Source organism: Eptesicus fuscus, chromosome 6, assembly GCF_027574615.1.
Source record: "Eptesicus fuscus isolate TK198812 chromosome 6, DD_ASM_mEF_20220401, whole genome shotgun sequence".
In the NCBI taxonomy this organism is placed as follows: Eukaryota; Metazoa; Chordata; class Mammalia; order Chiroptera; family Vespertilionidae; genus Eptesicus; species Eptesicus fuscus.
Window position 1 is genome coordinate 10,186,950 of NC_072478.1, and position 288,358 is coordinate 10,475,307.

General features: G+C 43.4%; 1 protein-coding gene across 8 annotated transcripts; it reads left to right on the plus strand.

The window, feature by feature from the left end:
* Positions 1–22,786: 22,786 nt before the first annotated feature.
* Positions 22,787–223,691, plus strand: EBF2 (EBF transcription factor 2). 8 transcript variants are annotated; one of them, XM_054716793.1, is made up of 17 exons: positions 22,787–22,961; positions 25,406–25,562; positions 26,531–26,594; positions 26,898–26,953; positions 27,435–27,508; positions 33,787–33,855; positions 160,648–160,729; positions 175,502–175,649; positions 177,129–177,259; positions 178,387–178,513; positions 202,366–202,454; positions 204,489–204,554; positions 204,662–204,839; positions 205,608–205,610; positions 206,743–206,928; positions 217,640–217,807; positions 223,660–223,691. In XM_054716793.1, exons 1-17 carry the CDS (start codon positions 22,831–22,833, stop codon positions 223,689–223,691), a joined length of 1,761 nt encoding a protein of 586 aa, XP_054572768.1. In that variant the 5' UTR covers positions 22,787–22,830. The 8 variants fall into 8 exon arrangements, with proteins under 8 accessions (XP_054572768.1, XP_054572770.1, XP_054572771.1 ...); XM_054716795.1 differs by having other exon boundaries at positions 217,706–217,807; XM_054716796.1 differs by having other exon boundaries at positions 175,502–175,619; positions 217,706–217,807.
* The last annotated feature ends 64,667 nt before the right edge of the window (positions 223,692–288,358 follow it).

The window sequence follows — 288,358 nt, forward strand, 5'->3', positions numbered from 1 at the left end:
GCTGGACCTCCCGGCAGCCTCTTGCCCTGACCGTTGGCATTTTCAGATGCCTGGAAGGGTTGGGTGCTGTAAGCAACAACAAAGGAAAAGAAAGCTAACAGGTGCAACGAGGGTTACAGCCACATGGCTTTGTGGGAGCATCATGTTCTTAACATCCTGACTGCCATCTTGATCGTTATTGTCACCCAAGGTAAGCATCAGACTTTTTGCTGAAGTCACTTCCATGGCCTTTTGCTTCTTTCATACTAAAGAAACCCCAGTGGTGGCAGTCTGAAACTGTGACCATAGCCATCCATTAACCTCCACCCATAATTGGGCACCTGCTTCCCCAGCTGTGAATGGGAATGGTTTTACTGAGGATTCTGAACACAGTGTGGCTAGCTGTGGATTCCAGGGCCCTGCTGGAGTCGTTGCTGTTGCATGCTGATGCACAAGAACATCTTGGTGAAGAAACAGAGGGATAGTACTGCGAAGTCTCTCAACTGTGGTTAAACTATGTCCACGCCACTTCCCCATTTAGGACAGTGGTTGGCAAACTCATTAGTCAACAGAGCTAAATATCAACAGTACAACGATTTGAAATTTCTTTTGAGAGCCAAATTTTTTAAACTTAAACTTCTTCTAACGCCACTTCTTCAAAATAGACTCGCCCAGGCCGTGGTATTTTGTGGAAGAGCCACACTCAAGGGGCCAAAGAACCGCATGTGGCTCGCGAGGCGCAGTTTGCCGACCACGGATCTAGGACATGAAACTGTGGGCCAGGTTTGAGTTGCATGGTTGCTGTGAGGGGAATCTTCTCCCTGAACCATTCTGGAACAAAACTGTATTTCTCTTGGCTCTTGGTTATTATTAAGTCTAATCGTCTAGGGCAGTTTGAGAAAACATTGGCTTTCTCCATTACCTTTGGGAAAAAGTCAAAATAGATTACTATACTCTGGAAACTTCAATGACCACATTTTCTTTTTATTGATAGAAGTTGCAAGGGAAAGACTGATATAGTGCAGTTAACCACATAACTAAAATTTCCTTTATTGCCCTTTAAAAATCATGGTGCTGGCAATATTTGTGATAGACAAAAATTTTACACATAAGGTCTTTTTAAAGGCTTATAAATGTTTAGAAAGTAAAACTGGTTTGGCCCAGCTGGTGTTGCTCAGTGGTTGAATGTCAACCCATGAACCAGGAGGTCACAGTTTGATTCCCGGTCAGGGCATGTGCCTGGGTTGTGGGCTCGATCCCTAGTTGGGAGCATGCAGGAGGCAGCCAATCAATGTTTTTCTCTCATCATTTTTGTTTCTATCCCTCTCTCCCTCTCTCTGAAATCAATAAAAACATATTTTTTCCTTACTTATTTGGATGTCTTTATTTGATTATCTGTTTATTTGCTATAGTTTTCTTTTTGTTTAAAGTATTACATATGTCTCCTTTTTCCCCAGTTTACCACCCCGCCCCACCACTCCTGCCCCTGAGGACAAGCCCCCCCCCCCCCCCCCCCACTGTTCTTGTCCACTGGTTAGGCTAATATGCGTGTATACAAGTCCTTTGGTTGATCTCTTGCCCCCTCTCCCCTGTCTTCTCTCTGAGGTTGGGCAGTCTGTTCAGTGTTTCTTAGTCTCTGGATCTATTTTTGTTCATCAGTTTATGTTGTTCATTATATCCCACATGTGAGTGAGATCATGTGATATTCATCTTTCTCAGATTGGCTTATTTTGCTTAGCATAATGCTCTCTGGGTCCATTCATGCTGTTGCAAATGGTAAAAGTTCCTTCTTTTTTGTAGCAGCATAGTATTCCATTGTGTGGATATAGCATAGATTTTTAATTCACTCATCTGCTGATCGGCACTTAGGCTGTTTCCAAATCTTAGCTATTGTAAATTGTGTTGCTATGAACATAGGGGTGCATAGGTCCTTTTTGATTGGTGTTTCTGATTCCTTGGGATATATTCCCAGAAGTGGGATTACTGGGTTGAATGGAAGTTCCATATTCAATTTTTTGAGGAATCTCCATACTGTTTTCCACAGTGGCTGCATCAGTCTGCATTCCCACCAGCAGTGCACGAGGGTTCCTTTTACTCCGCATCCTCGCCAGCACTTGTCATTTGTTGATTTGTTGATAGCCATTCTGACAGGTGTGAGATGGTACCTCATTGACATTTTGATTTGTATCTCTCAGATGATTAGTGACTTTGAGCATGTTTTCATATGTCTCTTGGCCTTCTGTATGTCCTCTTTCAAAAAGTGTCTATTTAGGTCCTTTGCCCTTTCTTTATGGGATTGTTTATCTTCCTTTTGTTAAGTTGTATGAGTTCCCTGTAAGTTTTGGAGATTAAAACCTTATCTGAGACAGCTTTGGCAAATATGTTCTCCCATGCAGGGGGCTTTCTTATTGTTTTGTTGATGGTTTCTTTTGCTGTGCAGAAGCTTTTTATTTTGATGTAGTCCCATTTGTTTATTTTCTCCTTAGTCTCCATTGCTATAGGAGCTGTACCAGTAAAGATATTGCTATATTGCAGACATATGTCTGATATTTTGCTGCCTATGGAGTCTTCTAAGATTTTTATGTTTTCCCGTCTTACATCTAAGTCCTTTAACCATTTTGAATTTATTTTTCTGTATGGTGTAAGTTGGTGGTCTAGTTTAAATTTTTTTTTTTTGCATATATCTGACCAATTTTCCCAGCACCGTTTATTGAAGAGACTGTGTTGACTCCATTGTATGCTCTTTGCCTCCTTTCTCAAATATTAATTGAGCATAATGGCTTGGGTTGATTTCTGGGTTCTCTATTGTGTTCCATTGGTCTATATGTCTGTTCTTGTGCCAGTACCAGGCAGTTTTGAGAACAGTGGCTTTGTAATATAGCTCGATATCTGGTATTGTGACCCCTCCAACTTTGTTCTTCTTTCTCAGGATTGCTGTGGCTATTTGGGGTCTTTTTTATTTCAGATAAATTTTTGGAGAGTTTGTTCTAGGTCTGTGAAATATTCTGTTGGTATTTCAATGGGGATTGCATTAAATCTATAGATTGCTTTGGGTAGTGTGGACATTTTAATGATGTTGATTCTACCAATCCATGAACACGGTATATTCTTTCCTTTGTTTATGTCTTTCTCTATCTCTTTTTTCAATGTCCTGTAGTTTTCTGAGTACAGGTCTTTTACCTCCTAGTTAAGTTTATTCCCAGGTATCTTAATTTTTTTGATGCAATGGTAAATGGGATTTTTTTTTTTTTTAGTTTCTCTTTCTGTGAGATCATTATTGGTGTATGAAAAAGCCATAAATTTCTGGGTGTTAATTTTGTATCCTGCTACATTGCCCAATTCATTTATTAAGTCTAGTAGTTTTTTGATGAAGTCTTTGGGGGTTTTCTATGTACAATATCATGTCATCTGCAAATAATGACAGTTTTACTTCTTCTTTTCCAATTTGGATGCCTTTTATTTCTTCTTCTTGTCCAATTGCTATGGCTAGCACTTCCAGTACTCTGTCTAACAAGAGTGGTGAAAGTGGGCATCCTTGTCTTGTTCCTGTTATTTGGGGAAATGGTTTTAGTTTTTGCCCATTGAGTATGATGTTGGCTGTAGGTTTGTCATATAAGGCTTTATTATGTTTAGGTATGATCCCTCATTTCCACTTTCTGAGAATTTTTATCAGAAAGGGAGTTGGAGTTTGACAAATGCTTTTTCTGCATCAATTGATATGATTACGTGATTTTTGTCTCTCAATTTGTTTATGTGATGTATCACATTTATTGATTTATGGATATTGTACCATCCTTGCATCCCCGGAATAAATCCTACTTGGTCATGGTGTATGATCTTTCTCATGTAATGCTGGATCCAATTTGCTAGAATTTTGTGAGGATTTTAGCATCTATGTTCATCTGGGATATTGTAGTTCTCTTTCTTTGCGGTGTCTTTATCAAGTTTTGGAGTTAGAGTAATGCTGGCTTCATAGAAAGAGCCTGGAAGTGTGCCTTCCTCTTGAATTTTTGGGAATAGTCTGAGGTTTTAGTTCTTCTTTGAATGTTTGGTAGAACTCCCCTGTAATGCTGTCCAGACCAGGGCATTTGTTTGATGGAAGATTTTTGATTACTGCTTCAAATTCATTGGTAGTTATCAGCCTATTCAGGTTTTTTTTATTCTTCTTGATTGAGTTTTGGAAGCTTGTATTTTTTCTAAGAATATATGCATTTTGTCTAGGTTGTCCAGTTTATTGGCGTAGAGTTGTTCATAGTAATTTTTTTTTTTACAATCCTTTGTATTTCTGTGGGGTCTGTTGTTACTTCACCTCTTTCATTCCTGATTTTGTTTATTTGAGTCCTCTCTCTTTGTTTTTTTGGTTAACCTGGCTAGAGTTTTATCAATCTTGCTTATCTTTTCAAAGAACCAGCTTTTGGTTTTATTGATCTTTTGTATTGTTTTTTTGGTCTCTATGTCATTTATTTCTGCTCTGATCTTTATTATTATTTCCTTCCTTCTGCTTACTCTGGGCTTTTTTTGTTGCTCTCTTTCTAATTCTTTAAGTTGTAGGGTTAGATAATTTAGTACCTTTTTCTTGTTTTTTGAGGTAGGCCTATAGAGCTATGAACTTCCCTCTTAGGACTGCTTTCACTGTGTCCCATAGATTTTGGATTATTTGTTTTCATTGTCCTTTGTTGCTATGGTGCTTTTTTTTCTTCTTTGATCTCTAACCCAATCAGTATTTAATAGCATGCTATTTAGCCTCCAAGTGTTTGATTTTTTAATTGTTTTTATTGTAGTTGATTTCTAATTTTACACCATTGTGATCTGAGAAGATGCTTGATATGATTTCTATTTTCTTGAATTTGAAGAGACTTTGCTTGTGTCCCAATATGTGGTCTATTTTTTTTAAATGTCCTGTGTGCACTTGAGAAGAATGTATATTCTGTAGCTTTGGGGTGAAATGTTCTGAAGATGTAAAATAATTCCATCTGATCTGTGAGGACTGATGTTTCTTTGCTGATTTTTTTGTTTAGAGGATTTATCCAGTGGCGTCAATGGAGTATTAAAGTCCCCTACTATGATTGTGTTGCTGTCGATCTCTCACTTGATATCTTCCAGAAGTTTTTTTATGTATTTGGGTGCTCTTGTATTGGGTGCACATATGTTTACCAGAGTTATATCCTCTTGTTGAATTGCTCCCTTTAGTATTATGAAGTGGCCTTCCTTATCTCTTGTTATGGCCTTCACTTTGAGGTCTATGCTGTCAGATATAAGTATTGCTACCAAACTTTTCTTTTTGTTTTTCATTTCCATTCGCCTGAAAAATTTTTTTCAATCCCTCCATTATCAGTCTATGTAAGACCTTTGTTCTGAGGTGGGTCTCTTGTAGACAGCAGATATATGGTTCATGTTTCTTATCCTAGTCTTTTGATTGGAGTATTTAATCCATTTACATTTAAGGTTATTATTGATAGGTACTTATTTGTCACCATTTTTATTCTTTATATCTGTGTTCCTTCTTCCCTTTCTATTTCTTCTTTTTACAGCAGTCCCTTTAGCATTTCTTGCATTGGTGACTTGGTGGTAATAAACTCCCTTAGCCCTTTTTTGTCTATGAAGCTCCTTATTTCACATTCAATTTTGAATGATAGCCTTGCTGGGTATAGCATTTGTGTATTCAGCCCATTGCTTTCTATCACTTTGTATATTTCATTTCATTCCCTTCTGGCCTGATGTGTTTCTGTTGAGAAATCAGTTGATAGTCTAATGCAGTGATGGCGAACCTATGACACGCGTGTCAGCACTGAAAGGTCCCAGGTTCAATTCTGAGGCGGCCGCATGCCTAGGATGAAACATTTGCTGCTCCTGAGGATGAAACATTTGCGAAATAATGTTTTTTCCTCAAAGTGACACACTACCCGAGTTATGCTCAGTTTTTTGGCGAAGTTTGACACACCAAGCTCAAAAGGTTGCCCATCACTGGTTTAATGGGAGATCCTTTGTAGATAACTTTCTGTCTCTCTCTGGCAGCCTTTAAGATTCTTACTTTGTCATTGGTGTTTGCCAGTTTAATTATGATGTGTCTTGGTGTCAGTATTTTTGGGTTCATCTTGTTTGGGACTCTGTGTGCTTCTTGAACTTATGTGAGTTTTTTCTTCCCAACATCAGGGAAGTTTTCTGTCATTATTTCCTCAAATAGGTTTTCTATTCCTTGCTCAGTTTCCTCTCCTTCTGGCACCCTTATTATGTTGATGTTGTTTCATTTCATGTTGTCCCAAAGCTCTCCTCCTGCTTTTTAAGTTTTTTTTTTTCCAGTTGCTGCTCTGCTTGGGTGTTTTTTCCTACCTTGTTTCCTAGCTCACTGATGCAGTCCTCAGCTTCTTCTAGTCTACTGTTGATACTTTCTATTGTGTTCTTTATTGCAGCTATGTCATTCTTCATTTCCTCCTGGTTCTTCTTTATTTCCTCTTGATTCTCACACATGTTGTTGAATTTGTCTTCCATCCTTTTCAGCATCCTTATGACCATTGCTCTGAATTCTTTCTCTGACAAATTTCTTGTCTCCATTTTGTTTACTTCCTTTTCTGGTGATTTCTCCTTTTCTTTCTGAGGATTCATATGGGGGCTGTTTTTTTGTCTCCCCATTTTCGCTCTTCTTAGGGTATCTGGTTATGTGGCTCAATCTCTACCACGTTGACCAAAAGGCAAAATATACAACTTGACAAGAAATGACACAGAGGGAACAAAACACAAATGTATTCATGACACCAATAATGCCAGTAAAGGTGACCATCAGAGAAAAGAGAATTAGGGGAGATAAAAAAGCACAAAAATGATATTGAGAAAAGGAAAAAAGGCAAGAGAGAAAAGAAACAGAAGAAAAAAGAAGGGGGAAAAATATACGTATATGGGGAGAAAATTCCACAAAACAAACAAATAACCCAAACAATGCAAACAACAAACACCCATAAAAAAGGGGGGGAACTGAATCTGAAGAGACAGAGCTTATTTCTAGAAAGTGAGGTAAAGGAATTGAATGAATAGGGGAATGGCCACGGTTCAGTATAGAGGAGGTAAAAAGAGAATGAATGGATAAGAAGAAAAGTAAAAAACAAAATAATCAAGAAAAAAATTCCCCTTTCTTTTATCTATCTATCTATCTATCTATCTATCTATCTATCTATCTATTCATCTTTTTTTTGGAAAAGGAGAATAGAGTAGAGAGCAACTAGGCTTGAATTTGGTGAGTGAAACTAATTAAGCAATTAGGAGAAGAAGAGAGCAAGCAAGGAGAGAAAAACAAAAGCAAAAAAAATAAGTAAAGAAAAGAAAAGAAAAGAAAAAAATTGGCTAGTGAAGAAAGAGAAAAGAGAAAGGTGCGTGGACTTGGATCAGGGGAGAGGAATTTAGATATATGATTAAGCCAACAGAGACTACTATAATAGTAATGTGTCAATAAAGCAGATAAAGAAGATCAATTTTTAACAAGGAGTAAAAAGAAAGAAGAGAGAAAAACTAAAGCAGGAACAGGAGAAGAAAAATAGTATGAAAAAAGAATCGGTGAGGAAGAAAAGGTTGGCAAAAAGAAAAAAATGAGATAAAGTAAAATAATGATAAAAATAAAAATATTATGAACAACAAAGTGACAACAAATACATATCTATCAACAAGCAAATCTAAAAATCAAGTGAATAAAAAATCTGATGAACAGAATAAACTGGTGAATATAATAGAATCAGGGGCATAGAAAGGGAGTGGACTGACAATTCTCGGGGGGAAAAGGGTGGTGGGGGGGTGCGGGAAGAGATTGGACAAAAATCTTACACCTATGGATGAGGAGAGTGGCGGGGGTAAGGGCATGGGGCTGGGCGGGGGGGAATCGGGTGGAGGAGAGCTATGGGGAGAAAAAAGAGGAACATCTGTAATAATCTGAACAATAAAGATTTATTTAAAAAAATATAGAATGTAGAACACTAATCCTCTTTATTATATAGGATAGTGGAAGAAGGGATAAAGAGCTTCAGTGAAGAGAGCATGCCATGTAAGGCTGGAAAACTTACCAGTCAACCATGTTTCCTGGGAGAAGCTGGAGGGCATTCTGTTCACAGAAGTAATAAGAAATGAACCAGAGAGATGGGCACCAGCTTCACTGAGAAATTGAGGGACACTGTCCTCTGTCCATCAGGGTAGATGCTGTTAGGTGACTGAGCTTTCACAGCAATGGAGATGGTAGGGTGGCTAAATGATAGAGCCAAGTAGAGACACTTAACCATCAGAAATAAGATAAAGGCAGTGATATCAGAGTGGCAGCCTGGGGACCTAACAAAGGGAGAGTGACAGTGACAGTGAAGAGAGCATGGCATTGTTACATAAATGTGCCATAGGTGGCCCCTGCGTATTGTCACTAAGCTGTTTACTTCCTCAGAGCAAGCTGAGACCATCAGCTCAAAAACATGCCAGAGTCAAATTCAAAGTTTACATTTAATGAATCCAATTGCTTTAAATATAGTCCAAAGTAGATTTTTTACCACTTAGACACTGCTTACTTGGCATACCCTTGCCTGACCTCAGCTAGCCATACACAAGACAACCCTTGGGGTTATAAAATATGCCAAGCCTCCCCTCTGGTGGTTGCCTCTTGTTTCTGAAAGGTCTCCTGGTGTGAGGGACTTCCTACAATTTTGTCAAAGCATTGCCCAAAGCAAGCTCATTGTGTGCTACTGCCCCCTCATGGTCAGATCTTTGTCCTGGCCCATCACTACAGGCATTTGGAGGGACAAGACAGATAAGCACTTCTTCCATCATCTGGTCGTAAGGAACCAACCAACCCCATGCAGCCAGAGGTAGAAGCAGAGGGAGAGGCACCGCTACAGAAACAGTGGTGGGTTCAATGGAGGTTTGGACCATTGACACCTGCAGCTTCTGATGCCCTCTGGACTTGCTTATGTCCAACCCCAGTACCCACTTCCATCTCACAATATACTGCTATTACATTGGGAAAAGGGACTAAGAAGGGATACCTTTGGCTCCCACGTAATCCATCAGGGAATCTCTTGGTACTCTCCTACTCAATTGGGAGATGGAAAAATCCAGCCACCATCGCCTGAGCAGAGTATGGTCACCTGGGACTCACACTTCTCATGGATGACATGGATGATGTTCTAAGCCACCATGACCAGCAGAAGTGCTATTTGAGAGTGAGGTGAATCTGGAATGGGTTGTAGAGGAAGAAGTTGAGTGTCAGTTGTGACCTGGAGTCCAGCTGTAGCAGCAGGGGCTATAGTTGGTCATATTGGATCCTGTAGGAGCACTCCCAGATGGGGGTAAACTTACTCTCTGAAGGAGGTGACTGAGCAGCACAAAGGGTACATGGTAGTGGCTTTGGTGTGCTGCTCGGTCTTCCTTCAGGCCCTGGTACACCCTTGCTGCTGGGCATGCTGGCTGGTGCAGGACACAGCTTCATCCTTTCGAGGGAGCTGACCTCCATAGAAGGAAGCCTCCTCACCCAAGGTTATACCACCTTCCCATGTCAGCACAGATCCCATGACCGGTTGGTACTCGAGTACAAAGACACAGGTCCTTCCTTAACTTGGGCTATCTCTGAAGGGCCATCCCAGTTTCAGAGCTCCCTGTGGCCCATCAAAATTAATGTTTCCCTTAGTCCCGTGGTCGGCAAACTGCAGGCTCGCGAGCCACATGCGGCTCTTTCGCCCCTTGAGGGTGGCTCTTCCACAAAATACCACGACCTGGGCGAGTCTATTTTGAAGAAGTGGCGTTAGAAGAAGTTTAAGTTTAAAAAATGTGGCTCTCAAAAGAAATTTCAATCGTTGAACTGTTGATATTTGGCTCTGTTGACTAATGAGTTTGCCGATCACTGCCTTAGCCCAATCCTACTTCTCTCACGCTCCCTCATTTACTGTTGACAAGAGCATTCCTCAATCAACTTCCTGCATCCCAGCCTCGATCTCAGAGTTTGTTTCCCAGGGAAGGCAAGCATGCTGTTTTTTCTCTTATTATTTTACCCTACTATGTTTCCTCTTTCTTCCCCATGTCCCTTATGCATAGGGTGATCATATATCCCAGTTTGCTGGGGACAGTCCTATTTTACTCCTGTTAATGTGGTGGCTCATCTGGTCAGTATCCTCTTTAATTCTCAAAAGGATCCTGATTTAGACTATTTATAATGTGACCATAATTCATCAAGCTCATCTCTTCTTCATCACACACACATTCTTTACACATTATATTTTACTAGGTGCTGGGAATACAGAACGGAGTAAGAGATTCCAGTCCTCTGAGCCCATGTTCCAAATTCCTATTGAAATTGCCAAAATAATATTATAATCAAAAGACATATTATTGCTGGGAACTAGAGAAAGGTGCCATTCTCATACAATAAACTTCAGGAAATTTTCCAAGACTGAATTGAGGGGAGGACCTGACCTGCCTAGACAGGTGTTTCCTTTGCATTCATTTCATGAATTTTCTTCAGTTGAAAAACTACTTAGGGACCAACGGCAGTCACCCCACCAGCCCTAATTCAACGTAGCCAGGACTGGAGATAATGTGGGGGAGCTCTCAGTTCTACCTGTGTCCCAGAGCCATGCACTGGGCACATGGGAGTCTCAGGGTGAGGGGACTGCTTCCACACTCATGTTAGTCATCTGTTTGAGGATGTCTCCCCAACATGGGGTGGGCACTGCAGAGGTTGGCCCTAATGAGGGAAGAGGAGCCCCTAAATAAAAGGTCACTGCTTCAGTTAACACTGGGTTGTCATAATAAACATGAAAATAGAACTCCCAAAGGAGGGTGGAGCTCATTAGTACAGCCACCTTTCTATTCTCCATAGACCACTGCAGAATCTAGAAGAGTAAAATTTGCAATAATTCTGTGTCTCTCCTTTCTTTACTGAGTCCTGGAGGAGTTGAATGAAATCCATACAAGATTTGATCTAAACTCCCATTACCTGAAAACATAATAAAAATAGCTAAAATGTATCCTTATCACATTTTGTAGATGAAGAAACTGAAACACAAAAATGTTAAGTAGCTTGTCTAAGATATGGAAAAATAGCTCCTCAAAACAACTGTCATCACAATGGGAGTAGAGGATTCACTGGGAGCTAACCCTTAACGTCAACATTCTGTGAAAGGATTCTAACAATTCTTGGGGATTATTACAAAAAAAGAACTATGATATTGTTGCAAAAAATAACACTATCCACCTATCATTTCCCCAACTGACAACGGTATCTAAATGAAGAGCTGGAGACTATATCGGATGTTGTTAAAGCACATTTTCTGAGAAAAATAATTTCAAGTCCCTGTCAAAGTTTTATATCAAACTTTTCATAAGGGAAGAATGTCTTGAGCTAATCATTTTAAAAATCTTTCTCTTGGGCCCAGCTGGTGGGACTCGGTGGTTGAGCATTGACTCATAAACCAGGAGGTCAGGGTTTGATTCCCAGTCAGGGCACATGCCTGGGTTGCGGGCTTGATTCCCTGTAGGGGGCATGCAGGAGGCAGCAAATCAACGATTCTCTCTCATCATTGATGTTTCTCACTCTCCCTATCTCTGAAATCAATAAAAAATTTTAAAAAATTAAAAACAAAGAAAATACTAACTTTTTTTGGAAGATAAAGACAGAATTAACAAGAGGAAACTGTAGTTCAATTTCTATTTTCCCCACTTGAATATAAATTTCACAAGGGCATGGACTTGGCATTGTTTGCTCTGGTGTCACCAGCAAAGTTATTGTTCAATAAATTTGTAATAAATGAATAAATGATTGACCCAGTTGGTTTATTATAGAAATGCAAGGATGGGCCAACATTAGTAAATGTATTAACATAATTAATCACAATGATAGAAAGAGGAAAAAGTTCTATACTTATCGAAAGAATTACTAAAAGTGTATTTAATACAATTCAACATTTATTTGTGATAAAAATTCTTAGTATCCTATGGGAATCATGTATTTAACAATATCTGACACAACAGTTAATTTAATAGTTGTATATTACAAAAATATCCATAATATTCAGGTATAAGACAAGGTTTATCTCTAATACTTCTATTTGCCATTATGTTAGAGGTCCTTACCAATGCAATAAAACAAGTAAAGTAAATCAGGTGTATTTATTGGAAAGAAAGAGAAAAAACTACAATTAATTAAGTAATATAATTGTCTATTTAGAAAGTCTAACTGAATCATTAAAAGAGGGGAAATGGGAGACATCTGTAATGCTGTCAACAATAAATAATTTTTTAAAAAACAACAATAACTAATAAAGGGTAAGTGAGATGACTGCATAATAAACAACTTCCCTATATGTCAATAATAATTAGTCAGGAAGTATAATAGAAAAATATATTCACAAACTACCCAGAAATAATTTTTTTAAAATATATATTTTATTGATTTTTTTACAGAGAGGAAGGGAGAGAGATAGAGAGTTAGAAACATTGATGAGAGAGAAACATCAATCAGCTGCCTCCTGCACACCCCCTTACTGGGGATGTGCCCGCAACCAAGGTACATGCCCTTGACCGGAATTGAACCTGGGACCCTTGAGTTCGCAGGCCGATGCCCTATCCACTGAGCCAAACCGGTCAGGGCCCCAGAAATAATTTAAACAAAATTTTTGCTATACCTTTATGAAGAATACTGTAAAGTTTTAGAACATAAAAGAAAATGAATAAATTGAGGAACATATGGTTTTCCTAGTTTGTGAATGTATCATAATTTTCCAATTACTATTTTTAAATATCAATGTTTATTTAAGATATACATATGTGTATATTTCACATTTTGGGGAAATTATAAATTATTTAATAAATGCTATTGGTACAACTAACAATTTGGTGACAGAAGTTTGATTTCCACCTCATAACATAAACTAAAATAAATTCCAGATGGCATACTGTTGGTATATAAACAGCAAATATGTTTTGAATAAAAGAATACATTAATTAAATATGTAAATGTATTTGTAACCCACCTTAGATTTGTTAGTCTTCTAAAATGTTGGTATTTGCTGTTGAAAGTTAAACCAAGACCACAAGAAACAAATCTATTTACTGATGGAAAAAATTTTAATAGAAAAAATCATATGAAAATATAGGTCAATATTTGAATTATTTTGGAATGCGGAAGGACCACCTGAGAATGACATAAAAAGAGAATATTATAAAGAAAAAGATAGGTGGATTTAACCACATACAATTAAATACAATTTTGGGGGTGGGTGGGCTTGATTGATTGCCTAATCCAACTGCCATTCTCTGACCCCATTTCTGAGGCCTATGGACCAGTGGGTACTCGCTTTCTCAGTTCCCCATTTGACTATACATAGCCTATATGACTTCGTTACAACAAAGGAGACCTAAGGATTATTTCTGGAAAAGCTTTTACCTTGGTCTACAAAGGGATAGAATATTCTAGTACCTCTTGTTTCATGCTTTGAATGTGTGGCTGATGTCTGCTACTTTATCAATCATCTTACCACCAGAAGACATTAAACATGGGACTGAAAACTCAACATGCAAAAGATTAGGTGGGGTGAAAAGCAAAAGAACCAGGGTAGTTTATGGCATTAGTGAGGCCTACACCTAACCTGGGGCCATCTACCCCAGACTTCTTATTGTCAATATTCAAGAAATTAAATATCTTTATCACTAAGCCAGCCACTGTTACTCACTTATTTTGTTACTTGCACATGACAGCATTCTAAATGAAATACATCTATATCTGCCACCAAAAAATTACCACAAATAAAATTGAAGGCAAAGATTGGGGAAATATTTCATATATATATATATATATATATATATATATATATATATAATATATTAAAATGCAACATCTTTGATACAATAAGGACTTGCATTGCCCCAAAGATATGCGGTGGCCAATAAATAAATAAATAAATAAATAAATAGAAATTCCCTTTAGTAGAAATTTATGAAATAGAAATAAATACAAATAAAAACACCAAAAGACATTTCCAATACATCAAATTGGCAAATCCTATCTAATAAAAGAGTAATATGCAAATTGACTGTCACTCCAACACACAAGATGGTTGCACCCATGTGGACACAAGATGGCCGCCACAAGATGGCTGGCAGGGGAGGGCAGCTGGGAGGGACCAGGCCTGCAAGAGAGGGCAGTTGGAGGCAATCAAGCCTGCAGGGGAGGGCAGTTAGGGGTGACCAGGCTGGCAGAGGAGGGAAGTTGGGGGTGACTGGTCCTGCAGGGAAGGGCAGTTGAGGGTGACCCAGGCCTGCAGGGGAGGGCAGTTGGGGGTGGGGGGAACCAGACCAGCAGGGGAGAGCAGTTAGGGGTGATGAAGCTGGCAGGGGAGAGCAGTTAGGGGTGACCAGGTCGGCAGGGGGGGCAGTTGTGGGGGACCAGGCCTGCAGGGGAGAGCAGTTGCGGGGGGACCAGGCCTGCAGGGGAGGGCAGTTAGGCATCAATCAGGCTGGCAGGCAGAAGTGGTTAGGGGCAATCAGGAAGGCAGGCAGGCGAGCGGTTGGGAGCCAGCAGCCCTGGATTGTGAGAGGGCTGTCCGACTGCCCGTTTAGGCCCAATCCTACCGGGATCGGGCCTAAAAGGGGAGTCGGACATCCCTCGAGGGGTCCCAGATTGGAGAGGGTGCAGGCTGGGCTGAGGGACACACCTCCTCCCCCTCTTCCCTGTACACGAATTTTGTGCACCGAGCCTCTAGTTTTTAAAATAAGAAAATAATTCAAAGGTTGAAGTGGGGGAAAAGAGATTGTAAATTTAGTCTTCTAAGAAGACAATTTGCCAATTTATGGCAAGGTTAAAAAACATGCACAGCTTTGATTTTGCAATTTTATTTCTAGGACTTTATCTCAAGGAAAGAATCATAGTACTTGGAAAGTTACAACTACAAAGATGTTCATCACAGTGTTGTTTATAATGGTGAAGAGTTAGAAACAACACAAATGGTCAACAATAGCAGAGTGGTTAGACAAGTTATAGTACATCTTTTCTGGATAATGAAATACTATGCCAACATTAAATGTTACTGGAGGAAAATATCTAATGGTATGGGGAAAATGTTATATTAAGTGAGTCAAAATCAGCATATGGACATATGCACAAAAGAAAGGTTGAAGAAAACCCACCGAAATACTAATTTTTTTTAATGTTAATGAGGTTAGGGCTGGATATGAATCTCTTCTGTTGTTGATTTTGTTTGTTTTTATATATTTTTGCAATAAATATGCATTACTTTTGCATAAAAGTTTCCATTTAAAAGGGGCTTCAAAGAGGCTTTAGTCGGATGGAATACAAAATTTTGAAATCACTCTCTTTCCCCGGTTCCCCAGCCCCTTTTCTGCCACCTCTGCCTCTGATCCTTCCCCTCTTCGCTTCCCTGTCCCCAGCTACGCGTAATGCGGGTTCTGGAAAGCGCAGCTCCCGCCCCTCAGCTCTGCGGAGACCGGGACCTGTAGCTCCAGGAGATCCGCACCTCTGGCGGAGGCCGCAGGGCGGGGCGGGGCCCCACGCTGTCCTGCAAACCACCAAGCAACTGGTGTTTGCCGCCTTCCCTTCCTGAACTCCCTGGGGTCTCCTTCAATTCTCCGGAGATTCCCCGGCGCAGAGCGTCGGCCGTCTTCCCGCGCCTGCGGGCAGCTGCCCCGCAGCGACCTGCACCCGCGCGCTGGGTGCGACCTGCCCGCTGCGGCAGGAAAAGGCCTCGCTGAGCCCCGAGCTCTGACTCTTAGCAAGCCGCATTCGCTCCCGGGTAAAGCCGCACTCCGTGCCCTCTGCCTCTGACATCTGCGGTCACCAAACAAGTTCAAAGCACTTTCCTAGACCTAATTCCGTGTTTGGGGGAAAAAAAAAAAAAAAGACTGAGCACCCACTGCAGGCACCAGCCCCGCGCCGGGCCCCGGAGCTGTAGAGACAAGAAAGTCGGAATCCCTGCCTCCAGGACTTCACAGAAGAGGTGGGGGGTGAAGGGGGGAGAAAACCATTCCGGGGGGAGACTCACAGGACCTAGTGAGACCCAGTAAGCCCATATCACGCTCATTTTACAGATGGGAATGGTGATTTATTGAACACCTACTACGCGTCAAATGCTTTCCCTGGTTTTCTTATCTGGGAGGCAAGTGCAGCTCTGGGGGACTAAACCCCACCCCCAGGTTACCAATAAGGAAACTGAGGTTCAGAGGAATGACATCCCCATTTTACCGGTTAGCAAACGGAAGCTCAGAGGAGTCCGAGTAAATGCGAGGCTCTAGTCTGGGTCCTCGGACCCCCAAGCTGGAAGAGTTTCTCCTTGGCCACACGGCCCCTCGGAGCGGACGAAATTGGAGCGCGGGAACTTGCCCTGGGTCAGAGCTGCGGGAAGTGCGGGAGTTGTTTCAGCCCCTGGCCCAGCGCCCCCTATGGGACGTGGCCAGCATTGCCCCAAACACTGTCCAAAGAGCTATGGGTCCCTGGGACAGTAACCGTGCGGGTGACCCGCAAGTTCCATTTCTGCTCCCCTTCAAGGAACCAAAGTGAGTGGAGGTGATGTCGCCCCTTAGAGGGCGGGGCGAAGCTGCCCAGGCCCGGGAGCTGGCTCTGTTCTCCCAGCTGGTTCTGAGGTTCCCTAGGCGCTATCCTGTGCCACAGGGACCCAGCCGCCTCCAAAAGCGTCCCTCAGGCCGTGGTTGAGGAGAGCCCACGGTGAGAAGTCCAGTCTACACCGTTAAAGACACTGGAAAGGATGCATTTTACTCAAGTGCCTTTTCCTGATGTTCTCTCTTGCCATCTGAGGTGTGTGGTGTGGGTGGAGGTGACAAGTCCTGTGTGTTATGTTGGAGGAGGAGATCGCCTAGTGCCAAATGCAATGAAATTCTAGCTGGTGCCGTACTTAGAGCTGCACCCCAACACACACACACACACACACACGACAACACACACACACGCACACACACACACACTCACACATACACACATACTCACATACACATTCTCTCTCTCTCTCTCTCTCTCTCTCTCTCTCTCTCTCTCTCTCTCTCACACACACACACACACACACACACACACACACACACACACCAGGAGCGGGGAGTTGGGAAGACAAGTATATTGCGGAGAAGAAAGTTGGATCTGGAAGCCAAGGGGATGTTTCTGGGGACTTGGAGGAAGAGCGACCTGTGGAGGGTGAGGTTGTCACCCCTCCCCTAAACGAGATGGATGGCCTCTTAGGGGAGGGGAGCAATTCCCTCTCCCACCCCCACCCCCATCCTGCGCACAGAGCCCCATGTGAGCACCAGCCCACGTGAGCGCGTGTGCATGGGTGTGTACGTGAGCGTACGTGTGAAATGTGGCGGCGAGTGTACGCTCTGCAAAAATATGAATAATCAACACATCGCTCACACCTCCGCCGAGAGCCAGGAGGGAGCTGGGGCGTCCCGAGGGCTTTCCCCTGCCGGCTGGCGGCGGCGGGCGCCAGCAGGAAAAGAGGGGGCATTTCAGAGGCGCTCTTCAGCCCCCTCTCCCCTCAGCTGAGCTGAGAAACTCTCAGAGAAGACGGGGGCGGGGGCGGGGGGAAGGCACCGTGAACTTTTTCTGGCTAAAGGTCTTCTATGGCACGCCATGGCGATGTACTGGAACTGGAACCCCGGGGCGAGTCTTTGTATCCTATTTGCCAGCGGAGATGCCACCCTCATTTTGTAGAGCTGTGAAACGGGGGCAAAGAACCCCCCCCTAAAGTGTTGCTGTCAAGTTGAAGGGTGAGAACGTGTGTGCAAGCGCTGGGTGACCCTCCTGTTCGTTTGCCCTTTTTCTTGCGTTGAGACCTACTCGATGGGGTCTCTTCAGGCGGCCAATCTGCCTCCTGAGCGCAGCCCTGCGCACTGCGGTGCCAGCTGCCTCCCGCTTGGTGCACAGGTACCCGGAGGCGGCTGGAACCGGCGTTTACACCAGCGCGGCCCAAACCGGGGCTCGGCCGCACCCCACCCTTACACCCAGGAAATCAGGCCCCCAGGTTTAGCGGAGGCCACGCCAGGCACTTTTCTCTCTACTGATCACCTGCCCCCTAAGACACACGCCTTCCCAGGGGCCCAGCTCCCACGTCCCGGCTCCAAACGCCCAGATGCGGCTGTTCCTTCGAAAATGTATCTTGACCTTGTGCGTCAATGCCTCAGCCAGGGCTCCCTCGCGAGCTCTGCACCCAGAACAAGGGGATGAGGAGGGACGGTATGTTTCAGGGGGATCCTGAGGCGAGAGAAGGAAAAGAAGAGACACGAGGAAGAGACTTTTTTGGAGGGGCCCAGGGTTAGGGTGGATGCCACTCTGTCTTCTTCAGTCCATTCGGGTCAACGCGGTGCAGCGGCCGCCGGGCCTGGGTGCAACCCCATGTTTCTATGTGATGTCCTTCCATACCCCTGTTTTCTACAGCTGCTCCCGCTGGAACCCCTTCACTAGGAAAAAACAGAAACCGAGCAAACAAAAAAGAAAAAAAAAAAAAGCGAATCTAACTGCTTACTAAGTTGTCCTAAAAGGAGACGAACTCTTCAGCGCGGGAGGGGAGTCTTCCCGAGGTGTTCGCCGTGCGCTTGGGGACAGAGTAGCTCGTCCCTCCTCCTCTCCGGAACTCCGGCTGGCGGAGTGCTCACGTCCAGTTTCGTAAGAAAAATGCCCACGTTGAAACTGGGAGTGGGGCCGGCTATTTAAGAAATTAGTTCACGAGACATTGTGAACTAAAATATCCGGCAGGATTCCGAGATGGCGAACAAACGTATGCATTTCTACTCGGACGGATCAAAAGCAAAGGCTCCAACTAAAACAAACAAATTGGAAAATGCACGTCTGAAGAGGGACTCGCGGAGACCTGCCACTGACTGAATTTACAAAACGCAGACTGCTGTCCCCGAGGGTCCCATTCCCTGGGCGCGAGCCAGGCTCCGTTCCCCGGGGGGCAGAGCCCCTGGCGCCGCAGTGTGTGTGTCTGGTGGTGGGGGTGAAGGTCAGGCTGCCAGGGGCGGGGGCGTCCTCACACCTGATTTCACCCCAGGGCCCAGCTGGACGAGAAAGAGGCCCCGAGAGCAATTTTCTAAGAAAAATTTCGGAACCTCTGACCTAGAGGAGAGACTCGGCGCCCAGGAGACTAGACCTAACGAGATCGGGGAAAGGGGCCCTAAAACCAGCCGGGGGGAGAGGGAACACGGAGGTGCAGATGTGAAACATAAGCAGGGGAAAACCCGGGGTTCACTGGGAAGAGTGAACAAAGGAGGGGTCGGGGTAAAAGACGAGTGCCGCCAACCCACCCCGGTTTTGTGCAAATAGCTTGGCGTGAAGAATTTTAATCACGTTCATCTTGGGTTTTTCTCGACCCCTGCAAGCGGGGGAGCGAAGCGAGGGCCGGAGCGGGGGAGGCGCGCGGCTCGGCACCCCGGGCGGCCGGGCTTCCTGGGGGCGCAGCTGCGCCTGCCCGCCCCCCCCCCCCCCCCCGCCTCCCCGCAGGCTCCGGACGGGTTTTGCGCGGCGCGTTCGGAAAGGTTTGTTCGGGGGTAGCCGGAGGCGATAGAGAGGGGAGCGGCCCTCCAGGCGTGCCGCCGCCGCTCCCTCCGTCTCCAACCTACGCTTCTCCCTCACGGGTGGCCGACTCTCTGCCCACCCCTCCCCAAGCCCCACACAAACCTAATTAAACCCAACTGGGTTGGCAGAAATGCTCCCGGCTCCCAGAAGGCCGAAGCGCCGCCGTGCGGGGCCCAAGGCTGCCTCCCGGGCTCCCGGTCCCCTCCGCCCTCCTCCCCGCGCTAGCCGGGAACTTCGTCTCAGCCCAGAGCGAACTTGGGCGCCGCGGCTCGAAGCCGACGGGGCTCCCAGCGGAGCGGCCGCAGCTCGCTCCGTGCGCCCTGCGCTGCCGGGGGCGGCTGCCTCTACCTCCGCGAGCGAGGAGCGGTGCGGCTCCCCGCAACCCAGGTCAATATTCCGGGGCCTCGGTTTTCCAAAACGAACTCCCGGCACGGCCCTTTGGCCCCTGAACTTGTCTTTGGGACGTGCGGGTGGGGGCGTCCTCCGAGCGCGGCCGCCTAGTTTGGGGAGGGCAGCAGGGAGCCCTGAGAAAGGACCAATTCATTCACTCCCTGGGGGCATAATTCGGGTGGCAGCTGTTGTGGGCGAGGAGAGCCAGCGTGCTGGGCCCTGGCTGTGCCCTTTAACCCCAGCCAACCCGGGCCTGAAGGGCAGACGGTTCGGACCAGCCAGGGACCCACTGCGGCCTCGCGGCCCCTAGGGTTGCGCTCGGTTCCTGTCCTGGCCAAGAGAGGAAAAAACATTGCGGGGCTCATCAACACATTTGGAGGGGCCCACGGGCTGTTCCGCACTTTCCGCCGAGGAATCCGAGGCATTACCTCTACTGAGCGCAGTCCACGGACGAGGATGGGGTGGGTGGTTACTTGAGCTTCACAGAGATTTATAAAGAGAGCGACTCAGGGTAAAAGACTCGCTGCTGAGTTTTTGTAGGGACCGACAATATCCATAAAACCTGCACGTAACAGAGAATTGCCGAATTGAAAAAGGGCTAGTTAGTTTCATCCCTACAAATTTCACTCCCGTCCTCCTCCTGTCTCTGCTCAACTCCCATCTCACTCGGCTTGTACACCAGTTGTGATACATACAGTATTCTGGTGCCCAATCGCCCTTCGTTGCTCCCTTGGCCTTGTTACCTAACAAGGAGGACCAAGCCAGGGCCCTAGGGTGGGGGTGTCACAGTCAGCACTATCTAAAGGCGGGGGTTTCACGTTCTCGGCCCCCCCCCCCTTAAATAAAATCACCCCAATCGCTTGTCCCAGAGTTTGTACAGATGGGGTCCGCGCACGCCTTCCAACCCCTTCCGTTTTCAAGTAAATCTCCGCAGGAGAGACTTGCGCTTCCTGGGCGCAGTCCCGGGCGAAGCCTGGGGTCACCGTCTGCCCTGGGGTAGAGTGCAGTCGCGGACCGGTCCCTTTCTCAGGAGAGCGGCATTTCCAGAAAGTTCGAGCTTCCTGTCGGCCCAGGCAAACGAGAGTTGCAAACGAGTTGTGTCCTCTAGCGGCAAACTCTCGCAGTTCACGTGTGAGCGCTCACCTACACCTAAGGGGTCTGGTCCGAAGTCAGTTCCCGCTCCGACTGCAGCCCTGAGTGGGGGAAGTGCCCTGAATGCAGCCCAGGTTTCGCAGAGCCCTCTCCGTCAGGAGGCCGGGAGGCTGGGCGCAGTCGCTCCCACAGAGGAACAGCTGATTTGTCTCCTCCACGGCAGATGGTCTTTGAGCACAGATTTGCATTCATTGTCTTCAAATCTGTTTTCGCGCTAGTGTTCTAGATTTCAGCAGCAGCAGCAGATCTATGCACAGATCAGAATACAAAAGCGGAAGCAAGAAAATAACACCCAGCCAGGAGGATTTTTTAATAGGCACCGCGAGCTGCCCGGTGCAGTTAAAAAAAAGCCGTCTAAGGTTTCAGCTGTTGGCGGAGCTGCCGCCGCCTCCCGGCCACCAGCCCACCGCCAGCACCTCGGCGACCGCGCGCCGTGGGCAAAGTTTCCGCGACTCCTCTGCTGCCTCCTGGCAGCTCCTCTGCCGCCTCCCTGGGCTTCGGGAACTGGGCGGGGAGGCGGAGGGCGCATCGGGAGGACGCCAGGCAGCTCTTGCACGAAGCCTGCCACGATCTGTCGGCAACCTCTCCCGCACGGGTGCGACTCCAGCTCGCTTCCGCCCGGGGGTATTTTCCTGAGCTCCTTGACCATTTTCCCCGACACTATTTATTTGAATAGCACTTGAGCCTTGTTCGTACTCCACCCTCCGCTTTCATTCATACACCCTTCTCTCTCAACTTGTAAACCGCACGCAAAATCTGAGTGTCACCATGTAACTCCAGGAGACTTGGGAGGGCCGTTCAGGGACCTGGGTTGCTCTGGGGAACGTGTGCACAAAACCTAAGTACACGTGGTCACACTCTCCGCTTCCTCACCAACACGCCCACCGATCCTAGCCCCAGGAATGAATATGCCTTCCAGCAGGATACAAAAATCTGCATCTAGAGGCAGCACCCCCGGAGGCCCCCCCCCGCTCCCACACCCACACGGAGTGGGCGCGTCGCAGGCCACCTCGCTGCAGCGCACGCACACCAAGGACGCAGTGTCCACCGCTTTCCGTCCCCTTTCACCTCCGAGCGCGGCGCGCGCCGCCGGAGGACGTCGCCCGGCCTGCCCAGCGCTGGCCAATCCCGAGCGTCCATGCAAATGAGGCTCCTTATCGGGCCGCGGCTCCGCCTCCCGCGGCCAGGGCCGTAGTAACCCATTCATGGGGCCCTTGCGCGGCGGCAGCCCGGCTCCGAGGTGCTCGCAGCCACCGCCTCCTCTCCGCTCCGGGTCTTCCCCTTCTTTTTACAACTGATCCTGCTGGGAATTTTTTTTTTTCTTTCCTAAATTGCAGCGGTGGGGGGGGAGCCGGGAGGGTGGGGGACCAGGAGGAAAGGGAGAGATTAGGCAGTCATCAATCTCCTCCTGTTTCTCCCAGAACAGGTGATGCTTCTAAATTGTGATCACTTTCTGGAGGCAGCGCTGCCGCTGGAAGGATGCGTGCGACCTAGGACAGAGGACCCGAGGTGGCAGATCTGAACTTGTGGAGGATAAAACCTAAACTTTGACTGCACCAATCCGCACCTCACGCGTGAAGCAAAGGACGGGTTATCTTTTTTTTTTTTTTTTTCAAGAGAGACTCAAACTTCAGTACTTGGTCCCTTTTTTTTTTTTTTTTTTTGGATTGCTTTGGAGGAAACCGTTCGGTGGCAACGTTGGGAGCAGTAAGGACAGTGTGGTAACTCTTATTTTTAAAGAGACAGATCACACTTTTTAAATGTTTGGGATTCAAGATACTTTAGGAAGAGGGCCAGCTCTGAAAGAGAAATCACTGAGCGCCGAGATGGATTCGGTCAGGTCCTGGGTCCGGAATGTCGGCGTGGTGGACGCCAATGTCGCGGCGCAGAGGTAACCAGACGGTCGCACAATTATTATGCTCTCAAAGTCTCTAGCTCGTTCGCTCTCCCACCGTCTCTGTGTTTCTCCGTCCCCCCCTCCTCCCGCTCGCTCGCTCTGTCTCTTTCTCTCTCCCCCGCATCTGTCGCCCTGGCCCCGCGCGCTGGGGCTCGCCCCGGGGCACGCAGGTCGCTGCAGTCTGGGGAACACTCACCCCGCAGCTAATACCGGGGTTTCTGAACCGCCTGGGTCGTGGTGTGTCTCCCCCGCTCCTTCCCCACGTTTTGGGAGGAAAAATGAACCAAGTAGCATCCTACGCCTCGCAGCTCGCTCCCTAGCCCCGCGCGGAGGGGCCGGTCTGGAGTGGAGCTCGAGGACCGGAGCTGGCAGGGTCGGCCGCGGGAGAGCCGGCTTCCCCGCGGGTGCCGGTTCCGCACAGCCGCCTGCGAGCGCCTCTCCTGCCGCATCCAGCCCGGCGATTCCTGGAGGCGCCGCTTCGGCCGCATCTTGCCCGGCGATTCCGGGAGGCCGGGAGCCTAGCGGGCAGATGGCGGCGGTGGCGAGAGGAGCCGGACAGACCGGATCAGCTTCCCGGGAAGGCAAAGCGGCTCGCAGCTCGGGGTGGGCGGGGGGCTGGCTGGAGGGTCCGGGCGCAGAGATAGAACGGTGGGCCAGAAGTATCGAGGCGGGGCGAGGGGAAAGAAGAAATCCGAGAGAAAAAGGCGAAGGAGTAACCGTAGAAGGAACTGCTGGAGAAGGAAGGCGAGGAGAGGAGCTGGCCGCCAACGCTGGGCATCGCCAACCTCTAGTGTTGCTGCTCCCAGGAGCTGAGAGTTTCCAAGCGTCCGCGTGCTGAGATGGGTGAACGCCTGGTCTGGAGGGCCACCCCGGGAAGACATTCCGGTTCCCCTCCCTCATCATCACTGCTGCGCTGGAATCGGTGGTCCCCACGTCCTTGTCTGCAAGAGAAAGACACCTTACCCCAAGGAGCCCACGACCTTCTTCCCACGACTCCAGCCTCCCCATCCACTCTCCTGGCCACCCCCTCTACGCCCCGACGTGTCGCCTAGAAATTCCTCCTTTCTTAGCAGGCCACGGCTCCTGGTGTCCCGGGTAGAGCGAACCAGCTGCCGCCCTTGGAGGAGAGGAAGCAACACTCGCACCGCTCTGCTCCGGAGCCGGGGCGGAGGCGGCTCCCTCCCTCGCGTCCAAGCCCGCGGCCCCGCGGCAGCCGCTCTCCGCCGCCGCCGCCGTCTGGGCTCGCGGGGCCGCGGGGCCGAGGGAAAGCAGGCAGCTCCGCACAGCCGTGCGTCCTTAGTCCAGCTCCTTAAAGACACCACCCTACCTTCCTCCTGTCCTCGGATCAAACACTCACTGAAATGGGAGCAGGCAGCCGGAGCGGGGTCTCCCGGGGAAGTGTTCCGCCCTTCAAAGGAGGGAGACGCGCTCGCGCCCTGGGGCGGGAGGCCCGCCGAGCCCAGCGCCGCGGGGCAGCTGCGGCCGTCTGCGCGCGCGGCCCGGCTCCCGACGAATGGTATCCGGCGGCCAGTGCGTTCTCGGCCGGCGCCGGTCGGCAGGGAGAGGTGTGTGCACACACTCAGTGCCCTCCGGGGAGCCCCTCGGGCCCTCCAAAAAGGGTTTCGCGGTCCGCGGGTTTGGCTGGCGCCGCCCGCACACGCGGCCGGAACGGGGCTGCCCTGGGCCCCAGGCGAGGACTTTGTCTGCCCCCGTCCTCACCTTCTGGCTCCTCCAAGCTTAGCAGTTTGGGAGGCGGGTCCCCGGGATCAGGTCGCTCCGGTGGCCCGCGCTCCTTAGGGCTGGCTTCGGGGATGCCGCCCGGCCCTGGTGCTTGGCAGCTTTTCGGAAGAGCGAGGGAAACAGGAGGCGAGGCCTCTCCCTGTCGGACCCAGGCGTGGGCTCTGGGCTGCCTGCGGGCCTGAGGGTTCTCACCGGCCTTTCCGAGAGCGCTGGCGTGTGTGTGTGTGTGTGTGTGTGTGTGTGTGTGTGTGTGTGTGTGGAGGGTTATGGGCAGTAGCACTCGCACAGGTAGCTCTAGAAAAGATAACGGAAAAGGGTCACGTCTTTAGAAGTAAGGAGGCGCGTATTCCCCAAACCCTGGGCCCAGCTCCGACGTTTGACCCATTCGGCGGCCCCCGCCACCCACCGGATGAGATAGATGAGGGCGGCCGGGCAGGACCAGAGTGGGGCCCGCCTGGGGCTCCTCCGGGCTCCCCTAGAGGCCGGACAGTGCGCCCCGGCCCGCGCTCAGCCCCTGCGACTCCTCTCAAGAGTCTCCTTCCTCCTCGGAAGCCGATTTGAAAAGGGGGCTGAGGGCCCGGAACTCTTGACCTGGGCCCGGCCCCTGAGCCGCGGCCGTGGCGCGCGGGCGCGTGGGGTAACCTCGTGTCCTTCTCTCCTCCCGCGCCCGCCGTCCCGTCCCGCGTGCCTCCCCGCAGCGGAGTCGCCCTGTCCCGCGCGCACTTTGAGAAGCAGCCGCCCTCCAACCTGCGGAAGTCCAACTTCTTCCACTTCGTGCTGGCGCTCTACGACAGGCAGGGGCAGCCGGTGGAGATCGAGCGCACGGCCTTCGTGGACTTCGTGGAGAACGACAAGGTAAGCGGAGGCCCCTTCCCCGCCGGCCCGGTCACCGCCTCCTTGCCAAGCGCTAGGATTCCATCTGTCACAGCGTCAGGGACGGGAAAGCGGGGCTTCTCACTCGCAGCCTCTCCATCAGTCGCTTTCCCCACACCTCGCGCCCCGCCGCCGCCGGTGCGCTGCCGGCTGCGGGGCTGGTGGCTCCGGGGCATGAGCAGAACCTGGTGCTGCACAGACCGCAGCCAGCGCCCCCTCCCAGGAGAGGGCAGTTTAAAGGTATCCCCGGCCCCGCTGCCTGCTCCGGGGGATGTTGGTGATGCTACACCTGCTGGTTCCTGCCGAGCGGGTGGGTACCCGGTGGAACCCAGAGCGGCCGGCCCCCCTCGCTGCCACTGCTCTCCCACTCTGGCTCCCTGCGCACCGCTCCCCACCCGGGCCGGGCTGGGGACTGCCTTTGATCTCAGAGGAAGCCCAGGTGAGACGCAGGGAAAGTCTCTGGCTCTCGGAGCCGCGGTCTCCTCAGCTGCACGATGGGAGCTTCAGCAGGCGCCCCAGAGGTCCCTCCAGCGCCTGGCCCGTCCCTGCAGCTCTGGCCGGAGGCGCTGGGCCTGTGGGGCAGGGCCAAGGTAGCTCTTACATAGGACAGACCCCTTCCCCTTTGGCTAAGGGAACTTGCAACTTCCTCGGGGCAGCTGGGTGGGCTGGGTGGGGACTGGTTGGGCCTCAGAGGGTCGCACTCCTGAGGATATTTCTAAGGGAGAGAGACAGAGGCTTGGAGAGGGTCAAGTGGCGGGGCCTTGGCGAGGTTTGGCGGTGGTCCTTCAGCAGAAGCTCCTGCCCTTTGACCCGGGGCTGAGCTGGAGTCGTCAAAGCGGCCTGGTGGAGGGGTGAAAGGCCGCGGGAGGCGGTGTAGGGACTCGCTCTCTCCTCTTTCCCTCATCCGGGGGCTCCAAAGCAAGGGATTCCATCACCGCCTGTCTTTGTAGGAACAAGGCAACGAGAAGACCAACAATGGCACCCACTACAAGTTACAGCTCCTCTATAGCAACGGTGAGCGCCCCCCTCCCTCTGTGTCCAGGTGCCACACAGGCCCCTTCAAGGAAAGCAGTTGACCTTTGTCCAGGTGGCTTGCAGGCAGTCTCGGGGGTCTCGGGAGAGCAGGGTTTGGGGAGGCTCGGTCAGGGCCCTGGGGATGGGGAGGGTGGGGGTGGAGGGTGGTCTTTGCCCCCAGGACCTTTCAGCCTGCGGGCAGCCCTGGGCAGCTTCCTGGGCCTGGGCCTACAGCAGGGACCGTTGGGGGTTCCCCAGGAGAAGCTCCTGGGCCCTTACGGTGTGCCCATCGCCTCCCCACAGGTGTCCGCACGGAGCAGGACCTGTACGTCAGGCTCATTGACTCGGTCACTAAGCAGGTGAGCCCCGCCGTCCACTGGGCTCCTCCTCTGCAGGGCCCCCTCCGACCTCCCCCCACCTTTCCCTGACCTGCCCCCACCCTCCACCCGTTCCTGGGTCAGACTTCACATGCCCTTGAACATCAACTCGCACCTTGTTCGCTATGAACAAAAAATTCCCCCTCTCTCCTCAAAGGTTCTGTTTCTTTCTGGGTGGGGAAGTGAGCAAAGTGGTGAAGGGAGAAAGCAATTATTGGGAGAGTCGGTTCCCCAAACATTGCCTTTTGCAAGAAATACGTTCCCGCGGGGCAAACTTGTCTATGATTATTTCGCTTGAGTTAGTCAGGCCACAGCTTGGGGTCTGTGCTTCCCGTGGGCACAACTAATGAAGTGGTGGGCAGAGAGAGAGGGAGACGGATTCTGTGCTGGCTCTCAAGTCCCCTTTTCCTTGTTTCCTCACTCCCCTCACACCTTCCCTTCTTGCCCTTGCCTCCTTCCGCAGCCCATAGCTTACGAGGGACAAAATAAGAATCCGGAAATGTGCCGAGTTCTCCTGACACACGAAGTCATGTGCAGGTAAGAGCTGCTTTGACCCGCGGGCTTTGCCAGCACGCTGGGCAGGGGAACGGGCCTCTGCGCTCAGGGACGCCCCCCACAGCGATGTGCAGGAGTGACGGTGCGCAGGGAGGGAGGCCGAGTCACTAGAACTTCTCTTTACTCAAGGCCAGATTCTCAGAGCATCTCGGAAAGGACACCAGAACCACGCAGGATTCCGTCCCCAGGCGTCTGGGAAGTTTTCTCCCTCCGCCCTGGACAGTTTCTGTTGTCCAGCCGCCGGTGGCAGCTCAGGGAGGCACGGGCAGCCCCCAGCCAAGTTTGGAATGGGGGCTTCCCTACACCAGGCTCACTCCCACCGGTCTGGCAAGCTCGGGGTAGATTTCCAAGTAGGGGTCACACGTTCAAGATCAAAGCACTGAAGACTCGCAGGCTGGGCAAGGACCACCAGAGAGTCCAGCAGCCCATTTCCGGGGCACCCCGCCTGAGGCACGTGTATATGATGCCAAAGCGTTTTCTTCTTCCATGATGTTGCTTCTCCAGCGATTTCTCATGTCCGAGGAGTTTCTTAGGTGAGGAGGAACCATGGGGAGAAATATCGGAGGGGTTCACCCCCCATGATGGGAGGGGTGGGAGAGGACCCCATCCAGGAGAGCTGGGTTTGGAGCAACAGCTGGGTTCTCATGGCTAAGTTGTGAGAGGAATTTCTCCCGGCTAAGTTGTGTGCTGGAATTTCTGCACCTTTCCCCATCTTCTTGCAGAGACGGATCCATTCCATGTTGAGTCTTCTGCTTGATGAGAAGAAAATAAAACAATTAGAAGAAATTCACCCACACACTTTTTCTTTTAACAAATGTTTATTGAGTTCCTAGTTGTTTTTTTTCAGGTGTTGAGGATCCCTTAGCGAAGGAGAGTTTTCCATCAAAAGGAAACTCTGGGAAGTGGTGGTGATTTTACTCTAAAAACGTAAATGTTTGTTACACACACGTTTTTTTCTTCCTCCAAAATTTCTGATCCGAGAGAAAGCCTCAATGCTTCCTCGCCGCGCGATTGCTTCTGTAAATGTCTTCCAACTTCCAGACTTGCCAGTTTGGGGTAATTGGAGGCCGTGGCTGAGGTAGCCCGGACTGTTTTATGGTCAGCTTCTGGCAGTGCTGTCTCCCTCACACCCCAGTCAGGAAGAAACATAACCATTTGACATGTTTGTTTTGGTTTTGACCAAGTATTAGAAAAACAAACTTTGCCAAATGCAAGATTGAGCTCTGCCAGAGCGGAGGGGTCCTGGCTTCCTTGCCTGAGTAGCTGGGTGAGGCACAGGGCGTTGGAGTAAGCAGACACCCACTTCGTCATCCCAGGGCCCCTTCCTAGATCCATTTAGAAAGAAAATACAATTGCAAGATGAACTTGCATGTAATAACTGGACTAACTAGTCAGAACACTGATTCAGGTGGCTAATTGACGGGTGCTTTTTAATTTCTCTCTATACTTTTAAATGTCTTTGTTTGGAGAGATTATCTTCTTAAAAGAAAAGGAAGCCCCAAATTGGCCCGTTGTCTGATGAATTATACCTCTCATTTTAAAGAATACTTGCACGCCCCATCCAGTGGTATTTAAAGCTGACATTTTTATTTTTAAGCCCAATCAAATCCTCCTCATTTTATGCTGTTTAAGTAGCAGCATCAATTTTTAAAGCCTCTAGTTTAGTCTGCATTAGTAACACAATATAAAAATTTAATGTACTGTAACTTCTCTGTATTTGAGACCTGGGAAGAGATGCTCGCTACTTTTTTTCCTAACTAAAATTTAAAGCAAATATTAATTAATGGGTAAATAAATGATCCATTGGATGGGTACTGTTTTGGTGTGTGTGTGTGTGTGTGTGTGTGTGTAGACGAACCAGGGTAGTAACAAATGTTGGATGCAATGTGTCAGTCTGAGCTGACTGATTCTGCAGTTAGGGAGAAAAAAGTTCCTTCTCCCACATTTTAAGAGTCAGTTATAGCAGTCAGTGACTGAGGGATGATTCAGATGCCCAGTTCTCAATGGTTCGGGCACCCGGTTTCATTTGTGGGGTGAGTGTTTTGGGGTTTACCTGGGAATTTCCCTGCATGGTTTTATGTTTTGTAATCTGTAGTCAAAAAAAGCCCGTACATGAGCGTTTAGCTTTGAGGAAGGAAACGATATTGATATCGTTAAGAATAACTTTTTTTCTCCCTTCTCCAACTGTTTCTGCTCCCTTCTTCCCTGCTTTAGTCCATTTTGACAATTATTAGCGAGGAGAAATCTAGTTGTTATGTCGCTGCCAGCCACCCCTGCCCTCAGATGCTCAGAGGGTTAAAAGATATTATAATTTGAACAGAAGTCGTCTCCAGGCCTACAGCTGGCTAATAACAGAGTTGTATTGAGTGCGAGCAAACCCCACAGCTGTGACTTTTCGCCACAAGGCGCAGGCTAGACAGGGCCCTAATCAGATGGGCCAGCCGGGCAGTGGGGCCAGTGTCTTTATCGGCCAGATGGTGTGAATTTAGACACTTTTGTTATGCAATCGCAGGGAGGAGTTGGGGAGAAGAAAACAAAACAAAAGCCACCATGCTGTGCGCTTATTTGAGTTTGAAATTAGAGACAGATTTTTGAAAGTTGAGGGTTGAATTTTAAAAACCATTTCGGAGGGGAAAGGGCACATCCACTTGTCTTGAGCAGGAGTTTGGCTGACTGGACACCCTGGGTCCATGGCCGGGCCTTTTCTCCTCCAGCACCCCTCCCACCTCCCCCGGCCCCTTTCTTTCCCCTTTCCTGAAAAATTCAGGGAAGATTCAGGATTGGGATAACATTTCTCATTTCCCCCAACCCCTATCCCCAACTTGTTTTTGTTTGTTTGTTTTGTTTTTTTCTCTTTCCCTCTCAAGATTCCATGAAAAGATAGGGAGGATGAAAGAGGCCTGTTAACGAATTGAGAGTATTTCAGGTAAAAGGTTCTCCAAATAAGTGCTAGAATAAAATAAACCAAGCCAAGCCAAACAGAGGGATAGAGGAAGAGCTTTCATTTTTATTCATTAGGAAAAAGGGGCACTTCTGAGCCTCTCCGTGGTAGTTAGGACCACATTCTTAACCTAGGGCCAAGTTCAGTTCCCTCTTCTCTTTGTTCAATTCCCCCCCCTCTTCTCTTCCTTTTCTTTCTTTCTTTCTTTCTTCTTTCTTTCTTTCTTTCTTTCTTTCTTTCTTTCTTTTTTTTTTTTATAGTCTTGTTCACTGAACAAGACCTTCAGACTTACAGACTTGCTTGCTGGGAAATAACCCTAACAGCCTCTTTAGCTAAAGAAGCTGAACTTGAAGTTTGTTATCTGTGCAATTCAGGGACCCAGTTCCTTCTCTCAACTATCCACACACCTGGGCCCAGAGCGATTGTGTAGGGAATGTGGTTCATGAATGTCCTCCACTCTCCACTCTCCACTCCCCTTTGCTTGTCTTAATATTCTGGCGTGATGACCGAATGCCATTTAAGCAGCCAAATGAAGAATAACTAGGACATCTTGATGAGAATTTTTTCTTTAAAAAAGGAAAGAAAAAGAAAATTAGCTTTGGCTAACCCGGAGAAATTCTAAGAAGGGCTCTAATGGGGCAAATACAGTCCACTCCTATTATTTTTATACCTTTATTTTTATAGTGCAACAGCCAAGTAACTGCCTTCTACATCTTTTCTGTGCTATTAACATTAGAGATTATACTTAAATATGTGACTGTTGGAAAAGAGAAGATTGGGTCCTGAAATCTCTCTGCATTTTCTTTAAATATCATTTCCTTCCCCGAGCCGAATCCCCACATTGTATTACACTGGCACCAGGCTTACATTTTTATCTGTTTTCTTTTCCTCCAGAGAAACTCCCCATGGAAAGCAGCTGAATTCAGCTGAGCAATTTTGCAAACTTACTCAGCCTCCTCGAAATCATCCCCTCTCAAACTAAACAGATTGGCACGTTCTAGCAGCGTGCGCTCTTGGAATTAAATTGTGCACGGCATCAAACACACATTTGGGTTAGGTTGACATGCTGGTGATGTCAAAGGGGAGTCGAGGTAGAAGGCTTTAGGTAACTAGCATGGATGGGGCTTTTGAAATTGTGTGGCTAAGGAAAAAGGTTTGCCTGAACTGCAAAGGTATGCCATTGACAGAAGCCCCTTTGCAGAAGGAGAGGTGGGAGACAGAAATGGGTGGGGGCAGGAGTTGGGAAGAAAGACACAAGCTCTGGGAGGGGGGAGAGCAGCTGGTCAGCATTTTTAGTTGGTGTTAATCTTGGGATGGACTGAAATTTTAAAAGTTGAGACCTAACATAATTTCAAAGGCAAAATATTGTTTCCGAAATTCCCAGGGGCCAGCTCTGGTACTTAAGAAAGTTGAGACACTTTTTCTTTTACTTCTGACTAATGTGATTACATTTCTTAAAACCTCATTGCGCCCATTTAGTGAAAGTTATTTTTTTGGCATCTTTCAAGTATATTCTACTTTTTGAGAATGGTAAAATTATTCACTAAACAATCCGCATGCCCCTGCCCGAGAGAGATGGATTTAAAAAGTTGTAAAGTAGTTCTTTGTTTGTTTGTTGGTTTGTTGGTAATTCTGTGGAGGATCCGAGGTGGTGAAAGCACTGCAGAGAATCAGACAGTGAATTTACCCCTGGGCTGTGCTAGGCCTTTGAGTTCCTGCTGCCACGTGGCTTCCCTCTTTTCCTTACCCTGTCATCACTTTTGGAGGGTGCTCAGGGAATCCCATAGCCTCCTGGACTTCTTATACTAGAAGGAACTCTGGACATAATCTAGCCCAACATTTTAATTTTATATATAGGGAGGCAAACCCCAGAGGGGTTAAAGAGATTAGACTAAATTCAGGCAGCTGGTTTGGGACAGAGCTGGGTTAGGCGCCAGAGCCCTGATTCCCACGTTAACATTTGTTCTATTGGGCCATACCAACCTTAAGCTACAGAGGAACTATCAGGGAAGGACCGCACTTACCTGTAATTTTATTATTGCTAAGCCTTATTAGACATAGTCTCCAACCAGTGGGGACGATAATGCTTTTCTTTTCTTTTTATTTTTTTTAAAAATATATTTTATTGATTTTTTACAGAGAGGAAGGGAGAGGGATAGAGAGTTAGAAACATGGATGAGAGAGAAACATCGATCAGCTGCCTCCTGCACACCCCCTACTGGATATGTGCCCACAACCAAGGTACATGCCCTTGACTGGAATAGAACCTGGGACCCTTAAGTCCGCAGGCTGACGCTCTATCCACTGAGCCAAACTGGTCAGGGCGATAATGCTTTTCATATAAGCCCTGTCAGGGTGATAGTCAGTGCTGGGCCATGTGCTGGAGTGAGCTGAGAGGTATTCAGAAGTCTGTGGTCTTGACAAGCACACTAGGGCAACTCAAGGAGGTAGTGTTCCATTGCTTCTCCACCACCAAGCCGCCTTCGCCCTTTTTACATTTGTCTAGCTCTCCCCTGCAGGGCCCTTTGCTTGGAGTGCTTTACTTCTGCAAAGTCAAAGGACCTTCTGAGTACTTCCTACCTATTGCAATTGTTCTAGGACCTCTTCTTTCTCCTGTGCATTCTCCAGCATCATCCAAGTGCAAGTTTTGGGAGGGAGTGTTTTCAAGATGGGAACTGTGCATCCAGCCCATTTCTGTTCCATGACGTGGTGAAAAGGATTGGAGCTATAACTTTACAGCTCCCTGCCTCATTCTCTTCCAATTTTAAAACACACACCATAGTTCTGCTCTTCCTCCTTCATATTTAGAAAAGGATGGAAATGGATGAAGGCATAAATGTTTATAAAGTACACTGAGTTTTCTGGAGAAAGATGTTATGTAAATAAGGCTGATAAAAATCCAGGTAGCTATTTTATACATTTTCCTTTCCCTTCTTTCTCTAAATATTTGTTAAGACACAAAGATCTAAAATATATAGTCATTAAAATCATTCAACACTGAGCTGGAAATAACCTTATAGATTTTTAAATCCAGCTGTCCATGGTTCAGATTACAAAAACGATTCTTGGGAAAATTGTGATTTGCTAAGAATTACCCGGTTTATAAGTCACAGAGTGAGAATTTAATGAGTGTCTCTGGGCTTCAAGTTCACTATTGTTTTTAAACATGGCCATAAATTCTGCTCTCAAGCAGCTGAGAGTGAAGAGGCTACCCAGGACATACTAATTTTTGTGAACGTTCCTACATTGTATGCTTATTGTTTTTTTAATTGCTTTTAACAAATTTCTTTTACTTTTTTGGTTCCTTCCCCATCTACAGTCGATGCTGTGAAAAGAAAAGCTGTGGAAACCGAAATGAGACTCCTTCAGACCCTGTCATCATCGACAGGTAGGGGGAAAAAGTGATTTAAAAAAAAATCATTTCCTTTATGAATCTCAACGCTGAGCACTGATCACTTGGGCTTTGCTGTAAGGTTGGTTTCATGTTACCTTCAAGGCATTGAACGCTAGTTCAACATGCATTTTCTTGTTCTGGTTGGCCTTTCTTGGAAGAAGTCAGAACCTTCCTTTTTGAACTTATGTCTCTAAATCTACCTGGATTCTTTCCCAGGTGCACTTGCTTCAGCCTACTAGGGAGGGCATGGATGGTAGGAGATGCCATCTCTCCTGTCTGGCAGGGCAGAACCTCAATCAGTTTGCTGAAGGAGGCAATGTATCCCAAGTGAAGTGGCAAGCCCTGTATGGTTCTCAGTGATTGCTGCTGGGCTTGACGACTTCCAGTTTAGATTACGGTTTAGGGGATTATGACAAGCTCTCTATTGCGTTGAGGGAGATTCCTTTCTACCGCAGAGGATTGCATTCTGGGTCCCGTGTTATATTCAGAGTGGATAAGATTCTCTGGGACAAGATGCTAATTCATTGAAATGTGAGTTAGGCATCCTCAGCTGTCTGTTTTTGTGATTGGAAACAGAACTTATAAACCAATGAAGAAATACCAAATTAACTTCCAGCAATCATGTAATTTTTAAGAAATCCCATATTCCCACCCCTAATTTTTTCTCTTTCATTAAAAAACGGAATAATTCCCTATTGCTTCTTTCTTTGGGTTTTCGTGTTTCTAGCCAGGTCCTGAAATGGATTGGAGAGACCACAGTCTCCAAAGTTGTTATTCCAATATCCCAGTGAATCCTCAGTTGGGAGAATGGAACCTCTGGCATTCTTCCCAGAAACCCAGCTTGGTTTCTTCGTGGAAAGTATAGCATAGTCCTAGGAACGAGGGGGCTGGAGTTCTGATTCTGTCCTAGCTTCTGACCTTGGACAAAGCACTCGGCACTTCTGTTCTTTAATGGTACAGTGGGAGAAGAGTTGGAGGGTACTGCCTGCTTCTGTAGGCTTCAGGAAGCCAGAAAGAGCCATGACAGTTCTGCAGTCTTCTCTGAGATGCTTGGGAGAGGATGACAGGCAGGCTTAAAATGTTTGCCAGATGTGTATGGTCACTGCCATCTTAGGAGGTTCAGGTGAGACCAATATTAAGGAGCTGTATAGATTTTTTTCCCCCTGAAAGTGCATAGAAGCTTACATTTAAAGAGTTGTAAGAGCTCTTTGGAGTCAGCCATCTTTCCCATTTACTAGAGGAAGAGACTGAACCCAGGAATGGTGACATGTCTTGCCCATGTTCGCACAGCTGGTTGGAGCAGAGCTGGCTCTAAAGAAACAGTTATCCTTACCTCCTCTCACTGCCACAAGCACCTTCTCCCAGCCCTCTCTGTCCTAACTTATGTGAGTTGGGTGTGCTGATTGCATGGGACGTCCATTCCCAGCTTCCCAGGATGGCCTTGGGATCCTCTGGGGGAGTTTGAAGGATATAAGAGTAGCCTGGACACAAATCCAGTCCTTCCAGCGTGTACCCCGAGCTTTCTAATCTTCATGTAGTCTTTTCCACGAACTTTTGCTGTCCTTTTAGGAAGGCACTCTAACCTCCTCCTCATTGTTACATCTTTTCTTGCAATAAACACCCCTTAGATCAGCTTTAGAAATATTGGCAAACCTGTAAATGCTCACCTGCATCTTGCATCTCGTAAGCACACATCCTAATGACTCTGAGCTTAGCAGCAGCTCTTCCTGCAAGAAACAACATAGACCTGTACTCACGGATAAAGCTGAATATGCTGTGTTTTCTCCCTATGCAATACACATGTTACAGATACAAAAAAAAAAAGTAGTCTTTTTGCATTTATGGGAGAAAATATTTTCATATTTGGTGCCTTTGTTGTTGGTGCTAGAATGCCTTAAATTCTTCTGAGGAGGTGGAAACTGCATCTTGGCTGCTGTATTATGGAGCTTTATGTGACTGTGGCACTTACTTTTACTGTCCTATGCACAATAAAACAGCCCAGTGACGTCTCGGCATCACTTGAAATATGTGTTACTTCCGAAATGTTTTGTGTCCACACATAACATGCGAAAGGGCACTGTAAATTGACCAGTACCAGGTTTTTAGAGAAAGCATTTTATCACAAACAGACGCATTTATTTGTTTTGCTCATTGTAGGTCTTTTGTTGGAAGAGGTTCTTCCTTCACCAGAATCTTGTTTTATTGCTGTTGAATGTCTTTTCGGTGTGCCTTCGCCTTCTTCCCTTCATTTGTGGAAGCAAAAGTGGATGCAGCCAGGTTTCCATTTGTTGAAGGAGGGATGGGTGTCATGAGAGCTTTGGCTGAGCTGTGCAGCCAGTCCCTGGATTCAACGCCTACTGACTTGGAGATGTCGAGATCACCCATGAACACCAAATGGGTGCAAAGTAGTCTATTTTGGATTTTCTCTGCGTAAACATAGGACTCTCTTCTTTGCCCTTGTTCCTACAATGCCAGCTAATTATCTCCTCCCCCTCCTGGCTCAGTCTGGCCAGATGCAGTTAATTTACACTGCCTCTCCCTGAGTTTTCTCACACAACAGGCACGCTCCACTCTGGCCCCAGGGAACTTTATTCCCCAGAATTGTGCCTGTTTGGGGGAGGGGATGAGAAGGCTCAAGAGTGGTTCCCCAACTTTTCATCACCCAAGACTTCTTTATTTTTTCCCTTGGTGAATCCGGAGTTTTGCAAAATTTTGCCTGCCAAAATGCAGTTAGCAAGTGCTAATTTAGTTGTAAATCCATTTTTATTAATCGAAGACATGTACTAGAATGGGAAGGAAGAATCTCATCCCAGAAATGCCCTTGATCTCATCAATGACAGACCAGAGTTTTTGGTCCTGGTGAGACATGATATGTCATGTTACCCACTGACATGATAGACTTCCAGCTCAGCCAGAAAACAACTTGACCTTTCACTTAGCCTGTGTGACCACATCCTGAGCAGATAGTCAGTTTCTAACAGGCTGCTTGAAATATTAAAAAAAATAGCTTTTGCTACCGTGTGGCCCCTTAATTGAATATTATTGGATTTTACAATAGGATGCCCCCATAGAGACTTAGTTCTCCCTTTCCTAAGACTTAGCCCCAAACTAGGAATTCTTTTTCCCCACTAAATTACTCCCTGACTGATCTCTCTAAAAACATAAATTTAAATTTCAGTTGTCTTTTCAGCGTGCTTTTGTGAACTCTTGGGCAGCCACACCCCTCTCCCAAAAGCCAGGCCAGCAGCACTTGCTGTGAATCATAGCCTTGAGCAGAGTCTTTCTTCTACATAAACCAGAGGCCTGGTGCACAAAATTCGTGTGTGGGTACGGTCCCTAGGCCTGGCCTGCGATCAGGGCCATCTTCCCCAGCTGCCCGCAGCTGCCCTCCCCCTGCCACCATCCACCCCTGGTTCCCCCTTCACCATTGGGTGATTGGTGTCTGATGGCCAGGGGGAAGGGACCAAGAGGTTGGCTGTTCCCGCCCGCTTGCTGGCCCCTCCCCCGCAGTGGCTGGCCATCAGGCGATTGGAGCCTGCCAGCCAGGGAAAGGGATCAAGAGGTGGTCAGTGTGCCTCATAGTGACTGGTCAAGCGGTCGTTCTGGTCATTCTTCCGTTAGGGTCAATTTGCATATTACCCTTTTATTATATAGGATATGTGTGTGCATAAACGGGGGGCGGAGGGGGGGGGGACTTATTAACTTTTAGTGTAAAATTCCAAAGTCCCTATCTGGAGAAAACTCAACAAAATAGAACAGACCAAAACAAAAACAACAATGAAAACAGAATCCTTACTGTGGTGATCCACCTAAATCTAACCCATAAAGACCTGTGTGTGGTAAATTTAACAAAAGGCTCACACTGATGTACATTTTGTGGTTTCAGAGGGAAGCTCTAATTCAACCTTTTTTTCATGGGTTGTACTAGCTCAAACCCTCTTCTCTCTCTGGAATCTTCTGCATCTCTACAGACTCTCTGGGACTAGGAAAACCTGGTGGTCCCTGGGAAGAGGACTGCAAGGACAATCTCATTGATGTGAGGCGGGAAAAAGTGCTTATGGTTTCTGTACTTGCAGCCCCATTACAAGTCAGATGGGCAGGCAGGGCAGTATTTCTTTTTGAATCTTTGAAGGCTACCCCTGCCCATGTGCACAGTGGTAGTATATTTTCTATTAAAAGAGTAGTTCCAACCTATTTTTCACATGCTACATATCCCAGTCTTTTGCCTTGGGACATGGGTCTCCTATATTTCTAAGCTCTGCTCCCATGGGGGCCATTTTAAGTACTGATGTGTTTTTGTTCATTTTCTTTTTCAAGAAGCCAAATAAACAACAGAATAACTCTCATTCAAAAGGTTTACTCAGAAATGTCCGGTGTTTAGTTGCCCATGAGGGGTTTTCCTGATATTATCTTCCTCTTTTTAAAAAAATTAATTGTGGTAAAATACACACAACATAAAATTGGCCATCTTAACCAAGTGTTCAGTTCAGAGCTATTAAATATATGCACATTGTGGTGCAACCACCACCATCCATCCATCTCTATTCTCTTCATCTTGCAAAACTGAAACTCTGTCACCATTAAACCACAACTCCTCATTCCCCCTTCTTCCCAGCCTCTGGCAACCACCATTCTACTTTCAGCTTCTGTGAATTTGACTCCTCTAAATATCACATGTAAATGGAGCCATGTAGTATTTGTCCTCTTATGACAGGCTTATTTCACTTAGCATCATATCCTCCAAGGTTCCTCCATGTTGTAGCATGGGTCAGAATTTGGCCACTGTGAATAATGTTGCTATGAGCATGGGTAGACAAATGTCTCTCTGCTTTCATTTTTTTTTTTTGTATATGCCCAGAAGTGGAATTGTTGGATCATATGGTGGTCTGAGGAACTGCCACTGCCATAGTGTTTCCATTGTGGCTACACCATTTTATATTCTCACCAACAGTGCAGGTTCTAATTCCTCTACAGATCCACATTACTTGCTATTTTCCTGTTTTTAGGTTGTTGTTGTTTATTTTTTACTAGAGGCCCGGTGCATGAAATTCGTGCATGGGGGGGGGTGTCCCTCAGCCCAGCTTGCACCCTCTCCAATCTGGGACCCCTCAAGGGATGTCCGACTGCCCATTTAGGTCCAGTGGGATCGGGCCTAAACAGGCAGTCAGACATCCCTCTCACAATCCAGGACTGCTGGCTCCCAACTGCTCACCTACCTGCCTTCCTGATTACCCCTAACCGCTTCTGCCTGCCAGCCTGATCACCCCCTAACCACTCCCCTGCCAGCCTGATTGATGTCTAACTGATCCCCTGCCAGCCTGTTTGCCCCCAACTTCCCTCATCTGCTGGCCTGGTCACCCCTAACTGCCCTCCCCTGCAGGCTTGATCGCCCCCAACTGCCCTCCCTTGCAGGCCTGGTCCCTCCCAACTGCCCTCCCCTGCTGGCCATCTTGTAGTGGCCATCTTGTGTCCACATGGGGGCAGCCATCTTTGACCACATGGGGGCAGCCATCTTGTGTGTTGGAGCGATGGTCAATCTGCATATTACTCTTTTATTAGATAGGGTAGTTACCGTCCTAATGGGTATGACTCTTTTTTTAGATGACGTTTTCTCCTGCTGTCATGTTGGTAGGCATCTCCACCTGATGCTTTCCCCTCTGGTCCAAGCTTCTTGTGTATGTCCCCCTGCCATCTAGCTCATCCTCTTCCTGCCTTTCTCTGCTTCACCAACTACCTTGTCCTGCGGGCTTGAATCCTCTTCCTTCTGGGTCATTCCTCTCTCCAGTGTGTCACTTAACCCCAGGAAGAGTTATTTGTGCGATGGGAAATTCTGGAAAATAACTGTGCAGAGTAAAGCCCTGACTGACTTTAGATGCATTAATCCTGAACACTGGCGTTTTTCTTTTTGTTGATTTATCAAATGAGATCTACATTAATCTGTTCTTGATTTGTGGCATAAATTCTGCTTGTAACCCCACTGTCTCTTCCAGCGTTGAAGCAGTATTTGGATAGTACCAAGGTTGTGGTGAGATTTACGTCCACAAAGCCCAGCAGATTCTTGCCATTGTAGGCCGCTCAGGCTGGTTTTCATTCCTATTCATTCCCTTTCCCCAGAAATTGACAAGTCAGATATATTAGTAATGACATCTCCTGAACGAAGAATTCTATCTCTGAGGAGGATGGATAAGACCAGTACTCAACATTTACCTAACATTTTAATTGGCATTTATTGTATGCTGGGCATTGTGATAAGAAATTTGTATGAGATAATCTTAATTAATCTTCAATGGTTGAGAAAATTCTCATTTTTACAGAGGAAAAAATAAGTCTCAAGGAGTTAGGTAATTTGGCCAAAGTCACATGGCCAGTTTCAGTGGTGAAATTGGCGTGTAGCCAATGGGTGGAAGTTGCAGAGAAGAAAAAGCTTTCCAGAATGTAGAGTTGTTGAAGAAGGGCAAGACCTGGTGAGCATGGTCTAGAACTGTGGTCGGCAAACTGCGGCTTGCGAGCCACATGCGGATCTTTGGCCCCTTGAGTGTGGCTCTTCCACAAAATACCACGGCCTGGGCGAGTCTATTTTGAAGAAGTGGTGTTAGAAGAAGTTTAAGTTTAAAAAATTTGGCTCTCAAAAGAAATTTCAATCGTTGTACTGTTGATATTTGGCTCTGTTGACTAGTGAGTTTGCCGACCACTGGCTAGAAGAACTCCCGACAGGGACATGAGAGAGGGGTCTGTTCTTTGGGAAGTGGTGTGTGCCATTTGTCCCCAGAGTGTCATTTACTCTGAGACTGTACAAGCCACATTCAACTGTGTGACAGTTGAAATATCAGTTCCCAGTGTGACAGAGAGGCATCACGGTGTAGTAGAAATGGCCCTGGACTAGGTTCAAGACACCTGCCCTGGCCCCAGATCATTCACTAACTAGCTCCTAATGCTGCACAGGTTGGAGCTGCCTCATGGGCCCTCCGATTCCCTGTCTACAAATGAAGTGCTTTGGATTAATGGGTGATCTTAACACTACTTTCCAGCTCTAAATTCTCTGATTCTAGCTGAGGGCCCAGGTTTGGGTGTCAGGCATGCTAATTCATCATCCTTGCTCATCAATAATTTACGGAACCTATTAATATGTGCCTCCTCTGCCCAGACTCCCCATCTTCAGTGAAGGGGAGCCCAGTGCTGTGAAGAGTCTACAAAAGCCTGGCCCCAGGCAATTTCCTTTCTTTTCTTTTTAGTGAAAATTCCATTCCCATAGGGAAGGTTTAGATTTTCTCACTGAAAACACAAATTATCTATCCAAAGTGAATGCATCATTCTTTCATATTCTCTTTCCTTTCTTTTCTGGTAAAACCTTTGCTAGTTTCTTAGTCATTTCAAGGAGACACGGGTATAGGAGAAAGGACTCTTCTACTTGCTGGTGAAGAAAAAAATGTCCCTTTGGGTTGAAGTACTTCACTGGGTGACAGCCTGAGCTGAGTGGTCAAAACAAGATGGAACTCCTTTGAGAAAAGGACTCTCCTTTTTTCTGATTAAAGAGGTGGTGCTGATAAGTTATGATGTTCACTTCTGTGGTTGGGTTAGTTTTTAAGAATTACAGTTACTCTACTGAACCAGTCTTCCTAAACTCACAAAGCTTTTGGATTTGAAACAAACTAACTTAGTCATCTATACATTGGTTCACACCATCATTCATCGATTTAGTAATTTTTTTTCTGTGTTCAGTTATTAAGCAAATATTTCTGAACTTCTGCTACTGACAGACAGCCAGGGAACAGAACAGGTATGGCTCCTATTCCTATGGAGTTGACAACTTAAAAAAATCATACAAAGAAATATGTTTTTACAAACTGTGATAAGAGTTCTGAAGACTAGGTAAGTGGACCATAGACAGGTTCCAGCTTTCTAGTTCTTCTCTGTGAATCCAAACAGAATCAAAATGTTTGTTCCATTAAACAGACCTTGAATATTTCATCTTCTCTCTCTTTGTACACACCATTTATTTCTATCTGGAATATCCAACCCAAACTCTCTGCCAGTATATCTCATATCCCTTTTTAAAGGCCTCGTTCTGATTTTATCTTCTCAAAGATATTCATATTTTTTTTTTTAAAAAAAACATTAGTGTTTTTTTAAAATCTTAACCCGAGGATATGTTTTTTTAAAATTGATTTTTAGACAGAGAGGAAGGGAGCAAGAGAGAGAAACATCAATGTGAGAGAGAAACAGTGATCAGGTTGGCTCTCATACACGTCCTGATCAGGGATCAAACCCACAACCTAGGTGTGTGCCCTGACCAGGAATCAAACCCACAACCTTTTGGTGAATGAGATGATGCTCCAACCAACTGAGTCCTCTGGCCAGGGTAAGATATCTATTTTTGTAGCCAAAGTCTTTTCACTTGATGCTTGTCACATGTGCTTGCTCTGATTAGGATGTATGGGTATTAGTTTTGTTTGTTTGTTTTTACTTATTTGGACTTGCCTTACATTCCCAACTATATTGTAATTCTTGAATGTTTGATACTACAGGTCATTTAAGTGGACTCTAATATTTATTAACTATGTGATAATTGAGTTGTTATAGCAATACTTTAATGTATGTAAGGTGCCCACATAGTGCATGATGGAATAGATGCTTTCAAAAAATCATAACAATTATTATTCTGTATCTCCCCCAGTGTCTGCCCAGTGGCTTGGGTAATTACAGGTACTCAGAAAATATAAGTTGGCAGATTAATCTCAGACTGCCAAGCATCAAAGAGTTTGGATAACTGAGTCCTTTGCCAGTTCATATAGGACCTTTTCTGTAACTACTTGTTTTGTTTTTTGTTGTCATTGTTGTTAATCCTCACCCAAGGATATTTTTTCCCCAATGATTTTTAGATGATTTTTAGAGAGAGTGGAATGGAGGGGGAGAGACAGAGAGAAACATTGATGTAGGGAGACACATAGATTGGTTGTTTCATGCATAAGCCCTGACCAGGGATCAAGCCTGCAACCAAGGTATGCCCTTGACTGGAATAGAACTTGCTACCCTTCAGTCCAAGGGCTGATGCTCTAACCACTGAGCACTGGCTAGGGCTATAACTACTTTTTTTAACAACTGCTTGGGATCATACTCCCCAGTGGCAAGTAGGTATAAAATAACACCAAGAACAGATATTTAGGGTTGGAAGGCAGAATGAATCTATTTAGTCACTCAATATTAATTTTTTATATGTTTTCTTTTTTAAATTGATTTCAGAAAGAGGAAGGAGAAAAGAGAGAAAGAAACATCAATGATGAGAAAGAAACATCGATTGGCTGCCTCTTGCACATCTCCTACTGGGGATGGAGCCCGAAACCTGGGCATGTGCACTGATGGGGAATCAAACCATGACCTCCTGGTTCCTGGGTTGATGCTCAACCCCTGAGCCACACTAGCCAGGCACTCAGTATTTACTGAGGACCTATTATGTTATGGACTTTGCAAGATGCTCTTAGAGATAATAAGATTGAATAGGCACAAAGCTTTCTCATCAAGAGCTTATAGTTCAGTTGGAAAACCAGAGGGTATGCCAAAATAAGTGCAATGCACTGTAAAATGTGTCATAAAAGAGGTAAAGAGAAAAATTCTGGAAGATCTGAAGTGGGCAGATGCTTTTAATCTAAGAAGAGGTGTATAGGGTGATGGCTGTAACTTGGACATACACAGCTGAGGTCAAAGGGCATTCTAGGAGCAGGAAGGTGTGGAGGAAAATGCATGTGGAAAGGAAAGGATTTTCTAAATCTGCTTGCAGTTTTAGAAGTGCATGGATATATGTGAAGGGGGAATAGAAGTTGGAAAGATTATCTGGATTCTGATTTTGGGAGACTTTACATGCCCATACAAAAGCATTTTGACCTTGTTTTGTTTGTGATGGGGAGACATCAAAGGGTTTTGAGTAGTGAAATTTCATGGTCAGGTCAGTATTTTGGAGAGAGAACTTTGAGGATGAATTGGAAAATGGAGAACAGAATTAGAGGAAACTATTAGGAAGAAGTTACAATAGTTCATGAATGCTTTTCTTTTCTTTCTTTTTTTTTTTTTTTTGGCACTTTTGGGAATTTATCAGTTTATATGCCAAAATTTGGACATTATTTCCATCACCCTATACTACCAGGAACTGGGAAGATGGGCACAGATGTCAAATTTTGTGACTTCCTGTAAAAATATCCCAGTTTCTGAACTAGTTTCTTTTAACTTCTTTTGAATATGTCCTTTCCTACCACCACCAGTGGTTGGGATGTTTTCCCGGCCAAATACAGTTGCTGGAGGTGAAAGGCCCATTTTCTCACTTCTCCATAGCCCACTTCCTTCCTCTAATACACTCACCACTCTAAAGCTTTTGCTGATGTTGCCACTTGTCCCCATGAGTACGCGTCCTTTGTTCACTGGAAAGCTCAGATCCTTTGCAAAGAACTGCTGTTGTACCATCTGGCAATCTGTGAATTTTTTAGTAGCCTGGATGTTTATGAGAAAGGAGAAACTCAGAAGGCAGAATCCAAGTAGTTCTTGGATTTACAAGTAGTTCTTTAAAAAAAAAAAGAGAGAAAAGACCAAATCTGGTTCACTTTTTCTAGCATTCTCTCATTCAGAATGCTTGTGTTGATTTCTCTGGATTAATTCCCAATGAAAATCAGAGGGCCAACTGGATGTATGGGATTACTCAGAACAGATGATGGTATGCTTCAACTTCCAGCTTCTTCCTAATAAAATTGTGTGATGTGATTAAATAGCAGATTTGCCAGGAAGTGGACGAGTCAAGAGGAGAGTAAGCACAGTGCTCTGAAATTGTGCTATGCTGGAAATAAGAAGTAGATATTTGTTTCTGGGAAAGGTAACTCTTTCTAGAATTATGTGGCTGGCTTTCTGGGGAACAGAAGACACAGAGCTTGGGAAAGATTGATAAGACTATGTGTTCATCAGAGAGAACCTTCTAGAACAGTCATTTTCTTTCTATTTCTATTTGAGCAAACGGGGATGGATAAGTTCTTCTAGGCTTATTTTTGATGTGGCCAAGAGGCTAAAAGACAAGTGGTTGGGAAATAGGACACATATCCCAAGTTACCCAGAGATGACTTATAGATTTAGGGTTCTACCCACTAAAACTTGACTAGATTATGTCTTGATTGTAAGAATAGTTCTTTGTTGCTTTGTTCTTCACATTTATCTAGAATTGCAATCTGAAGGAGCATTTGATTAGAGAGGAAAGTGGTTGGGTGACAAAGAGGTTCAAAGCAAGTCAGGCAGACCAGACCCAAATCTACAAGGAGTCAGCATTTTATCAGTCTGGACCAGGTAATCTATTAAATGAATGTCCTCCACGAAGTTTGGTTCTAAACTCAGTCTCCAGTGAAGGCAAACTTTCCCAGATCCCTCAAGACCACCAGGAAGCCAGACGTGGGGAGAAAGGCTGCAAATGCTCCCACATAACAGGAGCTTTTGGGAAGGAAATAAGGGAGAAATTCCTAATCCCACTGATATGATGGCAGGAATGGAAGAATTTGCAGGGATGGAACCACTGGGTTCAGGCCAGCTCTGTGAGGTTAACACCTCCGTATTTTATGGCCTATAGTATGCCAGGACTTTTAAAAAAGAGAACTCACAAAAGGGCGGTATGTTCAGGGCCACTGTACCTCTGAATGCTGTTACCCACAGGTAATCCCTCCAGTGAAGCCTTGAGGTGGGTCGCTATGGAGACAAAAGGATATCTTTTTTGTTTGTTTGCATGGGACATTTTCCTGATTAATTTAAAGCTATGCACAGGACGCATTTTAGTTATCCAGTGGGGCTGTCAACCCACATTTCAGGTGAGAACACACAGTTGAAGAGGGGTCATGTCAAAGACCCAAATGGGATTAGAAACAAGATCTCTAGTTCCCAGGACAAAACTAAGATGATCTATGCAGGTAAGGGGCAGGATAAAAGGTAGCAGTCACATCGAATATGTTGTTGCCGAATTGCAAAGCTTCCCCTCCTCTTTTTTATTGATTTTTAGAGACAGAGACAGGAAAGGAGAGAGAGAAACATAGATTTGTTGTTCCAAATGAATTTATGCATTCATTAATTAATCCTTGTTTTTTTGTTTGTTTTGCTAATCCTTACCTGAGGATAGTTTGCAATTGATTTTTAGACAGAGTGGAAGGGCGGGGGAGAGACAGAGAAAGAAACATCGATGTGAGATGTTTCTCTCCCACATGAGTCCCGACCAGGGCCGGGATTGAACCCAGGACCCGTCACTCCCTGGGCCGACACTCTATTCACTGAGCCAAACTGGCTAGAGCCATTGGTTGATTCTTGCATGTGCCCTGACAGGGGATTGAACCCATAATCTTGGTGTGTGGGGACAAAGCTCAAACCAACTGAGCTACCTGGCCAGGGTTGAACTCCTGACGGGACTGCTGCCTGTGCCAGGGGTCACGCTGATAGGCTTTTACTTCACAGTAAGCTGCAGTTTTGTACACAGCCAGTTTCTCCTGTGGAAAGGCTTTGTCTTACTTCAGAAGTAAGGGTGTACATTGCACACAGATTTATGACATGTGGGTTGAGTCCTTGAAGTGGCTGTTCTTCCTGTAGTGTGATAATGACTGTAGTAAAATCTGGCTTCAGATCTGGGTTTGACTGGTCTTGGCCCACGCATGCATGCATTCACCCATTCATTCATTCTCATGGATCTGGCAAATAAAATTATAGGATGCCCAGTTAAATTTAAATATCACATAAACACGAATAATTCTTTTTAGTATAAGTGTGTTCCAGTTAAATATGAATTCCTGATAAACAACAAATACATTTTTTCAGGAGAAGGCTTTCCCATACAATATTTGGGATATACTTACACTGAGAAAATTATTTGTCGTCAGTTTGACGGGGCCATCCTGTATTTTATCTGAAAACCCTCTCTGAATCCTGGTTTCTTATCTGAAGAATAGGAAGCCAGGGCTGCCTCAGCCTGGGCGGAGAGAGATGATGTGTGAAAGCCCCTGAGCCACTGGCCCCAGAGCCAATTAGCAAGCCCTCCTTTCTTCCCTTTTAGTGTTGTTGTTTTTCCTTTCCTACTTCATGGGGTACAAATCCTTTTCTGGTCTACGTGGAAGTGGATTCACACTTAGGAGATTCATTTGGACCGCTGTTAGGTGAGCAGAAATACCGACATTTTTTTTTTTTGTCCCCTGGTCTTTGCCAGTTTTTCTGCCCAGAACCCCCTCCTCAGGTTTCTGTCTCTTCTCTCCCTCTCTCTCTCTCTTTGTCACCTCTCAGTGCCTTGGTCTCATGCTCTGTCTAGACCCTGTTTTATGGACTTGTCGCCTCCCCTATTGCTTGTGCTTAGTGTCCACTGTCTGTCTCCTGCTCACTTTCATTCTGACTTCCCTGAAAGCCTTTGTTCAGCGTTCCCAAAGTCTCCCTCCTCAGCGCCTCCAACATGTGGGATTGTTTAGGCCCAAGTGATAAATTGCGCGAAGTTAGAGGTAAAGGGGAAGCTCCCCTCTCCCGGCTTGGTCTTGGCTGACGTTTGAACAAGAGCCAGACTTTGCTTCGATTTAACGCTAACAGTCCACTTGATGCTTGCCCAAGTAAATGTAGAGTGGCTAATGCATTTTATCATCCAGATGTTGAGTCACGAGGTGAAGGATAACCACACTGAGACATAGATCCAGGTAATTTAGTGAACCCCCAAAAAAGAAACTTAACTTTGAAAGTTTGGTTTCATGTCCAGTCAACCTATTTAGAAAAAAAAAAAAAAAAGAGGTGGCAGATACCTGCCACCCCACCCTTATCCCCATCTCCCTCTTTTTCTTTTGCTCACCTTTCTTTTTACTTCCTGCCTTTGGTTTTAGGCTCCCTCGCCTCGCATGTCTAGTGGGCCGTCTACCTTTGATTCCCACACAGGCAGTCAGAAACTTTCCCATGAGCAGCTTGGACCCTATGCCTTTCTCCTCAGTCCTCCCCTTTCTTCTTCTCCTTCCCTGATGAAGAATGAAGTGCTGGCTTCACTGTAGGTGTTCTGTTTATAACTCCGGGCTGGCCGTTTCCACTTCGAGTGGAGTCCATTGAGCTTGTAAATTGTGTTGGATCAGTAAGCCCATAATGAGACCTCCAAACCCAAACACTGCAAGTCGGCTGGGATTTTATTGTTTCTAAAGCTTCTTCCCTGGGGAGGGGTAGAGTCATTAGGTGTGCGCTGTGTTTAATATTTGGTCATGACAGGAAGCAAGAATTTTCTATTTTTACAGTGGCTTCTGAGTTGTTAAAAGCGATCGTCTAATTCCCATCACGGAGACCTGAAGCAAACTAACCAGACAGTGAGGGAAGCCGTGTGCGGTTTTGCTTGGGACTTCTCTTGTTTAGCATTTCCCTCTATCCTGTGCCTGACCTTTGCCCCCGATGGCCCGCTCCTGTTAGGTAGACGCGTTCCTTCTCTAAGGAGCAGGTGAGGCTGTGGGATTCTCTTTGAGAAGCCCTCCCCTGCCTTTTAAAACATTCCCATCTTTAGATGAGAGAAGTTTTCGAAATTGGCACCACCCTAAAAACGCATGCTTCTCTTTCCTTAGCCCCCGGTCAGACAGGTGGCTTTGAGTATGATAGCCATTCTGAAGATTTCCAATCTAATCCAGCACAGTGGAAGCCTCAAGTCAAGGTATAAGGTCTCCTTGCTGCATGGGGGAGAGAGAGGCTCTGGCTTAGAAACTTCGGCAACAGGCCCAGGTTCCGCACTAAACCTAAGTATCTGGAGCCAAAGCAGAGAGAGCAGTTCGGTGAGCTTACATGATTTCTACCAGTTGGGCCAACCTGGGATGCTGGGTGGGAATTTCCAGGGGCATGGCTCAGCGGCTCCCACCCCCATCTGTAAAGGACCATAACTAGTAGGTTTCCTGATAGGTCCTGAGGCCAATGGTCCAGTGACTTCTGGATGCTAGCCTGCCCCGCCAACAGAATTTGTATGTCCCTGGGACCGGAATGCTGGGATGTGAATCCCAGGACAAGGAGGAAGGAGCAGGACGCCAGTTGTTTTGAGACCTATTTCGTCTGTAGGACATCTTGGTCTCTTCAGCATGTTTTCCCCTCGCAGGGAACTTACCACGAGGCTTCAGCGACAGGCTTCTTCGGGAGGCACAGCCTGCCCTTTTGTGAGTTTTGCAGAGCTTAGTGGGAACCAGCTGGGCAGAGCGGTGTCAGAAAAACCTGCCGTGCCAGACCTGCCCTGCGACGCTGTGGAACTGACTCTCAGCTGCTAGTCAGATGTGAGGACCTTGAGAAAGACTTCGTGAAGCTCCCTGGTGTCTGAAGCCCAGGCCTGTTGCATGTTAGAGAGTTCCAGGGAAGGCCAGGGGCCCTTGGCCTACAGAAAGCCCAACCGAGGGAGTGAATGGAAGGGTCTTCTTTCCAAACTGAAAACCATGCGCCCCTATGCTCTGACAGGTTACACGTGCAAAGGGAAGGGATGCCTAACACCTTGCCAGGGTTTTGGAGTTCTTACCCCCCTTTTATTTATTTTTTTATTATTATTTTAAAAATATATTTTATTGATCTTTTACAGAGAGGAAGGGAGAGGGACAGAGAGTTAGAAACATCGATGAGAGAGAAACATCGATCAGCTGCCTCCTGCACACCTCCCGCTGGGGATGTGCCCGCAACCAAGGCACATGCCCTTGACCGGAATTGAACCTGGGACCCTTCAGTCCACAGGCAGACGCTCTATCCATTGAGCCAAACCGGTTAGGGCCCCTTTTATTTATTTTTTTTACCGTGAATCTCTTGGCAGTCCAGGGAAACCTATGGATCAATCACATCATTGGGGCTTGCCTATATTTAAAATGAAAGGAAATGCTAAGTCTCTGTTCGTGGCAAGCGAAAATAAAGATCGAATGTTCACTCATCCACGTTCACGATCCTCTTCCATCTCCAAACACACTGGAAGTGCCACCGGTGACACCTCGGGCCCTTTCTTTTCCCTCATCCTGTCACCACCCCTTTGTTCTCGTTCTGCCTCTTCACTTTCACCCCGCTCTGGTTCTCTGGTTCTTTCCTCCTGTTCTCTTTCTTCTTTTCTCTCATTTGAGGTCTGTCTTTTTTGTGTGTGTCTCTCCTTCCCCCCGATGCCTGTCTTCCCCTCCCTGAGCTATTGAGGACTTGTGCGGGAGCCGCCTGCCAGCGTGTTGGTGGGTAACTTTGTCTTAGCCGTTCTGTTGCTCTCAGAGGCTCATTTGTTTGCTCCTGTGAAGGAAAAAAAAAACCAACTTTTCCAACCTACGAGTTCCGTTGTCTCCCTAGGGATCCTTGTTTGAATCTTTGCTGTAAGATTTTTTTTTTTTCCTATGAAGTACCAAAGAAATAATTGCCTTATCGTTAACAAACAGAACCTGGCTCTTATCACCCCATACCCCAGAGCCTTGGTGCAAAAGTTGGGCCGTGCCAAGTGCATGCATTAACCTGATACGCGAAACCCCTTTTCAGAGCTGGTCCTTGGAGGACGCTCATTGAGGGCGTTTTTGTGGAGAGGTGGCACGGTGAAAGCACTTCTTCCAGCTCCGGGTGCCAAGAGAGATTGGCTGGCGCTTACACCCCTGTTACAACAAAAAAAAAGGGGTATTTTTCCGGGAGAAACATTTTCAGATTGTTCTAATTGTCACTGGCAACGAGCGAGACTTGGAACTCGAGTCTTGCGGTGGCCGCACTGGAGTTTTAAAGCATCCCTTGGCACAGGGACTCCTTTGGTTCTGTGGGTGAGCGGTGCCCCGTGAAGGCAAACCGATCGTAGAAAGCCGCAGGCCTGGCTGCCCACTCGCTCCGTGAAAGGCGGCGACCTAACCGGAACCGGGTGCGCGGTCAGAGTGGATTCCAAGTTTGTTTTTGGAGCCACGAAGGCTCCCCTGAGAGCACATTTGCATCTCGTGAGTCTTCTGGCTTCGGCCTGCTCAGGCTGTATTGTATGAGAAGCAGGGATCTTCCTTTGGAACCCGGGTAGATTGCGGTGTCTTCTCTCTTCCATCGATGGTGTCCGGAGTGTGTGAGGCCGGCCTCTTTCCAGTCCAGTCTAGTGTTGGAGCAACGCCACTGCTGTGGCTTTTGGATCTTTTCACAGGGCGGCTGCGCGGGGGACCTGGGGAAATGCTTGCTCTGGGGTCAACGTGGATTGCCATCCCTTCACACACGTCTCCCCCCTCGTGTCTTCTTTGTTAAAATGAAATCAATAATAAGAGAAACTCACAGCGAAACACACACACAAAGATATACGATGTTGCATCGTCATCGGATACTGACAGAGAGTCTCCAAAAGATCCTTGGGGAAGCTTTTGTTTGGGGTGGGAGAAATCTTGCTCTTACGCGTTTCCCAGCATTCCTGCAAGGACATCTGGTTCTCTCATTTTCTCTCCGACTTCTGTGCTTTCTTTTCTTTTCTTTCCCCTTTTAAAAATAACTCAACTACTGTCATTATTTTTATTATTTTTAACCATTTAACGAAATGTGCTGAATGGCGATCCCCCATGACATCTTGTCTCAAACTCATTTGACCTTCAGAAGTGATGGCCTTAACCAATTTTTACTGGCAAGTGTCTTGACTTTATTACTCAGGAGACAGTTTATTTTTGTTCCTTAAAGAGAGAGTGAACAAGAGAGGGTGAGCGTTTCTAAAGATCAAAGCAAAGGAAAGAACGGGGAGGTTATACCCACCGATCTCTAGGCCGGAGCATAATTTTTCTCTTTCCCATCCTGTTTTATTATTATTCTCAGTGTCCTTATAAAAGCATAAACAAACAAGGTGAAATCTCATCCGTACCTCCTGTAGCCACATTTCCCTCTGACAGCATTCGGGCGCTCCTCTGCACTTGGAAATTGGGTTGCTGCGTTGAAAGCATTTTCTAATGGAACCATCATATTGTTATTATTATTATTATTTTTTTTGCCCAGTATAAACAGAAGCAAAATTGATTAAATACAAAGAAAAAAATAAAAGGAATCAGACTGGGTTGATCAGCCCTCCGCTCCTAACTTTAGCAAACATAGGTCTGAGTTAGAAGACTTAACTTTGCTGCTCTCTCTCCTCCTGCTGCTAGTCTCTATCACCCAAACCAAATATAAGTAGGCAGAATGGTGTGCAATTTGCAGACACCGGGGAAAGGGCACAGTAAATGAATTGCTCTTCTACCCAGGGCCAGGGAGGAGTGAGAAATACCAGAGGAATAGGGCAGGACTGTGCTGCCTCACCTCCCTGCACATTTAGGTTTCTGGCCTCATAAATCTCAAAAGAGCTGCAAACTACTGGGAGAAAAGAACATTTAAGCGTTACCGTCCTACCTGGAAATGGAATAGCCCCCTTCTGGTTACTTGTGGTAGTATGTTGGGAAGAAGGTTAGGGCCTTAACATAGAGCATTTCCTCTGGTGGGGGGCCGAGTAGGGCTTTCCTTGGCAGAGGGTGTTGTGGCTTTGGGAAGGGACTATATCAAGTCAGAACTTAGAAACTGCTTCCTCGTGTCACCTGGCGTCCACCTTCAGCTGCTGTTCCCAGGGTCTCTTCTCTCTTGAAAGACTCTGCATGAAGGGGCTGTTGGTCCAGAGTTTGCCACATGTCAGGAGATCTAATGATGGTTGGCCAAGAGCTTGAGCAAGGCACCAGGGGTTTCTGAAGTATTTCATTGATATAAGGGGCTGAGGAGAAGATTGCCCTTATAGATGCCGTTTAAAGTTTGGATAGCTAGAGGATCAATAAATACCATTTGCAATAAGAATGACTACCGTATAGCAATAGGAGCTTCCGCTGTATTCTGTGTTCATGCCAGCCCACTCCAGTGCCATGCCTCTCCCACGGCCTCAGCTTATTGAAGGCAAGTAACACCGCTGAGTCACTTAATCAAACAAGCGCTTGGGCAACTCACCAATGTGCAATGAACAGCTAGAGCATTTAGCACTGGGGTACTGTTAGGGGGTCGAAGGGTATTTTGGGTTCAAGGTGGAAGGGCACAGACTTGTGGCTGGGGGGACGGCGAGCACTGATTCTCTCTAAGCTCCTCTCTGTATCTTGAGAACTCTTGAAACACATTGCATGTCTCTGGGGCTCCAACTAAGCCATCCGTTCTAGAAGTCATGTTGATATTGGTGCTAGATTGTTTTTTCTTCTTCGGTCACTATTATCTCTTTGGTCCACCCATCACAAAACAGAGGTCGTAGCACTATGACCTTTTCCCAGTGGGACGGACCGCGGAAGAAGTCACATGGCCAAGTTTGTACCGGGGGTCCACATTTGTTTCCTCCACTCTTTTAATCAGAATGCTCATTTAATTCTATTCCAGCACCTGTTCAGCAATTAACACCCTACGATTTGCATCTTACCCTGACATTTGCTATCTTTCCAATTAGTTTTTATATCAGTATAATTAGGTAGGGTTATTACAGTGCATCAAGCAGGGTCATGGTTATTCCCAAGCCTTTAAGCGCTTTCCCAGATTTGTTTGGGGAAGCCACTAAGGGCAAATGGTTGATTAGGATCACTGTTTTTCTTCTTCATTCAGATCAGGAGAAAACTGTTTCCCCATGTGGCCCATGAAAGATCAGGGAAATATGTCAGCCTCTAAGAATTAGTATTATGTAGTTCATGACTTTTGGGCAAATTTACAGAGGATTATAAATAAGGCTCATAAGGTGGGTGTACTGCGGGCGTTTTCTGCTCAGGGGCGAGGCAGGATCTTCAGTCACTTGCTTTGGGTTCTCAGTGGCAGGGACAAAGGAAAAATGTTAAGAGAAACTGAAATCTTCCAAGTCAACTTTTCAGCATGTGTGTATGTGTGAGAGAGAGGGGAAGGGGAAGTGTTTTTTAATGGACAAGGGGGTAAAGAAAAGGCAATTTAAAAATTCAGCCAGTTATCTTTTCTTAAGCTTAAGCCTGGTTGTGTAATTTTTTCCCCACATTGGGAGGATTTGATGAAAGAAAAACAAAAAAATCTCTACCCCCCCAAAAAAAAGGGAGAGGTAAATTCAGAAAGTGGAGGCATTGCTGGATCCATCAGTGTATCATCTATCTCTTATATCCTGGGTAGTTAGAACAGTGCCTAGATAGATGAGCCAGAATATGGGTGGTGGTGGTGCGGGGGGGGGATTACTGCCTGTCATTAAATGGAAGGTCCAGAATAGGAATCAATTTTTGATAAGTTAAGATTGAAAGTACATGCCACTTAATAATATATTATATTATTATACTATACTAGAGGTCTGGTGCACGAAATTCATGCATGGGTGGGGTCCCTCAGCCCGACCTGCACCCTCTCCAATCAGGGACCCCTTAGACATCCCTCTCACAATCTGGGACTGCTGGCTCCTAACCGCTCACCTGCCTGCCTGATCACCCCCTAACTGCCCTCCCTGCTGGCCTGGTCATCCCCCAACTGCCAGCCTGCCTGGTTGTCCCCCAGTTACCCCCCTGCCAGCCTGGTCGCCGCCTAACTGTCCGGAAGGAAGTCGGACATCCGGAAGATGTCTGGTCACCCGGTCTAATTAGCATATTACCCTTTTATTAGTATAGATTTTATTATATTGTAATGTGTACATAGCTTTTCTTCATATTGCCTAGGTCAAATTCATAGAGTATTTTCATAAATTTACATGTATAGGTCATACATTAAGTTTTAGGTCAAATTCCGTTATGCCCAGTACTAAAGTCCTGGAATATAGAGTTGATGATAGTTGGAAATGAACGAGGACTTTGAAATCTCCTGGAAGAGTTTAGATTCTTGTGGGCTCAGAATTGTTTGTAATGGTATCTGACTTCCCTGCTGAATTGGTGGGATGACAGAGCAATATCCGGACGGTGCATATGATACAGTTGTTGGAGAAACAATACCATGATTGATGGGGGATGTAATAATGCCAGATTCCTCTGGGAGAGAATTTTACACTGTCTGATTTCATACCGACAAGGTTTTCTTTTACCTGTGATACAAAATTGCATGGAGACATCTTGTTGTGGCTTACCTTGATTTTTTAATATTGAGGAGAAATGTGATTTTAGGTAGTGTGTATCAAAAAAAAACAAACAAACACACACACACACACAACAAAAAACCCAGGGAATTGGAATATTTATAATCAGAGCATGTCTGTTTACAATTTGGGGGTGTTTGGAATTAAAAATCCCAAGTACTGAATTGGGATTTCTGAATGTTTTTGCCTTAAGAAGAAAAGGAGAGCAAGTAGGATGGGGATCGTGGGAAGATAGACGATTAGAGATGGGGACAGAGTTATATGACGTCACAGCTGCTGCTTCTACATCACCTTGATATTTTCCCCCTCAAAACGTTGACATATAGTAGATGCTCAGCTAATATTACTTATAGAGATGACAGAACCTACTGCTAAATCAGCAGGAACCAAATGGTGCAAGTTGAGCAGGAAAAGAAGAAACAAGTGTGGGAAAGTACAGTCTGGTCTCTGGAAGAAAAATGAGGAGAAATACAGCTGTTTTACCATTAGCTGTGATTGGAATGATAAAAACTAATGGGGAAATCATTGTCATCAGTTAATGCACATCTCCTTTTTAACCGGGACTGTATGTTTCAGGGCAAAGTGTCTGCTCAGATGGCCTTTGGGTCTTTGCGTAAACATCACCTCTGTGGAGTACCTCCTGCCCAATCCCAAAGTTCCTAAGCCCCTTCCCTACTTGATTTTTCTCCTCACACTTTTCACCAATTAATGTGCTATATATTTTACTCATTTATTTGTTGATTGTCTCTATTGCTCTTCCTGACGGATATTTTTGTCTTTCTGTTTAGTGGTGTATCCCCAGCATCTAGAAACATGCCTAAAACATCGTAGGTATGAATGCATTTTGTTTGATGAATGACTACCAGCAGACCTGCCTCATGGAAGGCTGTTCAATGTTTCTCAAGAAGGTCAGGAGCGTCGGGGACACTCGGAGTGTGTCCTCTTCACACGGAGCAAGGAGGCAGGACATTCCCCACTAGTAGCAGCTAATTGAAACCTGGCAAACGCCACAACTAGCGAAATGTCTCAAAGTCAGAACATATATATGTAAGTTCAGAATAAAAACCAGACTATGTCCCTTAGTGGAAGAGTTAAAAACTCTATCTGCCCATCTCCACTCACACTTCATCTTTGTCTTAATAGATTTCACCTTGGAGTGCAACCATACATAGAAATGAAAGGGCCTGCTTAAAACAGGAGATCCCCACTCTAGGAAGAAAGCAAGAGGGGGGATGAGAGAGAGAGGGACAGGCTTAGTATGCATCAGGAATCACATGATTTTCAGTTTGAGGTCAAGGAAAATTTCTCTGTTGGAAGTTAGTTATTTTTTATTGCATTCCTCTGAACCACTATTTTTATATAAATGAAAATACACTTATCCTAATGTTCCCTATAATAGTGAGTATGAGATGAACTTTACACACGCGTACTTATCTATACAAACAGAGGCAGCCATCCATAGAAAGTCCTTCCAACATAGCTGACCTGTGGTTCCCTTTCCTCCTCCCCCCACCCTTCCCCTGCACCCACACCTTTTGACTTCAAGGACAAAAATAAAATCTTGTTCTTTAACCAAGATCTATGACAACAGAACTCTAGGAAAATGGTGTGCTTGCAAAGACGTGGGAGAAGTAGAAAAATAAACAAGGCATAATTTTTTCTTCTCTGCGTTGGGAGAGGAGCGGACGGATTGGCCTTCCTTGAGGTGCTGAGGTTTCTTTCCCAGCTTCAGTTTTCAGAGCTTTGGGTCTTTCAAGGCTCCAGTTTGTAAGCCACCTGGGGAGGTGGGGAAAGGTCCATGGCTCTGGAGGAGAAGCTCTGAGAGGGGGAGCTGGCCCAGGCATCAGTGTTCTTTTTTTTTTTTTATCGATATCATGCCCTTTTGGGCTGTGCAAAGTGCCCCAGACATTTGATAACAAGTTGATTAAAAAAATGTCCAAATAAATGTTATTCTCCCCTAAGGAAGCTGATGGGATGGTGACTCACACCCAGGGGGATGCCACAGAGCAGGAGGGAAAATGCGGACTCGATTGTATCAAAGTGCATTTTGGGTTCTCGGGCAGCGTCCTTTCCATCCGCAGTGCCATCCCGTTGGCTTCGGTGTCCGGTGATGGTGATGGGAGACCTTTTGGAAGCAGATTGCTGTGTGCATTGATGGGGCTCTGCCTTTGGCACCCAGGGTGTTGCAGCATCGGGCTCAGGGAAGGCCTGGCCATTCTTGTTGATTGACTGGCAAACTGTAAGATTGTGTGTGTGTGAGGGGGGGGGGGGGGGAAGAGGGAAGAAGCAAGAGAAGTGACCTGAAGGCATGTCTTTATGGAGATAGCATTTAGAGCCATTCAAAACGGAATTTCAAAGGAGAAAACCAGGGGCTTTTCCCTACACAGAAACCATAAAGGAAAAGGTTTCTCCTGTTCCTCCTCCTTCCTTCCCTGTTTCTTTTTCCCTTCTTTTACCAGAACAAGTTGGTTGTTTCATAAACACAACCTAAACATCAGAAACCAGAGCTTTGGGCGAGTGAGAGCCAGATTAGCAAAATAATCAATATAAACAATATTACTGACTCCATGCAATTTCCTTGGGAACCACCCCCAGTTACCAGGGTGCAATTTCAATGGCTTTGGTCAATGCACTTTGCCTTTTCCCCTGGATCAGCTGCCGAGTACCCGCTCGCAGCCTGCAGCAGCGGGGAGAGGCGTCGGCGCTTTTGCTCCAATCTGAAGGCGAAGGCTACCTTGGAGACACACACGTACACACATATATTTTATACAGACATGCACACATATGTACACACATAAGTTAAAGTGAGTGTGCCCAGGCCATGTAGGTAATCCTGTGTTGCGGACTTGCTTAATGTGGGCAGGTGCCAGTCTACCTGCCAGTGACTCCTGTGTCCGCGCCTTCCCGGGGGGTTCCCTGGCCAAGGCGCCTGGCCTGGCAGGCCTCCGGGAACGCTCGCCTCCCACCCGGGGAAGGCTCTCCGAGATGTCATAAAGAAAGAAAGAACACTCGCCGTTGTTTGTAAATCAGTTAATTGGGAAGTTGCGAGGTCAGGCACAATATTTAGCGTTTTCCGAGGCAGCCCGAAGCGGCGGCGGCGGCGGGAGCAGCAGCTGTCAGGATGGTGCCCGCGCTCAGCTGCCGCCGCGGCGGCCGGGACGGGACGGGTGACCGCTTGATTAGTCGCTACTGGGTTTTGTTCAAGGGAGAGCTCTGCATGGCTGCATTTTAACACCTTCCCCGCTAAGCAGGAGGCCAGCGCAGGGTGCTAAATTCCTGTCTGTGGCTGTCTGTGAAATAAATCTGTGCGCGGGGCCGTTCCAAGCTGTCAGCAGAGGTTCGCCCTGATGGGCCCTGAAAGGAGTTTCCTTTCTGTGGAGCAGCGAGCAGCCGCTAGGGAGCTGTCTTTAGCTCAGATTTCAGAGTTCGCTCATTAGACCAATCGCAGCAGACACTCTCTTCACCGCCTTCACCAAGTTATATTATGAGAAGGAAAACACCCACCCGGCCAGATAATGCTCAGATCGGGTTTCCCGGCTTCTCCTGTCGTGGCCGGGCTGGGGGGAGGAGGGCTCCCTGACCTGGGGGGGGGGGGCCTGTCCTTCCAGGTCCCCCCCACCCCCCGACTTTCCTTTCTGATGTGTGGCCCATCTCGGTGGCGAGTTTATTTATAAAAGCAGTTTCTTCCCTTCCTGGCGAGGCGGTATCTCTCCCTCCATTCTCTCCGTTCCTTCTCCCCCCCGCCCCCCCGCAACACACACAGTAGGATGATGTCTTTTTATATTTATTTATTTATTTTTAAATTTCTTTCTTGATTAAGGTATTACATATGTGTCCTTATCCTCCCCCCATTGCTCCCCCCCCGCCCCATCCTTCTTAGCAGGGTCCCCGCCAGCAGTGTCTGCAGCCCAGGCGGCCAGTGAAAGGATTGCTTGCTCCACGTTCTGGCTGCTCTCGCTCCTCCTTGCATTGCATGCTTTTCCTCTTGGCGCTGGGACGTCGGCCTTCTCCTCAGATGTTTACGTGAGATCCATGAAATGGAGCCAGGAACTACATTTCTGAGTCGGGTGTTTCCCTGCAAAACAGTTTTGGCCCCTAACCCTCGACTTAACTTGTTCAACTCTTCCCCTTTAAGCCTTCCAGAATTCCCATTCCTCTCTCTCTGCCCCCCGCATGTTGTTGGCACACAGTCGCTGGGCTCTGCTAGATACCACATGGATGCCATTTGCAAGGAATCTCGGAAACCTTTAATTTGGGGGCAGTGCTTCTCAGAGAGCCACAGCGGGTGGACGGGAAACCTCGGCGACACCCAGTTGCCAGGGCTTTGCCGTGTTTGATTTCAGGAAACGCTGGCTACCTCGTGGATGGCTATTTCTTTGTTCGATGCTTTAAAATAACTTTAAAAATGGAATTCTGTTTTGGATGATGGATATTAGGGTCATGCTGGCTTACGATTCTTGCAGTTATTTATCATGATGATTCTCGCCCTGATCCGCGTCTGGTGATGCTAGTTTTACGGTTACGTGTTGATGTGCCTTAGAATTCCCTGGTGCACACTTGTATAGAACACGCCGGCTATGTTCATGCTTGGCTGTAGCACAAAGGTGCGTCTCTCCTTTCTGAAAAAAAAAAAATTTTTTTTTTAAATTGAGCAAAGTATGTCCAGCCATTGTTAAGCAACTCAAAGAAAGGGAAAGAAAGAACAAAACTTTTTTCTTCTTTTATGACAAAATTCAAACTCCTACTCCATGTGCTGTTTTTATTTTTTTTATTTTTTGTTGCTCCCCCAACCCCTTTTACTCATGGATAACTTAAAAATGGCTCCACTTGAAATTTTCCATGTGTCCAGAAAAGCTCCTGGGACTTCTGAGGATATGTAGGCAGGAAACACTTCAGAATATATAAGCAATCAAAAATTTGTTTTCAGTTTGTGAGTTAGCTGGATAAAATATCACAAATGCTTTGGCTTTACAACCTTGCTCACAATTTTATACACACATAGTGTGCTTTTTTTATTTCAGTTTTAGTTTTTTAAAAAATATATATTTTTTTAATATTTTATTGATTTTTTACAGAGAGGAAGGGAGAGGGATAGAGAGTTAGAAACATCGATGAGAGAGAAACATCGATCAGCTGCCTCCTGCACACCCCTTACTGGGGATGTGCCCACAACCAAGGCACATGCCCTTGACCGGAATCGAACCTGGGGCCCTTCAGTCCGCAGGCCAACACTCTATCCACTGAGCAAAACTGGTCAGGGCGCTTTTGTTTTTTTAAATTGGTGGGTAAGCAGGGACAAGAGTAGTTTGTTTATTCTGGGATGGACAGTTAACTATGAAGTATTTCTATATAGAGTGACTCCCCCACCCCCTTTCTGTTTTGTTACTAAGGGAACAAATGCCTGGAATAGGAAAAGCAAAGATGATAAAATGCTGCTCATTTAATATTGGCATTAGAATTTCAGGCAAAGGGAAAAAATGTGAAGCCATAATTCTTATCCTAACTGTACTTATAGCCCTTTTCAACAGAAGGTTTCCCCTATTAATTACAGTCATCTCAGGGAGTATTTTGGTGGTTAACTGAGTTGGTTGATTGGCTGACTATCTCAGCCCCACTCCAGTGTGCCTCTGTGTGGTACCAGCAGGCTGACTTTGGCTCTTGAACAGTAGCTGAAACATCAATTTAATGGGCATGGAACCTGACCTCGGCAGGTCCTTCTCAACCGAGGCTTCTCCGGGTGATAAAGGCAGAACGTGTTTTGCAGTATTATTGATCAAATGCTGACGAGGAAGGGTGCGAAGAGAACTGCGGTGAAAGAGGGGGAACATGTGTGAGTGTAGACATTTAGGCACATTGTTATTTTTCCATGAACTTCCGGAGGACCGGGCATTGGAAAGGCTCCCCTGCCCCTTGTCCTGGACTGTAAATACTGCTTCATATACATAGACCCCCGCCCGTGTGTCACTGAAGTCCATCTTGTACGCAATTGGTGAAAACTTAATATTGACCTCAGAGATCTCCCAGGCCCTGCTGGTCATGATGATTGCATCGAAATTGGGGACACAGTCTCCCAAGTGGATTCAAATATTAGCCTCTGTGAACAGCCCAAATGTAGGACATTTAAAACTATTTCACTTGGAAACTATGCAGTTATATCTTCTTCTTCTGCTTTTTTTTTTTTTTTCTTTCAGGGAAAAACGCTGAGATAGCTAGTGAATTTTTTCATTTATTTTTATTTTTATTTTTTTAGGGAAACCTATGTGTCATGCTTTACAAGTTATACCAGGTTAGGCTTAGGTGTGGAGTTGGGAACTGCTGTCTCCGTTGGGTGTGTGTGTGTGTGTGTGTGTGTGTGTGTGTGTGTGTGTGTTATGTTAAGAAAGTTGCAAGTGTATGAGAAAGTGATGGTCTTCTAGAGAGTTGACATCTGAGTCTGATCCAGGGACCCGGTACAGTATCACTCTTGCAGCCCATCCTCTGCTTCTCAGGCTGGAGGCGGATGTGAGCCTGGGACCACCAAGCAGGGATGTGTGGGAGTCTTAGTGTCCTTTACACTTCTCCATATGCGGCTGTTTACTACCCATTTCTTTATATATTGGTTTCATTTTAAAAAATATATATTTTATTGATTTTTTACAGAGAGGAAGGGAGAGAGGTAGAGAGTTAGAAACATTGATGAGAGAGAAGCATTGATCAGCTGCCTCCTGCACACCCCCTACTGGGGATGTGCCCGCAACCAAGGTACATGCCCTTGACCGGAATCGAACCTGGGACCCTTCAGTCCGCAGGCCGACGCTCCGTCCACTGAGCCAAACCGGCTAGGGCTGTTTCATTTTTTTGTTTGTTTTCACAAATATCCTCTGGATTAGAGGATTTTTCAAAACACAACTTAAGGAGAACAAATAATAAATGACAATATTCGTAGGAAAACAGTCCAAAGGGGACTGATACCAAAGTGGTTCACATTTTGTGAATGGAGAATGTCAGAGGCCACAGGGAGTCCTCAGGCCTCGGCCAAGGTCGTGGAGTGAGATAGCGTGGAAGGCAGGACACAAAGCCTGGTGTCCCGACAGCTCACCCCAAGGCCAAGCTCTCTCTCTGCTGACCCAGTCGTTTAAAACATGGTGATGTGAAATGACCAGACCACAAAAGCAACCTTCATAGAAGCCTGGCTGACCGAAGAGCAAGGATAAACTACTTAAATTATACTTCATTTCTCATGAGAATGTTTCTTAAAGCTTCTATTTATTAACTCAATCAAGTTCTTTGCTACTCTGGCTTCCTGAAAAGGCCGCTCCCTCCGTAACAGAAAAACGTCTTTACCCCTTCTGGTGAGGAGGACTATGCTTTCATCTCGGGCCACATAAAGGTGTCAACATTACGATGGCCAGAGGCGGGCTTTCTGGTGGCAATCACGTCAGATTGTGGACTGGAAAGTATGTGCTGAGCGCTACTGCTATGTTCGTATAGCCCAGTCCCACGACCTCGAAAGGGAAAAAGTAATTACTCTGATTCTTAAGAGACAGAACTCAGAGGTTAAAATAAGAGGGACGAGGCCTGGGCAGGATGCCATGTCCCACTAAAGCCAACATCAGCCTTACTAATGGGTTTCTGATTTTTGCTTCGAAAGAACCCCTGCTGGGCACTGGCAATGAGAGGGTGTCGCGAAAAGGTAACTAACTGGACAACATGCTTTTCTCACCAGGAAGTATAAGGGAGGTTGTTTATGTAAAAACAGTCTCACAGGAGAAAATGTAACGGAAAGCAACCTCCATCCATAATGATGTTCATGACATTGTTTATTAGTGAGAATAGCAAAGACCTGAGCAGCCCAAACTATTGCTTGTCGAGGGGCATGCCTATGAAAATTATGGCACAGAGATTTGATGTTCTACCACAAAGCCATGGAAAAGAACCATGGAGGCTGTCTAGCAATAGAGGAAAATGTTTAGTGAAGAAATAGAATATGCCCTAACTGGTTTGGCTCAGTGGATAGAGCGTCGGCCTGCGGACTGAAGGATCCCAGGTTCGATTCCAGTTGAGGGCATGTACCTTGGTTGCAGGCACATCCCCAAAGGGGGTGTGCAGGAGGCAGCTGATCGATGTTTCTCTCTCATCGATGTTTCTGACTCTCTATCCCTCTCCCTTCCTCTCTGTAAAAAATACCAATAAAATTTAAAAAAGAAAAGAAATAGAATGTGTGCTGTGGATACACTGATCACTGCTCTGTAAACTGTGCCAGCACACGTGCATGCAGGAAGCGTGCAATAGCACGGTCAGTAGTCCAGGGGACGTGACTATGGCTCTGGAGCCGTCCTTTATTTTCTGCTCTGCTTCTCCTTCCTAATGTAACTACAACCGACATTCCTAGGAAGGATCACCCGGCTTTTTCTTTTTTTAAATATATTTTTATTGATTTCAGAGAGGAAGGGAGAGGGAGAGAGAGATAGAAACATCAATGATGAGAGAATCATTGATCAGCTGCCTCCTGCACGCCTCCTACTGGGGATTGAGCCCACAACCTGGGTATGTGCCCTAGACTGGAATCGAACCCGGGATCCTTTAGTCCCCAGGCCAACGCTCTATTCACTGAGCCAAACTGGCTACAGCTTTTTGGTGACCTAAGTTTTTATTCTTACTCTGGATTCATTTATGTTTATGGATGCTTATTTAGCCATTTGTAAAAATGCATCTCTATCCTGTAGGAAGAGAATTTTTTTCTTGTGTTGAGGAGGAACCAGATGTCAATGGAGACATGTTACATGGAGGCTCCAAATTAAATGGTGGCTACTTTGGGAAAGACTCAGGTTTTGACATCACTGCTCATCCAGTGGTCCTGTTCTTAGTGTTATTTTACACTCTTTCCATTAAAACACACACACACACACACACACACACACACACACACACACGACACCCTAACTCATAGTAGAGTTTGTGTCTGTGGACATTAATATAGAAAACACCTCTTAGAAGGAAACAGCACTTTTCATGACCTGTTAGAAAACACGATGGATAAAGAAAAAGAAATCCTGTACCTGAACTTGATTTTTGCCATTAAACTTGAGTTTCTCGGTAGGTAGTTCTTCCTCTCTGTGCCTCAGTTATCTTCTTCATGTCTCTTGTCTACCTCAAAGGAATACCGACAGCCTCATGGGACTGTTTTGAGAGATCCCTTCATTCTAGAGAAATGAAGAAATTAGAGATAAATCTGTCGTACTTTTTATGAATAGGCTCTATGTTATGGGGTGATATGGGCTCAGTATGAACTGTGATACCCATCTCTCAGCCCTGGTTATGAAGTTACCATTTGGGATGTTGAAGGGTTTAGGAGCCTTTTAGGGGGCTACCCTGCTTAAAAAATTAGGTGTTTACTTTTCGTGGAATAGTTTTTATAGGCACCATTACATAAGGGACCACTTCAATTTTAGTCCCATTTAAATTACTGAATTAATTTGCACTTGGATTACAATTTGGAAGTTGAGTAGCAATAAAAATCATGAAAAATTCTAATTTCTTAATTTTCCTTGCAATAATTTTACCACATGTATGCTGGTTTAGAGGCTCTGGGGTTAAAATTGTATTCCAGGAAAAGCAAATGTGTAGGTAAAGGATTTATAAATATCAAAATCAATAGAAAAAACAAACTCTATCTTGAGTTTGATTAGTTTTAATCCTTTTCCCCCCAACGTTGTCGCTATTGTCCTAAGTCCTTTTTGGACATGGGGGAAGTCTAGTTCAACAATGAGATAATACCTAGAATCTAAAGTCTTCTGCACGGTGGAAGGAAAACGCCTCTCCTAACGAGATGGAAAACAAAGACGAGGGAGCTCCAGACACAAAGAGCTTTGGTACAAACTGCCCCCTGGTCTCCTGAGAGCCCAGGCTCTCTCTGGCAAGAGACAGCACTTTGGTTAATCCCTAATTGTTCTCTTGGTGCTTCGCCAGAGAGGTGATTTTTCAGAAGATGGAAGGGTTCAGAGCAGAGGATTTGAGAATTCGGTGGTGGAAGGGTTAATAATGTTGGCTCTCTTAGCCTGTGGCTGGAAGCAAATCTGACATTCACCTGCTCCTCGGTCAGGTCTGTCAGGTCCTGTCTGGGAAAGAGTCAGGGGAGTTGCTCGCCCACCTGTACTGATGGCCCAGAGGCCTCCTTCCTTATCGGCCTGCAGGCTCCTGACAGCGAGAGTTACCCTGAACACCTCCTGGAGTTGCTTCTTAGAGTGCTTTAGGGCCAACCTGGGCTTGGTCGTGACCAGGGTGAGGTCCCCTGCACCACTCGTGCTCACCATAGAAACAGCCGCTGCAGGCTCCATCCTCCTGAGGCTGGATCTGATTCCAGAAGTTCAAGTGCAGGAGATTGATCTACTTGCTGCTTTAACCGCATACAAGTAATTGCAAACGACACTCATCTCCCTCTTTTGGGGAAAGGATTGGGAGTAGGGGGAAAAGAGAGCTATTAGAGAAATTCTAAAAATTCTCACTCACAGAGAATAATTGAACAGCAGTGATTGAATGGGGGTGGGAAAGGCAGCGAGCCATTCAGCGTCTTTCTAAAAGGGCGTGGAAGTTTCTGGCCACTTTCAGCAGGTCCGCCCACAGGCTCGGTGCCTGTGGATAAGCTATACCACTTATGTGTCCATCACACTCAACACTCAAACTCTCCCAGCTCCACTTTTATTTAAAGTTTTGAGCGAGTCCAAGAGTAGGGGCAAACTCAGGATTGTTTCGGAGTACAGGCCACGGCCATACTCCTTCCCCCCGAACAATTAGGGATTTTCTTTGTTCTCTGGGCTCCTTGTCTGCAAAATGAGGCTGGGAACAGGGAGGACACCCTCCCCAGATGAGAGCTGTCCCTGGGCATGGCTTCTCCCAGCCACCTGCTCTCCTGACCAAGGCCGGCTGGCCCCTCGGCTTCACGATTGAATCCATAACCACAAGCAGCCACACTCTGGCTTTAGAAGACACACCACGCCGAGGGGGAGAGGCGCCGCCGGGAAGAATCGGGCCCATTATTACCCTCATTATTTATTTCTCACCCAGCACTCCAAAGTCTGCAAGGGAAGAAGTCTAATTCCCTTTGCATTTCAGTGCTGCAATATTTACTCCAAGCCAGAGCCTCTGCCTGTTAATGCTCTCTCTGAGGAGTGCCACTTGCTTTGAGGCCAGTGCCGTGGGGAAACAGAACGCAGAGGGAGACGGAGGCAGAGGAGTGCTCAGACCTGGCCTTCGCCGAAGAACTTGGCTGTCATAATTTACACACCTTGCCTAACGCACAGCACATGTCTCAGCTACAAAAGGCGTTGGGTAGACGGGTGCTGTCTGCCTCGCAGTGGGCCTGCTGAGAGCGTGTCAGCGATACTCTTAACGATGACAAAGTAGTTCATCAATAATTTTTTCCCTACCACCCTTATCTGAGAACCAAACAACAATATAATATCCATCTCCCATCAAGCCCACCCTTCGACACTGTGGTACAGCCCCCAGTCCCAGCAGAAGCCTTCGTGTGACCCCAGGCCAGGAGGTCCCGGGTTCAGAAGTGGGTTCCTGGCGCTGGCTAGGATCCTGAATGCAGCTTTCAGGCAGAGGGTCCCGAATTCCTGTTTCCCATGTTCTGGACCCTTCACTCGCCACATCCATGCTAAACAGGGGCGCCGAGGTTCTAACGGCGGGTAGGCTTCTGGAAGGGATGCCCTCTGATTTTTCCATAGCCATCTTAGTAAGGTCAGTTGCTTTCAGGTCACTCTGTCCACTTTCCCATGGAAGGTGCCCCCCTGTGAACAGCAGCCTCGGGATGTGCAGGCTGTTTGGAGGAAGATTGGAAATGACAGATGCTGTCAGATAAAAAAGCCCACTCTCTGGGCGAGCCACTACTAACATTAGGTAAATATCCTTCAAGATATCTGGTTGAACCTCTTGCCATCAACCACTTCTGCTTCTTCCCTCTCTTCCTTCCTCCTTCTTTTTCTCTCGGTATATGCAAGTTTTTTGAAAAAGTGGGAGCCAATTTCAGAAGATGCTGACCCCCATTTTCCTTCCAGTCTTAGATGAATGGCTTGGCAGGATTCGGCTCTATGAGGGCCCGATCAGCCACCGCCGGGCATGGTTCCCAGCACTTCGTATGCACTTAGTGCTCACCGAGTTCTTTTCATTGCAACTTTTTTGGTACCCCCAACGCCGTATGGTTGCTTTGCATGCTGGAACGCATATGCTAAAGAAAGCGTTAAATCTGAAATTTATGGTAGCAGACAGAACCCTGCCTGAGGTAGGTCTGACTTTTACTTCAACCTCCCTGCTCTTATTCACATTCACTGCTCACTTTCCACAGCGTGACCAAGGCGGCCTCTCCGTAATACCAGGATTTTCCTTTATTTATTGGATTAGCTCCTCAACTGGCACTTTTACGGTGGTGTTGCACCTGTTGATTGTTGTTGGCTAAAGAACAAACGCCTGGCTAATGTCCACAGGGAAGAACAATTTGCACATTTATTTTATCCTTTTGTTGATATTTCAGTTCCAAAGGCTCAAGGTTAGTTTGCTTAACTAATGCGTTCTCCCTTGATCCCAGGTGTTTCCATATGACAGTGTTGTCTGGGCTCGGCTCCCTGGTGTGACATTCAAGACTGCTAGAATGTACACATCCTGATGAAATACTCACAACTGCATTTATTAGGGGTTACGGAACCAACGTACAGCCGGTTGATTAAAGGAACAAATGAATAGTGCATTTATTTATGTGTCAACAGAGGCTACTTACGGAACGTGACTGTCTGATTTTTCTCCTGCGATACGGCCTCTGCACGGGTGAGCATTGCTGCCCGTTCCCCGGCAGTGAGCACTGAGACCACAGGGCCAGGTCTCTCCACCTTCCTCAAGGCTTGGCACCAGATGCAAAATACGTTGGTGCTTCATAAATGCTGCTTGATGATGTCGGCAATCGTGGCGTAGCTAGCATTTGCATGGCATTGTCAATGGGGCAAGCCAAAAATGTGACTCCCGGTGGCAAACCATACAAGGCCCTCCTTGTTCCTTTCTCCTGACAACGTAATGCCAACAGAAGGCTGGGCCTGTCTCAAACTCCAGTGGCAGCACAATTTGGGAGTAAGGGCTCCAGATGCCAGGCTTGCACTTGACTGTAACTTAGGAGGTTCCAGGACTCCAAAACCAGACCAGGAGAACGGTATGGTGATTTCTGCAATTTTCCTGGCCTGTTTATGAATTTCTGGCTGCTCGGGAGTTTTTTGTCTACAGTGCACAGACCCATTATTTTTGAATTGCTGGTGCTGTCAGTTCTGGGGTGAAGTGAACTGCGGGGCAGGGTCTGTTTCGTGGACTCTGCTTCGATGTGTTGGTCCAGATGGAGAAGGGTTTGAGCCACAGAGCTGGGACTGGAGAAATTTGCTGGGAGGTGGGAAGTGAAGAAAAAGGTGAGGAAACTGAGAATTGCTGAAGAACGGGATGGTAGAAAAAGGAGACAAAGATGAACTGGATGGGAAGTCTGAAAATGTCCAATAAAGAGAATAGAGAGGAGGAACTCGTGGGAGAGAAAATGTGAGCACATCGGGGAAGGGTTCAGAAATGAGAGGCAAAGAAAAAAACAGGAAAGATGAGATCTGGAGTGAGAAGAACATGAAAGAAAGCAGAAGATATGTAGGTAAATGAGAGGTGAAATTAAAAACCCAGATGTAGAGGGAGCGAGATTGAAGAAGGAAGAAAAAGAAAGGGATGGAAAATGAATATAGAAAAAAAATTGAAAGTCCTCTTTGAGGGACATAACTAGGGCATTAGTCAGGTGAGACTTCCTCTGAGGTGTGCTACATTTGCTAGCTGACTCGGGAAAGAGAGGCTGAGAAATACAAATACAGGGCGGGGCAAAAGTAGGTTTACAGTTGTGAGTACTCGAAACACAGTTTACTCTTGTATTATTATTTATTAATGTACTATTTTTCCATATTAACAACTGTAAGCCTACTTTTCCCCACCCTATATATCTTTATCTGATGTTGAAAAAATTATTTATTTATTTATTTATGTATTTTATCCTTTGAATCTTCACATTAGGATATGGAAAATTAGAGAGAGGAAGAGAGAAAGAGAAACAAAGAGAGAGAGAGAGAGAGAGAGAGAGAGAGAGAGAAGAGAGAGAGAAACATCAATGTGAGAGAGAAACATCACTGGGTTGCTTCCTGTATACTACTTGACGGGGGTCAAACGTTTTAGTGTACAGGATGAAGCTTCAACCAATTGAGCCACTGGCCAGGGCTTTATCTGATGTTTTAAAAGTATTATCCACTTAAATTTTTATTGGCACCCAAACCCACAGACTGCAGACCAAATTATTGGGAAGATGTTTTGGGGAGAAGAAAAGAAACGAAAATGATTGTTGCAATAGATTGTTTTTCATTTTCCATTTCAGAGTCAATTTAATAACAATTTGGCTTTGATGCTTTTATTTATTTTGCTTCCTCTTCTCAAGGGCCTATTGGATCCATGTCTGTTTTTGTTTGCCCATTCACATCAGTTGTTTAGGACTCTGAGGGAACCTAATCTTTTACTGGAGTAACATCAACCTCATTTTCTTTAGGAGACCGAGTCTCTTTTCTTTCTTCTCCAGCTCTTCTACAAGAAATTGGCTGCATGTCAATCTTTCGTTTTCTTGAAAAGTGTTTCTTCCCATACTGGTTACTCAGTGGCGCTGATAAGTGGGCCCGCTATGTGTTATTCAAAGAGATGGTGCTGACTAGTGTATTTCCTGTATTGTGAAATCAGAACTCATCTGCACTCTTGTAATGAGATATCAATCTTTTGTGTAATGCCAGGTACTGCGCTTAATTGCCCTCTTGTAATGTGTTATCCCTGAGATGATAATTTGAGTTATTTCTTTGTTAACCTTTACACAGCCAATAACAAATTAAACATCATTATCTGAGTTTAAAATAGGCTGTAAATCTCTAAACCCTGGTAATACTCAGACACTTACAACCAGGGAGTCATAAAATGACATTAAATGATACTCTGAAACACAACCCAGAAAGTACTATAAATAAATGGGAAGAAAGCAGAACATTGCTAAGAGGAGTTTTTGTGGGGGGTCTTTCAGAATCATCATGCTGAGAGTATTCAAGGTATGGCAAGTTTGCTGTAACATAACCACTTAAAACGCACTTTTTAAGTCTTTCCTCATGTTGCCCGTGACTCCTTTGAGACTGGGCATTCCTTCTTTGTGTATTGCTTGAAATATTGCGAGGAAGTTCAAGTTTTGCCAGCCTTCCTTCCTTCCTTTTGTGCTGGCGTCCTGTCTATCTGCTCTCACACTTATTGCCTGAACTTCCTATTTGGTCATTAATTCTCCTACCCCTCCCCGCTCCCCCCCCCGCCCCCCCCCCCCCCCCCGCCACACACACACACACACACACACACACACACACACACACACACACACACACACACTTAATTCTCTTTCTTTCCTCTTGCAAGTAGGATTAAGTCTTGCCCTATTTTGCAGAGTAGAGCGCCAAATGGAAGTTTCTAGGTTCTCTCCAGGCTTTGCAGTGATGGTGATAGAGGATGATCGGTGATGGGTGGGGTGGGGAAGATATAGTATACATATATGCGGAGGGAACTACTTTTGGAACCAACATTACTGTTCTTTCTCTCTGGTTTGTTTGAAAACTAGCTCTATGGAAATCACAGCATATTCAAATTGAATCTTATGTTATCAGCTGAGGGCAAGATAGAGAAACTGCCTTCTCCAAGACGGTATAAAAATGGTAGTTAGTGGTAGAACAGGACTAGAACTCAGGCTTCTGAGATCCATATTGAATGTTCTTTTACTATACTCCATGTCACATGGACATGGTTAGAAATGGTCTGTTAGATTAAAAAAATAATTATTTTTAATTGCATAAAAATGGTGATAATCAGAGAATTAGCTGTGGGACCTACCAGCCATAGCAGGTTTACACAGATGGATGCAAAGAATACATAGAATGTGTTTTAGCAGAGGATTGGCAGGATGGAGGGGGTTGTACATCATCACCACCTGAAAGTCTGCTGCAGCTGTGCTGCCTCCAGGATTGCATGGGGACCCTCTCAACTGTCTGGAGTGTGATCCTGACCCCTGGACATACAAAATCTTTGCTTAAAGGATGATTTTGGAAAGCATTTTAAATTTTACAACAATGATTAATCAGTGTACACTTTCCGCTTCTCAAAGAAGTTTTATTCTGAAATTCAGTATTTTCCTAAGAGCAGTGGATTTAGTCAACATTTTCATAGTTATGGCACATAGTTACCAGAGTGCTCTACAATGTTTAAAATCTCTTCTCTAGCTGTGGTTACATTCCTAATGTTTCTCATTCCTAGTGAGTTGGGCGCATTCATGTCTTTTCTCTCTCTCACTTTCTTCCCTTCTCTTCCTCTTGTTGTCCTTGGCAGGATTTTTTTCTAATTTACACTTAAATTATTTATTTAAATTGGTCAATTCTACTTAATTATGGTCTGCTTTCATCTCTGTTAAGTCCATCTTCCTCCTTTGTGTGGGTTTATTTTATTTTACTTTCAAGTTTCCTTGATTGCATTTTTAGTTTATTTATTTTTTAGTTTTTCTTTCTGTCTATTTTTTTAAATTTTATCTAAGAAAGCATTTGAGGCCATGCATTTTCCTCTGTGTACAGTTTTGGCCCTGCATTTTAAAATGTTTTTTCTTTCTAATTGTCATTTATTTGTAAGTACTCAAACTGCAGTTTTGATTTCAAAGTGATTAAAGTATTTTTGTTCAAGTTAAAAGATTACCTGGAATTATTTTATTTTGGTTAGAAAATATGGTTTGGACCATTTCTACTTTTTGGACCCTTAGAAAAAACAGTTTTATTAATGTTATTCACATCTTCTCCAATCTTGCTTATTTTTTAGTCTATTTTATCTGCCAAAGAACAAGTGAGTTATGTTAAATCTCTGTCTATAATTACCTTTCTGTGAATTTATCCTTGGAACCCGAACACTTAAAACTTATATATTCTAATATAATGTTTACATTCATGATTAATATGTATTATTAACAATATAAATGGTAGTTCTTTTTATTATTATAGACTCATCTTTTTTATTCAGTTTAGTGCTTTTTGCCTTTAACTTTACTTTGCCTACTATTAGTTTTGTGATTCTGCTTACTTTTTTGATACTTTTGCCTCATAATCATTTGAACATCCTTTTATTTCTAATCTTTGATTTGAGTGTTCTTTTTTATTTAAAACAAAGTTATGATTTTTAATAAATTAATGGCATTATCGAACATATGAGTGTTCCTTTAAACAGCATAGAATTGGATATATTTTTAATTCAGCATGAATATATCATTCAACCCCCCCTTTTAATAGAAAGTTTAATTTATTTAAATTTATTGTTATAGCTGGTACTTTTGGTTATACAACTGTCATATTGTTCCATTTTTATTTCCTTGCTGTTCCCTTTATCTTCTCTTTTTGTATACTGACCTTGTTTTCTTTGTTTTTAATATCAAATATTTTAATGTATCTATTTTAACCAATAATTTTATTATTTGTTGAGTTTAAAAAAATATTTCTCAGCCTATACTCTTATTATTGACAGCCATGAGAGAAATGCATCTTTCTCTCTATTTGATACAAATAATTTAGCACAAATTTGCCTTTACCTCATCACTTTTCTCCTTATGCCATTTCTTAAACATTTTAAATGATAAATTTGGCTTTTATAATGAAATTAATGCAATTACATAACATTTTAAGTATATATTTTTCCTTTGAATAACTACTTTTAGCATGCATATTTAAGTTTTGTAGCCATATTTGGCTTGCCTCTATTTTAATTAGATCTAGTGTCCTTACTAGTTCCTTCATGTCATAACATCTGTACTTTTCAATATATTTTTATTGATTTCAGAGAGGAAGGGAGAGGGGAAGATAGAAACATCAATGATGAGAGAGAATCATTGATTGGCTGCCTCCTGCACTCCCCATAGTGGGGATCGAGCCCACAACTTGGGCATGAGCCTTTGACCTGACCAGAATCGAACCTGGGACCCTTCAGTCCACAGGCCGACGCTCTATCCACTGAGCCAAACCGGCTAGGGCTGTACTTTTGAACTTTTAATTTTGCTTTGTTCTTCAGGAGTTGGATTACATTTCAATAATCTTGTCAGAAAGGATGCTATATTTTCTGACACTTTGCATATCTAAGAGTCTTTTCTTCACTTATAAAATATTTGTTATAAAACTCTTGGGTCATACCCTTTTCCACTTAAAACTACTTAGATGTTGCCTTGTGTATTCTAGCATTTAATGCTGAAATGGAAAAGTCTGATAATACCTTGATTTTCATTGATTATTTGTGGAACATAATATGCTTTTAAAATCTGCATATATTTCATCACCTCAGAAAAATATTTCTCTATTGCATTTTTTATGTCTCTCCCCCCCTATCCCCCCCGCATTGCAGTTCTTTGTCCTTTGTCTCTATTTCCAAGGAGAGTATGTCAAGCTTGTGGCCCACACAGGGGTTTCAATTTTCTCCTTGGATCCTGTGTAGAGAATGGACTGAAAGTTGGTTTTGAGACTAAGGCAGGCATGGGTGGTGGCAGAGATACATTTTAGAAGTAATTTTCCATGCTGCTGTGAGCTCTCTCCTCTTCCTCCTCCTCCGTCTGCTTCTCTGGAGCTTGTAGTAGAAAAAGGTAGAAGAGACAACATAGGGAGCTGTTAGCTGGAGGCCATTTTAAAGCAGAAGTGTGTTCACATATTGTCAATGGGTGTATGTGGCAAATTTATAGGAAAGAGCAGCCCTAATAGTTGCACATTTGCAAAGTGCTTTAAAATTTATACAGTTGCCTGGCTGGTGTTGTTCAGTGGTTGAGTCTTGACCCATGAATTAAGAGGTCACCAGTTCGATTCCCAGTCAGGGCACATGCCCGGGTTGTGGGCTCCATCCCCAGTAGCAGGCCTGCAGGAAGCAGCTGATTGATGTGATGTTTCTCTCTCACACATCGATGTTTCTTTCTCTCTCCCTCTCCCTTCCTCTCTCTCTAAAAAATTAATAGTTAAAAAAATTATATAGTAATGCCTTAATTGAGCCTCTTGTCCCAGAGTGGTTGACAGTGCAGATAGAGATAATAAAACTAAGGTGCTGGGTGGTTCAATAACTTGCTTGAAGTCACTAGTTAGTTAGTGATAGAATCATGACCTCACCTTTTGTTTTTCAGTGCAGTAGACTGTCTACTTAGTGGTTTAAAGCCTTGGTGATCTGTAGACTCTGGAATTATCACTGGAGTGGGGTGAGAGGTGGCCGATCAACTTCACCTGGCCCCCATGCCCTACATGTTGAGCAGAGCATCATTCCCTTGACCTATTAATTCCTGTAATTTATAAATATGAAATTTTTATTTAAAGAAATTCTATTGCTGAACAATAAAGTTTAAGAACCATTTCAGGACACCATGTTGCCTCTAGTTTGGGGGCTTGATGGGCTTGTGGCTATAACACAAAAGGTGCTCAAATCCTCTTCACCTCTTCATCTAGATTCTGACCAAGCGCACCACCAAATGGAGGTGGCCTGACAGTCAGGAGCTGGCTGTGCAAGTCATGGCTCAGCTCCCTGAGCAGGTGGTTTGGAGAAGCCCTGGGCTGCATCTCCCATCAGCCTACATATTGCTCTTCTCCTTTCTTATCCTATTGCTTCTCCTCACCTGCCCTTAGTTTTCTCCTTTTTTATTACATATATCGCTCTCTTTTCTATTTATTTACTCTGTCCTTTCTTTATATTTCCCTCCCATGATTTCAGTTCATATTTTCTGGCATCCTCCCCCCTGACTCCGTACACATTTCCTTTCCTGACTTCTTCTCATGATATTCTTTCCCTCTCCTTCTCTTTTCCCATTTTTCCATCATTTTCTTTCACATTCTGTTTCCTCTCCTTGTCCTCTTGCTATTTTCCAATATTTTATAGGGAATTGTCAATACATACAATGTTGAAAGAATTTTACATAGTGGGGTGAGGGGCAGTTCCATCATTAACATTTTACAAAACTTGCTTTATCACACATCTATTTATCTCTCCATTTATCCAGGAATCTGTATTTTTTTTATGGTCTTGAAGTAAGTTTTAGGTCCCAGTCATCAGTACACCTCCTCTTAAGTACTTCAGTATACATATCATTAACTAGAATTCACTATTTACAGTTCCTATTCGTCTCTTAAGGTACAGTTTACCTGCAATAAACTGCACAAATTTTATGTGTACCATTGGATAAATTTTGACAGATGAATACAGCAGGGTAACCCAAACCCCTATCAGGATAGAGAACCTTCCTGTCAGAAAGTTCCTTCATGCCCTTCTCAATCAATCCCAGTCAGCCCTTGAAAGATAGCCACTGTTCTGATAATTTACCACTCTCGAACTTCATAAATGGAGCCAAGTAAAGTATACCACTTTCTAGAAGGCTTCTTTCACTGATAGCTTTTGAGATTTGTCCAAACTATCAGTAGTTGTTCCTTTTTTTATTGTCAAGTAGTATTCCATTGGATGAACATACAGGCATACCTCAAAAATATTGCGGGTTTGGTTCCAGACCAGGGCATTAAAGCAAATCTACACTAATAAAAGAGTAAGATGCAAATAGACCGTACCTTCGCAATGCCCACCAGCCAATCAGGAGTGAGTATGCAAACCAACCCAACAAAGATGGCAGGTTAATTTGCATACACAGGTGCCAAGCGGCTGGGGGCAGTGCGGGATGCAGGTATTCCACACTGCCCCAGCCACTCTGGGCCTCTGGGCAGCTTGGAAAGGTGGAAAGGCGGCTCTGGCCGGAGCAAAGGCGGTGCTGGCAGCCAGGGGAAGGAAGGCCCATTCTTGCATGAATCTTCGTGCATCGGGCCTCTAGTATTGCAATAAAGCAAGTCATGTAAATTTTTGGTTTCCCACTATCTATAAAAGTCATATTTATACTATACTGTAGTCTATTAAATGTGCCATAGTATTATGTCTAAAAAACAATGTATATACCCTAATTAAGAGTACTTTGCCACTAAAAAATGCTAATCATCATCTGAGCTTTCAGCAAGTCTTAATCTTCTTGCTGGTGGAGAGTCTTACCTTCAACTTGTAAAAAAATGCAATATCTACAAATTGCAATAAAGCAAAGCACAATACAATGAGGTATGCCTGTCTCACATTTGTTTAGTTATTCTCCTACTGATAGTGTTTGCCACATATGTGATGACACTCTGAGTCTGCCCTTTTGTTTGTGCTGTCCTCCAGTTCCTGCCCTGTTACTCCCTCCCCGCCTTTGTTTTGTCCCAGAGTATACTCAGGATGCCTGAGCAACAAGGAGAGAATACTTCTTATTTCACAGGGGTGTGGTGGGAAGGTAGTGAGATAAGGTATAAAAGTCTCCCAGGTCAGCCCCTGGCACACAGTAGGCACTCAGTAAGTGGGAGTTATGATTACACAGAGGAGGTGCAAAGCCTTCTCGTTGGAGGATCTTTTGTGATCGTATTTCCACATCATTTTCTAGCTGCATGGCTTTTGCCAAGTTATGTCACATTTATCTGCCTTCATTTATTCCGCTGTGATCTTTTCCTTCCCTCATGAGTTACATAAGGATAAAAATATCAACCTTCCCAGTATTACAGAAAGGGAATAATGAAGAAAAATTATGGCAAAAGAGTTTGCAAAAGAAATCACATTTACTCTTTTTTTTTTTTCACACTATTTGAGTTTTGCAAGAAATTGCTTTGAGATCCTTGGATGAGAAAACCTAATTCAAAAGCCAAGAGCTACAGTTTGAGGGGTGTCCTTTTCCCAGACCCATTAGCTGCCATTCAGCTAGGACTTAGCAGTTTCCACTGGAGCATAGAGAAGTTTATTTTACCATTTTAATTTGGTGCTGCTTTATTTACCCTGTTTGTGCTAACCCAAATTTGGCACCCACTCTGTACTCCAAGTGCTAATTTAAGTGACATATTTCCGTTCTGCCTGGGAAGAATACACAGAAGAGCTGAAAGACGTGTGTTTATAATTATAAGGTACTGAGTTGGCTCAAACAACATCTCTGAGCATATGGGAACTATGTGGGCTAGTTAGCAAAAGTTTATGCTGAAGCCTGATGCTGTTTGGCTGAGTTTTGTAAACTCAGAGTTGTTAAGCTGTGTCTAATAAAACATGGGCTGAGTCAATTTAATATTTCCAGGCTAGTCTGTTGTTGTGGAAGGGACAGGTCCTTTCCCTTTTCTTGGCCTAAAAATGCAGAGGATTTGAATTCAATTATGGAGATGGCAGATTTTGTGGGAATAAGAAAGGCAGGCAATTTTTTTTTTTAAATATATAGCACCATCTTTAAAACCCTGGACATGAGTCCTTGGCCCCAAACTAACCAAATCTGGTTATTTTTCATTTCAGATTGGCATTGTGGAGGGTTCTTGGATTATTCTCTACATTGTGCCTTTTAAGCTTTCTGTTAAAAATATAATATATAATCTTATAAAGTTTCTACTTGTAAACCGTTATATTATTATACTAGTGGCCCGGTGCATGAAATTTGTGCACATTAAAAGGGGATTAATTAGAGGCAATATTTTAATATTGCGATTAGCCCTTTCTCTATAATAGAAGTGTCAAAGATGAAAGAAAATTAGTAAAATGTATATGAAAATCTTCCTCCTGTCAGAATCTAGGGTACACCATGGGACCCAGAGTCAAGTCCTTGCCCACCCATGTGCGCCTCAAAATTGCATGAGACTCAGACCCGGCTGCTCCCCCCCCCCCCCCCCCCCCGCCATTGGGCTAGATCCAGACCCAGCCAGTCCCATCCTTGTCAAGTCCCGCCAGGCGGGGGGCACAACCTCAGGTCCCCTGGCCCGGTGCTGGGATGGGGGGTGCAGCCTGAGGTCCCCTGTCAAGCCCTGCCGGGTGGGGGGCATGGCCTGAGGTACCCTGTCAAGGCCTGCTGGGTGGGGGGCTCAGCCTGAGGTCCCCTGTCAAGCCCCACAGGGGCATGGGAGTATGCAGCCTCAGGTCCTTGCTGATTGCTCATTAAGACTCGTTATGGGAACTCAACCTCCACTGTCAGTGCAGCCATCTTGTGTTACAGAAACCCCCGCCTCCGCTGTGGGCACTGCCATCTTTGTGGTGGAGTGATAGTCAATTTGCATATTCCCTCTTTATTATATAGGATAATATTACAATGCATATGTAAGCAGGGTATTTTTAACTCAGAGGAAAGATACGTTGTTGTAGAAATGGGTTTATTGATTATATGGATGTGTGTGTGTGTGTGTGTGTGTGTGTGTGTGTGTGTACACCCAGAGCACCATGACATATGCTTGCACGTATATAGGCCACTTATTTATACCACATGATTGACTGTGGATACCTGTGGTTTCAGTAAGATGGTATTGTACACCTACTGTATGCAGATGAATGTCGCTCTTGCTTCCTGACCTCAGCCTTCCTTTTGTATCTGCAACCTCTGGGGCTGGGAAGAGCAGATGACAGAAGGGAGCCACCAGGGACTAAATTCCCATGCTAATCCTAAAGCAGTTTAGGCTCTAGAAGTTGACCCCGAGGCCAAGTGAACTGGCGGAGAGGAAAACCATTAACCCTCAGCGGCAGGCTTCCCAGTGTGTCTGCTGCTGGTGTTGCTGCTCTGTCATTGACTTACTGGTAAGCACAGGAACAGGGCAACTCGCCCACCCTGTTATCCAGAAAGCCAAGTCAACTGAACTTGTGGAAGGGGCTTCTCGCACCCTGCTTCCCTTTATTTACATGGAATACAGTGTCTTCCTATTACAGGAATGCTGGCGAGAGACTACTGGTAAATGTAGGGAGAGTTCTCTGCAAACCTCTGGATTGTCATATACCCAGATCATTTGTATCCCCGAATGCTTCAGGTATAAGAGGTTGAAGAATATAATGTCAGTATTTTTTGAAACCTCCTGGTTAGGTGGATATTAGTTTAAGAATCAGAGTTTCGCATGCCAAATAATGTGCTTTGTAAATCGTGTATTTTCTCATCTTCTAGAGTGGATCAGATGAGGTCTTGCTCTTTTACAATGTGCTACAGCGTAGGTCTTTGAAACCCAGGTTTGAATGTGCTGCCAAGCCAACACTTTGCCCTTGGTGTCACACAAGAGACAGTGAAACCTGCTCTATTGTGGCATTGGCCCCATGTGGGGGGTGTCAACATCTCCAGCAGAGGTGAGCCCTCCCTACGGTGCTGCTCCTATACCAAGAGTCCCATTCAGTTGTTCCTTTTCTGTCTTTAAAGCCTCTTCACATACAGTATTTGCTTTATGCCTGATAACAACCCTCTGGGTCACTGCCATGATCTCCATTTTATAGAAAACTGAAGCTCAAAGAGGCCAAGGGATTTGTGTGAGGTCATATATTTTGGCAGCAGGTGACAGAGCCTGGGCTGTCTGACTCTAAATCCAGTGTTGGTGCCTCTGTATCGTAACCATCCCTCATAGTTGGGTCTCACAATTAATTTGATGTAATTGGGTCATTTGATGCTGCTAGTTTAGTTTTCATGCATTAGTCTTGCTTTGCAGAACCAACATGGTTTCTTGGATTTGGTGAGCTGATATTTTTGCTCTTTTACTCTTTAGTTATATAATTTGGGGAAAATCAGTTTTGAGCCTCAGTTTCCTCATGTACAACATGAGGATAGTAGTAGGTATCTTGTAAAGTATGGGAAATGGTATTTGAGAAAGCATTTTGCAAAACATAAACTATTATGCAAAAGGTAAAAAGTATTATTATAATTCCCTCTCCAACTAGATTGTATATTCTTTTCCAGGATATTACATTACTTTTCTATTTCTATAACTTAGCTTAGTGCCAGGTGCATAGAAGTTATTCAATAAAAATAAGCTGATTGATTGATTGAAAGCTGAGATCATGCCTTCCCATTCCTTTGTTTCTTTTTCCCAGAGCATAGTATGTCTCTATTCCAATGGTGACTCCCCAGAGATAATTTTGGGGAAATTGAAAAATGTTTCTTAATACATGTCAACATTCAAATGTTTGTACATGGACTTGTAAAATTTATTAAAATATGTGCAGGTGTGATCATGTAGACTATTTCTGCATGTGTGTGGTGGGCTCACCATTAGTGATGGGTCATTAATGGCTGATGCCTAGGGAATAATAGAGACTTTGCAAGATCAAAGCTTGTCTGCTTGTCTCTGGTTTAATGTCCAGGACCCTTAAAGCTGGCTGTGGTCAGGGCCCCAGGGTGGGAGTGTGTGCCTCAACTCCCTATTTTCCCACCTATGCATACTCCACAACCTTTTATCCAGTGGCTGGCCAAATGAATCTACAGACAAGAAGTGCCAGGCAATCCTGAACTGGTAGTAGATTTCTTGCAAAATCCTTGGACACCACAAAGCTGTCCTGGGAATGTACCTGTGTTATGAAAGAATTCAATGAATTATAAGATTTCCTATAAAATGAAAAGAAAAGCCTAGCAAATTGGCAAATGTCCTCAAGAGATTTTAAAAAGTGATTTGTTTGTGTATTACTGTAACTTACACTTGAGTGGTTGATGATGTGTCTGTAGACACGCCGTTACTACCCAAATTAATGTTTGGAACCCCTGGGAGGAGGGCCTTCTAGGGAACCGAGTAGAAGCTTTCTTGAAGGGTCATTCAATGGGTGTAGATTCTTGTGAAGTTGGGCTTAGCAAGGAGTAGTATGATATAAAAGCACTGAACTTCGAGTTTAGAAGACCTGGGTTTTGGTTTGTCTGTGTTACTCGGGACAGAATTGAACCTTTGTGTGCCTCAGTTTGCTCAGCTCAAGAACCGAGGCAGTACTCCTAATACAGGATGGTTAGATGGCTTAGGCAGCATACCATGCATAAAAATCCTTAGAACACTCTCAAGTACAGAGCAAATAAAAGGTGGCATGATTATTGGTGTTTGAAATCTTGAATGACCTAGAGAACCAGCTGCAGTAGAGTGATGAAGAGAAGGACTCTTGCCCTAGCCGGTTTGGCTCAGTGGATAGAGCATCGGCCTGTGGACCAAAGGGTGCTGAGTTCAGTTCCGGTCAAGGGCATGTACCTTGGTTGCCGGTTCCTCCCCGGCCCGGGCCCTGGTCAGGGCTTGTGTAGGAGGCAACCAATCGATGTGTTTCTCTCATATGGATGTTTCTCTCTGTCTTTCCCTCTCTCTTCCACTCTCCCTAAAAATCAATGGAAAAATATCCTCGGGTGAGGATTAAAAAAAAAGAGAAGGACTCTCGAGACCACTTGGGATCAACTCTCAGCTCTACTCCTTGCCAACTGTGTGACCTTAGTCCAGCTGCTGAACCACTCTGTCCCTCAGTTTCTTCACCTATAAAATGAGGAAAATAATAGTGTTTGAATATGCAGTTAAGGTTGCAATCAATGTTTTAATATAAAAACACATATACATACAGGTATACCTCAGGGATATTGCGGGTTTGGTTTCAGACCACTGCAATAAAATATCGCTATAAATTGAGTTGTAATTTTTTTGCTGGTGGAGGGTCTTGCCTTCAATTTGTAGCAAACACAACATCTGTGAAGCTCAATAAAGTGAAGTGCAATAAAACAAGGTATGCCTGTATATATCATGTACATATACATATCATATTATTTGTATCATATATAATTTAGATGGTTATTTAATGAATATGAACCTTTAGTAAATCAGATTCCTACATCACTGTTCTGTCTGTCCTTGCCCTCCCCACCTCTTTAGTTTTATTCTCCTCTTCTGCTTTAATGAGAAAGCTGAAAATTATAATGGGTTTAAAAAAATTCCAGAGTGAAGTCTAGAGCAATGGTTTTGAGTCATGCTTTAAGAGTCTCAAGGGTCCTAAAGGTGTGGTACAGAGCTGCTGGGGGTGAGGGCATTTTGGCTTTGGCAGAGCCTTTATCCACATCGGGCTTCTCTGTATAATTTTACTGAACAAAAGAGTTCATCTGCTTTAAAAAGTTGGAAACCCACTGGCTTATAGTCAACACAGATTCACCCTGCATCTCAGGACTATTCTCCATCCACATCTATTACAGTTCACAGAGAAGTGTTGGTGATACTGATGAACCACAAAGTAATGCGCCTTCCAAAGCCCCAAAATACTGATTTAAAAAAAATTGTTTTCCACTAATGTGCCACATTAAGAAAGTGGACTATTAACCTAATTTAAAAGGATTAAAAATTAAAAGTTGAAATATAAATGAGATTTCAGAAAAGGGAACTCCAGTGCCCTGTTGGTGGGATTGGACAGTATAGAGTTTCCTCCGAAAGTTAACAATAGAGCTGCCCTGTAACCCAGCAATTCCATTTTTGGGCATTTATCAGAGGAAAACAAGAACAGTAATTAAAAAAGATAAATGCACCCTATGTTTATTTTAGCCTTATTTGTCATAGCCAAGATATGGGAGCAACCTAAGTGCCTATCAATGGATGACTGGTTAAAGATGTATATATAATGGAATATTACTCAGTCATGAAAAAGAATGAAATCTTACCAATAGTGACAGTGTAGGTGGAGAGGGTATTATGTTCAGTGAAATACACCAGACAGGGAAAGACAAATATTGTGTGATTTCACTTATAAGTTAGAAGCTAAAAAAAAAATAAAAATGAATAAACAAAACAGAAACAGACCCATCGGTGTAGAAAACAAGCTGATGGTTGGCAAAGGGAAAGGGTGTTGGGAGATGGAAATAAATAAATAAATAAACAAACAAATAAATAAATAAATAAAATGTATTCTTACTAATACATGAAAATTAATTTAAAAAACTAACTCTCACTTAACCAGAAAACAACCCCCTTAATTGAGATTGCTACCCAGTTGAGCATCAATCAAGGTGTCTATAACGAGAAACTGCTACGTTTGGTGCCGTGGGGGACCTGACAGAAGTGGAGGCACCATCCATATCTTTGGGGAATTTATAATCTAGTTAGGGTGATGATAGGGGGGCACTTGACAGCAATTCACAAGTGATATGATTTCATTTTGAAAAGTGCTCCTTTAAGTCTTATAGCTCAGAGACCAGAGCAGTCAGAGTCCTGGGCATGCACAGTAGAAGAAGGCGTCACGAAGGAGCTGGGCGTGGAAATACAGGTAGAATGTAAATAGGTGGAGGGCATTGCAGGTGGAGGCTGCAGCACAAACAAAAACTACGGAGGGAGACCCAGCCTGGTATATATAAGCATCCGAGAGGGTGCTTGCTAGATTCAGAGACAACCGGCACACTGAATCATAAGCTTCATGAGGGCAAGATGCATGGTTTTCGGCACTCCTGCTTATGTTCCTCAACAAATACATGTTGCATAAATGAATGGGTATCTTAGGTACGTATAATGTCACCATTAAGCACAGGAAACTTTTCCAACACCTCACCTCGTTTTTTAAATAGCAAGATCCCCCTTACTTCCTATCTTCCTTAACTTCCCCTCTCCTGGCTGGACCAAGAACAGCCATTCAGTGAATGTCAAGGACTTGACAATGACAATAGTGTATACCTTTACAGAGGAGGGAACTGAAACCCAGAGAGGTTAAGTGACTTACCCAAGGTCACACAGCTAGTTAGTGGCAGCACTATAGCTTTTTCTTCTGTTCAGAAGTCTGGCTTCTCAAGAGAGTGCCTGGCTTTCTCATTAGGGCCAAGTGGACTCAGGAAACTTCCCCAGTCTCCTGGACCATTTATCCTGCCTTGCTCTCTGGAGACCTACCAGCTGGGTTTACTGATGGAGTAGGCTGAAATTTTATGTGTAGATCCTGTGTGAAGAAATCTGCTGTGGCACCGTATATTTTATATGTAGCCACTGGGTATTTCAGAGAAGACGGCAGCTGAATTCCCAGCCAATTTAAAGGGTACGTCTTATGCGGTGTTGGCAGAGAAGGTGCGGACTGGCCACGTGAGCCCTGGAGAACTCGCTGGAGGCTTGGATTGTACTGGTTAATTCCCACCTAGGTAACCTTCCTCCCGATTGCATGCTCTGCTCAGCTCCGCTTTATCACTTTTCAAATACAACACAATTTTCCCTCTTAGGAGTACAGTACACTGTTCCTGAGATCTGGAGGCAGAAGAAAGGTACCTTCTACTTCCTTCGCTTATTGTGTGTGTTTCTGGCAGAAGTTGTGTTTTTTTGAGGAGTTTCTCAGTTTCAGGGAGTGGGTGGATAAAAATCGTTGAGAACACCCAGGACGGGTATCTGTAGGTCGGGACTTTGCAGATCTCTCTCTGTAGAAATCTAATGGCTTCTACCTGAAGAGAGAGCCCTGGGCTGTTCCCGACATGTAGACGTTAAGGAATGCTGGGCAGATTTCATCGCGGGGAAACGGGGGTTTTCTGAGGTGTGAGCAGGCCTGATGGAGCTCATGGAGCCTTCCCAGGTTCCGTGCCTTGTCTGCTTGTAAATGTCAGCAAACCTGGATGTGGGGGCCTATTTACATACGCTTTTAATTTTATGGTTAATGCGACTGTGCGTGAATCTGACACTCACATAAAGTCAGCCAAGATTGTTCCATTGAAACAGCCGTTTTTCACTGCTCTGTGAAATGCTCCAGTTCTTATAGTTTTCATAAATTTGAGACCCCGCTCCTCCTCGATTTTACATTCCAGAAATTATTTTTTTAGATCCCCGTTTGCATCCAAGCGCATACCTAAACCCACAAAGGTACCCACCTTGGGTGTATTCTTCCCTCTCCTTGACCCTGGAACCCCCTCCCCCATGCACTGTTGGAGCAGAGAGCCCAGCATATGGCCGCGTGGCAGATGTTGAGGGAGTGCACCCACCATTAAAGAAATGCTTAGGTTGTTTTTTTTTAAGCAATCATTGATCAGTTTCCTTGGGGTTATCTTTTAAACAACACCCCACCGACGCGGAAGGATAAAGTTCACAAAGCAAAGTTCTTTATTTTTAAATTGACATTGATACTGGGGGCAGGGGACCCTTTGTTATGTCTCCAGCACTCACTCGGGTCTCAGCTGATCCATATGCACCAGTGGGCACACCCAGTGAGCTTTCATAATTCATAAGCCGAGAGGCCCCTGATGCGTTGGTGCGACACGCTAGAGGCGAGTGTGGAGCTCAGGAAGGTGGGGCTGGGGGTGAAGGCTCGAGACTGCAACTCCGGAGGCCCGAGTTTCCTCGCATCCCAGCCTCTTGAGCTGTGTGTGAACTCAAAGCCAATCCCACACTGGCTGCTGGGGGGCGGCCAGGGGAGAAGATGGGAGCGCGCAAGACATCTTCCCACTGGAGGCAGCACTGGGCTTGGATCAGGAGACTTGCGTTCAAGTTTTCTTTTCAATTATAAAATGAAATAACACAACAAAACAGAAGCCTGGAAAACAGAAGGAAAAAAAATCCCTGCCACTCTCAGCATTTAACCTAATTATTTTCAATTTTGTGCCTTCCCTTCCGTCTTTTTCTTCTAGGTGTGTTTTTATGCAGTTGGGGCACGCACAGTTTTGTATTCTGTTATTTTAATTTCCACACTGAGTGATAAGCATTCCTACACTCTTACATATTCTTCATCTTTTTATTACGGAGTAAATACGATTCCTTTGAGTGAATGCATGGGACATAACCCTTTCAATGTTGTTTCTGCTACATAGAAGTTCTCATTTTTTTTACTCCCAACAAGTGTCATGTACTTCTTCCTGCATAGGAAGAAGATGAGAGAGTACATCCCATTCTTGTCCTGCCCCGTATTAGCTAGGTGATTGCAGAGAGTTGTTGAACTGCTTTGACTTTCATGTTTTCACCCATTTTTTTCAGGAATCGAGATTATGTAAATAGAAACCTTATAAATAGACATATATAAATGTAACACATTAATAATATATAAAGATATAATTAGACATTTGCATACCATTTTATATATATTACTAGAGGCCTGGTGCATGAATTCGTGCACCAGTGGGGTCCCTCAACCTGGATCAGGCCAAAACCAGCTCTCTGACATCCCCCAAAGGGTCCTGGATTGCAAGAGGGTGCAAGCCAGGCTGAGGAACCCCACAGGTGCATGATCAGGGCTGGGGAGGGACGCAGGAGGTTGGCCAGCTGGGGAGGGACCGCGGAAGGGCTCCAGGGCATGTCTGGCCTGTCTTGCTCAGTCCTGATCAGCCGGACCCCAGCAGCAAGCTAACCTACCAGTCGGAGTGTCTGCCCCCTGGTGGCCAGTGCATGTCATAGCGACTGGTTGACTGGTCGACTGTCTGCCCCCTAGTGGTCAGTGCACATCATAGCGAGCAGTTGAGCTGCCTTAGCATATCATTAGCATATTATGCTTTGATTGGTTGAACGGACGACCAGACACTTAGCATATTAGGCTTTTATTATATAGGATAATAACATGACATAAACACAAAGAGTTTGGTGCATGGGCCACCCTCTCGTGTTTCTGTTCAATTTCATGACTGATTCCATGTTCTGAAAACCAGAATAATTTAAACCAACCTTAACTTAATAAAAAAGAATAGCACACGTCTTCCTCCTATGTCGGGGGAGGGGAGGGGAGGAAAGGTGCTGGAGAAACCTGACAGCATGAGTGTGTTACCCCTCCCAAAGGTTAGGGGACACTGCACAGCCTCTCAATGCTCTTGCAGGGCAGTGTAAACACAAATCAGTGAAGTTCCCAGGCGATCCCCCAGCCTCCTTTCACATGGTAGTTTTAGACTCCTCCCCGTGGAGCTTGGTCCTGCAGCTCCTCCTCTGGGCCTGCTCTGAGTGTCACCTTTCACCTCCATGCCCACTTTTTGGTGGAGGGTCAGAAGCACTGAGGAAGGGGCAAGGAGGGGGGCGAAGCACCTCAGAGCTGGGGTGGAAGCTCCCCGCTGGGGAGTCCAGCTGACAGGGCTTAGGCGGGTCCCTGCCTGAACTGTGGACTAGGGAGAAAGGATGGCTCAGGGTGCGGGTTCTGGGAAGTCTTCTCACCTCTGACCACTTAGAGCAAATGCCTGAAGGACTCACTCACGGAATTGGTAGGAGCGTTCAGAAAGCTAGAGTATGAAGAACTTCAACTGTTTTTGAAGCATAAAGGAGAAAGAACTTCGGCCTGGGTGTCTGCGAGTGGGAGCTAAAAATGCCCGTCCACATCCAACTCTAATTGGGTCAGCTTCGTATATAATATGAGGAGCTAGAGCTACTGAGACCTCCCTCTGGGACAAGTGCAGCCAAGTACTTTTTTTTTTTTTTTTTTTAATCTTAGTCCATGAGCCCTATTAGGCTACCTGACAGTGTTCTGGCCCATAGGAAATTTTGTTCTTTTTATTAACCAATTGTGATATTCCTGCTCTGCATTTAGCTGTGAGATTATTTTGAAAAATTAAATCTAGATCCTGCCATTTAAGGAAAGGAGTAAATCCGTATTTCATATCCCGCTTAGTGAATGAATAACTGCACAGGTTTTTAAACTCAGAAAAGGCAGATCTGAGCACATCTGTTTGTGCTTTCCCCCCACTTTCGTTGCCCCATAAATTTTATTCTGGAACCCAGACTGGTCCTTTTGCTATGCAGTGATGGACATGGATGACAGAGCATCAACTCAGCATCCGTGACACAGTGGTGTGTGTGTGTGTGTGTGTGTGTGTGTGTGTGTGTGTTGTGGGGGTGAGCTCCCGCTGGCTAGGCGGTAGAAGTAGGGGACACAAAGGCACAGGCAGAGGGACTGGTGCAAGACAGCGACACAAGGAGGCCTCGCGCAGCTGAGTACCAGACAGCGGTGCGGAAGCGAGGGGTGAAGAAGAAGGCTTTGGGGGCAAAGTAGGGAGAGGGCAGGGCTCCACGTGGGCAGAGCCTGGAGGTGGAACTAGCAAGAAACTTTCAGGCGGAAGATGAGCCATTCCTGCGGCTGGGAAATTGAAGTTCTCCACTCGTGGACTTTCTACCACGCAGCTGGTCAGATCTTCCCACGGATAAATCGCAGTGAACAAGGGCGTCCTGGGATCACCCCTCAACGCGGTGCTGTGGCTGCAGTTTTCTTGTGGCCCCCAAATGCACCCCTCCCCCCACATCGTTCCTCCAAGGCATTTGGCAACTTTTTTTTTTTGTATATGTGGTGGCCTCCCAGTGTCATTAAGCAAGTCAAAGGTCATCAGTCTAGAAATTGACACACTTGACCCATTTCCTTTCTGTGCTGGACCTTGAGTCTGGACCCAGCTCCCCCAGGGACCATGTGGAGGGCTTGAAGCCGAGTCTTCAGTCCTTTCTTCCCATGAGGTGTATAATTCGATATTTATTGCCTCTCTCCCCACCAGGGTCTATGGTGCCACTGGGATCCATTTGGTAAAGAATGCTGATCCCCTTTATGAATTTTTGATGGTGGAGGAGGAGCGTTTGAGGCCACTGCGGGACCTTGTGAAATGGAAATGCTTTTTCTTTTTGATCTCTCTCTCTCTCTTAATTTAAAGACACACATACCATCCGGGCGATGCCTGGACGTCTCTGAATGTGAGTGTGAAGTATCTTTGCAAGGAAGCAGAATCACAGCTCTTGAAAGCAGCGGCCCCAAACAGCCCCTTCCCTATCTATCGCACCGTGCTTGCCAGAGCAGTGCCAACTTTATTCCGGAAAAGAGATGTGCAGGCCCCAAGCCGAAAATTAAAAGTAAAACAAAGCAACAAACGAGACTCGCTCTGGAGTGGGAGCGAAGTGGTGCCCCACCCCCGCTGTTCCTTTTCTGGTGGTCTGAGGGGGTAGGACTCCAGGGACCAGCAGAGTCAGGATCTGTATTTCATTGCTGAGAATTTGACAGCTACAGTGCAAAGCAATACAGTCCTGCTTTTTATTAGCCAGGGTGAGTCCAGCACATAACAAAGTGTTTTTTTCCCCCCTTTTCATTTTTCAGAGGTAGAAGTTTTTGCCAAACGATGAGATGATTTAACCACAATTTCCTTCCTGAATTTTTTTTTTCCAGAGGGGGGAGGGGATGGTTTGGGTGGGTGTTATTGTTTAATAAGATTTAAACAGGGTCTCTATTTTGTGGCTGCAACAGCCTTCCATGCCCTTTATCTGTACTGGGATTTCAGCTGGGTTTTTATTTTGGTGACATATGGCCCATCGTATAATAAAAAGAGACGAACCATTCAGATTTAATTTGAGCAGCTAAGGACGTCAGAAGGGCTGTGAGGGGAGGCCTATACCTGAGCTTTCATTTGTTTCTGGGGGGGAAAAAAAACACACAACTGCGTGGAGAAGTTGAGAAGGTGACTTTCGGAATTAGTTTGGTTCGGAGGCATTAAGTCCCAGATCAAGAGAGAAGGTCAATGTGAAAGTTTGGGATATATGCCAGCTCTCCTCGCTCTTTTATTGGAGAATTGCCTGTGGGGGCCTTTCAAAGTATCTGCCCTTCAGGGGTTCTGCTTTCCACCTGCTTCCCCCTTGAACAGGGAAATGGGCTTTTAAAGAATATTATGCAGCACGCCACAGCCGTCCCCTGATCCAAATGCTGTGTGGCATGACACAATGTGACTCGAGGGCCGGGGGCACGACTCGGGCCTGCAGCTGGCACGCGGAGCCTGTCCGGCGCGGGGGCTGCTGCTTAGCCCAGCGCGCTCTTTCCTCCGAGGATACGGCCCACCTGGCCTCCCGATACCCCTGGCAGCTTTCCCAAACCATTTACTCTTGTTTTCCCCCCAACACTGTCACGGAGGAAATGCCTTTTGCATCTGTGGGACACACCGCAAGTTGCGGGTAATGGTCTGTGGGCTGTGGGTGTGGGAGTGAGCGGAGAGACTTGTGCAAGAACACGGGGAAAGTCACCGTCGCGTTCCACGCGGATCTTTCTGTGCGGGGATGGCTGCACCCGCATACAGACAGGTACTGATCTTCTGAGAACCCTCCCCGGCACAGGAAGATCACAGGTTGCCAGGCGGGAGCCACTGCAAGTTGTAGAGTGGACTTCCCCTGACGTCAGAGCCATTACTTACCCTCAGTGTCCAGCATGCATCTCTGGCTTCATGTTTTAAAAGCTTTTATTTCTACTTAATTGTGTCCACTGTGCACTGAGTCGCCCCTCCGTGTTGCTCCTAATGAACTGTGATGACAGCATTTGATGTAGGAGGAAGGGGCCTTGATTGTGTTCCCCTGGGCAAAGCACACGGAGCAGGGGGAGTTCAAGTTCACGGGTGTCCTCTGGTGCTGAACCTGCAGGGCACCTTTCCCTGGGCCCCTCTCGCCTCGCCCCGGGAGGGCTGCGGCCCTCATTTCTTTAGCTCCAGATCCAGTGGAGCTCGAACCGCTGCTGCGATGCCCTCACCGCTGTCGGGGATGACCAGGATGCCCGTCCAGGCCACTCTCCCCGGCAGCTGCCAATAGCGTTCTTGATTTATTTGCAGCAACTTGGAGACCGGCCGCTAACAGCCATCTTGATGGGAAACAGCGCTGTAATTGCCTGGGGAGAAAGGCAGGCATTTAGCAGTCATAAAAGGAAACCTGCCCACCACCACACCAAATGCCGCTGCTCTCCTTCATGTGGCCACACGCCCGCCCCCCAAATCGCGCCTCCCCCCCCCCCCCAGGCAGGTTTGGGGCTTCCTTGACTTTTTAATCCTCTGGTTCTGAATCTGGAGTTTGAGTGATCCTGCTTTGCTCCTCCTGGGGGAGACTGAGCGCGGGGGGAGGAGGTTGCAGTATTCAATGCATGTTTTCTGGGGCTTCCAGGGCGATCAGAGCCCATGACAGGAGCTCCTGGTGGACTCTGGGGCTGCCCAGCAGCCTGTGACCACCGGCGAGCAGCTGGGGTCCATGGTGCTCTCTCTCCCCACCTCTCCAAAGTGACAACAGGGTAGGGCAAAACAGAACAGAACAAAACAGTAAAGCCCCAACCCAACCCAAACCCTAGCTAGGAGAGAAAATAACACGCTGATAACGACTTTTAATTTCGTTCCTTCTGTGGGCCTCACACAGGCAGCATCCTCCCCACGGCTACTCCATTATCCTTAGTCTTGGTCCACAGTCCTCAACTCACCTTATATTTCTGTGGGCCCATAAAGGTGCCTTTGACCTGTGTCAGGGGAGACACTGCCAGCCAATAGCATTTGTGCCTCTGCACTTTGGGTACCGGAGTAAAAACTGTCGCAGAAGGATGCCCCCTGTTCCTGCCAGAGGTGAGGGACCACAGGCTCTGCCTGGGCCGGGACAAAGGCACGTGTTGCTTGGTTGAATGCGTTGCTGTCCCCGTGCCCCCAAACTCCTTTCTGTGTCTTCCTCCTCCCCTTGCCCTCCACATCCCTCTGGTGTCCTAGTCTGAACATGGCTGGGGGCAAGAGCGGGAACTGCAGGCTCGTGGAGCTGGCAAATCAATCATCACTCATAACGCACTGAGCCAGCGGCGCTCAGCAAGCAGCGCAGCGCTAGGCCACGCACACTCCCAGGCCCTGCCCCTTGCGCTCGGGGGAGAAAGCCCGCGTTGGACTGAGGCCTTAGCCAGGCTGAGATGTCTGCTGCTCCGTCCAGGACTAACTAAGGTGCCCAGTGGAAGTGCCGGGCCACGCGATGGGTATGGAGATGATGGACCCGGGCCCCGTCTCTCCTTCGCGCACCTCGGAGTCCCTCTCCCGCACCGGGAGGTACCTGAGGGTCAGAGATCCGTGCCAGGGAGCAAGGGGCAGGCTCTGGGCTTGGAAATGCCTCTTTGCTCTATTCCCCAAGCAGATCTCAGTCAGATAACAGCTCAGACCTGGGAACATGAGATTTTAATGTGAAATGAATAAGTGCCCTGAGACTGAAGCTTGTCAGGGCCGCGCATCTGGAATCACTTACAGCTGGGTAAATTCACGGGGAGCCGCAACTCAGGCGAACATGGGGTTTAAAAGGAGGCGCACAGTGCGTTCCTCTTAATGCCTAAACAATCTGATGTTGACAAGCCTTTCACATTAACCCCAAAGTGGCAAAGTTTAAACCCTTTATTATCCGATTCAGTTTGGCAAATCATTTAGAGGCTTAAGGGTCCATATTTACAGGGAAAAGGCCAATCTTTTCTTTCTTTCTTTCTTTCTTTTTTTTTTTTTTTCAAGGCAAGTGCCACTAATGTATGCACATTTATGTTTGCTTAGGAGGTTTAAAAGACCTTCAGCATTAAACAAGACCCGGGCTAGAGAAAGTCAGTCCATGTTGGGGGGTCAGGAAACCCCTCATCTCTTTTTAGAACACAAAAGGCATGATGATTCCAACCCCTGGAAACTATATCAGATTAACAAATAAGTAGAGAAGAAATACAGGAAATCATTTCTAAATATTATTAGCCTTCAGTTGAAATATAGTGTTTCTTGGCAGCTAAACTCGAACTCTGTGTCATTTTCCTAAGGTTTTGCCCAGAACATTATGAGTGATGTGGAAGATGGCGAATGGTAGTTTACGTTCTATAGGGGACTACAAATAGTATGGAAGTTAGAAAGCTTAGCAGCCGACAAACACTGCATAATCACCATCTATCGGACCTGTTGCCAAATGGGCAAAATTTTAGGGAATCTCCATTATAACATGTGGAAGAACATGGAAAAAAGCTGCACGTGGTTTCTGAGAGCTAGATTCAATAACCATCTAATCTTTTAAGCCACATCCTTTAAAAGCAGTGAAGACATTTTAATTCGTCTTTAATAAAAGCATGAGGCAACAGAGGTGAATTTTAAATTTTCATCTGAGGAGAGTTTTAATGGACTTGAACTTTCATTTTATTTTAAAGAAGACCAAAAGCTCAGAACATGGGAACTCTGACTCATTCTGTGGAAGGAATCTCTCTGGAAATTTCTGGCATGGGTCTGAATCCGAACATTGCAGCGTGATTTCGACCACAGATGTTCACCCTTTAGATGTAATTTTTAACTTTCCTTTGGCAACTGTGCAAGTGCCGGTCTGAAATCAGCGCCACCAGCTCTGCTGCGGCAGAGCCTCCGGTTCTGCGATGATTTTCTGCCTATTAGGCCTCCTCAGTAATTGTGTGCACACGGCCAATTTTTACAACTCAGAATACATTTGAGCTACTGTAGAAATGAAAACCCTTCTTTCAAAAACAACAACGTTGCTTGAAAATAGAAAGAAAAAAACCACCACTATTCATTTAACATAATCCTGCAGTCTGGGGTTAGGCAAGAAAAAGATGAAAGCATCTTAGAATCTTGTTTGTACAAAAATATATAACAAACAAAGGTATATATGTTTTTTATATAAAATTATATAGTGCAATTTAAAAAATTAAATTAAAAGCAGACTGGGTATTTCAAATATGTTATTTAATGAAGCCAATGTATATGACCAACATATTAATAAACTGCAAAGCATATTATTTAACTTGTGAACACTTGGACATCTCTTTAACCTTGTCACATTATTTAACCAGTAAAAATGTGCATTCAAATTTACCATAAGAAGAGGTAGGAGAGGTGTCTGATGTTGCTTTCAGGGTTTGCCTACATTACATTATGTGTCTAAGCATGTTTCCCCGAGACCTTGCCGATTCTGTTGCAACTATACTTCATCGAGAATGAAACCTCCAAGGCCCTTTCAGTTTTGCATGATGTAAACTGCTGTAAAATTTGAAACATGTATCGTTTCTTTCATTTCCCCCTGTAGTCCCTGCTCACAGAGCTGAGCGGAGACGTGATTTTCAGCTCAGCGCGGTAGTTCTTGTGCTAACAGAAGCCTCTGAGACCAGGATGTAAAGTTTCATTGCATTTTTTTTTTCCAACTTGGGCACCTGGTTTTAAGGAATAATATTTAGAGTCGAGCCTGGAACGGCTATAACTTTGTATTCTCTCCGATTCATCTTTTTGCTTTGTCTTTCTGGTGGGAAGCAACAAAAACAAAAAGGTGGCCCTTATTTGGGAAACTGATGTCAGTGAGTAACAAGAGGGGCGGAGCAGCTGGTGGTACGATTGTTCTGGATGAACTGTCAGGGATCTTGTGGGAATACTGGTGGCTTGACCCCGATGGCCCTCCAAGTGCTGAGTGTTGGAAAATGGGAAGTCTCCGTGGACCTCAAAATGCACAAGATGTCAGAAAAATGCAGTTCTTGGAAAACTGTGTGCTTTGGCTGGGGTGGGAGAGGAGGGCCGGTGAGGAGAGCAGGGGCTCCTAATATTTTGCAGTTCAGTCCCATTTACTGTTCCTATATTTGTGTGTTGGTAGGAGAATATTTTTAAAATACTAATTAAAATATGTATTGAAAAATAGTTGGGTAACAACATTCTAATGCAGTTGTTTGAAGCGTCCACACAACATTAATAGTTCAAACTAAGACTTGACTCAGCTTCTCGCTCTAGCCACTAATATGCAAGTCAGAGGTTTTCCCAAACAGCTATAAGGGTGGGGGTGTTGGCTTTGGTAAATGAGGCTGTTTCTCCGGCCCTGCTCTCTGCGTGTAGTAAAGGGAGAGGATGACCCGGACTCTGATCGGGTCTCTTATTTACTCGTTTACCGGGACAGTCAGGCCTGCAGAAGGAAGTCACCGGTTGCTCAGATCATGAGTGGGGTGATAGGTAGTCAGTGGGAGGTGCTGGCAGGAGCACTGGGTGAGGAGTGGGGGAAACTGGGTCCTGTCCACTCCAGCGGGGACCTGTGCTGCTGCTCCCTGGGTGCCCCGGGGAGCTCATCTGTAACATGGGAGTTGGACACCACGATCTCACCTGCCTCTTTCATCTCTGAAGTCCTTATCTTTTTTTAAAATTTCTTTATTGATTAAGGTGTTACATATGTATCCTTATCCCCCCATTAACCCCCCTCCCATCCCTCCCACTCATGCCCTCACCCCCCTGGTGTCTGTGTCCATTGGTTAGGCTTATATGCATGCATACAACAAGTCCTTTGGTTGATCTCTCCCCCTTACTGAAGTCCTTATCTTTAGGAAGAATTTAAAATCTCAAATAGTTCCCATTCGGAACTCTTAATAGGCAGGTTGTGGCACTCAGACCATGTTCTTTGGACAGGAGCCCTGTATGTGGATCTCCAACCAGCTCCAAGAGGCTGAAACAGTCTCACCAAGCAGATGGGAGGATGGAAATGTAGTGATTTGACAGTTTCGTGTGTTTTTTTTAAAAATATGCTTTAATGGAAATATAGCTCACTTTTTTAAAAAGCTAAACTTATTTCATCAATGATTTTACACACCTTTGGCAATGCCACCTCCTCCTAAGTACATTTTCAAAGGGAAGTCACGATATTGCTTAAAGAAACAGCGGCTGCAGTGCCGTCAGACGTCAAATGTGGTCGGAACAGCGTTCTGCCGTAAATATGGTCCAGATCAGAACAGCGTCAAAGCACTCAAATCTTCTAGATAACATTCTGTTTGGGGGATGAAATGGGGCAGGGGAAAGAAAGGTAGTTAATGAAAAAGGTCGGAATCAGAATTTAAAAATCCCTAAAATACATATATTTTAACGTTTCCCTTTTTTTTTGAGTCTGTTCAGGTTCATATTTACCTGGGAGACCAGTTGGCAACAAAGGAAGCCTGGGTCTCACAGGTAAATAACAAGTGCCTTGCAGACACCTAATTGTGTTCCATTCCCTGGAAACAGCCTCGTGGGTAAATGGTGTGCTTTGGAAACGCTACAAAAAAGGGAGCATCAAGACCGGCCTTGCGTTAGAGCCCCGTGCAGGAGAGGAAGCCAGAAGCTCCCACCCTTGGCGCTGGGGGGAGTGGGCAGCAGAGTTAGAAATGTAAGGCAAGCTCAAACATGCCGTGCAAAAGGTGACCTAAAAAACACCACCAACGGTGCATCTTTTTGCAGATTATATCTGTTTCTTTCGATGGCAAATGTCATCTCCCAGTCGTTGTTTAAAACTCACACATCCCTGCGCACGTTGCCTCCCTCTCCTGCCAGGCGCGCTGTGGTGTGGCTGCCCAGGTGGTGCGCTGCTGAAGGCCGGCCCTTGGTCCCAGCTCCACCTCCTCCGTGCATGACCTTGAGCAAATCACTTTTCCTCCCTGGCCTCCTTTTTGTCCCTCACATGTTGAGGGCCGAGAGGGGGTGCGGGGTGGGAGGTGGGGGTGGTTTCCACAGTTACTTAAATCCCTTGCAACTCTGTCCTTCTATGAAATAACCCGTGAATTCTGTGTCAGGGTTAAAATGCCCATTAGAAATAATCCTGCGCTGTTTTGTTCCAGTCAGGACAAGGGTGGCCATTGGACCCTCCCAAGCTGCCCGCCCCCTGCTGTTTTGTTCCAGTCAGGACAAGGGTGGCCATTGGACCCTCCCAAGCTGCCCCCGCCCCCCCAACTCCCCAATACCACAAACCATCCCCAAAGGAATGCACTGCTTTTGGGGGGAAGTCAGGGGTAGCTCTTCTGACCTTAGACCGAAGGGACTGTACCTCCTTCAAATCCTGGTCTTGGGTGGACCAAGCTTGTATTTTTTTAGTTCCTCCTCAGGCCCCGTGAAGGAAAGGCCCCCGAGGTCTGTGACTGTCTGTCTGTCTGTGCAGCCGAGGCCTGAACATCGTGCTGGGAGGGAACAGCCTCACTGATCAGCGTCCCTGCCCTTGTCAGCTGCAGCCAGCTCTGCCACCCTCTTGCAGAGCACTAACCTTTTGATTTAACATTATTTGCCACAGCAGGACTATCACCAAAAAGGGAACAATACACCCTCGCCATCTGGCCCCGGACGCCCCAGGCGCCGGGCTGCTGCTCAGCCCAGGGCCCTCGGAGGGGCTGCTGGAAGCGGGGATTGCATTCCCACCAGCCTCGCTCCATGGGTGCCCTGTTGTTTTCCGCTGCTGTTGTTGTGTGTGTGTGTGTGTGTGTGTGTGTGTGTGTGTGTTTGCAAATCAGCCTTTTAAAATCCAGGTATGGGCTACAGCCAGTGACTCAGAAAAATCATAAATAATACAGCAGATTTTGCTCGAGGAAAGAAAGAAAAAAAAAAAAAGCCCAAAAGGTGTATCTCTCATTATATTTAGCCAATAACTAGTTGGAGACAAAGTTTTTTTTTTTTTTATTGTTTTTTTTTTTTCTCTCTCTCTCCCCATGACCCTTAAGCAAGTGTGACAGGCATTAACCTATCAATATTAGTGAGTGATTTAAAATACCAACCAACATTTGCCTGCAATAATTTCTGTTGTAAACGACTCCTTCTGGGCCCTCCTACCAATAATTCAGTGCTCATAAATCAGAACCCAGAGCGTGTGGCTTCTCTCTTGCCCCGGGCCATTCTTGGTCTTTTCTAGGGGGTCTGGAATCCATTCACGTCGTATTTCCTCTTTCTCCTGCTGCCATCTTTGTAGGGGACATAAAAGGGGGAACCTAGGTCTGCAAAATGAGGCGGAGTTCCATGCCCCCACTGGCTTGTTTTGGTGACAGCTGTAGGGGGCTTCCTTTTTCATCCCTCTGGACACACTGCCAGGGAGTTGATCTGGCTTCTGGTGGAGGAAATGACGTCTGGATCCTTCCGCATTAGCCAGCAGAGGTGAAAGGTCCACACCCAGGTGGAGATGTTACTCCAGGTGAGCACCAGGAAAGGTGAAGTTTTCGAGTCTGAGGAGAGATTGGGGAGCGACAGTGGTGGTCAGCGAGCCTGGCGTGAGGGGAGCAATTGGCAATGGAAAGTTCTGGACAAACAATAATACAAGGACCAGCCTGGCCTGCACCAGCAGGCCTTCTTTCTGCAGCCTGCAGCCTTCTGACCCACATTCCCGCCCACAGAGGCAGCTTGGGTCTACACATGTAACCAAATAAAATACCCATTTCAAGAAAGGTAATTTCTTTATAGTTAAAAGATTTATTAGGGAGCCTGAAGAGTGGGGAGAGGGTGTCGGGGAGGGATCGAGACCCATCTGGTTTGTTGTGAGTCTTTTTTTTTTTTTTTTTTATTAGAAGAGAGAAAAAAAAAAAAATCACTCCGTGGGTTCATATGTCTAAGGAGAGCTCAATTAAAGTTATTTGCTGGAGCTTAAAATATGCCCGCACCTGCTTCAGCGCCAGGCTCTGAGACCACACAGTCCCAGAAGGCGGAGCAGATGAAGGCTCCTGTTGGGGCGAACGGAAGAGCAGGGTACATGTCTCACTTACGCTTTGGTACCACCTCAGGATGGGAAAGTCAGCCACCAAGCTGGAGGCAGCTTCTGGATTTACCTGGAAATCAGAGCCAGTGGCCTGGTCTGCCGATGGGTCCAAAGGGCTCTTCTTTTTTTTGAAAGCAGACCGGAAAGAATGGGCCCAGAAGACGGAGGGATGTGGATGGGGTGGCATCTTAACCAAGGCACTCACCTCTGTGTGGCCACTTCCTTCTTGACGGAGGGAAGATAATAAAATCTGCTTCAGAGGTCCGTTGTGCGGGTAATAAATAATGATGACTTATGTTCGTTGAGCATTTGCTATGTATTAGGCACCCTTCTAAGCCTGTTTTACACATCACCCCGTTGAATTTTCGCCGCAGCTCTAAGAAATAGGGCATGTTGTCATCCACGTTTTATAGATGGGGAAACTGGTTCCAGGAGCGATCACATTCCTTGCCCATGGTTACTCAGCAACCCAGATCCATCTGACTCCCAAACCTGAGCTCTTAACTGCTCTGGCTCAAATGAGACTCATGGGTGAGAAAGAGCTTCCAAATAGTGTGGCAGCAACATAAATTTACTATGTCCTGAGATGTGCTCTGGTTAAGCAAACATGTTCTCATTTAAAATTTCCTCTGTGTTTTTAGTCTCAGTTTAGAAAATGTCTTCCCAGGAGAGGTGCCCCAAACACGTGGATGCTGTATTTCCTGCCTTTAGAAGCATGGGGTGACCGCCAGAGACAAGTCTCGATTGTCCTCCATTTTCTGAAACAGGTCCTGCTTTCCATCTTACATCACTCGATTAATTCATTCTTTTGCCCCTGGTTCCTAGGCTGCCCACCAGAAACAGAGCCAGTTCTGGACACTAGGCAAGCGATTCACATATGGGATGGAGAGGGGTCTGCCAGCTTTCAGTGAGGAATTTTGTTGTTAATCAGACTCGAACCTGAATCTTCTTAGACAATTCCTTATTCTTCAAGGTCTGACTTTGGGATGTCTTCAGAGAAGGAGTGTCTGATCCAGGGGGAATTCAGAGACCAATAACCATTATCTCCACTGGAAGAAGAGTTTTTGATCATGTGATTCACTGAGATTCTTAACTAGCTCTCAACTATCCCATCTTTCACTAAAAAGTCTACCAATGAATAGAAAAGTACCACCTGCATCCTGTATATATATTATATAAAGCTTTTATTCTTTTTCTTTAAGTTGCATACTATAAGTACATACTATATGCACGTGCATAATGTGAGTACATATCGTGCGTGCCAGGGACTGTGATCAGTATTTTACTCTGCTGCCTCATTTAATCTTCACAATAGCAGTTCTCTGTGGCAGGTTCTAAATATATATATATATATATATATATCACCCTAATATGTAAATAAACCGAACCGAACAGTGGAACAACCAAACAACCGAACAACTGTTCGCTATGATGTGTGCTGACCACCAGGGGGCACCCATGGAACATGGTGGGCGTTGGCCTCTGTGGGATGGTGGAGCAGGTGAGTGGGGATGCCAGACCAAGGCGAGGCATTGGTTGCTATCATTGGGGCAAGCCTTTGGTGAAAATTCTTTGCTCCCACGTGCCACAGTCCCCCCCGGTGCTCTCACATGCTGCCGACACCGGCCCTGCTCGCACCCGCTGCCGGCGCCCAGTGCCAGTCCCAATCGCTTGGCACCATCAGTGGGTGCGAGCAGCAACTGCCAGCCCTGATCACCCCTGAGGGCTTTTCCACCTCCCCCTGCTCCTGAGGGGTGATCAGGGCAGCAGCTGCTGCTCACACCTGCTGCCAGTGATGGCCCCGCTTGCACCTACTGCTGGTGCTGGCCCCAATAGCTCCGTGTCGTCAGTAGGGGGAAGTGGTGGTAGAGGGAGCGGGGCTGCTGGCAGATGGGGACTGGAGGCTGTGGTGGGAGGGGCCAGGCAGGGGTACGGAGGATGGGCTGAGACCCGCCCCTGTGCCCACCTCAGCCCCTCAGCCCACAGCTCCTTTCAAGGTGCACAAAGTCATGCACTGGGCCCCTGGTAGTCTACATAAGAGTGTATACTGGTAAATACTTAAGGGAGATTAAGAGATTTGGCCAAGTTAGTAAATGAAGGAGCAGGACTTGAACCTAAGCAGTCTGACTCTAGAACTGCAGTATGAACTCTTTGCTGTCTCTCACAGAAAGTGGAAAAGGATCCTAGCAATTAAATGTACCTACACACCCCAACACCCATACATGTACACCCCAAATCTCTACTCCAGAAAGAGCTCTATTTTTGTTTTTACATCCAAGATGTAGCAACAGATTCCCAAGCTCTGGCCTCTAGCTTCTGTCCTTATCAATGATTTAATAAACATCTATTATATTTTTCTTTTTAGCTTCCACCCAGTGTCAGCTCCCACACAGCAATATGCACAATTAATTGTGTGCACAATTAATTGGAGGTTTGACTTCCCAAATATATAGATTCATCTGCATTTTCTTGCATCATCACTGAAGATGAATTTATTGGTTGGCTTCTTCCTTATCTATTGTAGCTATATCCACTGCAGCTTGTCAGTTATTACTCTCCCATCCATGGTTGATGTTGGCTCAAGAAATTATAGCCGAAAACGGTTTGGCTCAGTGGATAGAGCGTTGGCCTGCGGACTGAAAGGTCCCAGGTTCGATTCCGGTCAAGGGCATGTACCTTGGTTGCAGGCACATCCCCAGTAGGGGGTGTGCAGGTGGCAGCTGATCGATATTTCTCTCTCATTGATGTTTCTAACTCTCTATCCCTCTCCCTTCCTCTCTGTAAAAAAATCAATAAAATATATTTAAAAAAAAAGAAATTATATACATACTAGAGGCCTGGTACATGAAATTTGTGCATGGGGGTGTGTGTCCCTCAGCCCAGCCTGCACCCTCTCCAATCTGGGAACCCTCGGGGGATGTCCGACTGCTCATTTAGGCCCAATCCCACCGGGATCACAATCCAGGACTGCTGGCTCCCAACTGTTCGCCTGCCTGCCTGCCTGATTGCCCCTAACTGCTTCTGCCTGCCAGCCTGATTGAGACCTAACTGCTCCCCTGCTGGCCCGATTGCCCCTAACTGCCCTCACCTGCAGGCCTGGTCCCCCCTAACTGCCCTCCCCTGCAGACCTGGTCCCTCCCAACTGCCCTCCCCTGCTGGCCATCTTGTGTGTTGGAGTGATGGTCAATTTGCATATTACTCTTTTATTAGATAGGATAGGGATAGTGTCCAAGCAGGCCTTCTACTGAAAGACCACAGAAAAAGATCTCTAGCCAACCCTGTGCCAGGAAGGGCGCCAAGGCTCATTGAAGCTTTTCTGTCTTGTCCTGGAGAACTTCTTTTTGTCTTATACACTCTGGCATGTGGACTATCTGGATTTCCCTTGGTTTATTGACTTTCTCATCACCCAAATGATAAGAAGGTTGCAACAACAGGAAGGAGTGTAATAGGCTCAGCTTTTTCTCAGGAATGCAGAGAGGAGATCGGCCAGGACAGCTTCTCATCACGATGTTGAGTAAGAACTCATATTTGTTCATAAAGATGGTTGAGAAACCTCCACCTCATACTTTCTGTTATGGAATCCACAGCCCCCTGTAGTTTCCTCTCAGATGGCAGTTACCATCTTGAAACTCCTGTTCCCTTTCTTTCTGCCTGGATTAATGTTTTGTTGTGTGGTAAACATGCTGGTGAAGGCAGCGTCCAGGGTCCCAGAGTCTTAGGGACAGGCTTAGGCTGGAGTGGGACGAGTGTGGAGGGACAGTAGTGCCCTATACCACATGGCTGCACCTTCCTTTTTCCATCTGCTTGGGGCCAAGGGAGTTTTGAGTGACTGCCATCAAATACACCTGTTCTACCAATCAAAATCCCTAGAACTGATGCAGCTACCCTCCCCCTTCCATTGGAAATATGTTGCTGTCTCTAAGGCCTCAGGCTTTGAGCAAAAGCCATCTTTCCCTTTGAAAAGGAGCCAGCCTGATCTGGAGCAAGGTGGAACGGCTACCCACATCTGCGTTGCTAGTTCCCCATCCTTATTTTTCCTTTGACTTCTCCCGTCTTGCACTGTTCTGACCTTCTCCCCCAAATGAACAGTTAGGGAGGTGACTCGCCTGCTCCACATTTGATCATTCTTGAATGAGTTATACCATGTCCATAGAGTGCACTGGCCAACTACAGCCCCTATAACTGAGGGCTAGAAACACTTGGCAATGTGCTGTCAGAAGAAATCATGGCCATGCTGCCCTTGGTCAGGTACACACCTGTGGGTTTCTCTCTGCTTCATTTGATTTTTTATTCTAGTTTGCTATTCTAGTAAATGTCCTCCCATCCTCCACCCTGTGGGGACTGAGACAACTGACAGAAGAGGCAACTTTAGGGTCTCACCATGAATTTGCGGGCGGGATGAAGAAAGAGGTGGTTCCCTTCAGCAGGGGACTCTAATGTCCTCTGGTGGCCCTCATAGCAGCTGTCTGTCCTTGCGGTTTTTAGCTGGAATGGTAAGAATCAAACTAGCAAGTCAGTTAGACTTGGTACCATCGCTGGTGTCTGTCAACTCCTGCTAGAAGTTGACAAATAGGATTTCTCCCTAGGTGCACGCTCAGGTTCATGGCATTCACTTTTCACTTCATATATTATTTTTGGCAACTGAGGAAAATAAATAGAACTCTCAATCTCCAAAGGCGTTAGCCTTTTCAGGCTCACTGGAGCTAGTCTCAGCCTTGCCCTTGCTGGTGAACAAGATGAGAGCAAAAGCACACAGGATCTGCATATAAGCAAAGCAATATAAGACAAGATCTGTCATTGAACATTTTTAATGTTGCTTAACAAAATATGTTACACTAAATCTTTATAGACTGAATTAGTACTCCAAGTTCCAACAAAGTAAACTAAAGTAAACATCGCTCTTATGGGAAATAAAATTCCATGTGGTTAGGGGCAGGGCTGTGATTAATTCAGTGGCAATGAAAAGACCATGAAAATATAGTAAAGTTATTGACTCTGTCTGAGAGACAATTTAATAGCTGCCATACATATATTTGTGATTTAATACCAAATGATGGGTGGTGGGAGAGGAACTGGTGTTTCTCATCTTTAATTATAAATTAATGTAGGTATCACCACCCCATCAATTATTGATACTGACCTCACTACAGAAATCAGTAAGAAAATAGAGTGATAAAATGCAGCATTGCAGAGATGAGGACCAAGATTCTATGAGAGAGAGAGAGAGAGAAAGAGAGAGAGAGAGAGAGTGTGTGTGTGTGTGTGTGTGTGTGTGTGTGTGTGTGTAACTCGGTTTACCTTCACAACCGTTATCTACTGAACTGGACATTTCTCAGAGCTCTCTTGGAAAAGAGAGTCCTGCCCAAAGTGCATGCTTTCATGATGTGCATTTTAATGTTAAATGATTTTTAATATTCTACATATGGTTTCATGGTTTTAAGTCTCTTCTCTGGGAATGAACAGGGTTGTGGTATTATGATGAATAGTGGATTGTGTCCAGGACACCCACTTACTTCCCTACATATCAAACATGTGGCGCTCCCATTAAACATGGGACTGTCTCTAGAGATTACAGTTGTCCTATCTAATCCAGTCCTGTTTTGTTCCCTCGACCCGGATTGAGAAGGATACATTGTTCTCATACATTCTTTTTTTAATTAAATGCAGGAGATATGTCACGTCCATGAAATATTCCAGGTCTGTTTTCACATCTGTGGATATTTTCTCCTCCTCTACTTCCATTTGGCTTCTTGGACAGAAAACCAACTTTAAATGTATACTTGGATTAATTGATTGGTGGTGTGCACTTTGCCAGGACAGTTTAGATATGATCTTATTTTTTTGCTCCTAATTGTAACAAAATGTTCTCTGTCACCGCTCTTTGCAGACACCCACCAAAGCCCTCATCATCTGTGTCAATGATTGGTTTGAATACTCTTTTCTCATTCAAGTTGGTTCATGCAAGCTCACATCTAACCTCTGCTGGTGCTGGGGTTTACAAGAGAAATTTTAGGTGTGGATATATGCTTCTGTGTGTTTTAATTGCTAGGGGTCATTTGCTAATTGATCCTACTGATACAAAGTACTGTCAGAAACCTTCAATAGAGAACATAATGCTTCATCATCAGCAAGGAAACCTGATATCTCATAAAATCTCCATTCAATTATAATTTTAAAATACTGGAGTAAACTCCTAGCAATTCACAAGAGGCTAAACTAGAGCCCCATTAGAAGGGTACTACAAGTAAACATTATTAATTATAAAAAATTGCCTAAATTAGATTTTTTTCACACCTGCTTCTTGCTTAATTAGCTAGCAATCCACATATTCCATTCAGTTGAACTCTTACTATTTATTCAAGCATACTTGACATTAACATACTGTTTGATGTTTGATATCCTCAGTTTTAATTTAACCACATGACAACAAATGGTGTTTATGAAATACCAGTGAGCTGGAAAAATACCCTGTGTTGGAGTCACACATGGGACTGAATAGAGAATTTTTCTTTACGAGGAGCTTGAAGGCAGTAAGAAAGCAAGTTCCATTTTAAAAATGTTCCTTTGTTTTCATTCCTATTCTCTATCATACTCCTTAAGAGAGCTTCGGAAGATCCTAAAAGACAGCACCGAGGCCATGCTGCAAAATATCCCTGAGAACATTAATGATGGAAAAAGTACTCTTCATGTCTTGGCCCTTGTGAAGGATGTTAGTGAACTATACTCATATTAAATAACCACACCCTGGCCACTTCTTGGGGTTTAGAGAGCAGGGACATGAAGATCTTATGGGTAAGTGGGGGGTAGCTTGTTAAGGAGGAGAAAAATGAGGGCAGGGAGGCCAGAGGCTAGAAGGCTTGACCTTCCCAGTGAGTCATTTTCTCTAAGACTTGGCGAAACCAAGGCCATTAGGTGATTCCTTCCAGGGTAGCCCTGCAACTCAGACCCTCCCCAGTATTGTTCTTATGCCCGAGAGTCCAAAGGCATGGCCTTAAAAGGGATAGAAACAACAGGAATGGGCTAGAAAAGTTCAAAACCAACCTGCCAACAAAGACCTCAGACTTGTTATTCTGAATCTCCCATGTCTAACTCGATTTATCCCTTAAACTCCCTCCCACCCCCGGCTTCTCCAGAAGAGCCACGTGAGGGAGTCCTGGTTGCGATTTCTGTCAGCCACTTTGTAATACAAGTGCTTGCAATCGAGTGATGAAAGTCAACTCAGAAAATTCCCTGAGCCAAGAGACAAAGGAGAAAATTGTCTCCATAATGTATTGATTCTGACTAATGACATCACTTGTTGTAGGAGATTCGGATTGATAGCCAGCCACTGGCTTGTCTCCAGTAAGACACCATTTTACATCTGACTCTGATCAAACTGTCTGTAAATCATTTTGAACTTGGGTCCTGTAGATTTTGTGTTCACACCACGGAACTATGGCTTGGGTTTGACATCATTTTTCTTCGTTGGGCTGTCTTTGTTTAAGAGCCACTTAAAATTTTTGGCTGCTGGTGAATAGAGAAGCTTGTTAGCCGAGGAAAACATGTTGATGTCACACACTCACAGGATTTTTTTTTTTGGGGGGGGGGGGCAGGGAGGGTCAGGCTCTGTGGATCCAAGAAAGTGTGTGGTGTTACGGTGATAGATGGATGGCTTTGGGTTCAGAGGCTATATTCAGATATGTCTGGATAACAGAAGCTGATCCGAAGGGGTTGCCGTCTCTCGGGACCCAGCGTATTTACATCGGGGCCAATACTTCTTGCTTCTGGAGGGGCCTGTTATCCTGGGACTAACTTGTTATCTGAGACAGTCCTCTCACAACTGGGATCCAGGGGAAACCAGGTGCACCAACACCCTGTGCTCATATTGCTTATAATCCTCAAGAAACTGGGTCTTGGAATAAAAATTTGGACCACCCTCTCATTTCTTTGTTTTGCCCTTTATGCTTCGGAATACATTAAATCACAGTGGGTGCTTGAATGGAGAAGGAAACAAGTAGGATTTATATTTGGCATCTGGATTTATGTTCAGATTGCACATCCTGCCCCCTTCATTATTTGTGTTTAAATTTGGCTGCTCCAATAAATTTGTATCCCTTTTGCCGAGGTCAGCTGGGCATCGGATGGAGGGACATTTTAGCATTGTGGGAAGTATGGTTTGGCATGTAAGTTTTGGAAGGACAGTTTGGAGGGGCTGTAATCTACAGAAAGGTAATAAAAATAAACTTTTAACTTGATAAGGATAATGGTGAATGCATTTTCCATCGGAGGGAGAATGTATACCACTGTTTAGTTTACCTCTCTCTTTTCAACTGTGTGCTCCCCTGGCGTATGGACCCTACCAGAAGACTCATCACTCTTTACTGTTTGGTTCAGAGCATTTGAGGAAAGCCAGCATAATGAGGAAGAGTTCCCATGTTGTTGATTTCTCAAAATGTCTGATAAATAGCAAATGATAAAATGTATTTAAATCACTCCAGGGAAATTGCATTCCTGCCTTTTAAGGTTAAATTTTCAACTTTCTCTTATGGAAAATGTCAAACACACACAGAAGTGGAGAGAATAATATCATGAATCTTCATGTATCATATCACCTAAGATCATTTCACATATACTCTTTCTTTTTGAATATTAATTGTAACTCTTTGCTATTTTTCTTTTTCATATGTACAACACAATTTAGTGGATTTATAGACACTTCTTTCCTACCATGAGCCATGCATGTAACGAAAGGAGTCTCTGGGTTGTGTTTTTATATTGATTCACATAGGTATTTTTAACTACACACATAATGTTTTAAAAACATATGTGGATATATACATAGATATTTATACTTATATATAAGTGTGTTTACCAGTAACATTATCCTTACCCATAGTTTTAAGAATCTAAAACTGAGGAATTGAATAAGGTGGGGAAGATACTTTTAAATAATTACATATTATATTCTGGAAGGCCGTTTTGGAGGGGCTATCTCCAAAGAATCTACCAGTGATTCTTAACAGATAGAAAGAATTTTGATCAACCCAACATCTCCTGCTCTTGGGAGACCTTTTGATGATGCTTTAAAAAAATAACAAAGTCAGTGAAGGCTCTTGAATATGCAAAATATTTTCAGGGGACCAATTTGTTTTTTATTGATTTATCTAATGTGAGAATCACCTATAGGTACCCCCAAAAGTTTAGAATAAATTGAATCTTTCCAATGGGGTTCATCTTGACTGCTGATATGACAAATGACACCCCCACAATATTAATCCCTCATTCATTTATTACACTGGTGAGTTCTATGAATAATCATTCTGGCCATTTATTTGTTTATTTGTACATGAAGTTTGTTTTCAGAGGCGGTGGTTTGCTTTGCCTTGTATTGTTAGAACAAATGGCAATACTGCCTATTTCGCAAGCTAGCTTTTGGGACCCTTCGCCGAGCCGTGTGATGAGAGCCACAGCTGGCCCTGAGGTGTGGAATTAGTTCTTCCAGTTGGAATGTACTTCCTTTAAAACAGACTGTCCATCTAATGACAGACTTTCCTTCACTCGGGACCTCAAATGAGGCCATGACATTGAGAGCTCCTACATCGCTGAGCCAGGGCTGAATCTGGCTGTCATGGCGTGGAGACCCCAGGGCTGGAGGAACGAAGTGAGGGTGGATGGTCATAGGCCCTGAGTCACCAGTGAAGTTCTCCCCACTCCTCCCACCTTACATGCTTGAGGATCATTCCTTCAGGGTAATAGATGGGTTCAAGGGTAGCCCTACCAGAAACTGGGAAAGACAAGTGTGCTGGGATTTGGATCATTGTGTTCACTCTGCCTTGAACTTGCCCTTGGATGCAGCCCTGAACAATTGATTTCTTGTCTGCATAATGGGGCATTATTACCTAATTATTGTTCCTGTTCTTGACGTGGAATGAGCACACACACACACACACACACACACACACACACACACACACACATCACACAATTTTTAAAATTCTGAGAATTACTTTCTGGTCTTCGGCATTATACAGGTGTGAATTATCCTACTTCAGAGACTCTTGGGCTGGAATCCGGTCAAAATGATAACCCAATTCCACTCTGCTGGAAAAATGACTTTACTCTTAAAGGGTAAATAAAGTAGATCAACAAAAAGAAATGATTTTGAGGCACATCTGTGCCATAAAACTGCATAAGAAGGCTCCTTCCCTCTGCTCTCCTGAGAAGTAGTATTGTTGCTATTCAAGCTGGGGGATGAGAACGTTTCTTTTTGTGGGATGGGAGCTTCCTCTTGAATACAAAATGTTCTCACTGCAGCTTCTGGGAAGGAAGCAGCATAGGAGAACCTTGGGATCAGGAGGCCAAAAGCCGGATGGACAAAGAAACCTTGGTGTGGCAGGATTTCAGGGAGGCTGCTCTACAATTTAGTGTCTACAGCAGAGACAGTTGGGAGGAGAGACGGTAGGGAGTGTAGGAGTCCATTAAGCATTTGTGGCAACTGGCGATTTTCTTTTCTCTTGCCTTGATGACATTTGCTTCTGAGGCACCTCCATTCCTGACCTTTCACACTCCCATTTTGGATGCCATGTTTTCAGTGGGGCTACAGAGATGTAATTCTAGGTAATGAAACCCAGAAGGAAAGGAAAGGGGAGAGAACTCCAGGGCAGAGCTGTGGGGACCTGGGGCAGAGATATTTGCAATGACGGCGAAATGGCTCTAGAGTAAAGGACCGAGCTGGCAGCTGAGCTATGGATTTAGGAAGAACAAATGGAAAACAAAACCTCCCTGCACAACAAAGTAGAATCATTCCCACTGTGGGCAGAAAAATGTTGGTTACCTTTTCATATTACAATTTATTTGCTTATTATGAGAGCATATTTTAAACATGAGTTGTTCCCTCTGGAAGCCAGCAAATCAACGCTAGGTCACTCCTGCCTTTGCAGAACAATCTTAGCAAATTTAAGACATCTCTGAGCTCAAGAAACACCGAGTGGTCATTCCTGCACCGCTCCATAAAGCTGTGCCACAGCTTATCCTCCCCAACCTCTTTCTCCTGGTCCTTTCACTGAGCCTAAGTAGATGAGGCCCCCAAGGACCCAGTCCATACAGCAGTTTAGCATGGGCTAGGCCTGATTGTGCCACTAAGAACAGGATAAACAAAGCTTCCAGACTCATTTTATTTTATTTTTTCCTCTCGAGAAAGAGATGGAAAGAGGCTACTTCAGATTCTACTGAAGTCATAATAAAACTAGACCTACTGGGTCACCATATGTGGTGGGAAGTTCTCTTGGGTCTTAGTGTACACACTTCGAGAGTGAAACAAAGAAAGGGAAAGAGGCAGGCCTATTGGCAACTGTTGTTAGGTAGTATAAACAATGGCCAGTCACTGGCATGGAGCAGGGGCTCAGATTCCAATAGCACTCGATGGGGAGCCTTCCTTAAAAAATTAGAAGAAGCTGGGCTGGAGCTGGTCCATGCTGGGAATGGCAGAAGAAGCAAAAACAAGAGTAAATGAATGGAAATTAAGCAGCAGGAAATGGGGATTTGGCACAAAGTTGGAATTTGAAACTGCAGAGAGGTGTCAGTGATAAGGTTGTATAGAGTTTCTGGCCAAAAAAAAGAGAGAGAAGGAATGCAGATGTGTTCATTGAATAAAGTGCAGATGGAGAAGGGGGCAGGAAGAAAAAAAAAATGCTGGGGAAATCGTAATGAGTGGAGGGGCATTTATGTGGAGCAAAGCTTTAAAAATTATTCTCCCGGCATGTCTGGATGGAATTACAGGTTGGTTCAGATTGTTCCAATCGACGGGAGAGATTAAGGCAGCGTTTATTTACTTTTACCTTTTCCTGTTCTGGGCCGACGGGGCTGTTTCTGTCGGGAGGCGCTCATGGTGCTGAGCAGGCTGAACCCAGGTGGGAGTCTCTTTTTGGGGTCCACTTAGGAATGGCATCCATCAATTCTTCTTTAGTTCGAAATGACTGGACCGTCTCTGGAGAGCTCGAATCAGTGTGCAGGTTCGTTGTCTGTCTGGGGAGCTCCTGGGAGACACGCAGCCAGGTGGTCTGACCCGCTGTACCAATCACTCTCTCCGTGGGCTGAGGAGGGAAGCCTGACTCCTTTGGTCTGCCCCTTTTTCCAGCCCCATCTGGCAGACCTGGGTTGAACTCTTTGGCTAAAGGCAGTCCATGAGTCACAGGGCAATCCTGGAGTTGAAGCACTGTCTTATTTGGCTTAACTGGCAGGAAGCCCGAAGCTGGTCTCTGTGGTTGTAAGCCTGGTCCTCGCTAGTTCTTGTCCCGCCTTAGGTGCAGTTAAAGAATGCCAGAGACCCAGCCACATGCTAGTGTTCTGCAAGCTACACGTGTGGGTGGGAGGCCCGGGGAAGGGCAGCCTGTGGGGAGTGGAAAGGTCTCTAACTCTGACCTGGAAGAGGGACACAGGACAAAGTCACTTTGCCATCCGTAGATGTCAGTTTCTCATTTCCCCAGCAGGACTAGCAATATCTACCCAAGGTGCTTTAGAGGCTTTATTGGTGAGATGCTTGTGGGGAAATCCACATAGAGCATTTTGCAGCATGTCCTGTACCATTTTATGCAAAGTGCCATCATCTTCATCATCTGTGGGCAGGAAGGTGTGCTCTTAGAGGTGAAGTGGCAGTTTTAGTAAAGAGGTGAGGCATCACGAGGCAGGAAAATCACAAAATCCCACCGCCATCTTTCCTTCAAAGATGCGAGTGCTTCTCCATGTGCTCTCTGTCCCGGGCTTAAGGGAAGATGTTGTAAGAAACGTGGTCCTTGCCAAATATTTCCGATCTATCAATGTGGATATCGGCAGATGCACAGCAGTGGGCAATATGTCAATCTGGACTTCCTGCTTTCCTCCCCTTGATAAGCAGCGTTTCCTTGGGGATAAACACAAATGTCATGTGTTCTATATCAATGCTGTTAACATAATAGTCTGGGTTACATTTACTTCTGATTGTGTGTCACCTTGGGAAAGAATACTGTTTAAATGTTGGCATTTAAAAATGAAAATTGGGTGAGAATTGGAGGGAGGGTGACTTCCCTGTCTCAGCAGTGCCACCTCCCGCCTTCCCCAGGGCTCCACCTGCCTTCCCACTTTCTCTGATGTTCCTGGGTCAGAAACAACGGCCCTCCCTTCCCCATCCATCTGCAGGCCTACCTGCACATCCGTCAGATACCATGCTTTTTGGAGGGGGGAAAAGGTACATTAGTACCTCAATTTCTTACCTATACTCACCAAACGCAGAAGGTAGCACTTAACTGTAGCCAAAATGAGAATATGTATTCATATAAATATATTTCTATTGATTTCAGAGAGGAAGGGAGAGAAAGAGAAATAGAAACATCAATGATGAGAGAGAATCATTGATCGGCTGCCTCCTGCATGCCTCATACTGGGGATCAAGCCCGCAACCCAGGCTTGTGCCCTGACCGGAAATGGGAATAGAACAGTGACCTCCTGGTTCAGAGATGGATGCTCACACTGGGTGGGCCAAAATGAGAACTTTTAAAGGGCTCCAACCTCAGTAGGGACAGTTGGGTGAAGTGCCCTTGACCCTGGGTTGTGGATGAAAGTTCCGAGAGAATAAGCAGTTGATCTCCCAAGCACTCTCCTTTTACCTTCCTTTATTGCTGCTCCTTTAAAAAACATCAGTAGACTATGTAAACATATAGACAATGTGTTAAAATAACAATATCTAAAAATACATGTATAAAAATGTGTTTTTTTTATGTGTTCCTGGGTACTTGAATGTATATATTTTACATGTTGGCAAAATATTTATTAAATCTCCAGGATGCTAACAGTCTCATCAAGTACATATTAACCCTGCCCACACAATGTCTCTGGATCTTCTTCTCCTTCCTCTCTATTCCCATGGCCTCCGCCCTAATTTAGGCCCTTATCTCTCAGCATGGCAAATAGAATGGCCTCACAGCCAGTTTCCTGTCTCCAGGCCCTTCTTCTGCCCTAGAATTAATTTGAGGCGTTTGCCCTCTGCTAGGGACCTGGCAGCAGCTCCCAGTGCCTGCGAGGGAGGCCCACCTGGGTTCCTGGCCTCGGCTCCGGCTCCGCCAGGCTGAGAGGCTGACAGGCCTGGCTCTCCAGGGGGCAGTGACGGCCCAGTCTCTCCCCTCGGCTGCAGCCCGGCTTTTCTTGGGGATGTGCATTGGGCCCCCTCCTGCAAGCCTCCTCGGGACCTCCCAGCGCTGGGCACCTCGCTTACAGCTGTCTCCCAGGCTGGCACACTGTGCCTGCATCCTCAGAGCGGAGACCCCCGGTCCCAGAGCCAGCAGCTGTCACCATGGTGAACAAATTAGGCACAGCTCCTACCCTCGCGGAGGCAGCAATCCATTCGGGGGAGACAGACGTGGTATAATTAAAAGTGCAATGAGTATTAGTATCATCCAGAACTGCAGGGTGCTATGGCAGCAAATAGTCAGGGGGCCCAGCCGGCCCAGGGAGCAGGAAAGGCTTCCTGGGGGAGGGACTTAGACAGGGGACCTGGGGGGCCAGCAGGTGTTCCCTAGGGGCAGGCCCTGTGCGGGGCTGGAGGTGGGTGGGTGAGAAGGCGCGTTTGAGTGGGGCCTTGAAAATGTGGGTCAAACCTAGATGAGCAGAGAAGACAGGGCGGTGGAAACAATATGATATGCATTTTCCCCCATTGACTCCATTGGAGAAGACCATCCATTTTTCCTTTCATTAGTGCCTCATGAGAAGCCGTGAGAACCAAGACAGGTTGGTGGCCCTGGCTTCTTGGGGATCTGCCTCCCTGCACCTGCACTATCCCCACAGCTGGCGGAGGCCGCGCAGGATCACTGCTCAGGTGGGGCCGCAGAGCAGGGCGAGGCTGGCCGCAGCCCCAGACCCTGGTGGCTGCTGTGATAGGACACCTCCATCCGCAGGCCACCTCCAGGGACAGGCCTCCTGACCCCTGGATGCCAAAATGGAGGCTCCAGGAAAGCAGTGTGGGTTCCCACATAGCCCCCTATCACTCTTCCTCCGCCTGAACTATTTTGAGAGACTCCTGCCATCTCTCTCTCTCCCACACATACCCTTATTACGACGAGAATATAGCTAGTTCGAGCTGACATATGTTCTTATAATTATGCTGCTAGCATGATAGATTATTTATTCTCCTTTTTTATTTTTTTTGTTGTTCCAGTTCTGTGTACCAAGACTAAGGAGGCTGTTTAAATAAAGAGATACTAACACACCTTGACAGCAGCTTATATATATTTTTTGAAAAAGGAAATGCCCAACCTTTAAGAGGGCTCAAATCTGCAGCCCAGCTGTTGACTATGCAGCCTCATGTGCTACTGGGAGGCTCACTCTCCCACTGGGAAGCTCAGAGGCTCTGTGTGCTAAGCTGCCCATCCCTGGCTGTGGGGAGAAGGAGCCTTGTGCCTCCAGCCCTGGGCGGCTGTCACCTGCCCGGGATCATATTCCCTGAAGGGGTGCTCAGTCAGTGGGCTTGGGTTGTGGCAGGAAGCGGCCTCTGCAGTCCTGGGGGCCAGCCTTCCCCTATTTCCGATGAAGAGTCTGAAGGCCAACGCATATGCCTGGTTGGTGGTGGTGCAGAGACTCAGTCAAGGGCAGCTCCTGATCACTTGCTGTGACTTTGAATTCAGTGCCTGTCTCCCTGCATGGCGTGGGGCTGGAACTGGGTTCTGCCAGCCAATTGGGATGGCAAACAGAATGAGCCACCCCAGTTGGCATCTTATGACTTGTTTAAGAAAGAGAAGATTTCATGTCTTCTCTCCTGACTAAATTTTAGTTTTCTGAGTAAATCCAGTAAGTGTCTGTATATTACCTTCAGGAAAACCACGTGTTCATTCATTCCTTTAGTCATTCATTCCACTAACATTTAATGTATGTCTATTATGTATATGTATTGAGGATATAACAACCCAACAGAGTTCCTGCCCTCCAGAGCTTTCCAATGTGGTGGATGGACAGCTAAGTAAACAAGTTATTATGGTCCAGTTATGACAGTGAAGAAAAACCACAGAGGTGTGTGCGCTGCGGTGACGTGCACAAGGGCCCATGAAGGCACAGAGCAGGGGACCCTGCCCCAAGCTGTGTTAGGGGTGGGTGTCTCAGGGAAAGCTGCTTTTCTCTGGGCCTCAGGTTCTTGACCTGAAACTTGACCAGGTGGTCCCTGTGAAATTGTTTGCTTCCCTGTCCTAAACCTGAATAAGGTGTGAGGCTGTCCTATAAAATGCAAGGGAAGCACAAGACAGATTCCAGCCTTCCAGGGGCTGAAAGCCTAACTGGGAAAAGCACTCCATACTTTAGGGCAAGTAGGGAAAAATCCAAAGCGTTCTGTCCGTCAGAGCTGTGTTACATGATGTATACGTACGAAAACTCAGAAAGGAGTAAAATGAGTTAAGGAGAAAGAGCTGTAGGACAGAGATGGACATTTATTTGGGTTTTAAATAAAATGTAGTATTTGCATAGATAAAGGGCAGGTTGGGGAGGATGCCCGAGGCATGGGAGTTGGGAAGAGATTAGCAAAACCTGCAGGAAGAAGTGAACATGGCAGATTGGGAATGAGCCAAAAGGCTGAAATGATTAGTAATCGTTCTCAATGTTACAGTTGCCCTGCTGGTTTGTAAATTCCCGCATACACAGGGCAAACACATGTCCCAGGCAGCCCTGGACAGTCCTGGTTTACGTACCTATTTTCCTGGTGTAATTATTAACAGAGCTCCCTTTGAACACTCTTTTTTTTTTTTTTTTTTTTAATCCTCATCCGAGGATATGTTTTTATTGACTTTTAGAGAGAGAGGAAGGAAGAGAGAGTGAGACATTGATGTGAGAGAGAAACATCAATCAGTTGCCTCCTGTACATGCCCAGACCGGGGATTAAACCCTCAACGTTTTGGTGCACGGGACCACACTCTGACCAACTGAGCCACCCAGCCAGGGCTTGAACATTCTTTAAAGTGTTCATATTAATGATTGAACAAACGTACCGCTTCTGATAATCCATGACTGTTCATTTTGACCTGGCCTTTTTGTCATAGGTTGGATGCTGGCTGCCATTGCTTCTCCTTTATGTGCCTTTGGTTACCCATGAAACACTTGGTGCTTTGATTTTTCCCTAGGAACGTATGGAGCCAAAAGAACTCTTCCACCTCATTCCCCCCTTGGCAGAGCATAGCAATTCACATAGAAGCTGCAGAGAAGTAAAAACTCACTCATCTCTGCTCTACAAAATGTGTGTGTCCTCTCTCCTCCCAAGTGAATTTCCAGGTTTTCAGAAATCTGTCTTTGTCTAAAAGGGTTGGGGAACAGAATTGGATGACTTGGAAAGTGTTTAAAAATTCTTTGGACAGAGGCATCACAGAAATACCAGGTGGCCATTGGGAAGTGAGGGGGTGGATTTCATCCAGTGGTGGCGCCATTTATCATGTCCAGTTGATGGGCCAACTAGGATTCTGGAGCAGAGAATAAAGGACTGTATGATGTGGGGCTTGATCTCGATCGCACAGCTGGTAATCCTAGCCTGGATTGGCCTGGGTTCCAGCCCCCGTCACCACTGCTCAGGCTCTCTCCCAGCCATTAGGGAAGCTTCTAGTTACTGGCACTGTGGATCCAACACCTTTTTATGAGTACTAAATTTGCAAAAATAATAAATGAAAATGAGGTTGTGTGTCATTTCAGCATGTGTTCTATATAATGAAATAAGATGGTGATATCAAATTACTGGCTAATTTAATTGCCTGGAAAAATTAATTTCTAAAAATGCCAAATAATTTCCAAATCAGATAGATTAGAGGAACAGCATCTATTTTTGGGTTTCATTTGGAGAGAAAGACATGCAGCAAAGTAGAAAAACTACTTTGTCCTGAGCTGGGTATCAGCTCAGAGTGGGATTGAGGGTTAGGGAGAATAAAACCCTTTTACTTTCATTTCATATCTGAATTGTACTTATTTTTAATTCTGGTTCCTTCTTATTAATTTGTGTTAAAATTGTAGAGGTTATTTGTTAACTGACCTGGGAATTACACATTTCTGGTTTAATTTTGGAGCACCAAGGCATTAAAAGATTGCCTGAAGGTGGCCCAAACTTTAAGATTGTGGTTCTGTGCCTAAGGGGGATGCCGAACAATTATGGTGACATCTTTGACCCTGGGTCAGTGATTTAACAGACCTTAACCCATTCCTCCTTGAAGGAGACCAGATCCTTTCATTATTTATTTGTAAATCTTACTCCTGCACATAAACACTCAGATGCAGCAATGGATAAAGTGTTACTGACGGTACTTCTGTCCCTCTTTGACCAAACTCGATGAAAAGTTCAGTGCAGTGGCCAGAGGTGGCTTGGCTATCTGCATCTGCAGCAAGAACCTTCTGGAAAATGGGAGCATTTAGATACTGAGGACCAGTGTGTTGCAGATACATCCTTTATGCAAAGACTCTTCATGTGCTCTCTGGCCTATTATTATAATTTTAAAATGAGGCCAATTTTGTTGTACATTTCTGTTATTTGTGCCAATCTGATATGGGGTGGGCAGCCATCTCATTTTAGCAAACTATAGAATTTGAGAGGCCATTGTATGAGCTTAAAGGAAGAGGGGTATTTGCAAAAATAATGGAAGTTAGCATTCCATTATTTATCAGGCAATGATAAAAAGGAAAAACAGCCAGCCCATTGAGGTGGTTCATTTCAGATGCTCTGATTAAGGATGCTGCCCTTAATCACATCATCTGAAATATGGTCTTCAGACACTATTCATTAATACATTTCTAGACTGACAAACTGTGCCATTGTCTTGCTCAAATAAGTTCCCAGATCTGGTTGGCCTCTTGCTTATTAGTACAGTTTTTATTTCAAAGGGTGATGAGGTTAATATTTCTACAAATAATTATTTAAAACATTTCACCAAAAATGTCATTCTATGTGGTACTGATGAATGGTCTTAGGCCAGCTCTAGGCAAGTAGTCCAAGTTTATTTTCAACTTCCCCAACTGCCTCCAAATGTGGTTGGTCCCTTTCATCCCTTTTAGGATCATTTCGTTTTTCTCTTTCCCCCCCATTCCCAAGCCCTCCCTCCACCCCCACTTCTTATGCCCTTGATTTCCTTTTCTTTCCTGTTAGTGAAGGAATGATCCAGAAACCTCACTCTTACTAAGATATTAGTGATTTCTTATGTAACCCTTCTTAAGGTACTTCCATTTGAAAAGAACATGAAGAGGGCCACCTTTAAACCCACGGAAGGGATCTCCAATGGCCTAGTTATAGGCATTGTGGTTCTATGTCTAAGGTGGATGTCAGGGACTAGCTCTTATGAGCTTTTTATTTTTATGTAGCCCACCTAGTGGTTCCAAACTACATGAAAACCGCTGTTAAACATAATAAAGTATAAGAAATCATCATGATTATGGGGGTAACTTTTAATAACTTCAAGTTGAGAAATGGAGGAGGCAGCGTGATCTGGTAGTTTTAAGACATGCTGGAGCCAGATGGCCTACCTTGAATCACAGCTCCACTTCTTTCTAGCTGTGTGACCATGGGCAAGTTACCTGGTGATTTTTCTGTACCTCAGCTTTCTCATCTATAAAATAGGAACAGTAATGGAAATGTACCTCATGAGGTGGTTGTGAGAATTAAATCAATTAATGTGTCAATAGTGTTTTGAAAGTGCTTGGCATGTGGTAAGCACTCAATAAACGGTAGCGATGATGATGATGATGATGATGATGATGATGATGATGATGATGGAGATGATGACTCAAAACCTTTGAAAAGTACAAGGGTATATTTGTGCAAGACCTATTCTTTATTTAGCCATGATTTTCGGTGTGTGTTTAGATCACTAGCACGAACCCCGGCTGTCCAGGGGTCTGTAGCTATAGCTAGAGTTTGGATTAAAGGCACACCCTGGCTGGCCTCCCTTTGCATAGGTAAGGAAAGGCAGAGGCAGTCAGCGCCAATGCAGGATTAGACTTGGAGCTCCCAGAGTTCCAAATCCCGGGAGTTCTATGAGATATGTTCATCTTTCAGTTAAGGCTCCATTTATTTCCCTTGTGTTCAGGGCTCAAGGAGGGAACTACTATTTCCTTTACTTTATGAGCCATAGTTCTGTTCTGTGATTTTGGGAAGGGCCTCAGGCCCCTCAACAGTGTTATCACTCTACAATTATCTCGAGTAAAGGCACACAGCAAAGAGCATTTCCTTTTTAATGTAGTTATAAATGTCGTGCCAGTTTGAGATTTAGGAATGTGATCAGGAGCTCTGTTTCCGAGTCAAACAGGGTATAATTAGAGTGGGACTCTGGGCCCATTCCTCACAAGACATTGTAACTGGGGAAAGTGAAGCAACGAGCTGGTTAGCTTCCTCTGGATCAGAGGGGCATCGGGAAAAGGAGTGCCTTCTCACCAATCATCTTCTAAGCTACTCTACGCGGTTGCTTGCTCAAAGTCATAGAATTGGTTTGTTTCCCCAGAGAACATCTGCTCTCCAGAGAAATAACAGGTTAGAGTTTTCATTCATCCACAGAACCCGATTTGGAGTGAGTGTGTGTGGCAGGAGAGACACGACATGTTGTCAATTTCAGTTTCTTCAAGCCAGTCCAAGGAGAAATCAAATCACTTAGAAAACAAGTTCCCTTAGGATTAACTTCTCATCAGATTCTACTACCAAAGTAGAGGGAGCCTGTAGAATGACTCTATGAATGAATGAATGCATGCATGCTTGGCCAAGTAAGCTCTTTGGAAGAACTTTCTTGTATTATTCATGCTCTTAAGAAACATTCATTACACATTTATCTCTGCTCTATGGGTAGAATTGAGTCCCTGCACTCCAGAGGGTCCCAGTTCAGCTAGAGAAACAGATGAGGAAATACAAAAATGACAGACGAGCATATAAGTGTTTCTCAGAGGTCTGTACCAAATTTACAGGAAGGATACCTCCCTACTTTTGCCTAAGACAAAAGTAGAATCATGGATTATTTCCCAGAATGGGTGATGCCCAGACTGGGTGAAGAGTTAAGAGGGGTTACCAAGGCAGGGAAGGAGGGAACAGCTTCCAGGTAGAAGGAACAACAGCATGTGCCAAAGAGAAGGATGGTGCTACATTACAAAACTCCCTCTAGGTGCCAGTTATCAAGAGACTCTTAGAACATGAATCGGAGTATGGTCTGATGTTTGGAGTGGTTGGGCAAGAATTAAAAGTTTTTAAGGTGGGGTGTGGCCTGATTGAATTTGCCTTGAATGAGCTAGAGTGTGGAATGAGGATTGGGAGAGAGCCTGGAGGCAGGACAACCAATTAGGGGACCACTAGCAAATTCAGGCCAAAAGTGATGAAGGCTTGAATAAAGGCATAGGAGTGGGTATAGAGAGTAGGGGACTAGCTCAAAAGCTATTTGGAGGCAGAATCAGCAGAATTTGATGGCAGGTAAAAGTGAGGCAGGGGGGGAAGTGTGGGCTGCCTTCTAGGTTTCTCCCTTGGTTGACAGATTGGATGTGGAGGATGGTAATGTTCACACTGGCTGGTTTAGGTAATGGAGGTGGGAGAGTGAAAATGGTGCCTTCTCTGTAAAAATCCAGAAGAATAAATCTTTCCCATTAGTGGCACCTCACCACCATATGACTTTTGAGAAAATTGAGAAGTCTTTGGTATTTTTCCATGTTCTTTTCAGTCACTTCTCTCTCAGTAGGCATATTTATATATGATATAAGATGCCACTCCATCTTATAGATGCCGTGCCTCGGAGATACAGTCGTGAATAAGGTCCAGGTCTCTTTCATATACACTCTCCTTGGCCTGCCTTGCCCTGTGCTCATATTCCTTGTGTCCTACTTTCAGAGGGAATTTGTTCTTAGTTAGTGTTTGCTGACAAAAGTTTACAAGATTTGGTTGTTCTACGTGGGTGCACTGGAATAGGAGAGTCTGGAAGTTGAAAAACTCCTTATCAGAAACAAGTCATTTGAATAGTGGCATTTCCCTACCATGCCAGACAACGGACGAGATGCTGTCAGTCTGTGAGGACTTCCTGCTCCTGTGGCAGGCAAACCACTAAGAGGGCAGGCTGCTCTGCCTTCATTGGGGACCATCTTTCCTGTTCCAACCCCTTGCTTATTCTGTGGCCACACTTCTTTATTAATAGTGAAAGACTCGCCCATGTCTGGAGTAAAAGAAAGACTATTTTAGGAGGTTTAGGAGTCCTGAATCCTTATACACCCCCAGGAATATAAATTCCCTTTCCCCCGATCAATCTAGTTACCCTCCAGCAGCATTAAAAATTTAACACAGCTGGACTCAGAACCACCTTTCCTCCAATGCTCTCTATTTCCCCCCATAATCCCAGTTATAGACCCATTATTCAGGAGCCCTCCGAGGACAGCCTTATCAGAAACAAACTCCACACACTTTCACTATACCCCTGAAGCCAAACACAGCTTCAACTTAAAGATATGTAAATAGAGAAAGAAAGAAATGGTTGATTCTACATAAATGATGCCACTCCTTCCACATCTTGATTTTGGAATAAGAGACACTCAGTGTTGAGTGCACCCAGGCAGACTCTTTTTGCTTTTCTAACCAAGTGATACAGAAAGCTTCATTCGGGCCAGGAGCTTGAATACAGTAAAAATAAGAGTTGCATCTTTGCCTGGGCTTCCTTGGTCCAGTTCCCCTGGAAGTCAGCAACTCACAGAATTAGACAGGGGAAGATATATTAGAAATTCCCCGGTCTGAACCACCACATAAATATTAAATAGGGGTGATACAGCCTAAAAGAAAGTCGTGAAATAAGATATAAGTATTGGGTTGGGCTTTGGGTCATAGCAAAAGAATATTGACAGATTGGCCTGTGACAAACAGAGCAGTTAGAGTCATACAGGCCATGGAACCAGGGGATGGGACCCATAGTTGAGGTCTTAGCACCTGGAGAAGCTTGGGACAGAGGAGTCTGGGGTGGAAGGTAAGGGGCACAAAAGCAATCTTCACACACTTGAAGGGTTATCACAGAGTCAGACAAGCAGCAAAGACTTTGACCTTAAAATCTAGTCCATTGTTTTATTGTGCATTTGATACACCTGAAGCTGAAAGAGTTAAATGACTTCCTCAAGAATAGTCTGGCCCTGACCGGTTTGGCTCAGTGGATAGAGTGTCAGCGTGCAAACTCAAGGGTCCCAGGTTCGATTCCGGTCAAGGGCATGTACCTTGGTTGCGGGCACATCCCCAGTAGGGGGTGTGCAGGAGGCAGCTGATCTGATGTTTCTCTCTCATCGATGTTTCTAACTCTCTATCCCTCTCCCTTCCTCTCTGTAAAAAAATCAATAAAATATATTAAAAAAAAGAGTAGTATGAATACCTGCACCCAGTCCTGTCCAACAGTGGTCTTGTGTCAGAATACCACTAAGGCTCTGACACCTTGGCTGGATGTGCCATTGAAATTAATAATTGAGCCACCATTTATTTTTTTGAAGGCCAACCATGTACACAGTTCTGTGCTAGATGCTAAGGGGGATTTAAACTGCAAACAAAAACTTCTGGTCTTATCAGGGGAGAAGATGGACACCCATGAGAAATGAGCTAGCTACATCAGGCAATATACCAGAGGGCTAAAGAGAAATGAGGTGGTAGATATTCTTAGGAGCATAGAGATAAGAAAGATTACTTCAGATGAATGCTGGGTTACAAATTTGCTCATAAACTTTAGGTTACAAGTTTCTTTCTAGCTCTCTGTCATCTATGTCTTTCTTCGCATTAGCTTGTGGCTCCTTGGAGAGCTGGAACCCTGCCTTGTGCTTTTCTCTTATCCCCACAGAGTACCCAATATGAGCCAAGAAAATAGCAAGTGCCTAGCATAACTTAAATCTAAAATGTTAAGGAGATGAATTTTTTAAACTCATCTGCTCAGATAGGCATTTTCCAAAGAGGAATAAGAGCCTGTTTGGGGTGTGGCTGGGGCCACGAGTGTGGGGCACACTGGGGCCCTCTTTTCCTTTAGGTCCTTTTCCCCTGGCTAAGAGCTGATAAGTACAGTTGTGAGTCCTTGAGATATCACGACGGTCATGGGGTTTCTCTGGGATCTTATTCTGCTCTATTTCCAAAAAAAGAGTGGGAGGGAGGAAAGGAATGTTCCAGATCCATATGGGCCTCTTTCATAGTGTTTCGGTTGGAATTATACGGGAATAAGGGGATTTTCCTGCAGTTGTCCAGTTTCCCACCTAAACCCAATGGCTCCTGTTTTACAAGGAAGAGAGTTGTCACCTAACCCCTGAGCTAGGAGTTGGAACTAGAGAGGCACCATCTCCTTTGTTGAAGGCCAACCATGTTCAAGAAAGAGTTGGTGCTAGTGAGATGGTAGTGAGGAAGAACAGAGACTAGGAGCCAGGAAACCTCAGTTTTAAATGAGTTGTTTCCACCAGATGGCCTCTGATGTCTATTCTAATTTAACAATCTGTTCCATAGAAAAAACAAACATTTGGCTATTAGTCCAATTCAGTCCCTACATCTTCCAGGCAGTGCACTCAGGCTTGAGCAGAAAAGAATGCTGAGCAGTTCCTCTAGAAGATGAACTCTAGTTTTCAGACTAGTTTCATGGAGAAGAATCCTGCGCGCAAGGAAATTACCCCTTCCTGAGGTAGAATGTGTACAACGCACCACATACACATCTACAAAACGTCCAACCCATTCCACGCAAAAGTCTGCAAAGCAACCTGTGAGCAATAGAGGAGCATACACAGCAGTCATTAAGTTCTGTGACACCAAAGGGGAGGCACCCCTGGGCTGGGAAATGGCAAGGGAGGCAGGGACCAAGGGGTGTTCCAGTTTTCACAGTCGCTCTGGCCTTGTAGTCCCAACCTCTTCACTTAATTATCAGGGAAATGAGATATGTGTAGAATCTCCAATTTGGGCTTAGGTCAAGTCAGAAAAGGCTTTCAGTTTCCATTTCAAGAGCGATTTTGCCATATATGTATCTCCAAAGCCGCCTGAGGAGGGGGCTAGGGGTTAGCCTCTGCCCTGGTGACCTCAGACAGCAGTTAATCTCCATGGAGCCTCTCTAAAAGGGGGACAAGCCCCATAGGGATGTTGTGTCACTTTACTAATGACTGTAAAAGGCTTTGAAAACCCCCAAGTACTGGAGGAATGCTGCTTCCAGCAACGGGAAAAGGAAAACAGTGTATTTCCAGGACCCTGACTCCTAAAGACTTTCTCTTCACTCAGTGGAGGAATTTGCAGCTTCTCTCGATCCTGAACCAAACTTAGGTGGACCACTTTTTACACTATTTCAGGATCCCAGAACTTCCAAGTAACAAAGGGCTAGCCCTGGAAGGGGGAGAAGAATTCAGAAGAGGGCTGGGAGGGAAGGGGGGATTGAGGATCCAAGAAGGATAGCTAAGGAAGGAGATAGTTTTCAGATCCTTTCTCATGTCAGAGCTGCTGCCCAGATCCAAGGGTGTTGGAAAGGGAGCTGTTGCAATTAGTTAATATATTAGTATATTTTTTAATCCAGCAGACATTTAGGGAGTCTAATATATTATACATCTTATATTATTTATTATCTATAATAACTAAAGTGTAATATGCTAATTAGACAGGATGTCCTTCCGACATCCTTCTGGACGACCTTCTGGACGAAGCTGGGCTGCGAGGGAAGCCCGGGTCCCAGCTGCCAGAGGGAAGCCAGTGCCTGCAGCCGGGGGAAGGAAGGCCTACTCTTGCACGAATTTTGTGCATTGAGCCTCTAGTATATGATACATATGTTATATAGAAAAAAAATGTATTTTCTCATGTCAAGTACTAGAACACAGTAAACCCCTCAGAAGAATCCTTCAGCATTTCCCAAAACTGAAGCATATGCACATTAAGCAACATTAAATGCAAGCCATTCATAGTCACTTGCATGGTGTATATACACCCAAGTGAGTGCCCAGAGTGACTGCAAAAGTAGTGAAGCCACAGACCTAAACTGTTCCCTTACCTGGTGGTCTCCCACGGACCCATGCATAAGACTTTTTAGTATCTGTTTTCCGAAATGAAAATGTTTTTTATTACCAGTTTTCAAATTGTTAATGTCTCACCAAAAATTCTACAAATGAAACAAACATAACTACACAACAACTAAAGAAGGTTAAAGCAATCCAACACTTAACAACATACTAGGGTTTATGCCCAGTTCTTCTGTTTCCAGCTTCCCGGAAACACCTTTTGCTGTAGGCTTCATTTACTTCACAGATTGAGGACAGAGAATGGACCAACATTATGCCACAGGTTACTGAATTGCACATTCTTAAAAAAAAAAAAAAAGGTACCTGATTTAGCTCACCATCTACCTAGCCCCCTTCCTCTAAGACACACACAAAATTCAATGGGGAAAGATTATATTGGGATACAGGTTGCTAGAGATGGCTTTTAAATGTCTAGTTTTCAAATGGGCAGTGTGCTTGAGAACCATTCTGTATTCCCTGATAATGTTCCTTGTTCTTCCTACGGGTTTTCAATGCATCTTGGGCTCACCTCTGCCTTTGGACGCAACCCATTATCTTACAATGTTCTCTCTGGTGTTCATCTCCTCCACCGGACCACGAGTTCCTTGAGGGCAGCAACATTCCTTTCTATTCCCATCTGCCAGCTCAGTGCTTAGCAAATAATAGATATTCAATAAACATTTTTTTTGAACGAACAAGTGGTCCATAATTTGGCAACAGCGTGGACTGAAAAGGACTAAAACTTCAGCCATCTTAGGACTGGAAATGGTTCATTTTGGACAACCCCACTACATCTTAACCAAGTTATTGGAGCGTTATACATAATGGTTTGGTGACAGTGGGACTTTTGAAAAAAAGGGGAGGAAGAGAATAGGACCAGTGGGCAGAGTGCATGTGGCTCTGGGCCCCCTGACAGCAGCCAGTGGTCTAAGACTGCAGTTGGATCCAGCGGTCTAAGACTGAAGTTCTATCTGATCTGGGTGTCTTTAACGCTTCTCCATGGCACAAGGCACAGACTGGGGGTCAGATGATGGAGGAGACATGGTTTCCTTCCTGAGACTCCTTTGCTTTTTCTGTAGTACTGTTGTCCCGTTCCCTCAAAAAAGGTCAGATGGGAAATGTGAGCAGAAAGGAGAAGGGACAGCACTGATTTCGGGGATGCCAGTTGTCGGACAGCTTAGTAGCAGTGGAAGCATGGGGGTGGGCGGCTCAGGACAGGAGAGGAGTGGCCTCACCATGCCATTGTCGCCACTCCACTCTTCACACCCATGGGATTTGGTGTCACACCCTATCGACTAACTAATGAATTAATGCTTAAGAATATTTTAGAGATAGGGTGCCCTATAAATATAAAGTATCATTATAATTGTTATTAAATCTTGCCAGAGTAAAATATTTCCTTTAGGATCAAGTTGTTTGGCACATGGGAAAAATAATCCCTGCTGTTAGCCTTACAAATAGCTGGCAAACATTTACTAGTCTACCATCTGTGGGAGAAGGGGAGGCCAATAGTGGTTGGGTTCCTCTCTCTCTCTCTCTCTCTCTCTCTCTCTCTATATATATATATATATATATATATATATATATACATACACACATACATACATACCTTCCCTCAAGAGGCACATGGAAAATATAATGAATGAAATCATTCTTACACTCACCTGGTTTAAATCATTACTTGCCTGAGCAAGGGGGCGGACACCTATTTTAAGGTCTTTGAGGAACCAAGTAGAAATTAAGGTTTTCATTTCCGATGACTCACTAAATGATGACTTCTCCATGTCTTGGTTTCCTTTTTTTTTGTAAAATGAAAGAATGGAGGGAAATGACCACAGGGGTTGCTTTCCATCTCTGGTAATTAATGAGTCTCTGTGGCTAATAATACTTAACACCTCTCTCTGGGATGCTGCAGGGAATCATCAGACTAAGAGAGAAATGTTCAGAGACCCTTGAAAGAAAGTCCCAGGGAAACAAGGGTTCAGCTTGGGGATGAAATCTGCTCAGAGTCTCAGCCACGACTCTACCACTTGCTAACTGCCTGGACTTAGACAGCTCATATAGCCTTCCAGTCCTTCGTTTCTATGTCAGTAAAATGTGTGGTTAGTAAGTCCCAACTCAGAAGGTTGCTGTGAGGCTCAAAAGAGATACATGAAAAACTATTTTGCAAAATAGTCTTCAGACATAAGTCATTGCTTACCCTGGGTCTGCCCTGCTTCAGTGGCATGTAGGCGCTGCCCCTAGGGTTCCCCCAGTGTCTCCTTCTGTTTCAGCCATCTACTCTTTCATGATGGTATTTCCAATGAAGTAATATTTTTGTGAATCACCCTATTGGCTACCTATGTGTCTTAGAATTATCAAATATACATGTACTAGAGGCCCAGTGCACGGATTCATGCACTGGTGGTGTCTCTCCACCTGGCCTGCGGGGATCAGGCCGAAACTGGCTCTCCGACATCCCCCAAGGGGTCCCGGATTGCGAGAGGGTGCAGGCCAGGCCAAGGGACCACACTGGTGCACGATCAGAGCCAGGGAGGGACTTCTGGAGGGCTCCAGAGTGTGTCTTGCCCTCTTGCCCAGTCCCAATCAGTCAACCCCAGCAGCAAGCTAACCTACTGGTTGGAGTGTCTGCCCCCCTGGTGGTCAATGTGTGCCATAGCGACTGGTCAAATAGTTGAACAAATGGTCGGACACTTAGCATATTAGGCTTTTATTTTATAGGATTTTTAGTGGGAAGGGGCTTAGATGTCATCTAGCCCAACCTGCTAAGTGACACAGTCATTCTCTTTGTGGCATCCTTGCTAAAGGGTTAGTTATGATGGGAAAATCATGCCAAACAAGGGAGCCAATTTTTATTTTGAGCAGTGTTACATTTTAGCAAGGTTTTCTCATATTGAGCTAGATCTGCTTCTTGGTAAATCCTACCCGCTGGTCCTATTTTCCATTCTTTGAAACCCTAAACAATTTCAGGTTTTGTATTAGTTCTATCTCAAAATCCTCTCTTGTCTAAGTAAATAATCTTGTCTCTGCTTCATAGATAAAAAAAGAACAAAGTTAAGTGACTTGTTCCTGGTTACATAGTGGGACCCTTCAGAGTTTGTTGAGAACTTGCTGCGTGAGGGTCTCCTGACGGCTGCTTCTGCCTTCAGAGCCACATAGAAATGGTCTTTCAACTTACGCAGGGAAGCCCCTGATTCCTTTTACCAACAAACCACAACCCACTGCTTTGTTTAGGATTCCTTTGTTTAGCTAAATATTTTCATTACATTAATTGTGAATGGTTTTTCTGGCTGACCAAGACTAACTCATTCACACACACACACACACACACACACACACACACACACGGAACCAACATACAGCCAAAGTGATGGGTCAGGAAACACTTGTGGAAAGCTGTCCTACGTTAATGTGTTTACATTAAACTTGAAACAGAATTGGGAAAATAAACAACACAGACATAGAAGAAGTATCTCTAAGTTTTAAAGTAATGCTCTCAACCTGAATGAATCCAGTGACACAAAAAACAAACAAACACAAACAAACAAAAAACAAAAAACAATGGGGTCTGTGTGTGTGAGGGGGGAATCACAGAACAGAAAAGTTAGGAGCATTTGAACTTCGTTTTGTTGGAATATGGACTATCATCCTCAGCCACTCATTTTTTATTTTTAAATATTTGTCTTAAGAGTAAGGTCAACACAACAGAAAAATGCACAGTAGTTATGTTTTGAGTGGAACTGCAGGAAAAGGTGAGCATAAAGGCTGGGCACTGGCCCATCCCTGAGCTCCCCTGGAAGGATGGCTAGGTCTCTAGAAACTCCTCGATGCGGGAGGGAAGCACTAATCTGTGACCTCTTGAGATGAATGGTCAGCTTTTCCCTTCGAAGTTTCATGCAGCCTAAAGGGAGACCTGGAGATCATTTAGGGCGCATGGCCTCCTTGCAAGAGCAGCCATAAGGAAAACAAAACCCAGGCCATTGCAGCAGCTCCTGTAACACCACTGAGCACATGAGGCAGGGCCAACCCTGGAGCTCTGGCCTCTGAGTCTTAGCCCGGCGCTCTCCCCACTGCCCACTGAACAGAGCAGATGACTTCGTCCACGCCGTCCAGGAGACGGACACTTGTTTTTAAGTGCCCCCTCCTTCCTTCTGAAAGCACGGAGGGGTATGCCTTTCATTCAGCCACAAAGAAAATCGTGTCAACTCCTTCAGTTATCCTAGCTCAGTGTCACAATGGCTTCAGATGCAGTTCTCATATTTAGATTTAGTACCTTAAAGGGTAAGGTAATTGTCTGCTATATTTGCTGGAAACAGGAAGAATTTTAACAGCTGTACAGCTAGCACAAGCAAGCAAGAACTAGGTTTTTCCTTTTTTTTTTTTTTTAAAGTAAGGGAGGAAAAATAACATTAACACAAAGGAACACTCTTACTAAGAGTAGGTGGAGAAAGGCATCTGAAAAATAATACCTCAAGATGCATTGAAACATTTTAGGGAATTAGGGAATTCTGATCTCCTGGAAAAAAAGAAAATTAATATTAAAGACAAGCTGTGAGTTTCCATCTGGCCTTGCCGCTTTCGACTAACGCTTCCATGACGGAATTCATCTGTCCATCAACTGTCAAAAATTCTCCTGTCAGTAAGTCCCATGATACCCCAGCAAGCCCACCCCGCTCAGAATATTCCATGCCACAAACTATTCCGAATCCTTAATTCTTTTTTTTCAGATCTCTTTACCATAAGACATAAAAGTTGTTGCTTCCCCTCTTTTTTTTTCCTCTTCCTTTCCCCCCAATTTCTGTCACCCACACCCTCTAGTATGAGGGGATGAGGAAAGTGGGGTGGGAAATTTGGGGAGCCCTCAATCATTTGGAGATTGTCTTCCCACCAAGATCCTTCTGAGCTTTTGCACTAGAGTCTGACAACAGACAGCCCACATCTGTTTTAAAACACTGAGTGGTTGTGAAGTGTGAACTCCCCACTGTTTAATGTAACTACATGACTATTTAATGTACACAGTGGTAGAGCCGCTCAGAATGCCAAACTGTTGTGACATGCCTGAAGGACATATATAAACACAATATACTGTGGTTTATTGTGACAAAGAACGTCTATGCCACAAATAGGAAGACCTGTTTGTTTACCAGTGTCATCACATGAGAAAGGAAAAATGTTTGTGAGGTCCTTTCCCCAACTCATCGCCCAGGTCAGCAGTGAAATTGACATGGGCTAATGAATCCATAAACCCAGAATGGGCATAACATGCCCTATTTTAATAATTTCAAAGCCACTTATCTTTTAAATTAATCTGAATATATAATGCCGAGGGGATGGGGGAGGGGGAGAGGACAGAGAGGAACAGAAGTTGGGAATGCTGAAGATTTTCACCTCTTCCTAGAGACTTCCATTTTTTTGAGTGTTAAGGGAAATTGGGTAACATTTTGGTGCTGCTTTTGGTAGATTTGGGGGCTGTAGTTTTCGGTATATTGTCATAGATTTTAAAAAAACATCTACAGCTGCTGCTAGTGTTAATAAACAAAATAAGAGGGAAGACATTATGGCTTGGCAAATATATTTCATTTTTAATATGTTTCTCCCAAAGGTGAATTCTTGTGCCTTCTGACATGTCATTAATCAATTGATCAGAATCTGTTATTTTACATCTCATTGCTACAATTCTAATTAACCTTTGCTGGTTAAATATTCACCCAAAATCAACTCCAATTGTAGCCCCTTTCCCCTAATCCAAGCATTTCAATAAAAGCTTTTCTTTTTTTTTTTATCAGCCTTTAATTGGAATTAAGTGGAAAAGAGCTATTCTGTGTGGTATCGACTGCTCTTTAGGGGATTTTGAAAACCTAGAATAAAATCTTGAGGCATAAAAAAACATACGGAGATTACACTCTTCGTATGTCTCCAGAGTGTAGACCCCGCTAGTTTTGCATGTACATTTAGGAAAGTATTCTTTTTTTAATTCAAAGTTGCTGTTTATCAGAAAATAACTATTTCCATGGAAAGCAAAACAAAATATCCCAAAACCACCACAACAAAAATCTTTTCATAAATGATACCAAGAAAAGAGAAGGGAGATTTATTTTGAAAATAAATTTTAAACCGTTATTGTTGCTGGTATTTAAGGCCGTTTCGGGGAAAGACCAAGACTCAACTTCATCCATTATTTGTAGATTGAAAACACCAATGCGAAGGTCCTGGAATTGGGAAAACTTACTCTTGCCTCTGACTATTACGTTTCGGAGTTCCCATGATTTGTATATTACTGTATCCTGCGGTTCGCATAATTTTCCCGGACAATTTAGCAATCAGCGAGGGAATAAATCTGAGAAGGCCTTTAAAACAAAATGGGAACACTTTCCTGTTTGCCTTTGAACCGCAGCCTAAGTCCGGGAGGCAGATGTAGTGTCCCAGGCACTGAGGACTTTTCTTACAATGAGAATTGTAAAAGGATGATACAGGGTGAGCTGCTGAGAGAGGAGCCGAGGATGGACAAATTCAACAACCAGCAGCGAGGGGTGAAAACTACTTTTGTAGAGTAGGTAAATAGGAGGTTTTGGTATATGGTCTTTTAGAAGCCGATTGTCCCTTAAAAATACGGTAAAAGCAGTTTTCTGTTTGGACACGATTTCCTATCACAGTCTTCTCCACGCATCCGCCGCCTTTCGTCACAATGAACATTACCATCCAGAGCAACACCTCACATTAGCTCCTAACGCGCACAAGTTTCTGGTTACAGGGCTGCAGACGCTGTCTTATGTTACTGCCCTCCCACCGCCCAGCACACTTGAACGGGCTTTTATTTTAATTTCCTTTCTCCCGCTGCTTTGCAACTTTGGAGCTGAACACAACCCTGGCCACGCAAACAGGGTTAGTGCCTCTTTAAGGAATATTTAAATTGCATTTCCTACTGTCAGTTAAGTCTCATCAATCATGTTTTTAATTAAAAAGAAGGACATCTACATCCCACTTTCGACTCAAAGTGCATAATGAAATTGTAGATTGGGGCAGCGCTGAAGAGTTTGAGCATCGCTCCATGCGTTCTGCGGAGATGCGGGGGAGGTCGGGAACACTGGTGCCTGCGCAAGAGGCAAACAAATAACACTCCTGATAGGGCCGGGTGACATGTGTCAGCCCTTGTCATCGAGAAACAAGAAAGGCAATGTGCCCAGACAAAGGGTAGGGTGGAATCTCGACACACTGGCAGAACCTGACCCACGCGTGAGGGCTTTGTGTAGCAGATGCCTTCTCTCATTGTTCTGTGCCTCCCTCCCCAGTACCCCTGACAACAGCCACTGCCGCTGGCATTCCACCCTGACATCTGTTCAGCTTTATTGATGCGGCCCTGGAGGAATTCCCAGTGTAAACAGGGAATTCTCTAAGGAAACCCCATGTTGTAAAGGGATGAGCTGCATAATGCAAAGATTTAACCACTATTTAAAGGTGTGACACTTGATTGAAAGTGACTTGATGTTTACCCCCCTTTCCAACCCTACCTCCCTCTCCACCCTTAACTGTATTTGGCACACACGGGCTGCAGCAACACCCCACTTCCCCCCTCCTCATCGCTTTGTTTTCCTGATGCATAACTGTTAGAAAGAATGAGGGATGCGGGGCCTGGGTCCCGCCGTCCAAAAAAGCCACTTTAAAAAAATTCTGGGTTCCAGTCAATTGAGTCTACTTGTCGCCTTGGGATCCTGCCCGCTGCCCACCCACGCTCCTGGCGAGAAACAGCTTGAAAGTCGCTTGGTCCTGTGGCTGAAACCAGTGGGGTGGGCTTTGTGCTCCTTGCTAGGAGCAACTGTGGCAATTTACAGTCCCTGGGCAGAGCCGAGTCGGACCAGTTCTGGCAGAGCTTGAACTTGGGGGATTTACCTTTGGAATTTCACGTTCTTGGCAGTAGAGCGGTAGGATGTTAATACGGATTTTTAAAAAAGCAGACCTGTTAAGAAATGCAACACATTCATCTTTGCCCCAGCAAATGTACACGTGCTCTCAGGCCAGCTCTGAAACGCTGCAGCCTCACTCAGCTTCTTGGCGGATATTCAAGTACAGGGAGTGTCGTGAGAGCGCCAGCCACTCACATTTTGTTGCCGAGGTGAACTAGAGGGATCCGGCCGCAGGGCCCTGTGCAGCGTGACTGCATCTAGTTAGCAGTGAACTTAATTGTTAGAATACGCAGAGTGTGTTTTGTGAAGCTGTGGGCTGGGTGTGGATTTGTGTGGATCTAAACCCTCGCTCCCTTTCCAATCCACTAGTGAGAAGATACAATTTGAAAATTGCAATGACTCTGTCCTGAGTCGGAATAAAGGAGGTCCCGCGTTGTCATGATAAGGGCAAAAGGAAATGGCAAAATTACCAAAGTCTGAAGTCCCAAGTCATAAAAGGAAATCTGTCTCTATAAGGACCTCAAGTGCCGCTGGCCTGTATCTTCAGAGAAGAGACATAGAAAAGTTGGTGTGTGTGTGTGTGTGTGTGTGTGTGTGTGTGTGTGTGTGTGTGTAAATTAACCATAAAGAGCAGCCCGGTTCTTCACCTGGATTTTATGATCTGCTTCCAGCTGACGCTTTTCCTTCCGCTGATGAGGTGTCTTCCTTCCGCAGAGTTTTCAGTCAAAGGGCCTGCCTTGCCCTTCTGGCATGCTGTTGTTCCCACTGCAATAGGTTGAATTTTGACTTAAAACCTCTAGAGATTTTTTTATTTCTAAAAATAATTTGTGTATTTTCTTCTGACTGAAACAATGCCTGATACTTTTAGAAAATTTAGGAAACGTAGACAAGCAAGAGAGAATAAAATAAAAGATACCCATCAACCTCCCAGCCAGGAAGAACCATTAATCCCTTTGGTGAACCCTCTTCCAGTCATGTCTTTCTCTCTCTCTCTCTCTCTCTCTCTCTCTCTCTCTCTCTCTCTCTGCAGTTAAAAGGAGTGATTATCCTATGTTTAGTCTTTTGGAGTCTGTTGTTTTTTAAATTTACAAGACGATCTTTCAGAATCATTAAATATTCTACAGCATATTTTAAATAAGTGTATAGTATTCCTTTCTATATCATAGTTAATTACTCACTTCAGGACAGAGACGGTTCTATTATTATATTTATTATAAATAAAGACACAAAGAACATCTTTTGTAGGTAAAGGTTTAGGTGCACGACTCTGTTTTGGACAAATATTTAAAATAGAATTGCTTGATCAAAAGCCATGTGCATTTTTAATATACATTTTTTCTTTATTGTTTTTTAAAATATGTTTTTATTGAATTTTAGAGAGAAAGGAAGGGAGAGGGAGAGGGAGAGAGAGCTAGAAACATCAATGATGAGAGAGAATCGTGGATCAGCTGCCTTCTGCACACCCCACACTGGGGATCAAGCCTGCAACATGGGCAGGTGCCCTGACCAAGAATCGAACTGGTGACCTCTTGATTCATGGGTCAACACTCAACCCCTGAGCCATATTTTTTATCTATATTGCTATACAACCTGAAAGATTATGCCAATTATACTCCCCCAATAGTGGATCAGAGCACCCCAAATAGAAGTCCACATAATATAGAACTGAGTGTGGTGAGGCTACCGCCTCTTTGCCATAGATTCATGGCAGCATTTTTGCTTCACATGACCATTCCCCAATCCCTTCTCGTCTGTCCTTCTCTGCCTGCAATGGGTGAAAACTAATGAGTACAAACAGCTAAGTGGTGATGGAAGCCTCCGAGTCTGCCAACAGCCAGCTTCCCTTCCTGTCCACTTGAAAGTGAAAAATAAGTTAACTTTGACATTTTAACCAGCCACAGATTTACAGTGAACTGGAAACAGGACTCAGGCCCATTCTGAAAAGGACACACGAACACTCCAGCATGTCTACCGAGACCTGTTGGAAGGCTGAGAACACGAGATGACTCACAGCTTGCAAGTGAATGCTCTTTCATTAGAGTGGACTATTGATGGGCTGCCCCTTTAAGCACGGTTTCCTTCACCGAGTCTGAATATACCTTTTGGGATTCAAAATAATTTTGCAACAGTGGATACAGAACTTCTCTACGTGTTATTGGTCTGGGAACAGCAACAGATTAAAAAAAATATTACCAGGTCAAATAACAGCTGTTATTATTAAGTTCAGCTTTTATTATCAATTTGCCAGTAGAATCCGGCAGTAAAAAAAAAAGTCTGCATCTGAGCTTTTTACTAATCAGTACTCTCATTTTGCTAATATTCTAACGACTGTCAATTTACTCCAGTGCTGCCATTTGCAGAATTTTCTAATTAGCAGCAAACCTGTTCCACCTTCTCCTGTAATTACGGGGGACTCAGTTCAGATCAGCTGCGGCCAGACAGCATATGATGCCGTTGCCAAAATCTGTGCAATGTTGTTTTTAACCTTTGCATGTGCTGGCACAGTTTTAACATCTCTGTTTGTAGGCAGGAGGCTCCCACAGTAGTGGCATGTGTCAAAATATCAAAATTATTTTTAATAAACATACAACGAGGATGAAAACACAAATATGGGCATATTTGGTTTTCGGATCAATTTAACGTCTGTCCCAGATTTAGTAGCATTTCCTCTGATCTACTCCCACCCTCCACCCCCTTTTACTTTTTAAAAATCGAGAGTCTTTTGAAATGGAACAATTGAGAATTCTACAATTGAACCAATCTCTTCCTGGTTTTTTTTGTTTGTTTGTTTGTTTGCCAGTAAAACAACAGTTATTTAAAAAGTCTAAATTCCTGAATGGAGGGACCTCAGTGATTATGTAGGATAACCCTCACATTTTTAGAAATGAGGAAATTAAGGCCCAAAATGGAGAAGGGACTTACCCAAGGTCACACTGCTAATTATGTGCAGAGTGGGGACTAGAACCCAGGTCTTCTGCCGCCAATCCCAGGTTCCTTCAACTACCGCATTCATTTCCCCCCTTCTCTTGATGGCTTCCAACTATGGCAGGAGACAGAAGAGGAAAGCCTCACCCGGATCCCTCGTTTCACAAAATGCCTTGCTAGCAACATCAAAACCAATCACACTCTCTGAAAGCTGCCTAAACAGCTGACATTGCAGTCATAACAATAGTGTGGCAATAACTATTATTGCTACATGAAAAAAAAATATTTAATAATAAGCTCATTGATTTTTAACAACATCTCTGTGTTGCCTAATTGATGGGAAGTTGTATGTTTGTGTAGCCGATGGGGGTTATGAATTAAATATGGCCGTCTTTCCTTGAGGGATGCATGTCAATGCAAGAAAGACGGAAGATCTACATTTCCCCCAAGCAAAATAGTCCCCTTGTAACAGAAGCAGGGAAGACTGAAATACGAACAAAAATAAAAACCATCCATCACTGTTTATTAAGTGCTGCTACTTGAAGGTAAAAGGGATATTGAACTGTTTTTAAATTGGAAGGAATGTAGCTGGACAAAATATTGATGGTAATATTAGCTGGGTGAAAAATTTTATTCTTTTGTCCAACATTCATCAAAGGAGCAATTTGGAGTGAATTATTCTCCCTATGCTCATAAACCGATTTTTCTTCCCTTTTTATTTTTTAAGCACACATGTTTATTAAGGAACATGGTGTAGGAGAGATGATACCTTCTGGTTCAAGTTCTTCCAAACCTTGCTGTATGAGTCAAACGTTCCACAATTGCTTTAGACCAGGCCATGCATTGATCTCCAAGGTGCTTGTATAAAATTTAATATGGGCTTAAAAATTGAGGCAGACTGAGTCTGTTCCCACAATTTAAAAGAAAAGGGGTGGGTCAGATTTGATTTCATTTTTAGCTGTGGTTTTCAAGTGGAAGTTCTGAAGCATTTATTTATTTTTCCAAATTTATAGTGTGCCCCTTTAGTCCAATGTTCACTGGCCGCTGTTCAATGAAAACATCCAAGTTTCTATGGCAAAATGGGCCGAGGCAAGGAAACGAAAATTGAAAATGTCGGCTGACAATGAAAATTTCAATAAAAATTTAGTTTGAAGTTTCATTCGCTCCAACTCTATTCAACTTCAAGTCATTTTTGTTTTCATGAGGTCATGTAAGTGCTTACATGACCAGGAAGTTGTGCTCTCAGAAAGAAAGGGATGGTTAGGTTCAAGACTCAATCTGAGCCCCAGTGATTTTCGAAATGCCTACTGTGTGTCCAGAGCTGGTCCAGAGGATGGGCATCCCCGACTTCTTAACTTCGATTTTTGGAATCCTGATTCATCCAACCTCAAATGTACATTTAGCCAAAATTGCATTCTCCTTTTTTTTCTGAAAAATCTCATCATCCCAACCAAAGTGAAATTCATTGAACAACAGAAAGAGGTTTGTTTGCAAGTACATTTGTAAACCTAAAAATTTCTTGGATGAGGCTGCTGGATTTTATTGCATGTTGCTTGACTTACATAGCTATCTGACTTCTCAACTAAATGAGAAAACTTTTAAGGAAGTTGGCCAGAGTTAATTAATCAGTTAATCAATCAGTAAGATTTTAAAGAGTCCCTGCTAGGCACTGAGTGATGGTAGCATTTGTGTAGCCCTTTATGGTTCCCTGTACACTTTCACATATATTGTCTTACTTGCCTCTAATAGGCAGATATTATTACTGAGGCTCAGAGCAGTTCAGTGATTTTCCTAAAGTCACACAGCTATGAAGTAATGGGCTTTCGTCCAAGTATTTGAGAACTGTATTTTTCTACACTACTTGAGACAATGTGAGTCAATGTAAGATTAAGAACCAAGTAAGTACTTCAGTCAAGAAGTGTATTTGATCTTAAATGAGCCTTGGAGACAGATCTGAATAAACCAAAGGGCCATGTGTGCCTGTTTCAGCATGGCGTCTCACCCTAACATCTCAGTAGCCAGAAGTCATTGAAAGTGGTTCCAGTTTTTTAAGGCATTGTTCAAAGAACAGTAAAGTAATTTAAAGGAATTCAAGTCATAAGATTTTGTCTCGTTATTTTGTTCTCCATTCTTCCCCCATCCTCATCTACCTTGAAGTCTTAAGCCCTACTCCTCATCCATTCTTCTAAATTCTCTCTTTCTCTCCTCTCCCCCATCTCTGCCACCCACACTCCCCATCCTCTCTTTTAAGCCTTTGCCCTTTTTTGACACAATTCTACCATTATTGCTCTTCTTCCCTAGTTATTAGGACCTGGAAAAGGCCTGGGAGCTTAGTGGTGGGGACAAGGGGTGGAGAAAGGAGCTGTTAAGGCTCCCGCAGAGCTGGTGTTACCTTTCTCACAAGTGTGTGTAGATCTGCTGAGGAGGGGCAACATTGTGGACCAAATAATCAAGATTTATAAAGGAGATGCCCTGTGTGTCCTCTGAAAGGTGGGTAGAACTTATACAGTTTCAAAAGCGGAGGAGAAAGTGCCTGATAGAAGGGAATGAAGGAACAATGTGAATAAATATTAAAATAGAGTATTTCTCTGCCTTTAAAACAGAATAAGCACACAATGAATTGCTTCATTGAGGTATGCTCTCAATAAGCGTTGTGGTAAGTGCTGTCGGTCACCATAGACCCTGATAAAATGCTTCAGAGAAAAACAGAAATCACAGTGTTCACCTCTCCCATAATGGGAGTTGGACTAGCGCTGTAGATATGTCCGCTCTGGAGCCAGAATGCCCCGGCTCTTATCCCTTCTTCACCACCTGACAGCTGTGCGACCTTGTGCAAGTGTCTTAACCTCTATGCCCTGGGTTCCCCATCTGTTTAAAGTGGGGTTATTAATGTTACAAATCTCACAAGATGGTTGTGAGCATTCAAATGAATTAATACAAGCAGATCAGTCACTGGTCAACACTCAGGAAGCATTAGGTAGTGGTATTACTTTCAATTGAATTCTCTCTGCATAGTTTTTTTTTTTTTTTTGTAATTGATAATAATGCCAATAACTGTCATGTATTGAGCCTTGGAGTATTGAGTGTTGATGTGGAGGCATCTTGCTAAGTGCTCTGTGTGGTGTGGTCATCCCGTGTTTCCACGTAGCAGGTTCATCTTGGAAAGTAGAGAATAGTTCTGGTCTGTTTGCAGTCTGGCCTGTTTCAAGTAGTCACTTCCTGGTGGAAGAGAGTCCAGACCAGTCCTCTGGTTAATTTCCACCCTCTACCGCCATGGTGGAATGTGCGGGGTAGGAGCAAGTGGAAGGCCTGTGTGGGTTCTCCTACTCTCTTTCACAGGGAAGACTGAAACTTACAAAGATCAGCTTCCTAAAACATTCTTCTCTTCCTATAGCATGTGGAAATTCAGTGTATCCATTTGAGATGCCAAACAGCCCCAAGAAAACAAGGTCAATGTTTCAGGAATCCATGCTGCTGTGCTTTTAAAACTTTCCTGACTGAATTCACCCTAAAGGAAAACATTTACCCCAACCAGCTTCTAACCTATTTCATTTTCATTTTAATTAGGGGAATCCCGTTTCTGACAGTCTTAAAGTTTGGCTGCAGTTGTGTGGAGGACAGGGAATGAGCCTTGTTCCTTTGGGCAAGATTCATTATATTTCTATTTTCACTGAATGGAATAGATACATTCTGGGCTTTTCCTGGGGGCAATGCAAGCCAGGTTTTATTCCTGACAAGGTTTTCATATCAGAGTTATATAACCCTTCTGGAAAAATAGGGGATTTCTAAGAGAAGAAAAAAAACCAACACCCCCCAACAGTACTCAACACACTTTAACTAGAGCTGGGTCACAATAGTAATAGTATCCCATGAAGTCACTCTCTTTAGGAGTTAATTTCCACTGAGTACTTTTCAGTCTGGTATGTGTTGTAAGGCCTCAACAACACGAACCACAGTGGTATTCCCTCTCCCTCTCTTCCTCCCTCTTCTAACACTCAGAAGGAAGGTCCCCAGGAAGTTTAATGTGTCCCAAGAACAAGTCAACCCACCCAGGACCCTCCACCCCGGCAGAAAAGTGCCCACTATTTGGTCCTGTTAGGTTCTTTTGTGACTTCAAGTTTCTACAATAACAGACGTTCTCTCTAGAGAGAAACCGATGGGAGACTTATATTTATGTATACATATTCTGTATGTATAATACAGAACAATGTTTATGTATATATTACATATGTAATTTATTTATTTTAAGGCACCTAAAGGAATCGGCTTATGCAATTGTGGGGTGGGAATTGGCAAGTCCACAACCCATAGAGCAGGCTGGCAACCTGGACACTCAGGCAGGAGTTGATGCTGTAACCTTGAGGCACATTTCTTCTCTGGGAAACAGAAGATGTTGCTGTCAAAGGCCTTCAGTTAACTGGATGAGGCCCCGCCCACCTTATCCAGGGTCATTTCCTTTACCTAAAGTCAGCTGACTGTAGCTGCTAAGGACATTTACAAAAGAACTCCACAGCAACATCTAGGTAGTGTTTAGTTGAATCACCAGGTACTACAGCCCAGCCACGTTGACACTCAGAACTAACCATCACAGTCCTGAAAACCCTTTTCTGTTTTCTGAATCCTGGACCCAAATAGATCGCCTGGACTTCCTTCCTGATCCCAAGAGATGATCTGATTTGTTGGAGATGTTCTTCTCATCCCTTTCGTGTAGCCTGGTGAGCTTAGACTTACTTCAAAGGTGATGAATATAACTTTCTAGTGTGCTTCCCAAGTCTTGCTACGAAATAATAGACTATTGCCTGGGTTGAATTGTGATCCAGTCTCTTAGGAAATAGCCTGGAAATGTGGGAAGGACTCGTGCCTCTGTGAGCTGGCCTTCAGTCTTTATGCCTCAGCTTTCACTAGGTGGAACATGTGGGAGGGATCAGTGAATGGCCTGCAGAGTGGACCCCTGCAGATTTTCTGACTAAAGGGAAACTTGTGTTATGGCAAGCTCTGAATCAGAAAAGGTGATGCCTAGAGATGGAGATATATCCCCTTTGTCAAAGTCAAGGTATAAAGACTGACGTTTCACCTCTCTGGGCTATTTTCCTGGGAGACTTGCTCACCATCCAATGCAATAGTGTATTGTTTCTTAGCAAGACTTGGGAAGAACATTAGAAAAACAGGAAAGGTGAGAGTGGGAGGAGAGTCTTCAAAGGCCTGACATGATGTTTCCTAAGTTACCTTTCGTTTTCGTTAGTATTGACAGTGGCTGAGCCAGCCTGCCTTTGATTCAGTCCCAGATAATTCACAGAAACCCTTGACCGGGCCACCATATGGAGAGGACGAAGAGGTCCTCCTCACATATTGCATTGTGGCTTCTCAGCATCTGGGGCCATGGAGCCCTCACCTGGTGGTCCTGCCTCGCAGTAAAAGAACTGACAACTCCCTTCGCCCCCCTGAGCTGACTGCATGTTTGAGTCAAGACCTCTTAGAACACCTATTGGGTTGTGGTGGTTGAGGAATAGTTTGCAATCATGTAAATGGGGAAGTTAAGGGAACTCTTATAATTATAATCACACACACACGCGCACACACACACACACGCGCGCACACACACACACACACACACACACAGCAAAGGAGCATAGGGCCTGCAAAGAATTGGCTGGTACCTGCACCAACATTTAAATCTGAGCTTGTGGATTTCAAAAGCAAAGTATAGGGATCATCACGCTCGACCTTAAAATGTATTCCCTGCATGGGTTATAAGGGCTTTGGAAAGAAAAGCTTTCTTTCTATTATGGAAATGAAAACCTGCATGCTTTCTCTCTTTCCCCAGATCAGCTATGAAGGGATTTGGGGCCCCACAGCCCATCATGACTCAGAGGCAGCTGCTCTGACCCGAGGCTTGCACAGACCTCCAAAGGAGACTGTCCAGAGGCTTGGCCGCCCAGTGATTAGGCCCTAAAGAGCTATTCTGTGTTTCTGGCAGTTCACACACACACACACACACACACACACACACACACACACACACACACACACACTTCAAATTTCAAAAGGCAGCTGATGAAGTGTATTCATAAGGACTGGCTCAAGTGATGTAATGGTGGGTGGAGGGGTAAGGGAGTGGACTTGAGAATAGAAAATTGAAGACGGACAGATGATACATGCACAGACCCCTTCTGCAAGCTCCAGTGTTCTCTCAGCACTTCCCCGCACGTCCGCACGATACACTGTGAAAGTGCCCGAGGTCTGTGGTGGAGCCCAGGCCCTGACAATCCCTCCGTTTCCACGCTCACAAGTCTGATGATCTTCCTCAGCCCACTTTGTTTCTGAAATGGTTTTCTGAAAAGCCCATTCTTTACTTTTCTTTTTTTTTTTAAAATTACATTTTTATTGCTTTTTAGAGAAAGAGGAAGAGAGAGGGAGAAGGGAGAGAGAGAAACATCAATGAGAGAGAAACATTGGTAGGCTGCCTCCTGCACGCCCTCTACTGGGAATCGATCCCCAAACCCAGGCATATGCCCTGACCAGGAATCGAACCAGTGACCCCCTGGTGCATGGATGGCTGCTCAACCACTGAGCCACACCGGCTGGGCAAAAGCCCATTCTTTTCTAGGTAAGAGAGCCTGAGAGAAATTCTGAAATTCACAGGGTCGTTAAGGGATAAAAATCTTTCATAACGCCTCAAAATGGGGAGTATTACAAGGAGAAAACATATGTCAAAATTCCCAAACAGGAAAATACTCTCAGGGGCTGAGGTGAAAATACTTCAAGGTACAGGGCCCCACTGGGTCTTGTAATCAGAACAATAGGAAAATGACCAGTGTCATGGGGCTGCTGGAGAGCAATGGAAACAGGCCTGGTTTCTGAAACCACTGTTAAGATTGCACCCTCGAAGCCGAAGCAGGTGTTTCCGGAGCACCCCAGAAACAGGTCTGGGAAAGCCTCAGCCCTAAGCTGGAGAGCAAGTTCCTTATTTTCTGTGTGTCTGGTGCGTTTCCGAGCACCCGTGGGCACAGGTGTAGCTACTAAGGGCACCTGAGATGTCACCTTGCTGTTCGGATAGTCAGCATGGGTGTTACAGCCATAGGATAGCTGGATCTATAATGTCTTGTGCCAGAACTATATATTGCAAGGGAGAGAGATCAACCAAAGGACTTGTATGCATGCATATAAGCCTAACCAATGGACACAGACAACAGGGCGGTGAGGGCATGAGTGGGGTAGGGGTAGGGGGGGTTAAGACACATATGTAATACCTTAATCAATAAAGAAATTAAAAAAAAGAGAATCCAGGCTCAGACATCTGATTATGGAACCGCAAAACTTCGGGCTTAGTCATGCTCATGAAAGCCATTTGGCCCTGTTTTCTCTGTGAACAAAGCTATCTGTGTTGGTTCATTTAATCTAGCATATATCTGGCAATTATTGATATTAAATTGATTTAGTGTTTCGAAAGATGTTTCAGACACCAAACACAGAACTCCTAGCTTATTTTACAGCTGAATCCAGGATGTGAATTCCTTCCCAGTGCAATCAGCTCTTGGTTTAACCCCTAAAGTGTGAGCATTGATCCCTTCTTAACTTGGCGACTTAATTACTCTCCATCGTGCCCTCCTTCTGTGTAATTTATTCTCTGGAAATAAACGGGTGGAGGATCACCTGCGTGAGATCATTTTTACTGAGTAGACATTTTGCTAAATGTGTCATGGTTATTTACCAGAAGGCTGACTCTACGGTAGAGACATTAACAATATCTGCTATTTCACAAGAAAGTTCTAAAAGGTGTTTTAGGTTGTTTCCCAAAGCACCTAAGTAATTCTCCCAGCATCTCTCAGAGGTATTAGTCAATTTTACAGGGAAGATATGTGAGGAATGTGTCTGAAGGGTGACAGTAGGCAAGTGAAACACAGAGAGGTGAAAATATTGTCAGTAATGTAGACAGTAATTGGACAGGATTGCCTTACTCTTAGGCTTTATCCTCTAGGCCACACCGCCTCCTACATTACATTATAGGTATTAACATAAGCATGGGAGATTAATTTTATAGATCACAGGAAAAGTAGATGACATTTACCTTCACTTTTCACTGAGTCATCTCATTAGGAGAAGAGTATATATTCAGCCCACGTTAAAATAGTTCAGAACAAAATTAGTTCACAGACTGCTTTATCGCTTTTTAAAATATTGTAATATAAAAGTTAATGTGATTAGCTTTGTTCATAAAATAAATAAGAGGTGTTTCCCTGGCTAGTGTGGTTCAGTGGTGGAATGTCAGCCGACTGCCAAAGGGCTGCGGTTGATTCCGTTCAAGGGCATGTACTTGGGTTGCAGGTTTGTTTCCTGGCCATGGTCAGGGTGCATGTGGGAGGCAAATGATCGATGTGTCTCTCTCACATCCATTTCTCTCTCTCTCTCTCTCTCTCTCTTCCCTCCCTTCCTCTCTGAAAAGCAATGGAAAAAAAAAAAATCCTCGGCTGAGGATTAACAACAACAACAACACCAAGGTGGTTTTATTATAATCTTGGCCAGCCTCAAGATAGAATATAGACCTAACAAAATAATAAAGACTAGAACAAACTGTGCAAGACCATGAACTGAAGTTCACTGGGCCTTTCAGTTGACTTATGTGAAACTTGAACTAAAAATGCACCCCTAACCCCCACTCCAGTCCTTCAATAACAGCAGGGAGATGGGAACACATTTTGATTAGCTTAGAAGCTGTATTATCAAATGAAAACTTGCAAGCATGTCACTAGAATTGGTGAAATCTCCTTTTATTTATTTACTAGAGGCTCGGTGCATGAAATTCGGGGGGGGGGGGGGAGTGTCACTCAGCCCAGCCTGCACCCTCTCCAATCTGGGACCCCTCGAGGGATGTCCGACTGCCTGTTTAGGCCCAATCCTCCTAGGCCCAGTAGGATTGGGCCTAAATGGGCAGTCGGATATCCCTCTCACAATCCAGAACTGCTGGCTCCCAAGTGCTCACCTGCCTGCCTTCCTGATTGCCCCTAACTGCTTCTGCCTGCCAGCCTGATCACCCCCTAACCACTCCCCTGACAGCCTGTTTGTCCCTAACTGCCCTTTCCTGCAGTCCTGGTCCCCCCCTAACTGCTCTCCCCTGCAGGCCTGGTCCCTCCCAACTGCCCTCCCCTGCTGGCCATCTTGTGGTGGCCATCTTGTGTTCACATGGGGGCAGCCATCTTTGACCACATGGGGGCAACCATCTTGTGTGTTGGAGTGATGGTCAATTTGCACATTACTCTTTCATTAGATAGGATAGAGGCCTGGTGCACAGGTGGGGGCTGGCTGGTTTGCCTTGAAGGGTGTCCTGGATCAGGGTGGGGGTTCCTTTGGGGCATGGGGCGGCCTGAGCGAGGGGCCTGTGGTGGTTTGCAGGCCGGCCACACCCCCCAGCGACCCAAGCAGAGGAAGCCCTGGTATCTGGGATTTACTTATCTTCTATAATTGAAACTTTGTAGCCTTGAGTGGAGCCAAGCCTCCTGCTTGCTCCGTGGCCACAGCCATTTTTGTTGAGATTTATTTATCTTCTATAATTGAAACTTTGTAGCCTTGAGTGGAGTCCTGGGCCCGCCAGGGTGTGTGGAAAGCTTGGCTTCCTCCATTGCCAGGGAAACCCAAACCTCCTGCTCGCTCCGTGGCCGCAGCCATCTTGGTTGGGTTAATTTGCTTACTCGCTCCTGATTAGCTGGTGGGCGTGGCTTGTGGTGTAACAGAGTGCTGGTTAATTTGCATATTAGTCTTTTATTAGATAGGATTTTAAATAAAGAACTTTAGACATGGAATGGATGCCTGGCTGCTTGTTGGACATAGTGTTGTTGGACTCACTTTGGCAAACTGAGGGATGGTGACTTTTCAGGTTCTATCTGTTGTGGTTCAAGGCCAATTCTACCAGGAGGAATGGCTAAATTATAGCTTTATTTCAGATGAGTGAGCAGCCAATAGGCTCTGACTCATGCCTGAGACAAGATGACTTCCTTAGGATCTTTGTAGATATCAAATATTCCCAGGCTTTTTTCCTCAGGAATGGTTTTCTTTATTTGAGTCATCCAATTACACAGTCTCAAGTGATCAGTTCATGTAGACACATAATCCACTGCATGATAATGTTGGGCCAGAGGCACTTGTGTGCCATTTCTGGGGGTAGAGTTTGACAGGGAGAGACTGGCATCGGATCCCCGGTTTCTGAGTCCGCAGAGAATGCCGGGCTGGCCAGGGCTGCCTAGGCCTGCCTTTCTCCCAGCGTGGCTGCGTGGTCTGCTGGGCGTCTTCCCCAGGGAGCTGTGGCCATTGCTTTCCCAGGCTCCTGGACCCAGGCCTGCTGCTCATTTAAGTCCTGGCATCTCCCTGAGAAAGCAGAACAGGCTCTGTGACCTCTGAGTGAAGGGCGGAGATGTTCTATACTTCCAGGTCAGCTGCTGACTCCCCCAGGGAAGTAATCTTTTTCTCTAAGCTGTGTTCCATTAGTCACTGCATGGGGAGAAACCATGCACCCAACGTTCAACTCCAGCGCAGTGAAGGCTCATTTGGGTAAAACCAAGTAGAGGCAGATTATTCTATATTGAAAGGGTTTGTTACCCAGGCCTTTTTTTCCCCTCATGATGTTATAATTTCAGTCTTTTGTTTTTGTTTTTGTTAATCCTCACCCAAGGATATGTTTCCATTTATTTTTAGAGGATGGAAGGCAGGGGGAGAGACACACAGAGAAAAACATCAATGTGTGAGAGACACATCGATTGGTTGCCTCCCTGTCCCAACCTCGGGGATGGAACCAGCAACCCAGGTATGTGCTCTTGACCGGAATTGAACCTGGGACACTTCAGTTTGCAGGCAGACGCTCTATCCACTGAGCCAACTGACTAGGGCAAAACTTTAGTCATTTATTTAATTCTCTGCCGCATTCCAACAAAAACTTTTGATGGTTTATTTGGCTTATCAGCACTTCTTTCAAAGGCATTTGGAGGGTGAGACAGCCAAGGTCATTAAAGATCTCAGCTGAGTTTTGGGGATTAAAGGCAACTAATATTGTTTTGTGTTACTTTGTGGAGCGCATGCGTGTGTGTGTGTGCGTGTGTGTGTGTGTGCGTGTGTGTGTGCGTGTGTGTGTGTGAGCTGACACAATAATGATATCTTTTCTGGCAAAGGGAATGAGTAGCTGAACTATTTTAAAGTTTAGGATCCTTGTAGATATCAAATATTCCCACAATCTTTTTCTCAAGAAAGGTTTTCTTTATTTGAATCATTCTGAGTTTATGGTCTCAAGCGAACTTGCTGTGTAGACACATATTCTGTGCCAGGCTTTAAGGATAGATCTCATTTAATGAAGAGCAGGAATAAGTATCTAAAATCAACTTTCATCTTTAGAAATGGCCTGAACTTGCAAAACTGCATGTGAAATAAAACCAGGTTGAAAAAGAAGAAAACAAATCTCATCCGTTTGGATGTTGTTCGGAAAGCTGGAGCTGGGCTGGGCTCAGTCAGACTTCTGAAACCTGAAAATGAAGCCAGGGTTTTGTTTTAAGCAAACTGGGGCTGACTTATGGATGTCACATGAATCTGCCCCATTCACATTTAGCCTTTCTTTGAACCCGGGGTGAGAAATCCCAGTAACTCAAATGGGGTGGAGCATTTTATGCCTTGCCTTCATTTTTGAAATCAAGTGGCTCAACCCTGGCGGGTGTGGCTCACTTGGTTGGGCGTTGTCTGGTGCACTGAAAGGTTGTCAGTAGGGGGCATACAGGAGGCAGCCAATCAATGTTTCCCTCTAGATCTATGATTCTCTCTCTCTCTCTCTCCCCCCCCACTTCCGCTCTCTCTCTTAAAAAAAAAAAAATCAATGAAATATGTTTGAAAAAGAAATACAGAGGCTCGGTTTCACCTTGTTTTAGTAAACCAGAATATTTCTGAGCATCAGTCTGATATGGTATGGAGGAGAAAGATTAGACATGTAGGCCAGAGCAGGAGAAGTGCCCAGAGACTGTGTGTATTCCCAGTACAGAGTGCTTGGGGCTAGATGGGTCCTGGTTCCATCACTACACGTTTTTTTTTTGTTGTTGTTGGAGCCTCAGTTTTTCAAAGAGAAAATGAAGGAAGAGATTCTTGTTATCTACTCATAGGAGAAGTGACCACTGACTAGTTAGTGGTCTCTGTGAGATGACCAGAGTGAATCCAAAATGCAGTGGTATTAGATAATGAAGAAAAGGGGGAAATCTCTTACTGGCATTTAAAAGAAAGGTCCCATGTTTGGTACTAAGATTTGGAAAGCTCCAAAAAGTTAGTGATTCCTATAGAGTTAATAGAGACTTTAGAATCGATAAAGTTTGAATTCTAAAAAAAAATTGGAAATAATGACTGATTCCTGAAACCTCATGGAGATGACAGGAGTTGGGTTGAGATTACATTAATGTAATCGTGGCATGCTAAACCGACAGACAACACCCTGGAATATTAGCCATATCTGAATGCTTTTTTGTATCAAATTCTTGACCTGATTTTTGTCCCAGTTTCTTTTTTATATCAACTAGATTTAGTTCTTCCTTTAAGAAAAAAAGTTTAAAAAATTCTAATGAAAGGTGGCTGACTCTACTATGGGTAACATAAGAAAATCTATTTTGCTAAGGCAGCGACACAATATTGAAATACCTGGTTTTAAATTTTATGTGGGTTTGGCAAATGCAGTCTGAAAGTGGCTAATATGATACCCGACCTGGTGTTAATAGCCAATGATAATTCCATATGTACCACCTGCTACCTGTCAGGTTACACGTTCTTTCTTTTTTCCTTTGTTGGCGTGAAGGTTATATTAGCTGTGAATATGGGTCTTGGTGGCTAGAGAGGAGGTGGCATGATGCTTCTCTAGATGAAATAGAGCCTTGATGTAATTATTTTGGTTTATTTTCTTCTGTCACCCCTTCTTCCCAACTCATCTCCCCCCATCAATGTCTATGAAGCCCTTAAAAAGCACAACATCCCATCTTGAATTTGGGAACTGGGGAGAGAGAGAGAAGAAAGGAAAGAAAGGGAAGGAGAGAGAATGAATCAAAGCATAAACTAGAATGTTTGTGGAGGAAAATCCTCCCGCCAAAAATATAAAATGAGAGAAATTTCCTGGAATGCACAGATGAGGGGGAAATGCGTTAGCCGAAGATGCGCTAGCCACAGAGTCAAATCTCTTTCTTCCTAAGGACATGTCGGGAATTTCTCAAAAGCCAGCTTCACATGGATCACAATTGTGTCCTCTCTACTCTTTCCCACTGGCACATATTTTGAAATTGGGCAACGCTAAAGAAAATATTTTTAAAAAACCTCAAACTTAAACCAAACCACTCGCCTGTAAATACATGGGACTTGACTGAGTGAGTTATCTGGCTCTTCCATCTCAAAGCTCTGCTCCAGTAGTGGGGCTCGGCCCAGCACTTTATGGGAGATGGGGAGACCCTCCTTTCACACATTCTGGCTGGAGAGAAGTCAGGTTTCCTATTATAACCACTCAAAATGGAATATGGAGAGTCTAAAGATAAGCATAGAACATCAGCATGATTTTTTCTTGAAAAGTGAAGACATTATCATATATTTTTCGGAAGAAACTAACTTTTGCCTCTTACTGGTATCATTATCCCAGCTGTTGTTATGTTCCTTCTGAGCAACAGTGAACGGCACAGAAAGCTCCCTTTCTTGCTTTAAAAAATCTTCCTGAACCATTTAACCTCCTTAGATGGGGGCTAAAGGCAGAGCCTATGGTTTGACTCAGAAAAACTGCCCACATGTCAGATGTTTCCAAAACTCTCCAAGTAATACCATCGCTCAGAGAAATTGTGGCAGCTTTTCCCAGGTGCTTTCAAAATAGTTCCTCACCCGGTCAGTCACCGCGATGGCCCCATGAGGGAGCTGCCTCGGGTTCTCCTTCTAGACAAGGAGAAGAAACAGGAATCTAGGCTGAACCTCCAGAGATTCCCCTCAGTCGGGCTCCCCGGCATCTGCTCCGGGCGGTGGCCACAGGCCTCGGAGGTGCTTGTGATCTTTTTAACTTTCTTCTCAACTCCAAGGCTAGCGTATGTCCTAGCTTTGTCCCTATATTTATGGTCAATAGTGAGGAGTTATGGTAAGAAACCCGGGCAAATGGTTTCCCATCCTTCAGAGGAAGTGTCTGTTGTGTACAGAGTCACTGCAAAACACGAAATTGCAGTGATAAAAAGCCAGGCACATTCGGGTGGCCCTCTTCTTTTGGCCCAAGAACCTTTGGGCCACTACCATTAGTGATTTTGCCGAGTGCAAGGACCAAGGAGCTCAGTATTTTCTCTAAAATTATTTCTCCTCTCTTTGAAATGTAAGCACTTCCCCTGCCAGAGCGTGCATCTCCCACTTTCTAGATTCATTCTCAATTTGCATGACTATCTATTAAGCTTACCTTGGCCTTCCAGATTCCCACCGTATTTAGGATTTTCCAGCAAGTCATCTGCCTTACCTTGAGCTCCCCTCATCCTGGTTTATTTTTCGGGTCAAAATCCAGCTTCATGCTTGGCTGTAAAATTATATAGTTTCACGTGTTCAAGCACACAGATGCCTACGTTTCTTTGAGACTGTGCTCTTCAGCTTTAAAGAAGGACCCTTCATTGTAATCATTACCGAAAGGATACAGTACTAATGGAACTTAATTGTTTCCACTGGATGCATCTCGGGTGTTTTTGGCAGCCAAAATGAAAATGATTCCAAATACCATCAAAGGGGCTTATAAGCACCCAGCATGCACAGAGTGTTTTGATATACAGTGGAGTGTTAATATCATTATCTCTCCTAATACAACATACGGTTACTTTAATCCTCTCCCGCCTCTGTGATCTTAGAAGATCCCACGGATAGAAGGCAGAGAATAAAATACTATATACAAGGAGACAAAGGGGGAATTAGTCCCCATCCTCAGTGCATTTTTTTTTTTATTGTTTGAATGTTGGCTTCAAACATGTACCTTTATCAATACTGACTTCTGTATCTTCCACGCTAGTTTGAGTTTGTATGCGACATCAAACATACCTTTTCACACATGTTCTTTCCAGATTTTTTTAACACTTACTTAGCAGTTTATAGAAGGAAGTGAATGATCTCCTCAAGCTGCTTACAAATTAAAAAAAAATCTGTGCTTATTAATTATGCAGGATTAGTCTAATTATAATTCAGCAAATTAATTAGCGACAGAAGGTGTTCTGAAACATTGGAGTACATTTGCATGTTAAATGGAGAGGCTAGTCTGTAATATATGTAAATTTATGCATGGCTTCATAGTTTAATTTAAAAATTTGCAGCTGCATATGGTATGGGAGCAGGTGAAAAGTCAGTTTTAGTTTAATGATGCTAACAAACATTGGATGGTGTCCTGTCTTAGCAAGAGAATGCACTCATATCTGCTAATCTATGACTCTGTCATAAGAATATAATATTACATAGATGCTCAAATTCAAGGTCACTAGTGAATGGACCCATAGGTGCAATAGGTATAAAGCTGAAAACTGCAGAGAGAAAGCTATGACAGGAGAAGCCCAAACTATGAACTTCGTTCGCCACTTTTTCCAATATTGCTTATTGAATCAGTCAGACTTAGCTTCGGGAAAGTAGCATTTCAGCCTGTGGGTACCTTTTTGTCTGACTGGTATCTCTTCTGGCAGGTGCAGAAGAGTTGTCCAACCTTGATTCCCTTTCCAAATATTCACATTTGCACTTCATTTCAATTTCCTGGAGCCGTGGGAAAGTTATTACCAAGTTATGAATTAATGGTAGGGTAGAGAGTTTTACACATTGGCCTCAACCATCTGGCAAAACAGTAAAACCAGCGGACCAGGCAGCAGCAAAGGGCTCTTGGTGTAATTGGTGTTCACTGCTCAGCCTAGCATAGATGAGCTTGGGGGGAGGGCCTAGGACGAAGGGGGAAGGGAAGACGGCAGAAGGGGCACTAAGGAAATAGGACGGTAAGGACCCATTAAGCTGATGGCTGGCTAATAACTTCATTTCTCTCCCTCACCCGAGTAGTCATGGCATTAGAAAGGGAAATAGATTTGTATTCTAATTCTGAAGCCTCACTGAAAGATGTTTCCTGAACTCAGTCTGTATGTTCGGTTTCACTCCGTCTTTTTCCCTTTTCTTAATGAGAAGAAAGAGGAAGGGATGCAGCAAAAAAAGAGGAAACAGTTTTTTTTTTAAAAAAAAGAAAAAACGAGGACTATGGAGCCGTGCACATTGCAATGAGCCCTCCAAAGACATTTTGTGAGGACAATTGGAATTACAAACATGCTCTTAGTGTGTTTCATTCCACGTCAGGCCCAAAGAGTTCAATGATTATTTTCATTAATGGTGTCAGATTTCCATTCGAGTGCAAACACAAGGACTTTTCTTTAGAGGCTTTTCCCCTGTTGAGTCTCGTAGTGCCAAGTAATGGAATTCAGGAGAGGGAAGATGTGTCTGAATGTAGAAGAAAAAAAATATTCTAACCTATAACCTCTGGTTCTCGGAAACTGCAGTGTGTTGCTGGTCAAAAATAAGTGGAGAATCCAAGTGGCCTCCTTGTTTTGGCACCTCGGCCACTGTTTACAGTCAGTTGCTTGCCACTGGAGCTGTGGGAGACATTCCCTCCAGAAGAAATCATGAAATGGCTTTGAAATGAAGTCTATCGATATGGAGTCAGATTACACAGTGGGGGAAGTCGCTCCCTCCTGGTGCCTAAATGAATATAGCAGATCTTACTCCTGAGGCTGTGTGTTTGGTAACGAAGGCACTATTGCCAAACTGAAATGCCACTTCCAGGAGCTTGTAATTGGCGTGAATGCCAAATAGAAAATGGCCTGTTGCCAGGTAGGAACCAGAGTCAGTGTAAGTAGCTCTGAACTATTTTGCCTGCCCATTGTTTACTGAAAACAGTGACGAGGATTTAGGCCCTTCATCTTTGGTTGTTTTTGTTCTCTTCCTGCAATCTGTTGTGTAGATTAATTACAGATTTCTTTTTTTTTAAAAAAAAAAAAACCTCTCCCTAAAAATTAAGGGAAGATCTACAAGTGGAATATATATTAATAGTGAAAAAAATAAGGAATGTAGAGGAAGAACAAGATTTGAATTTGTGGCAAGACTCTGGTAACTTGGTATGGAAAGCAGGCCATTTTAAAACGGGGGGGGGGGGGAGGGCAGGGAAAAAGGGGCAATTCAGGGGACACGGGGCACAAATATGCCTGGTGAAAGGTGAAGGAGCTAACTTACTAGGTATCAGGCATTTACCCAAACACTGTGCATGCATAACTATTCCTCACTACTGCCTACGAGTTCATGTTACAAAGGAAGGAAGTAAAGGTCCCCAATAAATATTAAGTAAGCAAATAATAACTATAATAATAATTACAGAAGACTCGACATTGTGTGAAAATGGCTTGCTAAGGACACCCCAAAGTCTGAAATTATCTGCTATGAAAGGAATTAACTCGATGGTCTATTTAAACATCTCCACTGTAGGAGAATCCCCTCTGTCCCTCAGGTAATTCTTTCTAAAGTTAGCTTTGTTGACTTGATTCTCAAAAAAAATGGTTTCCAAGGTTTAATTCAACTTATGTTACACATATGACTTTAGGCTTTTTTCATTATAGTCTTGATGGACAAATGGCCTTGAGTCTTCCTCACACTCAAGCAGTCTTCTACATCCTTTTTGCAGAGGGCTGCAGCTATGTGATCTGTGCCATCTTTGGACCATGTGGGTTCTTGAGACATCTTGTTTTCCAAATTTCTGATAGACTTGCTTATCTTCCTCTGCATATTCCAAAATAGCCACAGAATTCCTAGAGAATGAAGTCCCTGACAGAAATGAAAGACTTTTTTTTTGTTTGTTTCCTTGTTTTGTTTTGCAACACGAAGAATGACTCCACTCTCATATCCAGGGAGTAAGATGAAGGATGTGCTGTGACCCCCGCCCCCCCCCAAGTAGATCGACAAGGCACTAGTCTCTTACAACAAAGGGCTGCTTGGCAATGTGTCCCACCTCTCCTTCAAAAGAAGCTTCGCCAAGCTCCTGTCAGAGCAATATATTTCAAAGAGTCAGGCAAACCAGAATTCTACTCTTAGCTCTTCCACTTACTAACTGACCTTGGGAAAGTAATCTGACCTTTCTGAGCCTTTTTCATCTCCTCTGTAAAATGGGGAGGTTAATTCTCTTACTCTCAGAGTTGGGGGGATTAAATGAAAGCATGCATGACAAACAATATGTGGTGAATAAATACAAGCTATTTAGCTATATATATAAAAGCCTAAGCGACCGTTACGACTGGTTGACTGAATGACCTGTTGACTGAATGACCAGTCGGTAGCTATGATGTGCAGTGACCACCAGGGGGCAGACTCTTGACTCAGGGCTGCTCCCTGGTGGTTATTGCACTCCCTCAGCCAACCTCCCGTGGCCAGCCAACCTCCCACGGCCCCTCCCCCCCGCCGGCCAGCCCCGATTGGCCCCAATCAGGACTGGGTGAGATGGCCCCATGGCCAGCCAACCTCCCACGGTCCCTCCCCCCCGCCAGCCAGCCCCGATTGGCCCCAATCAGGACTGGGTGAGATGGCCCCGATTGGTCCCAATCGCCGGCCAGGCCAAGGGACCCCATCCATGCATGAATTCGTGCACCAGGCCTCTAGTTATTACTATAATCATCATCATAACTAGTCCTTAGCTAAGTGCAGTTAGAGAGGTTGACTATAGTTGGAAGTAAGAAAATTTATTGCTTAAAAATTTCTGTTAACTTACATTTTTTGGATCTGAAATGGCCTTTTATTGAAAAAGTCTAGGTGAATAAGCTTTAGTGGTAATATGAGCCTTCCATAGGAATGTATGGAGACTAGAGTCTATACCTACTCTGTTAATGTATTTACTAGTGGCCCAGTGCACAGATTCGTGCACATTGAAGGGAAATTAATTAGAAGAAAGATTCGTGTGGTAATTACGTTACTGCAAAAAATTACACATCAAAACAGTATATATAATATAGTATTATAAAATTAAAACATGCATGCAATTGGCGCCAGTAAAAGCTTTATGTGTATCACGCATATGCGAATCAACATTTATTTTTAAATTGCCAGTGCATGTCATATGTACTAGCCAGTCTGTCAGAGAGTTAGACAGATATTCGGTCGGTCACTTAGCCTTTTATTAGTATATATATAGATATTTACTTTTTAAGGGCTTGTATAATAAATGGATTACATAGAAAATCAGCTTATAAAAATGAGTATTTGATTTAAGCCTGAAGTAGCCACTCATTTAAAAATTTTAAGCCATCTCCCCCTTTCCATGGATCTTCTTGGACCTTTGCACCAGCGCCATCTTACCAAGCAAATCTCAAGTACCATGCGTTCTCAGATGCCCTATTGTCAAGTCTATAGGGCACAGTAAGAACTCATGGAGAGTCTGACATCCCAGAGTCTACTTAAATTTGTGGACTTAAGTGAGACTCTCATTAGGTCATTGGAGCTTCTTACCTGGGCTGACACCTAAACCATCAACAGATTTCTCAAAAACAAGTGGTGTTCAGGCCGAGGCTGCGCGTACCTTACGTGGACTGCCGGGTTTGGATTCTGTTGGAGGTTTGGGGGGAGGAAAATGAGTTCTCTGTTGCTGGAAGGTTCAAAGAGGATATCACAGCAAAGACCTAGATTAAAGCTGGACCATTATCATTGTGCTTTACACTAGTGACGAGTGGAAACCAATCACCCAGGGGTTTTCCTACCACATAGCGCAGAGTGAGCAAGTGGCCCTCGGGCTCTCCAGCTCAGGCTCTCACTCTGACGACTTCTCAAAGGATGTTAGCTTGAGAGGGTCCTGGGAGAAGAGAGGCAACTGTCCATTCCTTTCACACACAGTTTTATGGTCCAGCCTATCCCTATACTTGGTAGCGCTCAGAAATGATATGAGAGTGTTTTAAAGGAAAGGGGTTACCTTATTTTCAGAAACACTCCCAAACAAGGGAAGCCAATTGTATTTTAATTTATAGGACTCTGGAAAAGGAGGTTTAGTAATTAATCCAGATAAATTGTGTTTTCCTCAAAAATCAATGGACATAGACCTTTAAGCACCTACAGTGTTTGAGGCTAATTCTGAAATGGCTCAGACTTTAGTGATCCAGCCTTCTTATGTGGCCATGGTGGCAGCGAGAGAACCAGATACTACAGCAAACCCGTGCTTGGTCCTTGGAGAGCCTGGAGGGTGCTCGCACCCCCATGGTGCATAGATGTAGCCATATCATCGCAGAGGTTGTTTCCAGAGTAGGCAGAATTAGATCTTTTTAAAGGAAATAAATTTCAAAATGAAAGGTGTTTTACAAATTATTTTTCATAGAGTAAGGCTCTGCATAATGGTAGCTGTTACTAGTGCCAAGTTCACATTCTTTTGATATACACCTCCTCTAATCTTTTTGTTTAAAGAAGCTTTTGTGCCTTCCATAGAGCTCTCCTAAAGATGTTATGCATTACAATTTCTTAGAAGGCACTAGAGTTTGGATTTCAAATTGGAGGTAAATTGAATGGCCGCTTCCACACATCTGGAGAAATATTATACTGTGTTCTGTACTAGTCAGATCATTGGTTATAATCCTAGGATATGGCATGAATATTAAGTGGTTACCCTTCCTGTGGTTTAGAGATCCTTTCCTGTCCTAACACCAGACCTTAACTCTACATCCTATTTGTGCATCTAGTTTGCATCTCAGTTTCTATCTGGGATATGCTCAGCACTTGTCTAGAGCCACCTAGAAGCTTTCATGCTAACGTAGACAGTGCTGAGTGCTCCAATATTCCAGAGAATGGGGAAGAGAAGAGATTTATTGGGTACTAGGTAAGCCACTGGGATTGTACTCAGACCCTTTATTCAGAGGTCTCCAGACTCATCTCAGAATATGAAGAAGCATATTTTGAATAGTTTGGTTGTGTATTCCATGAGGGTAAGGATTTTGTCCATCTTGTTTGCCATCGTGCCTGAAAAGTGGTGGCAAATATTCCATACTTAATAACTGATCAAGTCAGTAAATAAATGAATTCACCAGGGGTTTTCAACTAGTGGCATTTACTTCCATGCCACTATCTTTGACCTAATGTTTTCCTCTTGGTGTGCTATCATCCTTCAGTCTCCGAGAAACCTGAATCCTTTATAGTTTTGTTGTTATTGTTGCTGTTTTTGCCTTTTTAGACCATGTTTTTTTTTTTCTTTTAAATTCTCAGCCAACAATATGTTCATTGATTTTAGAGAAAGGAAGGAAGAGAGAGAGAGAGAGAGAGAGAGAGAGAGAGAGAGAGAGAGAGAGAGAAACATTGATCAGTTGCCTCCCATACACACTCCTACTGGGGATCAAACCCAAAACCTTTCAGTGTACTGGATGACTCCATCAAACTGAACCGCACCAGCCAGGGCTCTGAAGTTTTTTTTAAACAGCCATATTGAAATATTATTTACATACTATAAACTTCACCCATTCCAAGTGTACAGTTCAATGGTTTTTAGTATATTCACAGAGCCTTGCAACCATCACCACAACCTAATTGGTGCAGGAAACATGGAACGCCAGATGGAACTTGTTGCCAGAAAGGCCAAGGTTTAAATTCTTGTTTCATCACTTACCAGCTGTGTGGTCTTGGGCAAATTTATAAATTCTTGGCGCCTTTGTTTTTCCTAGCTGTGAGATGATTTGCCACTTACAAAGTTGTGAAAAATAAATGAGGCAATGAGTATCAAGAACATAGCATGGCACAGAATAGGCATTTGGCTAGCCTTCTTCCCCTGTCCTCTGTGACCCTTGTACCCTTCAGCTGATGGACCACAAAGGATGGTGAGCAGGGACAGAGATGGCTGTGGTCCATGATATTCCTGAGCCACCTTCTCCTGCCTTGGAAGCATAGAGAAAGGATGCTAAGGGAAGGTGCATCTCGCTCAGCAACCTGCCCATCAACCTCATGATACCACCAGCTCCGACCGAGGCATCAGCCAAGATGCTCCATTTTCTACCAACCAGCCATCCCTGCCTCTTTTCTTTCAGTCTCAGAGCAGTGGGCTTGATATATCTCTCAGAAAACCCCTGTACCCCCCTCCAGCTGGGCTTCAATAAGTGATGATCTTTTTGCCTTCAGTGGTTTCTGCCTCCAATGTAGCCATTTCTAGTGGGTTTTCAACTCTCCGTGTTTTTCTTAGCACGCATAGAATGGTAATGCTGGAAGCAACCCTAGGGATAATCTGGTTAAACTCTCCTAACACTTGAAGAAACCAAGGCCCAGAGAAGCGAGGTAACTTGGTTACAAAGTTAGTTGGTAGCAGATCAAGACTAGCTCACTGTCAGCATTTAATAAATATTTGTAGAGTGAAGGAATGCCCTTTGGTTGACCTAGGAACTTGATTGAAATCTGAGGGCTTGAATTCACTTTTTTTTTGGGGGGGGGGGGAGTATTCTTTTTTAAAAATTATTTTTCAATTAAAGTTTACTTGAGTTCATAATTGTAAATGTATCTTTATTATTGAAAGTACTACAGATGTTCTCCTTTTTCCCACCATGGACTCCCCTCCACCCTGCTGCCACCCCCTCCCCAGGCCTTCACTGCACTATTGTCTGTGTTCATGGGTTATGCATACCTTATATAATAAAAGGGTAATATGCAAATCGACTGAACAGCAGAACAACCGACCGCTTTGACGCACACTGACCACCGGGGGCAGACACTCAACACAGGAGCTGCCCCCTGGTGGTCAGTGTGCTCCCACAGGGGAGAGCTGCTCAGCCAGAAGCCCCGAGCCGGGCTTATGGCTGGTGAGTGCAGCGGCTCTGCGGCAGCGCTAAGGATGACTGCTGGCTTGGGAGCAGGCCTAAGCCATCAGTCAGACATCCCCCAAGGGCTCCCTGACTGTGAGAGGAAGCAGGCCTGGCTGAGGGACCGTGCCCCCCCCCCCCCCCCCCAGTGCACAAATTTCGTGCACTGGGCCTCTAGTATGCATATAAGTTCTTTGGTTAATCTTTTCTCACCCACCCCTTCCCTCTGAGATGCATCATTCTGTTGCATGCTTCCATGCCTGATCCCACCTCTCTGTTCCTCTTTATCTATAAAAAGAGGATAAACCTGTAGTTGTTAGTGTATACTCTTAAGGAAGGAGATTAGAGGCCCTGCGAAGTGTACCACGCTGAGTGGTGATCACATTTACGTAGTCAACATTGTCTGGAGGAAGTGAAAATGACTCCCATCCCGATGAGAATCTACACATTTGGTCTGAATCTTGAAATTCATTTTGGTTCCCCATTTCTGAGTAGAGAGAGCTGGCATTTTGCAGGCAGCTCTGCCTTCGGAGGGATCTGGACCCAGGGGATTTGCTCCCTGAACGTTACCCTGTGGTTAATGGCTGGTTTGGTCAGGAAAGGGTTCTGTACCAAGCCCCTGAGCATGATGGGTGGAGGGGTACAAGGAGGCAGTACAAAAAAAAAAAAAAGAGAAAAAATTGGAGATGTCAGTAAGCCCCAGAATTCCTTTAAATTAATTTCTAGGTCCACGTGTAAACTATCCAGGCCATAATTTCTGGTGCTGGCCACTTAGAAATAGAAATAACTATACCTCTTTTACAAAGTACTATACAATATAAGAGAATTCTCCCCCCGCCCCCGCTCCCCGCTCCTCCACCACTCTCTTAGCCTTTGTGAAAAGAATGTTATATCTTCAGTGTGCAGGGGGGCTGTGTAGGTTAAAACCAGCAAAAAAAACGAGGCAAAGCTGGGTGTTTTCCATGCTAAGAACTGTTAAGGGTCCTAATTTAAAAATGAATAAAGCCTTTCAGCAGGCCCCTTGTTTCCCTAAATCAATTTGATTTTATGTAAACATTTATCTCCTTTGCACTTTTCCACCCACCGCACCATTGCTATAATAACGCCTTCATGAACATTAATGTGTTCACCAGATACGTTTTGGAGGAAGGGTGGGGTGGGTAAGGGGAAGTATAACACACACAGAATGCATTATAAGGAGCCCAATTGTGGGAAAACTTTCCCCAAATCAAGGAGTTAGTGAGAGAAAGCACTTGATTTGATTCTAGTGGGGATTTTTTTGGGGGGAGGTGGGGGGGGGTAAACTAGGGTGAAGGTGACATAGGAGGAGATATAGGAGGCGAGAAGTAAAGCACTGATGGGGCCTGGAGGGCGATGTGGAGCCCGGGTGAGGACTATTGTTTGGGGAGAGACTTTGCAGGGAAAAGGCAAGTTCTGAGTCTGCGGAGAGCGGCTCAGCGCCTCGCCGGTGCCCGCAGAGGGCTGCGGAGGACGCACAAATGCAAGACTGTTTCCCCGGCAAACACAGAACGCCTGACTCCGAATCCATCTTTTCTTAAATAAAAGCAGCTCTCGCTGTGAAGCGCTCCGAGGGCTGCGGGCAGACCCTCGGCTGCCCTGGGAGAGCGCAGGCAGGTTGCGCGCTTGGACGCCGCCGCGCGCAGCCTCGGGAGCCTTTCCTCCGCCGGGTCCTCCGGGGCCCCTGGGTGGGCACCTCCCGCCCCGGAGGAGATGAAAGGAGAGATGTGAAAAGCAGATGTTATAAAATAATGGGAAAATAGTTAGCTGTTATGTCTCCATTCACACCCAACCTTATTCATTAGATAGGGGTCAGCAACACTTGACCAATTATTTTTAGCAAGTCTGGAGAAAAAGAGATTCACAGAAAAAAAAACAAAAACGCTCGGAAAAGTGCAATTCCCCTCCTTTATCATTTACTGTTTATCTTTCCATCAGGTTTCCTTTCTTTCTTTTTTTTTTTTTTAAGTGCGAAATACCATCCGTTGGAGTGCTCTCTAGTTCTTCTGTGTGATTTGTAAAGAATTAACAATAAACACGAGGTCAGCGTGAGAGCCTCTCACCAACCGTTGCTTTAAAATAGAATTTTTGGGAGCGCCGTTGATTTCTTCTTATTTGTGCTGGTAAATTCTGGGGGAAATGTATATCTTTTCCTTTAAAGTTCTAATTCAAGGCATGGATGTGAGAGTTCTGGAGGGACTTTGGGACTGCGGTAAAATTTCGTTGTCATAGTAACAGAAAGGGAAATAGGCCTAGCTCACCTGGGACTTTCGCACTGCAAAAGCTGGATTTTTTTTTTTTTTAAGGAAAAAGACTCTGCAAGTAAAATAAATGAAAAACTTATTGTATTTTGAAACAAAAATTGCAAACATTAAATACGTAAATCGCTGAAAAGGCCGCTTCTGCCATTTTTCTTGGTGGATGTGCTTATCTGATTAAAGATGCCCCATTTTTAAATGGCACAAAATAGTTCATTTAGGAGATTATTGGCTTAAAAAAATACGTCTTGCGAATGATGACCTCGGACCGTGATTCTGTGCCTTTATATTTTCTGGATAATCTACAAGGAGTAAAAGGACATTCACTCTTGTTATTAATCATAAAACCCCCAGCGTGTACCCTGCACAGACTGACTCTGTCTTTGGGTGGTAACATAACATTTTCTGATTTGTATACACATTGGCTGGAAATATCAGGCCCCCTCTGTGTGTAAGGGTGTTTGGGGGTGGTGAGCAGGAAGGTGTGTGTGGCCAGCAGAAAGCCACATACGGGAGGACCCCTAGGACTCTGGGCTAAGTCAGGCCATTTTCAACCTCGGAGCTGAGCGAGACATTTCTGCTCGGCAGGAGTCACTGCCCCTTTGGAACGCCCCCCCCCCCTTTTTTTTTTTCTGAGAGAGCCCCCTAGCAACTTGGGGCGGGAGCACAAGCCAGAACCCCCGCTTGGGAACCACTTTGCAATCCTCCGGCCGTGATGGAGCTGACTTGCCACGGAAAACATCCAAACTTGCAAATTGCAGAGGGTCAGCAATGTTCCTTCCCAGGCAGGGCCGCTGAAATTCCCCAGGCCTGAAATACAATCACTCTCAAATCAAATCTAATAGAATGCATGGATATTCTCTCTTCAAACATGTTTACTTAAAAAAAATGTAACACATTGCTTTCTTTTCACAGATTCTTTTTAAAATTTTTCCTCAAGTGCAATCAGAATTGTTTGAAAACAGCAGGAAACCCAAGGGACATGAGGAGGTTCCAGGTAAGGGCCTGCAGATTTTTCCTGTGAAACAAGTCATCCTGTTTTCTCTCTCCTTAGTCTTCTTTTCCTTTCCTTTCCTTTCCTTTCCTTTTTTTTTTTTTTTCTTAGAACACATGATTCACAGGTTGCTAACAATGAAAAAGATCACTGCGAGTGATAGCCCTCATGGATAGATAGCAGTGAGGGTTTCTTCCTCTTACAGTGCTCAGGCCTTCTGCCTCCAGTGCCCAAGCCCCTGGGGACGGGCACCAACCCGTGCTGGAGATTTGATTTTAAGCCCTCAGGCTGCCCTTCGCACACACAGCTGCCCACAGCAGGAACCATGTTCTTGATATTCAGCCACCCTGGGATTTCTCAAAGCAGCGTCTCTGTGCTTTCTGCGAGCAACAGCCTCTTTCTTCCCCTTCCCACCGGTTAACTATTCAGTGGTCTCTCTCCGAGTCTTTGGGAAAGCAGCAGCCCAAACAGCCGTGGTCACTTTAAGATCGCAGCATGACAACCAGACCCACGGGACAGTGACCCAGCTGCCTGGCAGTTAAATCTGCCACCGGTTTCATCACCCTTGCCACTGATGTGCCGAGGATGCAAGCTAATAAAAACACAGGGCGAGGCAAAGTGTGTCAGGTCGGAGATGAGAGGGAGAGCAGCCCCTCTCTGCCCGCCCCCCTCTTCCTTAATCTTTGAAGGACCCTTATTTAATCCACCAAATGGCTTTCCTGCCACTCATGCCCCATCGAGATACTCAGGGCTCCCTTCCCCACAGGAACATTAAAAACGTGTTAAGTGATAGTAGTCAAGCTTGAGACGTTAAAAAATAATCCTGGCCGCGACGACGAGAGAGATGGGGATGATAAGCCTCATGTTTCAGGTGAAGAAAATGAGGTTCTGGGAGTTTAAGGAACTCGCCTCTAACCACAGGAAGGAGGTAGTGGAGCCAGGAGTCTCCCCCCGCCCCGCCCCCCCCCCCCACACACACACCACGGCTTTGCGAGGTGTACAGCGCCCAAGTGTGTGGCTTTTGCGGATGCTTTTCTGAAGTTCTTAGTAATTTCTGAACAAGGGGGCTGCACATATTTATTTCACACTAGACCCCACAAATTATGGTTGAGGAACCGAGTCATGAAAGAGTTAATGGAAGAGAGGGGGATGCACACACAGGCCAGAGAGAACTACTTCGGAAAAAAAAAATTTTTTTCCCCACCACATCATGGTTATCACTCTTACTGGGACCTGGACAATTTTTGTTAGTTATTTAACACTATTACCAGCCTCTCAAAAAAAAAAAAAAATTAAATCCCTCCCTCTCCTCCATGTATGCTATGAAGACAAATAGAAATACAACAAGCTGTCTGGAGGATCAAGTAGGAACATCGTGCACAGGGAAGTCAATGGTACACACTATTATGGAAACGTATATAATGGAGACATATCATTTCAGTCCAAAATAATGTGTGAAATTCAAAAGAATTCTGAAGTGCCTCGATGACCATAGCTTAGCTTTCACTTCTGGCAGAAACAGAGGCAGGGATGGTAGCTGGCAATGTGGATTCTTATACCAGTATAAAGTTGAAGAGCTCTTAATAGGATGCCATGTCATTTTATTTGTCGCAAATTGTAGAATTGTACTCACTAAGCATGCTGATTACTTCCCCTACTTCCTTAGTTATTTACTAATTGAGATTTTTCAATGTGCTTGAGTTTTTAACAGGGTTACAATAAGTATTGCTGGTCTCAAAATGAGGAATTTTTATCCTATGTGAAAATATTTGACTTTTGCAAAGACAACGGAAGTGATCTTTTTAAAAAAGTTTGTAGATCCTATGATTGTCTTATTTCTGGTGTAGAATTAAAGGCAATGGGCAGGTGTGGGGGTTTTTTTGGTAGTTTTTATTGAGATAAAATTCACATAACATATCAATCACCATTTTAACTATTTTAAAGACTGCAATTCAGTGGCTTTTAGTACATCCACTGAATGTTGTGCAACCATCACCACTGTATATTCGGGACCATTCCCATCATTCCAAAAAGAAACCTCATACCTCCCAATTCCCTTTTCTCCCCACCCACTGGCAACCTCTAATCTACTTTCTGTCTCTATGGGTTAGGCTATTGTGGACTTTTCATATAAATGGAATCATGCAATATGTGGATTTCCATGTCTGGTTTCTTTCAAGGTTCATCCTTGTTCAGCACTTCATTCTTTTTTTATAGCGGAGTAATATTTCTATTATAAGAATAAACCACATTTTGTTTAACTTTGCATCGGTTGATGGGCACTTGGGTTGTTTCTACTTTTTGGCTTTTATAAATAATGCTACTATAAATATTTGTGTGCAGGTTTCTTTTGTGAACAAATGTTTTCAGTTCTCTTGAGTAAATATCCATGTGTAAAATTTCTGGGTCATATGGTGACTCTATCTTTAACTTTCTGAAGAACTGCCAAACTGGCTTCCACATGGCGCCACCATTTTACATCTCCATCAGTAATGTGTGAAGGTTCCATTTTCTCCAAACCTTTACCAACACTTGTTATTTTCTGTTTGTTTGCTTTTAATTCTAGTCATCCTCTGAGTGTGAAGTGGTATCTCATTGTAATTTTGATTTTCTTTTTCTAGTGACTAATGATTTTGACCATTTTTTTTCATGTCCTTATTGACCATTTATGAATCTTCTTTGGAGAAATGTTCATTCAAATCCTTTGCCCATTTGTAAATTGGGTTATTCATCTTTTTATTGTTGAGTTGTTAGGGTTCTTTATATATTAGGGTTACTGGGTCCTTATCGGATAAGTGAGTGATTTGTAAATATTTTTTTCTCATTCCATCATTGTCTTTTCACTTTCTGCAAAGTGTCCTTTCACGCAGAAAAGAATTGGCAAATTTTATGCTGTAGTCAGGTTCTATTAAGCGTATAACCTTCAATGAAAGCTCTTTTACGTGGAGAAGGCTATTAAGGAGACAGGCTTGACTATGTGCTATAATGGTCAAGTGAGAAATTTGGATCAAGTTCAAAATATGAAACAAAACCAGAGGTAGTATGTAATCATGGTGGTGAGTAGAATGATCTAAAGAGAGGGTGATTTAAGAATTCCTGGAATAGGTATCTCATTCAGAAAGGAAAGGTAATAATTTTAAACCATGTAGACAATTAGTTCAATCCTCCACTTTCGTTATAGGAGCAAACATACTTTTAATGTGAACTATACTTTTCTGGAGATTTGATCTGAACAGAACAGAACTTATTTTCCAGCCTGAACCAAGCCTCTCTTTAATTCAGTTCAAGTCCTAAGTATCATGGGCATATATAAAATATTTATTGAAGCACAGTGGACTTTAACCCTTTTGTGACTCAGACCCCTATGAGAAATTGGTAAAAGCTATACTTTCTATACTCACAAAAAGCTACATTTTAACAAAGTTTTGTTTAAAATGCCAGGGGTTCCCAGACTTCTTGAAACATCTCTTAGGGTTCCACAGAGCCCTGACCTAAAGAAATGAAACTCATCTAACACCCAAAGGTCATCCTCCATGCAATTTAACCATTAACATGGGGGGCCTGACAGTGAAGGCTTTTCCTGATGATCTTCCCACTCTCTTGACTTCAAATGCCATTGGATCCCGAATGACTCCTGGATCCATTCCTCAGAAGTCACCCTTTTTGGAGCTGCAGATATACAGCTCTGCCTCCCTCCTGGGCATCTTCACTTGGATGACAGATGAGTACCTGTTCGCAGCTTACTCCCTGATCCGTGCCCTCCTCGTTTTTTGTTAAAGTGTCACTTCTTCCTCCTAAGTATCTGTTAAACGCATCTCTCCCGAAAAACTGCAAAAGGCCTCTCTACCCCTTCCTTGTCTAATCCACCCTCAGCACGACTGCTAAAATTGTCTTTTCAAACATGTCACTCTGCTTACTGTATGTTATGAATACGTACTGTCCATAGACAAAAGCTTAGATTTACAAAGGCATGGCGAATAAGCATCTTTATACCAGGCATGCACCTTGCCTGAGGTTTCCATGTGCCCACTACTCAACAGGCTCACCTCATTGATTTCCACTACATGGAGTATTACTTGGAACGTTTCCACATGCTCTCGCCCCTGCCTGAGAACCCTTCACCCCTCTTCAGTTTGCGATTTCTACTCATGCCTCAAGACTACACCTGTGTCACCACCTTGGTGAGGCCTTTTCTGACTCTTCCTGTCCGTAGATGTTGATTCCTTCTCCTGGGCCAACATACCATTCTCCACAAGCTACTCCAACACAATTGATCACATTGCCTTGCAGTCGTTGTATGTCTAATAGACTGTGTGCTGCTTGAGGGCAATTAGTATGCTTTATTTATTTTTGTATTGCTCCCCAGTGCCTAGCGCGATGCCAGCCACTTTGTAGGGCTCAATAAATTGTTACTGAATGAATTTTTAAGAGAGAAATTTTAAAAAATGGAAGGAAGGGAAAAAAGAAAAGGTTTTCAGGGCCCCCAAAGTACCTTAATCCATGGACCACGCATGCAGAAAATCACCTCTGCCCTCCCGGAAATGGACCAATTCGGTGAAGCACCCAGATTAACAGCTCAGTGAAGGAAAGGACAAGAAATGTATGTCTAGTTTAAGCTGACAGGCCTGTTAAGACATAATGAACCCCATTCTTTATTTCTCTGCATCGTGGGTGGAGAGCAGGCAGTTGGAAAATCCAGAAGAAAATCAAGCCAAGAATAGGAGGAATCAGGCATGTTGTCATTTCCCACATTCACATTCTGAGACACAGTAGAAGTTGACAACAATCAGGGCTATTGTTGCCAAGTCACTCTCATAGATAGGCTGGCTGGGTCGGCTCCAAGTCCCAGTGAAAACATAGATGCACTTACTCATGTATTCATTCACCCAACCACTATTATGAGGAAATTCTGTGTGCCAGGCACTATCCTAGGTGCTGGTGATACATTAGCAAGACAGATAAAATTCTTCTCTCTAGAGAGACTTACATCTAGTGGGTAGATAAGGAAAATAAGATAAGCGATTTACACAGCTTAGCTGTGCTTCTCTGGGGTCTTCAAGTGACTGGCCTGGAAGCACAGGGGCCTATCATGGTGTCTTGAGTTGCCTTTTGGAACTCAGTGGTGTGGCAATGTAAGGGTGATGTGGGAGCTAAATAACAGCCTCCACTATAATAATAGCCCGCGTGGATGCTCTTTCTGATAGTTTTCAAGGTTTTCCACAGCACTGGCTGTCACAGGACACTCATGTCAGCAGATCATTTCCTTGAGATTGGGAAGCTTAGAAGCCAGGGTGTCAATTTTTCCCCTCCTGCCTCAAAAGGATTCTATTTTAAACAGACACGACCACTGTCCAGGGCTGGAGTGTTTTCCATTATATGGGCAGCACCAACTTGACATTAGTCATTCTGGAGTTGGTAGCAGATGCCTTGACACATCTCCAACCCTGGAATCATTTAAAAAATATATGTTTTTATTGAGTTTTAGAGAGAGCGAAAGGGAGAGGCATAGAGTGATAGAAACATTGATGAGAGAGAAACATCATCGATCAGCTGCCTCCTGCAAACCCCATACTGGGAATCGAGCCCGAAACCAGGCATGTGCCCTGACCAGGAATTGAACCATTGACCTCTTGGTTCATGGGTCAATGCTCAACCACTGAGCCATACAGGCCTGGTACCCTGGAATCATTGGAAAGGAACTCCTTCACTCAAACTTACAGCTTTCTTGTAATTCGGATAAGGGTTCTTACCGCCATTTGCTGAACTTTGCTGAGTGACTCTTGGGTATCTCAAGTTTCCCTCCTAAATTGCTCCCTTTTTAGATTGGGCCCACCAAAATAATCATTTTTAATACAGTTAAACTAGGGAGCACACTGAGATAAATATACAGGTCTTCCCATCCTTTGCCTCAAGAGGTATGAAGGGGCATATGCATTCCTAGTGAAATCAGAGTCATTTCAGGGGCCAGATCGGGAGCGCCATCAGTGCTGAGTGGATTCCTGTTTGTTTGGATGGGTTTGCACACAATGCCAGGATGGGCCTCCTTGAAGGGCATCTTGGGGGGGACTGGAAAGGTGTGAGGAAAAGGATTGGTGCTTCGTTACACCCAGCAGGCTTGTCAGAACTCTGAGGAAGAGAGAAGAAACGCACAGTGGTGGGGAGAAGGGAACGGAAGACACGAAGATCTCCTCCATCAAAGACTGACATGACTGGGGCAGTGAGATAGTGTGAGAGGCCTCGAGCCTGTTAGTGCAATCTGCTGGATGCAACAACTACACAGAACAATGGAGAAATTAATTAGATGACAAAGACACCTCCTATACACAGCCAGCCGCTGGCCATTAGTCTGTTTGACTAAACGATGCAAGAGCAAAGGGCAGGGCTACTCATGTCTTGGAATAGGGCCAAGATCCATCCAACAAACCCTTATGATTTTTTTTAAACCCCCAGCTCTTATATAAAACTTTTTAATGGCACCACCATCTATTTTCCTTAAATAAAAAATGTTGAATATTTCTCTCACACTCGTTGAAGAGGGAAACAAGAGTTTAAATTAAGTCCAAATGGTAAAAATTTAATATAGCTCCAGCTGCCTGCAGGTTTCTTCAGTTCAAATCTCTCAGTTCAAGAGCTACCCCAGCTGCTCTGTGATCTCATCCACCATTTGAAGGCTGCTGTGCTACTGAGCAGCGGTTCAAAGCACATAATGAAAAGCACTTGTCCATGGCCTCTCCGATCAACAGGTGAATCCATTATCTGATGGTAAAACAAACCAGATAGTCCCATTTAAGAAATAATAATTATCTATTTTGAGTCAGGAAAATAAAAAAAATAAATAAAACCTCTGAGGGTCCGAGGATCTTTTATTTAGTCAAGTGCTTCAAGCTTGGGGAAGGCTTTCTGTAGATTGCTTCAAGCTTTTTTGTTTGATGGTATAACCATCTGCCGCCCGCCCTCTGGCTTTTGGTGTCTCAAATAGGGACAAGAATCAGGGTGATAAGAATTTTGACCAACACATCTAGGAAATGTGTTTACAGTTATTTGTGGGAGAAAAGGAAAACAAGTGGATGCAGGTAGTTGTCTATGTAATTTTGGGGAGAGGATATGTGAGATTTCAATGAGGTTAGGAAACTCCAATTGGGGCACTAAAACCTGAGCACATCCAAGAACAATCAGATGCAGCCCTGGCCGGTTGGCTTAGTGGATAGAGCATCAGCCAGCGGACTGAAGGGTCCCGGGTTCGATTCCAGTCAAGGGCATGTACCTTGGGTTGCAGGCTCGAACCTGGTCCTGGTCTGAGTCCATGCAGGAGGCAACCAATTGATGTGTCTCTCTGACATTAATGTTTCTCTCTCCCTCTCCCTTCCATTCTCTCTCTAAAACAAACAAAAAAAAAAAAACAACAAACCACAATCAATAGAAGAATGTCCTTGGGTGAGGATTAACACACACACAAAAGAAAGAACAATTGGATGCAGAACTTCCTGGAAAGCAAAGCTCTTCTAGTTTCATAACAAGAGGCATAGATTCTTAAGCAGCTTATGGGGCATACTAGTACATGGTCCTGATTTTTGATGGATGACAGGTGATTCATGGGATCCCTGGGGGCAGAGTTTGGTGGAAGAGAATGGTCCAGCCAAATCAAGATGGCATCAAGTATGTTAAGACTCCCCTGGGGCTCTCAAAATGTTTGCTAGTAAAATACTGCCCTTGACCATAGCTCTCCTACTTGGCATACATTTTAGATGGGAAAAACAATGAGGTCAAGGGAGCAGCATGAGGCCAGCTGGAAGTAACAAGTGCCTGACCTTTGAGATGATGGGAAATTTAGTTGTAAACAGGTTAATGATCTTTGAGCTCCCTGCTGACAGGAAAGTCTGGTTTTTTTTTTTTAAAAAAATGCCATTTGATTTCTACACATATTCAACTAATTTTTTAAAGACAAGTTCTAAAAGATATCCCATTTCTAAGCCAAATTTGCCAAAATATGCCAATGGAAATGCTGTTGGCATACTACTCTACTTATGCTAATTAGAATTCATTTTTAAGTTCCCAAATAACCATTTCAGTAACCTCAACTTGTATAGCAAAAGTTTTTCAACTCTTCAAGGCCTATCTCAAATCTCATTTCCTTGCTGTAAATGTTTGTTAGTGCCTTCAGCTCAGGTTAATTTTTCTCACCTTTGGACTCCTAGAGTATACAATGGCCACACAATTGAGTCCTCAATTATGTATTACTGTAGAGTAATATTTTCTGATTAAGTGTAGTGTTTGTTATGCTTCGTCAACTACATGGCAGCTCCTTGAGGTCATGACAGTGTTTTCTGGAAGCCTCCCTGGCATGTAGCACAGGGCCTGGGAGTGTCAAACAAAACCTTTGACTGATTAAAACACAGCACTGCCTGGTTACTTGAGAAAGGATCTTCTCAGGAGTTATGTCATTCATGCCACAGTCCCCCTCCCTCAGTGTGAGCAACCCCAGAATGCCCTACATCTGTCTCCGCAGCAATCAACCTTGTGTTCTCTCATTTGGTACTTGATACTTAACTGAACAGAAAATTTGGCCTTAGGGGTTATGAAACAACAGTGATGTGCTAAGAATTCTGGGAACTACTTTAACAAAAGATGACAAAATCCATACTTGTGGTGTCGGTGTTTAGAGGTAATTCTGGAGACTCTGGCGTCCAGTAACAAAGGAGAATCTGGGCTGTAAATCTGGTTTGAAACTATGATGTGTGCCAAGAATAAGGTGGTAAGGAGAAACACAATTTGCAGTAGCCGAGTTGTTTGTTGTTAGCCTGGACTGAATTAGTGTAGGCTTAGACAGATTGCTTCATCAGATTCCCCATGTCGATGTGAGAATTAGCCAATGTATAAAAACACCAACGGCGTATTTCTTCTCACGATATGGACTCCAAACATGGTTGCCCCCCTACAACCAGAAGTCTGTCTTGATTTTCTCTGTCCTTTTAATGGTCTCTATGTCTCTTTCCTCCTTCCACAGGTGGAAAATAAAATCCCACATACTAGTTATGCTTTGGGAAAGCTGAAATAACATATATGGCAACTGAACAGTTATAAGGGAAATGCACATCATGAATTTAATTCCATTTCCAGATGTAAAATGTCATAAAGAATTTTTTTCCATACTTGGCTAAGTAACAGGAATTTTCAAGACCATTTTCTTTAGCTCGGTGAACATGTGTTTGTAAGTAGGTATCAGTACTCCACGGTGAGTGTGTTATAAATGCTATGCATTGTAGCTGTACCGAGATTGAGCGACCAAAGGCCACATTCCGCTAGGAGGTGCATGACCCTCATTGAAATGGAGGGGAAATGTGTCTAATTGTAGAATTTGGTGTGATTTTCAAAGCAAGCACTCTGGTCCACACAGGGAGGTTTCTAACCAAGGTAATTATTCTCCAGCAATGGTAGAAGCTGGGATTCTCGTCTGTTTAAAAAAAGCAGCCAATTTAGTCATTCCACACCACCTTCATTTTGATTTATCTTTTTCTGTTACCCTCCTGTGTGAGACTTAGGCTCTTTGTAGGAACAATTAGGTATGAGCTGAGAAAAGCTGGCTGGGAGGAGGATCCAAACTGGTCATCCCTCTGACTTATGTCCTCTAACTGAATTAGAGAGCTTTGAGAAAGATTGAAATTAAAAACCCAAAAGTGTGATGTCCCCAAAAGCCGAAGATCACATTTTGGATTAATTTTATATAAAAAATTAACCCAAAGGTGGGAATAAGTCATTTTGGTAAAAGTACCCTGCCACATGCTGATATTAAAGAAACAGTTCCTCTATTGAAAAATTAGTTGTACAGGCAGATTAGCCGATGTGCCCACCTAAAGGATAACTCCCACTGAGGCCTTTTACAGGCAAGAAAGAGCTCTTTACAACTCAGTTTCTGCCTTGTATAAATTATTAGAGGGAGGGATATGGGAGTGCTTTGGGGTAATGAGAAGAAAAAATATAATTTAAGAAAGCCAATCAGTTTTCTTGAGTACTTGTAGCAAATTGCTAACACAATCAATCGTAGATTTTGTTCTTAAGACTTCCTGCTGTTTTTCAAAGGGAGATACAAACTTTTTATGTTTCTATTTCTGTATAACCAGCTAAAACTGCCATTTAATTTCATGATTCCAAATGGAACCTACACTGTCACTCTCAAGCTAGTCTGTGTATTGCACTGGCCTCACCAAAAATTAGAGAACTCATTAAGCAAAATAAGGAATTGCAAAAAGTGAAAAACTGCTTTCACTTAAAAAAAAAAAAAAAAAGGCAAGCAATTCCAGTTGATCCCTACTTCTCTTTCTTGGAGCCTTGGCTTAGAGTTACCACATCAGAAATAATATTTGCATGAATATAATTGGTTGTTGCTTTTGTGTTGAATTGCAACGTATCAGTTGAAGAGAGCTATAAAATACAGGAGCATCGTTTTCAGCTCTGCAGGCTTCCCTATAGGAGCTTTGAGCTGAAATACAGACACACCAACTACGAGAAACAAATGAAAGCTGTCACCAGTGTCAGTAGCAAAAACCGGGGGTCCATCCACACAAATTATGGACATCTGTATTCCTAATTGGCATCATTTCGGGCCGTGCCAGCAGAATGGTGGTGCCAAGAGAGTCTGACAGCTTTAGAAAATACTAGGTATCAGGTTTAGGTGATAGGAGACACTGATGAGGCATAGAAGTTCTTTTGTTTGGAATACTCTCCATATGTTTGTTATAATACTGGTGATTATTAGTTTCAGGTACCTCCAAATGGCACCCCTTGTCAATACTAAATTTGCTGGCTACTTCTTAAAACAGATCAGTTTATGATCCTAGGAGAACAAGTGGTATTGATGGTTATATGATCAGGGGATCGTTGGCAAAGATGCCTACAAATAGTTAACAAGGTAATGGTAAGAAATGTTGACCTTGATTTGTTTAGCTAAGATGTAAAGATTTTTGAAGGTCAAAGGTGTCCTTGTGTAGTGTTTTGGAGTCTAACTGTGTCTGACCCTCTAACATTAAGCTGCTGTGGCCTGCAGTTTTCAAGAGTGAAGCAAACCAGGGGAAAAGAGAGAAGGGGGAGAGAACAGGAAATGGAGTGAGGTGTTTCAGGAAGTTGTCAGGGGTTGACTGATTGATTCCAGATGGAAAAGGTCAGCCTTCGTGACCCAGGAAATACTCACTAGGGAAAGAAGTTGGCTTGTGGAAGGGGAAGGCCTGGGAGTGAGCCGAGGCTGGAATGCACTTTCCACTTCCTTTAGTCTTCAAACATTCAGAAACTTTAACTTCTCCAAAGAGAATAATATCAGTGTTGTCATCATTCATCAGAAAACAGTGAAGGAAGTTAAATTTGGAGCTTTGAATGTACCAAATGTATCTTCACCTCCATAATGTCCTTCATTCTTCCAGAAATGGAGTGCATGAATGTAAAAGTCCATGTTTGTGTGTAGCTCCACGTACAAGAACAACAACCAAACTTGTCTGGTTTCACGTGGTGGAGTTTGTGAATTAAATCCTTTCCACTTTGCAAATTTGGTTTAATTGGCAAGCTCTTCTAAGATATTTGGAATATTAAAAATGGGAACTTGTGTGTGTGTGTATATATATATATATATATATATATATATATATATATTCACATACATTTGGACATAATTTAAAATCTTGTAATAAATTTTGCAGACACTGAAATAATTCAGGTTAATTCCCTTGCTGTCATGAGAGGCCAGCGCTAGCCAGCAAGAGATTAAAATTTATTTCCATTGTTAATAGAAAATAATGAAGTGCATCTGAACCATCAGGGTATGTCATTTGGGAAATGTTCACTTTGGAACTGACTCTCCCTCCACCCAAATGGACAATGATGAAATCAGCTGGCTTAAGAAAACCCCATATTTTGTGGCAGGAATGCATGAGGAGCTCTAAAGCACAGCATGACAAGAAGCTTGTGGAATGAATTAAAGTGGTCTCAAAGAGAATGATCTTTACATCCACGTAGGCCCCAGGCAGGCGGGTTCCCCTCACTGTGCTGAGTACAGCTCATTGGCAATTAAAGCCTGAAGCACCCTCTCATTTTTTTCCCCCAGAGATGACAGCTATGTCTTTGAAAATCCATTCACACACACAATTTACCAAAGAGGTCTGATTCCTCTTTTTTCTCCACTTTCTTCTATTCTTTTCAGGGGGTAAGCATATACAGAAGTAAATGCTTTCAACTTCATGTTCCTCTTAACCCCATGGCCAGGAGACAGCCTCTCTCTTCCTTTGACTATGATGCCATCCCGTGCTCTGCTGAGATGGCCCTGACAATCACTTACCCAGAGTGATGGATGTCTCCCTCTTATGGTGGCACTACATGATAGGAACTTTCTGGAAGGACTTTCTCCAGACTTTTAACATGTTAACATGAGCACAATTGAAAACAGACCCAGAGCTAGACAGACTGTATGTATCCCTCAATTGTGAGCAATTATATTGATAATAATTTTCTGAATGGCAACTGGAGAAATATTATGCTGTGTTTTGTACTAGTCAGATCATTGGTTATAATCCTAGAATCTGGCATGACAATACCCTAGATGTAGAAGGAGTTCAATGAATACCTTTGGGTTGAATGATTAAAGCCCACTCATGTCCAAGTATGATTTCCTGTGTGCTACAGTCATGCCTATGGCACCAGGCTATGTGAGATATTCCGTGGACTCATGGTTTTAGGGGTTTTCCCAAGCCTCCATTTTATTAAAGTATACATTAAAAGATTTAAAGGATACCATCTAAAACTCTGCAAGGTAAAAAAAAAATCAGAAGAGTGTTGCCTCAGGAAGTAGGATTGACTAAGACAACTTTCTAGGGTAATGGAAATATTCGAAATCGTGATATGGTAAGGCTTACCTGTATGTATCCATTTGTCAAAATTGTGCAGCTAAGATTTGTGCATTTCAATGCATGTAAATTTCACCTAAAAATGGAAATTCATTATACTGTTCTGTTTATTTTGTTTACTTGAAATTATTCATAGTAAAAAATTTTAAGTGACATTTAATGAATCTTATTTCATATGAGGAACTAAGGCAGGGTCAAGGTTTTTTCCCCTTCATGTAATAAGTAAGGAAGGGGTGGCAGAAAAAAATTAAAGAAGAATATCAAAAAATTTAAGTTGGGAGTAGACAGGAAGAGTCATTTTCAAGTACAGCTCCTCATTATGTACCTAGTCATTGCCCTTCCTCGAAAAGTCTGTACGTAGGCATGTATGCCCTAGCCCTGTGGCTCAGTTGGGAGCATTGCCCTGTATACCAAAAGGGTTGCAGGTTCAATTCCCACTCAGGGCACATACCTGGGTTGAGGTTTGATCCCTGGTCAGGGTGTGTATGGGAGGCAACTAATCGATGTTACTCTCGTCTCTCTCTCTCCCTCTTCCTCTCTCTCTAAAAAGCAATAAAAACGTATCCTCGGGTGAGGATTTAAAAAGTGTATACATATGCATGAATATGTGTATCACAAGTTCTTTTCTTAAAAATATTTCCATGCATAACTGACAAGTAAGACTCATATCTAGGATAGTTCATCTTTCTGGATCAAGTCCATTGGTGGTGGGTACGTTCGAGTCCACTCTATTCTGCTACACTTTCCCTGCTACTCTGGCCTTGGCTGATCTCTGCTTTCTTTGAACTTCTTACATACTCCTGATCTGCAGCTCACACATAGAATTCAATGGAATCTCCTCCCTTGTGCTACTTGCTTTATGTTAGCCATGTATCTCCAGATTGAACGTAAGGTCTTTGAGGGCAGGGGTCATGCCTGGTAACTTTTGGTCTCTAGCCCCTGTGTTCCTCTTTCTAGAGCCTCCCTGCCGTAGACTATGGGAGAGGCTCAGTGAGTGATGTTGTCTGTCCTGTTAACTAATCAAACAAGGCAGAGGTGAGGCAATTAGGAGGGGAACTCATCGAGGCCCCACACTGAAAGCGTAACATGTATTCATCCTTATTTTGTCTCATTCAGCCCTTGAGAGATAGGCATTATTTATGTTTTACAGATAAGAAAAATGGACATTCATAAAGGTTGGTGATTTGTCTAAGGTTACAAGTTAGGAAGCGGCAGGCATGAGATTTGAGTTCAGTTTCATCTGATGGCAAATCCATGCTCTTTCATTCTTCCATACCCAACTCTTCCCTTTCCTCTGGTTAGATACTGAATGTCCTGCATTCTCAACACTGAATTCCAGCAATCTGACCTTCTCGCCTAAAGCCTGAGCATCTCTGCCACTGCTCTCTAGTGGGCAGGGACACCACAAACAAGTCATCAGCAGCATCTCCATGCCAGCCTTACGCTAGCACATGTCAGAGGTGCAAGGACCCATTCCTGAGCTGGGAGAAACGACCTCCCAGCTGGTGCTCAGATCTTAGCCTCCTGATCACACACAGTCCACTCCTTGTTGCGACCGTCAGCTGGGAATAAGTGTCCAGGTCCTTTGATAGAGAACTACATTTCTAGAAGCAGCAGGCACATGTCCAATTTCCCCATTTCATCATCTGGGCATAGTCTGAACACAAATATGTGATAGCACATGAGCGAAGGGCAGTCTCTTTTTCCATGAAGCTGTTCCCATAATTATAAGAGGAGGTGAAATGTCAAGAGCGTGGCCCTGTCCCCAAATTCTGTTCCATTTCTTGTCAGCTGTATGGAAATCGGGCAAACAGAATTCTGGTACATTTATTACTTTATATGAAACTAAGTCCACTCTCCTTTTTTTTTTTCTTTTACTTTAAATATGCAGGTTGTGTTATCAACAACAGTGAATGTGGATGGACATGTGTTGGCTGTTTCTGACAACATGTTTGTTCATAACAACTCGAAGCATGGGCGGAGAGCGAGAAGACTGGACCCTTCGGAAGGTAGGGCTGTCTGCGGGCAGGGCGAGAATGGCAGACAAATGAAGTTCTCCACAATTTCCTTGTTTGAATTTCAAATTTATGCTTCTGAGTAGGAGTGGAGAAAGTACACAAGACCATGTGGATTTTAAAGTGTAGTTGTAAACACTGACTCCCGCCTACTCTGTTGTAACCCCACACATCTCCCCGTGATGTTTAAGCCCCCATGCCCCAGTCTGTTCCATTCGGTTCTGTGTTTTTCTTTTTGCTAGGCAGGTATTTCAGGCAAATGTAGGCCTATGACATCTTAGTTAAACAGGAACATTATAGTGCCAGACATGTATGAATAAGTGTCAGATGTGCCCTTAAACAGATTGTGGGCAAAACAAAACAATGTGCAGAATGAAACTGACACTAATTGATTTTTGTTTGCTTGGACTAGAAGAAATCATGGTCTGCTCTGGGTAGTTTTCCAAGTGCATTAAAGTAATTAGAAATACAGGTAACTGTTAAACTTCAACTTGTCTGAAAAATTAAAGTATATTGAGGAAGATAACTGACAAACCTAAGTAAAGCCCATCTGAGTTCTTCTCTTTCTGTCCCCACTCCCCACTCCCTGGAGTAGGAGGTCATGGACTACATGAATAGTGAAATTAGGGACTATTTTAGTGTGATGCTTGGCTGTATACTGCCCACCAGACCCCCACCCCAACTCGGCCTTTAAAATGTGTCTTGTATCATTTAAAATAGGAATTAATGAACTGAAAGAAAATGATTGAATCAGTAAAGAATTTGGAGTGGTGTTAATTCTCCCACAGTGGGCACTGAAGGGGAGAAGAAAACCCCAGGGTTCAGAACTAGGAACCCATCCAGTTTCTTTTGACTGATTGGATGTGATTGACTGGCTGTTCAAAGGGGGCTCATGTTTTTGGAATCCTGCCAAAGTTCTCTCCCACCTTTGACCCTGTCAGCTTTGGAAATGGAGTGATGGATTGACTTTAGTTATGGCCTGAAAACCATATTGGGTTCCTGTTGGGATGTAAGGTCCAGAGGCCTCAAACATATGGAAGAAGGGGGGAAATCCTTCATACAAAGTTAGGAAAGTGATTAGAAATTGTCTCTTGATAGAGCAGAACAAGCCTTCACCTATGACAGATTTTGCTTTCTCTTTCTCTGGCACATTAGCAGGCCTTGTAAATCTTAACATCTTAGTGCACAGGAGGTGGAGAGAGAAAAGGGATTTACACGTTTCCAGTGTGGTCAACTTATAAAAATATGGGGGAAAAGAACAAGCTCTAAAAACACCCTTTGCACAATTAGCTAAGTGTTCCATGTTTTCATACATAGTGGTCAACTCATTAGGCTTTAATGACCTGGTGAAAACCAACAACCAATTAAGGAATGATGGCAAGTCAGCAAAGCTCAACTTGAACTTCTTGGAATGATCAACAGCCTTTAAGAGCAGTCAGTTTCCCAAACTCCAAACTTCAACCACCAAAGGGCAGACCTGACTTTTCTTTTCTATCTTTTTAGCTACCCCCTGCATCAAAGCCATTAGCCCAAGTGAGGGCTGGACCACGGGAGGAGCCATGGTCATCATCATTGGGGACAACTTCTTTGATGGCCTCCAAGTGGTGTTTGGGACCATGCTTGTATGGAGCGAGGTAGGCAGGGGCAACTTGTTTTCCTGATTTTCTTTGGCCCAAAGATTGTTTGCTCTGGGTTTGTAACTAGCAATTCCTGTAGTATCAGCAGCGTGAATGCACATTATTAAGTACCAAAGATTAGCTACATATAAACCACAACATTCATTGCAGTATTATTTATAATTGTGAAAAAATAGGAATAGCCTAGATATTGGGTAAATAAATGATGGCATATCATTCCACCATTAAAAATTGTGGTTGTTTTTTTTTTTTTTTTCCCCTAGCCAGTTTGGCTCAGTAGAAAGAGAATTGGCCTATGGACTGAAGGGTCCTGGATTTGATTTAGGTCAAGGGCACATGCCTGGGTTGCAGACTCAATCCCCTGTAGGGGGCATGCAAGAGGCAGCCAATCAATGATTCTCTCTCATCATTGATGTCTCTATCTCTCTATCTTCCTCTCCCTTCCTTTCTAAAATCAATAAAAATATATTTTTAAAAGTTGTGTTTTGAAAAAATTCTAATGACCATGAGAAGGGTGCATGTTTATGCTATAATGCTAAGTGGAATAAAAAATCAGGACAACAGTGTCTGAGGATGTAAAGTCTAATTATGTAACACACATTCGTAGAAAAGTGCTGGAAACACACTGAAGATTAATAACAGTTGTCTCAGGTTATGCAATGTTAATATTTTCCCTTACATTTTTCTGTAATTTCTAAATTTCCTAAAGTGGATATGTTCTAGTTTCATAATGAGAAAACCAACAAGACATGTTACAGGAAGATAACTATTGATGTTAAGTTGGATGTGGAAGTTGCCAAATCAATATGTGAGGTCATAGCAGTGTAGGAATTAGGGGGAGAGTATGATTACAGGGTTGGGGGTGGGGTGGGCACAAGAGGTGGGAGGGACTTGAGCTGGGCAAGTAGGAAGGAAAGGACCTAGACAGGTTAGGTTGAGAGGAAATTCCAGGGTAAGAGAGAAACATGTGAGAGACAGGAACAGTGTATTCAGAGTGTTTGGGATGCCGTGACTATGCCAGTTTTCCCTGGTAGGAGTAGTCCTGGGAGATTCTCATGTTCTCAGTATCCTTGGTGATAATTTCTATAATAGGTGTTTTATTTCCATGCCTGTTCATTCCTCAGCTCATCACTCCTCATGCCATCAGAGTGCAAACTCCTCCTCGGCACATCCCTGGAGTGGTGGAAGTGACTCTGTCTTATAAATCCAAGCAGTTCTGCAAAGGAGCTCCAGGGAGGTTCATTTACACAGGTGAGTGAGAAAATGATTCCAAAGGGGACTGGCGCCTGGTTCTCCTTTGGTCTAATTCCCAGTCTCTCTACTTTTTCATCGTTCTAAACTTACTAGGTCTTTCTGCTTGTGTGGGAAGACTGGACTGGGTAAAAGGCATTGAATGGGGAAGTATAGACTTGATTCTAAATTTGTATTCTACTTAAGCAGTTTCTGTAGAGTCTGGGAGATGGTCAGGGCAGCTCATATCACGGGTACCTCCTTATAAATTTATCTCTTCTGGAACCTTGCTAGGATAGTCCTTTATTGAAGCAACCAGACAAAAAATTAGACAATGTTGCTGGATATAACTAATTTTCTTGAAAAGAATTCAAGGGAGTTGCCCATTGATGCTGCAGAATGATTCAAATTGTTTTAAATTTTATGAAAGTATAAGTTACCTATTATATATCTCAATATTTGTTGAATATCTACCTTGTATCTACAACCTTTTCTAGGTGTAAGGTACAGGGACATAGAATACATGGTTCTTACTGTACTGGGAGTTTAGAACATTTAGAGGAGGCAATGGTATATTACACAGAACAGTTAGAGAATTAGAATATTCAAAATGCATGGTATTTTCAATGAATGGAATATGAGTTCCAGGAAAAGAGAGTTTAGATGGACTAGAGTAGTGGGATGATATATTAAGGGGGAAATGGACATTTGTAAGGATGGGAGAGTTTATATAGGCAAAGAGAAGGAAGAATGTTTTAGCTATGGGAAACTCATGTGCAAAGGCCCAGAGGGTGAGGTGAGCAGGTGGCAATGTATTTGGGTAGACCTGAGACCAGAACTTAGTTTAGATGATCTAGGCACAGGAAGAAGGGAAACCACAAAACAGCTTAAAAACCCTGTATGGTACCAAGAGTAATCAAATTCATAGAGACGGAAAGTTGAATGACGGTTTTTAGAGGTTGAGGGTAGGAAGAATGGGAGTTGTTGTTTAATGGATACAGAATTTCAGTTTTGCAAGATGAAAAGAGTTCTAAAGATTGGCTGCACAACAAAATGTGAATTTGTTTAACACTATTAAACTATACACTTAGAAATGGTTTAAGATAATAAATTTTGTTATATTTTCCCATATAACAAATTTTACCATAATTTGGAAAAAAAAAGCTTTGATTGGGAGTTCGGACTTGATTTGGCAAGATATAAAATGACATTGAGGGTTCTCGTGCAAGAGAAAGTAACCCAAAAGTGCTATCTTAGGATATATGAGTATGGTTGATATAAAGACTGATTTAGGTAGCAGGGGAGGGGGGATGGCAGCCGAGGAGACCTAGAGAACCTGAAACCAGGATATTATACTTTGAAATAGAAAATAGGGGTATAGAGAAAGAAATATATAAACCAAGAAAATACATCAGATATATTATGACTTTCTAATAATATCATTTTATAGTTTATTCTCTCATTTGGACTCAGCCTCTATTCTGGTCTAAGTATCAATGTTTGCTTAGATGTCAATGAGGAGTAGATGAAAGAGGGTTGGAGGAGATGGTCACAGAAGGGGGTGTAAATACAGGATGGAAGAAGTCTAGATGGGGCCTCAGGAGCACCAATGTGTAGGGCTCAGGATGATAAGGAGGAGTGTGTGAAGGATAATAAGCAGAAGTAGTCAGTGGGGTAGGAGAATGCCAGGATCATGTGCGGTCTCTCAAGTCTGATGAGGAATGGGTCTCACTCCAGGACGCTTTCCACATATAGAGCTCTGGCACCTCTATTTTCCCTGACATGGATGACAAGTCAGGCCTGAGAGGAGATGAGTAAGACTAATACCAATCATGGTACAACTAATCCTCAACTCTCTTCTGAAGTAACAAATAATCTCCATACTCAGTGGGTCTATAGACATCTGGAGCCAAGTGGTGTGTGTACATGCGTGTATATATGTGTGTGTGCAAGCTTGTGCATGTGCGTGCATGTGTGTGTGTGTGTGTGTGTGTGTGTGTGTGTATGTATACATGTGTTAACTTCCTCTGAAAGCAGGGGTTCTCACCCTTGCCTTCACTTTAAATCACTGATGCCCAGGATGGACCCTAGACCAAATAGATTTAAATCTCTGAAGGTAGGACCCAGGTATCAGTGTAATCCATCAGTGTTTGTTGAACAAACATCAGCTCCAAATTATGTTCAAGGCACAAAATCAATCATATCAGTATGGCTCTAGCAGCTCAGTTCTAGAAGGGGGGATAGGTACTTGTAGATTACGGTAATTGGGTTGAGTCCCATAAGAGATATAAAAGCAAAATGGGTTGTTGGAGCACTGAGCAGGGAGTAGTTGACTTTGGGGAACCATTGAAGGCTGTTCAGAGGAGGTGACAATAGAGTGACATTTCAAAAGCAAAGTAGGAACTTACCAGGCAGAAGAGTTTGTGGAAACAGAGTTCCTGGTAAAAGAGGAGTCCACATAACCATGAAAATAATAGATGTTATGCTACATGTAAAGTCAAAGAATCATAGAGATGATGAGACATTGAAGATCATCTGGTGAAACTCACTCTTTTGCAGATGAGAAAAGTGAGGTTCAGGGAGAAGTGACTTGCCCACAATTGTCCATTATATTCCAGGTGGATTCAGAACAAGGACCCAGGTGTCTTCCCATCCCGCCTGGGGGGTCTTTTATTTAGCATACTAGAGGCCCAGTGCACAAAAATCCGTGCACTGAGGGGGGGGGGGCGGTCCCTCAGCCCAGCCTGCCTCCTCTCACAGTCCAGGAGCCCTCAGGGGATGTCCTACTGACGGCTTCTCTCTGTGGGAGGCGACCAGGCTGATCAGGGGAAAGCACCGCCTCCATCACCCTGCTGCTGTTGCCACTGCCGGCCACCGCAGCAGCCAAGGTGTTTTCATCAACACGAAGTCCAGTCCCTTCACCATGAAAAAAATGACAAACATTTTCAAGATGTCTCTTTCATAGGATATGACCTTCCTTTCTTTCCTTTCTTTCTTCCTCTCTCTCTCTCTCTCTCTCTCTCTTTCTTTCATCCTCACCTGAGGGTATTTTTCCATTGATTTTTAGAGAATGTGAAAAGACAGAGAGAAACATCAATGTGAGAGGGACACTTTGATTGGTTGCCTCCTGCATGAGCCCTTACCTGGGCCCCGGCCAGGGAGGAGCCTGCAACCTAGGTACATGCCCTTGACCAGAATCGAACCCGGGCCCTGCAATCTGCAGGCTGAGGCTCTATCCACTGAGCCAAACCGGCTAGGGCAGAATATGACATTTCCTAGCCCCTCCAGCAGCGGACCTTCGTTTTTTCCTCCAGGAGTGAGGTGGAAAAACCCTAGATCACCTTCTTGGATTCTTATTACCCAAGTTACCAAGAGCACTGTGAATGGCATACCAGGAGCTTAGCCAATGAGCCGTCAGAAAAGGTGTTTCCTCTGCAGCTCACGCACAGAGGCAGGACTGGCAGGCCCTCTTCTCTCCGGGCCTGTGCTATCCGTGGTTTGCCTCACTGCGCACGGAGTCCCCTCCCACCCACCTGCATGCGCAGCCTCCTCCTGAGCGGTCTTGATGTTATGGCATCCTGGACAATTTGCATATTACCTCTCTATATATACAGATAGTGTTGTCAAAGAGATCTCTTTTCCTAATGAGCCATTAATGACTATTTATGAAATAAATAGATCTTGAGCACATGCACTAGGCTCAGCACTGTGCTCTGTGCCGGGGATACTGCAGATGGTTCTTGCTTCCTCAGTGTCACAATGTAGTGATGTAAAGGTGGACTGATCATGCTCTAGAGTCACACTGCCTGCACGCACAGCTTGGCTTGCCTCAAATAGTTTGCAAAATCTTGGGTAAGTGACATATACTCTTAGTTTCTCACGTATCAAATGGGCTACCTACCTCTCAGAGCTGTGGTGAGGATAAGTAATAGAAACGGTGGTGTGCTGGTAAAAGATTAACAACCAGGTCTCCAGGTTCAAGGTGAGGGTGGGGGAAACATTGGTTTGTAGCATTTGCTGATTTCCATGGTGCAAATACTCTCCCCATGGCTCATTTCAAGCTACCAATATGACATCAACCAGCTCATAAAATTCCTGAAAATTTAACAACCTGCAAACATAAGCCAGCTCTAGAACACCTCTGCATGGAAGACATTTGGAAGAGAGAGCAACTAGATCTTATTATTCAAAAGGTGTTTATTATTCATATTATTCTTTTTAAAAATATATATATTTTATTGATTTTTTACAGAGAGGAAGAGAGCGGGATAGAGAGTTAGAAACATCGATGAGAGAGAAACATCGATCAGCTGCCTCTTGCACACCCCCTACTGGGGATGTGCCCGCAACCAAGGTACATGCCCTTGACCGGAATCGAACCTGGGACCCTTGAGTCCACAGGCCGACGCTCTATCCACTGAGCCAAACCGGTTTCAGCTATTATTCATATTATTCTTGTTATTTCTATTAGTCTTATCATCATGGAGACTGATGAATGAGAAGTTACAGGTGCTATGAGGATTAAAAGTTGTATAGGATGCTGTGATATATGCCAGGGAAGTTGAACCTTCTTGAACTGAGATGATAGGGAACACTAAGAACAGTCCAAACACAGAAAACAGTACATGCAAAGGTCCTGGGGTAGAAAAGAACATGGGATATATTTGATGGCCACTATGAACAAGGCAGAGAGAATGAGTTAAAGAGAGATTGGGTTCAAGCTGGAAGGGAGGGTTTGGGCTGCTTGTTTGGTCCTACCCCTAATGCACACTAAGGATGTTTTCAATCCATATGAAAATACGGGGAGACATTGGAGTATTTTAAAGCTGGGGAATCTGTGATAAGATTTGCTTTTTTAAAGATTACTCTGGCTGCAGTGTAGAGAATGGCGTGGAAGTCAGGGAGGATTCAGGGAGGTCAGTTGGAGGCCAGTGTGGTGGCCCCGGCCAGAAATGATGGCAGCTTGGACGAGCATGCTGGTAGCGGGGACAAGCTGAAGTGGATGAAATTTAGGAGGTAGCATTGACGGGACTTGATGATTGATTGGATAGGGTAAAGGTTGGGAAAGGGAGGGGAGGGGAAGACTCTCAGGTTTCAGGTTTGAAAAATTGGGTGGGTATAGTTTAGAAAGTGATTTTTAAAAAGGTATAAAGTGCTAAAGGGAGTTCAGGGGAAGGACAAAATCCTTCCAGCTGGCGGGGAGGTGGGGAGATTTAATATTGTAAAGATGTCAATTAGTGAATAAATTTCACACAATGCCAATCAAAGTACCCACAAAATGTTTGGGGAAACTTTACAAAAGTTCACTGAGGTGCTAAAATAGAACCTCTCATTTTGAAATATGAGAGGGCTTTGCCCTACCAGACATTAAAACCAATGTTAAGTTTCAGTAATTAAAAGAATACGGGACTTTGCAAGAACATAGAGAAATGTCACGCAACAGAAGAGGGTAGTTGGAAATAAACAGGTTGTAGCCCTGGCTGGGTGGCTCAGTTGGTTGGAACGTTGTCCTGTACACTGAAAGGTGGTGAGTTTGATTCCCTGTCAGGGCACATACCTAGGTTTTGGGTTTGGGGCATGTGCAGGAGGCAACCAAGCGATGTTTCTCTCTCATATTGATGTTTCTTCTCTTTCTCACTCCTTCCCTCTTTCCCTCCCTCCCTCCCTTTCTCTCTAAAAATCAATAAAAGCATATCCTCCTGTGAGGATTTAAATAAATAAATAAATAAATAAGTAGTTTGTGTATACGTGAATGGTGTAAATATATAAGTATCTATATAGGTGAGGAGCCATCTCAGGTCCACATGGAAAATATGGAATATTCAACAAATGGTGTTGGGCCAACTGGTCAAGCATTGAAAAACAGATACCTAATTTCATATCATAACCGAAACATATGTGAATTAAATAATTTTAACAAAAAATGTAGACATTTCAAACAATTATTATAAACTTGAGCCCTACCAATCTTGTACAGAAACCATCAAGCATAAATATGTGATTACATAAAGAAAATTTTAAATTAAAAAAGGAACAAATTAGGAACATATTTGTTATATATGACATATGGTCTTATGTATAAAAAGATTCAATCATTTGTTCAGCGAAAGTATATTTTATGCCTACTGTTTTTCATTCACTATGTTGTGTATGCATTGTGGATAAAGGGGTGAATGTTAGTTATCTTACAAATTAAGGAGAAAAAGAAAAATATCTTAAATTAAAAGCTAACAAAGAATATCAGGAGTTATGTCAGGAAGGAATACAATTAAGCAACAACGTATTTTTAAAATATCCCAACCACATTAATAATCAAATAATGCAAACTAAGCAACTACATGATAACAGTTTTCCCCTAGCAAGTTGGAAAATATTTTTTTAACAAATAAAAATACCCAGGTTGGCAAAATTAGGAGTGGAAACTTTCTAACAATACTATATGGAGGTAGATGACTCCAGGAGAGGACCCTTTTGGCATGAACCTTAAAAATGTATGTGCCCTTTGACCTCACATTCTACTTTCAGGAACATATACTAAGGAAACAAATGAGTCTTCCTGAAGGCTGTTTATTGAAGCACAGATTATAGTAGTGAAAAATTGAAAGCATCCTTAGTGTTCATTAGGGGACTTATTAAATAAATAATAGAACATCCTTTCACTGAAACACTTTTGGACATTAAAAGTAAAGCTGTGGATGGATACTTAGTTACATGAAAGATGTCTATGATATAGGTGTGTGTGTGTGTGTGTGTGTGTGTGTGTGTGTGTGTGTGTATTTAGAAAAATCTTAAAAACTGTATACAGAGTATGGTCCAATTCTTACATATAGGAAGAAATAGTTGTGTAAAAAACCCAAGAAAAGTATGGAAGCCTATATACCAAGATGTTAACAGTAATGGGCTTTGGGTCTTAGCATTATTTAATTTTTTTTCATTTTGCTTACTTATACAGTTGAGCCTTGAACAAGGTGGGGGTTAGGGACGCAGACCCCTAACACAGTTGAAAATCTGTATAAAACTTTCGATGCCCCAAAACTTTAGTCACCTCTTAGTACCTGTGGTTCCAGGACCCCCGTGGATACCAAAATTCCAGGATGCTCAAGCCTCTTATATAAAACTAGAGGCCAGTGCACGAATTCATGCATAGGTGGGGTCTCTTGGCCTGGCTGGTGATCGGAGCCGATCGGGGGTGTTTGGGAGAGGGACCGTGGGAGGTTGGCCCCAGCAGCAAACTAACCAATGGCCAATTCCACCAGGAATCATGCTTCCTCCTCCCTCCTGTCTGGGTCGGGGTGCAGGTGAACCAGATTCAGGGATATGAGGGCCCCAGCAGCAAGGTCTGGGTTAGTGCGCATCATAGCTACCAGCTGGTCATCTGGTCGTTCTGGTCATTCTGGTTGTTCGGTCATAATGGTTGCTTAGGCTTTTATATATATAGATGATGTAGAACAATGTATATAGCTGGCCCTCTGCACCCACCGATTCCCAGCCATGGATCAAAAATACTGTTTTCCAGCCATGGTTGTTTGAGTCTGCAGATGCAAAACCCAGGGATATGGAGGACTGACTGTATATTTATTGAAAAAAAAAAAAAAAGCTGCGTGTAAATGGACCTGTGCAGTTCAAACCAATGTTGAATAATTTTATTATTTTCTAATAAAATTAATTTTAATTAAACATTGAATGAAGAGCTCTGGCCAGTGTTGCTCAGTTGTTAGAGTGCCATTCTGTGCTCTGAAGGGTCTCAGGGATTAATTTTTGGTCAAGGGCATGTACCTGTCTTGCAAGTTCAACTCTTGGCCCTGATCAGGGCACGGGTGGGAGGCAACCAATTGATGTTTCTCTCTAAAATTGATCTCTCTCTCACTCTCTCTCTCTCTAAAATCAGTGGACAAATATCATCAGGTGAAGATTAAGTAAAAAAAAATTAAATGAAGAAAATATGATGTGAAAATTAGTGTCATACATATTTAAATACTGACACAGCACTTGATTCTCTAGATACAAAGAACATGTTTCCAGCCAGGGAAGCAGTAGGGCTTCTTCCAGAAGGCAGCTTCGGGAAGGAAGGACCTGAGGGGCAGTTGGGGGGTGAGAAGCATGGGGAGACAATAGCATGTTCTCTCACAATCAGGGAAGAAAACAGAAATGCACTGTTCAGGATGCTCCGGAGGCTGCCACCGTCTCTAAAAACTTCTACCTTGAGGTTATTGGGCCAAATGCAACGCAGGTTGGTGGAGACAAGTGGCTGATGTTGTCCATTGAGGGATTCAGACTCCACAGGAGATGGGTTGGTGGCCTCTTGTCTTGTCTGCCCAACAAGCAGCCACTGATGTGGAAAGCTAATTTACAACCTGTTGGGAATCAGTCCAGCGGCGGGATAGGCAGTAACTTCCCAGATGATGAAGATGGGGCTGTTCTACTCAGAGCTGAGGCCTACCTCAGCGAACCTAGAGAGCCACGGCCTCTTCCCCTGGAAGTGACAGACAGAGGCCTCTTGGGGCTCCAGGCAGCCTGGCCTCCTGAGCCCCCATTCTGAGCCTCTTGGGAGATCAATGCCCCCGGGCTCATATCCATCCAGTGCTTAGCTACAGAACAGTGCATCAGAGACCACCCTGGGCCCAGGCAAATTCTCAGCTCTGGTGAGGAGGTGGGAAATAGAATCTGGATTCCAGAGGAAAAGAACTTGAAGCTTGGATTACTGCAGTGGGAACAGAGTGAGCAGGCAGTCAGGGAGGATTTGGGGGGTGGGGGGGGTAGGGGAGGGAGAGTTGAGCAGAGACAACTGGACTCAGCCAGAGACCTGCTTTTAGATGTCAGCCAGGTCATTGATGGCTTGTTTTTTGTCAAGTCCCCTCACCTCTCTGAGCCTCTTTTTCTTCATCTGCAAAGCTCTGATACTAATCCAACTATTATCCAGAGGTGTTTCCCTAATTTGGCTGAGCTTGAGAATCATGCTTGGCCCTATTCCAGATATACCGAATCATACTCTTCTGGGAGGCTCCGGAATCTGTATTTTTTAAAAAATACATTTTATTGATTTTTTACAGAGAGGAAGAGAGAGGATAGAGAGTTAGAAACATTGATGAGAGAGAAACATTGGTCAGCTGCCTCTTGCACACCCCCTACTGGGGATGTGCTCGCAACCAAGGTACATGCCCTTGACCGGAACCGAACCCAGGACCCTTGAGTCCGCAGGCCGACGCTTTATCCACTGAGCCAAACCGGTTTCAGCTGGAATCTGTATTTGAAACAAAGAATTGAGTTCAGGAGACCTGAATCCTGCTCACCAGGCTGGTGTAGAGACGTTCTGGCATGTAGAGTGCTCTGAAACGTGGGGCAGTTCTGATGAGACTGAGTCATTGTACCGTGAACACAATAGGATTTAGTCTTAGGTGGAACTTCCTAGAAGGAGACTCAAAAAGTAGGAGGTGGGTAAAGAGCCTCTGGAGTACCTCCTCTTCTTCAGCCCCAACCTTACCACAAACATCCTAAGTCCATGGTCCAAACATTGGTGGTTCCTGTATCCAAGGACATAGCACCATAATAAACCCAAGCCTATTAGATGTAACTTCTACACTAATAAAAGAGAAACATGCAAATTGACTGTACCTTTGTAACATCCACCAGCCAATCAGGAGTGAATATGCAAATCAACCCAACAAAGATGGCAGGTTAATTTGCATACGCAGGGACCTAGTGGCCGGGGGTGGGTCAGGACGCTTGTGTCATTGCCATGGTGATGACGCAGGCGTTCGGCACCGCCCCAGCCACTCAGGGCCTCTGGGTAGCGTGGGAAGGTGGGGCCAGAGTGGAAAGAGGCAACTCCAGGGCCGGAGCGGAAAGGCGGTGCCAGCAGCCAGGGAAAGGAAGGCCCATTCTTGCACGAATCTTCATGCATTGGGCTTCTAGTCCAGGTATAATTAGCCAAAATGCAGTAATCAGCTCCCCATGGTTGTTGCTGCCAAGAACAGCATAAACAACATCAGGGCTCTGAAAAAACAACATATTTTCTTCAGACACATGACTGCAGGTCTGTTTTCCTCCAAGCGTGATTTGCTAAGTGCAGCTTGCCGCTGCAGAATTGGAGATCCACGGGAGAACATGGCTCAACAGGCAAGGGCCAGTTGCCTCTGTCTGGGGCTCAGGGGCAGGAGGTTCTCTCCTCCCCTCACAGACTCTTCCACAGAGAACGGGCAGTGCAGAAAATAGTCCTGGTAGGGACACCAAATGGGGCCACGGTTACTGGCTGGGCTGGGCCTTCTCGGCTGTCTTGAGAGACTGTAGAGCACGGCTTTTGGAGGTGGAGTTGCTTTGGTCTGTAATTGTGAAATCTGCACCGTCCGCAGAGACCTGCGCAAAGTCGTACTGCCTGAGCTGATGGATGGCAGGTCACTGAGGATGTGTGTGTCGATGGGCACAGTTGTTCCTATGGTTCTTTGCAGGATCCGGGCTAAACATTTGACTGCTGGTTAAGAAGTCTCCCACAAGTCCTGTCATTAGATAGAACTAGGAAGGCCCAAAATGGTGACAGTAACTCAGTAATCACATCTGTCATCTTTTGAGCATGTAGGGCCAGGCCTTATCTTATGAGCCCCTGTAATCACCACCTTCCCCCCAACATGCTGGTTCTATTGGTATCTTAACTTTATAGATGCAACTCCTACTGCCTAAGGTCACCACGCTAGGTCCAGTTCTGGCTGTCTTCTTCCAAAATTGCGTTCTTAACCATTAGCCTGTGCTGCTTACCAATACCATGCATACAGTAGAAGAAATTATGCCAAGGCCATGTGTTTGGCTTCATGTGGTAGTTTTACTTGCAAATGCCAATGGCCGTGGCTCCCTGGCTGCTACTCTGCAGAAGTGCACAGGAGACGGGCCTGGCAAGGGAGCTGAGGGGCGCAAGGGATGCTTCATGCTGCCCTGGTGCCCGGATCGCAGAGTGGGAGCCTATGAAGGGCTTCACATTCCTAAGAGATTACCCTTTCTGTGGAGAAATGAAGTTGCAGAAGGCAAAAGAGCACAGATTTCACTTTGTTATTAAACTTGAGGGAACTTAGCGTTGGGGCAGACAACAGTGATGACACCATTCAGAGGCCTGTATTTGCGTCCCAACGTTCTGGCAAATCATTTAAATATTCTTTGCCTAAATTTCCTAACCTAAAACAGGAACATATTTATTTTATGAGGAGATGAAATTATAGAGATATGCATATGTGTGTGTATATAAATAGAAGCAGAATTCACCACTGTGACTCGTTGGCAGAGGAACACAGTTTCAGGCAAGTTCTAGGTGGCTTCCTCCCTCACTGCTGTTTGATCACGGCGGGGGGCGAGGGGACCTTTTTGCATGTCTTTTCTGTAAAAGGTGAATTCTTTTTTGTTTTTGTTTTTGTTTGTTTGTTTTAATCCTCACCCAAGGATATTTTTTTTCTATTGATTTGTAGAGAGAGGGAAAGACAGAGAAAAAATGATGTGACAGAAACGTATCAATTGGTTACCTCCTGCACATGCCCTGACCAGAGCCTGGTCTGGGGAGGAGCCTGCAACCGAGGTACCTGCCCTTGACCAGAATGGAGCCCTGGATTCCTTGGTTGGCAGGCAGATGCTCTATCCACTGAGCCAAACCAACTAGGGCTGGATTCTATTTGGAAGCCCTGCCACATGGTGCCCTTAATATCTGGATCTAGGTTAGAAATCAGATTTTTGTTTGTTTTGCTTTTTAAATTTATTTTTAAATCACAGTTGATGCACAATAGTATATTCGTTTCAGGTGTACAACCTAGTGGTTAGACGTTTCTATACCTTTTGAAGTGATCCATCCAATAATTCTAGTACTCATCTGACAACATAGACAATTATTACACTATTATTGACTATATTTCCTATGCGGTACTTAGAAGTCAGGATTTTGAAGGTGATATAAAAGGCCAGCGCAGCCTGAGAACTTCGGATCTGAGATGGGGGAAGGGGCAGCGAGTTTTCAAGGGAGGATGAAGCCGCAGACGAGACCCGCCAGCCCAGCTGGCCAGGTGCACACAGAGGACCTGCTTACAAGGCATGTGGTTGAACTTAGAAGTTGGCAAATACCCTGGCTAATCCAGACACCCTGACAAACCAAAGAATTCTATAACCCCTCCCGCAGAACACTTCTCATCTTTCACTTTAGCACAAACAAATGCATTTGATTACCCGCCCCCCTTTTCATTATTGGGAGAAAATGTTCATCAAAGAGAAAATGGCCAAGAACAGGCAGCAGTTGGGAGGAGAAATGAGAGGCCTAGATTTTTCCCAAATCCCCTCAACAGCCTCATCCCCAGGGCTCGGCGTGAGGTGTGGGGTCCTCCTTTCAGCAAGCTGCACAAAACAGATGTGCAAGCTGATGGAAAATGTTAATGGCTCATCCACCTCACATTACTTCTTTTTCTTATACCATTATCCTGGAAAAAAGTCCATTTAAGATATGAATCTGAATTTTAGTTAAAAATGCCCAATTCAGACATCAAAATCTGGCCCGAGTACAATTGTTCCCTGTTCACAGTGGAAACAGGTTGAGTCAATGGCCCTCCTGGTAGCCTGTAGTTTTCCTGGAGTTGCCTCCACCCCAGCTCTTGTGAAATCCAGATCTGCCAGTCAGCTGAGTCTGAGGAATGATGTCTCCGTTGGTGGCCCCAGAATAGGGGCTGCTGTTTCACTAGAGACATCTCAGCCCCTTAATGGCCTGGTGTTCTCAGTTATAATATTCTAAATACACATTACAGAGCGCACGAGCATATTCATAACTGCTCCGTTGTGGCATTTAGATTTATCCTTGAAATTTATCTTTAATTTTTACAGTTGTCTCCTTAACCATGTATATTACTCCCTTCTTCAAACAACCTGTCTTGCTGCTGCAGTTTTTCTGGAAACCAAGGCGTAATTAAATATTAAATTAATATTTCATTTAAAATCAAATATCAAAGGCTTCTGTCTAATCTTTCACTTGTGCACTGCTGTTCTCGCCTCGTGTTCTCGGTCCTGTACCCACAAAGCAGGCTCCCCCTCTTAATCATGTGTTCCTATATTATCTTTGTCCTTTTCTTTTTTTAATTGGTGACACTGAACTGTTGCTACCTGGAAACGAACAGATGTAGGGAGAGATTTTAATGTATCAAAGGTTATAGACAACTTCATTCAACAGCTTAATGACTTCAACCCCATCCATCTCCACTTCACAAAGAAAAATTTCACTGCATCAAGCAGATAATGGTCTTGGAATCACAAAATACAACAACTTACAAGGGGTTTTAGAGGCCATTTAGCCCAATATTTTGTCTTTGCAAAGAAATAAAGCAAAGTCCCCCTGGCCTGGTCATAGGTCAGGGTCTGGAACTAAAACAGAGCCCAGGCCATGCTGGCTTTATCTCCACCACACCATCAAATGCTATAAAAAGAATTAAAAAGTATGACTTGGGAGAATTAAAATGTTAATTGAATGTAGCCTTTTAAAAAAATTTTTATTGATTTCGGAGAGGAAGGGAGAGGGAGAGAGAGATAGAAACATCAATGATGAGAGATAATCTTTGATCAGCTGCCTCCTACACATATCCTACTGGGCATGTGCCTTGACTGGAAATCAAACCGTGACCTCTTGGTTCATAGATAAACACTCAACTACTGAGACATGCCAGCCGGGTGAATGTAGCATTTGAATGTTGGACACATGAAGAGTAGGGCAGGCTGTTTTTTTACGCCTTCCAGTCCTGACAACAGAGTGGCCATCTTCGACCACATAGAAAGGTGTTCCTGATGCGGGTTTTCTCCTCTGCTTGCATGTCAAAGTCCATCTTCTGATTTGGTGCTTATCTGGCAGTCACAGATTTTAGTGTTTTTTAAGCAAGCTTTTCCCCCCATTGCTTTCTTAATTCTTAGAGAAGGCTGTGATTTAGAGTAGGACTGGAGAGATCCCATAGTTCTGTGGGCTAGAGTCCTCAGGAGACCCTGGGCTCTGTGCACTTCCGATAAGAGTGAGGATCCTTTGCTGCAGATGAATGCACATATGTACACACACACATCTGGGCTCAATCTTTCTAAACTTTTATGGGTCTCTTGATGGCCAGCCACAAACTCCACGATGACCCTAGGCTCCAGTTGGAGGCTGATTAAGAAAACTGAATCCTAGGTCCACATCCCAGAGTGGCAGCCAAGTGAGCACTCGGATCTTCCCTCACCCCATCAGCTTAGTTGTCTCCTCTCAAATTTCTGAAAAGGAACTCATTCAGTCCTTGATGTTGCCATCTTGATGATCAGTACTCTTATTGCTCAAGGGTATAAGTACCTCCTGCCTGCAGTGCAAATGCTGTCTTTGTCGGGGTTGACCAGGACTCTAACAATGAGTCCCCTTTACATGATTCCCAGTGCCCCCTATATTTTGGGGAAACAGAAGTGAAGACAAAAGCTGGAGTAAGCATTATCTGGTATCTGTGCCTCCTCTTAAGGAAATGAAAAATAACATATAGAATTTATACATCTCACCAGCCCTTTGGGAAAATTAATATTGAGCGCCAGCCAGCTTTTATTATTATTTTTAAATGAGTGGTTCCCAGTAGATATTTTTAGTTAAGTACTATTTACTTATAAAAGAAACTCTTCACACATTGCTCATAGTCTACATCTATTTGTTGGGTCCAAGATATGTAAGTAACCTTATATCTTATACCCACAATCAAATGAGAAATGACACATAAGATCCAGGCTCTCAGGAGAAATATTATGAAATCTCAAGGTATTGATGAAAGTTTTTCCAAGGCTGATCCAAATGGGATTTAGATTCTGTGGCAGTTGAAATGTGTATTATTAAACTCCTTAAGCAAACCCGAATGACTCCCAGTGGAGGATTAAGACATTCTATGTATAGCAAAGACGAAATTCTCATGTCTGAGTTTTCTCTATTGAATTCCCCCTTGATTACCTCCTGTAATATTTAACTTCATTCCATGCCATAATTATTTAATAAAAGGTAAATATAAATTATATTTCGGTGGGGATGTGACCTTTTACCTTAATGTTATGTTACTGAAGAAAGACATAGATAAATAGAGCCTATAGATTGAAGTGTATTTTTAATTTACTCTGTTTTTGCCTTGCCAGCATTTCTCTGTGTCCCTGTCAGCCAGGAGGTTGGCAGGGCCTCACAGCCCCCGCACTCCACGTGGTGTGAGAGGTTGTAAATTCACACTGATGATGGTGGTTAATGATCTGGTTGGCCCTCAGAGACCATCTTGGTGCTGGTCTTGGGCACCTCAGTAGCTATTTGAGGTTTACTTGCCTCACACCAGGCCTGAAAAGAGAGAACACCAGGGAGGTGGGGTGCGGGGGGAGCAGAATCAAGATGAGGCTGAATCCATAGGATACAAACACAACTGGCCAGTTGGGAAGTCAGTTTAAGTAAAACTTACAGTCCAACCTCGAGGTGAACAATTGAAACATTAACTGACTTTTCCTCTTATGGTTTGGTGTTGACTAAACAGTTTTGACTTCTGATTTTTACTTCCAACGTGCACTTGATTAAATGGCATTGTGTGTGAGTGTGTGTGTGTGTGTGTGTGTGTGTACACATGTGTGGCTATTCTCTGTCCATATAGATGACAGTGTGTTTTATTGCAGTGTTTTTCATCTCGGATACACACATAACCCATACCACAGCTGGTGCCTATGAAGTCGGGCAGAGCCCACCAAAGCAAACCAAACCAAACAAAATAAAACAAAACACTCAACCTAAGAAATAGATGGGTATGCCTAATCTACATATTCGGTTTAAAATGAATTGCTGACCCAATGTGGTCAAGATAGTCTTCTATTTCTGATTTAGGTGGGGAGTGAGGGGGGGTGGGCAAGATAAACCAGACATCACCCTGTGCTCTCTCTAATAGGAGAGAACAGTGGGTACAAATGTGGGATAAGTTCTATGAAAGGGAACCCGTCCTCTCCATCCCACCTCTGCGTACTGATGAGAGCCCAGCTTTAGAGAAACCCTCTGCCGGCAGCAGAAAGGACTGAGGAATAAGACGAGTGGAGCCCTGGTGGCCGCTAGAGCTCCAGTGAGAGGGGTGAGACCCAGCCCGGGAGAGCAGCCATGCAAATGGGAAGGAAGGGACAAGGGCACTAATGGAGAGAGTGGGTGGCTTAGGGGGGTTAGGGGAGCGGGGGGCTAGATTTTCTACTGTGTGGCTAGTCCCTTACTTTATAGTGAGCACATTGTGAGGACTCCCGTATCCATGATGTGCATTCTGTCCATATAGGAGAATCAGCACCTTAGGTAACGAAATGGTGCATATTTGACAAGAGACCAGGCAATGATTGATTTAGAGCATTTTGTCATCAAGTCTGTATGCCCTGCAGCACGGGGCAGCTGTTTGTGTTTACTGATTGATACCAAATGGGGCCTCGTCCCACAGTGGCAGGGAAGTCAGGCGGCCCAGGCTCCGTCTCCAGGTCTGCAGGGCTTTATGGGGGCTGGGGGGGGGGAAGCATGGGGAGTGTAGGAGTGGGTGACAGGAAACAGAGGGTGGCACGGCCACTTTGCAACACTTTCTCTGCTCTTCACCAGCTCTGGTCCAGTAGCTAAGTACAGAGGGGTAGCCTTTGGCCCAGGGGCTGCTGGCGCGCCTGGCTGGGGCTTGGAACAACACCTCCAGCTGTACAGCAGGAAAGGTTAGGAGCACAGGCCTTGGACTAGAGAACCCGGGGTACAGATTCCACCTCCACTGCCTGGAACTGCATTTAAAATGGAGATGAAACCCACGTCATGAGGTTGTCATGAGGGTAAATGAGCTAATATGTGTAAAAGGCTTGGTATAGTGTGGGTACCATGGTAAGCCTTCGGTAAATTCTAACCATGGTAATAACGGTTTTCACGATGAAATATTACAGCCACTAAAAATATTGTTATTAAAGAAAAAGACTGCAGAAATTGCTGTTTTTATAATGCTAAGTGGTGAAAACACGTTTACAGAATGATTCCGATCACACACGTGGGTCTTCTCGCATGTGTTTCTGAGTAAGATGGTAATGAGAATGCATATGTGTAATCTGCTCTCCCTTTGCCCCCGAATATAGAGGAGGATATTTTCAACAAAACATAACAATAAGGGGGGTAGTATTCAGGTTTGAAGCTAGGCTGTGTGATCAGCATGCCAAGAAGCGCTTGCCGCCGCGCTGGTTGTGCCCACGGGGCTGTGTTGGCGGATGTGTGAAAAGTGGACTCGTCCTTCACCTCCGGGAAAAGGAGAGCAGGGCCTGGAAGTGACAGGGGAGAGAAGGCCTGACCAAACCTCCTGGGTCTCCGCTGTCCCCACCTCAAGCCAGGGACGCGAGCAGAGCCTGGGAGAGTAGACTTAACAAGCTGCCCCAGAGAAGTTACCCTTTATGCGTGTGGAAAACAGAAAGACACTCTCTTATTTCAAGGGCTCAGACAGATTTCAACTTTTATTTTTATTGATACAACCTGACTGTGGGAGAATTGAATCAATGAAAAATGCAAGAGTGGAAAGGTTATGGTATCACAAAACTACTGGGCAGCAGACAGTGCAGTGAAATACAGAGTATTTAAATTATTGTTAATATGACTATGAAGCTTAATGTAAATATGAAAATTAATGTCTAAAAGATACTGACCATCCAAAGTTTAATAACAGGAATATTAGCTAACAATAAAAACATAACTAGCAATAAAAACATAAAAGTAAAGAGAATGAGGTCAGGAAATTAAAGATAAGCAAAAATATTTATATATGAAGGGGCTCAACAGACTCAAGTAATTAGAAAAAATAAAATATTTTTTAAGAACTCTAAAGGTATTGCTTTAAATTAAAATAGGATGTGTATCTTCCTAATCACTAGAGAAAAAAATATATATGAAAAACTATTAGAAAGACAGGGATACGTGAAAGGATAAATGTATAGTAGCATCCTATCGAATAATAGACAAATATGCAAATTGACTGTACCTCTGACACACCCACAAGCCACGCCCATCATCCAATCAGAGCGAGTATGCAAATTAACCCAACAAGATGGCTACAGCCACAGAGAGCAAGGTTTCCTAGGTAACAGAGGAAGTCAAGCTTTCCGCCTGCCCTTGCCAGGCCTAAGCCTCCACTCAAACTACAAAGTTTCAATTATAGAAGGTAAACAAATTCAAACAAATGGCGGCAGAATGGAGCTTGAGAGAGCAGGCCAGGATTGCCGCCGGCAACAGGGGAAGCAGAACTTTCCGCACACCCTGGCTGGGCCCACCCGCTTAAGGCAACAAAGTTTCAATTATAACCCCAACACAAATGGCTTCGGGCCTCGGAGGGAGCCCCAGGCTTGGCTCCGCTCCAGGCTACAAAGTTTCAATTGTAGAAGGAAAATAAATTCCAGATACCAGGGCCTCTGCTTGGGTTGCCAGGGGGCATGGCCAGCCTGCAAACCACCACAGGCCCCTCGCTCAGGCCGCCCCACACCCCAAGGGAACCCCCACCTGATCTGGGACGCCCTTCAGGGCAAACCAGCTGGCCCCCACCCCTGTACCAGGCCTCTATCCTATCTAATAAAAGAGTAATATGCAGATTGATCATCACTGCAACAACAATATAGCTGCCCCCATGTGGTCAAAGATCCTGCCCCCATGTGGACACAAGATGGCCACCACAAGATGGCCAGCAGAAGAGGGCAGTTGGGAGGCACCCGGCCTTCAAAGGAGGGCAGTTGAGAGGGACCAAGCCTGCAAGGGAGGGCAGTTGGAGGTGATCAACCCTGCAGGAGAGGGCAGTTAGGGGTGACCAGGTCGGCAGAGGAGGGAAGTTGGGGGCAAACAGGCTGGCAGCAGAGTGGTTTAGGGGGTGATCAGGCTGGCAGGCAGAAGTGGTTAGGGGCAATCAGGAAGGCAGGCAGGCAAGCAAGCAGTTGGGAGCCAGCAGTCCTGGATTGTGATTGGGCCTAAACGGGCAGTTGGACATCCCTCAAGGGGTCCCATATTGGAGAGGGTACAGGCTGGGCTGAGGGACAACACCCCCTCCGTGCACGAATTTCGTGCACCGGGCCTCTAGTTTATGTATAAAACTAGGAGCCCAGCGGGCAAAATCACACGGCCCCACCCTGCCTTGACACCAGAACCTCTCCACTCGGAGCTCCAGCTCGCATGACCCAGCCCCCGACCCCTCTGGCCTTCTCTGGCTGCTTCAAGCCCCGCCCTCAGGCCCTCCAGTTGCCTTGGGCTGGTCCTGCCTTCTCTGGGCGCCTCCCCACTTCCACCCTGTCTCCGGATGCAGGTGGGCGGCAGGGCACTCTGAGTGCGAGCAGTGGGTGGTGAAGGACTGGTGAGGGGGCGCTACAGGCTCTCACCCCAGCCACCACAGGATGGTTCCGCCTCCTCTGGACACCTCCCCGCTTCTGCCCCATCTCCAGAGCAACACCCCACCACGCACGCGCAGGCAGCCTCCTGCGATCGGTCGTGACATTACAGAGTAATGAACAATTTGCATATTCCTCTATTACATAGGATATGTTAAATAATGTGACCAAAAGATATATTAAATAATACATTTGAAGCATTAGCCACAGAACACAAACTAATATATATTAATTCACGAAACACTTAATAAATTCCAAAACACAGATATTCTCTAAGCCACCTTTTCAAAACCCAATCCAATTAACTAGAATAAATAATTAACAATTTAATACCTAACCCCCTAGAAATTTTAGGATATTCTCTTAGAAACAAAAGGAAGATAAAATTAGAAATATGGCTATTAAGAAAGTTACAACAAAGAGGTGGGGGAGAATCAGAAATAGAGGATTTGAATTTTACACCAATTACTATTGTAGAACCAATGCTTAGAACATTTAAAATACTGATGGCATGCATGATTTCCCTAAAAAATACAATGATAATGAGATATCCAGAATGATTCCAAGGTTTTCGATTGGCAAGCTGATGGACGATTTACTGAGAATCCCTTGAGCTTGGGGTATCTTGAGTGGGAGGAGTCTAGGGGACATCCGAGTGGAAATTTCCAGCCCGTAGTTGGAATAGATAGGCTGAATCTCAGGCAAGGGATCTGCACTGGACATAAAGATTTGTGATAGTCCGCATGTGGCTTGACATAGAAATCATAGGGGCACTGCTGAGGCTTGAGCAGGAGTTGTGTAGGTGAGCCAAAGACTGTCTTGGCAACCGTGGTGAAGAGCATCCCACCTGCAAGACACTGAGGAAGAGCAGTCGTGTAAGCAGGCCGAGGCAGCATCGCTACAGACGCAGAGTGACACTGGGCAGTGTGCGTTCAGGAAAGCCCATGGGTTGCAGTATTTCCAGTGTCAAATGCTAACTTGAGTTTAAGATAAGAATGGAAAAGTGCCTCTTGGTCTGGCTAAAATATTATTCGGTGACTTTGACAGAGCAATTTCACTGGGGTTCTTTCAAACTTTTGGTCAAGAAGTAATATCCATGCTATTAAAGTTTTATGGAGCATAGTATAAAATATAGAAAGCTTTTCAATTTACTGTTCAAAGCTGGTATAAAATAAAAATCAATCAGAGGCTGGATAGCACCATGAGCACATCCCAGTTATTGATATAGACACAAATTCCCAACAACAATAATAATAACTGACATTTGTTGACAATATGTGTCAGGCACTATTCTCAGTAATTTAATTGATTTAATCTTCACACCAATAGTCTTAAGAAAATATTAACAAATTGAATCCAGAAATATACTAAGTAAATTATAGACCACACTCATGAATAAACATTTAATTGTGGAAATATCGGGAGAACATTAATATAATTGTAATTTTCTGAAATTCCAATAAGTTCTGATAAAATCTTTTATCAAAGCATGCTAACGAATATCTGTCTCGAATAGCCAACACCACATTTGGTGGTGAAACATTAGTGTCATTTAGAGGACAGCAAGCAAAAATATCCACCCCCATCCTCGTTTTTAGACACTATTTGGGAAGTTTTAGACAACACAAGGATGGGATTAAAATAATTAAATGGGATCAATATGTCCATCAATAGGAGACAAAATGGTCATAACATGTAGATGCTATTAATGTACAAGTTAAGAATGAACAAAAAAAATAATGACATGTCAGGAATTTGGATACAAAATAACAGATAGCTACAATTTAGTTAAGATCTTTTACATGCCAAGAACTGTGTTGGGACATCATACAAATTGTTTCATTTAATTTTGATGGCAAACTCATAAGATAAATTCTAAACAGAAGCTCATCAAAATTAATGGTCAAGATCTAAAGCTGATTCTCTTTTTGAAAAAAAATATTTTTTTTATTGATTTTAGAGAAGAAGGGAGAGGGAGAGAGACATAGAAATATCAAAGATGGGAGAGAATCATTGGATGGCTGCCTCCTGCACACTGGGGATTGAGCCTGCAACCTATGCATGTGCCCTGACCAGGAATCGAACCATGACCTCCTGGTTTACAGGTAGATGCTCAACCACTGAGCCACCACAGCTGGGCATAGAGCTGATTCTATTAATGACTATACCATATATTGCCACACTACTCTCATACACACTGTCTGCACAGACATATAAAAACCTAAAGTGCTTTTAGGTTCTAGGAAAACTCTTAGCAAATGTGATGAGAGGGTAATCATAGTTATAATAAAAAACTACAAAAAGTGAAATACATAGCAAAAAAATAAAAGTGAGCAAAAAAAAAAATCTTATTACCTATATGATAAACAACGCACATTTTATTGTTGGACCTAACGAAGAACTCTTATATGTATGAATATGTAAACACAGGCACACATAGTGTGTGTGTGTGTGTGTGTGTGTGTGTGTGTGTGTGTGTGTGTGTGCTTACCAGATTTGGAGTTGGGATGGTCTATGATCTTTCTACATATAATACCTAAGAACACATTGGGATATGTTATTGTAACATGGTGACAGTCAGAGTGTTAAAAATATTAATTTAAAAGTGTTTTTACAAGTAAAAAAAGACTAATCCCCAATAGAAAAGAGAGCAGAAATTATTAATAAGTAGTTCATAAGAGAAGAAATTAAAATCATCAAGTACAGAAAAAAATTTCAACTTCACTGATGAATAAACAAGTGTAAGTTAAAATGCATTGCTGAAGGGAGTATAAATTTTTAGTCTTCTGAGGAGTGATTAACAGTATGTGTGAAAGGCCTTAATATAATGATAAATTTTGGTCAAGTAATTCTAATTCTTGAAATTTTCCAATTGAAATAATTAAAGCTATGTGCAAAGAATAATTATTGCTCTGATTTTTATAATAGTGAGAAATTAGGATCAGGTTAAATGCAAACATTAGGAAACTATTTAAATAAATTATAGATTATATAGTGAAAATACACAGGGATATTAAATAATGTTATAAAAGATTATTTAATAACCTGGGGAAAAGTTTGCTATATTGTTAAATGGATAAAAGTAGGTTATGTACCAGTGTGAATAGTATGTCTCTGAATAATTTTAAGCATGTGTGTGTTAAATCTGGAAGGATATAAGCAAAAATGTTAACCCACATCATTTCTAAACTGATGAGATTATGAGTCATTTTATTTTTACTTCGATACTCAAAATTGTTTATATTTTAAAATAAGAGCTGTGGTTTTGCTAGAGTAATAGCAACAAATATTCATAAAACATACGCAGAAAGGAAGGTTAAAAAGGAACTGTGTTTACTGCTGCCTAACGGGAGTGCAGGTGATTATTGCTTTATTTTTTGTATCTTTTTTCTTTACTTTTATCATGCATTAATTTCAAAACCACAAAATTTAAACCACAAACTTAAAACTTAAAGAAAGAGAGGAAGAAGTATAAAGGAATCTACTTCAAAAACTGTAGCATACGCCCTAACCAATTTGGCTCAGTGGATAGAGTGTCAACCTGCTGACTGAAGGGTCCCAGGTTCGATTCTGGTCAAGGGCATGTATCCTGGTTGCGGGCACATCCCCAGTGGGGAGTGTGCAGGAGGCAGCTGATCGATGTTTCTCTCTCATCGATGTTTCTAACTATCCCTCTCCCTTCCTCTCTGTAAAAAAAAATCAATAAAATATATATTTTTTAAAAAACTGTAGCATAGTAGAAATGCTGAAATATGTCATCCATTCACTCATTTATTCACTTACTTTACTATTGTTGACACTAAGTGCCTACTGTGTGCCAACCACTGTCTTCAACAGCGAGAACACAGTGGTAAAGCAAAACAAGTATGGAATTTGCTGCTATGGAATTTGCAGTATATGGTGGAGCCGACATTAAACAAATGTTCATGTGATGAAATATAAACAAATGTTCATGTGATGAAAAATATAAATATAATTGGAAGTGTATTATGCATAAGAACAGGGCTTATTGAGAATAAACCCATGGAAAGTTCATATATCTATGTATATATGAAAAAATGATATTTGGAGAAGAACTAATAGGAGATAAAGGCATACTTGGGTAAGAGAAGATGGGTGGAAGGAAGAAGCATGTAAAGGTCGTTAGCTGTCTTCAGAAACTGGGGAAGAGTTTATTGTGTAATATTTCTGATTATGTAAGGCTGAGCAGAGAATTACAAGTGTGTGCACTCAAGGCAGAAGTTATAAAGTAATTTTAATAATGCTGAAATTTTACAATCTCATTCTTATGGAAAAAAGCATTAAATTACCATGAACTCCAAAGATATGTGTGAATTAACCAATGTCAACAGCAAAAATCTTTAACTGATGGTATCATTATGTATCAATTCTTAGACAGGTAATATCAGAACCTTTCTATTACCTACAGAAGACTTAATTAGAAGTTTGTCTTGTGGAGAGGATTCATACTGAAAAGAAAGAGGACTTTTCTTTTTCAGCATTAAATGAACCCACCATAGACTATGGCTTCCAGAGGCTGCAGAAAGTCATCCCAAGGCATCCTGGAGACCCTGAGAGATTAGCGAAGGTAAAACACTTCGGAAATTAACATGTGAAAACGGTCTTGTAGGATTTCAGCAAATTTAGATAAATACAGAACCTTAAATCCCTCTAAAATTAAGTTAGGTCTTGAAATTTGGCTAAGCTTTAGATACAAGATGCACATAAAATATTTACTAACTGTGAAATATAACATGATTAATCTCTGAGGAAATATGAAATCTGAAAACTTGGGCCTATAAAATAGATACACTGTGAGTATTCAGCTTATAAAACACTGCCAACTTGATGAAAATAAATAATTGTGTAATTGCTTAAAACTGTAATTTCTCACTCCTTTGTATTTAAATATAATTTTATTTATGCATAATTACAGGGACACATTAGTCCTCAATCAAGTATTCACTGAGGACTTACTATGTATACAGGCATTTAATGAAGTGAAAAACACCTCCATCTACAATTTATATGAAGTGCATCACTTTGAAATGAATTTGCTTATGAAAATTATATCATAAATCTATCCCACTATTTTAGCTTTCTTTTTAAAAATACATCAATTTATTAGGTATTCAATAAATGGGGAATTAATAAATTTTAACATTTATGTTTGCATTTTAAGCACACACATTATAGTATGCTATGCTCTGTTTTCTTTACTGTGAGTAAAATTTAAGTACCACAGTTGCTTCTACATCATACTTTTATTTCCAGTTGGAAAAATCCCCAGCCCCACTATTAAATTAGGTGATATCTGGAAAGTAGGTTAATAGCAATTTAAAAGGCTGTTAAAAACAGGAGGTGGAAAAGACAAAATGAGAGGAAAGGGATTACTGAATACCAATTCTCTCTGGTTAAAATGAACAGGGGAAAATGTTATTGGAAGAATTCATCTTTATTAGAATAAAATTTTGCAGAAGGTATTGCCAAGAGAATTTCAGTACTATGGACAACTCCTTGGCAAGCAGCTAAACACAGGTCAATCAATCATTTTAAGAATACTTGATTAATTAGATAGAGTACCAGGTTTTTTAATGAAATGGCCTGGAAAGTAGTTCTTAATAAAACTTCCATTACATTATTAATTTTAACCAACTCTGCCCCCAATTTGGTTGTTTTCTGTTTTGGTTGCACCACATTTTATGGATCCATTTTATCTAGAGGAATTCCATACCCTATATAATAAAAAGCTAATATGCAAATCGACTGAACAGCAGAACAACCAATCTCTATGACGCACACTGACCACCAGGGGACAGACGCTCAATGCAGAAGCTGTCCCCTGGTGGTCATTGTGCTCCCACAGGGGGAGTGCTGCTCAGCCAGAAGCCCTGAGCTGGGCTCATGGCTGGCGAGCACAGCGATGGTGGTGGGAGCCTCTCCCACCTCCGCTGCAGCCCTAAGGATGTCCATGGGGAGCGGGCCTAAGCAGTCAGTTGGACATCTCCTGAGGGCTCCTGGACTGCGAGACGGCGCAGGCTGGGCTGAGGGATCCCCCCAAGTGCACGAATGTTGAGCTCCGGGCTTCTAGTAGATACATATTTATAGAGGGATTTATATGTATGATATTCTACCTCTCAAACCAAATATAGGACCTCTTGGCTAGTTATTTACATTTTTAGGGCAGTGGTTCTCAACCTTTCTAATGCCACGACCCTTTAATAAAGTTCCTCATGTTGTGGTGACCCCCAACCATAAAATTATTTTCGTTGCTACTTCATAACTGTAATTTTGCTACTGTTAATGAATTGTAATGTAAATATCTGTGTTTTCTGATGGTCTTAGGCTCTACAGCAGCGGTTCTCAACCTGTGGGTCGCACAGATATTTACATTACAATTCATTAACAGTAGCAAAATTACAGTTATGAAGTAGCAATGAAAACAATTTTATGGTTGGGGGTCACCACAACATGAAGAACTGTATTAAAGGGTCGCGGCATTAGGAAGGTTGAGAACCACTGTTTTAGGAGGATGTCTGGATGTTTTATAAATAATTTTCCTTTCTGTTTGCCATTTGGGGTTCTTTCTTTGCTTATACCTCACTCTTTTCTTCTTTTCTAGGAAATGCTGTTGAAAAGAGCTGCAGATCTCGTGGAGGCCCTCTACGGCACACCACACAATAACCAGGTTAGGAGCTCACATCCTATACTCTAGGCTGAGTTTGACTGTGGATGAAATGCTCACCTCAGCCTGCCATTTTGTAGGACATAATTGTTACCCCCCTTTCCCCATAGGACATCATTTTGAAGCGAGCCGCAGATATTGCTGAAGCCCTCTACAGTGTCCCCAGGAATCCCAGCCAGATCCCAGCTCTCTCCAGCTCTCCAGCTCACAGTGGCATGATGGGCATCAATTCTTATGGCAGCCAACTTGGGGTCAGCATCTCAGAGTCAACACAGGGAAATAATCAAGGTACTACCTTTCTCAGAGTCAAAATTCAAACAATTTATAGATTTCAAAGGTTAGTTCTGCTTGAGTGCAGGGAGCTAAAGTTTGAGTTAGACACCATCAAAAGAGTGTGTCCCCAAATAAGCAATGCACTCATACTGTTGGGTTATCTCAACATTATAAGCAGTGTATTATTAGATTTTGAGCTTTTTAGGTAACAGGTAGAATGCTTTTACCTGGAAATACTTAAGGACCAGACTAACTATTATGATTTTAGAAAAGCTTAGGCTCACTGAATCAGATTTATAGGTATTATTTTAATAAAATTTATACTTCTACCATTGTGATCATCAAACTGAACAATGGAAGAAGCTGAGTTATTGACATTAATGTTTGTTATACACAACTCTCTCTTCCTAGTAACCAAGGGGGAATGGCTTGGTTTTGTTTGGCAACTTCTTTTCGTGTATTACCTCAGATAGAAAAAATAGCAACCAGTTTATACAGTTAGCTGTGCTTTTACATGTAAAGTATATCATGTAAATATTTTTGTCCTTGAGGTTGAAAGGTGCTAAACTTGTTATAAATCATTTTTAGAAGTAAATATTCTTAAAAATGTCTCTAACCTTGAGGTAATTTTATTTCTAATTTCGTTCACCCATTGGATGGAAACCCCTCATTCTTATGTCCAGGGTGATTTCTTGCAGAAGGGTGGGTGGGATGTAATATTCCTTTTTTTTTCTTCAAATTTTGGTTATTTCCTAAATAGTCCTAGAGACAGTTTCTTCAAAGTGGGTGACTTCAGGATAGGTTAGGTGATGTCTCTGTGCTAGGGTTTTAGAAGTATGAGGAGGACTCATTGTCCCTTCCCCTATGCCACTTAGAAGCTGGATTTACCCAAACTCCATTGCTGATGTTCCAAGTCTTTGGTCAAAGAACAGCACATTTAAATGAACTTATCAACACTTTTTGAATGAAAATGTTTCCCACCCCCACCCAGGGCATGGCAACAAATTTGAACATTCCCAAAGCTGTGATCTGTAGAATACTAGTGGCCCTTGAGGTGTAATTTGGATGCCTTTCCCCACCACTCCCAGAACAGATGCTATGGTGTGTTTAATTTGGGAAATACTAGGTTAGCAAAGTTAAATTAGTTTAGGTATTCTCTAGGTCCTTCATATGCCAATCTTCAAAGAATGGCTACAGTATACAACATCTGCCACACTATGTTTGACCACACAAGGCTTTTCTCAGTGATACTTACTAATATCTCATAGGGCTCTAGTGTTATATGAAATACTAGAGGCCCAGTGCACAGATTCATGCACTGGTGGGATCCCCGGGACTGGCCTTCGGACATCCTGCCAGGGGTCCCGGATTGCAAGAGGGCACAGGCCAGGCCGAGGGACCCCACTAGTGCACGATCAGGGCCGGGGAGGGCCCATGGGAGGGCTCCAGGTCCTGTCTGGCCCATCTTGCCCAGTCCGAATTGGCCGAACCCCAGCAGCAAGCTAACCTACTGGTTGGAGCGTCTGCCTCTGGTTGGTCAGTGTGCATCACAGCAACAGGTCGAACGGTAGAATGAATGGTTGGACACTTAGTATATTAGGCTTTTATTATATAGGATGATTTGGGAGATGTCAGTATACACTGCCATTAGTCATTCATTCCTTGGTATGAGTTGGTGAGGTTGACTTCAAAAGTAAAAGCAGATGAAGGAGGGACTGTGAGGGATATGGCCTTGGGTAGGATGGGGAAGGGAAAGGGAGGAATTAAAGGGTGAAGGTAAGATGCGCACTTTCCACCCTGTCCAGGATCAGGTTGGTGGTGCTCTGTAGTCTGGGCTGATGTGGATCTGTGCTGCCATATTTGCTCTGCACTATGTGTGCACATTGGTTCATCTACCCGGGCTTTTCTGGTTGTCCAGGTTACATCCGCAACACAAGCAGCATCTCTCCTCGGGGCTACTCTTCCAGCTCTACCCCTCAGCAGTCTAATTACAGCACCTCCAGTAACAGTATGAACGGCTACAGCAACGTCCCCATGGCCAACCTGGGCGTTCCAGGGTCACCAGGATTCCTAAACGGCTCCCCCACAGGCTCCCCTTATGGAAGTAAGTTCCCTCTCCACTGTCTGCCTCTCCCTGTCTCTGTCCCTGGGTTTTACTGTTCAGCCTTTTGAGGGAGAGTTGCCTTCCTACATCTCACTGCTTCAGGAAGGAAGAGCCCAATTCCTTTCCTTCCTGCCTTTTGTTCTTTTCCCTTTGCTAGACTTGGGTTCCTTTGGTTACTCCAAGTCTTCGGGGGGTTGGGGGGGTAGTCGGGGGGAGAGGAAAGAGGGGAAATGCTTCCTTTTTTTAAACAGAGAAAGAGCATATGTAGCTTGTGTAGATAGAGGAGAAGAATTCAGATTCCATGAAGAGTAATGGATACTCTTCACCAGGGGTTTTCAGATATGTTTTATTTAATCCTCATAAGAACTTTCTGAGGTCGGTATTATTATCCCATTGTTACTGTTGAGGAGGTTTAGGTGCATAGCAAATCACTGACTTACCTGAGATCACACAGCTGGAATAGGGCAGGGTAATCATTTCAACATAGAAGTTATGACTTCAAGTTATTCTGTGCATCCCACCAGGCTCCCTTTTCACTGTGCTACATGGCTCTCTCCTCCATCCAGAGCAGCGATTTTCAATCCTTTTCATCTCATGGCACACATAAACTAATTACTAAAACTCTGTGGCACATCAAAAAAATGTATTTTTTGCTGATCTGACAAAAAAAGGTATAATTTTGATCCATTCAACCAGACGGCTATTGTTATGTTGGCTGTTGTCATTTTTTTATTTGACAATCTAAGGCAGTGATGGCGAACCTATGACACGTGTGTCAGCACTGACACGCGTAGCCATTTCTGATGACACGCGGCCGCATGCCAAGGATGAAACATTTGCTGCTCTTGAGGATGAAACATTTGCGACTAGAGTCTTGAAGTTAGTTTTTTCCTCAAAGTGACACACTACCGGAGTTATGCTCAGTTTTTTAGGCGAAGTTTGACACACCAAGCTCAAAAGGTTGCCCATCACTGATCTAAGGGGAAAGAGGTCAGTGCCCCTGACTAAATGGTCAGGTAGTGCATGTTTATAAAATTCTTGTGGCATACTGTATGAAAGTTGCTGTTCTAGAGAGATGGATTTGACGACTTGTGAGAGTGATACATGGACATAAAACCTTTTTAAAAAAATTTAAGTATGGTTGGTGTACAATATTACATTGATTTCAGGTGTACAATATTTATATACCTTACAGTGTGGTTACCACACGAAGTCTAATCATCTGTCACTGTGCAAACTTATCATGGCCCAGCAATTCCACTTTTGGGTATTTAGCAGGAAAAATAAAACCACTAATTTAAAAAGATATATGCACCCTTATGTTCACTGCAGCATTATTTACAATAACCAAGAAATGGAAGCAACCAAGGGCCCATCAATAAGTGAATGGAGAGATAGAACCTCCTAATCCTGATCTTCGGGCTAGCAGCAAGCTAGATGTTCCAGAAAGTTATGAAAACTCACTCAGCTTGCTTTCAGGGCTAAACTTGGAACTTACACAAGCTAAGAGAACATGTGTCTTTCAAACCTACTTAGGGAATACTTCAGGCCAGGAGAGAAGCCACCATGGAGAGTCTGAGTGGGTGAGTGGGGTGTTCTTGAAATGTTAGATCTTGTGGCAGGCTTTGCAGCAGATCCTACATTCACCCAGACTGGTTCCCTCATGCCAGGGACAAGGGCAAGTCAAGGTCGGCACACAGCCCCTTCCACCACAGCTCAGGAAGTGAAATGCCAAGGATCTGGAGGCTGCCTCTCAGCCTTGGAGTCTATGGTTCCCTGTTGACACACACTCATGAATTCTTTGGGTCTATGGTTCGATACACACCCATGAATTCTTTCTGGGACATCTGTTTGATTGATCACACCCAGCACCCTACTGAATGTGATAAAGACACAGCAACCAGGTAACAGAGACAGTAGAGGTTGGTTCTTCTAGTACCACTAAAATCTGACGACATGAGTTCTGTGTTGTATGATCCTGATCAATTAGACCAGAATGATACAGTGGTCGGCAAACTCATTAGTGAACAGAGCCAAATGTCAACAGTACAACGATTGCAATTTCTTTTGAGAGCCAAATTTTTTAAACTTAAACTTCTTCTAACGCCACTTCTTCAAAATAGACTCGCCCAGGCCGTGGTATTTTGTGGAAGAGCCACACTCCAGGGGCCAAAGAGCCGCATGTGGCTCACGAGCCGCCGTTTGCCAACCACTGATCTAGAAAAACAAACTTTTGCTTGATTTATTTCTTTCTTCACTTGCTTTTACCTTATCTTGTTTCAAAAATGGGGGAATTGTAGTGGTCAGATGGGTATTATGAAAGTAGAAAATATAAGAAACTGAGATAAAAGAAAAAATATGGATAGGAAAATTAGATGAAGCCAAGGACAGGTATGGATGCCATTCGGTCATTCAAGGGAGCCATTATTTTGCTTCAGAGACTTACAAGATGGTAAAGCAAAGAGAGGAGCTATTTGCTGTAAGCGTTAGTGTCCACTGTATTTTTTCAGTAGCTCAGGAGAAACTTGATTTTTCTGTTGCCAAGACCTTGGAGAGGTTTCTTCCTGCATCCTGTGTGCAGAACGGATCACATCGTCAACAGCCCCTGCAAGTGATAGAGGGCAAGAGAGCCATTGTGTAAATAATGGCCCTTATCAGTGGTGACAACAATAAGAGTAATTCATAACTGCATTCCAATTTAGTAGCCTATCAGGCATGTCACATGTACAGTCCAGTCAGATCCTCACAACACCCTTATGATGTGGATATAATAATAGTAATAATTATAATTATTATAATTTCTCCTCTAAGATATTAATCATTATTAAATCACTTACTCAAGGATTCATAGCCAATAAATAGCAAAAGCAAGACTAGAACAAGTTATCAGATTCAGAATACCAAGTTTTTAAATTATTCAATAATGTAAGAAATATTTCACATATTTATAATACATTATTGGTCTGAAACATATGAAATGACCTCTTTTTGATTTCCAAAATGATAATATCACATGTTCAAGCAGACATTTATGTGTGTATTTGGTTGAACCATATGAAATTGTTACTTTTGTAGATCAATAATGGTCAAGCCCTGGTCTGTGTGGCTCAGTTGGTTGGAGCATTGTCCTGTGTACCAAAGGGTGGCGGGTTCAATTCTTGGTCAGGGCATATGCCCAGGTTGCCAAGTTGGATCCCCAGTCTAGGTGCATATGGGTTTCTCTCTGACATCGATGTTTCTCTCCCTTTCTTCCTCTCTCTCTAAAATCAATAAAAAAAATGGTCAATATAATAATATAGTGCGTAGTGTGGGAGAAAGTTGGGAGGGAGAGGATAGATAGATGATAGATAGATAGGTAGCTAGATATACAGACAAACATAGATAATGGATAGATAAATGAAAATGCCCGTTGGGTGTTAACTGCCTGATATTTCTTATCCATAATTCATTTGATAAGGAACCCTTCTTACGCCAGCAACTGACACCTTCCTTCCACTACCCTTTCTTGATCACTCAATCCCACAGCCACAGGAAAAATAATAAAGCCAAAGTCTTCAAAGTAAACAAGACAGTGCCCTGGTTGGCATGGGTCAATGGTTAGAGCATCGGCCCATGCATGAAAGGGTTATGGGCTTGATTTCTGGTCTAGAGCACATACCTGGATTGCAGATTCACTCCCCGTGAGGGGCAACCAGTTGATGTGTTTCTCTCACGTCGATATTTCTCTGCTCCTCTCCCTCTCCCTCTCCCTCTCCCTCCTCCTCTCTCCTTCTCCCTCTCCCACTCCCTCTCCCTCTCCCTCCTCTCCTCTCCTCTCCTCCCTCCCTTACACTCTCTCTGAATAGCAATGGAGAAAATATCCTCAGGTGAGGATTAACAACAACAAGTAAGGAAGACAGCATACACAGAATAGAAAGAGGAAGATGCCCCGCCCAACAGGAGTGGGAAACGTAGCCGAGGACCTCCTCCTAGCTCCTACTGGGTGTGTGTGGTCCTTGCAGCTTCATTTTCTGAGGGAGGGTCTGAAGGAGTTTCAGGCTGAGAATGGGAAACCAAACAGTGCATTCATTAACTCATTACAATAAAATCCTCTACTGCTAAAATATGGAATACCCTGTGGAGTTCATTACAATGACATCTGACCTGTCTTTCTAATTTCTAACCAGCTAAGTCTTAACATCTCTGGCAAATACAAAAAAAAAAAAAAAAAAAAAGAAAGGATTTTTTATCATTTCAGGTGCATGCGTCTGAAAACAGCATTCTATAATTTTTCATTTTATTTTTTAAACTAAAAAAAATAGCCTGATGTGGCCAGGCCAAACCATGGAACAATCACTTGCCAGAGACATTAAAAAGAAATAAAGCCAAGCCTTTGGTCAAGTTGACTTACATTACGGCCAATGCAGAGTATCAGAAACCTGCATCTTTACTGCTTTTGCTCTCACACTGCTGCAAAAATGGCCAAACAGATGTTTTTTCAATTTCACATACAAACTTCACTTCCTGGCGGTAGCATTGTGTGCCAAGTTCCAGCTCAGTGCAAGTTTTTATGGCTGAATTCTAAACCCCTGACAATAGGGGGTTATAACGAAATGCTGACAGACCCCCGAGTGCCAGCAAATGCGATGGCTCGATGCAAAGGAGGATGTGTGCCCGCTGAGGTCCAGCTGGGACCGTGCAAGCCAATCAATCCTTAGAAGAAGAAAAGTGGTTTTTCCTTAACTCCCCATGTTCACAGAGATTTCTGGGCCAGGAGTGCCGGCCTTTACTTTGGCCTTTATCCATAGAGAGAGATGTCCAGAGGAATTCTCAATGGTACGTGTGATCAACTTTCCCAAATCGGTGCACTCTGGTGTCCCCAAAGATGGCCTACTCAAACTGCAACACCCAGGGACCATTCTTCCAAAGCAGAATAGCCACCAAGCAAATCCAAAATTTTGGAACAAAGTCCGTAAGACAAAAATCCAACCTGTCCTCAGAGACTCCTACTTCACTCACATAGTCTTAGACTATGCCCTGAGCCCCAATACTTTTATGTTTTCAAAATTAAATATCAAGATATTTGCTATTGTGGATTATTAAATGATTATTATAGAAAAATTGGAGCCCATGAAAATAGTTTTAAAAAGAAAACCTACTCTCACCATAAATAAAACAATATTGTTGCCCTCGCCAGTGTGGCTCAGTTGGTTGGGCACCATCGTATGCACCAGAAGGTTGCCTGTTCATTTCCCTGTCAGGGCACATGCCCGAATTGTGGGTTCGAGTCCCAGTAGGGGGTGTACAAGGAGGCAGCTAATCAATGTTTCGCTTTCACATTAATGTTTCTCTCCCTCTCCCTTCATCTCTCTAAAAATCAATTTAAAAATTTTTTTTAAACCTTGTTAACATTTTGATATATTTCTTTTGTCTTTTTCTTAAAGAAAGAAAAAAAATATCCAATTACAATAGTAACATGCTCATTATAGATAATTAGGAAAGCATGTATATGTAAAAAGGGGAAAAATGACACCCTTTATTTCTCTGCAGAGATAACCACTGTTAGCTTTTAAAGTATAGCCTTCCAGCCATGAATAGACACATTTTGAAAATTGCAGTGTCTGTTCTGATGCACAACTAATGAGTTTCTGCCATAAAACCAATGAGAGAGTAGAAGGAAAGTGGCAAAATTACCCAAGTCACAGATATGAAGCTAGGCTCCGTAAGACATGTCGATGGTGCAGGCCTGTGTCCTAGACATTAGGAGTGATGTTTGCTTTGCAAAGTTAACTACAATCAACAAGCTTTCCCCAGGAATTTGAAAATTTATTAGTCTCTGCTTTTCTGTAAACAGAAAACCTATTTTACAGGAAGGAAAGCCTTAAATCGAAGAGGAACATTGACAACCAAGACAGCTATTATGCCTATTGCTAAGAATTATATTATTTTTTTTTACCAAAGAAATAGAGATTTTACATTTGTTTATTTTAATAGCCTTTACTGGTTTCTCTTACATCAAAAGTAATACCTGTTCATTGTAGAAAATCTTGAAAATATGGACAAGTAAAAGGAATAAATTTGAGTATTCTTAATCCCATCAGTCAGAGATACTAGCATGTACTAGTATATCATTAAAAGTTTGGATGTAGCCCTGGCCAGGTGGCTCAATTGGTTAGAGCATCATCCTGTACACCAAAAGGTTTTGGGTTCGATTCCCAGTCAGGGCACTTACCTAAGTTTTCAGTTTGATCACCAGTCGGGGTGTGTATGAGAGGCAACCAGTGTTCCTATCTCGTGTAGATGTTTCTCTCTCTCCCTCTCCCTCTCTTCCTCTCTCAATATAAACATATCTTTTGATGAGGTTAAAAAAAAGTTTGAACATAAATAACATCCTTCTAGTGGGTTTGACATATATGTTATTATTTCATCTGCTTTATTCATCTAAGCATATCTTCCCATATCATTCAATATTCTTGTCCAACATTAGTTTCCATAGTGGTCCATTTCATGGAAACTTATTGATGATCACTTCATTTATGTCCCACTTTTTCACAATTATAAAAATGCCCTTGGATCTAGTTTCTGCACATTTCTGATTATTCCCTTGCAGTTAACTTCTAGAAATTCAATTACTGGGTTAAAAAAAATATGCACATTTACACTGAGTGGCCAGATTATTATGATCTCTGAATGCATAATAATCTGGCCACTCAGTGTGTGTGTGTGTGTGTGTGTGTGTGTGTGTGTGTGTGTGTGTATTAGATGCCCAGTGCATGAATTCGTGCATGGGTGGGGTCCGGCCAGCCTGGCCTGGGGGAGGGGACATGGGCAGTTGGCCAGCCTGCCTGCTGGTTGAACTCCTGGTCGAGGGGACAATTTGCATATTAGCCTTTTATTATATAGGATATACACTGAGTGGCCAGATTATTATGCATTCAGAGATCATAATAATCTGGCCACTCAGTGTAAAAACACAAATACCTTGGTACTTATTGCCAAAGTCCTCCAAGAGAGGTCATGGCCCCTTAGGAAAGGACCTAATTCCCTGCCCTGTTAATTTCTTCTTAATCTTAATTTTCATTTTTGAATTAATTTAAAAAAGCTTATTAGCTATTGAGGATTTAAACACATCTAATAATTACCTCAGGTATTTCCGCTAATTTGTCGTTTGCCTTTTCTGTGTGTGTTACAGAAGTTTTTTGACCTGTAGCAAATCTATCTCCTGCCGTTCTGTTGGGGGTTGAAAGGATTATGTAAATTATATAACCTTCCTAATTTTTCCACTAGCACCTTTATAATTTTGTTTTTACAAATAACTCTTTAATGCACTAAGATTTACTTTAGAGTTTAACATGAGGAAGCACTCTAAATTTAGTCTCCAAATGGCTAGTGTATAGTTCCCAGGCATTTATTTCCACACTAATTTGAAATGTCACCTTTATTAAATTTTAATTCTCATATATATACTCAGGTCTGTTTCTGGACTCTCCAAGGAGTTGTCTGATTATATTTATGCTAGTATAACACTTATTTCATTGATGTAGATTTATTATAACTCTTAATATGTTAAGATAAATGCCTTCTTCCTACTTAAAAAAAATTTTAAACAAAACTTTCTGGTTCCTGTAGTGTTGTTTCTTTAAACAGATAAGCATAGTTATGTTTGTTGACCCATACAAATTAAAATTTCTTTAAAGACTTTTATTATATTTACATTTAAATTTAAAACTAATTTGGATATAATTTGGCATTTGACAAAAATTGTTAAAAATATTTCAAGTGGGCATGTTATAGTTCTCTGCTTATTCAACTTTCAACAATTCTTTTATGCCATTTAGTAAAACTTCAGGTGACTCCCCTTCCACTGAGAGGCAGCCACATTTGATCTAATCAACCCATTTTAGGTTGGATCTGTTATGAGAAAAGAAATATTTGTAAAAGTGAGTCATGTTGAATGGAAATGGAATCACACACTCAGGCACGGGTGTGTGGGAGTATTTGTTGTGTGTGTCTAATTCACATTATAACCGCCCCCCTCTGCTGTGGGGCATGAGGGGATTCTCTATTGCAGAATAGAGATCAAGGCACCATTTGGGAGCCTGCATGGATCACACAGTGTGGCAGGGATTGGACTGTGGTCAGAGTAAGGGCCTCATGAGCCTCAGCTTTTCTCTGGCCTCTAATTCTGTGCCTCACAGAAAGGAGAGAGGTCCCCTCTTCTTCCTGCTCCATTTTATTGTTGCTAAAAACAAGGTGAGCAGAGGATATTTTGCTTGGAACTATGACTAGGACTCACTCCCAGTGCTTAACCAGAGTAGCCCCGTATCTTCTTCATTTGCATCTTTAAGTATTACATGAGATTCTTCTGGGACTTTGTTTTCCTTTCCAGCTTTTTTTTAAAAAAAAATTCATATTACTTGAGGAAAGACAGAGGTATACCCAGATGCTTCCTTCTGCATAGCTCTTTAAATCAGGACTACCTAAGGATAAGCAGTTTCTAGATAAATCATTTTTAGTGAAAACTTGGTATGCAGTGTGGCTGTAAAAAACATATTGGAGATATGCTGTATGATTGCATTATACTACATGCAATTGTGTGAACGTAGACTACAGTATATCCTTATAATGAGAGAGGGGAAAGTGAGATGAAGTCTTACATAGGACCTCAGAACATTTGACCTTCAATTCACCTTGTACTTGTTCTTTGAACCATAAGTCACACTCATGTCCTTACTTTCAAAATTTAATTGTGGAGAGGCTGGGTCACTGAAGATCCGAAGCAGAAGTTAGTTAGCACTGCCAGCCTTAATGTGGGCTTTGCTATGGGGTTCTAGTAATTATTTTACCAAGTCATGTGATTTGGACGTTTCAGAATTCTGGAGAGGATGCTAAAAGGAGTCCATGAAGCTTGGCCTTCTATTATAAGACTAGAGGCCCGGTGCACGAAATTCATGAACGGGGGGAGGGGGTGATCCTCAGCCCAGCCTGCACCCTCTCCAATCTGGGACATCCCTCTCACAATCCAGGACTGCTGGCTCCTAACTGCTCACCTGCCTGCCTTCCTGATTGCCCCTAACCGCTTCTGCCTGCCAGCCTGATTGCCCCTAACTGCCCTCCCCTGCTGGCCTGGTCACTCCTAACTGCCCTCCCCTGAAGGCCTGGTCACCCCTAACTGCCCTCCCCTGCAGGCATGGTTCCCCCCAACTGCCCTCCCCTGCTGGCCTGGTCGCCCACAACTGCCCTCCCTTGCAGGCCTGGTCCTCTCCAACTGCTCTTCCCTGCAGGCCTGGGTCCCCCCCCCCCCAACTGCCCTTCCCTGCAGGCCCAGTTGCCCCCAACTTCCCTCCTCTGCTGGCCTGGTCACCCCTAACTGCCCTCCCCTGCAGGCTTGACCACCCCCAACTGCCCTCCCTTGCAGGCCTGTTCCCCCCCAACTGCTCTCCCCTCCTGGCCTGATCGCCCACAACTGCCTTCCCTTGCAGGCCTGGTCCTTCCCAACTGCCCTCCCCTGCTGGCCATCTTGTGGTGGCCATCTTGTGTCCACATGAGGGCAGCCATCTTTGACTACATGGGGCAACCATCTTGTGTTGGAATGATGGTCAATTTGCATATTACTCTTTTATTAGATAGGATGCTATGTCGAACAATTTTACCCATGTGAATTTCAGTTTACCCATTTCTTGAGCAAGTTACACATAGAAGATAAAATTAGGACTACCTAAGGATAAGCAGTTTTAGATAAATCACTAATCTGGCCAGTGTGGCTCTGTTGGTTGGGGCGTTCTCCCATACACTGAAAGGTCATGGGTTCGATTCCTGATCAGGGCAAGTACCCAGGTCGGGTGTGTACAGGATGGATATTTCTCTCTCACACCAATGTTTTTCTCTTTCCTCCCTTCCTCTCTGTCTAAAATCAATAAAAATATATCCTTGGGTGAGGATTTTTAAAAAATTATCTTCTTGTGTGATGTAACTTGGAGTATCTGACTTTAAGAGGTGGGGCACTTCATTGTGTAAATTGCCTTTATTTTATTTTTTGAAATTACAACACTTAGCTTTTGGCTTCCTTTAAGTAATTTTAGCATTAATATTGGTGTTTTTCCTTCACATTACATCAGAGGAGGCTGACTCACAGCTTTATTTCCCAGGAGCTCTGCAAGTAGAGGGAGAGGGAAGTAATCTCCTAAATGTTAATAAACTTTTACATTTAATGAGGAAGTGGCCCATAGAGATGTCACTCTCTGAGAAGATTTTACCCCATACCTCAAAACTCAGGAGCCCTGAGAATTGCCAGGGAAGTAAATAGCTCCCAGACAGGACTTATTTTAGGGAGAAAAGAGGTTTCCATTCTCAAGTAGATTTGGTGTTTTTTCAGATGTTGGTTTCAATCTTCTCTTATTGAGCTTCTACTCATGAATTAAGACCTATCATAATATCACATTCTGCTGATGCCTTCCTGACTCGCCCAGGCAGAGGGGCACTTTATCCGCTAGGTCTGCTTCGCTGTGTATGTTCCTCCAATTAAATTATCACCCTCTTGGTTGTTCTCCTTGTCTATTTATTGCTCAGGACAGGGACAGTGTCCCAATCAACATTTTTAAATCCCGGGAATCTGGAACAATAGCTGGAATGAGTTAGTCATTTCTCAATAACTGTGTAAGGTTATATGCACTGAAGAAGGAACTTCTCCATGTGTCTCTCTCTAAAAGAAGATTGTGCATTTGCTTTCCAGTCATGTCATCAAGCCCCACTGTTGGATCTTCCAGCACGTCTTCCATCCTCCCATTTTCCTCTTCAGTTTTTCCTGCTGTCAAACAGAAGAGTGCCTTTGCCCCTGTCATCAGGCCCCAAGGCTCCCCTTCGCCCGCCTGCTCCAGTGGCAATGGAAATGGATTCAGAGGTAAGCCAAGGTTCCACTCTGGGAGTAAGCATGGTGCATGTGCCACAGGCCAGCAGAGTAAGAGCAAACTGCACGGCCTTATGCTGTATCTCTAGCCAATTTACTTACAAAGAGATGCTTTGCTGTTTTCATGGTGGTACATGAATGGCTTTACACCTGGGCTAGTACTCCATTCAAGAGCAAGATGGGGGAAAACAGAAGTTGAACAACTTTGCATGATCACAGAATTAACTGGTAGAGCCAGACATACCCTCCAGGGGTGTCTGGACTCCCCACACCTTGGCTTTTCACGACACGTCACTATTTCCTAGAAGGGGCCTGATCACCAGGTTGGATGCTACATGGTGATGACCACTTACCTACTCGTCTAGCCATCTGCGGTGCGTACACATTCCCTTGGCACAAATGCACAGGCTCCCTAAGGAGCACCAGCCAGGTCTGAGCGTTCTGGCTATGTGCTAGTCAAATTGATAGCAGGTGCCTGATTGGGGTGGTGTAGAGAAGGAAGAAAAAAAGATACTGTGTCTAAGAACAGAAACTGATCACCCATCAAACCCATTTTGAGCAATGTCTTAAAATCTAATATGACATGACGTAACACAAATGTGATGAGTACATGAGAATCTAATCATCTCAGTGTGAATGGGAGGCAGCTGACGGCAAAAGAGCAAATTGGAAACTGCTGAACGTTGTGGATCCTGATGACCCACATTATTTTTAGGCTGTTCCCCATGTTTTGACATGAAAACATTCATGACCAGCAGTGTTGAATGAAACCAAAGCAGGCAGAGGTTTGGTTAACCCCTCGTGGATCAAGGCCTCTGCAGTCAGCAGAGCCTTGGATGACCCGTGCTATCCCTGGGATGGCATCTGCCTAGGGCAGTGATGGCGAACCTATGACACGTGTGTCAGCACTGACACGCGTAGCCATTTCTGGTGACACGCGGCCGCATGCTGAGGATGAAACATTTGCTGCTCCTGAGGATGAAACATTTGCGACTAGAGTCTTGGAGTTAGTTTTTTCCTCAAAGTGACACACTACCTGAGTTATGCTCAGTTTTTTGGCGAAGTTTGACACACCAAGCTCAAAAGGTTGCCCATCACTGGCCTAGGGGCGTTATGATAGTGAATGGCTTCCTGCCCCTTTGGGGACACCTGCGAGGTTTCATCGTGGGCTGTGTTTGAGCAGAGCTCTGGAAGGTGTGTTAGGTTTCTCTCCCTTCCTACCATCAGAGGCGATGGTGTCTCTTCGAAGTCAAGTGACTTAACAGAGAAACTGTCAAATGAGAACTAAAAGTCCAGCACTTAGAAGAATCCCTGAAAATTCTTTTTCTTCTAACTAGACTAAGCCATTGCATCTACATGCCACCTAACATGTGAGTAGTTGGAAACATCTGTATATTTGAGGGAAATATATATATATATATATATCTCCAGATGTCTGATTCATGGAGAAACAGGCTCATCTTATATCTAAGTGTCTCCACCTGCCCATCTTTTATCAAAATAGTGGTTTCCATCCCATTGCTAGGGGACATGCTCAGAACCTTTTCCATGATGGCTTTGTCTCCAGACTGGGACATGACAACAATTGCTGAATATTTGCGGTATCTTCCCCTTCTCCACAACCACTCCAGTGATGATGTCTCCCCTTTCCAAGTTCTCTGGTTTTAGTCATGTCCCTTAAACCAAGTGGGGGCCACACAGGTCTCACTGGGGAAGTGTAGTGTGAGAGGCCCAAGAAAAGCTAAGGAGGACTGCAGGTATGGGAGGAAGATGGAGAGATGTGGTCCTTTCCTCCTTCCAGGCAACTCTTGCAAATATTTTCAGTTTCACTTTGAGGGGGAAAAGTATAACTTGATTTCCCCTTACCACCCTGCCCCCACCTCCTCTCTCACAAAGCATAGAGTTGGGGAAGTAGAGCTGGTTGTCTCAGATATTCTGGATCTGTCCTGTCCAGGGAGGCCCACCTGGTGGCCCACCCAACTATTAACTCGAAGCCGAGATGAATTTTTCACTGGCTCTCATGTCCTGGGATCCCCGCCCTGCCTATGGGTGTATAACCAAGGCTCCCTGTGGTGTTACCCAGTCAGGGTTGAGTTGGCTCAAAGAGTTGGAAAAGTTTATGTGGGTCATAGGGAGGCTTCCCTGTTGGGACAACAGCAACAAAATAGCCAGAAGACCCTCTCTAGGGTCCTCAGCTGTGTGAGCTGCTACTCACCACAGGTTAGAATGCTTAGGCTGAGAGAGTGGCTGAGTGCACATTCTTTTTTGTAAAAATATTTTTATTGAACTTATTGGGGTTACGTTGGTTAATAAAATTATATAGGTTTCAAGTGTACAATTCTATAATACATGATCGGTATATGGTATTGTGTGAGCTGCACAATCTTGATCGTGTCTTTAGGAGTGACAATTTAGTTGGTTACATGTAGGCACAGGCGTTGGGCTCTGGTTTCATTTCTATAGAATTACAACAAGGTATTGAGCCTCTTTTGGATTCTATAATTTCATCCAAAATTTTCTGGTGATTTGAACCATAGAAGAAGGAGGAGGGCAGGGAGGGAAGGAGAAGGAGAAGGGAAGCACTTAAATTAGGATTGTAGACATTAGTAAAAATTATGAAAATAGAAAGTAATGTGTGGAGAAATAAAAGAGAATGCTGCGGTGAACCTCAAGGGATATCAGCCATTGGAAGAACACTAGATTTTATCAGAGTCCTAGCTCAGCTCTCTTCCAGGCTATGCGAATCTGTACAAATCATCATCATCTTAGAGCCTCAGTTCTTAGGCTGTTAAATAGAAAAGCTCAAAGCTGTCTACAAGGGTTGTTGTGAAGTAATTTGTGTGAAGATCAGGAATGGTAAGGGATATTTCACAGACCAGCAGAGAGAAGCCTGGGATTGACAAAGGATGTCTCTCAGAGGCCTTGAACCCCACTCTTTCTCATTTTGGACCCAGTGAAAAGAAGCTTGAGGCTCAACATTACAATGTCCATTGATGCAGACAAGGTTAAAACCAAGCTGACATTGAATGTACTACCCACAGTCACTGAATAAAGGAATCTGGGATTTCAAGGGCACTTCATCTCTTCAGAGACAGATGGGAGAGTAAAAATAGGTCTGAGGTGGTTGGGTGATCACAGGCTGATGGAAAGGTTCTTCTCTAACTTGTAAGATGAGATGGTCTTAATCATCTGCAGAGGACATGTGCGACTAATGCCCTCTAATACTTGCTGACCTTCACTGAGCACCGCTGAGCACCACGTGCAAGACACTGAACCAAGCACTTCCCATGAATTGTCTTGTTCAAGCCTCCCATGTGACCCAAAGGGGAAGGTCAGACAGTTAGCACCATTTTTAGTTAAGTAGCTTGCCCAAGGCCATATAGCAAGTGACTGATGACTCGACCTAGACGTTTTGACTCCAGAACTGGTGCTCGGACAGCCCACTGTCTCTCTGAGGACTAGAATAGTCCAATTCCTCTCTCACCTTTCACCCATACCTACTCCTCACCTGGACCAAAGAGGGATTATTGCTTTCCATGAAATGCCAAAGGTAAAAAAATTGGACAACATGCCTTTAAGCCATTTTCCCTCCTCCTCCACGAAAATGCTTACTTTTTTCTCCAGTTAACTTCTGCTTTCTGTCTATTGGCTCTGGTTTCTACCAGCAAAATGTCAGGGTCACCATGTAGCAGAGATCTAGCCCACCCGGTGCCCGACATGAGACTAGAAGGAAGGAAAAATATGTAAAGTCTGCTGTTCTTCTGACATGCAGTGCAGCTGCTTCTTTGAGCCACTCTGCCCTTTTAAAAAGCTTTGTAGGTAACTCTCTGAGGACCTAGAAAAAGGAAGGGGCTGGTGAATTTTGAGTGTAATAGACAAGTTCAAGTTGAAAACTTGAGCCAGATTCCCTCTACCAGAGAGCTATACATGTAGTGTCATTGTCCCACCCTCCACCTCATCTCTCAGGCATTTACAGTTGATGAGTACAGAGTGTCAAGATAATATTATGCACTAGGCACCTGATTCATTTTCCAGCTCCTCCAGGAAAAAAAAATAAAATAAGAAAACCTCCTACACTCTAGGATAATTACCAGGGTTGCTGTGTCTCCAAATCACCAGGGAGTGTCCAGAATTGAACTGCCTTTATTGAAAAGTTACATTGATTCGATATATAGTAATACAGGCAAAAATAATTAAGGTTTTGCTAGCTGTGTAAGACCTTAATCCAGATCTCACAAGCATTCAATAAAGGCTGTATGGGCAGGGAAATATACGGCTGATAATTTTGCCCAAGAAGACTAGCTGGTGGGAGATGAGGCGCAGAAGGAGAGGGAGGAGGAGAGGATGGAGTGGAGGTGGAGAGAAGGGGGAGTAGGAACTGAAAGGGGAAGAGGAAGAGAGAGGTGTATTGGGGAAAGCAGGAAGACTTTTGTCCATTTGCTTATAAGCTTAGTAAGCACCACTCAGCAAAATGCTTCTATGCTAATTGATAAGCCCTAGAAGAGATATAGACAATATAGCTAAAGGATCGAATTCTAGATATAGTTGGAAGTTTTAATGCAAGAAAATGATTCTGCCAGTTTCCAAGAATGTGAAAAATCTATGGGTTTATCGCCCGAAAGCCAAGGCCAGAGGGGTGCATTTCTGTGTGACTTTTCTACGCTGTGCTGATGCTGCTTTCTTTCCCACGTCAAGGGAAAGCCTTGGACCTGATGCACCCAGACAGGCTGTCCACATCCTCCTGACTACATGGAGGAGATGCTGCACACTGTACTTGGGTGGGGGATGAAGAGTGGAGGTTGGAGTGACTCCCAAATTAGGAACTAAATTAAGCCCTCTATTCCAGTGGATCAGCATTTATTTGTGACTGAGCATCACAGAGCAGCAGCGAGCACTAAAGGAAGATGAGCTAGTTAGGGGAAAAGCTAATCAAATTTCAGCTAGAATGGGTAGAAACCTAGAGTGGACAGAAAGTCTGACTTGTTATAAATGACTAGAGGTCTGGTGCATGAAATTCGTGCACTGGGGGAGTGTGTGTCCCTCAGCCCCTCCTGCAACCTCTCGCAGTCCAGGATCCCTCTCTCCTTACCACCCACCTGCTTGCTGCTCTTTACCACTCGGCTCACTGCGTCTGCCCCCTGGTGGGGAGGGACCACGGAAGGACTCCAAGGCATGTCCGGCCCGTCTTGCTCAGTCCCAATCTGCCAGACCCCAGCAGCAAGATAACCAACTAGTCGACTGTCTGCCCCCTGGTGCTCAGTGCACCTCATAGTGACTGATCGACCAGTCAACTGCCTCCTGGTGGTCAGTGTGCATCATAGCGAGTGGTTGAGCAGTCTTAGCATATCATTAGCATATTACACTTTGGTTGGTTGAACGGACAACCAGATGACCGGACACTTAGCATATTAGGCTTTTATTATATAGGATGCCTCATAAGTAACTCAATAGATTCAGCCCCTGGAGTATTCCCTCCTGTTCCAACTAAGTAGTCTGGAACTGTATAACCTAGAAATTATTTTAGTTTAATAATGAAAAATATGTCATACATATAGTACCATTTAGTGTACATGTTTATATCCACTACATCAGGTATACAACCCATTCATATAAAACAAAACATAATTCTTGGCCTCCCAAGCAAAACTTCAACAAGCTTTGTTTGTACTTAGTGATCAGGAAGGTTTCGGCACCTCTGTAGGCTTTCTGCTAGACCAAACCTTAGGGTGCCATCTCTCTGGATTGCATCAGACCCTGTCAATCCCATCGCCTGCCCCCTCTCTGTGTTAGAGCCTTCAATGTAAAAAACCTCAGAGACTCATTCCTGTGTCCTTCTTTCCTTGCAGCCATGACGGGACTTGTCGTGCCCCCGATGTAAAGAAGAGGAAGAGCTGCTTTCTTATAGCACAAAACTACTTACTCTGATGGACCAACAATGAAGAAAGCACTATTAGGTCTTTGGGGAGATTTGTGCCCCCCACATGAACAGACGGACAGATTTGGGTATACGAGGAGCCCGTGTTACCTGGTCTCTCCTTCCTTGTGTAGCTCTGATGGTGGCTATACAAACTGACCCTCTTGGGGACAAGGACAAAAGATGTCATTGACGTAGTCAGTGCTAAAAGCAGAAATGCAATTCTTTGTTATGAACATTATAAGAACCACCTTCCTATGTTTGTAAAATATTTAAAAAAATTGGCAAACAATTCAAGCTTAATATTTTGGATACTATTTGTTTTTCTTTGTAGGAAAAAAAAAGTTGAAAGTTTCTATTTTCTATGAAGCCTTTCAGATACCAATTTAGTTTATGCAGAAAAAAAAAACTGAACAAAACAGGGTACCAGCATGGAAGACTTTCTTAAAATGAAACCCGAATTGAATGACATGTTGTATGTGTGTTTGCTTATAGTTTAATCTCTTTAAAAAAAGGGAAAATTTTAAAATGTTTTACAATTATTTAAATAAATAAACGTGTAACTTATTGTAAGTAGAGGTAGAAATTAAGACCTTTTTGGAAGAGAGGAAGTTCTCTTTCTGATGTAAAATGAAACTGATGCAAACATGTAGTAACAAGTTTAAAAGATGTGTGATTATTACTGCAGTTACTTACTAGACTCTTTCCCCCCATCCTGCATCCCCTCTTTTTCCATCATTTTATTGACCCATGTGCAAGAACAGGTACCTGATGTAGATTCCTACAGAACAGCCTGACGGAAACAAAGATGCAAACCCATGCAGATACATAATGCTCAAGCCCATCAATTCATTCCTATCCCCATCTGCTTTCTAAATAGTCTACAAGTCCCTTTTGGTATTCACTCTGTGTGAAATTAAAAAAAAACACACACACCAACTTATATTAGCTTTCAACATCATCCCCTGAGCAGTGCAGAGAATTCCCATGTTTTAGTGCATCCCAGGGAATGAAGTCTCACCTGAAAGAAGAGCCAAAGCCACGCGACTTTCCCCACCCAGCCGCCCCTTGGGTCTTCACAGAGCCACGCACCCCCTCCTCTTGAGTTACCTGGCTCAGCACTGAGGTAGAAGCCCCACAGAACTTCAGAAACAGGTGACTCTGTTTCTTGTACTCTTAGAATGTCAAGTCCTTTCTTCTCTCTTTAGATTTCCCCTCTCATGGCATTAAACTCCCTTGAAAAACGTATGTATCCAACTTGACACAGTTTTCAGGCCAAGAATGGGATGGGGTATGGAAGAGGAATGTTAAAAGCCCTAAATCCTTCTCCTGGTGTTAAAAAAAATGGAAATGCAGATTTTTAGCAGGGTCAGAGATTGGGGACATCTGTGTTCCAAGCAGCTCAGTTACCCAGGGCTGCGATGGGCTTTCCATAGTTCTGGGAGTGGCTCTGAGGGGGAGAAACATTGCAGGAGCCTGTATGATCCGGGGATGCATCCAGACTTACTTGGATTGCCAATAAGGATCTCATTATTTTCCAGGTCAGGGTTTTCCTTGTTGACTCATTGGCACACAATATAGTCTATACACAGACTCCCGTTTGGGTTTCTAACATTAGAAGTTGATGCAGCTCTCATGGAAAAACACCTTTCGTGCATCTGAGCCAATTCTAGGTGATACATGCCCACAACTACTCAACCCCATCAGTCTTATTTGCCTGCGATCTATTCTGGAATTACCCAATATGACCCAAATATTATTTCTATGCACAGGAGAATCCAAGGTTTTGGAGACCTGACATGCTCATAACTTTTGCTGACAGTCCCTCACAGTCAGGGCTTGAAGCGCCAACATATAGGGAAACACGAGAGAAAGTTCCCTAGTGAAAAATCTGATGGGAGGGGAAAGTGTGTAGAACACAAACATTACCATCCAGAAGGGAAGGCAGAACAAAGTCAAGCATGTCTAGACCTGGATTTGAGCCAATCCAACATAAGGAGATGTTTTTTTAAAGTAGCATTGCTTTTAGAATCTGTGAATTTTGCTCTTGCATGAAGATGAGTGCAGTACTGTCTTCAAAATGATTGTAGAATTTGTTGGTAGCTTTACACCGAAAAAAAAAAAATGTGTGTAACTTAATACCAGACACCTTGACCATTCAGCTAGAACCTTGGCAGCAACAGATTTATTTAATTGTATAAATGTGTGTAAGGATTATTTTTAGTGTACTAATAAATTTCAAACAAAGCTACTCTGTCCTGTTTAGTCATTGCTGTTGAATCATTCTGGTCCCAGGTTATTTTTGTGCCACTTGGAAGACAAGTATTTCTATAGGTAACTACAAGTTCTATCCTATCTTTATAAGAGGAGCTGTGTAAGATTTTTCATTTAAAGGGACAATTTACTTCATTATTTATCTCACTTTTTTTTTTTTGTTATAACATCGTATTTTCCCCCAGTTTTTCTTTGCACATTTCAATATGCATGGTTTAAAAACCATTATCTTCTCTACCTTTTGTATAGTAAGGTCTCATTTTCAAACTGTATAGTTACCTTTTTCTCATTTTGCTTTGTCAGTTATATACAGTATAAAGTTGCTATGCACAGAGCTTTTTGTAAAGACAGCTTTTTTGTTTACTGTTTTTAATGGTCTTACTTATGAAAGAATATCTTGTTTGTAAAATGAATATGCCTACTTCAGTTTTAAACTTTAAATTATCCTAACAAAAAATAAAATTTTTGTACTGTAAAATGTTTGGAACATTGCCTTGTTTTTGGAAGTGGGAAAAACTTAAGTTTGGGTTTTTTTTTCCTTAACTTAGTCGATTTTCTCGTAACTGCTAGTCCCTGAGCTCTGGTTGAGGAAATCTTACTATCGCTTTTGCTTACCTGGCAAGTGTTCTGAGGAACTCACATAGAGGAGAGAATATGTTTGAATTTAGATCTTTTCCTGTAGGTATTTATCTATATATCCATCAGTCAAATTCCTTCATAAAAACTCAAATGATCCTAACTCCTATGTAGGGCTTTCGTTATGAGGAATTATTGAGGTAGGTGGGTGGTCTACTTCGATTTGAAAGGGCTTGCTGAATAAATGTTATAACTGATCCATCCAACACTGAGGAAAAAATTGGAAGCTGGCCACGAAAACTTGATGCCGATTCTTTCTAAAAAAAATGTTTTTATTGATTTCAGAGAGAGGAAGGGAGATGAAGAGAGAAACATCAATGATTAGAGAATCACTGATTGGCTTCCTCCTACCCTCCTATCCCCCCACCCCGCCCCACCCCAATGGGGATCAGGCCTGCAACCAGAACATATGCCCTAACTGGGAATCGAACTGTGACCTCATAGTTCATGGGTTGATGCCTCTTCTTAACCCATAGGAAGAGAGGAAGACACGTGTTCCTGGAAGGAAATAGTCCATGGAAAAGGACTTGCACAAAAAGGTAGAAGGGCTGTAGGAATTCAGAGGAGACTATGATTTCAGAGGGTTGGAGTGGTCAGAGAAGTTTGCAAGGGGAAGAGTGGGCTGCAGCAGGCTTTCAAAAAATGGTAGTCATTTTGCACTAGATGTTGGCAGTGAGCACTGCAGATGGGAAGGCCATCATGAACAAAGACATGTAAAGGGAAATTCACAAAGCACATTTAAGAGAATGTGATCCTAAATATGAATTTCAACCAGACTATTCACAAACATACTTATAATTGGGTTATCTCATTTCTCTCTACAAAGATACCGATATCCACATAGATTGTTTTCCTGGTATAAGTGGGTGAGATGCCATTAGTGGGCACTAATCTGAGAAAACCACTGTAGTTTTGTTTTTCTCTGTGGAGACTAATTCTCTGCCTAGATTGTGCTTCCCCTGGATCTTTGCATGACTCATGCCTTGTCATCCTTCAGGCCTCAGGTTAAGTATCATCTACTCAGGGAGACCTTGGCTGACCTCTGGCCATGCAGGGTTCCCCTTATTCTTTTTAACTGAATACTTTTTGTATCCTTGTCATAATTTGTATTTATCTGTTACCTTTAGATTAAAATCACATAAGAACAGGGCCCATTACTGTCTTAGTACTGTATGTGGAGCACTGAGTCCAGTGCCTGAGGTTCCCAACAATGAGTTGAATGAGTGACTGAGCAGACTGAATTCTGATCCCTGAGGGAAGCTCTGCCTTGTTTCGTGGGAGAGGTAGCTAATCTGCCACAATTGATAGGAACAGCATCACTTTGAGAATCCACTCCTTAGTGACTATCTTGTTAGTCAACTAGTCAAAAAAATGAAGACGTGTGTCTGTAATATAAAGTGGCTGATTGTTTAATAAACAGAAAGGTTGCTTTGCCTCTTGGCCTTGGAACTTATCTCATGTTGATTTTCATGATGCTCAGCTGTAACTTCAGAATCATAATTGGGGCCTTTTAGGGGAATGCACATTCTGCTCCTATTCCAAACATACACTTGTCTTGTTGACCACACACTTGAATCTCAAAGAGCTAATGGTATGTTTACCAAACTGGAAGGAGTTCAGAGTAACTGTAGGGCAATGAATGTGAGAGAGTAATGAGATTTGGAACTTTAAAAATTAGGTGGGGACTGGATCCTCAAGGACCTTGCTCACAGTAGACTTCATCTGTATGACTATGCTGTAAGTAATGGTTAACTGTTAAAGGAATTTAAGTCAAGGAGTAACGCAATCAACTTTATGCTGTAGAAAAATCACAGTAGCTACATTGTGAATAATGGGTTGAAACAAGTGAATATTGGAGGCAAGGAGACCAGTTAGGTAAGGGATAAAAGATATCTTGAAAAGCTGTGTCTATGACTGGTACCCATTCTGATTGTTCCTGTGCCAGACAGTTGATAAATGTTTTTTAAATTACTCTTGCAATTAGGAGACCATTGTAATTCTCCAGAAAAGAGCGGCTCATACCTGAAGTAAAGATTGGCAATAGAGATGAAAAGTAGAGGAAAGATTTGAGAGAAAACTTTGCAGTTTGATATGACTTATTGATTAATTGGATGTGGAAATGAGGGAGGTGGGTGACTAAGATTACTCCTGGTTTGCAAATTAGACTATTTGATTTTGTGATAACATTAAAGTAGGGAATAAAAACAGTACTATATTGTATCAAACAAAAACATATGATGAATTAAATTTATTTTTTAAAGCCTCACCCAAGTATATTTTTTCCATTGATTTTTTAGAGAGTGGAAGGGAGGGAGGAGAGAGAGAGAGAGAGAAAGAGAGAGAGAGAGAGAGAGAGAGAGAGAAAGAGAGAGAGAGAGAGACTAGTTGCCTTCTGCACCCACCCCAACTAAGGCAGGGATTGAACCTGTAAACCAGGTACATGCCCTTGACTGGGCATCGAACCCACAACCTTTCAGTGTGCAGGTCGATGCTCTAAGCACTGAGCAACACCAGTCAGGGCATGATGATTTTAAATTGAGGCACAAATGCTACAGTTCTTCTTCTTCTTCTTCTTCTTCTTCTTCTTCTTCTTCTTCTTCTTCTTCTTCTTCTTCTTCTTCTCCTTCTTCTTCTTCTTCTTCTTCTTCTTCTTTTTTTCTAGGTTAGCTGAATATGGTTTCCAGCAATTTATTCAAGAAGAACTCAGAGGATTATACTCTTTGGTTCATGAATACCAAAAAAAAGAAAAAAAGATTGCTCTATTTTTATTTCAATGGCTGTTTTTTTGGGTATAAAATTTCTGGGATTACACTTTCTTTCTTTGAGAATTTCATAGGAGGGTTTTAGGGTTTTTGCTTTTTAGCTAGTTTCTAGTGTTGAATGTTGCTGTGGTGATGGCTGAAGTTATGCTTTCCCATTCCCCTCTTTTATTCTCCATATGCATACGAGGAAATCCTATGATTTGCTGTTTAAGTCATGACACTTTTGAGAGTGAAAGGGGGCACACTAAATAATTATTCCTGGAAAACATGTAAACTGGCAGTGGATCACCCTTGATATTTTTGTTTGCCTGCCTAAAAGAGTCTTTGTATTTGAAGACCAGGACCTTGTCTTGGTGTTGATTGTTCTCTGTAATGTTTCCCCCTGGGATGTAGTGTTCCCTCTCAATGTATAAATTCAAGCCTTCTTTTATTTCTAGAAGCCTTTCTTTAATTATAACATTAAAATACATTCTCTGTTTCTTCATTTTTGTTCTATTTGTTAGAGGCATCTGTTAATCATATGCAGGATCTCTACTGCCCATCATTCATGTCTATCATGGTCTCTTTAACCACTCTTGACTCCTAATGCACTTGTATGCTTGCTTTCTCACTCTTGTCTTCCTCTATATTCCTTCTAATGGGGCCTTAATTTCACAGATGGTTTTGTTTTTTTCTTTCACTTCTCATAAGTTATGCTAGTTTATATCCCATTGCTTTCTATTGTGTTATTGAGCTAGTCCATCTCTGCTATGAGTTATTGTTTTATAGAGAAACTAGAGGCCCATTGCATGATATTCGTGCAAGAATAGGCCTTCCTTCCCCTGGCTTCACTCCCAGCTGCCAGGGAGCCGGCAATCCTCCCTGTCCAGAGCACCGCTCCTGTAGCTACCTCTGCTGCCTCCCCGCCCCCTCATAGCAGGCATCCCACCCCTCCCAGCTGCTTCACACCTGCATATGCAAATTAACCCACCATCTTTGCTGGGTTAATTTGCATACTCACTCTGATTGGCTGTGGGCATAAGGTATGGTCAATTTACATGTTTGTCTATTATTAGGTAAGATTACTTTGTTGTTGTTGATGATGATGATGATGATGATGATGATGAGCTTGATCAGAATTACCATCAGCTCCATGAAAACTTTTTTACCTGGTGTGTGTTCTTCACCTATAATTTGTCTTGCTTTTTCCCCCTCATGGTATATGGATATAAACCATATTTTGATAACTTTTTGATACTCATCTTTGATTGAGGTGAGATTTTCCTGGATCAGCTATTTACTAGATGTTTGAGAGGGCAAGTTTAAGACCTTGTACCAAGCTAGTAGGTGTTCTTATTTCAGACATATGTATTTATATGTGCATACATGTTTGCATGAGAGAGAGGGGCAGTGGTCTTTTAGCTTTGATTTCTCCCACAAACTAAATTAGCATTTATGCAATTGCTCCCAATGCATACTACTATTTCTCACCAACTGACTGGTTCTTACATGTATGGCTTCTGTGAGTAATTCCCTCATCAGTCTTGCCTACTGTCCATGCCAAACCAGACTATATTTTTGTTCCAATTGTTTAAAAAACACTGTTGGTTTTGACCCTTTTTATCTCACCAGCTTTGTATGATATTAGCAGCTGAAACATCCTTTCTTGGTCTCCACACATTCTTGCTTGACTTTCCCTGCCATTGCCATCCTTTCCTCATAAACTGTGATTTGGGGTAACCCATTTTCCTCCAAGATGAAATTTGTGCTTCTCTTTCTCGTTTCCCCATTTTCCGTAGAGTGATTCTGAGTGGGACGTGATGAAAAAGATCTTATGGCAGCATTTTAATCGGTGTCTTCCTATTCTCTGCTTTGCACCGTGGCAAGTCAAGGAGAGGCTGCTGCAGTGCTATGCCACCATTCTCCCTCTGACCTAGTAGCTGGCCCTTGATAAGCAGCTCCTGCAGCCCAGCTCAGTGGCTACTTCCTTCACTTTCTCCATTGGCTCCTGACAAATACAAATAATAAGATATTGGTAATTCCCAAAACTATCAAAAGTGATTGTCCAATTGGAATTTGTTTCACTAAATAATACACACAAAAAATAAACCTGTGGCCTGACTCTTTGAAATATTGTCATATCACTATGTCATATCAATTGTGTTTTTGGTTATTCTTCTAAAACGGATCCCACTCTGAACAGTAAAACTCAATTTTCCATAAATTTTATCTATAGAAGACAGTATGATAAAATGCAAATCACTAGGATTCAGAGATCTGAACTCAATTCAAATTCTATCACCTTTAGTTATGTAATCTTAAATAAATCACTGCATTAACTCTTAACCTTCTTAAATGCAAAATAACAATAACTATACATATATGTAGGTATATGCATATAGACTTATATACATGTATAGCAGATACACACATATACATACACTGAGTGGCCAGATTATTATGAACTCTGAACGCATAATAATCTGGCCACTCAGTGTATATATATGTATATATATATTATATATTAGAGGCCCGGTGCATGAATTCGTGCATGGGTGGGGTCCAGCCAGCCTGGCCAGGGGGAGGGGACATGGGCAGTTGACCGACCTGTCTGCTGGTCGAACTCCTGGTCGAGGGGACAATTTGCATATGAGCCTTTTATTATATAGGATATACACTGAGTGGCCAGATTATTATGCGTTCAGAGATCATAATAATTGGCCACTCAGTGTATATACAATTTTATTTGTCCTTGTTTTTGCAGTGATTCACCAAGATTCCATAAGTAGAGATGCACATAGTAATATATAAACACACATGCATACCCTTATACATATATGTATCATTATTATGCTGAAATGAAAACACGTACATTTTAAGAATGTAAACTTGATGAGTGTTAAATTTTTATTTTTGTCTGTTTACTTGTTCTATTAGCACCTAGAATAGTGCTTGGCACAGTGCAGGCACTCAATAAAAAACCAACAGTAGATTGACATGTAAAATGCCTACACGTGATAGAGGCTCCGGAAGTTCAACAGGAACAGCTCCAGCTTGGGCTTTCAGGTCCCACAGACTCAGGTTGCAGCCCAAATGGTCCTGCACTTCTCTGACAGGTGCCAAAAAGGGAAGCAGTCAGAGCGAGGTTCACTCCAGTCTGTTTTGGGGATAAAAGAGTGAACAGCAATGGAAACATTATCTGGCCATGGACACCCTTTGAACCAACAGTAAAAATTCGGGTAGGACAATAGGCCCCGTGCCCGGAAATAGTTCTCTAGCACTCTGCGTACTTGGGCGTGGTACACCCAAGAGAAGCCACAGTCCCAGTTCTTTGTAACAATAAAAAAGAGAAAAGCATGTGTCCCAATCACCAGTCTATGTTTTCTTCCTTTAAGAGTTAAGAAATTTTTTTTTTATCATAGACCAGAACATCTGGTGTGTCATGAATATGAGTTTTGAGGACAAAGCAAGCATTGTTTTCAATTCCAGAGTTTTGCAAGTCCAAGAGTTTAAATCCATGAAAAATGGCTTTTAAGAGAGGAATGAGACCAGGATGACTCCTAATATTAAATCCAAATATTTACCATTTCTGAGCAAGAAAAGAATAATTGCGTGGAAGTCTACGTGCCTCAAAGTTGGTGACTATATAAATTTAAATATTAATGATACTAATAATGAAAGTGCTAAACTTCCATTCTATGCGCAGTGAAGTAACAGAAAGAGTGTGAACGCTGGCAACTAGCAGATGTGATTCAAATCCCACCTCCATCCTTTAACTGTACCTGTATAATTCTCAAAAAATTATCTGTAGGAATGTGCAAGTGGCTGGCCCAGTAAGTGTTCAACTCTCTACATTTTTGTTTCTCTCTCCTTAGCCTTGGCAAAATTAACATGTGTTTGTCTGAAAAGCCACCCATCACTCTTCCCTTACAACTCCTCCCCGGCAGCACTGAAAGGGGGATTATTAATTAGTCGGTGTTTGTGAAACACTTAGAAAATGAAAGTGTGGGGTGTGGAGCAGCCCATTTACATCACAATACATGAGCTGGCTGCTCCTTCGAGTGGATCCACTTACAATGTAAGGAGTCTCAATAGAGGTGTTCCAGTCACTCACGGATCAATGTGTGATCCTGGAAAAGGCATGCGTCTGCCACGCCAGAGCCAGTGCTGTGCAGCAGGCAGGCATTTCTGGAGATGCCATATTATCGCTAATCCTCGAATGAAAGAAGCTCAAAAGGTTTTTGTATTTTTTCCACAAATTACTCTATGGTCCCTTTAGTGACAACTTTAACCAACAAGAAGCTATCTGACCTATTTGTTTTCACGTTGTTTCCTGGCCCTTGCAGATCTTGGAATCCAGGAACGAAGAAAACCAGTTCTATGTTCTGCATGCTGGGGTTCCCAAACCCCGGGGGAGAAGTGTGAGGTCCTGTGGGAGGAGTTGGGAGTTGTGCATCTCTCGCATGGTCTCTCACATTTGCTTCTGGTCTGCTTCTGATCACATAGAAGGAGACTGCACTCCAGGTAGTGAGCACCCAATAGAGTACAGAGATGTCATATTTTAAAGAAATACCTGAAACTTATGTAATGATTAACCAATTTTACCCAATAAATTTAATTTAAAAAACAAAATAGAATAATTGTGATTAATTTTTCACGTTGTTTTTATAGCATTAAAAACAGAATTATACTTTTAAAAAAAGATCGCACTGCCCCATGTTGTTTCAATAAAACTATATCACCCGTCACAGCAAAATGATGTTAATATTCAATCTGTTCATTTTGTGATTTTGATTGTTTTTACTTCATGAATCCTAAAAATGATTTAAAATGATAGTAAACATATATAAAAGTATAAGAATTTATATTTTAGTTCTATGTAATCTCTTAATACAATTATAGTATAAATAATTTAAGAAACATTGTTGACTTTTAAGGTTGTTTTTTTCCTAAATACATTACTCAAATTTGAGAAGCACTGGAGTATGGCAATGAGAAAGGGGAGGAAAATGACTGGTAATCTACAAATTGGGTCATCATTCCTTGAATAATTAAGACTTGGCTGAATGTTAATTCCTGTGTTCTGTACTTCAGCATCAATAAAAGAAATCTCCATGTATTATTCCAGAATTTCATTTTTGCCTCTGAATTATGTTCATATCCACAAATCCCAGCCAAGGACCTATTGAATAATTGTCCCCAAATGTAACATTTTCCTGGTGATGTTTTCCCTTCCTAGGTTCTAGGAAATATAGAAATGTGTTTCTAATTATTAGCAGAACCACCTGGTAACTGCACTGTGTCATCGTAATACTATGACTCATTTAGTACACAGGTTGGTGGAACTCAGAGTCATCTTTGACGCCATCCAAGGAAAATCATTTACCAAAATGACCTCGCAGGCTCACCTAGAACAAGACGATTATATTTTGTAAACCGAAAATCACAACCCGTGGCTTGGCAGGCATAAATATAGCTGCAACTGGGGTTTTCCTGGAAAATCCAGGGCATACAAATTTCTATGGCATAAGCCACAGAAATCACCTGCTAAATGATGCTCTGGTGTCTTTACTTAGAGAACTAGAAGCAACTGGCTTTTGTCCCCACAGTCATTATGTATGTGTGGGCTGAGTCCCAAAAATCTATCACTTCCCCGAGTTTACTGAGTGTGTGAGAGGTGAGAACAGAAATTCAACCAACTCTTCTGGGACACTTACCCTGGTTTTGCAGGGAAACCAATAAGAAATCTCTTCCTGTATAATAAGCCTTCTGAAAGTTGGCCCTTCTTTAGGTTTAGTAGTGGGGTTGGCATATTGATGATAGAGAGGGCTGTGCCCAGAAGCCTGGGGAAATGCTCAAGTGTCAGGCTAGGTTTTTCTTCTATGTTGAATCATATTGTACTGGCCATAGGCCCCAAGTCTGTGAGCCTATGCTAATTCTGGTTCCTATTCTCTTTCCTTCTTAGTTGACTGCTTTAAAAAATGTGTTTTTATTGATGTTTTAGAAAGAGAAGAAGGGAGAGGGGGAGGGAGATAGAAAGATTGATGAATAAGAAACATCACTGGGGATCGAGCCTCAGTTTGGGCATGTGCCCTGACTGGGAATCGAACTCAAAACGTCTTGGGGCATGAGTTGACACTCAACTACTGAGCAACACTGGCTGGGTTGTTTTTTTGTTATTTTACTTTTGCTTTTGTTGTTGTTGTTGTTAAGTAAGAATGTCAGAGAGTGGAAGAAGAGATAAAATGAAGAAGGAACAGGTTATATATCTGATTTTTTTTTATTGAGGTATAATTGACAGATAACATTTATATAACCAGTTTCAGGTGTACAGATTAACGATTTGATATTTGTGTAAGTTGCAAAAATGATCATCACAATAGGCTAGTAATATTCGTCACCATATATAGTTACAACATTTTAAAAAAACTATATTTGTATTGATTTCAGAGAAGAAGGGAGAGGGAGAGAGAGATAGAAACATCAATGATGAGAGAGAGTCACCAATTGGCTGCCTCTCGCACACCCCCACCGGGGATCAAGCCCATAACCCGGGCATGTTCACCGAACTGTGATCTCCTGGTTCATAGGTCGATGCTCAACCACTGAGCCATGCCTGCCGGGCCAACATTTTTTGTGTGATGATCTTTTAAGATATACCCTCTTAGCAACTTTTGAATATGCAATATACACTGCGCATTTTAGCTTAAAACAAAGAGCAGAGAAGAGTTTTCTAGCGTGGTAATGTATATTGGCATGGAAGGAACTAAGTACCATGCTGAAGAAAAGTTTAGTTAAGTAAATTCTCAGAGGCCTTAGGCACAAGTAGGAGAAGTCAAAGATAAATAGTAAGCCACACCAAGGTTCTGTCCTGTAGGACTTACTTTGATGTGGGGAGTGGAAAGGGGCCGTTCCTCTGTGAGAACACGTGGGATATGATTGATGGCATCTATACCTGAGAAATGACAGCAGATCGTGGCACCTCGCCTTAACATTCATCAGCGTGGCAGAGAGAAGGGGCCTGTGGCAGAGGCAGCAGCTGGAGGAAGGGGAAAGGAGCAAAGGAGATGCAAATGCTCCAGGTTCCTCACATCAGCAATGGGCTCTTTCTGCCCAGCAGAGGACTGTGTTGGCAACAGAAAGCCAAGAGGGAATACATCTGGGAAGGACCCTCCCCCGCAACATGCTCTAACTTAGTTTTCTGAAAACCAAGGACTTAGTTGATTTTTAACAAAGAAAACTGTATAAATACACCAGTGCCCCTTTGTGATGTTCTTTCTCAAGAAATGCCAGGTGCAGTTGCCTATTGATTCTCACATCCCAGCCAAGCTTCCTACATTCAGGACTCACAAGGCAAGGTTTAGGCATGTGAGCAGGATGCTGTTTGGGATCTTTAAAGAACATAGAGTAGGTGATGTCTAAAGTGGGAAGCTGCTGAAATGGAAGGTCTTCTGATCAGAAGCACTCTTTTCAAATCTCAGTTTGTCTATTGATGAATCTTGACCTCTCTGAGACTCCATTCTCTGTTCTGCAAAACAGGCTAATTCCTACTTAGCTTATTGGATTGCCGAAAGAACCAAATGGGATGACTGCTGTGAATGTACCTAGCACAGAGCAGAACTAGGACTTATCAGTAGAAATCAGTGCTCTTGAACATGCATCAAGGATGTAGACATGTTGGACAGTGACTGTTTTCAATTCTAATATATTGAAAAGTAATTGATAATCAGTAGGCAATTATGGAAAAGCCTTGTGAAACTTCGTTAGAAGATCTGAAGAATTAGACTAGAGATAGCCATGGTCCATTTCCCTCTGATGACCTTGGTGGCAAAAATGAAGTATAGAGTGCTGAACACAAGGATGAAAGTGTTTAAGGCCTTGGGATGATGGAACTGTTCTAGAACTTGGTTGCGATGGTGGTGGCAGAACTTTAGTAAACAAATAGACTAAAACTATTGAGTTATACATCATGATCGTCAATTTTCTATTTCAACTTGGCTGGTCTGTAGTTACTGTTTATTTAATAAAAAACTAACCTAGGTGTTGTTGTGAAAGTATTTTGCAGATGTGGTTAACATCTACAAATCATTGACTTGAAATAAAGGGGATTACACTTGATAATTTGGATGGCCTTTATGAAATCAGTTGAAAGGCCTTATGAGCAAAAGCTGAGGTTTCCAGGAAAAGAAATTCTGCTTCAAAACTGTAGCATCAACTTCTGCCTGAATTTCCAGCCTGCTGGCTTGCCATGCAAACTTCAAACTTGTCAGCTCCCATAACTAGGAAAGCATATCTATCTATGTCTTTGTCTATACCTATCTATCTCTATCTATCTCTATCTCTATCTCTATCTCTATCTCTATCTCTACCTCTATCTCTATCTCTATCTATATCATCTACTAGTATAACTATATCTATATTATATATATTACATATATTAATTCCAATGAGTTAAATCTGAAAAAAAAAAACATCAATTGGGCTATTAGCTGTTAAGTGTGTATACATTTTTTTGGAACATACACTGTGTGTGTGTGTGTGTGTGTGTGTGTGTGTGTACATTTGTTCTGTTTCTCTGGATAACCTTGATGAATACTAAACTTAAAACACATGAAGTTATTATAAGTAAATTATGTGTCGATAAATTGTTTTTTCTTTAAACTACATACTATCTAATTTTATTTTTATAAAATTCTAGGAACTACAAACTAACCTTTAGTGAGAGAAAGCAGATCAGTGGCTGCAGAGTCGTGGGAAGACTACAGAGGAGCCTGAGGAAACTATTGGGGGTAATGGCTGTGTGCACTAGCTGATTGTGGCTTCATGTGTGTTTACCTAGGTGAAAACCTGTCAAAGAGCACACTGTAAATGGGTGCAGTTTATTGTATGTCAGTTCTACCTTCATAAAGTGGCTTATCCTATATAATAAAAGCCTAATATGCTAAGTGTCAGGTCATCCTGTCATCCGTTCAACCAATCAGAGCATAATATGCTAATTATATGCTAAGGCCGCTCAACCGCTCACCATGACTTGCACTGACCACCAGGGGGCAGATACTCCAACTGGTAGGTTAGCTTGCTGCTGGGATCTGGCTGATCAGGACTGAACGAGACAGGCTGGACACACCCTGGAGCCCTCCCATAGTCCCTTCCTGGCTGGCCAACCTCCCACTTCCCTCCCCAACCCTGATTGTGCACCAGTGGGGTCCCTTGGCCTGGCCTGTGTCCTCTCTCAATCTGGGACCCCTTGGGGGATGTCAGAGAGCTGGTTTCTCTAGTCTAAAAATAAAAAGAGACAGAGAGAAGGAGAGAGACAAAAAGAGAGCCAGAAAGATAAATCCAAGAGAAAAATGTCTAAGGCTTAGAGTAGATGGGGCCTATGTTGCCTATTTTGTTTCCCCTCCATCATGTTACCCTCCTTGGGTCCGCAAGCTGCACAGAGAACACAGGAGATGAAAGGAACAGCCCTCCCCACCCTCCCGGACTCTGGAAACACCCATTGCCCTTCTAATGCAAGTGGAGATGCCAGCAAAGGTCTGCCCCTGGACACAGTGTGCCCATCCACGCCTGGAGAGAAAATAGAAAAACTGTAAAAGTTCAGTCGGCTGTAATCAGAATGTTGATCAAGTATCCTGCTGCCTTGTTCTGTCCACTAGAGAATCGATCTTAGAGCCCATGCTGTGTCCAGAACGAGTGGAATACAGAGTGCCCATCCCCTCGCTATAGCACTAGCACAGGTGGTCAGAGAACACAGAGCTTCCAGAATTAACTGAGAGGTAAGACCCCAGGGTCAAACATCAGAAAGAGCTGCTTTCCTCGCACCGAGAGGAGGAAGCAACAAGTATTTGCCCGGCAAGTCGGGGTGGGCCAAGCTTCTGCTCAGATCGTGCCCTAAGTAAGCATGTGGGCAGAGGCTGAGGAAAGGCCTGGTCTGTCCCAGGAAAAGGGAACAGCAGAATTCTGGAAAAGAAATCTAGTCGGAATCAGCACACAGATCCCCCTTATTTGTACTTGCTAAGCATTTTGGTTGACAAGGAAGTAAAACTTAGCAGGACAATGTCAAAAGCCACCACAGATATTTACCGCCATTCACTGACTATGAGTGTGCTCAACTGTGTGGCTTTGGCCATTTTCAGCTCCACCTTTCTTGTCCACATGGTGTCTGGAATTTAAAACCAACCCCGATGTTTTTGTAGATACAACACAACTATTTCAGGCAAGATTCTGGTGCCCAGAGTACGTCAACAAGGGAGGCTGAGCAAGCTCCCAGGGACAGCCGGCTCTGGTTGGGATGCTCATGGTCAGGCATGCATCTGAGAGAGCTGCCGCTTGAGCAGCACTCTTGGAATTCACAACCTGGGGACTGCTTGAGCTTTCAGTTTACCTGGGGTGGTCTCACTTCCAGGCCACAGAGGAGGGTGAGAGCACAGGCCTGATCCCTTGTGCATGCTCATGTGTGTGTGTGTGTGTGTGTGTGTGTGTGTGTGTGTGTGTGCGCGCGCGCGCGCGCGCGCAAAGGGACAGCCTGAAAGCAGAAAACAGAAAACCCCGGGGCAGAGAAGCCACAGAAACATGAATTTTACCATCAAAGGTTGGGATTCATGTTCAAGTTAGTTTGCACATGAGCATTTTGACCATAGAAAAATGACTTGGTTTTTCTGAGTACATTTTATCATCTGTAAAATGGGCCCACGAAGCTAGCTCATGGGATTGTTGAAAGGATTGCCTGATATAATGTGATAGTACATGGGGAGGTGCTTTATAAGCTGGGAGGTGCAGGTGATGAGATGCTCCCACGTTGCCCAGCAGGCCTCCTACCCAAGGAAGAGTCAGATTTATGGACATGCACTTCCAAGATGACCTACGAGGTGGGAGAGTTGTGACCATGGGGCCCTGCAGGGCAAGCCCAGCTCTGTCGGAGGACGGGTGCTACAGAGGAGGTGCTCTGAGCACTGTTGCTGGTTCTGAGACCCATGGGCCTGTTATAATTCATAAAAAAAACAACAGGATTCAGACATTTTTTAATTTTTACTTTAAGAAGTCAGTGCAAGGTGCTTTCTCTACCTAATCTCTAACACCCGCACCAAGCCTGTAATCGACTTTCACTACCCACATGTTACAAGTGCCTTAACTGAAGCTGAGAAAAGTGAGACCTCGCCAGCAGTCCCACAGCCAGGCAGGGGCAGAGCCAGAATCCAGCCCTACCTCTAATTCCCCTGATTTCCCATTTGAATTTTAAAATAATATAAGCAAGATGTTATATATTTTTGAACCGAAAAATCTTTTAAAATCAGATTATTGTTTTCCTGTATGAGATTCAAGCTGGGCCTTGGAAATGAAGAAAGAATTGGGAGAACTTGGAAAGGTTTGGGAAGGACATCGCCAAAGCGAACAAAAGCTTGGGAGGGAAACAAGAAAATGTTCCCTGACAGGGAAAAATGAAAGAATTTGTTCACTCGATGAGTTCTGAAGAGGCCAGGAACTGTATCTTATAACTTCACTTAGTGGCCTCCGGGCCCCCACCCCCGGCTCCCAGCTGGGAACGTAGTGTATTCTGGTTGATCTATTGATCATTTCAGTCTGAAAAAGAAAAGGCCAACGGAGTGGAATTCATTACAACCTCCAAAAATCATGTGTAACAGAGTCAGAGGGGAGTGGTGATGAAAAGAGGGTTTACGTTCCATGATGTCAGAACACGAAGGAAAGTTCTAGAATGCCTTTGAAAAAACACTTTCAGTCTTTTTCCATCTGAAATGGGCGTGAGACTTTTGAACACACTACCACGGATGCAAAGCCTCTTTCTTTGCTGATCTCAAAAAGAATGTTCAAGTGCCAAAGTTTTGAAAGAATAGATTGCACACCTGTAGTCCTGGGGGTGACCTCAATGTAACTCACAGTCTGAAAAGCCAGTGATGCCCCTGACTTTGCCCATATCAAAAGGCCAATTCCAACACGCTCTGCAGGTCAAAACAGCTTCTCCGCTCATGGAGGTCTCGCCAGCACCCAGAGGATTCCAGCGACGTGGCTCAGCCACAAGGAAGGACAGGAAGAGATGTTTCAATATCATTTGAGGCTTTTGTGGGAGAGCGAATGTCGAGCCCGTAATAGATGCTTTCTGATCCTTCTCACACTGCACCTGGCTCTCCTAAGTATTGGTCCTATTACATTTTTAAAAATAGCTCTGAAGTAATTTGTGAGCTGAACTGGCTACAGAATAAAAAACCCACCTGAATAAATTCTACTTGTTCCTATCAGCCAGAGACCCAGAACTACAGCTGCAGTTTCCTCAGAGCTAATTTTCAGCATTAGGGTTCATCAGAACCTAAATTCCGTTCTAATAAACGGTGAGACAGCAGCCACTCTTTCAGCCACTCATCCGGGCGACCGGGGAATTGGCAGATGACTTAAAATGTTCCACTGGTGACAACACACAGCTGTTGAGGTGCAAAGATGTGCGACTCTAATCAGACCAGGTTGTATAAGTAGCACTGTCTCATTATCTCTGCTTGGGGGATAGGGTTCACGGGGCAGCTGGGGCTGGACGGATGTCAATAGAAGAGCTAATGGGAAGTTGACACACAAAGATATCAACTTAGAAGAGAGAAAGTGGGTAACCTATGCCCCCTTTAACCTTGAAGGAGAATACGGAGTGGGGCAGCCCCTTCACAACGCTTCTTGCATGAGGCAGCATCAATAACCAATGTTACTCTTTTCCTGCATTTGTAAGAAATGACCTCCAGGGCTTCCCGTTGGCATATGTTGCAGTGTTCTCCCAGGAATGTCGTATTTTTCCCAACATTCTGAGGAATGTTGTAATGTCAATTAAGCAATGCTCGGAGTGGGAAATTGTCTTGAGTGCCAAGCACAGAAGAGGTAAATCCATAAGTGGTGGCTATTCACTCTACTAATACACAAGCGAGCAGGGCCCTTCTAAATTTGCTGATTTGCAAAGTAGATGATGGTTATCTTAGAAATAATAAAAGTAACCAATGATCGTTGGTCAAGCTACATAATGATGATCAATTTACTAAATATTTTTACACCCATTATGTAGTTAACCTGCTCCCAGGATTTTGTATGGTAGGGATGCTTATAAATCACCCTTTAGTGATGAGGCTTCTTGAGGGCTCTATAGAATAAGCAAAAAGTACCTCTGTTGTTACCCAAGTGCAGAACCTACAGGAGCCATGCAAATGAAGAGGAAAATAGTGGTTTTATTGCTGATAGGAGTTCCTGGGGATTGAAGCTGAGATATACAATGAGCCTGTTAACATTCCCACCCCACTCCCCACAGGCACAACAGATATCAGTACAGACCCTGGGGCAGCCCCTCCAAGGGCAAGTGTGAGTCTTCACTGCAGATTCCTGTACTAAGAATCCAGGATGAGAAGAGAGAGAACGCATCTCTCATGCTTAGGGACTTTCAATAGATGAGCTCCACCCCACCGGAAGCATCTCCCCAAGGCTGCCACGTTGTGATCAGGTACCTTCCTCCTCTTTGTGAGGATGAGTGGAGGAGGAGGTAGGTGAGCCAGCGATGTGACTCCAGGAAACATAAGGAGAGGAGGGGAAGTGATTTTTCCTAATACATCCCAGCTCTTTCGCTTTCCTAACACATTGGATCAAGACTATGGTCATCCCAGAAGTAGCTATTTTTCCTAAGAGAACTTTTCCTCCTAGCAGCACTACTCCCACTTTATGAGACCAGCCCCCCAATAGACAATTCTTCTGGGACCACTCTACTGGGCAGTTTAGAATTGGCCCCCAGAAGACTCTGAATGGATCCAAGGGGTACACTAACTTAACTAAGTGCAAACTCACTCCCTATTCTGTTTTCCTCTCCCCAAAACTGTTCAGCCACGTTCTCTAATATAATGCTTTTCAGCGGTTCTGCAATGTGATTAAATAACAAAATAAAGATAATTATGTAAGGCCAGCAACAAAACGGGATATAAACTCATTTGGATATAAACTCACTCCCATTAGGAAATTCCAAGAGAGATATTGAAGTCCAAACATTAAATAATCCTCTTGGAAGAAACATCCAAAGACATTTCAATCCAAAAGAATTAAAGTCCAAAGTTAAATTTCCTTAACTTGTGGAGTTCAAGTCCAAAGACATTAAAGTCGAATTCCAATTTTTAGTTTTCCTGTGACTTTGATATGCAAAGAAATTCATGTCCAAAATTTCCTTTCCCAATTTCCAGTCCTGCTCAGTCTCCAGCAGAAGGTCCCGGACGTCAGCAGCTGCAGGCTGGGCTGCGGTCCATGGGAATGGGTGTGGCTCCTCCTCGGCCTCTCAGCAGCCCCATTTTTAAAAAAAAAAAAAAAAGTTCAAGGAGTTAATAGAACACGAAAGAGTATTACCATATCAGCCCCATATTCCACAACATTGAGAACTACAAGAAACGCCCAGCCACCAGAGAAGCTGTCTGAGCACAGTTAGCTTTTCAGAGCCCAGTATCTAGTGATGCCAGAGGCCCGGTACTATTTGGAGAAAGGAGAAAATCAGTGGGGTAAGCCACAATTTGGGTCCTAAAATCTAAAATCTTGATCGGTGCTTAAGTATTTAACAAATTCAGGGCCAAATTGGGGTGAATTCTAGAATGTGTGAACAAGCCATGTGAATCCAAGTCGATTTTTAAGTCCTCCATGGTTCTCTCCCTCAGCTCCAAATGAGATCCAAGCAACACAAAGACGATGCCATGGGAACCTCTGATCTAGACCTGCTTTACCTCTGCCTGACACAAGACAAAGTCGTGCCCTGTAGATCGTGTGCTGACTACAACGATTTAAACTCCTCGCCAACAGACTTGGCTAACATCCACAGTCAAAGTTGCAAGCACAGTTCGGTATCCAATGCCTGGCACGCGACAGTGCCATGCCGTTTCAGGTGAGAGCTGGAGCAGCCACACGTGAAAGTGGGCTTCCCTAAGACCCCAGCAGCCGACTTGCCCAAGTCTGGCAGCCAGAGTTTGCTAACGTCCACACTTATTGAAAACTGCATTAAAATAGTCATTTTCCCACAGACAAAGCCACCAGGAGTGGGGTAACCACATTAATTAAACTAGGACATTTTTGACAGTTAAAAAGGAAGAGATGAATAAATACTGTGAGACAAAAAGCGTGAACTGTGCCGGGCTAGTTGTGGTGCATGGTTGCTGGAGCCATAAACTCTCCAGTCTCATTTAAGGCAAAAGCCTTACTTCTCCAGGGAAGCCCCTCCACAGGGAAACCGAGGAGTGGGAACTGGGAGTTTCCCCCAAGAGAAGTCAGGGCTCAGAGAGTTCGTTAAATGATTTGCCTGGAGTTAACATGCTTGTAAGTAACACGGCCAGAAATGAATCCGGGTCTTCTGGTTGCAAAGCCATGGTTCTTTCAGGGCATTCATTCTGCTCCCTATATCCCCACTAGTCACATCTTTGTTACAATTTGAAAGCCTTTCCTCCCTTTACTTACCTGTTGCTTTGAAAAATAACCTTTTTGTCTACTATATGAGTAATAAATGTGCACTGTAGAAAATTTGGAAATTGTTGAAAAGCATAAAGAAAAAAATTGTTATTTCGCCACTGAGGAATAAGCTATGTTATCATTTTCTTCCAATTTGTTTTCTGTGTATGTGTGTGTTTATGTGTGTGCAGTAATATTTTTGAACTATTTCCAGATTCTCTATCTTTCTTCCCACTACAACTGCCTTTTCCTTTGCCCCCTACTTCAAGCAGATAGAAGGCAGTGTGCTCACGGTCACCTGGTCTCAGGGGAGAAATGGGATAGCAAAAGGCAGAATATAAGAATTTAGTTTCCCAAAGCCCAGGCCCATCAAAAATATTATTCTAGTCACCTTGGAGGCAAATAACAATATCTCTCTCCTTTCCAATATTTATACTTCATATTTCTTTTTGTTGATGTACTATCGACTAAGACTTCCAGAAAAATGTTAAAAATGGTGATAATGCCTGGCCGGGGTGGCTCAGTGGTTGCACGTCAACCTATGAACCAGGAGGTCACAGTTAAATTCCCCATGAGAGCACATGCCCTGGTTTCAGGCTTGATCCCCAGTATGGAGTGTGCAAGAGGCAGCCAATCAATTATTCTCTCTCATCATGGATGTTTCTATCTCTCTCCCTCTCCCTTTCTCTCTAAAAATCAATAAAAATATATATTTTAAAAATGGTGATGATAGCAAGCTCACTTGTATTGGTCTGACTTTAATATCCAGGTTTCCCCATTAAATATGGTATTGGTCAATTTTACTCAAGTTTTCTTTGTCTGGTTAAGCAAGTTTTCTATTCTTTGTTGCTAAAAAATTTGGTTTTTGAAATTTTTATTAAAAATCAAGAATGATATTGAAAATGATCAAATGTATTTTGGCATCTTTTTTTTTTTTTAATCTTTACCTGAGGACATGTTCCCATTGTTTTCAGAGAAAGAGGACAGAGAGGGAGAGAGAAGAAGACACAGATGTAAGAGAGGAAAATACTGGCCTGTAATTCTCTTTCTTTGTAGTGTCTTTATCTGGTTTTGGGATTAGGGTAATGCTGGCTTCATAGAAAAAGCTTGGAAGTATTCCTTTCTCATGGACTTTTTGGAATAGTCTGAGGAGGATAGGTTTTAGTTCTTCTTTGGATGTTTGGTAAAACTCCCCTGTGAAGCCATCTGGCCCAGAGATTTTGTTTGCTGGAAGTTTTTTGATGACTGCTTAAATTTCCTCCATAGTTATCGGCCTATTCAGATTTTTTAATTCTTCCTCATTGAGTTTCTAGGCATATGTCCATTTCTTCTAGATTGACCAGTTTGTTAGAATAGAGTTGTTCATAGTATTTTTTTTAAATAATCCTTTGTATTTCTGTGAGATCTGTTGTTATTTTGCCTTTTTCATTTCTGATTTTATTTATTTGAGTCTTCTCTCTTTGCTTCTAGGTAAGCCTGGCTGGAGGTTCATCAATCTTGTTTATCCTTTCAAAGTACCAGATCTTGGTTTTATTAATCTTTTGTATTATTTTTTTGGTCTCTAAGTCATTTATTTCTGCTCTGATCTTTATTATTTCCTTCCTTCTACTCACTCTGGGCTTTTCTTGTTGCTCTCTTTCTAATTCTTTAAGTTAAAGAGTTAGATAATTTATTACCAGTTTTTCTTGTTTTTTGAGGTAGGCCTGTAATGCTATGAACTTCCCTCTCAGGACTGCTTTCACTGTGTCCCATAGATTTTGGATTGTTGTGTTTTCATTGTCATTTAGTTCCAGGATGTTTTTTATTTCTTCTTTTATCTCTTTGGTAACCCAATCATTATTTAATAACATGCTATTTAGCCTCCAAGTCTTTGAATTTTTTTATTGTTTTTATTATAGTTGATTTCTAATATTATGCCATTGTGATCTAAGAATATGCTTAATATTCTTGAATTTGAAGAGACTGCCTGTGTCCCAATATTTGGTATATCTTTGAAAATGTCCCATGTGCACTTGAGAAGAATGTATATTCTGTAGCTTTGGGGTGAAATGTTCTGAAGATGTCAATTAAGTCTATCTGAGCTAGTGGATTGCTGTTTCTTTGTTGATTTTTTTGTCAGGAGGATGTATCCAGTGGTGTTAATGGGGTATTAAAGTCCCCCACTATGATTGTATTGCTGTTGATCTCTTCCTTGATATCTTCCAGAAGTTTTTGTGTATGTGGGTGCTCCTGCATTGGATGCATATATGCTTACCTGAGTTATATCCTCTTGTTGTATTTTCCCTTTTCATATTATGAAGTGACCTTCCTTATATCTTGTTATGGCCTTCACTTTGAGGTCTATTTTGTCAGGTGTAAGTATTTCTACCCAAGCTTTTTTTTTTTTCACTTCCATTTGCCTGAAAGATATTTTTCCATCACTTCACTTTCAGTCTGTGTGAGTCTCTTTTTCTGAGGTAGGTCTCTTCTAGACAGCATATATATGGCTCATGTTTTCTTATCCATTCAGCCACTCGATGTCTTTTCATTGGAGCATTTAATCAATTTACTTGAGAAGAATGTATATTCTGTAGCTTTGGGGTGAAATGTTTAAGGTTATTATTGATAAGTGCTTGTTTGTAGCCATTTTTATTCTTTGTGCTTGTGTTTCTTCCTTTTACTACAGTCCCTTTAGCATTTCTTGCATTGCTGGCTTGGTAGTGATAAACTCCCCTTAGCCTTTTTTTGTCTGTGAAGCTCCTGATTTCCCCTTTAATTATAAATGATAGCCTTGCTGGATAGAGTATTCTTGGATTCAGTCCCTTCCTTTGCATTACTTTGTATACTTCATTCCATTCCCTTCTGGCCTGATGTGTTTCTGTTGAGAAATCATTTGATAATTTAATGGGAGATTCCTTGTAGGTAACTCTCTGTCTCTCTCTGGCAGCCTTTAAGATTCTCTCTTTGTCATTAACATTTGCCATTGTAATTATGATGTGTCTTGGTGTGGATCTTTTTTGGACTTTCTGTGCTTGTGTGACTTTTTTCTTCCCCAAATCAAGGAAGTTTTCTGTCATTATTTCTTCAAATAGGTTTTCTAATCCTTGTTCCTTTTCTTGTCCTTCTGATTCCCCTATTATACAGATGTTACTTCATTTCATGTTTTCACAAAGCTCCCTTAGGCTCTCCTCCTGCTTTCTAATTTTTTTCTCCAATTGCTGTTCAGATTGGGTGTTTTCTGCCCTATCTTCTAACTCACTAATTCAGTCCTCTGCTTCTACTAGTATACTGTTGAACTCTTCCATTGTGTTATTTATTGTAGCTATATCATTCTTGATTTACTCTTGATTCCTACATAAGTTGTTGATTTTCTCATCCAACCAATTTAGGAACTGTATGACCCTTATTCTGAATTATTTTTCTGACATATTTCATGCCTCCATTTCATTTAGTTCCTTTTCTGATGATTTCTCCTTTTCTTTCCATTGTTTTTTTTTTTTTGGCTCCCCATTTTTGTTCTTACTGAAAGGTTCAGGCACCAAGTTGCGTGGGGCCTGTGTCTAAAGGGGAGGGCTTGGTGGGAGGCTCGCACACTCCAGGACTCAACAGAGGGCCCAGGCACCAGGTAGCATGAGCCTGTGGCTGAAGTGGCGGGCAAATGTGATTAATTGTTATTGCTTAACCATGGAACTGATATAATATTCTTAATTTTGGTTTTGCATTTTTGACCCAAGTATTATTTAGTGGGCTTTCTAATTTTAATTTCTAAACAATGGGGATTTTTACTTCATAACTTTGTTTTTAATTTCTGTTTTTCTTATATTATTTTAGAATGTAGATTATACAATTTCTAATTTGGCATATATATATATTCTTTGTGGCCTAATGTATGATCATTTAAAAAAAATAGTTTAGGAGGTTGGAAAAGAAAGTTAAGTTTTAGGGTAGAAAGATATATATTCAATATTATTACACTAGAGGCCCAGTGCACAAAATTCATGCACTGGGGTGGGTCCCTCATCCTGGCCTGTGCCCTCTTAAAGTCCAGACCCGCAATCGATCACCCCACAGAGGGAGGCCCCGCCCACCCACTGCAGTGCTGCCAGTCAGGTAGCCTGGGCCTCCCTCTGTGGGCCAATCAATTGTGGGGTTCTACAATTGATCGCCTCAAAGAGGTAGGTCCCACCCATCCAGCTGGGGCCCCGCAATCAATTTCCCCAAAGAGGTAGGCCCTGCCCACTCAGCTGGGCCTCCATGATGGATTGCCCCCACAGAGGGAGGCCCCACCCACCCACTGCAGTGCCGCCACCAGGTAGCCTGGGCCTTCCTCTTTGGGGTGATTGATCGCGGGGATCCACAATTGATCACCCCAAAGAGGTAGTGACCAGGGCTCTGCAATGGATCTGACCAGGGCTCTGCAATGGATCACTCCCATAGAGGGAGACCCCACCCATCTGCCACAGCACCACTGCAGTGTAGCCTGGGCCTCCCTCTTTGAGGTAATTGTGGAGCCCCCCAGTTGATCGCCCTGCTGCCAGTGGCCTGGACCTCCCTCTGCTGGGCAATCATGGGGCAATGGACGAGCCCCCAACCAATCGCATTGCACCTGCCTTGGCTGTCCTGGAGCCAGGGGTGTCATAGTGTGGTCATCCAGATGGTCATTATGCTGTTGGGCCGTTCGGTCAATTTGCATATTACGCTTTTATTATTATAGATTATTGAGACTTTCCTGCCTTTTGTCTTTTTGCTGACCAATTATATAAAGAACTGATATGGTTGTGCCCCAAAACTGTACTCAATCCCTTTTCTGGGGCCTCTATTTGTCACAACAGATAAGAGCCTTGTGGTTTTATTAGAATAAACCCATTTACCATCAGTGTTGGCTTTGGTCTGGATATGCCTGGCTATTTCTGGATTTCTTGGGACAATTGCCACTGAATATCACTGAGATGCAGTGACTAAAGGTCCTGTGACCAGTCCCCTTCTTATTCTCACCTTCCATTGAAATCAATAAATCTTAAAGGGGCCATCCTCATGATGCTGCAGTACTGCACAGACCACTCCAACTGGAGTCTACGTGCTTGTAAAAGGGGAAGAATTTCTTGTCCTCTCCTGCCAGGTGGGATACCCAAGGGAAAAGAGGTGTTCTGAGTTCTCAAAGTACTTCCCATTCTACACAGATGACAACAATGAAAGTGACATTACAATAATGAATATGTGCCATTACAAAAAAAGGGGTGCATTTTCTCTTCTTACTTGTTTAATCTGTAAGTGGAACACATCATCTGGAAAACTGGGCGAGAATCAGAGGAAGGAGGAGGAAAATTGGTAGAAGAAATCCCAGTATCTTAAGATACGCAGATAGCACCATCTTACTGGCAGCAAACAGCAATGATTTCAAACAACTTCCGATGAAAGTGGAAGAAGAAAGTACCAAAGCAGAACTGCATCTGAACATCAAAAAGACAAAAATCCTGACCACAGAAGAAATACACAACTTCAACATAGACAATGAAGATATTGAAATTAAAGGTTTTGTTTGCCTTGGTCCAGTCAATTCAAATGGAGACTGCAGCCAAGAAATTGAGAGAAGGCTGAGACTCAGAAAGGCAGCAATGGAAGTATTAGGAAAGATCACCAAGAGCAAAGATGTAATTATTAGAGACTAAGGCTAAGACCATCCACACACTCACATTATAAATCACTATGTAGGGATGCAGTAGTTGGAGAGGTAAGAAGTCTATTAGGAAAAAAAATGGATTAATTTGAAGGATGGTGTTGGAGGAGACCTCAACAGATATTCTAGACCACCAGAAAGATGTGAATAAGTGGTTCCTTGTTGCAAATTAAGCCTGAAACACTGCTGGATGCAAAAGGACAAAACTGAAGCTATCCTACATCAGGCACATCATGAGAAGGCAGGGTTCTTTGGAAAAGACAATAATGCTGGGAAAAATAGAAGACAGCAGGAAAAGAGGAAGACCAATGGATGGAATGATTTCATTAAAGAATCCATAGGCACAAGTCTACAGGAGACAAGCAGGGTTGGTGAGGACAGGGCACTGTGGGCATCACTCAGTCATAGGGTCCCCAAGAGTTGGAGCCAACTCAACATCACGTAACACACACACCTTCCAGAAATTAAAACACGTGGTCTGACTAAGGCTTTTATTCTGACATAAATTTATTTTTGAGAAAAGTCTTAAAGATCTTAACAATTAAATGCCACTTAATTAAGAATTTAACAAATCACTTTTTTTTTGTAAAGAATAAAATTACGGGGAGTCTGGGCTATCCTAGAAAACCATAGGTGTAGGTGACAGGCTACACAAGAAAGCACTTCATAGGTTTGCCAATATGCCACCTAATATTACTCAGACACTTGGGTAACATTAAAGAGGAAAGCCTGTGCTGTGTAATGGTAATAATAACAACAAACTCTACTAGGAGAGTCCTCCAAACATTTCAAAGTGCTTTCGCATAAATTATCTCAGTTGATCCAATCCATATGTGTAAGAACAGTCACACATACCAACGCAGGAATGTCAGGACCGATAAAATTCAAATTCCCTCAGACACAACTGCTGGCTCAGCCAGGCCCTGCTTTTCTCACATACATGTTCTCAGTAAACAGAGGAAGATGACCCGGGACTTTGGGGAGGTGAGGGGTCAGAAGGACAATCCCCCTCACCATCTCGGGAGCTTCTCCAGTTTCAGGTCACCAGGCTGGATTCCCAGGAGCCTCCTCTGCTGCTCTGTCTTTGCTTTAGCCATTCCCTCAACCCCAATGGCCAGGATGCCATGAAGGAAGTTGTACAGGAGCCTGGTGGTATTTTTCGAAGGTTGGAACTGAAGAAAGGGAGCGCCTGAGAGGCCAGGCTGGGTCAGGGAGGAATGCAGAAATAACCCGCAGACGAGGCCTCACGTGAGCCTGTGAGGGTGGGAGCCAGAGGCTGCTCCAGAGGAACAATGGGCTCCAGGCTTGGGAGGCAGAAGCAGGGCTGCATTACACAGAAACTAGGCGAGGGATTTGAAGGGTGATGGGAAATGATTTGGGAGTGAAGCTTGACCAGGTTTAGAGGATTGAGGAAGCCATTCTAAGGGTGCCCTAGTAGCATGCTTAAAAAAGCGCCCAAACATGGTGAGGTGTGCGAGTAGATGGTGCAATTCTGGTGTCTGTTCTCCAGGTGGATAGATTTAGGAGTTATCAGAGCTGGGAGACCTTAGCAACATCTTGTCTCCTTTCCACGGCTTCTCATGACTAAGTCTAAACAATCTAGATTTATATTTCTAATCAAGACTTCTCTTCTGAATGCCAGACCTGCATATCGACATGTGACACGGCCTCTTGAAGTCTCCAAGGCAATTCAAACTTAAAATGCCACAAAGTAATTCTTAGTTTCTCCATTCTCACCTATTTCTCCTTCAATTATTATTTTTTTTTAATCTCAGTAATAGCCTCCAGAAAATGACTCATCACCAAGCTGAGTCAGTTTTATTCCAATATGTATCCAGAGTCTCTTTGTCTCTTCATTTTCTTTGCCAGTCAGTCACCAAGGCAAGCCATGGGCATCCCTCCCATCTACCTCCCCAGGAGCTCTGGAGCAATCTTCCTGCTTCTGACTTCTGTCTCCCACAGATGAGTTTGTATGGTGTTCTTTTTTAGGTAAATTGGATCATATTTCTTCCTCTTGAAACCTTCAGTGACTTCCCACTGCACTGAGGATGAAACGCTCAACGTTGCTTACGAAGCATTTGGGAGTCTGTTACTTCTTCACCTCTCCAGCTGCATCTTATGTCCTTTTCTTTTTCACTCCACAACCTCCAGCTAGACAGGCCTACTTTATGACTCTCAAGCACTGTAAGCTTTTCTACCTCAGGGCCTTATAACACATGAGTTTCTCTGCCTTAGAAACAAATGTCCCCACTCTTCACCAACATATGCTTCATTTACCAGCAAAAATGCTGCTTCCTCAGAGGCCTTCACTAAACCTCATAACCTAAATCAGACCTTGTATCAATTAGGGTTCTTTGGTGCAAGTTCAGAAACCGACTGATTAATTGGAGAAGAGAGGGACTTAATGGACCAATATAAGGCCATGCAGAGGTTCAAAGGGAAAGCTGAAAAATAGGCTCTGGAAAGATAGGCAGAGATCCAAGTGACAGGAAGTGATAATTGGTCTGTTTACCTGCTTTCAGGGCAAGGAACCAGATCCTGCCTTTCCTTGTCTTTGTGTCTTTCTGGTTGAGGAGAGGAGAAAATCTGATGGGCTTATCCCCTATCATGTGCACAAGCCTGAGAGGGATGGGGGTCCAACAAATGGGAAACTTAAATGATAGCTACCCCAAAAATAAACACAATGGAAAGTAATTATCGTGTTAGGCAATAAGGGCACCTTCCCAGAAGAAGGAGGAACTGGAAGCAAAATCAGTGAATGTTCCCATTGCATGCTCCATTGCACTGCATATTTTTCCTTTATAGCACTAGTCACCATTAGTAATTACATAGTACAGCAGACACTAGGTATGTTTTCATTTCTTCCTTTTCCTTTATTTATTTAGTAGAGGCCCGGTGCATGAAATTCGTGCACTGGGAGGGGGGGTTGTCCCTCAACCTGGCATGCACCCTCTCCAATCTGGGACCTCTCAGGGGATTTCCAACTGCCAGTTTAGGCCCAATCCTGCAGTCACAATCTGGGACTGCTGGCTCCCAACTGCTCGTCTGCCTGCCTGCCTGCCTGCCTGATTGCCCCTAACCGCTTCTGCCTGCCAGCCTGATCACCCCCTAACCACTCCCCTGCCAGCCTGATCGACACCTAATTCCTCCCCTGCTGGCCCGATTGCCCCCAACTGCTCTCCCCTGCCAGCCTGGTCACCCCTAACTGCCCGCCCCTGCCAGCCATCTTGTGGTGGCCATCTTGTGACCACATGGGGGCAGCAACCTTATGACCACATGGGGGCAGCCATCCTGTGTGAGGGTGTGATGGTCAATTTGCATATTACCTCTTTATTACGGTATATAGGATTTTTATTTTTTTGTAAATCCTCACCCAAGGACATTTTTCCATTGATTTTTAGAGAGAGTGAAAGGGAGGGGGAGAGGAAAGAGATGGGGGGATATATATATATAGAGAGAAAAATCAATGTGAGAGAAACACATTGATTGGTTGCCTCCTGCATGCACCCTGACTGGGGCCAGAGTTTGAGCCTACAACCCAGGTCTGTGCCCTTGACCAGGAATCCAATGCATGACCCTTCGGTGCATGGACAAAGGCTCTAACCACTGAGTAACACTGGTTAAGGCTTCTTCCTTTCCGTTTATATTTTGTAGCCTTTCTTGCAGTGAGGAAGGAGCCCTGTGACCAGCTTCAGCCAGGGGAATGTAGAAAAAGTAATGTATGTCCCTTCCACCCTAGTTCTTGAAAATCTCCCACAAGATCCTCGACTTTCTTCTGTCCACACAGCTGAGAACTAAGAAGTGCAGAATTCTGGGGCCACACCATGGAAGAGGCTGGACCCTTGAGTTACCACTCAGAAAGAGCTGACCAGGATGTGAGCAAAAAATATAATTTTATTGCATTAAGTCTCTGAGCTTTTGGGGGTTGTTTGTTGCAGCAGCTAATAAGCCTTACCCTGGCTATTACAGATTTATTTTGGTGTTTATTGCTTACCATCTGCCTCCTCCACAAGATTATAAATTTCACAATCATGGACTAGGTCAGTGACTTAGCACCTGACATAGTGATAGTCAATAACTAACTAAATAAATAAATAAATAAAATAGTGATATTCAATAAATATTTGTGGAAAAGGTGAATTAATTTTTCTTATCCAACCTTTCTCTCTCTCTCCTCTCTCTCTCTCTCTCTCTGTGTGTGTGTGTGTGTGTGTGTGTGTGTGTGTGTATATATATATATGTATATATATATATATATATACATATATATATATTTATATATATATTTTTAGTAGAGAAAGGAAATGAGACTGAGAGAAGTAAAGTGACTTTACCCACTTTATCTCAGCCTACGTAATGAGCTTACCACTGGGCAAGGGGTTCATAAAAAGTAGCCATAGGCCTTTTCTTCAAGTCAGTGTCACAAAACCCACTAGAACTTGTTTCAGCACATCATGGACACATTAGGAATGTGATTGAAATCTAACAGCAGGTTACCTGTGACACCGCAATTGCTTCAGTCATTTCTTTGTCTTTAAAATGCCATATAATTGCTAATGTAATTAGTAATGTATACAGAGGGGGTTTGTGCAATTACTGAGTCCTAAGATCAAGTAATTAATGTTCTGTCAACAAAACAGCAACTGTTTCATTAACAACTGCTTGGATCTGGAAACAAGCATAATCAGATGCAGACAGATCAACCTAGACATTATCAACTCAGCTGTTTTTTTTTTCTTTTTTTTAGTCACTAAAATGTCAACCCCACAACAGCAAACCAAATGGAACTTTCAGACTATCTTTTTCAAGTTTAAATAAATACATGGCTAGATGGATAGATGGATGGATAGATAAAGATAGGTAGATAAATAATAAATAGACAAAACCGAAGTGCTTGGTTTTTGTTCAGCCTTTAAGATAGTAAGAGTCACATGGTTAATAACCATGGAAAACCGAATTCTGTGGTTCAGGAAAGATATATGGATTTTAACCTAGACTCAGCCTCTATGTTTTCCCAGTATGCCCTTATAAAAAGCATTTAGTCTGCTTCACTGTATAGGCTTCTGCTGTGACCTGCTGTATAATCAACAACCTCCCTTCCCAAATTTCCGTGATTTCCAAACCTACACCCTTGCCCCTGGGCTTGTAGGTCAGCCCTTCAATCGAACCGCTCTAGGTTGGGTTCAGGGCTCTCTCACCTATTTTATTTTTTTATTTTTTACTTTTTAAAATACATTTTATTGATCTTCTACAGAGAGGAGGGGAGAGGGATAGACAGTTAGAAACATCGATGAGAGAAACATCGATCAGCTGCCTCCTGCACACTCCCCACTGGGTATGTGCCCACAACCAAGGTACATGCCCTTGACCAGAATCGAACCTGGGACCCTTGAGTCCGCAGGCCGATGCTCTATCCACTGAGCCAAACCAGCTAGGGCTCGCCTATTTTAGGATCCCGGGTGAGGGAGCAGTGGGAAGCAGGAGCATGTTCTCCCTGTGGTAAAGGGAAGGAGCACGAACCCACGCCACAGCAGCACACCTGTGCTCAGATGTGGTGTTGTCATATTTGCACACATTTCACTGGCCATACAGGTCACATGGTAAGCCCATCAGTGGTGCGGGGAGTCTACTTCTTTAGTTGGGGAGGGCAGAGGAGGCAGAATATTTGCTCAACAGTAATGCCCCAAGGAGAAATTATTTTCAACTTCTCAGTTTGTATTATAAGTCATGAGCTCCCTGTTTTCAGGGAAGGTGAGTAAATAGGCCATAATAATTTTTTTTTTAATATTTTTTAAAAAATTCTACCATGGTTGCCTAGAAAAGACGGTGTGATATTTGGAACAACAGACTGAGCACTCAGCTGGGAGTCAGGAGACATCTGTCCTGTTTTAGTTTTACTGGTAGCTAATTATATGACCTTCAGCAAGTCACTTCACAACTCTGGGCCTCAGTTTCTTTGCTCTTAAAGTAAGAGGTTTTGGCAAGGTGATGTTTAAAGTGCCTTTTAGTTATAAAATTCTAATCTGCGGTAGATTGCCTTTTAGCGCAGGTTAGCACTGTTTGGGGGAACAGCTCAGTGCAAAGGAGGCAGATGGAAAGGGGAGCCTGCTCTGCTGGGACAATGGAGATGTCACCAGCTGTTCCCACCCCATCCCAGCATCAACTGGGAGAATCACAGAGGATCACTAACCGCCACACAGATGAAGCCCCAGCCTCACAAGGTGGAGCTGCCCAAGCACGAAGCGGCTCCACAGCAAGTCAGTTCAGAGCATCTGCCTTGGAGGCTTCTAACTTGGGACTCACGTTAGAAATCTTCTTCTCTTTTTCCATGGATGTCATAACATGTAGATCAGAAGTCACAGAGGCATCTCAAGTGAACTCAGTTTTCCATGCCCTGGAGGACACTGTCCCTCCATGTGGGGGTGCTTCCTGAGGCCCCTCCAAAGTAAATTCCACAAATTTTTCATGAGCTAGATTTTAAACCAGACCACACATACTTACACATACCTTCAACATTTAGAAGAAAAAAAATGCATCCAAATGTTTACAAGTGACGTATTTAGACAGTAATAGACAGAAACTTGTTTTTGTTTGTTTGTTTCAGATGGATCATACTTCCAGAGATGCCTTGTTTGCAATAGCGGGTGTGTGGGGGCAATGGAGGGCGTGTGCCTGGATGAGACGTATGCCACTATTAGCTGGAGAACAAATGTTGTCGGCAAATTAATAAAGCAATGCTTCAGAAATAGATACTCTTCTCAGAAGTAGATACTCGTCACCCACAACTCTTTACGGAGCCATAGCTCCACCACAGCAAGCTGGGATACCTTGGGGAACGTGCAGCCCTGCGCCTCAAGCTTTTCCCTTGAAGAACTCCAACACTAGGGGAGCAGGGAGCATGCTCTGAAAACCCACCTTTGCACACACTTTCTTTGGAGATGTCTTTTTACCTTTACATAATTACGTAAAATGGGCAATCTTTTTAAATATGAAAATACCCCCCAAAAGAATGCCCCCAAATACTGTAAATACAATTAAGGCAACATAAGTGCTCTGCTTATCATGACCTTATCATATCTCCTAGCCACACACATAATTTGAAACATCAACCTTTGCGACTTCTAATTTGACAAATCAGATTTCCCCCCAACTTTCAGAAAAACGTCTTGATCTGTGGTGAGAATTATAGAAATACTGAGAATTATGGTGCTTAATCTAAAAAAGGATCTTGAGAGGTAAGAAATGAGGTGACTGGTGTAAGCAACCAGCAAAGCATCTGGCACGCTGTAGGCAGAATTGCTGTCATCCACACCATTCCACATCCCCACTGCCCTGTCCCCTGCTACTTCTGCCACTATCAAATTGCCGGTTTGCAAAGCTGAAGAGGAACTGTGTGCTCTGCAATGAGGTTCACATTTCTGTCTCTAGTGAAGGGTAATTGGATTATTCTCCAGGAAGGTCTTAGAGAACTTCCAGAAACTTTCCGGGCAAATGAGAAGTTCTAGAGTTCCATCTTTTTCCTAAACCAGCTCCTGCCCATAAGAACTCTTCGCCATACCTCCTCCTCTGCATACAACTACCTATAAAACCCACTAGGAAATCCCACCCAGCTGTAAGCTTATGTCTACATGGTGGGAGATTGGATCTTCTCCCACAGGAGAGGTGGCTTCCTCTCCAAAGCCAACAACAAATAGCATTTTTATTCACACTTATGACACCAAATGTGTGGCTCCCCCCGACCGCCCCCCCCCCCCCCGTCCCCTTCTGACATCAACCAATTCTGAAACTTATCCTATAATTCAATTCTCACACTAACTACCCAGAGTTAGTGTCAGACTCCAAAGGTTTAAGGGCTTAGTCCCACAAAACTACCCTCACTTTAGATATCAGTCTCAAGTAAAATATCCAGACCATTCACACTTTTGTCTGACTTAAAGATAAAATTCAGGTTCCCACAATCCCCGCACAAGTTTGATAATTTGCTAGAATGACTCACATAACTCTGGAAAGTACTTTACTTACTATTACCAGTTTATTACAAAGGATGCAACTCAGGAACAGCTGAATGGAAGAGACTCATAGGGCAAAGTACTGGGGGCAGGGTGTGTGGCGCTTCCATGACCTCTCCAGGTAAACCACCCTCCCAGATCCTCAATGTTTTCACCAACCCAGATACATTCTGGACTCCATAGTTTAGGGGTTTTATGGAGGTTTTATTGTGTAGGCATGTTTGATTAAATCATTGGCCATTGGTTATTAACTCAGTCACCAGTCCCTCTCCCCTCCTTGGAGGTTAAAGGTGGGCTGAAAGTTTCAAGTGTCTAATTAAGGCTTAGTCTTTCTGCTGACCAGCCCCCACCTGGAAGCTATGACCAGTCACTATCCTGAAGCTATCTATGGGCCTGTCAGGAGTTGCCTCATTAGAACAAAAGAGCCTCTTATCACAAGAAATTCTAAGGATTTTAGAAGGTCTATGACAGGAACTGGGGACAAAGACCAAATATCTTTTTAGAATACTACAATTATCATCTTCTTTTAGTGAATCGAAAACAGAAGGTAAATGATTCTAATTCTTTCCCTACATACATGTTTGTTGCGGGTTTAATAGCAAGGAGGAATGACACCAGCAACCTCTCTCCCCCACTGCCCTATACATTTCCAACCTGCAATTCATCTTCATTCATCCAGTGTGAATTTTATTCAAAGTAAACTTTCATTAGTACCTATTGTGTGCCAGCAATGTGCTAGCAGGGTATTAGAAATGTAACAAAGAATAACCCAAAATTTCTGCCTTTGAAGAACTCCGAGTTTAGTGGTGGAAACAACTGAGAAAACTTACCATTGAACAGGGGTAAGCACTGGAGAGGCACTTCACTCGCCCGTGGGTGCAGAAAGCTCCCAGGGAAGGCTTTCTGGAGAAAGGGATGCTCACACTGGGTGGCTGATGGAGGAGTAGGAGAGAAAAGGGAGGAGGCGTTTCTGAGCGCACATACATGATCAACAATGACACGTAGAATCAAGCAATGTCAACGCGGGAAAGAACGTTCTGCCACTTTTCCAACCCAGGCCACTGATTGGGATTGAGTGTTCCTCAGGGTCACATAGCAGCAAACTTGACTTCATTAAAAGGTTCAAGTGGAAGTTCGTAACCTTAGACCAACTTCACCCACTTCTCTCCCTCCCTCCACCCCTGCCACAGGTAACAACCATCTACTCTCTGTTTCTATGAGTTCTATTTTTTTATACTGAGTGGCCAGATTATTATGATCTCTGAACGCATAATAATCTGGCCACTCAGTGTATATCCTATATAATAAAAGGCTAATATGCAAATTGTCCCCTCGACCAGGAGTTCGACCAACATGAAGGCCGGCTGACCAACCGCCCATGTCCCCTCCCCCTGGCTAGGCTGGCCGGACCCCACCTATGCACGAATTCATACACTGGGCCTCTAAAATATATATATATATATATATATATATATATATATATATATATATACACACACACACACACACACACACACACACACACACATACATACACATACTGAGTGGCCAGATTATTATGCATTCAGAGATCATAATAATCTGGCCATTTGGTGTATATTCCAATATGAGTGGAATCATACAGTATTTGTCTTTCTCTGTCTAATTTCATTTAGCAAGGTTCACTCATGTTGCAAATAATGGGAGGATTTCCTTTTTTATGCCTAAATAATAGTCCATTGTGTATAGATATCTCACCTTTTCTTTGTCCATTCATCTGTTGACAGACACCTATTGTGATAATAATTTCACAATATATATGTATATCAAATAATCACATTGCACACCTTAAATTTACACAACGTTTATGACAATTATATCTCAAACCTGGAAAACTTTAAATAAATTTAATTTTTAAAGGTTTAAATGCAAATATATATTGCACTGCCATAAGAAACGAGCTACCTCCTTACTACCTCCTTACCTACATAACCTGCCATACTTGTACTTAAAATGTGATTGTCCTCCAAAAAAGAGATTTTTGTCTGTCTCTTTTGGCCATGGGGTCATTTTGGTCATCTCAAACTTTCTACTGCAAGGGCAGCTACAATTATGGACATCTTATAACTTACTTTCCTGCATGTCCTTTTACATGTTTTTACTTACTAAAGACTTGAGATGAAACCATCAGGGCAGGATCCATGACTGCTAAGTGTTTCCCCTGAGGCTCCACACACAGGATTTTTATCTCAATTCTACTTGATGTTGGGCAGGGCACAAAGTATAAACAGCCCAATTATTCAACTGATACCTAATGAACAAGCATCTCCCACATTGTAGGCACAATCCAGACCAACATGTAGCACACAGTTCAGTCGGGAATCCGATTCTAAACATAATAACATATTTATATAGAACATGCATTGCAATACGGAGAGGCATGCGATGAGGGAGTCCAGAGGCAGAAGAAACATTAAGTCCTGGTTAGACCATAAGTTTAAGTCCTGGTTAGACCATAAGTTTCAAGAGAGGAGGGACGGGTCGCACTGGGGGAGGGGGGCAAAATAGGGGGACGTGGGACATCTGTAACACTATCAACAATAAAAAGAGAGAGAGAGAGCAGGGACCTTTATCTGTCTTGTTTACCATTCTACCCCCTGTCCCTGGCACATAGGAGGAACTCAATAAAAATGTGTTAAATAAATAAATAGCTTTTGGCCAGAACCACCATCTTCCAGTAATTCTCCAAAATGACTGACGCAAAGGGAAAGAGGAGGGCACCCGCTATATGTTCTCTAGGCCTTTTAGAAAACATGGAGTTGTTCCTTTGGCCACATCCATGCGAATCTACAAGAAAGGTGATGTTGTGGACATCAAGGGAATGGGCGCTGTTCAATAAGGAGTGCCCGCAAATGTTACCGTGGCAACACTGGAAGAGATACCGTGTCACCCAGCATGCAGTGGGCATTGTTGTAAACAAGCAAGGTAAGGGCAAGATTCTTGCCAAGAGAATTAATGTACGTATTGAACATATTAAGCTCTCTAAGAGCCGAGATAGCATCTTGAAACGTGTGAAGGACGATGATCAGAGAAAGAAGGGAGCCCAAGAGAAAGGTACCTGGTTCAACTGAAGCGCCAGCCTGCTCCACCCAGAGAAGCACAGTGAGAACCAAAGGAAAGGGGCCTGAGCTGCTGGAACCCATTCCCCATGATTCATGGCATGATAAGTGGAAAAAATAAAAAAGACTTTTGTGCTGATTAAAATGTTTCTCTTAATTGAATAGAAGTGTGGTGTCCCTTCCCCCTCCAAAAAAAAAATAATAATAATAATTAAAAGAAACTTCGTGTCCTAAAAATAAATACATATATTTTACAAATGAGGAAATAGAGACCCAAACAGGGAAGTGATTTGATTTAACCAATATCCCAGGACTAGCCAAAGAAATTCATACCCAGGTCTCCAAGCTCCTGATTCAATGCCCATCACAGAAGGTCAACTACGAACGAGTCCATTAAATGTTCCAAGCATCTCAGGCTCGAGGCTTCATAACTGGGCTGGATAAACTTATAACAACATACATCCTGGCATTGGACATGGCTGACTGTATAATTAGCTTATTTTCCTACCCATATGGAGCAGCTCAGCTCCTGTGCCTCAGTGGGGAATTCCTCGTATGTTGCTAGGGTCGCCTTCTGGGATTACATCTTCAGAAGTGTACAGGGGGAGGAGTCGGCTGTGCTGATAAATGAATCAGAGAGACAGGAGGAAAGCTGGCAGAGTCTCTGCAGAGAGATGGATGGGGGCTGATCGTGCTCAATGCCACACTCCTCCCTCGCCTCTGCTCCCTCTGACCTGAAGTGGACCCAGTGGGGAAATAGTGCCTGCTTCTCCAGGACTTATTGCTTAGTCATAAATCTCCATCTTAGGGCTGTGTGTGTGTGTGTGTGTGTGTGTGTGTGTGTGTGGTGGGGGAGTGGAAGCAGGGGTGCAAAGGGAAGGAGGGAGAGAGAACAAGCAAAAGAAATATGGGAGGAGGGAAGAGGAGGAGACAAAGATCTTTGGTCAAAGTTGAAGGGCTAGCAAAGCCTCTTTAACTCAGGTTTCATAAGCCAAGAAATATTTTAGCACCCTTGTGAGTCAAACCTCTGAAAATCAATAGGGCTTGAGAGTTGCCTATATTGATCTGACAGCCCAAGATGTATTGAAATATTCATGGCTGGATGTATGTGTTCAGAGAATGCGCTGGGGGAGGGAGGTGCAGAGAGAGGGAGAAGGGTAGGTAGATTTCTAAGTAAAAGCCATTCGCATTTTCATTAAAAATAGATTAATTCTATTAGTTGGACTAAAACCTCACACTTAAAAGGAAATGAGCTTGTTTGTCAGACAAAAAAGCCACTGGCAAACCCAGAAAACACACACATTTATTTATTGCTATTTAATAGCAGAAGAGCCAGGGAGAGTTGATAAAATTAGCACGGGATCCCCAGGGGGATGCAAGGGGCTGCTTTGTTTGCAAAGGCAATTTGGACACTGCTGCTTTGATCTTCACTTTGAGCATTTGAACAGGCATGTTAGTATCACTCATTTCACCAGAGAATTGGGATTCAAGTTTCCCCAACAATCTAAGAAGCAGTACATTAGAAGGGGGTCGTCTGCCTGTAGTCTCCGAGTCTCAATACCCTTGATACTAATTTGATGTGATGCATTTCACCAGATGTGTCTACCTGAACGATAGCTGATGCCCAGGAGACTGTGGTCCTGCTTGAGAGTATTAGGCTCGGATGTTTTCCCCTTCGAACACGATTGGAGGAAGGCATCCATAATTTAAAATCTGCATATAGATATGACATATGTTAAAAATATTTGAGAAAATTCATGCAAGGATCTGAACAACAACAACATATGGGAAATCAGTTCCAAATAACAAGGCAGCATTGGAAATAATCTGTTACCTGTAGCTACCCTCCTCTTATAGTCCAGTGCAACTGGCAGGGATGGTGCCAAAACCCGACTCTTGAAAAAAGAAAAAAAAAAAATCCAAGCCCGATAGGGATCAGTATGTAGAGCAAGCATTTGGGATCCTGAGGGGAATGTTGTATTATTTTGGATTCCAACAGGGCTCATCATTTCCACATTCTTTTATGTAGAAGGATGAGCTAAGGAAAAACAGCAGGCGTGGAATTGGATAGATGGGCATATTCACCTGCCGCAACGCGACTTTGAGAATCTAAACTATTCCGAGCAGCTCGTGCCCGCTTTGCAGGGGGGACAGCAAATGCTATAGGCCCTCTTGGCTTTGATGAAATTCAATTTAACACAAACTCTTTAAAATATATTTTTATTGATCTCAGGGAGGATGGGCAAGGGAGAGAGAGAGAGAAATATCAATGATGAGAGAGAATCATTGATTGGCTGCCTCCTGCACGCCCCCCCAACTGGGGATTGAGCTCACAACCTGGGCATGTGCCCTGAACAGGAATCTAATGATGACCTCCTGGTTCATAGGTCGACGCTCAACCACTGAACCACACAGGTCGGGCTTAACACAAACTTTTGAAGAACATCTACAATATAGCCAGTCCTGGCTGCACAGCCCTTTCCCTCCTCTGATTTCCACAATATTGCTGCCCCATGGCAATACGGTTGCAGAAGGCCATGAGAAAGGCATGCAGAGCTCCCTGAGTCTCAGAGCTTCTGGGAGGGCCTTTTCTGATGGGAGAAATCCAAAGTCTGCCAGAAAATCAAGGATGGCTCTAATTCTGCTGTCTTTCAGAGAACGCAGCCACCCTTCATTGCTTTATCACCTTCATGCAGTGCTTACAACATGCTTTATAATCTCCTCCTTGTGACTCCTCCCAGGGCATGTCAGCATTTTTATTGTTTTTCCCATTTAATAGATGAAGGAAGCAGAGTACAGAGACCCTTTCCCAGGCTCTTATGGGAAGAGTTAGGATTAAGTTCACATCCCTAAATCCCTGTGCCACTGCTATACCTATGCTTTCTTTGCTCTCCATGTCCTTCCCCTCCCTCCACCCCCTCCACCCAGTACAGGGAACCTGCTACCTAGAAATGTCCTCTTCTCCTAGGGAGATCTAGGGAGATACCACTCTGGTTATTAGCAGCAGACGGCATTCTCTGGGATCACATTCTTAGAGATGAACTGCCAGGGTGCGACCCTATTCAATCTTCACCCTAGAGGTTGGTGATCTCACATGTAGATGGCAACTTCTCTGCTTACCCCACCCCCAACCTCTCTTATAGCTGGATTTAAGGCCATTGGCACCTTTCTCTGAAAGGATGGAGAGCTCTGAATCCAATGAGTGATTTTGCATCTTGTCCATCACCCAACAAAGATTTTGAAGATGAAATGGGAGAGATTGAACAGAACCATTGATTTACCTAAACCTTTATGACAGGCTCCTAACTGTGGTTCTGTCTTCCTTGTTTGCAGGCTGTACTTCTTCTGATTCATCATTTGTGCTTCCATTTCAGTCATTGGATGGACACATCCCTGAGCAACTTAAAATCCTTCACTGATCTCTACTACTTCTAAGTGGGGGTTTTAACTGGGAGACCATAAATGATGGGTTCCAGGGGTCCCACAACTCTCCCTGAAGTTGAATGTAAAATGTAAATGTGTTGTATGTGTGTGTGTCACTGTACATTTTTTTCCAGATAAAGGGATCATACATAGTACAACATTCAAGCTCTTTATCAAAGCATTTGGAGTCCTTCATAATCCAGCTTTTCCTTGTCTCAGCTTGTGTCAAATTCTCATATTCTTCCTCTTCACTTGCAAGAATAATCCATGAGTCCTACAGGCTGAGGTTCACCCTGCTCCCTCTGCCTGGAATACCCTTCCCACCCTGTTCCTCCTGGAGGAAACGGTTCACAAGTCACCCACTGTGTCTCCCTGTAGTCCCAAGGCATCCTTGCTTCCCACTGTGGCACCACTTGTCACACATGTTGTAATTTTACTTGTTTATTTCACTGCCTTCCCTGAACCATGAGCTCCTATAAAAGGGGGGCTGTGTTTTTTGTATTTGAATGTTAAGCACTTAACGTATGTCCCTATATAGTAGATCTTCAGCATATGTGATATAAAAAAAAAAACCCACCCCAATAACATGATAAGTGACATCCAAAAAAATTCAATTGTGTAAAATGTAGTCTCTCACTAGTCCAAGGTTCATGAGATGACCAGGTGGACTTTGTGACCAGCCTGAAATTCTGGAAGCATTCGAGGAGTTTGCCTATGCAATCCCAATCCTTTCTGTGCAGGCTGTGGTTTGGGGCCAGCCGCCTGATGGTAGTTCTTCACTCTAGCTTAAATATTGATGGAGACCATTCTGGGTCTGAAGAGTGGAGTTTCTAGGACAATGAAAAGGTTTCCAAGAAAATTTCAGTTAGTTAGAATCTATTTCATCATCCACTCTGGGTAGTTCGGGCTGGGAGAACACTGAGGATGTGAGCACCACCCCCTCCTTTCACCCTCAATGTGGGGTTGCTTACTGTTTCTAGCACTGTCTCATCTTCCTCCCATCCCCCATCCAAATCTTCCCCTCTTCCCCAAGAAGATCAAACCTGCAGCTCCACTGAGTTGGGCTGAGGATATGAACTAATCACCAATACCATGATAGCTATATTTGTGCATGTAATGACAGTATTCTATTCTGTTTACAGAAAGCCTACAGGATTCATGAAAGCAATTTGATGTAAAGTCTCATTTTCCTAGGCCATATCCCCCATAAAGAGAATATACAAGAAGAACTAAGAGGGTTCTGCTGCCAAGAGACATCCTCTCCAGTCCCCAATCCTGAACATCTCAGGAGCCCTCCATGACCTCAGTGGGATGTCAACCCAATGGGATCCACACTCTGAGTAGCACAGGCCCATAAAGCCAGCCCCATGCATCATATCTTATTCCCAAGACCTTGAGTCTCCAGCTTATAAAGATTCTTAAAGCAAAGATGACATAGGTGTGGGGAAATTGTTTGCCTACTTTGTGTACTGTACCAAGAACTTTATGCAATTAGCTTACTTAACCCACACAAAACCTGGTAAGTTAAATATTATTATTTCCATTTTGAAGATGATAAAACGGAGGCTCACAAATAGCAAATAACTTGTGGTGTGCTAAGGGTCAGAGGTCAGGATTTGCATGGAGATTGGTCTGATTCCAAAGCCCATGTTTCTCCACTGGGAGGGCATGATGCCAGGCAGCTGGGCCCTGGAGGTAGGCTGTGTGACCCTCTAGCTATGTGACCTTAGCCGTATTTCTTACCTGCTTGGTGACTCCACTTTCTGAGTAAACTTGGGGAAATATTAGTCCCTACCTCATGTTATAGGGAGGGTTAAATTAATTAATATATATAAAGAGCTTAGAACACAGGTCAGGGCTTAGTAAATGGGAGCCACTATGGTTATCATAACAAATGCCTGATAACTTGGTGCCATATTTCCTAAACAAAGTTTGGACAAGTAGTCTGACAAATAAGAGTGAGTTTAGGGGTTGGACTGGGTGACAAGCCAGAATAGTGAACTCTATGCTGGCTCCAGAAAGAGACTGTCGTACCTCTATTTTATTGATTGGCATCTTCCTTCCACTTGTGACGCATTTCCTATATTCACTTTTTAAGCTCCATAAAAGCATTTGGATAATAACTTGAAGAGTATTTTTTCCCTACAATAACCTCTAAATCCCTCTCCTCATCAGTATGCTGGTAGGCATTTCTACTTAATATGTATTCTTTCTCCTTTTTCCTCTAGTGTTTCTCACCCACACTCAGACTGATTATTCTGTGTTTTCATTAAGAACATTTTCCATTTGCCAGTCTATAAAACAGCTTCTTAATATAATAGCATCATTTCCTGCAGAGAGGAGAAGTCTTTCCATTTGCAACCAATCATAAGGCCAGATTCAAACAAGAATTAACGTCCAACCCTTTTTCATCAAACATAAACGGGAAGGTCAAAAGCCAGTTGTAGAGACAGCCTCCTGCTCACTTCTGCATATAAATTCCAAGGGTGTTTATAATGTCTTGCTGGAAAATTTTTCCCCTGTTTATGTTTTATTCCTCTGATGCCCTAACTTGGTAAAAGTAATTCTAGCAGCTTAATAAATGTCACAAAATTCTTGCAAGAATAACATGAAAGGCTGTGTCTGAGAGAGCATGGTGTGATGATTGGTTTTACCTATTAGGGTGTATTATTTTGATATAGAGAGATCTAACTTACTTAATGAACTTTTATTAAGAATGGACAGTGAGCATGGCCAGATTGGCTCAGTGGTTGAGCGTCGACCTATGAACCAAGAGGTCACAGTTCGATTCCAGGTCAGGGCACACGCCTGGGTTTTGGGCTCCATCTCCAGTAGGGGGCCTGTAGAAGGCAGCTGATCAATGATTCTCTCTCATCATTGATGTTTCTATCTCTCTCCCTTCCTCTCTCTGAAATCAATAAAAACATATTTAAAAAAAAAAAAAAGAATTGACAATGAACCACAGACTAGAATAAAGGATAAGTAAGACTAAGTCCCCACCTTTGACAAGCTCAAATCCAAGGTTTGGGTAGAAAGTAGATACGCTCAGTGTTCCATGGAGAGAGCTGCAGCAGATGTGGAAACTTCAAGTTGTGGGAAACAAAGGAGAGAGCCACCCACCACCCCAGGGCACCAGGGCGAGAAGGAAAGCTCTGTGACGTTGTGATTAATAATATGAAGTACATCTCTGAACTTATCTCTTTTTTTTTTTTTGGCTCAGACCTCCCAAAACCCTTGGAATTTCCTGTGATAAGAGCAATAGAAGCATTTTTGCTTGTAGTATTTTGCCTTTTGTTCTTGGTTCTTGAAATAGTTCCAGAGCCATTAAGGTGAAAAGAGTGTCTTGCTATTCATAAGAATCCCCTTTCAACCACACTTGAGTTTATGTTAATGAGGTGAGTTTTGGAAAGCCTCTAAGGCTGGGGGTTGGTTGCCAAGGGAACCACAATTAAAGAGTTGGAACTTTCAGCCCCACACAGGGACTTCCAGGCAGGAAAGAGGGGCTGGAGGTTGAATCAATCACCAATGGCCAAAGGTCTAATCAATCATGCCTATTTAATGAGGTCTCCATAAAAACCCAAAAGGGGAGAAGGGGTTCTGAGAGCTTCCAGCTTAGAAAACCAGAAAACATTCACGTGCCAGGAGGGTGGCACACTCCAAACTTTACGGGGACAGAAACTCCACTGTTGGGGACTCCTTTAGATTTCACCTTATGTATCTTCTAATCTGGCTGTTGATTTTGTATCTGTTGTAACAAACCAGTAATCTAGTAAGTAATCTGGTTTCTAGCATTTTATGAGCCCCTGCAGCAAATTAATTGAACCTGAGGAGGGGCGTGTGGGAAGCTCAGATTTATAGCCTATCACTAAGAAGCACAGGTGACAACTAGCACTTGTGATTGGCATTGGAAGTGAGGGCAGTCTTGTAGAACTGAGTCCTTGCCTTGTGGGATCTGATGCTCGATAGCATCAAAATTGAGTTAAATTTGTGGAATACCCAGTTAGTGTCCACTAAGCATTGAAGAAGTGCTTAGTGGTGTTGGGGAAAAACCACATCAGAGCTTCACAGACGAGGCAGCCTTCCAGGAGCTGATCTTGAAATGGGCAGAAGTTTGCTATGGTAGATGTAGGAATGTTATCGAACCCAAGTTTGTGTGTCCCACACTTTGAAAGGCCAAAACCCAAAACATCAGTTTGGAGTAAAGAGAGATTTATTCACTGAGAGATGCCAACTGAAAAGATGGGAGACTTAATGGTGCCTCAAATCCTGGACTAGGTTAGAGGTTTAAAGGGAGCAGGGGAGCAGGAATGCAGTACAGGTAGGACAAGTTTTCATTGGAGGACCTGGAGCTTGGCCATTTATGACAAAGGGGAGTCAACACTGGCTCTTCCTGGACAACAAACGCTTTGCTTCTGAAATGGCACTGGTGTTCAAGTTCTGGTTATATCCGGTCCTTTGGTTCAGGGTGCAGCTGGAGGTCAAAGTTCTCTCCTCTGCACATACTTCTGCTGCATGGCTTGTGGTTGGGGTCTCTGAACAGCACGCCAGTATCTCCTTAAAAGGTATAAGACCATTTTGAACTGGTTCTGTGGTTACAGGAACACTGAGGGAAGCTGTGGTCAAAGAAGCAAATATAAGAATAGAGAAAGTGTAATTACACTAAGCAGCATGTTGAATAACCTATATTTAGGTAGACAAGATAATCGAGTTTTCTTTGGAAAGACTATGGATGTTCCAAAACTGAGACAGTTCCATAAAGGATCATGATAGAACAGCATTACTCAAGGATAAGGTACATACAGGCCACTTGTAATGGGAAAAAATTTTGCAGAGCTACACTGTTGACTTAAGATATTTTTATTATATTTTGTATAAATATAAAATTAGGTATAGCTTCTTATAAATATTAACTATAAAGTCATATTCACAAAATGAATAGAAATAAAGTTATATTCACAAAATGAATAGGAATAAAACTCAAAAGGCAATAAAAACTTATTAATTTAAAATAAGAAATAGTGTTGTTGGCCGAAACTAAATTGCTATCCCCAATATGACTGAAGTGCTGAAGGCTATACCTCAGTTACTTTGGAGTTGGATATGTCTATATTTCTATGTTACATGGTGATGAAATTCTCATATCATTTTTCTTTTTAAAATTACTGAAAATTTCGCTCATACAGTGTGCCATGATATTATTTCATCTTAACTTTATGAAATGCATAATTCATCTATTAAACCTGAACCTGTTCTTTTTCATTAGCCATCTGTTATAGTATGTCATTTCCATGATGTCAAATCAAAGCCTTAATTTATTTCCAAAACTTTAAGAACAAAAATCACAGTCTATGAAAGTGTCTTTCAGTTTTAAATTATTATTGGGGGAGAAAGTCTTGTGTTTATTAATGGTAAACAATTTAGTGTGAGTACAGAGCACCCTGGTGGACAGCTGTCGTGATATTAGGACCTGTCAACCTACCCCCAGCCCAACAGGCTCAAGTGCAAGTTCCCTTTGGGTAGTCCCCCAAAACAACTACAAAAAAGAAAACCATAAATACAACTTGAGGATCACAGGGCTCCAGGTCTGCATTCAGATGCCCTGAATATTCTGATAGTATATTTATATCATCATCAAAATAAGAAAACAAAATTTAAAATCTCATAAAGAGTTTACTTACTAAGAATATGTGTGTAGGTGCCAGGAATCTGTGAACCCAGTTTGAGCAAAGCTGGACCAGATGATCTTAAAGATCCTTTCCAACTCTGAAGTTTCCCCATCATTCTAACATCAGGAAACATCAGGAATGATAAACACCAAATGCAGGCAACTAGAGTGAGCTCTTACTAAACCATCATGTTGTCCAAATTTGTTTTTTGTGTCCCCCTCCTCCCCTCCATGCCCTTATCTTCCTCATTCCCAGGACTCTCAGAACTCTGTCCTCACAAAAACTTGTTCTTGGAAAAGAGCAGGGCCATGGCCCTTCATGTCTGAGTATGAATTTAATCCATACGGAGTATGACTTTAATTCACTTCTTCCAAAGGTGGTGCTTATACCTGAACCCTGGGTTTTAAGTGGATTTTCCCCCACTTCTTTTATTTTTATGCCCCTATGCAGGAATGTATAAGTCCAGAAGAAAAAGAGGCTGGAAGGCATACCGGAGAGGTGGCAAGCCCTGGGGACACTCAGCCCTGAACATCTGGAGCCTGAATCACATGAGTGATGACAGCGAGAGTCGCACAATTATAAACCGGGCAGATTTGAAAATTGATCCTGAATCAAACAGCCACTAATTTTCCTGGTCCCCGCTGGCAATCATCCTTTCAAGCTATTCAGGGTTTTAAAATATGAAAATAATGAACCCTTGGCAACCCTCCCCATCTCCTTTTCTCTTTCCTTTAGAAACCTTTCTGATTGGCTATCAGTATTCAAAGTACACTTTTTAGGCTGCCCCCCTCAGCAAGTTCATGAAACGCTGGTTCCTTCCCACAAGTGCTGCTAAACTCTAACTGCCTGCTGTGTCTCTCACCCCCTTTCTGAATAAGTGGTGTTAGATTTGCCACTTTGGCTAATCCTCAGGAATCTGACCTGTCATTATACAATCTTCTAAAAATATCAGCTTGCACTTCACATTTTCTGTTTGGGTTTCATGTAATTCCTCTTCAGTGTATTTTATTTGAACCTGTTAACCTGTTTGAAGGGAAAAAAAAAATACCAGCTAGCATTGCCTGTCATCTGCTGTGTTTGCTTCTTTCTCACGGGGCCTCAAATGAGAATGCTGGTCTCTGGGTAGTTGAATAAAAGTGAGAATAAAGAAACAGAGGAAAGACTTATTGATGCACACATTTCCCTCTGGTCTCTGCTACCACAGCAGAGAACACATCTCTCCTCCGTCTTCTCTTAACTGGGACACTGGAAAGGCTATAGGAATAGAGAGAATCCAGTGCCTAACTATCAAACATCTGCTCAGTGCCAGGCACTGTGCTAATTGTGGGGACTGTGCAAAGGTTGATGAATGCAGAAAGTTAAGAGAGATTCTTGGTGGTGGAATGGAATGGCTGAAAATGGGAGCCTGAAATCATGCTGGGCATCTGAAAACAATAGTCTGCCCAATTTGGCTGTCCACAGTGGGGGATCAAGCGCAACCCTTCAGATTATGGAGTAGATTCTGTGAGATCAGGGTCAAAGCTGGTGGGAGGAGCCTACGCTGAGACAAACAGGATATCTGCATGCAAAAGAATAAAGCCGGATCTTCATTTTACATCACATGCCAAAATTAACTCAAAACAGATTGAAGACCTAAGTGTGAAACCCAAAACTGAAACTCCTAAAAGAAAACATAGGGGAAAGGATTCATAACATTGGATTGGCAATGATTTCTTGGATATGACATTAAAAGTATAGGCAACAAAAGAAAAAAATAGACTACATCCAAATTAAAAACGTTTGTGCATCAAAGGACACCATCAATAGAGTGTAAAGGTAACATACAGAATGGGAGAAAATATTTGAAAATTATATATATATATATATATATATATATATATATATATGGTAAATGGTTATTATCCAGAATATCTAAATAACTCCTATAACTCGGCAAAAAAAGATATCAAGTAATCTTATTTTTAAAATGGACAAAGGACTTGAACAGACATTTCTTCAAAGAAGATATACAACTAGACAAAAAGCACATGATAAGATGCTCAACATCACTAATCAGTAAAATACATATCAAAACCACAGTAAGATACTGCATCTCCCTCGTTAGGATGGCTACTATAAAAATATAAAACAAAACAGAAAACAATAAGTAGAGAATGTGGAGAAATGGAATTCTTGTGCACTGTTGGTGGGAATGTAAAATGGTGCAGCTGCCTGGAGAATGTTAGGGTGATTCCGCAAAAAGTTAAACATCGAATTGCCGACTGATTCAGCAATATCCCCAAGGAACTGAAAGCCGGGTCTCGAGGAAATATATGTACACCTATATTAATAGCAGCACTGGTTACAATAGCCAAAAGATGGAAGCAATCCGAGTGTCCAGCAATAGATGAACAGATAAGCAAAATGTGGTGTACACAAGTAGTGAAATGTTATTCAGCCTTTGAAAAGAAGGAAATTCTAACACACGCTACAACATAGATGAACCTTGAGGATATTATGCTAAATGAGTTAAGCCAATCACAAACAGGCAAATACTGCATGACTTAGAAGGCCAAAGTGTTCTGAAGATGAAAGGGGTGATGGTTGCACAACAATGTGAATGTGCTTAATACCACTGAACTGTATACTTAAAAATTATTAAGATGGTAAATTGTATGTTATGTGCCATTTACCACAATTTTGAAAATTTTAAGAAGTACAAAAAATATGATGAGTAAAATATAAGCTATGTCCTTGAGAAGCTTATGACAGAGGGGATAGATGAATAAACAGACAATTCCAATATGATGGAGTAACAAGTTGTTAAGCAGGGATGTCCTGTAACTGGGGGTTAGGCCCCACAGCCAAATATCAAAGGCACCAGAACTTCTAGACCCTAAAGAGATCCATGAGAAGATGTCAGTGGCTGGGACCAGACACCACCCATGGATCTTATCAAGAGATATCAAAACAAGAGATAAACAAACAAAATCCTGTAAGACCACTTCCCACTTCCTGTGGAGAGAGGGAAGGAGCAGTGGTCAGCCTCACGAGGAGTGTGGGGTTAGTGGAGTGAAACTCTTCCCTCCCCTTTAGGGCAGAAAGGGGTGCTTGGCCTCCTCCAGGCTGCTGGAGACCCGGAAGAACATCAGGAGTGTACACTTGCAAGCAAAGGACTCCTGCCTCTGGCCTGCCAGCCGGGTGCTTGCTGAGCAGAGGAACCGTGGGTCCCTTCTGGAGCTACCTGAGCTGAACATGGAGAGGGTTGCATGTGGACTCTCTAAGGTGTAGAGCATTTGGACATGTATGGAGCGCTGCCCACTTCTCACCTTGAGATTTTGAAAGTAGGCATTCTCTTCTAGTCATCTGAGGCATCGGGGCTTGATGACAAGGTGATGCCATGTGCCCAAGAAGAACATGAAGCAATGTTTTCCTCCTCTCAGTTCTCACGGGGTCTTGGAGGGGAAGGAAGAGAACCCCGTGGTACCTGTGAATCAGCTTAGAGCAAAGAGACAGAAGCAGGTGGGTGGCGTAGGTTCTATTAGGCCAAACAATCATGTCCAGCCCGAGGAAAGGTGGGCATGCAATGTTAACCGGGCTGAGAGTCAACATGGGTGCTCCACCAGAGAAGTCCTCATGAAGGTGGCTGGAGTGAAGGTCCCCCCCAAAAAATGTTGCTGCCCATCTACACAAAGACCACAGTTTTACCAGAGACCCATCGCAGGAGACAGAAAAAGATCAAAGCAGAGCAAGGCAAGAGGCACATCTCCACCTCAGCCAAGAGCAGGCTCTTTCAGAGCATTCTGCTCCCTCCACCCTCTTCCCTTACTCCTGACTTTGGAGGAAACACACCTTGATGAGTGTAAAAAGGCGTAACCCATTCCCACTCTCAGTCCCCAAGCCACAAGCCCTCTTAGCTTGGGGACAGGAAGACCTTTGGACCATATATGAGGCTAAAGTTTTAAATGGGACCAGATTAAGTCTAAATATTATTGTGAGACTTAGATGAAATGCCATTAAAGGGCCCATTCCCAGTGAGAAGGAGCATGAACATTCAATACAGAATATTTGACGGTAGGCAGTGGCAAAAAATTAAAATCATTTTCTGTCTCTCCTCAGGAGGAGGATTTAGTTAGTAGACTAGTTAGACTGAGATAAAGCAATTCACAGGAGCTACAATACTCAGAAGAGGATTCCTCAGGGAGGCAGGGAAGCATGTAGGGGAGGTGATGCCCAGCTTTCTAAGGACCTTGGAGTAAACACTCAGGCTGTCTGATTGGTCAGTCTAAGTCCTTCTTCTTTCCTGGTGCCTTGCACTTGGGGTCAGTGCAACATGAGGACTACACCCCTCGTTCTCTCTTCCTGGGCCTTTACTAGCCCTGGAGAAGGCTGCTCGCACCCACACAATTGACTTCTCCTTAATCTTAAGGACTCGGCCAGCAGTATTAGCCTCTCTCTCAAATTCTTTCTATTGGCTGTCTGCCATATCCTGGAAATCAGGGTCACACAAGCATCATAACCCCTCCACACCTTCTTTTTCAGCTCAGGTAGCCTTTTTAGTTATATTCATAAGTATGCACAACTCCTAACATTAGAGCAGTAGAGTGTCCCTCTTAAAGTGTATGTACATCCTTTTATGCTTTTGTGTTACACATACATATAATAAAATATAGCATCAGGTGATAAGTGAATAAATCTGTTGTTGGGGCTGGGGAGGGAGAGTGAGCTCATATTTTCATATTTTAATGAGATCTTGAGGGATAGAAGTAGTAATAAAAAGACTATTAGTATTAGTAGCTCATCTTTATTGAGAGCTTACATGTGCCCGGCTTGGTGCTAAGTACTTTCAATGTATCATCTCTTATTTCTCTGAACAGTTAACTCCCTGATGGAGACACCTAGGCAAATGAGTGCTAATTATTTATACATAACACTCACATGTCCTCTTCCCCAATCTAATGTTAAGTATTTTATTAACCCCTTTTTATTGATGAGGAAATTTAGAGTAATTTAATATTGACCGAAGATTATCCAGATAAATTACATGACTTTTCCTTGATCGTAAGGCATTAATATAAGTATCATAGCACTTTGGCTGAAAGGAGGAAGTCATTTATATCCAAATACTTAAACATTTTGCCACGTAAACCAGAAATTAACAGTTTTAGTTGAGGAAGACATTTTCACTTACCTGCATAACCAAAAATCCTACAAAGTTTTCGACACTATTCTTTGGGAAAGGCATTTGCAACTATTTGCTTCACTTTTGCAGGAGAAAGCACATGTAATATTAATCTCTTACATTAACTTTATGATAATTCTTAATTTGATATGTATTAAACATTCCACTTTTTCAGAAATGCCCTGACTAAAAAAAAGGTAACAGGTAAAAACAAAGTTAACAAATTCCAGTTGAATCATGATGTTCTAAAACTGAACGTATATTGTTCACTAAGATCACTGAAAAGAAAAACAGATATTATTTTATAATCTAGCTGTGTACAGGGAGTGTTAGAAAGTTTCACACTATTGCACTTTATTCTTTGAGCATTTCCATATCTCACCATGAAAATTATTGTGCCAATTATATAAAATTTAAATTCAAAATAGCTGACTTTCCTATTTTACAGTGTGTTTTGGAAAATAATGCTAATAATAGTCACAGCTAACAGCTGTTGAATGTTTACTATGAGTTGAGTGTTTTAATTAATTTAATACTCAAAAATTCTCTGAGGTAAGTACTACTTTTATTCCCATTTTACAAATATGAAAGTTAAGGTTTTAAGAGGCAAATGAGCTAAGCAGCAATGGAGACATTTGAACACAGGCAGGTTAGCTCCCAAGTCCAGGTTCTTAAGTACTTCATCATAAAATATAATAATAATAATAATTATATATATATATATATATATATATATATATATATATAATCAAGAGGGTTGTTTTTTTTCTACCAGTTCTCAGCTAATTGGAAGACCAAGAAAACATCTCAAATATTAGTTTAAGCCCCTCTCTTTAACTATACCTGAAGGAGTTAAAAATCACTGTGATCAAATATTGCCTCTCTGGGACTGGAAACCTGAATATGAGTTCCAAAGGTCCTCTGAAAAGTTAAAAAACATTGCACAAATGTTAGTATTACTAATTTTATTGGCTTGAAATACCATTCTTTTTTTAATAGTCCCTGAATATACGATATTGATACTCCAAATTCAGAACTGAGTTTAGATGGTCCAAATATCATTCAGCATGAAGTTGTTTGGGAAGGCCTAACATTATTTCCCCTAATCCTTCCAAAACTAAAATTCTTAGACTCTATGATGTCAGTCAGAGAGATAATGCTAGAGAGGGGAAAAATGATTTTATAATTATTTTCATCAAAAACAAGAATTCTCTGCCAAATCATGTACCATTCTAGATTGAGGTCATCATGACTTTTGGTTCTTTCCTCAAATTGAATACATCCTCCAAGAATGAAGACTCACCATTGATGAAATGCAAAGGAATGTGACAAGTCTCCCAAGACCATTTCTAAAGATGAGTTCCAACAGTAAATGTATTCGGTGTCAGGATCAAGACAGTGTCAGTGCACAGCTGGCCTCGGTGAGTAAGTACATTGAAGTTGGCAGTATTCATCCAAAAGTGTTATCTGCTGGTGTGTTATTGTTGTTGGTTTGTAAAAGAATTCATAGTACTCAACATACATCATATATTTGTCCCCTAGTAGCCCCACTCGATGTCAGTAATTCAGAGTCACCCACCTTCTCACACAGAAAATCTTGCAAATGATCAACAATATGCTATACTCGGAATCAGAGCAGCAGGCTGACCTGGTGAACTCCCACCCTACCCCCACTCCCCAACATCTAATATACTCAGCTACAGAGCTACAGGACAGCTAATGGTGCTTGTGTTAGAAACAGTCAGGACAAAGGTCAGCTGGGGAAGAATGTCCCTCGGACCCCACTTAGCGGGCTCAGTGTTATGCAGAAGGGCGCGGTGATGAGAAAGTAAGAGCACAACTGTTTGAGCCCTGTTATCTGAGCCAATGTAAACACCGAACCACAAATACTTCCCCTTCCTCCTCCAGGATCCAAATGTCAATTGCTTCCAGCTTCAAAGTTCTGAATCTGTACCACACCTCCCTTTGATTCAAGCTTGCTTGAAAAGAGAACAACATGCATGACTCCATCTGTGTGGTAAAACTGAGTCTCCCTAGCTAAGCCATCAGGAGATACTTAGCCGCAAGCCTGCATCCCTACAATACAATGCACCCTGGAAAAAATCCTGGCCACCTGGCAGGCGACCACACAGATAACAGGTCAGTCTCTGAGAAGGCCATGCTCTAGGTGGGCAGGACCCAGGACAGATCAGACCTAGTCTTGGGTCTGACTAGAGGCGCTCAAAGGCACACAAAAGATGCCACACTTGCTGAACCTAGGGTCCCTAACATAATGGCGCCACCTTGGAACTGTGACAGAAGGGCAACCAAGAGAACCAGCTTCTCCCTGTTCCCCTTTCCAGCCTCACATTCTTTTGGCCAATAGTATTGGATGGTATAATATTTGCTGTCTCTTTTCATTAGTAAACTTATCCCCAGACTTATAGCTTCATAATCTAATGATCTACTATAACTAGTTTGCCTAATATTCACGCCCACTCTGAGGTTCTTTGTTTTGTTTTTGTGGGGGGGGTTTTTGGCATTGTTATAAATGTTCTAAAAATTTGGGATCATTTTCTTAGCCTTTTAAGGACCTTTATATCACCCCCTTTGTTACCAGTCCTGTAAGGCTCAGTCCAGCACTGGAGCTCGCTTTCTGCCCTAAGGTGTCCCTTTTCCTACCCTACTCCTGTAAATACAGCTCTGTTTCCTGACTCAGGTGGGAAGGGCACCCATGAGACTCTTTAGGTGGATGCAGGTTGGGATAGTTCTTCCTGGGTTTTCTTTAGTTGTTGTTTTTAACAGCTTGTTGAAATGGCAGTGATGGAGGATGAGGAAAGGAGCAGAAGGTGGAAGGGAAGGCTGAGCCCTTTGAATTAACAATGTTGGACTGACTCTTGATTCTTCCTGGTGGCACCTTTGTAGTTGAGGCTACAGTTTTCACCTTGTCCATCTCTTCCCCATCTCGTCTCCAATCCCATCCTTCCTTTCACTACTCTAACCCTCATTTCCATAACAGGCCTTCTTTTATTTTGGTTCCAGCTCCCAGGCCATATTTTCATGATACATAATTCCTCTTGGGTTCATAGGTTGGAATTTGACCTCTGGATTCAGAGGGCTCTGGTTGCTGGCAAGTCAGAGAAATACTTCTGGTGAGAGTAAGTTAGCGAGAACTAATGGTGTTAGAGCTGAACATTCCAAGAATCCCTGCCCATCTGCAGGTTAACTATTGGCAGACTCAGTTTTTCTCATTTTCAGAGTGAGCTGTGTGCCACTGGGAACATGGTCTCCATTTCCTCATTTGTAAGTGGAATTAATCAGAGCCCCTTCAAAAGCTGTTCTGGAGTAAGAGTAGTATGATGGATATAATATTTTGAAACTTGTTTACTTATCTTCAATGTAATTTGTGTTTTTCTTCCTGTGGGTCATCCTGCATGCCACTACTTTGCCTAAACATTCTTTAGTTTGCTCCCAACTCAGAACCAACCCTTGTACTGACTTTATTCACCTTTCAGAAGCCTTCTCCCTGCACCCCCCTCCCCCCCGCCAACCAGACTAAGTCTTTTTCTCCTCCCATCAGACTATCTCTTTTTAGATTCCTATACTTTATTTAGATTTTTCCTAATTTTTTACTTAATGTTCTTTTTCTGTCCCAAGATGCCATCTAAGACACCACATTATATTTGGTTGCCATGTCTCCTTAGGGTCCTCTGGACTAAGACAGTTTCTCAGACATCTCTTGCAGTTCATGACCTTGACAGTTTTGAAGATACTAGTTAGCTATTTTATAAACCATTCTTTATTCTGGGTGTGCCTGATGTTTTCATCAAGGCTAGAATGGGGTGATAGGTTTAGGGGAGGATTTCTAACATCTTCTCAAGGCTACATAGTATCAACATGACTTATCACTAATGATATTGACCCTGATCAAGCTGGCACGGCAGTCTTTGTCAGAGTTATCCATTGTAAAGTTATTTCCCCCCTTTCTGTACTGTACTCTTTAGAAGGAAGTCACCATGTCAGCCCACACTTCAGGAGTGAGGATTATGCCTCACCTCCTTGAGAAGCAGGTTTCTATGTAAATTATTTAGGAATCTTTTGCACAGAATTGTCTCTTCTTCCCCATTTACTAATTTATTCAACCATTTATATCAGTATGGACTCATTTATCTTATACTTTAGGTTTTAATCTAACACCATATCCTTTATTTTCTTGCTCAAATTGTTTCAGTTTTGGCCAAAGAGAGTTCTATCAGGTTGGCTGCTGTTTTCTTTTGACATATCCCACCCACGTGTGCCTGTGTGCGTGTGTACATGTATATTTCATTATTTTCTGGCTCCAGGCTCCATGGTTATCTAATACATTCTCTCCCTCAGTCCTACAATTAACTATTTCTCCAAAGACCTCTGTTCTTCTTGTTGGAGAAGATATTAGACACCATGATCTGTATGCGTTAAATGTGCTCATTGCTGATGAATACATATGTGTGTGCTAACCCATGTCTATACATATATCTTTAAATATTTCTATATGTATTCATCTGTATCTATATTAACCTAAACATGAGTTTGTACTCCTGTCTCCAACTCTAAGTCAGTACCACATGGATCATTCCAGTCTTTTCTACTTCCTTGCTTATCTGTAACCTCCCACTTCAACAGTGAGAACCTGGCTCACGTCATTTTCTGTTCATTTGCTTAAGTGTTCAATTCCAGAACACATGTGTAGTGGTTTCAGAATTGTTAACTCAAACCCCTGTGGGAAATAACTTTACAAAACACAGTACGGTACTTATGTGCAGTTCTTTATGGCTTTAGTCTTATAGTCTACACTATAAGACTAAAATTACTTAGACTAAAATGCAGTCAGACTCATTTTTTTATAGCCTGCATTCCATCCAGGAGTCCTCTGACCTCCTAAGTAATTTTTTAAGTTTTGCATACATTAAGGTTCATTGTTTGTACTCTAAAGGTCTATGGGTTTTAACCAATGTTGAGTGTTACATATTCACCATTACAGTATCACATAGGATCATTTTACTGTCCTAAAGAATCCCCCATGCTTCACCTTCAATTCCCTCCCTTCCCCAAGTCAATTTATTATTTTAAAGAGCTATCTTCCCTCTTAAACAGGAAGTGCTTCAATGTAATAGAATAGGAACACCCATGGTTTTCCAGACTTCCATAAGTGGGGCACTGGTGATCATAACGAGATGAAGATATTTCGGGGGGACTGCCACGAATGAGGAAATGGAGGTATTTAAAGGTGAAGTTGCAGAGAAACTACAGATGATTCAGTTTGTTTAACTAGATCATAAATTCCATGGTAATGCAGAACTTATAGATTTTGGGATTGCTATACTCTTCTTGCCAGCAATGTTTTTACATTTAAGAGAGCAGGAGTCCTGGGCCACCAATAGATAGCATAATTTTTCAGGGTCCTAGGGATAGTTACTTCAAGATCACTAATGGAGAGTGAACCCAAAGAAAAAGAGTGAGAGGAGAAAATATCCACTCATTTGAAATAAGCCTAAAGTATAAATTCCAAAGAAAACAAAATATAGGTGTAAAAGCCAACAATCTATATCTATATCTATATCTATATCTATATCTATATCTATATCTATATCTATATCTATATCTATATCTATATCTATATCTATATCTATATCTATATATATAAAAAGCCAACGACCAGAACACCGTAAGGACTGGAACAACCAGTCACTATGACGCCCACTGCAGCCAGTAAACCGGCTCTATGGGGGGGTGGGGCCGGCTGGCCTACCTCCTGCAGCCCCTCCCCCCAGCCAGCTCCACCCCCAATCAGCCCCCCCACTCTGATCAGGGGCAGGGCCAGCTGGCCAACCGCCCATGGCCCCTCCCCCAGACTGCTGGCCCCTGATTGGCCCCACTACTCCATTTGGGGGTGTGGCTGGTCGACCCACCACCTATAGTCCCTCCCTACAGCCAACCCCATCCCCGATTAGTCCTCACCACCCTGAGTGGCCCATGGCCCCTCTCTCCAGCCAACTCCACCCCCAATCGGCCCCACCTCACCAATCAGGGGTTGAGCGGGCTGGCCAACCTCCCACAGTCCTCCCCACCCCCGACCCCATTTGGGGGCGAGCTAGCCAGCCAACCTCCTGCCATCTCCTCTTCCTGACAGGCCTGGCCCCTATCCACCAATTGGGGCCAGTCCAGCCAGACCCCACCCATGCAGCAATTCGTGCAATGGGCCTCTAGCATATTTATAAAAGGCTAATATGCTAAGTGTCCAACCATCCAACTGGTAGCTATGGCACACAATGACCACCAGGGGGCAGATGCTCAACATAGGAGCTGCTGAGCTGTGGTGACTTGGCAGTGGTGGTTCTCAGGTGACACATCCTGGAACCAAAGAGGAGGGAGCCTGATTCTGGGTTGTGTCACCCAAGAACCACCCTCTCGTAATCCAGGAACCCTCAGGGAATGTCAGAGAGCTGATTTTGGCCCAATCCCCACCGGCTAGGCCAAGGGACCCCACTTGCTGGAGGGACCCCGCTGACTCCAAAGATGCTCTTTGAGACATGGTCCTGCCCCAGGTGTGGCAGCTGGGGAGGGACCACAGGAGGTTGGCTCCAGGGCATGTCCAGTCTGTCTCACTCAGTCCTACCCCTCCAGCCACCTTCTAATTAATTTCCTTTTAATGTGCATGAATCCAGGCACTGGGGCACTAGTTAGACTATAAATTGACTACAGATAGAAATAAAATAGCAATACAATCTGAAATAGATACCAAAATAAGTATGTTGAGGGTGTTCAAAGAGATAAATGAAAAAATAATATCTATAAATAAGAGTAAAATTATCAAATATAAAGAGAACAAGTGAATATTTTTAAATTAAAATTATTAAGTTAAAAATATAGTTGTTGGCCTAATAAATTAATAACAGGATAATCCCTTGATTGGACATAATTAAAAAGAGAATTATTGAACTTGAAGGAAGTACTAAAATGTTTTCTCTAAAATACACAGAGAAATAGAGACATTTTAAGAAAGAGCTGTTGAAAGATTGATAAAATATTGAGAATACTCCAATTCCATTAAATATGAGTTCTGTACAGAGGAAATTAAGGTAAAGATAGAGAAAATATATTTTTTAAATTGTTGGGCATGTTCTAGCAATGAAGAAAGATATCAGTCCCTGGATTTGTAAGTATGCACCAATAATAAAGAAAATAAAATCAGTGAAACTGGGGAGGGCCGCCAAAATAAAAAATATTCTAAGAATATGTTAAATGTGAACCTTTACAGCTTAGAAAAATATATAGCTAAATGTCTTTCTGACCTTGTGGTAAGGTATAATTTCCAAAAAAATACCATAAAAGTACCAACTTTAAAGAAAAGTTTAATAGAGTCAACTACATTAAGATTGTTAAAACTCCTGCTCAAAATAATGCTTTAAAAAGTTAAACATCAAACTCCAAACTGGTAGAATATACTCATATAACTAACAAAAATAGTTTAATTCAGAATATATTTTAAATTTTCTACAAGTCAATAAGTAACAAACAACTAATTGAGGGGGAGGGAGGTATTTTAAATTCAACAGAAAAGGAAATTATATGACCAATATGAAAGCGAAGAAATGCCCAGCCCCACTAGTAATAAAGGAAATTCAAATCACAACAAAATGAGATGCCATTTTTTTTGCTGCTTTGATTTACAAAGATTAAATTATTTTTATTATATTGAGTTTTGAGAAGAGTACATATTAATGGTGTCCCCAGGTGTAATTATTCAGAGTGTAAATTGATAGTTATTTTAAAAATCAATTTAACATTGTTATATAAAATTGAATATTCTTATAGTCCACAACTCAGCAATTCCATTTCTAGATATGTAGCCAAGAAAAACTTTAGCACACATGTCTCAAAAGGTATGTACAAAAATATCACAGCAGCACTATTCATCATATCAAAAATTGGAAACACTCTAGATGTCCATCAAGAGGGAAAAGTTAAATTTTGTAAATGCATACGATCAAGTATTTCATAACAGAGAATATGAAAGAACTACAACTATATGCAATGACCTGGATGAATCTCAAACTATTGTGTGAAAAATAAGTCCCAGAGAACTATATATAACTTCTACATAATAACTATATATAATAACCTTTTTATAAATTTCAAAAATAAAAGAGAAACATAAAAGAGGGACATGTTCAAACTTAAGGAAAAAGAAGTCATGAAGAAAAATTATCTGGACATATTAGGTATGAAAAATATATTGGAAAAAGCTTGAATGGCAACATGGTATCATTTTAAGAAGATCATATTAAAGAACTCTCCCAGAAAACATTAAGAATTATTAAGAAAACAAAAACATATAAAATGTGTTTAGAAATGCCCGAAGAAGAGAAAAAGAAGTTGAGAGAAAATAAATGACTGTGAGTGTTCCATATTTCAAAAAAACATAACCTTAAGATTAGAAAGAAGTGTGGACTAAATATAAAAACACCTCATACTAAGGACCCACATCTTAAATTATAAAATTGAGAAGCATCAAAACCATAGAGAGATTCCCAAAAGTTTCCAGAACAAAGAAGCAGATTACCTACAGAAGAACAAGACTCAGTTTGACAGCAGACTTTTTTTTTAATTCTTTATTATTGAAAGTATTACATATGTCCCTTTTCCCCCCATTCACCTCTCCTAGCCCGCCCCAGCCCTCCAGCCCAGGCCTTCACCCCTATTGTCTGTGTCCATTGGCTATGTTTATATGCAAACAAATTCTTTGGTTGATCTTTTACCCCAATCCCACCCCATCCCCTGCCTTCCCTCTGATGCTTCTATGTCTCTGGATCTATTTTTGTTTATCAATTTATGTTGTTCATTATATTCCACAAATGAGTGAGATCATGTGATACTTCTTAACAGGAGGCAGATGGCAATGGAGAAATATTTTCAAAATGATAAAAGGAATTATTTTTAAGCTTAGAAGTTTATATCTACAGAAACCATCATTTAAATTTAAGCATGTAATAAAGATATTTTTATGCGCAAAAAAGGGTTTGCTACAAATATATTTCTGTGAACACTCTTAGAAAAAGTATTTCAGAAGAAAATAAATAAATTCAAGAGGATAAAATAACATAAATGAAGATTTACTGAAATAGATTTACCATACATTCGTTACAGTCCTAAATTAAAATTCTAGATAATGCCAACAAAATGAAGAGGGAGATAGTAAAATAAAGACAGAAAAAATTATATAAACAAGTCTATATATGAGCACAAATGCAGAAATTCTAGAGAAAATATTAGCTAATTAAATGCAAGAGTATGCATCCCAATACCAGAGTTTATCCTAAGAAGTAAGGATTATTTAACATTAGAAAAATCTATCCTTGTAATTTACCACATTAAAAATAGATGCAGAGAAAGTACTTTATAAAATTAAATTAAAAGTTATGATTTTTTAAAATGTTATTTAGAGAACTGAGAATAAAAGGAAACTTCCTTAACTTGATAAAATTTTATTCCCAAACCCTAAAGCAAACATCAAACTCAATGGAGAATCTTAGGATTATATTCCCTTCAGGATCAGGAATAAAATATAGAACTACAAATGAAAAAGAAAAAGATGGCAAAACCAATAAACAAATGGTTGTAGGTGATACACTTAAAGTGCAAGAGAAGTAAACTCCTTATGTCTTATGGGAGAGTTCATTAAATTGGCCATTTGCAAAATAAATATACAATGTCAGCAATATTCTGTTTGAAACTATAATGAATTAAGATTCTGTTCATGATAATAACAGCAACAAAATAAGTATACTAAGAAAATTGCTTGAAAATATAATGAATTCTGATTCCATTCATGATAGTAATAGCAACAAAATGAGATTCCTAGACATAAGTATATTAAGAAAATTGCATAATGCATAAGAAAACTTAACTGACTAAAAAATAGTTGAAATAAAATCTTGTTTCTGAATGGGAAAATGGGATTTTTCAAATTGTCAGTTTTCCATTATTTAATCTATGAATTTTAATGGTGTTCTAATTAAATCCTAAAGGGAATGTTTTTGGGAACTTTAGTAAATCATTTAAAAAGTTTATCTGAAAAAGGAAATAGATGATAAGAGGCAATAAACCTTCTTATAAAAAGAAAAATAAGGGTGGAATTACATTAGTAAATATTTATACACATTTATAATTCTACAATAGTAAAAAATGTCCTCTCAATAGATAAACAGATAAATTAAACAAAATAGAAAGTCTAGAACAGATAATCATATATGTAAATTATATGATAATGGTAGTACTTCAAATTGTTTAAAGAAAGGAATTATTGTACTAGGAGGGTTACTTAATTATTTGAGGAGAAAATAAAGTCATAATCCATTTGACAATATCACTAATATAAACTATGGATTGATGTAAAGTTTAAAATACTAAAAATGGAATAAAAGAATAAGAGCAGTACATTATTAATCTGTATGCAAGTAAAGGCAGAATTCATACAAGATAGAAGAAAATTTAACAAACAAGAACTCAGATAAATTCAACAAGGAAGTATAACTTTTTACTTATAAGAGAGTATGGAAAAATAGAAAATTTCACATGGGGTTGATGAGAGTATAAATCCCCACCCCACCCCACCCCGCCACCGCAACCGCCTCCACCTCCCCCAACCCATCTCTCACTCAGGAAATCACTACACTGTTGTCCCTTGCAATGGGTTTGTTTTCATTTTGCTCAATCCCTCAACTCCCCTCCCACTCAAAACCCCACCCATGACAGCTGCCAGCCTGCTCTCTATCTATGAGTCTGTCTCTATTTTGCTTGTTAGTTCATTTTGTTTATCAGATTTTACATAAGTGAAATCAGATGATACTTGTCTTTCTCTGACTGGCTTATTTCACTTAATATAATGCTCTCCAGGTCCATTTATGCTGTGGCAAAGGGTAAAAAAAAGGGTAAAATTCCTTTTTTTTTTTTTACACAGCTGAGTAGTATTCCATTGAGTAAATGTACCACTTTTTTATCCACTTATCTATTGATGAGCACTTAGGCAGCTTCCAAATCCTGGCTATTGTAAATAATGCTGCAGTGAACATAGGGGTGCATATGTTCTTTTGAATTAGTGTTTGTAGTTTTTTTTTTTAATATAGTCCCAGGAGTGGAATTGATGGGTCAAAAGCCAGTTCCATTTTCTATTCTGCTCCATACTGTTTTCCACAGTGGCTGCACCAATCTGCATTCCCACCAGCAGTACACAAGAGTTTCCTTTTCTCCACATCCTCACCAACACTTGTTGTTTGTTGATTTATTGATAACTAGAGGCCCGGTGGACAAAATTCATGCACAGGGGGTGTGTCCTTCAGCCCAGCCTGCACCCTTTCCAATCTGGGACCCCTCGAGGGACGTCCTACTGCCACCAGTGGGATCGGGCCTAAACGGGCAGTCGGACATCCCTCTCACAATCCAGGACTGCTGGCTCCCAACTGCTCGCCTGCCTGCCTGCCTGCCTGCCTGATTGCCCCTAACCGCTTCTGCCTGCCAGCCTGATCACCCCCTAACCACTCCGCTGCCAGACTGATCAACGCCTAACTGCTCCCCTGCCTGCCTGATTGCCCCTAATGCCCTCCCCGGCAGGCCTGGTCACCCTCAACTGCCCTCCCCTGCAGGCCTGGTCGCACCCAACTTCCCTCCTCTACTGGCCCAGTCACCCCTAACTTCCCTTCCTTGCCAGCCTGGTCACCCCTAACTGCCCTCCCCTGCTGGCCCGATTGCCCCTAACTGGCCTCCCCTGCCAGCCTGGACACTCCAGCAGCAGCAAAGCAGAGTTATGTATAATTATGAAATGTTCAAAACAAGATAAATATCCAATAATAACTGACTACATGATATGTGGATATGATGGAATATGCATCAACCATAAAAATTAAAAATCTATTAAGATGCTTAAAATTATATAGAAAATATTCTGAACATATTAAGAAAAGAAAAATAAGAGAACCCAGAAATTGACCCAAGCCATTATGCTCAATTAATATTTGACAAAGGAAGCAAGAGCGTACATTGGAGTCAAGACAGTCTCTTCAATAAACGGTGCTGGGAAATTTGGTCAGATACATGCAAAAAAATGAAAGATCACCAACTTACATCATACACAAAAACAAACTCAAAATGGCTAAAGGACTTAAATGTAAGATGGGAAACCATAAAAATTCTACAAGACTTCATAGGCAGCAAAATATCAGACATATGTCATAGCAATATCTTTATCAACACAGCTCCTAGGGCAATGGAGACTAATGAAAAAATAAGCAAATGGGACTACATCAAAATAAAAAGCGTCTGCACAGCAAAAGAAACCATCAAGAAAACAACAAGAAAGCCCACTGTATGGGAGAACATATTTGCCAATGCTTCCTGAATACTACATTTTAAACCCTATTAAACCCTATTTCAGATAAGGGTTTAATCTCCAAAATTTATAGAGAACTCATACAACTTAACAAAAGGAAGATAAACAATCCAA

Excerpts from the sequence above, each read along its gene's own strand:
- EBF2 (XM_054716793.1), top strand. The coding sequence starts at position 22,831 with ATGTTTGGGATTCAAGATACTTTAGGAAGAGGGCCAGCTCTGAAAGAG. Across the intron at positions 204,555-204,661 it reads GCACACCACACAATAACCAG|GACATCATTTTGAAGCGAGC; the intron begins GTTAGGAGCTCA and ends CTTTCCCCATAG. Across the intron at positions 206,929-217,639 it reads CACAGGCTCCCCTTATGGAA|TCATGTCATCAAGCCCCACT; the intron begins GTAAGTTCCCTC and ends TTTGCTTTCCAG.